At 40.6% G+C, this 288358-nt stretch overlaps 3 protein-coding genes and 1 pseudogene across 4 annotated transcripts; 2 read left to right on the top strand and 2 right to left on the bottom strand.

The window, feature by feature from the left end:
* Positions 1-43764: 43764 nt before the first annotated feature.
* LOC109697357 (small ribosomal subunit protein eS4-like) lies at positions 43765-70351 on the bottom strand (annotated as a pseudogene).
* A 4445-nt stretch (positions 70352-74796) lies between these two features.
* Trpc7 (transient receptor potential cation channel subfamily C member 7) lies at positions 74797-204765 on the top strand. The gene is made up of 12 exons (XM_020180911.2): positions 74797-75194; positions 82341-83118; positions 117738-117920; positions 147886-148050; positions 156803-157019; positions 172823-173056; positions 176318-176582; positions 190062-190257; positions 194164-194385; positions 194994-195074; positions 201606-201681; positions 203922-204765. Coding segments are annotated over exons 1-12 (2589 nt in total). The 5' UTR covers positions 74797-75192; the 3' UTR covers positions 204092-204765.
* Positions 204766-227142: 22377 nt separating this feature from the next.
* Smim32 (small integral membrane protein 32) lies at positions 227143-228978 on the top strand. The gene has a single exon (XM_074058851.1). The coding sequence runs from the start codon at positions 227993-227995 to the stop codon at positions 228302-228304; it is 312 nt and encodes a 103-aa protein (XP_073914952.1). The 5' UTR covers positions 227143-227992; the 3' UTR covers positions 228305-228978.
* Positions 228979-238664: 9686 nt separating this feature from the next.
* Smad5 (SMAD family member 5) lies at positions 238665-285755 on the bottom strand. 2 transcript variants are annotated; one of them, XM_020180909.2, is made up of 7 exons: positions 285643-285755; positions 261090-261661; positions 254581-254832; positions 253533-253652; positions 247557-247778; positions 245098-245354; positions 238665-243684 (listed from the first exon to the last, which is right to left on the bottom strand). In XM_020180909.2, the coding sequence occupies exons 2-7, from the start codon at positions 261490-261492 to the stop codon at positions 243541-243543; spliced, it is 1398 nt and encodes a 465-aa protein (XP_020036498.2). In that variant the 5' UTR covers positions 261493-261661; positions 285643-285755; the 3' UTR covers positions 238665-243540. The 2 variants fall into 2 exon arrangements, with proteins under 2 accessions (XP_020036498.2, XP_020036499.2); XM_020180910.2 differs by lacking the exon at positions 254581-254832.
* Between the last annotated feature and the right edge of the window lie 2603 nt (positions 285756-288358).

The following is a 288358-nucleotide window of genomic DNA, read 5'->3' as shown; positions in this document are numbered from 1 at the left end:
AAAGTTTATAGCCATGAGTGCATATATTAAAAAGACTGAAAGATCCCAAATCAATGACCTAATGATACATCTCAAACTCCTAGAAAAACAAGAACAAGCAAATCCCAAAACAAATAGAAGGAGAGAAATAATAAAAATAAGAGCAAATATCAACGAAATAGAAACCAAAAAAACCATACAAAGAATTAATGAAACAAAAAGTTGGTTCTTTGAAAAAATAAACAAGATCGATAGACCCCTGGAAAACCTGACTAAATGAGGACAGAAAAAACCCAAATTAGTAGAATCAGGAATGCAAAAAGGGAGATAACAACAAACACCATGGAAGTCCAGGAAATCATCAGAGACTACTTTGAGAACCTATATTCAAATAAATTTGAAAATCTTAAAGAAATGGACAGATTTCTAGATACATATGACCATCCAAAACTGAACCAAGAGGAAATTAATCACCTGAATAGATCTATAACACAAAGTGAAATTGAAGCATCAAGAGTCTCCCCTAAAAGAAAAGTCCAGGACCTGATGGATTCTCTGCTGAATTCTATCAGACCTTTAAAGAAGAACTGACACCAACCCTCCTTAAACTGTTCCATGAAATAGAAAGGGAAGGAAAACTGCCAAACACATTTTATGAAGCCAGTATTACACTTATCCCAAAACCAGGCAAAGACACCTCCAAAAAGGAGAACTATAGGCCAATCTCCTTAATGAACATTGACCCAAAAATCCTCAACAAAATAATGGCAAACCGAATTCAACAACACATCAAAAAGATTATTCACCACGACCAAGTAGGCTTCATCCCAGGGATGCAGGGGTGGTTCAACATACGAAAATCAATAAACGTAATAAACCACATTAACAGAAGCAAACACAAAAACCACTTGATCATCTCAATAGATGCAGAAAAAGCCTTCGATAAGATCCAACACTATTTCATGATAAAAGCTCTAAGAAAACTAGGAATAGAAGGAAAGTACCTCAACATTATAAAGGCTGTATATGACAAACCTACAGCCAGCATTATACTTAATGGAGAAAAACTGAAACCATTCCCTCTAAAATCAGGAACCAGACAAGGATGCCCACTATCTCCACTCCTATTCAACATAGTACTGGAATTCCTAGCCAGAGCAATTAGGCAAGAAGAAGGAATAAAAGGAATACAAATAGGTAAAGAAACTGTCAAAATATCCCTATTTGAAGATGTCATGATCCTATACCTTAAAGACCCAAAAACTCTACTCAGAAGCTTCTAGACATCATCAATAGCTATAGCAAGGTAGCAGGATATAAAATCAACATAGAAAAATCATTAGCATTTCTATACACTAACAATGAGCAAACTGAAAAAGAATGTATGAAAACAATTCCATTTACAATAGCCTCAAAAAAAATCAAATACCTAGGTGTAAACCTAACAAAAGATGTGAGAGACCTCTACAAGGAAAACTATACACTCCTGAAGAAAGAGATTGAGGAAGACTATAGAAAGTGGAGAGATCTCCCATGCTCATGGATTGGTAGAGTCAACATAGTAAAAATCTCTATACTCCCAAAAGTAATCTACATGTTTAATGCAATTCCCATCAAAATTCCAATGACATTCATTAAAGAGATCGAAAAATCTACCGTGAAATTTATATGGAAACACAAGAAGCCACGAATAGCCAAGGCAATACTCAGTCAAAAGAACAATGCAGGAGGTATCACAATACCTGACTTCAAACTATATTACAAAGCAGTAGCAATAAAAACAGCATGGTACTGGTACAAAAACAGACATGAAGACCAGTGGAACAGAATAGAGGACCCAGATATGAAGCCACACAACTATAACCAACTTGTCTTTGACAAAGGAACTAAAAATATACGATGGAGAAATAGCAGCCTCTTCAACAAAAACTGCTGGGAAAACTGGCTGGCAGTCTGCAAAAAACTGAAACTAGATTCATGTATATCACCCTATACCAAGATTAACTCAAAATGGATCAAGGATCTTAATATCAGACCACAAACTCTAAAGTTGATATAGGAAAGAGTAGGAAATACTCTGGAATTAGTAGATATAGGTAAGAACTTTCTCAACGAAACTCCAGCAGCACAGCAACTAAGAGATAGCATAGATAAATGGGACCTCATAAAGCTAAAAAGCTTCTGTTCATCAAAAGAAATGGTCTCTAAACTAAAGAGAACACCCACAGAGTGGGAGAAAATATTTGCCAACTATACATCAGACAAAGGACTGATAACCAGAATATATAGGGAGCTTAAAAAACTAAATTCTCCCCAAACTAATGAACCAATAAAGAAATGGGCAAGTGAACTAAACAGAACTTTCTCAAAAGAAAAAATTCAAATGGCCAAAAAACACATGAAAAAATGCTCACCATCCCTAGCAATAAAGGAAATGCAAATTAAAACCACACTAAGATTCCACCTCACCCCTGTTAGAATAGCCATCATCAGCAACACCACCAACAACAGGTGTTGGCGAGGATCCCGGGAAAAAGAAACCCTCTTACACTGTTGGTGGGAATGCAAACTAGTACAACCACTCTGGAAAAAAATTTGGAGGCTACTTAAAAAGCTAGACATTGATCTACCATTTGATCCAGCAATACCACTCTTGGGATATACCCAAAAGACTGTGACACAGGTTACTCCAGAGGCACCTGCACACCCATGTTTATTGCGGCACTATTCACAATAGCCAAGTTATGGAAACAGCCAAGATGCCCCACCACTGACGAGTGGATTAAGAAAATGTGGTATCTATACACAATGGAATTTTATGCAGCCATGAAGAAGAACAAAATGTTATCATTTGCTGGTAAATGGATGGAATTGGAGAACATCATTCTGAGTGAGGTTAGCCTGGCCCAAAAGACCAAAAATCGTATGTTCTCCCTCATATGTGGACATTAGATCAAGGGCAAACACAACAATGGGATTGGACTTTGAGCACATGATAAAAGCTTTAGCACACAAGGGAGGGTGAGGATAGGTAAGACACCTAAATAATTAGCTAGCATTTTTTGCCCTTAACGCAGTGAAACTAAAGCAGATACCTTAAAGCAACTGAGGCCAATAGGAAAAGGGGATCAGGTACTAGAGAAAAGGTTAGATCAAAAAGAATTAACCTAGAAGGCAACACCCACGCACAGGAAATTAATGTGAGTCAACTCCCTGTATAGCTATCCTTATCTCAACCAGCAAAAACCCTTGTTCCTTCCTATTATGGCTTATAATCCCTCTACAACAAAATTAGAAATAAGGGCAAAATAGTTTCTGCTGGGGAGACATGAAATTGGATACAAAAAAGATAAAACACCAGTCTTGTGAAAAACATCAAAAATATTTCAGAATATTTACAAAAGTACACTCAAATTTCCAATAGTCTTTCTGGGGTGATGCTAATGTCAATTCACATTTGGACAGATCCTTTCTTTATGGTTGACCACAGGATCATTCTTACAAACATTATTAAAGAAAACCATATGTACAAATAGGTAATCATAAGAAAAGATGGCAGTGGATCAGTAATTTATCCTTTACTCCAGGACAGCTTTCAAATGGAGCAAATATTTAAATGGAACTGGAGCATAAATTGCTAGAAAAATATGCTGTTACTTCTATTGAAACCTTATGTGGGATAAATTAAAACACAAAATCCACAAATAAGGATATGTGGATATAGATTTAGAAATGAATATAGATGTATTATGCATGAATGTTTTGGAATACATGATATATTTCTTAGCTCTGTCCACTGAGAGTTCCTACCAAGGTAGATATAAGTACACATAATTCCCAGATCCTGGTTTCTAAATACCATTTTCCAATAAAAGAAGGTAGTGTTCCCTGGAGAAGTGGTTACTTTTAAGGACTAGGGCAGGATATATACAAGATGAAGTTGAAACTTCTTGTGGTGCCATAAAATCAAGAAATGGTTTGAAAAGAATGTGACTAAATGTTGACTAAATACAGAACCAATATGCTGCAATCAAAATCATAGCAGAATATTTTTAAAATAGAAATTGTCTAACTTAATTTGTCTAAAATTTATATGCAAATTTAAAGAACTCAGGATTCCAGGACTATTTTGAAATGGTAGGACAAAGTTAGAGGACTTTTACTATCATATTTCAATCCTTATTATAAATCCACAATAATCACGAGAATACAGTATTGATGTATACCAAGCTCAGGGGAGCTGAATAGATATACCAGAAATAGACCTACAGACATATGATAAATTGCTTTTTTAATACAAGTGCCAAGGTAATTCAATAGGAAAGGATAGCCTGTTGCAAAATGGTGCTAGAAGCATTCTAATGGAAAAAAAAATGAACTTCATTCCTTACCTTATGCTATACAGAAAAACTAGTTCAAATGAGTCATATAACCAAACTTAAAAGCTAAAACTATAAAACTTCTGAAAAAAAGAACAAAATACTTATGACCTTGAAGTAGTCAAAAATATTTTATACATGACAAAAAAATTAATAAGACGAAAATCCAGTAAAATATAGGTAACTGATTTGAAAAAGACACATAAAAAAGATGATATGCAAATGGATGATAGGGTCATGAAAAGATTTCAACAACACGAGGGGAAGCAAACTATAATCACAATGAGATACCACTACACACCAACTTAAATACCTGCAACTAAGAAGACTGATAATACAAAGTGTCAGCAAAGCTCTCAAGCAATTGGAACTCTCATACATTGCAGATCAACATATAAAATGAAACGATCGTTTAGAAAACAATCTGACTGCTTCTTAGAAAGTTCAACATACACTTATTCTATGACCCACCAATTCTCCCAGGTATTTCATCTATGAAATACAAAAATGTATGTTCACAAAAAAGACTTGGACAACAATATTCATAGCATCTTTATTCATTATATTCCCAAAGAAACAACTCAAATGTCCATCAAATGAATAGAATGCAGTATATTTATGCAATGGAATATTATTCAGCAAAAGCAGAAAAAAAGAACAAGCTATTCATGCACACAGCATAGATGACCTCACAAACATACCGAGTATAAGATGACAGACTCAAAACAGTACATGCGGTATGATTTCATTTGTACAGAGTTCTAGAAATGGAAAAGCTAGCCCTTTGTGCTACATAATATATCAGTGTTTATCTGATATAGAGAACAGCCAGGTGATTGCAAAAGGACCTGAGAAAATTTTTAGGAAGGACTCAAATGCTCTATACCATAAGTGAGGTAGTGGCTACACAGGTCTATATATATATATACATATATATATACACATATATATAATACTTGAAATATTAATAGCTAAATGTTTAAAAGATTCATATGGTATCAGGAAGGAAATAGTAGCAGTTCACTATTAGGGAAGGAATGCCTGGAGACAGAAGGCCTTTATTTCCTATGTCCTGGGGACTCTGCTAATGTCTGAGAATCCTGTGACAGGAAATCAAATGCTGATCCTGCTCTCACTGACACCACTGGATAGTGAAGTGAGCAAATAATTAAATGCAATCAGAAGAATTTCCAATAGGATTTGTCTAAGTGTAGTAGGAACATAGAATGGGGTGAATAAATCTACCAACAGATATGAATAATAAAAGAAAAAAAAATCTACCAACAGGAGGGCTTCAGAGGGGAGGGGACAAACAGACTTTTGAAGGAAAAAGAAAAATAGTAAGAAAGAAAAATATAGGCAGAGACAAATGAGCAGGAAATGCCATAGCTTGCTTGGGAAACAGAATGAATGAATGAAGGATTAGGGAGTGGAAATAGAAAAGGAAAAGTGAGGCCAGGACCCATATATGCAGGAATTCAGATTTACTCCTACAAGTGACTAAGAGGCATTAGCTTAAGAAGCATGCCATCAGGTTTGATCTCAGAAAGCTCAGTTGTAGGTACTGTAGCAGATAGGTACGTGTATTACAAGGGGAGCAAGAAAAGAAACTGGAGACCATAGGTGACTAAGACAGCAACCAAGACAAGTGACAACCTGTAGCAGTGGGTCAGCAATGAGGTAGTATCTGAGGAAGGGGTGGAGCTACCCTATGCAAATCCCTAAAGCAGGTCACATGTTCAAGTTCATTATCTCTCTCAAAATGAAACTGGTCTTAATATTTCTACCTCTTTCAGCAATTACAAAATAATTTAGCATATCCATTTATATAGTTATTAAGTAGTACAACAGTCTGTGACTAGAAAGAATATGCATCTAAGCATCAGCTCATTCAAATTTCGCTTTATGACCGTGTTGGTCAGCTTTTTCCATTATTGTGACAAACTACCTGAGAAAAACTAACTTAAACAGGGAAGGTTTATTTTGGCTCTCAGTTTCAGAGGTTTCACTCCATGGTCACTTGGCCTCATTATTGTGAGGCAGAACACCGTGGCAGGGTGCACATGGCAGAGCAAAGTTGCTCACTCCACGGTGTCAGAGAAGCTAAGAGACAGTCAGGAAAGGGCCAGAAACAACATATACACTTCAGAGGCACGTCCCCAGTGACCCACTTCCTCTAACCAGATCCTACCTCCTAATACTCCATTCAGCCATGAATTCGTCAGTGGAAATCGGTTGGCAAGATTAGCATCATAATCCAATCCCATCTCAAGGGCACCACCAGTTGGGGACCAAGTCTTCAAAATGTGAGACTTTGGGGGGGACACTTCAAGTACAAACCAGAACTATGACCTAGGAACCTAGCAGGAATTTCAAAATAGTGATCACCCCCATATTCTCACACACCCATTGCCTTTCCACACCATGCTGAATGTGAAACTTGTTTTTGACTGTGCCCCTTACCCTTTCTTCACAGTTGATTAAAATTCCTGTAGTGTTTCATGAATCTGAAGTTTACACATAATCTTGCCATTTGTTTTACTCCTGAATCTCTAAGAACAGGCTAATTCCCTTTATCCTAATGAGATCTGGATTGCAGAACCACACCACTCTATTTAGTGTCTGGTGGCAGCTTGGACAAGAGGCTATCCCTTCATGTCACAACATGTTTAAGTACTCAAATAAAAACAGGAACAATGGAGAAGGCAATCACTCTCTGAATATTTGGTAGGGATGGAAATGACCCAAATCATCCCTCCACTAGGAGTTCTGAGAATGGAGAAACAATCCAGGGTTATTTTAGTTTCAAGTATTCATCCATCCAAGAAATAATTATTGAGCCCTGCAGTGTGTTGGGCTCTGTATTGTCTGCTGGGGACCATAAGAGGAGAGGCCCAAGGGGGGTAACGAGGGGACAATACAAGGCAGACCACATGGCTCCATCAGAGCTCTCTGAAGACACCAGCTGCTGCCCTGCTCTTGTGGAATACAGGTCTGGCTGCAACCTGTGGGCAGACTAAGCAGAGCCTGGTGGATGCTCCTGGCACTCAGTACAGGGGGACTCTGAGACTGATGCATTGGTATGTTGGTAGGTAGGAGCAAAAGCCCTATTGCTCTCAGAGTTAGGTAGAGGAAATCAATCATTGCTTCCTGGACTCCAGTAGGTTCAGTAGGAGGCCAATAAGAGTGTGGACCCGCCTTTCCTCTCATCTGTGTCCCCTTAGCTGTAGGAATAGCCCTACTTCCTCCCAGAAAGCTTTCTCTCTCTCTCAATCTCTCCCCAGCCTCCCTCCCTCTCTCTCTCTCTCTCTCTCTCTCTCTCTCTCTCTCTCTCTCTCAATCCTCCCACCCCCTTGGCAGCATCAGATACTCCATCCTCAGTGCTCTCATAATTATTAAATGTCACAGAGGAACACAACTATAACCAACTTGTCTTTGACAAAGGAACTAAAAATATACGATGGAGAAATAGCAGCCTCTTCAACAAAAACTGCTGGGAAAACTGGTTAGCAGTCTGCAAAAAACTGAAACTAGATCCATGTATATCACCCTATACCAAGATTAACTCAAAATGGATCAAGGATCTTAATATCAGACCACAAACTCTTAAGTTGATACAGGAAAGAGTAGGAAATACTCTGGAGTTAGTAGGTATAGGTAAGAACTTTCTCAACAAAACCCCAGCAGCACAGCAACTAAGAGATAGCATAGATAAATGGGACCTCATAAAACTAAAAAGCTTCTGTTCATCAAAAGAAATGGTCTCTAAACTGAAGAGAACACCCACAGAGTGGGAGAAAATATTTGCCAATTATACATCAGACAAAGGACTGATAACCAGAATATACAGGGAACTTAAAAAACTAAATTCTCCCAAAACTAATGAACCAATAAAGAAATGGGCATGTGAACTAAACAGAACTTTCTCAAAAGAAGAAATTCAAATGGCCAGAAAACACATGAAAAAATGCTCACCATCTCTAGCAATAAAGGAAATGCAAATTAAAACCACACTAAGATTCCACCTGACCCCTGTTAGAATAGCCATCATCAGCAACACCACCACCAACAGGTGTTGGCGAGGATGCGGGGAAAAAGGAACCCTCTTACACTGTTGGTGGGAATGTAGACTGGTACAACCACTCTGGAAAAAAATTTGGAGGCTACTTAAAAAGCTGGACATCGATCTACCATTTGATCCAGCAATACCACTCTTGGGGATATACCCAAAAGACTGTTACTCCAGAGGCACCTGCACATCCATGTTTATTGCGGCACTATTCACAATAGCCAAGTTATGGAAACAGCCAAGATGCCCCACCACTGACGAGTGGATTAAGAAAATGTGGTATCTATACACAATGGAATTTTATGCAGCCATGAAGAAGAACGAAATGTTATCATTCGCTGGTAAATGGATGGAATTGGAGAACATCATTCTGAGTGAGGTTAGCCTGGCCCAAAAGACCAAAAAATCGTATGTTCTCCCTCATATGTGGACATTAGATCAAGGGCAAACACAACAAGGGGATTGGACTATGAGCACATGATAAAAGCGAGAGCACACAAGGGAGGGGTGAGGATAGGTAAGACACCTAAAAAACTAGCTAGCATTTGTTGCCCTTAATGCAGAGAAACTAAAGCAGATACCTTAAAGCAACTGAGGCCAATAGGAAAAGGGGACCAGGAACTAGAGAAAAGGTTAGATCAAAAAGAATTAACCTAGAAGGTAACACCCACGCACAGGAAATCAAAGTGAGTCAATGCCCTGTATAGCTATCCTTATCTCAACCAGCAAAACCCTTGTTCCTTCCTATTATTGCTTATACTCTCTCTACAACAAAATTAGAGATAAGGGCAAAATAGTTTCTGCTGGGTATTGAGGGGGGGGGAGCAGGAGGGGGTGGAGTGGGTGGTAAGGGAAGGGGTGGGGGCAGGGGGGAGAAATGAACCAAGCCTTGTATGCACATATGAATAATAAAAGAAAAATGAAAAAAAAATTATTAAATGTCACAGAGGAAACAGCACTATAGCTGGGATGAAAGAATGGGTGGTCTTCTGGAAACACTGTATATATACTTGCTCACAGTGTGCCACCTTAGAGAAGTGAGTGCAGTCAGTCACTTATTCACTCATTCATTCAGTACTCATTATTAAGCTCTAACTAGGTGCCGGCTGGCTTGCAGTTGTAAGAATTCGGTTGGGATCCCACTGGAAGTGATCCTGGCCTATGCAGAGAGGCAGGCTAGTAACAAGTGCTGGTCTCTCTCACATAAACATGCTTGGGTTCAGAAAACAGTGACACAATGCTTGCATCTGTGTCATCCTGACTGCTGGTTCAGTCTTAGGAAAAGACTGGGGATTTTATAGCAGATTAATAGCAAAACCTTAGGGATTTGCATATAGAAAAGAGAGCCCCCAGTCCCACTTTTATATATAAATAAGATTTTTTTTCTTTTCTTGCTATAGGCCAGATAACAATCATCTTGGAAATTTTATATTTCTTCAGCTAACAGCAAGATGTACTTTTCTGAATTTTTTTCCACTTACTTCCCCAGAGAAAGAAATATTTGTTTCTAAAGGAAGGGGAATCTACTGATCAGCTATATATCCTAAGGAGATACAGATGAGCTGGATTATTCTGACCAAGTTGAATACCATAGTATTTATCACAGTGAGAGGAAAAAAGATTGTTAAGATATCATTCCTCTTTGAGAACTCATCAGAAAATTTAAGGACTTTCCATAGAGTATTCATATCAATTCCTAGGACTGTGATCCCCAAATTTGGGTGACATTGACCAAAGCCTGATTGTGTTATGGCTGTTGACAGCCTCTTGGTTCAATGAGTTCTATGGCTTATTAATTTCAAGTAAGTGAGCTAAACATAGTTTTCTTCAAGAGGTGCTATGATTGGGTTACAGTTTGTCTCCCAGGGGTTCACATGTTGGAAGGTTGGTTCCCAGTGTTGTAGTATTATAAGGTAGGGCTTATAGCAAGATAATTAGGTCATTGGAGGTGCTCTTTGGAAGGAATTAATGCAGTTCTCTTAAGACCCTCATTAGCTCTTGTGAGAAGGTTGTTACAAATGAGCAACACTGGCTCCTCCCTGCTCTCCACTCCCCTGGCTTGCCATGTGAACTCTCTCACACGTTCTCCCACCATTGTGATGCCCTGACACCATGTGGTTACTCATCAGAGCCTAGTTAATGCAGCACCATGCCCTTGAACCTCCAAAACAGTGAGCTAAATAAACCTCTCTTCTTTAAACAGGACCCAGCCTCAGCATTTTGTAATGGCAATGAAAAATAAAATAATACAGAAAGAATTTGTGATGCTTTTTGAAATAATGTGTGGGTCCCTAGAGCATCAGAGAATGACAGATAGGCAAAAACTATGGATATATGATCCCAAAGTCCAAACATGTCAATGGAGTTAAAAAGTGGTGCTTAGCAGCCACTGCCAGTACCTAGGCTAGCCTCAGTTAGAAGAGGAGCTAACAGGAAACTCTGAGCCTTTACTCATGCATCAAATCCATTCTGAGAAATGTGGGACCCTCTGGCTCCAACAGGGAACAAACAAGTGCCCATGTGATGCAGGAGATGAACAGGGTCCTGAAGGACCTCTAATGTGCTGAGGGCCAAGACAGAAATAGCACAGAGTAATGGGGAGGAAGAGCACTCCCTTATCCCTAGGGAGGAGAGAGGACAGTAAAAGGAAGATGCAAAAAGGGCAAGAGGAAGTAAGTCAGATAAGCAAGGCTCAGGACATTTCAGAGAGGCAGCAGCATATGCAGAAACACGGTATGTGAGAGCTGTGCGTGGTGGCACTTGCCACCAGCTACTCAGGAGGCAGAGAAAGAAGGATCACAGTTCAAAGTCAGCCCAGGAAAAACTTCACAAGACCTTATGTCTAAAACAAGCCAGATATGGTTGTACATGCTGTGGTCCCAGCTACTGAGCCTAGGCAAAATTAGCTCAAGACCCTATTTATAAAATAAGCAAAAACAAAAGGAGGGTTGGGGGGGCTGCTCAAGTAGTAGCACACTTGCCTAGCAAGGTTGAGGCCCTCAGTTCAATCCCCAGTATAAGGGTGGAGGGTGGGGAGGAGAAGAAAAAGGTCAGGCACAATGGCTTATATCTGTATTCCCAGTTACTCAGGAGATAGAGACTGGGAGGATTGTGTTTCAAGGCCAGACTAGGCAAAAAGTTGGCCAAAAAATCCCATCTTCAGTCAACAAACGAGGTGAGCAGGAAACCATATCTGAAGGCAACAGAAGGGCTGAGGGTGTGGCTAAAGTAGTAGAGATCCTGCTTAGCAAGCTTAAGGCCCTGAGTTCAAACCCCATTCCTGAGGAAGGAAAGAAGGAAGGAAAGGAAGGAGGGAGGGAGAGAGAGAGAGAGGAAGAGAGGGAGGAAAAAAAAGGAAGGCTCATTTTGTAAACTGCAGGTCACTCTGCTTGGGGTGTAAGGAATTCCCAGGGGAAAGGTACTAACCATATTTTAAGTTCAACTCTACGTTTAATCTTTACTAGAACTCAACCAACAATCAACCCCGGAGTCTTTCTACGTGATCCTGAGCAAGTTAATGTACCTTCCTGAGCCTTAATTTTCTCATCTGTACAATGGAGATAGTGGCAATGCCTACCTCACACACTCGTGAGTACAACAGCAATCTACACAATGCACCCAGGCCTGCCCTCACAGACTGCATTCTCATAAAAGGCACATGTAATATGCTTGGTCCAGTGACTAGTGGTGTGCAGATCCTTCAAGTAAATCCTTCAAACAGTGTAACTGCTCTTCATTGTTTTTTTATGTTATTATCATCATGTTGGCTTCTCTCAAAAGAGAAAGCTTTTTTTTTCTTTACCAATCTGCATTTTATGGAGATTCAAAAAATAACCTCAAGTTTAAGCCAGTCAGATTATACTAGCTTTCCAAATTCAAGCCTAAGAACCAGGGTATTGCCTGATGTAGATAATTAGAAAGTGCATTTGTTCCCCCTTTTAACTGGTAGATTAAAGACATCCCCTGGGGAGATACATGAATGACATAGAGAGTAAAATTATTTGTGTAAGGAAACTGATCCTGATAAATTAAGAAGAAAATTAAATGGACTAGAAAGAACTTCCTGTGTTCTCCTGAGTTTTAAGGAAACAATCCAACTATCTGATACTAACCAAAGTCATAAATAAAATATTAGCAAATGAATGAGAACCGAGGTCAGTGTCAGAAGGGTTCCATATTAGGAGATGTATTAATACAATTAAGCACATCAATATATGGGGAGATAAAAGGAAGAGGCTGTCTTGCTGATGCTGGAGCAGCTTCTTTCCACTCAATGGTCAAGACAGAAACTCTGGCTGCCATGGGCCCAAGAGTGAATTTGAGGAGGTGGAGACACCACTGCAGGAATCTTTCAAGACTTGTGTAAATAAATGGGAAAGAGAGGAAGTGGGGTGGGGGCTTGAGACAAGGACACGGGGACAAAGGGTGGTGTGAAGGTGTTCGAAAGTGTCAAATCAGACACAGTTGTAGCTTGCAGGATAGGAGCCAATGTAAGGGAAATATGTAAATGTTAGGAAAGGAAGTAAGCTGGCCGATGATCAGTGAGTCACATAAGTGGCTATGGTCTCAGATTGAACCAAACCCATAGGTTTTTTACCTGACTCTATCATTTATTAGCTGGGTGACCTTGGGCAAATTACTTAACGTCTCTGCACCTTATAGGTTCACCTGGAAAATGAAAGTAGTAATAGTATTTTCCTCATATAGTTGCTATAAAGATTAAATGAACTAATACTTATAAAGTGATCCGAACAGTGCCTGGCAGTGTATGTTAAATAAAATCAGTATATTCTACAAGGAAGGACTTGGTACCACTAACACTTAATACTGAAAAAATATAGAAAACATTAAATTAGTAGACTAGATATTAATTTTTGACTGGGTATACAGAGGATTGACACAGTAACTTTGATGATGCCAGAAAATAAGACGAAGACTTAACCAAGAGTCATTGATGCCCCCTACCACCATCACCAAACAGGTGCCCTAGAGGGTCAGACAGAAATCTCAAAGTTCCATTTCACCCCAGGGTAATGTAGGCCATTATAACAAGAGGAGGAAGAAGCAGCAGAGAAGGAGGAGGCAGAGCTGCCTACAATGGGACCCAGGACTGTGAAGAGAAAGCACAGGATAAGAGCTAGGAGGTGACAGATGAAGCCTCATGTTTCCTTCTATGTACTTCAGGATTATTTGATCTGACAATAATGAAAATGTATTAACACAGTATTTAGTAAATTGCAAGATGTTGTCACTGGGAGAAACTGAGTAAAGAGGATATGGAATTCTCTTTATTATTTCTTACCACATGTAAATAAATTTGTAAGTACTTCAACAGAAATATCAATATAGGAAAGCATAATAGGGAGAGCTGATAGGGGTGATCTAACCAATGTACAATATAAGCCTATTTGGGATTGTCACAATGAATTCCCCCTGTACAATGAATATACCCTAACAAAAAATAAAAATAAAGAGTAATAAAGAAGCATGTGCTTGAAAGAAAACTATAGCCAGGCATGATGGTGTGGTGACACCTATAATCCCAGCACTCAGCAGGCTGAGGCAGGAGGATCACAAGTTCAAGGAACAGGAGGAAGAGGAGGAGAAGAAAGAAAAAGAGAAAAGGAAATAAAACTCCATGTCGTCAGCCACCACAGTGAGAGGCAGAGGAGCATAAATTTCATATGTAGAAACTGAAATTACTGGAAGTCCCACAGCTCATGGTAATGCACAGAGGAAAGGCACACAGCCCTCCAGATCCCATCACAGCATCCTTTCCTTTGGTCTCTTTACCATAGACCACAACTCTTTCACAGTGTGAAATCCTAATATTGTCTGTGTGCCAAGAACTGTCCTGGCTCACAGGTGGACACACATGAGCCAAGTTCATAACATGGACAAATGAGCCCAGGATGTCAGCACAGCTGGTAGCTAAGAACTTTGTCAAAAGACAGCTTTGGGTTCAGATTCCTCACTTACTAGCTGTGTCACTTTGGGCAATTTTCTTAATCTCTCTGGGCCTATTTCCCTATCTGTAATAATTATATTATAACAGTACCACCTTATTTAGAATATGGACTATCAAGAGACTTCAAAATAAGTATGGTGAACTTAAAAAGTCTACCTCATTCCAAAACTTTGTTAAAATTATAGTTAAAAAATAAAAAGAAGCTGGGTTCAGTGGTTCACATCTGTAATCCCAGTTACTCAGGAGGCAGAGATCCAGAGGAATATGGTTTGAAACCACCCCAGGGAAAAAGTACTCAAGACATCTCAACCAATAAAAAGTTGGGCATGGTGGCATGGGGCTGTCATCCCAACTATGCAGAAAGCATTAATAGGAGGATCACAGTCCGGGCCAGCCCTGGGCATACAGTGAGACCCTAGCCCCAAAAGTAACCAAAGCCAAAAGGGCTGGGTACATGGCTCAAGTGGTAGAGCACCTGCCTAACAAGAGCAAGGCCTTGAGTTCAAACCCAATACTGCAAAAATAAATAGAAATATTATATTCAAGGACAAAGAAGACAAGAGAGTAGATAAGGAGGGGAACATCAATAATATTTTTAGTATACAGAAAAATTGTTGAGGGAAAATAGCAGACAAACTAGCAAACTGAACAGAGGAAGTCAAAACCTACAAGTATCCATACATCCTTACTTGCAAACCACAAGTATAAAAGAGCCAAAGGGAATTTTAGCAATTCAGGGTTCTCTTTTTAAATGGAGAATCAAGACAGAAGCAACTGGTCCCCATACACATGACAGTGGGTGACAGAGCCTGGTCTAGACCCAACTTCCTCATTCAAATCTCTACTACTTTGCTGTTAGGCATTTCTTCTACCATGACTTGGCATCTTGGTGGGAATTTCCAAAGTGCTGCCCAAAGCCAGGATTTTCTGGGGGTTTTTTTTGAGTCTAAGGAGAAAATGAGAGTTACTGAGATGGGAAAAAGGAAGAGGTACTGGGAAACAGGAGGTTGCACCTGGCATCTTGGCGGCCAAACAGAACCTTGGAAGTCTGCTTGGCTTTTTTCCAGAAAATATCTGCAATGGCAGGGGTATGCTGCAGCAGACAATATGAAGGAAGCTGGTGTTGATGTTTTGAAGCCAGTGCAGGTTTCAGAAAAAAAAAATTGCTGCTTCTCTGGTCCCAGGTGACAGCGCTGCTGGAAGCCTGAATGAAGTTCAGCAAATTAATCTTGCATGTTTTATGGGGCCTGAATGCTGACTACACAGCCTTCCTGATGTTGATTACTGTCTCCGGCAGTGCAGGGGGGAGGCTGTTTGATGGTGATTTCAATTACAGATAACGGTTAAGCCCCAATCACACATGAGCAGCTTATAATCCACAATGTGATACGAGCACAGGTTCTGGCCAAGAGCTGCCCAGAACATGCTTTTAATTTAAAGCTGATCAGCAAATAGCTCCATTTCTAGAGAAGGAAGTTCTGTTCCTTGGGGCTTTTTGTGTTTTTCCCCGCCCTGTTCCTGCTTTGGATTTGGAACTGCACAGAAATGTACTATGATGGCATTGCAGCTTTATGCGCCCTGGTTTTCTCCTGGGAATGGCTGTCATTTTAACATTGTTATTTGGTGTGCAAACTTGAGCAGAAGGAAATGGCCTGGCAATCCAATCCTGACACCTTCAAGATGAATTCCCTGCATTATGTAATCGGTTCCTTGCTTCCTGCTAGTAACCAGGAAGATGTCTGCATATGGTGCCCAGGAACACCAGGGGGATCTTCATGGGCAATGAAGGCACCTGAAAGTCAAGTCTCCTACTGAAGCCAGCAATGTGCACACAGTCAAATGCAGCACTCTGAGCATCTCAATTTGAGACATTATAGAGGCCTAGAGCATCAACCCTGACCTCACATTGTACTGGGGGATACTGAGGTCCAGAACAGGCCAGAGTTCTTCCCAAGGTCACAGGGAATTGGAGTCTTGCTTTGGGCTAATACCAAACCTCAGTGCTTCAATTTCAGTGTTAAGTTTAGAAGCCCATTTTTTTCTTTGTTTTTTTCTTTCTGGTCCTTCATATCAGAGTCTGAAAAGACAAAATGTGTCTGAACTTGTTCCTATCATCGCACTTTCCATCCTTTACATTTTCTACCAAATCCCATCTTGAAGAATGCCACAATGTTGGGTCCTATTTTCAATTTTGAAAACCTAGTGGTCAGTCCTGCAGCAATCCCATCCCACAAGTGAAGGCTTGCAGTAAAGCAGAGTGGCAGTGCCACCTGTCAGACTCCAGAAAGTGTAAGTGACAGACAAATTTGTTTTTCTTCATCTCCACTTACACAGGTTTGATAAAGGCTGTCCTAGCCTTTATCTTCTGGCCTAAAGAGTACCCCACGAAAGCTGGGGGCATTGCTCAAGTGGTAGAGCATCTGCCTAGCAAGCACAAAGCCCTGAATTCAAACTCCAGTACCCAAACCACCAAAAAAAAAGTACCCCCTGCATTTCCTATCCCAAAGCCATGGCATGAATCCCATACACCAATGTAATTACATTTGATTTTTATGAAGATAAACAATATATTGTTGGGATTTGTGAGGACCCCACAGAAACTAGCAGCCCACATCTTTACCCCTTTGTGACAAGAAAACAGTCACCAATTTTTAAATACCCAAATGATTAGAGCATACACTATACTTACAAAAATTCCTCCAACAAATTCCTAGTAATTCACCTAAGCTCTTTTCCTTGGACATTCCTGTATGGCCAGACACAGTCACCCCTTTCCCCTTGTCACTGCTGGTGATGAACACAACATTTAAACCTCAGGAAGGGGGGGGAGGGGAAGCACCTGTCCTCTTGAAAGGTAGCTGCATTTTCCTGGAACTTCCATTCTAAAGGCTCCCAGGCTCTGCCTTGCTCACCATAGACATAGCAGCTGGTCCTTGCACCTCTCCCAGCCTGTATCAGATGGCAGCTCCCAATTCAGCACCTCACCAGGATGCTCCAAGCATCTTCATGCCCATGGCCTCCCTTTACTCTTGTCTCCAGATTAAGGAGAAAGTCCTTCTAGACCCCCATAAAATGCCAGCATCCTTCCTACTCTAGAATCTACTTCTTCCCAGGTACCTTCTACTTCCTCAGTAAGACACTCACATGTGGAAAAGAAAGTCATAACAACCTACAGTAAATTTAGTAACATCTGGCCTTTTGCAATAAATAACAATACAAGAGTCTCCAACAGTCCAATCTGCCCTAACTAAGGTTGGCAAGTTCATAAACTTTCCTCACCACCAAGGGGTGAGTTGAGGTCAGTGGCCCTCCTGCCCTTTTGTGTGACTAAAAGAGCCCCACCACCAAAGAGTTAGTTCTAGAAACTTAGGAGGCTCTACCTCAAATACAAATTACAGTGTTCATTCAAAAATGTCAAAACGGCCTTCAACTCCTCAAATGGCAGAATTTCTAGCTTCTCAAAAAAAAAAATTAGTGTCTGCCAGACTTCCTGCTACATTTGGATGACACTCTCGGTGCTCTTCAAATGGTGCCAACATGATGTGATGTGTCCAAGCTCTTTAATCCACAAGGGGGTTGCTGCAAATGCAGCTATGTTTTTTGAAAAGGCATGAGATGACAGAGACACAGCATGCCCAGGTATTAAAGCACAGTTTTTGGTAAATTGAAGCCTTTAAGGAAAAATGGTATAATAAACATGATGGCCCAATTTAGCACATCAGTTCCTTGAAAAGATTTCAATTTTTTTCCAAATAAAGAAATAGACTTCTGCAGCTAAATGAGAGGAGATATTGTACATTTACGTGGACATCTTTAAGAGGGAATGATCATGATTTAACAATGCTCTGAAAGTTAGGAAGGTGCCTAGTTTAAATACGTAGCAGAGGGGAAGCTCACCACCAAGTCCACACTACCCTGAGAATTGAGCTAAAAACCACACTGTGACCTCCACTTCTACCTCCCCTGGTTGTTGCCACTTCTCCTGGGCAATGCCACACTGCTGGACATACATGTGGCCCCTGAAGCACCCACTGCCTGGTCCATACTTACTGCCATTTCTAAGTGGATGCTCCCCCTGAAAGGTCCTAGGAGGCTACAAATGGCACAAGGGTGATGGAGTGGTAGGAAGGGGTGAGTTCATGTGCTCTCAGAGAGGTCCAAAATAATGCTCCTTGGTCACTTCCTTCAGATCCATCTCCAGCTCACTGCTGGCAAACTAAACTTAGTCATACATCAAACAGCAGCCCAAGACAAATGATTAGCAAAGGAGGTCTTTCTGCTGCATGACAAGCCACACTTCTAGAGTTTGCCCTGACCATTTCCTTCTGTCTTTAAGATGACCTCTCTCCAGGAAGCTGCTCAGCCCTTATGAAGAAATAATTTTGAGAAATTCACCCACCGATCTAACAGACACATTGACATGAGTCTGATGTTCACTGAGCATTAAGCCTCCACACCTCACAGGCACATAAGGATACCTCACATGGACAATGGAGCCCTTTGGTTATCCAAAATGTGCCTATACTCACCATACCATATTCCATTTCAGTACCCAATTCTACCTCAGAATGTAGCATCTGTTGGCTCAATAGACTGCTTTTTAAAAGTAAAGTTCAAGAGTGGACATATAGGACAGAAGCGAAGAGGGATGGCCTGGCTGTTAAGATGTCCCTCTTGCCAGTTGTTGGGACCCTCAAGAGGAGGCTTCCCCTTTTCTTTTGATTCTCCATAGGACACCACTTATACTGGTAGCTGCCTCAGGAAGTTAAATATGACCCTTTATGTAGTGAACTCAGTGCTATGCCTGGCACGTCACAAGCCCTGAGCCAAATATGTCTGCTCATTCAGAGATTGTTTGGCTTTCTTAAGCCCCCACTGGTACCATCTATATGCAGTCCCAGCCTCAAAGATTAGAATATAAGAAACACTACAGACAAAACTTCACGAACACCTATAAAGAAAAATATCAGGAATATCAGTGCAGTCTGGATATTCTCCTCAGCACTAGAAGTAGCTAAGATAATCCAGGGTTTGTGGTTTCAGAGTCAGCGTCACCCACTTTTTGTGTGTGGTAAATTTAATTCTGCCCTTACTTTGACAGCATCTGAGTACCCTTCAGTCCTTGTCTGGGTTGACAAGGAAATGATCTGGGAACGTAATCTTGTAATAAAGAAAGTACATGTGGGGACATATGTTGGTTCTATAAATCCACAATCTCCACTGTGACAATTAAATTATTATTTCTGATATCTCCGCAAGTACTCATGGGGACACTACCAGCAGGCGTGACACAATATGAGGGTGGAAATCAGACCTGAGGCAAAGCAAACACTCTCTCCCTATGCCTCCCTTGCCAATGTTGTTAAATTTATTGATGGCATAATTGGAAATTTTGGCTTTTAGCCAAGTGTTGCCTTCTGAAGAAGGGGCTGGAGATGGAGGAGCTATAAAATGTTAATTGCTCTACTGAGCGCAGGACCACCTGCCCCATGCTCCTATGCCACATCAGTCATCACAGCCTCCATTCCTACCAAGCTCTGAAGCTTCACTGGGACTCCCGGTAAGAGGAATAATAAACGCTGACCTCCAGAGCCTGCAGCTCCTGCCCTTGTGATTACCATTTACAAGATGAGCTTAAGTTATTTCCAAGGCTCTGGAAACTCCACTTCCTCAACTAAGTAACTGAGGGGTCCTTCTGTTTCTGCAAGTACAGAATGAAGCAGTAGTTGGGACAACCAAGCCAATATTTCCACAAGGTCAGAGACCTCTCTCCCCTCACCATCTGTCATTTCAAAATCTGTAGCACAGCACCTCGCCCTGAGCAGAAACACAATACCTATTCATGGTCCCTCCTCTCTGAATATTGCCTTCACTCCTCTACCCTAACACTTGTAGACACAAACACCACGGAAACACAGATACAAACAAAAGCTTAGTGAGATACCCAACAATACAGGTACAGGCACAAACCTATCTACCATCCACATATACTCCACATGCCTATGCACACAGATATCCTTAACTTACTAGCAAGACATAAGGTTAGAATTACCATTATTTTTTTCATTAGTTTGACATTCTGCTTTCCTGGTGAAAATACAGCAGTGTATACCAAAGGGACCTATTTTGTCTCACTTTTTTCCCAATTGTCATAAGAGAAGTACCATTGAGAGTTTTCTAGCCCAATCTCTTCATTTTAAAGGGAGAAAACTGAGGCCCAGATGGAGAGAATTGCTTCAGCAAATTAGGTCTGGTCAAGAATGAATCTGATCTGTTTCCTGAAATAAATGGCCCCAAGTTCCTTTTGGTGATGACTTCTCAGCTATCTTACCCACGTGGCTATACAATCCTTGAGAAAAATAGGGCACTGGCATCAACTGCTATGTCCCCAAAATGCCCCTTTTCCATTCCCAAGGCTCTAAGCAAACAAAAGGGAACAATGGAAGTGGGCCAGGTGGGCCAAGACTGGAATGTCCTGATAAGGTTAGCTTCCCCCAAGTACTCTGGGAACAAAGCAAGCTGGCATTATCTGTAGAGGGAACCTGCCTCCTGCACATATGCTAAATCAGCTATTCCTTGGAATGCTGGTCATACAAGGACAAAGCAAACTAGCAGGATAATGTGCCTAACCTAAAGCCCATGCCACTGCTATTCTCTCCCTCCCTCCCTCCCTCCGTCTCTCCTTCCCTCCCTTTCCACCCTCTCTCCCCTACCTTGCCCAAGGGTGAAGCCCTGTCATATATAACCCTATAGAGAGGCCCCCAAGGTAAGGACGGTTCTTGGTAATAGGCACATGAATGAGCTCAGAATAGGAACGTTCAGCCAACCACACCTCAGAGACTACAATCTTAGCTACCAGAAAGATCCCAAGCCAGAACCATCAGGGATCACCAGAATCCACAAAAACTGCTGACCCACTATAACTGCAAGATAATAAGTATTTGTTATTTTAAGCAGCTGCATTTAGAGTAATTAAATGATTAACACAGGTACATTTGGTCTAAAGGAGCAGAAAGAAGGCACCTACAATCAATGCTCACATATTGCAGATGGGCTTCCTTATCCGTTTTCCCTAATTATTCCCTGCACTCTCTTCCATTGAAAACTGGCACATGCAAGTATCTTTTCCTGTCAGATACCCATTTCTTCCAAGACCTAAGCTAATGGGTATTTTTAGACTAACTTGCTTTTAGTTTCAGTTAGCTAAAAAGCAATCACTAATGAAAAGTGAATCTACAACAACAAAATCTCCAAAGATATGATGTACCTGTCTGATATGAGTATACGCTGCTTCAAAATTACTTACATAGCCATGGCACCACTCATATAAAACATCTCATTTCTTTGTACTTGATCTATGATTTTGAGCTACAAGATGAGAATTTTCCAGTCCACTGAAATTCATGCTGACATTAAAAGCATGGCAGAATACTGACAGAGACAAGGGTCTTGAATATCACAAAATTGAATCCAGTTATCACCTTGTGCTTGTACAATGCACTGTATGGGCAAATTATGGAAGGAAAAAAATCACACACCTATGAACATATGTTAAGTACCTCTGAGTTATTTGGTGGCCATGGAATTCTAGTAAATGGAAACTAAATTAATGCAAGTATATGGTGAAACCCTGTTGGAAATTCAGTAGCACCCCACAGGAGTGCTACTATGCAGACAGTGTGGGCTTACTTTAGGCCACTTAGGCAGATGTGTGCAGTATTTTCTCTCCCATTCCCTTTGTTCCTTTTGTCCAGCCCTGGCTGACACTCCCACATCTGAGTGTTGATCCATTCCAGTCTTTTCAGACAAGTTAGGAATAAATGTCATTACTTATGGCAGGTCTATCATCATGGAACCCAAGGTTCTATCCTTTCTTTGTTTGTGGCTTGCTTTCCAAGCCTTTAAATTGACTGGAACAATGTTGTTTTTAACCTTTGAGAAACAGATAAGAAAATTAAATTGACATCTCTAGCTATTTCACAAGTAACTCATAGCAAAATAGTTTTGGTTGCTTGTAGCATCAATCCTCATTCTTGTTCTGTTTCATCCCCAGCTCTGCCTACCCCATGTGAACAGCTAATAGCTATATGCATCTTCAGGAGTCTTGGACACTGGATGGTAACTGATTTTCCATATCTGCTCATCCTTGGAACCACCAGGCCTAAACCTTTTCTCACAATAGGGGCACAATGAGCCCATTGAACAGTTCCAAAGTGAAGTCTCTCCAGTTTCACAGACCTCAGGCCCATGGTTACCAAGATGGAGGGTTGTTCTACTAAAGAGGTGACACCATCTAAGGTCAGACATAGCCAGAGAAGGTCACATTAAATGGATAAAAACAAACCTTAAGTAGAGATGAAAGTAAACCTGTTGAATTTGCTTTTGGAACCATAGATAAGGGAGTTTCAAAATATAGGCTCTATGCGCTTCCTCCACTTGTCAATTCTACTAACTGAATGGATTTTTGAAGCAGCCAACTGGAAATGTAATCTGTACTTCAAGAAAGAAAAATCAGCTATCATCACTCAAATTTGGTGATGTGGTGTCAGCACACATGCTAAAGATGAAAACGAATAAAACAATTTGAGATCAAAATCTGGAAGCACACAGATGGACAAAAGAAAATGACACTGGGCCCCTAGGGACACTCTTTTTATCCCAACTGTCAAAAAACTCTGGGACTTCAGTTTCATAATCTCTCTGTGCCTCAGTTTCATCACCTATAAAATGGAGATATTAATATAATCTTGCTCTTTAGGGTTATTAAATAAGATCATACATTAGAACAATTCTTGGCATACCGGAAGCTCTCAATAAATATGAGCTATCATTATATTGCTTTTATTACCTCAATCTGTCTCTCTAGGCAGTTCCACATGGGAGAGCCACATTACCACAGTGTTGCTGGGTAAGCATGAGGTCAGCACATTAGAATGTGGCAACAACAGCCACAAAGGCCCTCAGTCAGAAAAGGAAAGTTTTATCAGTGGGGCCAGGATATTCCAAGTTCATTACTGACAACTGCTTCTATTCTGGGCAGATGGGCACTATTTGTGCATCATTTTGCCCCTCTCTTTCTTTCCTTTTTAATAAATCAAAATTTCTTAATAGTCATTCTAAATGAGGAATCAGTATTTCACCTTCAGGTCTCACTCTGTCTCTGCTATAACCAGTTTGTAATAATTATAATATCTTCTTCTCTAAAGGTTCTCTTACATCTAGTTCTCTGTGGGCACAACAGCCCCAAGAATATGTTATCTTTTTTTAATGACAAATATTTTACCCACCAAAAATTTTTGGAAATCTATTGACTTATTCAAAGAATTCAATTTACTCCATAGGTTCTTCATAGTCTAGTAAGATATTTTCTTTTCTGAATGTGATAAAGGTAACCTGCCTTGAGGTTAAGTATTGTTTATGTCTACTTAAAATGGAATGAGGAGGAGATCATCCATGATGCCTTATTTCTGAGGAGACTTGAAAATGTAGTCATTATTATTTGTAACATTGCTAGAGGTTAGACTGGTCATGGGCATGTCACTATCACTGCCCAAGAAACCACATTGGAGATTAGCAAGAGCAAATGAGCAACGCCAGTAACAATAGCTCAATAATTTTTTCTAATGGTGTTTTATATTACTCTTAAGATCTGTCTTTGTAAATAAATAAGTGCTCCTATTTAATTGTGTCCAAGAGATACTTCAAGCCAGATCACACTCCCATATTAATTTAGGACAGCAAATCAACGCTCTTAAAAATGTTATACTAACACAAATGTAATTGATCAGGTCAAAGTTTCCTGTCTATCACTGGAAGAGCTTTTTCCATGTGCCAAATACCTTACATGTGCTCCACCATTAGGCATTCATAACAAGCCTTGAGCTAGTTATTATGAGATAAGACATGACTCCATTCACTTACGTGAGTATCAGACTTAGTAGGAGCTAGAGTTGAGATTTTGAGTTATAATTCAATCTGAAAACAGAAGCTACTCTAGATGCCTCAAGCAAAGAGGGATTTAGTATATAGAATCAAGCTTCAAAATTGTTAAAATTGCCGAAAGGGCAAAAATGACCCAAAGATGGCAACCACAGAGCACCACTGTCCCACCCAGTGCCTGTGCCTTCCAGATTCATGCCTCATTGAACCTGCGCTGCTAGTGGGGCTGCTCTGCTGCTGCAGCCATCTGCTGGTGCCACTGCTGCTAAAGCCAGATGAAGCTCATTTCTCCTGTTTGACCCTGAGTGCCCAAGCATTTTCCCACTGGAAAAACCTAAGTGAAATCCCTGTTTAAAAGAGAAAGGAAAATGTGATTTGCAGATTTTCATACCCTGTGGCACAGAGAACCAAGGAGCCTATGGATGGAATTCAGGGGATTCATGAACTTAGATGAGAAAAAATACCATTATCACCATTTTCACTAAACTCTTGCTGAAAATCAGCAGAAATTTATTTCAATTATAAGTATAGACAATAATCCACAAATAAACGAACAGTACTGTGACATTTTTTTACCAATAGAAAGAAGTCATCAACAAATATTAATCGAGATTCAGATATACCACAAATTTATTATTTTATATATTCCCATAGCCAATATACTTGGCTTCCTGTTAAACCTATGTATTTTATTTTAATTTTATAAAAACATTATTCTAAAAGGAGTCCCTGGTTTCATGAGATGCTGAAAGGTCTGGGTCCAGGAAGGTAATCACCCCTGTTTGAATCTGAGATCCAAACCCTTTAATCATCACTCTACTGGGATTTGCGAGTTAAGAGTAATTCCTTCAGGTTTTCTGTATTGCTTGGCATTAATGCACCTTTGGAAATCCCTATTAGCTCTATAGCAGTAGTTGAAGAAGTAAGTTTTTCTCCTCCAGAAAAATCAACCCTCTTTAGTGTTGATAATTTTGCCTATTTCTCCCATACATGACCTTTTTATTTACAAGGTGCCTGTTGCAGTGACTTCCTTAAGAACTACATAGCTGATGCCTTTTTCATCAGGCAGAATGATGATGGGCTCTGAAATTAAATGTTGGATGTGCTTAGAAGAAATAAAGATATTAATTGGAGACTTGAATATCCAGCTTGAAATGTATGTGTGTAGTATCTTCTTTTCTGACTGGGCTTTCATCTGTGAGTATAGCTAAACTATAGATGAATTGTTTGTTCTCATGCCATCTAAGAATGACAGCACCAGAAGACACCTTATTTAATGGATAAAGAAGCCAAGAGAAATACTATGTAGTAGGTAAGGGTGCAGATGGTCTTGGGTTAAAACCCTTATTTTTTTCAGACTATTTGTGTGACAATCTATTCAAATCCTAATTGGAGTCACTTACCCAACCAATTCACCATTTATGAAGTGGGAAGAATTCACTTGTGAAGATATTTTCTTTTTTTATAATAAATGAGATGAAGCATGCAAAATGATGAGCACATACAACAAATATTACTAGCACAAAGACAAGACAACTTGAGGTAGTAAGAAGGTGCAGAGCTAGGCCAAGACCCAGGGACTCTAGCTCTTTCCGTATGTTCTTTTCTGCACAAAGACCTTCTGTGTGACTACTTTCTTTCCTGTAAGACTTGGCTGGGCAGCTGATGGAACTATTCCTTTTCTAACTTGTGCCAGGAGAAGTAAAGGCATAAGAGCAGCATGTTTATACAATAATCAGAGGCCCCATAAGCAAGACTTGTTTCTTCCAGCACCTAACATGAAAGACTTGTGGAGCAGCCCAAAGACAGACATCCAGGGAGCTTTCTGTCTTGTACCTGCTAATAATCTGATTTTGGGGCTCTAAGCGCCTTCTGAAAAATTGGCTGTTCTCTTTTGACATCTTTGTTACCCATTTGTAGGATATGCTCAGCCATGGCTTTTCTTCAAATCATAATCATTTTTGGCAAACTCATTTCTAGGTGATTCAACAGACTTCTGAGAAATGACATGTTCCTAAGTTGTCCTTTCATTTGCACAGGGCTCCCTATCTCACCATTTGGCTGAACTCACTCAAAGGAAAGCATCTCACACAGCTCATGTCCTCAGGGATCTCTCAGTACAGAGGAGAACTCAGGCAAACAGGTTGTGACAGGATCAACCCCAGGTTCTAGGGGAATATACTGCAGTGGGCTTTTTTTTAATGGAAGACATCAGTCAGGCAAAGTTGCCTGGAGGAAGTCACTTACAGTGAGGAGGAAGCTGATCAGCAGGTGAAGAAAAGGAAAAAGAAACACCAGACAAGAAAACAGCATATTTCAAGGTCCAGAAGTGAGAGAAGGAGAGTGACTCTGAGAAAGCAAAACTTAAAGTTAAAAAAAATGCCAATGATAAGAACATAGAAACATGCTAAACACCTTTACCTGCTTGGCACATGAGACTTTCATCCACTTGGTCTCAATCTCTTTTTGAGCCTCTTTTTAGTTCACAATTACCATGTTCTCACCAAGCTGGTCTCCTTTATCTCTTATCTCCATGGTTTTATTTCTGTACCCCCATGCCTAGAATAAACTCTAATGCTCCAAGCTCTACTTGGCCATTTTTACACATCCTTTGAGACTAGCTCAGTAACTGGATCCCATGAAGGCTTGCATCCATCCTTCTATAAACCTACATAATCATTCATCTGAACAGATCCTGTAGCAATTATCACATCCTATCTTGAATGTATATCTATGTTCTGATTTTCTATCCCCTAGTAAATAGCTAATTCCTTAACACAAGAATCATGTTCTTTGGAGCAAGGCAAGTTATGAATCCTTCCTAAGACCTTGGGCATAGGAGATACTGCACCAAAGTGAAATTTGAATTCTGAGTCTTGTGAACAGTCAGTAAAATCTTGCCTCTTAAACTAAGAAAGTTTCTTTTTCCCTTGACACCTTGATATCAAAAAGAAGTTGATTTATACCACTCTGAGATGTAGCCAGTCTCTTTCATGATGGAACAGCCATCTTTAAGGACGAGCAGCCGGATTTGTGACAAACATAATAAGAGCCTTCAAAGAAATCACTGACCTGGCCCAGAAGCCTCAATGTCCTCAGTATACACTTATCACTCAGTGAGAAAAAGCCATGCAGACAGCAGCCCACTGACAGTACCTTCCATAAACTCCCTGTTGGAGGCTTTGACCAGAAAGGAGATTGGATTTCCACTGAGTCCTTTACTTCATCTCTCTCTCAAGCTTGTGATCATTAAGGGCAAGAGAGTGAATCTGAATTAGAGATTTAGCCTAGGAAGCAACACTCTAATTTGCTGGGACTCACAGCTTCTGGGACTATGACACCTTCAATGCCAAATACAGGACAGTGATGGGTAAACATGTATGAGTTCAGACCAAGTACATCACTTTGTGCTGGTCCTCAGGAACTAAAGATATGGAGATGAGAAAGACAGACTTCCTGTACTCCCAAATTGCCTTATGTAACAGAAAAGATAAACATGTAACCAAAATAAACCCTGGGATCCCAACAGCTCTGTCTGTATTGAGTATAAACTCCAAAGAAATAAGCCCAACTAAAAGCAATTAAAACACAATTCCAATCTCGCTCTCTCTATATATATCTTAACACATATCAAGAGGAATTCAGCTTGTTATCCACATTCTTTTTTTATAGTCCTTTTCTTAAATCTCTATCCCACCTTGTGCCCAAGGTGAGGTCATCCTCACACTCCCTCCCTGAATTGCTCTAGTCACGATGGATCTTCTCCCTTCAGTGCTCCCTGAACTTGCAGCAATAGTTCCATACCCAAAGTGCTGCTGGGCCCAAGCCTCCTCTTAGATTGTTCCAGCAAAGTTTGGGGACCCAGAAACTTCATAGCCCAGTTCTCCCCTTCTGCCCAAAGAGGATTCACTGGGAAGTGTAGTTCTTTTTTCACTGTGACTGTTTTTCCAGCAAGAAATTCTCCATCTCATTTCACTTGCACAAGAAGATCACTTCAAACTGCTCTGCTAAGTGCCATGATGAAGATAATGTGTGCACAGGGAGGTGTGTGGCCACAGAGGTGAGCACTTAGCTCAACAACAAAGCAGATGCTGGCTGCGAGAACCAAAGCAGGCTCTGTCCTATAGACTAGGGCTTCTCACCATTATAGACCCCGAAGAGCTCTAACTGTGGAAGAGGGGACCTGGAGGGCTCCATTCATCCAATCACAAGAAACTGAGATTAAAAATAAAGTGAAGCACAACACAAGCCCGTGGTGCTCTATTTTCTGAGTCACTTAAGAAAAATAGATTCTTAAAGGGAAATCAGGGGTAGAAGTAGCTAGATCTGCAGGGCATCATCTATTTGGTCACTAGAGTACAGCCTAATTCTGTCTCTAAAGGAACAGAAGGCCTTGCAATAGTAAGTACTAGTAATATATTGGGTGGGGGGTGTCTTCTACATTACAGTTCATACATATACCTTCATGGCCCTTTATCATTGTCCTTTGTGGAATGTCATTATGATCATAAGGCTAATATAGAGCCAAACTACCTGTGTTTAAATCCACTGGCTAGCTGTGAGATCCTGAACAAGTTATTTCACCTCTCTGCACCTCAGTTTCTACCTCTACAAGATTAAATGAGGTAGCATGTGTGAATTGCTTAGAATAGTGTGTGGTACACAGCAAGCATCCCACACGTGTTTGTTAAACAATTTTGCCATTTAATTCGCACTTCCTTTGTGCCAATCAGCATTCTCATAAAAGTTCCAAGAGGCAGATGGTTTAAAATAGCTCTGGTTGACAGCCAGAGAAACAGACTCAGAGAGGAAAACTAAATCATTCAGATCACATGGTTAATAGATGGCAAAGCCAGGAGCTAAACCCAGGTCTGTCTGGTATCCAAACCGAAGACCTTGGCTCTTTTGCCATTCTGACCTCCAAACCCAAGTTTGTGAGAACTATCCTTTGGAGGGTTGGTCTAAGACATTCACTTAGCACTTGCCATCTCACTAAGTCCCTCAGAAAAGTGAGACCATTTCCATAAGAGGAGAGAAGTCCAGCCATGGGGCTAATCAGCCTCCACCTGGCTCTTTGTAGGCAGGGTCTCAGGCCAGACTCTGTTGCCTAATGAACAGCATAAGCTCCTAGTGAAGGGTGTATGTGGAAGCCAGCAATATCACTGGTGCTGAGACCATCTGCTTCCTTCCAGCCACCCTGCTAATTATTCATAAGAGTGCCTCCCTGGTGAAGTACTCCCTGTCCTAATTGCCAGGAGACCAAGAGAACCTGAGTTCCCCAGAGCCTATCTCTGTCTGACCAGCCCCCCTACATAGGGGAAGACGCTACCTTTGATCTGAGGGAAGCTGAGAGGAGAGGTTCAGTGTGGAAGAGAACAAGATGATTCCCCAACCTAACATCATAGCTGTGTCTGAGGATCAACATTAAGAATAGTAAATATAATAATAAGTGGAAGAATCACAGAAACTAGCATAAATTTGGGGAGTTACTGAGTATAGGGTGTTACTCTGAGCAACTTACACATCATTTCATACACTCTTCACAACAATCTTTCAACAGTATTTCAAAAATGTGAGACTCAGACCCAGCAAGGAGAAGTCACTTGCCCAGTACCCATACCCAGTGAGTGGCAGATCATGGGGAAAGACACAGGTCTCTTACCCCTGAGTCTGTAAGCCCCTTTCTCCTGTCCCAAGACACCTGGGCTGAGGTAGCCATGAGCCCATTTCTCCCTTAGCCCTTCAGATCAAACTTCTAAGCAACGTGTTTTGTTCTCTTCCCCATCCCATGTCTAACTGGCCTTGTTGAAACTACCCAAGAATTCTTTGGAGCACATCTGACCAAAGTATGGACTGTTTAATGCAAATAGTATTTCAGAAATAATTTACATAAATAAATGAATCTGCTCCAAGGTCAGAGCTCATATTAAAGCTCCTCCTGGGAACATTAGTTTGGCTTTGCTAGCTCAGCAATTGGGTAGAATCCTGCTTCTCTGTCATATCCTGCCTCTCTCCTTAGGTGACTTTCCCTATTTCCCAAACATTCTCATCAGGGCTTCTGTACCTGTGGGAGCTGAGAGGGGTGTCACTGGTTCTGTTTGCACCTTCCACTTTCTCATGCACTATCTTTGTTTCTGCTGTGGACTCCTCTACTTCAAGCAATGATACATTGAGAATTGGCCCAAGGTTTCCCTGGGAAGACTGAGAGAGTATACAGGAGCCTTCATGACAACTGGTCCCCTCTACATGGTATGTTTTGGATTAGATAGTGCAGCACAGTATGATTGTCCATCCCATTGGTAGTGGCCATATGGATCTATCTATGTAATGTAAGATCACGCCTCTGAAATAGGAGTCTATGATTTGATGGGACAGGTGCTTGCAGATAGCCTTTCAGCAGAGAAAACCAGGACTGGTTTGCAGGCTTACCTGCCTCATCTCCCCTAGAGCTGATGGCCCATCTTTTGCTCACTCTCCTTAGATGCCCAGGCTTAAGTGGTTTAGGGTTAGGATAAGGACTTTAAAACTAGATAAAATCAGGCTCTGATTCCCACTAGCCCATGTGCCAGTTTTATAACATCAAACAAATTGCTTAGCCTCTCTAAATCTTGGTTTCTTCATCTGAAAAACATAAAAAATGATAACACCTACTTCACAGAGTTGTCATAATAGCTAAGTGACTTAATTCACACAAAGCAATCAGCATGAGGCTGGAATGGAGTAAGCATTCAGAAACAGCACATGACCATTAAGTGTTGGTTGATAACTGCTGAACATACCAACCTCGTCTTAGAACTGTTAACTTGCAAGCCTATATTTCCCTCACTCACTGCCTCCTGGACCTCCATCTGTGGGATGTACAGATATTAGAGTCTTAAAACATCCTAAATAGAATCTTCCTCTTTTTCCCAAACCATATAAGACCTACACAACCTGGTCCATGCCTGTCCCTGCCATTTGTAGCTTTAACTCTCACACTCTGGGACTAGTAATACTTTCCCTGCTTCTCCCCTAAATGCTATGCTTCACACTTTGCTCCTTTGCATAACCATTTCCTCTGTGTAGAATACCCTTACCCAGCTTCTTGCGCTAATTCAGTCCTCTATGTTTTTTCCATTCAGACAACCTTCCCTGATACCCACTCCCATCCCAACCTGGACCAGTTGACCTCTTATGAGCTTCCATAGCCCCCATGTTTCTCCCACCATGGCCCATATCATACTGGAATGGCTTTTGTAGTAGATGAGCATCTCAATCACAATCCAAATTGTCCACAGAAAAGGGTCTTTCCTTTGTTGCTCAATAATTGAATTTAATTTGCACTTGAGTTCCCAAATCATAATCTGAGTCACTCTAAGTAATATATTAAGAGTTTCTTAGCCAATTCAACTCTACCTTTAATCCCCACAAGTTCTCCAACTTGAGTCAGAGCTCTGAGGAGTGCGTACAATGTTGCGGCATCATTTGGATAGGGAGAGAGATGGATGGGAAGGTCTTCCTCAGTTGTCATAACTAATTCATGCTGGCACGCTGAGATGTAGCCTACACCCATTCATGCCTTATTGTCAGTCTACAGAGGCCTTAGTCAGCCCCATAATCTGCCTCTCCAAGTCCTGTACTATCTTTGTTACTTCCATCTTCTTGGTGCATGGGAACCATCTACCTGTTCTCTATGCAATGTTGAGCTCTAAGATGTTGTCCAAGGCCATCTGTCCTAGACCCTCCACAATAACCATCTCCAGAAAGGAAAGTGCAGATACTTCTCTGCTCCAGGTCATCCCCAAACCTAACTGGATATCCTCTCAGTTGCCTCCACACTCCCCCACGTGCTCATCCCTGAGAGTCATGAGACCCTTTGCTTATTTCTGTTGTTTTCCATTGGCCAAGAAAATATTTACATCTTTGGAGCAGGACAAAACCCAACTTCTGATTAATCTTATATTCTCTAGACCCTGAGTCACTTTAAGGCAATGACTTTTGCAATCCAAATTCCTAACCCCACAAAGTCTTTTCTTTCAAACTATTGTGTGTGCCTTGAGTTTTCAAACATATTTTGAAACCCAAAAGCCAAGGTTTATATCTAGTATCTTTCAGTGTTCTGCCATAATAACTCTTCCCAGAGGCAAAGAATGCCTTAAGGTCTAATTTGAACAGAGAGTATGTCACAGGACAAAAAAATACATGGAAATGGTAACCTACTATCTCTGATAACTTGAAATACTCTGACATTCTAAGCTCCATGAAAGGAATTATTTCACTTATTAATTCTTACTATATGCTCAATGAATATTAGTTGAAAACAACAAATGAAACATGACTGGCTTCTGCTCACAGTATTTGGGATTTCAAGGAATAAACAATACAATTGATTACTAACTGGAGTTTGGATGAATAACACAAAGAGAAAAAAGCTCCCTGGGAAAGTTTTTAGAGTGGTGAAGTCAATAGAACAGCTATTCTCACCTTTTCTACATAACTGTTTTTAAGGTATTTCCCATGAAGCTGACATTGGTCAGATACTGTTAGATGCTTTACATACATAATTTGGTTTGCTTCACATCTTAAGGGAAAAAGGAATTTTCTAGTAACCAGGACTCCTGGTATATGGGGCCAACTCTTTTCTCTAGGAGATGGAAGGGTTCTCTCTCCCCATAGAAAGGCTACCATACTCAAAGGCTCATTAGTTCTGGTAGAGTAAGACAGGGAGAAGGAAGTCACAGAAACTGAGCATCTTTCTTGGCATCTGTGGCACTGACCTCATTAGATCTACAAGCGAAAAACCTGGGAACATATTTATCATTTCATTTCATGTTCTGTATGATCAGCTTTTGCACTGAGATAAATTTGTGGAGGTTAATATGGGGAAACTAGTTATAATTTCAGGAGGGCTCTTGGAAAGCTCATATTGCATTTGCCCTGAGGCTCATAATTTGACTTTGAATCAACACAGCTGAAATACGTGGCATGAAAATTTTATAACAAAAGGAAATTCTGTGTGCTAGAAGGTAATCTCCTTTACCAATTAACTGTTTGCCTTCATGAATTTTTGTTTTTTGTTTTGTTTTGGTGCTGAGACTAAACCCAGGGAGGGCCTAGCCCAGGAGGGCCAAGCACTCCTCTACCACTGAGTTACACCCCCAGCCCCAATTACTTACTTTTAAAGGGAAAACATCATACTGCAATGTAAATCACAAATGTCTTGTTCCTAGATTCTGGATGTAGTGTGGAAATGACTAGGTTTTTGAAAACAAAATGTAGTCATTTACCCAGATACATCTTAAAGTTATTGGGATCCAACTGTCTGCCAAACTGGAAACTAGGGAAGAGGCAATCGGGTGCAGGGAACTGACTGCTAGACTTGGTCAGAAGATTCAAGCTCAGGCCAGGACTCCCTCCCTCCTCACTTGCTAGGTCACTTAGTGACCCTAACCTGTCTTCTCATCTGGAGATAGTAATATTAGCCCTACCTGTAGCACATGGCTTCTGTGAAGACCAAGTCACTTGCTACATGTGAAAGAGTTTTGTGCTCCATGTAATAGTACTGCTCTAAGTAGTTAGCTCATTTATCCTCAAACAACCCCAATGTGGCAGGTAGTTATCATTATGCCCATCTTATACATAAGGAAACTGAATTATAGAAAGGGTAAGAAATTTGCTCAAAATAGTAAACTGTAAGGCTGGGAGTCTTTGATTCAGGCTATCTAACTCCAAAATCTCTGCTCCTAATGTTCACAGTAATGATGTCTTCCAACCTATCTCCCAGCCTCTCTTCGCATATCTTTATCCTTTGATCTACTGTAAAGTCATATTTCTTTGGGCCCTAAAATAACTGAAAGAAGTACATTTCTCTAGAACAGTCTTTCTTGGGATCTTGAGCCACTACCCCACTTAGAACTGTATTTTTATGTCCTATAGATATATAACTTCTGTTTATTGGTCTTCCTTCAGTCCTCTTGGGTCATGAAGAACAAGGTGAGTCTTTCCTCATGGGAGCAACTCAAATGCTGCAGATGATCCTTAAATCCCATGTGATCCTTTTTTCGAGGCTATACCTCCCATATGCTTCAACTTTTTATCCTATGGATGTTCATGGGATTTCTACAGATGCTCCCCACCCACCTCTGTGTTCCTCTGTTTCTGTCCCCAGACTATGATTGGATGAGCATAGACTGTTCAGGACAGAGGCCAGGACCATCATTTCGCCTAGCGGGATTCTGCACCACACTCCACTGGTACAGCTAAAAGTCATGCTCAGTTTTCACTCACCACAGTATCCAACTGAGGTCAACTCCTTTCCAAGATATGGACATTCTTTCTGGTAAAGAACAACCTTTCTAGTGAATTATATGGAGAGTCCACCAAATAACTGGCATTCTAGTAAGTGGGGTCAGAAAATATTAGAACTATTTAGCAGTTCTGAAGACGATGGTGATTCACTATATTTTTTAATGCTTGGAAGAATTTACATGTATCTAATTATCTAGAATGTCTCTACTTACCATAAATATGATTCTGACTGTACTTACAACAGAAGCTAAGTAAGTGCTTGCTAAATTTAAATATAGATGTACATGTGTGTGATATATACATACATGTGGGTTTCTATATGATAATGTTTCCAAACACCTATTAAAAAGAAAGGTAATTGAGAGGTGTAGCCACCTTATTTTGTGGACTTTACATTTATGTATTCATCTTGCAACATGCTCACCACACATCTCTGTGTTCCTCTGAATCAGTTACCCAGACAAAATTAAGAGAGTAAGAAATCACACAATTTTCAAAGAAATGTCTAAATAAAGAATATTATTTGTAGAATTTTCTCAAGGACACCTTATTCTGTCTTAGTAATTGACTTTGACTTTGGGAAGATGTTGGATACCAAGTGGTTTGTTTTAATAATAATTTCCTTAGATGAAGGGTTTTCTTTGAATGCATAACATTTGCCACTTGAATTTGTAAAAACTATTTATCAGTCAAGAACAAAGAGCAGAGTAGTTGTTAAGTAAATTTGTAATATTAACTCTCATTATTAACAATTATAAATCATGTGTTAAACCTGGACTTTTAATAGAGATTTCCTCTCTCTCTTCATATACTGCAGCAGAGGAATGGAAGAACAGCAGCCATGAAGAAACACCACAGGGAGAGGTGAGGAGTGTTGGAGGTGCTGCTGGGGATGCAACTCAGCAAGACAGAGTCACAAAGTGCCAGAAGTTGAGTTTGCCAATGAGGCAAAGCACTTAAAACTCAGTAAATGAAAGAAGGGGGATTCCTTGGAAATGCTCACAATTGCTGCTGAATCCAAAGATCAGCAGGGATTGAGTGCTCAGATAAGAAGGACTCCCCCACCTTTGAGGAACTCACGAGCACAGTGGCCAGAGGTCTTAGGTGGGGGCATCCAAAGAGGCCAGCAACTATGATGATGAGGCAGGAGACTGGAGAGTGAGTTGTCTTCAGATAGAATAAGAAGAAGGACATGAACAAGTTCTGGGGAAAAGTATGGTAAGTGTAGGAGAAGGGAGGCTGTCTTGTGCCGGGCTTGGAAGACTGGAGCAATTGAAAGAGCTTTGCCAGGAATTCATTGATTGATAGTGGTGAGGGGTAGAGCTGAAAGTCTCATAAGTGAAGTCTGTTTTCCATGCCTAGCAGTCAAGGCCCTCCACAATTTAGCAGCAATTGTTTTACCATCATCTCCCCAAAGTTGAAGTGGAAGGAATGGAGGAATGAACAGTGCAGACTGGTCTTGTCTATACAAAGTAAAAGATACAATGTTTCTCTCCTCAGGTGCAGTTGGGCAGTTGTGCATTGCTCATGGTTGCCCAGTTGCTCTAAGCCATTTTCCATTTTTTTCATTCCCCAAAACCACTATAGTGGCTAGCAGAGTCCTGATTACATCATAAGGGTTGGTGAGAATTAATCGAGATGATGATTATCATGTGCCTAGCTCAGTGTTTGACAAGGATTGTATGTTCAACTCACTGCCATTGCTTTATTGTTCCAATTGCTAAAGATGTTTGCTGTTCAACCCCTACCCTGCAAGAAAAAGTTCCTTTCCTGTCAAACCAGCCTGCCCATTGTCTGCTGAACATGGAGTGTGCATCACTGCTGAGTTTTTGCTCCGTCTGTCTAGTATTCTCTCTGGCTTTCTTTCAGGTGGTTTAAAGTCTTTCCTTGCTCCAAGCCCTCCCCTTTTCTTCCCGCATTCTCTGTAAATCCTTCCCTGACAACTCTCGCCTTCCTCTTTTGAACCCCCAGAGCATTGATAGTTGGCATAATTCACTTGACAATTAATCAAGCTATGTCTTGTCACAGCTCCTGTATTGTAGTTAAAACAATTATGCTATTACATCTTTATGCCTTCTTTGCTGAGCCCTCAGCCCCAGCTCTTGGATACTGTTGAGATACTGCAGTATCAACCAAGTATCCAGTACCCAGGTACCTGGCAGAATCACATGAGATGTGGTAATGACTTTAAAGTTAAGAGCAAAGTGCCTTTGGGAAGTTCTGGGATGCTTATGAAGAAACCTGCCAAAAAAGAGAATCAGGCCATTTGTATGAAATTATCCACTCCAAGGTGCCTGTGTAGACAGTTTAAGCAGGTGCCTCATGCCTTTAGGTTGCTCATAGTCCAAGCTGCTCCAAAATTAAAGAAATTATCCTGTTGAGCTTCTGGGAACTTCACAGTGCAGCTCTGAAGAGTTGTTTGTTATCCTAGGGACCATGAAGCAGGACCTGACTTAATGGTCCTTTAGAAACTGTGGAGAGATGAACTCTTGCTCCACACCTTGTTCCCCTCTCTCCGTGAGAACCTACTTATAAAATAAACAAATACTGAATGCTGGTGAAATACAAAAGAGGACAAGGGACCAAGATAAATTACTTATGGACCTTGACCTGAAGAGGCTTAGGGTCTGCAAGGGAGATATTTGCACATGAACAGTAGATTTTTGCTCATCTAAAACAAAGTGCTAGACAGAGAATACCCACATTAGGGTCAAATGTCCACATCAGCACAGAGGCGGCAGATGGTCCAGGCGGATCCCCACCCCCACACCTATTCCTTTCAACAAATATTTCTTCATCTATAAGACTCATTCTAATCCCAACTTCTTCTGAATACTTTTCTGGATTCTCTAGTCACAGGACTCATTCCCCCATTCAGGTTATTCGGCCCATTCTGTCAATTCCATGTCATCCCACAAAGCATTCGGCATGGGACTGCCAAAATCCCACCAAGGTTTGCTTTAATTTCATAAGATGCCACAGTGACCATGTGTGTGAAAGTGTCACTAGCATGCCCAGTTCCAAATATTTATGTTCATCAAAGAAGCCACATTGATCAACCGTATCATCATTGAAGAACGGTATAAATTACAAGCAAGATCAATCTGCTTTTAAAAATAGACAATCTTATTTGAAAATGAGTCCCACAGCCAAAAACAAAACAAAATATAAGTTTGAAAAAATTGCTCCCTGTCACATATCTGGTAATTATCCCTAAGGTCCTGAAGAATTTCTGGCATTGTTTTATACTTTCAATAAATGATGACCAATAGTATGCTACCCAGCTTTCTACCACTGTGACAAATTCCTGAGATAAACAACTTAAAGAGTAAACATTTATTTTAGCTCCTGGTCTCAGAGGTTTCAGTACATGGTTGGCTGGTTCCATGGCTTTTAGGTCTGTGATGAGTGTGTGGTAGAGCAATCCTGCTCACCTCATCACAGCCCATGAGCAAAACAGAAGGGGGCCAGGGTACCATTATCCCATTCAAGGGCATCCCAATGACCTAACTTCCTTCCACTAGGCCCCTCTTCCAAAAGGTTCAACCACTTCCTGGGCTGGTAACCAAGCCTCTAACACATGAGCCTTCAAGCAACACTTCAGATCCAAACTACAGTAAATAGTATTATGAATTGTAGTAGGGTGGGGTTTTTTTAATATTCAGAAAATTGGATTCCATTCCAAAAGCAGCAGGCAACAGAAACTGTGAGTTCTGTCATTCTGAGAGAGAAGAAAGGAGATGGTCTCCTGGATTTTCTCTAATTTCAGGAATTGGACCTGTTCACGACAGAGGATTGTGCACAGAAGGTGAGCAAAGTGCTGACATCATTTTCTAAGCTATAGAAGAGATGATGTCCATCTGCTCTGTTTCCCTAATCCATCCTCACGCTGATAAAATCAGTAATCTCCAAGGGGTCACTGGTATTTCACTTCCCCCTGCCAAGATTGCTCTGCTTAATCAGGCCAGTGTCACACATCTCCTTCTAAGGAGCCTGCAGCATTTTCTCTGGTTCATGGAGTCTCATTAGAGAATTGTTGGGGTTTATGTACCATCAGAATACTATCATAGGCAGAGATCAAGCATCATGGGTTCCCAGCAGCCATTGTCAATATGCTTCCAGTCACTTAACAACAGAAACTGTTTTATCAAGAGTTGAAATACTAGCAACAATTGAGCCTAGAAGAAATCACATTCTCAAATTAGACTAATTTTTATTCCTGGTTTCTCCACTGACTTGTTGCCTGATCTTGGGGAAGTTTCTTGGGGCTTCAGTTTCTTCTTATTTAAAAAAAATGATAATATTAACAATTGCTTCTCAGAAATTTTGAGGCTTAAGCAAGACAATGTATTTAAAATGCTCAGAGAATTTGGCATTCAATAAATGGCAGCTATTATTTTTAATCAGTGAATTTTACAAATTTCTTGGTTTTATAAAGGTAAATCAAGGTTTCAGTCATTGACCCACTTTCTAGAAAGGCTGGAGTTGGAGTTGGAATTGGGGTGGGAATTGCTCACAACCTCAGAAACACCAAATGGAGTGTCACACAAACATAAACATCATTCATCATATGCTGGTGGGTGGAGGATTCAATTCCACAGACATTTCTTTGGAGAAAATTCTCAAGGCTCAGTGGTGACTTTCCTTCCTCCCTTTTTTTCCTTCTTCCTTTCCTCTTTCCCTCCCTTCCTTCCGTCAGAGATCATGGCTAGAGTCCAAAGATGTCAAGATGCTCAACACTAAGAAGAAAGAAGCTCTGTCTTAGAGAAATGTGGGTCATAGCCTAGTTTAACAGCATATTACGTGATCATGGACAAGGTACTTAAACTCTATTAATCTCATTTTTCTCTTCTGTAAAATGAGACAAATAATATATGCCTCTGCAAATTGTTAGTGGAACTAGGTAAAAATATTTAAAGCATATAAATTGGATTATTTTCCCTACGTGGCACTAAGGGAAATAACCTCTGAATGTCAATTTCCTCATGAATATAAGGATTAAAATAATCTGGGATTTTTTATACTTTTATTGATTCATACTTGACTTGTGATGAATTACTTTTATTTATAGTGTACACTTTCCTAAGTTTTGTAATATGGCCACAGTCATGAAAGTATTACCATGTATCTACTACCTCAAAAGTTGCTTCATGCATATTCATAATCCTCTCATGTACCTTCCCACCCAGGAATTCAGGCAAGCACTTAATGGTATCTTCTATAGTCAGTACATTGGATCCCCTAGAATTTTATATAAATGGAATCATATAGTATATATGCTACTTTTGTCTGACATTTTTCATTTAGCATATTTATTTCAAGAATCACCATAATGTGCCTCCATAGTTCATTATTTTAAACATAGTACTCAATTGTATGGATATAGCACAGCAAGTTTATTTTTTGGCCCACTGGTGGATACTGGGTTGCTTCTCAGTTGAGGCTGTTCTAAATAAAGTGCCTTAAGCAGGTGTATGAAAGTCTTTTCATGGAAATATACTTTCATTATGTCATGTAAATCCCACTCCTAATAACAGAATGGCTAGGTCATATGGTATGGTTGAAGTTTAACTCTTGAAGAAACTACCAGATTTTCTGCCAAAGTGGTGGGAGTTTTTATATCCCTACCAGCTGTGTATGAGAGTTCCTGCCCCTCTATATTCTCACCAACATTTTAACATTTGATATGCTCAATTACTTTTTTCATTTTGGCCATTACAATTAGTATGCAATGGTACCTCATATCTTTATGTGCACTTCCCCAATGATTAATCATGGTGATCAGCTTTCATGTACTCGTTTTCTACCCATATATCTTCTTCACTGGGGTTTATCATCAAAACTTTTGCCCATGTTTTTATTGGGTTGTTCCCATATTTATGAGTTTTCAGTGTTCATTATAGATTCTGGATATGAGCTCTTTACTAGATACAGGTTTTGCAAATACATTTGTCCCAGATTCTTGTTTGTCCTTTCATCTTTCATCTTCCTACAGTGTTTTTCAAGGAGCAGAAATTTTGATATTAATAAAGACAATTTTTTTTCTTTCATGAACCATGTCATATCTAAGAAATGTCTGCTTAATCTAAGGTCATCAGTGTTTTCATTTATTTTTTCTCCTTGAAGTTTTATAGATTTAGGTTTAACATAGTGGTCTATGATTGATTTTGAGTTGATTTTTGTATATTGTATGAGACAGGATCAAAGTCCTTTTGTTTTTGTTTTGTTTTCACATATGGATGTCTAATTGTACCATTGTTGAAAAGACTAGTTTCTCCTTTGCATTTTTATCAAAAACCAGTTCTCCACACATATGTCAGTGTATTTCTGAATTTTTCAATTCTGTTCTCTTTTTCTACTTGTCTGTCTTCACACCAATACCACATTGTATTAATTACAGCAGCTTTATAATGTTTTAAAAATCAGAAGTATATTCCACTAAATTTTCTACAAAGACAATAATATTATCTATGAACAAAGATAATTTTGCTTCTTTTTTTCTACTATGGATACCCATTATTTATTTCTCTTACATGTTTGCACTGACTAGACCATCTAGTACAATACTGAAAAGATAGGGTAAAAGCAGATATCCTTGTCGTTTCTGTGACTAAAAAGCTTTCAGTCTTTCATCATTAAGAATTTGATGGTTGATGTTGGGTATTGAGGGGGTGTGGGAGAGGGAGGGGGCGGAGTGGGTGGTAAGGGAGGGGGTGGGGGCAGGGGGGAGAAATAACCCAAGCCTTGTATGCACATATGAATAATAAAACAATAAAAAAAAAGAATTTGATCATTGAATGCTTTGTAGATACCATTTCAGTAGAGGTAGTTCCATTCTATTTCCACTTTGATCAAGTTCTTTTATCAAATGTAGATTTTTATCTTTCAAATGCTTTTTCATAATTATACAATGAGTTGATTATATGTTTTTTCAGTTTCATTTTGTCAATATAATTGATTTAATTGATTTTTGACATTAAACCAACTTTGAATTCCTGGGATGAAGCCAACTTAGTCATGATGTTTTTGCTCTTCTTATAATTTCTGGGTATAATTTGCTAAAATTTTTTTTAAAGTACATGTATATTCATAAGGGATATCAATCTGCAGTCTCCTTTCTTGTAATGATTTCCTCTAGTTTTGCTAAGTTAATGCTGGCTTAGACAACTTGTCATAAAGTATTCCCTCTTCTTCAGTTACCTGAAAGAGTTTGAGTAAAATAGGTATAATTATTTTTCCTTAAATATTTAGTAGAATTCACCAGAAAGTAATTGAGCATGGACTTGCTTATGGGAAAATTTTGAACTAAAAATTAGATGTCTGACTGGATATGGTGGTTCACACCTATAATCCCAGCACCTGAGAGGCTGAGGTTAGAGGGTTGAGAGTTTGAGACCAGCATAGTCTAAATAATGAGATTCTGTAAAAAAAAAAAAAAAAAAAAGCACCCCCCTCAAAAAAATTCTTGGTCAGGGTTATTTAAGCTGCTTTTTCTTGAATGATTGTTGGCTATTTTATTCTTTCAAGGAATTTATCCACTTCATCTTAGTTGTCAGATCTATAGGCATGAAGTTGTTAATAATATTCCTATATCATCCTTTTAATAGATATGGAATCTGTAGTTAGGTCACCTCATTAATTATTAATACTGGTAATCTGTGTCTTATTTTTTATCCCCTCAATCAGTCTGACTGCAGGTTAAATTTTACTAATCTTCTCAAAATGTAAGCTTTTTATTTCATTTTAATTTTTCTCTATTGCTTTGTTTTCAATTTTAGTATTTCTGCTTTGAACTTCATTATTTTCTTTCTTCTCCATCCTTTGATTTACTCTTCTTTTTCTGCTTTTTAAGGTGGTAGATGAGTTCACTGGTTTATGAATTTGTTTTTCTAATACTGGTGTTCATTGCTATAAGTAGGACTAAAGAGACTACTACTTAGCAACATCTTAAAAATTTTAACACATGGTTTTCATTTTAATTCACTTCATAATATTACTTTCTTTTTTGATTTCTTCCTTAATCTATGATTCTTTAGATGTATGCTATTCATTTCCAAATACCTGGGGATTTCCAAGAGATTCTTCTGTTATTAATTTCTAATTTAATTCCACTACGATCAGAGGACATATTGGAATCATTTTTTAGTTTACTAAGTCTTATTTTATGGCCCAGTACACAGTTTGTCTTGGTGAGTAATACTGTGTACATTGAAAAGAATGTGTATTCCATTGATGCTGAGAGGAGAGTTGAATAAATGTCAACCAAGCCAGCTTGGTTGGTAAGTGTTCTAGGCTTCTATATCCTTGATGGCTCTTGCCTATCAATTACTGAATGAGACTATAGTTATACTTTTGTTTATTCCCCCTACAGTTCTATCAGCTTTGCGTCATGTAATTTAAAGCTGTGCTGTTAGGTATATAAACACTTAGGACTATTGTGTCCTTTATTATTATGAAATTATCTTCTTTATTTCTGTTAATATTCTTTAGTCTGAAATATATTTTGTCTGAAACTAATATTGCTGCTCCAATCTCCTTTTGATTAATGTTACCAAGATAAATTTTTTTATTCTTTAACTTTTAACCTGTCTATATAAAGATAAAGATAGGTAAACAGTATATTGTTGAACCTTGTTTTTTTAATCCAATCTCACAATTGCTTTTTAATTGAGGCAGTTACATTCAATGTAATAATTGATACATTGATATATTAGGCTTAAGTTTTTCATCTTAACATCATTTTCCTATCTGCCCCACTCTTTTTCTTATTTTGTGATTTTTCTTGGATTTCATTTTATTTCCTTTATTGGCTTAATAGCTATTTTACCATTGTGCTCTTTCAGTGATTATTTTAGGACTTACAGTGTACATCTTTAACTTATCACAGTTTATCTTCAAATGATATTATAGTACTTCACATAGTACTTAAGAATCTATAATAGCATACTTTCATTTCTCACCTCTTTAGTTTGTATACTTTTGTCATATTTATGCATACATATGATAATGATTTCCCAATATATTAAACTTTCCATTACATTATTTTTGTTAAAGAGTCAATTATGTTTTTAATCATGCCATATTATTTTTAATTAAGTAAAATTCCTTAATTTATACTCTCCAGTATATCACCTTGAGACCATTTAACCCACTGTTCTGTTTAGCCACCAGCCTCTCTCTTCAACAATGGCAAGGTAGATTCCTTTTCTTCAAGGAAGAAAAATCAAAGGTTTGTTGCATTTGCCAATAACAAAAATGTTAGAAAACCAGGTAGAAAAAAATCAGTTATTTTACCAGTCTCCAAGTCAATCTCAGTGATGTAATTCACATTGATGAAGAGATCAGGGTAGTAAAGATGTGAGGATCCTGAGTCACCAAATGAGGGATTCCTTTTGTGTTCCCAAAGATCCTTCTCACTTTGCACAACTTGTATTGGCCACCTTGAGTGTAACACAAAGTGACCCTTGGTGTCACAGAAAAGACAGAAATTCTCTGCAGTCTTGTCAATGCTGATGACTTCCATAAAACCAGTAAGGTAAGTTATATCAGTTCTGACCTTGCCATCAATTTTAGTGAAGCAATGCATGCAAATCTTCTTTACTTCATCTCCTGTCAGGGCATACTTAAGTCTGCTCCTTGGGAACATGATGACAGGCATATGTTCTCTAGATTGTGGGAACAAGTGAATGGACAAGAAGCAAGCACACAAGTCAATTTGTCCAGCATCCAATGCTTTGTTGTTACTATTTACTTCAGACACTTCCTCAGACCATGGACAACAGACCATGGGCTAGGAACAGAAAGCTGTTTTAAAGAGACTTAAACAATAAAAATTCTTCTACATTTACCTATACAGTTGCTATGTGTTGTCTTCCTTCTTCCTGGCTATGGATTCAGATTTCAGGCTGTTATTCTTCTCCTTCTACCTGAAAGGCTTCCTTTTATATTTCTTATAATGTAGGTCAACTGGTGATGGATTCTTTTAGGCTCTCTAGGACTGAAAATATCCTTATTTTGTCTTCATTTTGGAAAAGCAATTTCACCAGGTATAGGATCCTCAGGTGACATCACTTTTCCTTTAGTATGTTGAAGATGCTGCTCCACTCTCGCTTAAACACAGTCATGATGGAGAATGTTCCACCACTCTATCTCTATTTCTCTATAGCAATGTCTCATTTTACTCTGGCTGCCTCTAAGTTTTCCTTTTAATTGCTGGTTTTGAGAGATTTGATTATCATGTGCCTTGCTGTAGTTTTATTTGTATGTCTTGTGCTTGTAGTTAGTTTCTTGGATGTGTGATTACTGTATGAGGAAGACATCATCTGGAGTTTAACATGAAGCGATAGTTTACATAACTCCAAATGTATCAAAAATAATGCAATTTGTGAGTGATTTACCACAGCCAATCTGCAAATTTTCCTTTTAGCTTTCCTTAGCCAAAGACTAGAAGCAGAAGTGGTACCAGGCAAATGGACCTCATGGGCAGTGCCTGGAAACTTTGGTTTAGGTCATTCAAGTATGGATTTCTATTAGTGGGAAATATTTCAGGTAAATTCTTTCTGTGTGTTTCCTGAAGAAGAAAAAAAAAAGACATTAAAGCAAAAGATAAGAGACTGGCATAGGGAAAGAGGGTTCTGGCAATCCATCACACCAAATGGAATTTACCCTAAGATATATCAAAATGCAAACCCAGACTGGCTAAATGATATGGTATAGCCTTTTCTAATAATTTTATAGTGCATTAAAAGAATCTTAAAGCAAAAAGAAGGAGAAAGAAGAGAAAAGGTGGAGTGGGAGAATGAAGCAGAGAAGGGGGAGGGTAAAAAGACAAAGAAAAGCTCAAATGTTCAGGCTTCTAACTGTATTCTAAATTCTTGGCTTTGCACATACAGCTTCAGAATACCTCTACTATTATCATTGTTGCTCTCTTTTTACAAGTCTACACTCAGTCCTTTAAAATAGCTGAAAATGATTCTTCAGATGCTCCAGGGTAGCTGCCCTAAGGAAAGGTTTTTTAAATGTCTTTATCATGGTATGTCATCATACAGATTGACATGGAAATAACAGAGGTAGATAATAAAAGAAAGAAGAAATAATTATGTTTCTAAATTGTGGAATTTTTCTATGTCCTTTCTGAGCAAGAGGAAAGAGTTATAAATAAAGAGAATTCTAAAAAAAATTCATGAAGAACCCATTCCCACCTGCTGACAGAGACAACAGCTAAACTTGGACAAAGCAATATGGTTTTGGCAAAGTACTAATCCTGGAACAGGCAGAATTGATGCAGATGGCAGACAGTGGTTTCTTGTGCCACTGTTAATGCAGATAGGATACTGCTTCCTACTATAAACTCAGCATTGCTTAATAAAACATTCTTTATGATATATAAAATCCAAAGCTAAGTGTGAAAGAAAGAAAGGGAAATCCCTAAGTTCCAGAAACTAACAGACAGAGCAGTACAGGGAAGCTACTGCCATGGTGGGTCAAGGAAGCATGGGACCAGATAAAGTTTCTTCTGGGGGCTAGAAGGTGGGGTTCTTCAATCACACAGGAACCCAGGGTTACAAAGAACATAGCTACAGAGGGATATAGCCATCATAGACACATAGGCTCACGAGACATCTCTGTCACAGGGCTATAGAATCCCTGATGCCTACTATTCCATTTTATAATTATACCAAAATTTATTTATCCATTCTCCAATTGATACTTAATTTTTTATCTTTATTAATACAGGCATTTCTCCTATAAACAGTCTTATGCTAGTATCCTAGTGCACAAATGAGCACTTCTTTAGGCTATATATATATCTAGAAGTGGAATTGGTGAATCATAAGGTACTCTAAATTATTTACAAATGTTTTCATCTTTACTAATGAGTATAACATGATATTTAGTTTCCTTTTTAATTTGCAATCATTTGATTACTAATGAGGTAAATCATTTCATACATTTTTGGGCCATTTGAGGTCCCTCTTCTATGATATACCAGTTTTCCTGTTGTGCATTTTTCCATTAAGATTTTGAGAGGAGTTACTTATATATTCTAGATACTCTTTGTCGAATTCAAGTATTGCAAATATCGTCTCTCATTTTCTTAATGTTTTCATTTTTAGCAGTTTTCTGAGCAAAAATTTCTAATTTTACTATAGTCAAATGTAACAAGTTTTCTTTTGTGATTTGAGACTTTTTATATCATTTTAAGAAATCTTTTCCTACCCTAAGATCATAATATATTTTCCTTTTCCTTTTTTATCTCTTAAAGTTTCATGGTTTGGACATTCACTTAATTTTTGGTTGGACTTTAGGAAGGAATCCAAATATGATTTGCCTTTCACATCCATGGGTCCTTTGTCAATGGATTTAACATTGCAGATCAAAAATATTCTGGAGAAAATTATGGCTGTACCGAACATTTACAGACTTTTTCCTGTCACTAATCCCTAAACAGTACAATGTAACTACTAATACTTACATTGTATTACGGATTAAAAATAATCTAGAGGTGATTCAAAGTATCTGAGAGAATACATGTAGGTTAAATGAAACCACCATTTTGTCTAAGGAACTCGAGCATTCACATATTTTGGTATATTTGGGGGGGGGGGTTCCTGAAACCAATCCCTCCTGTTACCAAGGGATGATAGTATATGTTTTTCATATGCAATGGTCCCAGTACCATCTACTGAAAAACATATAAGCAATTTCAATTTTGTCTGAAATTAAGCTTCATATATATGAAATATATTTCTGTTAAACCACTGATCTATTTTTCTGTCCATATACTAACACCTCACAACTTATTTCTTATAATTTAAAATAAAGCTTAATATCTGCTATACCAATACTTTCCACCATATTTTTTCCTTCAGAAAGTTTTAGCTTTCACTAACACCTTGCTGTTCTGCACACATTTTAGAACTAATTTAATTCCTCAAGCCAAACAAAATACACTCTCCTCCCCCAAACCTTCATACATAATTGCACAAATCATGGGGTGTGATTACTTTTTAAGTTTAGTTTCAAAAAAAGATAAGGAAAGAAAACACTAATGGAAAAGTGATATGATAATTTTAATAACACATTATACTAAAGTAAAATGCATCTTTAAAAATAAAATAGGAATTTTCTTAATACTGAAAGAAAAATTCACCAGAAAGATTTAATAGTCCCAATCCAATATAAATACAACCATGAAAGTCTTAAAATGTATATGAAAAATAAGTGAATTGAGAGGATAAATTGATCAAACAATCACCATGGGATATTTTAACACAACCTCTCTCAGAAACTGATAGATCAAGCAAATTAAAAATGGCAATAAAAAAATTGAAAAACAAAATAAACAGTATCGACCCAGCAGATAAATCTTACAGATAAACACATTCTTTTCAAGCACAAATGGATAATTTGCAAAAACTTACAATGCTTCAACCATGCAATCAATACCTCACACTGAATTCACTTACTATAAAGCAATAAAATTAGAAATCAAAGGTCCATACAAGCAGCTCTCACAGCTTGCTAAGCTCATGAAGAGACCCTGCAGATGACTGCTCCCCTAAGAGTGAAGCAAAAAGAATTAACACTGTAGGTCATTAAATCAAACAGCTCCACTACTCACTGTGTCCAACCTAGGCAAGTACTCAGCCTTTCTGTCACATTTAGAAAGAAACGTGCCTCTCTCCACTTTCCCACAGGGTGTGTGAGGATTAAATGAGATAACACATAGCACTTGGCATAAAGCAAGCCCATGTAGAATTATCTAATATTTGATTTTTTTAGGTTTCATTTTTTATTATGTTATATAATTTTGTTTAGTTATTATCATCATTATTACATTAACATTTGATACACAACCTTGCAAAGTGAATTTCTCTCAGGTATAGTAGCCTGGCACAAGGTATCCTTTTGTAAATATGAATCAGTGATTCAGGTTCAAAGATAGAGTCATGGTAGAAGTGACTAAGCAAACAAATGTCCCTCTCGTTCTCACATTTTGTTTCTCTGGGTGCTCATGGCCCCCAAGGAGACTCCTTTTTCAATTTCCCTGTTTTAAACATCCAAAGACATTGTTAAAAATTGACCACCTCTTACCAAACAGATGGACTAATGTATTTTTTCTCTATTGCCCTTATAATGTTTTCCTTAACATCCCTTGAAGTCTTTTGTGGATGAGTATGGAGTGGTGGGTATCTGGAAATGCTGATGAACTAGTAACTAAGTGGCTTTTGTCAGAAATCTAGCTGTGTTTCATTTAGTCACTTTGTGAACCTCACAAGAAGTCCAACAAGGCAAGTCCCCTTTTGCCAAGGAAATGTTTGGCACTGCTGGAGAGCAAAGGGATGTGAAATGACATTTTCATCACTGGTTGAGGGCTCAAGCTCCTCCTTTCCCTGTGGTTCTTACAGCAATCCCCATGTTCCCTTCACATCATGTCATAAAAATGGAAATGGAGAGAGGAAAAGAAGTGCTTTATGGACCACAGTTCAAGAAGATGTGGGAAGCACTGTATGAAATCAGGTTAGTAGGAGTCATGGAGAGGAGAGAAGGCCTGGGAACATGAAAGTTGGGCACAGATGGTAGAACATTCTGCAGAACTTTTCCAACAGTGCCAACATGACATGGGTGAAACCCCAAAGAAGATGACACATGGGAAAACAGTTAAAACAAAATGTACATATTCATGTAAATAAAGTTTTCCTGGTACAAATCATATGTTCAAGGATTTGGTGATTTGAGGGAAGGCTTATGATAAAATGGCAAATTTTAAAAGTTGTTATAAATGGTCACTGGAGTGTGGTTATTTTCTTTTCCATTACTAATACCATGTGTAACTCCTAGTGTTATAGGCTGAAGTCATACTACGGGAGTCATGAACACCAAAGTTAAACACTGGAATCACCTGTGGTTCAGACTCTCCTCTATGATCATGAACTCACTGGTAAGAGACATTGTGTCTGATTTTTCTTTTTAGCCCAAGAGTCTAGAATGGGTCCTGGAGCTGGCATTGCTCTTTGGAGTTGCTGACAAGGGATCCCGGCCTTTGCACTCCCATGTCCACCAGTCATTGAGTCTGGAAATTTCTAGGGAGTGACTCAGCTATGGTCTCATCAGGCAACAACTCCAGCATCTGTGGAATAAGTACCTGCATCCTGGACAGAGATCTGGTAGGACACCACAACATCCACTTCCAGTGATCAAACAGGGGACTCAATGGTAGATAAGACCTGGCCCCCATCCTCAAGAAGTAGGGAAATCAACAACTTCTCTTCATAAGGGAGAAACCAGCCCAACCAAAACAAAGTTTCTGCTAACGTTGGCCAAGCTCTACACTTTACATTTATTACTTCATTATGACAAACACCTAATTATGCCCCAGTTCAGTAGAAGACTCAATTGAGGCCCCATAGAGGCCAAGTAATCATCTAAGTCATAGCATTAGTGAGCTGAGACCCAATAATCAACACTTCAGGCAGCTGGGTCCCATAGTACACTTCCAACTACTACAATCTGCTATCTCTCTGAGCTTGTATTTCCACTGACATTTTTGTATTATATTTTATATTGCATATGTAATCTTTTAAAAGCTACTATTTTTACATGCTATGTTCAAAATGTGAAAATTGGCAGTGTGGCACACATTGATTCTGTAAATCACTCAATGCCTGTATTAGAAATTACCAAAGTAACATTTGCAAAGTTATGTGATATTCTGTCACCACATTAGGAACGGCTATCATTACAGCTCAAAATCATTGATGGAGTGAAAACACCAACCTATAATTAGTCTGACTCAAAGAAGTTATAAATAAGAAAAATATATATACGCACTCCACACGAAGGAGAACTTGAAGGCCTAGGACTAGAGCCCCATTTCTTCTTCCATAGGAAATGTTTTTTTACTGACTTACCCCAGTAAGAGATGTCAAGCTTGAGTCATGCAGACACTCTGATCCTATTAGGTCTGAAAAGATTCAATAACGGAAGAAAAACCACTAAGGCAGATTAACTATATTAAGAGATAGAGTATAGGCAATAAACTTTAATGATAGCATCCATTGAAACTATTCCACGTTTCTGGTACTGGAGCCTGACTGCTGTCTATGGACAAGCTCATCAGGAAGATAAAATGGGTGTGAAAAGGTGGGAGCAGGGAAAAACCAAAACCTATAAGGATGAACAAAAAGGACCTACTGTCTCTAAGCCTTCAAGGGAAACTGGCATGCTCACCACAGTGCTAACCATCAAGCGAAGTGCATGTCTTGTCCAAGAGTTCAAGAAGGTAAAGACAGAAATGCAGCAGAAGCTGGAGGTGAGAGGACAGATCAACTTCAGCATGGCACTACATGTGGGGGGCTGAAGCACCTCACCAAGCCCTGCCCTGCCCTTCTGGGCATCAAGAATATGGTTGCTGTTTCACTTTCTGCCTCTGTAGCTCCTGAAAAAAATGCCTCTGTGGTCAGACTTAGCATTACGCACAGAAAAGAACCTGCAAAATGTAGTTTAAGGTAAGTTAATACAATTCAAGTCCACCACAGCTATTCTTGAGGGCAGATTTCACACAAAAGGAAAGTGTTCAGATCACCTTAGAGCTGTTCAAAGCAGGCAGTGACTTCAAATAGGCAAAGGACTTACATTCGTGTTCCAAGAAATAATGATTAGCTACTAAAAACCTGACACTGTATTCATTCTGTTACCCTAGTTAACTCTTAAGGTTATTACTATGATTTTAACATTTATTTTGTAGATGTAATAAAGCTTGGAGAAGTTAACTGGCTTGCTCAAAGCCACAGAGGAGGTTGCAAATCTGGGAACTAGGTCTCTCTGATTTCATAACTCCTGTCTGCCACCTATTCACTTGACCTTTAGTGATAAAATGATAAATAAAAATAACAATTATGTGTGCACTGGGGTGCAATCATTATTTTGACCATGAAACCTAAGTGTTCCTGTAACACTGGTTACAGAAAATCCCCTCAATCATCACCTCATATGAAAATTCACTCGTCTTTGTAACATCGGTACAGCCCTATTTTGTCCGAATAGAGCTTCTGAGTAACAGATCCATAAGGGAGTTAGGTCTGGAAGGGAACCAAGAGCTTCTCTGCCCCACAAAAAAAAGAAAGGAATGATAAAGATAGGATAAAAGTCTAGGAAGAAATTGAGAGAAGAGACACACAGGTTTGTGAGATAAATGTTCAACAGCAGAACTAAGGCAGACAATGAAAAGTGTGTGAGCAGAAGGAAGTACATTGTTAAAAGGAAAAGGATAAATTGTTTAGAATCACCAGCAGATCAAGAACATGTAAGGAATCTCAGTGAGGGGCAGGGTGGGTGACACAAGTTCACATCGCTCAGTAGGACCTTTGTCCATCTGCACGGTCACTACCAAGAGGGCCTTAACATCCCCTTCCCTGTCCACCCGCCCCCAGTCCACTCCCCCAAGCCCCACCCCCACACACAAGGTTTAGTTTGACTAAACTTTAGGCTTCTTCTTGATCTATCCAGGTCTCCTTTCCCTCTTCTGACAGCATTTACTTTAGAAAACTTGTAATTATCAACCTTTGTTCCTTTGAGATGTAAATCTTTTTTAAAAGCTTCTTGCCAATTTTACAACCCTACAACTTGTCTTTCTCAAGGGCCATCCCTTTGAAATGTAATATCAAGGGAGATAATTGCATGGAACCTTGTTCATGACTTCGCCTCATGAAGATACAAAAAGTTTACTTTTCCTTTGGGTAAAGCCAATTAGCAAACACAGGAACCTACTAGCCCCTATATCACAGCTCTTAAAAGTTTTCTAGTCCTTTGTTTCAGTAGAGTAGAGGTCAAATTAGTCTCTGAGCTCTCTCTCCCATTGCCCAAGCTTTAAATAAAGTCTTCTTACCTTAACATTTGACTGTCATAAGGCCAACATGGAAGGCGAAGCAGTTTAACTTTGGTCTACTTATGGGGAAAACATTTATTACGCAAACAGAGAAAATAACATCAGCCAGAAAACATTCAATCATTTAGAAGGCCAAACAGAGAGAAAAATAGCAGAGAGATTTTGAGCATAGGCTTTGGGGTTCACCAGGCCCAAATTCGAGCTCTGATCTACCTCTTATTTATATGACCCTAAAAATTATTTAACTGTATTTTTCCCTATGGCATGACAAAATGGTAATGGTAGTAATAGTGCTAATTATGTTAAGAATTTATTAAATGTGCCTGAAACTTACACGAGTAGGGTCTAAGTGGGAATAGAAAATAATTATTGTAATTATTTATGCAGAGGACTTTTTTCTCCTTTTTATTTTAAACTATTTCAAACCTAAAGAAAAGTTGAAGATAGTACAACAAATAACTGTATTGCTTTATGTACCTCCACCACTGTTTATATTTTGCCACCTCTAGTTTAAAAATAACCTGCACACACCATGTCTAAAAACTTCATTCATAACACTTCGGTATCCATCTCTAGTGTTATGTGCCAATTTGAAGTATTGCATACCAGTGTCAAGGGTCCTTGCCTTCATAGACCAGAAAACTGGCTCGTGAGGCAGTGAGTGACTTGTGAGCCAAAACCAGTACATAAAGTAGGATTTATTAGAGAGAAAGGAAAGGCTACAGCTAGAGCAGTGCAGTGGAGCCCAGAAACCAGTAGCTTGCTGCTCAGGTGAAGGTTAGGGCTTTTATGGATGTTTTAACTCTGGGTTAGGTGGGTTGTTTTCATTGGCCATGGACTCATGGGCTTTCTTAGATGAACTGGTTTGTTTGCTCCTTATTGGGGAGGTGTGGGGGAGGAGAAACAGTGTTGAGAACATTTTGCTCATCAGCCCTGTGGCAGATCTATCAGACCCTGTATCTCCTCTTCAGGATGCAGGAATGCAGGTTTACAACTCCTTCTCAGGATGCAGGAATCAAGTTTATAACTCTTTCTCAGGATGCAAGAATGCAGATATATAACTCCTCAGGATACAGGAATCATTGAGCTCTCCATGGGGGGATGGGATACTCACTCATCTGCCCTTTAGTTTTCCAGATCCAACAAGAGAATAAGGACATTCTCTGACATAATTTAAAAGCACTATCACATTTTAAAAAAGAATCAGTTAATATCACCTGTTATGTAGTCTATATTCAAATTTTTTCAACTGTTCCCACAATGCATTATATTACTTTTTCTTTTCTTTATCCAGGATCCATTCAAGGTTTGTCAACTTCTCTTGATTGTTGTTCCTCTTATGTTTCTTTAAATAAAAGCAAATCCGCACACTTTTGTATATCAAGTTTTTTTATGACACTGATTTATGTACAGAATCCAGGCCAGTTATTCTGTAGAATAAATCAGATTCTAGATATACCTGTTACTGTCTTCACTATTAGTTAAGTTTCCCAATAACTTTAGAATAAGGTTTTTTTTTTCAAGTGCACATGGAATATTTGCTAAGTTAGACATGGAACCATAAAGAAACTATCAAAAATGTCAAAGGATTGAAATCTTATAGAGGATGTCCTCTGACCAGATAGGTATTAAATTGGAAATTAATACCAATAAGATATCTAGAAAATCCCCAAATATTTACAAATTAAGTATTAATTTGTAAGTCATAATAATTCATGTCATAGAAGAAATTATAAGAAAAATAGAAAATAAACGTAATGATATTGAAAACACAATTAATCTCAAAATCTGTGGCATGCATCCAACCACTGATTAAAGAGAAATTTATAACTTTATCAACGTTTATAGTAGAAATGAAGAAAAGTCCCACATCAATGTCCTAAGCTACAGGATAAATCCAAAGAAAACAGAAAGAAGGAAATAATAAATATGTGTAGAGATTAGAATGAGTAGAAATTTGTTATAGTGTAGAACATTAGAGCTGTCCATTAGAAAAGGACATTTTTCCCACAACTGAAACCAAACAAAAGTGATAGTCAATAGTCAAAAACTTAGTAAAATTGATAAGCATTCTCTGAGTCTGATCAAGAAGAAATAAAATACAATTACCAATATTGTGGGTAAAAAAACCCCTCTACTTATGTTAAATAGTAAGAGAATATTATAAAGAACATTATAACAATAAATTTGACCACTTAGATGAAACAATTTCTCAAAAACCACAATTTATCCAAACTAACCCAGGATTAAATTTTAAATATTTTAGCAGATATTCTACTTAGGTAAGGTTTTATTACTCATTATGAAAGGTTATATCACTTACATTACTTCAGGAGGCACATAATTAGATTATCTCACTCAAAGATGCCGGGTTTGATTACTTGGTTAAAGTCCACTGTAAAAGTACATTTCTCCTTTATCCCAAACATTCTCTGGGGTGATACTTGAAGATCACATGAATACCCTGTTCCCTAACCATCTTTCACTCAATGGCTTCAGCACTCACTGATCATTTTTGTTTGAATCAATTATTATTATTGCAGCTAGAATGCTAATTTCCTGATCGTTTTATTCTAACTGCATTCTCTCTCTCTCTCTCTCTCTCTCTCCTCTCTCTCTCTCTCTCATATGAACTCATGAATTCAGTTTTTACTCAGTATGTTACAATCAATCTTTTTGATGTGTAACTTGGCCCAAGCCAGCTTTTGTATTTTTCTTTTTAATGAACCCATTAGTCTTTGTGAACTTGCTTTTGAACATCAGATTTTTCAGGCTCTGGGGCTGGCAATAGCCATTTCTCTAAGGAGTTCTTTAGTAGTGACTGGTATTTAGAAATCCAGATCAAGCTGCCAACTGCTCTCAGTGCTGTTGCATTGTTTGCAAGTCAGCAGCCAGAGCTAGGAAGTGTGCATCTGTATCTGAGTCATTCGCCCATTGAACTATCTTATATTTGATGTACCACACTGACAATTATGATACAATCCTATATAGTTTGTACTCATCTAAGAAACTAAAAACCCTGAATCCCCAAAACATCAATATATTCACTTACACATTCATTTTATCCTACTGAACACACAAAATAGTTTCAGAATTATGCTATCGACACTACTACCAAGAACAAATCTGCTAAGAAAATGGTAGATTTGATGTTTTTTTTTCCAGTGCTGAGGGTTCTCAGGACCTTGGAACTGGTAGGCTAGGCAAATGGTTTGCCACTAAGCTACACTCCCAATCCTGCACCCCACAGTCCTTTCTGACTTCATTGTATTCTATTTATGTGCATAAGGCCTTGTGTTCAAAAGTTACTTGATTATTTTTCTCTGTTATTATTTTAAATTTAATATGAAATTGGGCTAATTTTTGTTTTTATTCAAATTTAGTGCCTGCCTTTTCATCTTATTTTGCTTTTTGAACATTTAAAATATTTACATGGTTCAAATTAAAACTATATAAAGACAGTGTACTAAGGTAAGTCTCAGATATATCCTTTTACCCTCTATGCCATCTTTATATACCCTATAAATAAATATTTCCTTTAATTTCTGGTTTATATTTGTTTCATTTTGTAAGAATAAGCAATTTCCTCTTCTTTCTTACATGATAGGTAGCCCATTATATGAAATCCATAAAGATATGATTTACTCCATTCAGCAATATATCCTGGATTCATAAAGAACTTCCTTATTCTTGTTCTTTGGCTATAGTGTACAAAATAGTGGGGAATGTTATATTTAATTCAACCATTCACTTTCAGTGATCATTTAGGTTGACTGCAACATTTTGATGTTACAAACTATTCCTTAATAACTTTGCACACATGCTGTTTCATATATGTGGAGGTGTGTCTTCTGGACAAATTTTTGTAAGTGAAACTTCCAGGTGAAAAAAGTAAATGCATTCACAGCCAGGAGCCAGTGGTTCACACCTGTAATCCTAGCTACTTGAGAGGCTGAGATCAGGAAAATCATGGTTTGAGTCCATCCCAGGGAAAATAGCTCAGGAGACCCCCATCTCCAAAATAATTAGGACAAAATGGACTGGAGGTGTGGTTCAAGCAGTAGAATACCTGCTCTGCAAGTATGAAGCCCTGAGTTCAAATCCAGTCCCACTCAAAAAAATGAACATATAGTTTTGCTAGATATTGTCAAGTTCCCACCACAGGGATCAAACCCTTTTGCATTCCTACCAGAATTGTATAAAAATATTTTACTTTGCACAGCTTCACCAAGTATGCTATCTAGATTTTTATGAACTGTTTATCCATTTCATATCACATTTTGCAGTCTTTTCCTGAATTTGAAGAATTAGTTTTTTGTTGAAGAAATTAGCTCTTTGACATGATATAAAGTCTCCTGGTTTGTCATTTGTCCTTTGATTTTTGTATGAGGTGTTTTGCCATATTAAATATTTTTAATATTTTATGTAATTGATGTTATCACTCTCTTCTTTACAGATTTGAGGTTATAGTTTGAATGTATCCCCATGCCTAAATCAGGAGAAATTACCCAGGTTTCTTTCACTAATAGTGGAAATATGGGCTATTTTTACATTTAGATCTCCAGTCCATGGGGAGTTTGTTCTGCTGACTGATATGAGATGTGAAACTATTATTTTTTCCAAACAAATACCAGTTGTCCCAAATCATTTATCTTTAAAAGTCCTTATTTTCTAAACAGAGGGAATTTGAGGCATGGAGTTACATGAGTGATGGATGAACTACAAAGCCAAGCAGGGATCATTGTGACTGCTCAAAAACTGGCAACCACAGGAAGCCACCATTACTTCTAGGCTAAAGTACCACAGGGAGAAGAAAATGTTCCTAGTGCCCAGGGTTTAGGGTGGCCAACCAAATGCCAAAATTGCAGTGGTCTTCCTAGCTGGGATACGTGGAGAAACCCCTTTGAACACTGACTTTGGAATTAAAAATGAAAGACAGGACTGTAAAATAGGTACAATGTCAGGGGATACCTGTGGGAGGGGAGAGGGTAAATGGAGGAAATGAAGGTAAGGAAATATGGTTAATGGGCTTCATATGCATATATGAAATAAAACAATGGAACCTCTTTCAATTGCTTTAAATGGAACGGGGAGGGAGTTGGGGGGCGATGGTGGGGGCAATCTAACCAATGTACAACATAAGGTTATTGGGAACTCATACAATGAACCCCCCCATATGATGAATATATGCTAATAAAAATGGAAAAAAAAATGTGGTGGTCTCTCTGAAACCAGAGAGGAGCTACAGTTGCACCTCCATGTGGAGAGAGATGCAGAAATGCTTCCTTTTCTCCTGCCCACGGATCATCCACCAGTGAATCTCCTCAGCCAAACCCAGTGGAAACCAACTGATGGGAGAGCCAGGGAAACTCAGCCCTCTTGCAAAATAGAACCAAACTGGGGTGGGGGATGGAAGATGGGGTTTTCTAAGGACAAAGGATCAGTATAGCACTCAACAACAACAACCCAAAAAATGTAGAAAGTATTAACTTTTCATTGCAACATATTCCAGAGCATAGCATGGAACTTTTTAAAAACTCTAGAAACCAAATCCCCATAAGTAAATTTAAATGGTATACATTGGTTTAAAGATAGAGTGTAATACAGTCTTCTTATTAGTTCAAATCATCTGTCCTAGAAATAATTTGAGTCTGTAATATTTGTACTATGTGTGTGTTCAGGGAAAATCAAGAGCGTCAGAATAAAGCTAAGAAGATTTTGTTTTAAATAGAGTTATTCTTGCAGAAACTAGAAGCATCCAGAAAGACTTAAGAGTAAGATCATTCTGAAAACAATTGAATAAAACCATTTAATTTTATTGTAAAAAATAAATAAAATTTAATTTAAAAAAAACAAATAAAAGTAATGCACCATATACAATGAATGCAGGAGTTTAGAATCTTGGAGGAAGCAAAAGTTTCTCTTCTATCCTTTATAAATTCTCTAAGTGCTGTTTTTTAATGTGACATTTTAAGAAAGATGAATTCTTTTTTTTTTTTTTTCATTTTTCTTTTATTATTCATATGTGCATACAAGGCTTGGTTCATTTCTCCCCCCTGCCCCCACCCCCTCCCTTACCACCCACTCCACCCCCTCCCGCTCCCCCCCTCAATACCCAGCAGAAACTATTTTGCCCTTATCTCTAATTTTGTTGTAGAGAGAGTATAAGCAATAATAGGAAGGAACAAGGGGTTTTGCTGGTTGAGATAAGGATAGCTATACAGGGCATTGACTCACATTGATTTCCTGTGCGTGGGTGTTACCTTCTAGGTTAATTCTTTTTAATCTAACCTTTTCTCTAGTTCCTGGTCCCCTTTTCCTATTGGCCTCAGTTGCTTTAAGGTATCTGCTTTAGTTTCTCTGCATTAAGGGCAACAAATGCTAGCTAGTTTTTTAGGTGTCTTACCTATCCTCACCCCTCCCTTGTGTGCTCTAGCTTTTATCATGTGCTCATTGTCCAATCCCCTTGTTGTGTTTGCCCTTGATCTAATGTCCACATATGAGGGAGAACATACGATTTTTGGTCTTTTGAGCCAGGCTAACCTCACTCAGAATGATGTTCTCCAATTCCATCCATTTACCAGCGAATGATAACATTTCGTTCTTCTTCATGGCTGCATAAAATTCCATTGTGTATAGATACCACATTTTAAGAAAGATGAATTCTTAATAAATCTAACATTCTATTCTATGACATAGGAAATCTATCTCATTAATTATTCTTTTAATCTAGCAAAATCCAAAGACAATCCCACTTTTGAAAAAATTTTATTTGATATAAAAGACATAAAACAGTTTGATTTTTTTGAAAGAATGATTTACTCCCATAACTGGTCCAAGGAGACAAGATCACTTCCTTACAAGACAACCAGTATCATATCTGCTCAATGCCCTAGAAACATAGGGCTCCAAATCAAACACCTTGATAATTTGTAATTCAGTTATTCGGGAAAGAATTATCTAGTTGGAGATTCTCGAGCCCCTTCAGTGTTCCACTCATTTGTTCTTTTTCTCTTATTTCATCCCTTCTTTCACTGTCCTCCACTGTACTGGAGAAGGGAAGGAGAGTCAAAAAGGGAAATACATCAGCTCATGCAAAAGCATCCTGGTGCACAGGAGGGTGAAATAAATAACAATCTTCTGGGGGCAGCATTATTCTTCATTGCTCTGCATATACCACTTTTGATAAAATTATTTTAGCCAGCTACCCTTGGATAATTCGTTCAATAACTAACACCTACTGATCCAAAGCCTGAAGAATGTGAGTGACAAACAACAAACCTGCTTAGAATAATGTGACTGATTGTAATTCTATTTGAAGTAAATATAACAAATGGCAATGAGCTACCTAGTTAACCATGCAGACTGATTGTAATTGTTAAGGTTGTTCATTTCATAACACAGTGTCCCTTCTCAGAAAATTTCTGCTGGTCTTAGGATGACAAATTGTTGTCCTTCACCTGGACACATGGCTTCCACATTACTCAGCTTGTTTTTATCTATCTCTGGCTTCTAGAAAACATGGAGCCTATCTACAGCCAGTGGATAGGAATCAGGGAGATACATGGATGTTAGCTAAAACCAAGCAGTACCATGTCCTTATCCTTATTATTGCCCTGCTCTTTTTCACCTATTTCTAATTTGTCTCATATATTCCTGTAAATCATCTGTTGCAGATTAAGTAATCTGGAAACAGATGCAGAGATGGAGTATGAAACACAAGGTATTTATTTGTAATCAACACTGATAAAGAGAAGGAGGAAATGAGACTGGACAGAGGAAGTATGCAAGCCTGATCCAAACTTTTCCAGTTTAGCAGTTCACACTGAAGTACTGTTGCCATTAAGGATGTCCTGTTTCAAGCCAAAATGCCGGGCATACACATTCTTCACTCCATCACCAGACACAAGGATATGACCTCGGGCAAGGTAAGGGCTGAGCAGACTTCAAGGAACCAAAACATAGAGACTAGCTGATGATGATAGTGCCTTCATCTGGGGAGCAGATCCTTCCTGGAAGGAGAAGCTGGGTGTCACATCTCTGGGTCTACCACAGTCCACTGGTCTTGCTTAAATCCAAATATCGATATGGGGTGGAAGACCAGCTCCCCCAAATGTCTGGTATGCTTCTTTTTCTGAAGGGAAACTTAAGAGAAATTTCTGGGATAAACTATAGTGCTTGAAGCCAAAGAGGGCCTCAGAGTTACAACTGATATTCTTTATCTCCTTCCTTCACTATGCATTTTAGATTCCATTAGCCCTCAGCTGACACTTCTGCTGGCCTGGCTATGTACTTATTAGTATGATCCAGACCTTCAACCCTAAGGTTGTGAGCCACTGGTCTCCCTGCTCTTTGGCTAGAGTCACTGTACCAGTCAATCGGAAGTCACAACTGGGAAAGGGAGTAATAAAACAGGCCCAAGTAGATCAGTTCAGTTCCACATATTATTTCTCCTTACCTCTATTATGCAATAGCAGAACCACCTACTCTTAATGATCAGAGTCAATGACCTTGTCAAGATGGTGAGTCCTCTTCTTGTCTTTGGTCACTAGACATAAGGAGATCAACATGCCCAAGCAACAGTGACTCTTGTTGTGACCCCTTGAGAACGTACATTCTCTTTGGAAACAAAAACCTCTAACCCAGAAGAACTAACAATTATGGGAAAAGGAAAGTGTGCCATTGATAGTAATGGTTACATGGATCCACTATTATTTTCACCTCTAGATTCCTTTCTATGTATTCTTCCTACAGGGGACACAGCACCAAATGATTCATCAAATCATTGATTTGATGAATATACTGAATTCTAAAAGATGGCAACAAATCTATGCAGAGTATTTCCCCTTAGCCTCCAATGCTCTATCATCATAGAATTTTCTGAATGGAGCAGTATGAGATATGACCACTGAATCCCATGGTCATAGGCCCACTCATGAATCTCCTTTGTTATAAAGTGGGTTTCTTAGTTTGATGCAATGTTAGGCAGGATTCCATGCTGGTGAGTCAGATACTCTATAAGCTCTTGGACAAGTATTGACTGAGGCCATGTGAATAGGAAAAGCAAACTCATATCAATAATGCATGTCCACTCCTGTTAGACATGCGAGAAGGAACCACTAATCATTCCAGGATGAAATGAACCTGATGTATTCAACCTGCCATCTAGAGGCTGAAGAGTCTTCTTGAGTATGGTGTTATATTAACATTGGTTTCTGTTGCTCGTATACTGAATATTCAGCAGTGGCCATGGCTAGAAAAACTTTGGTATGTGAGAATCCAGGTTGTTGAGGTCATGTATATCCTTCATCATTACTAGCATCATTTATGTATGCATTTTTCTACCAGCACTGAAGTGGCTGATGATAGGCTAGCTGATGTCATCCAATGGTTTAGTATCACTTCCATGGTATGTTATCTGATGGGTGTTAACATGTGAAATGAAGGTCTTCACAATTTGTATACATTCTCATGTGCCTATTCTATGCCTCTACCCCAATTTCTTGTCACAAGTCTTTCTCTCTTTCTCCATCCAGACCCTTTACCAGCTACCTAGGCCATTCATCACTATTAATGAGTTTGTGTATATTTAACCTCAGATTTGTTTATTCTCTTTCACTGTAAAGGAGATAGCCAGGCCCACTGCTGTGCATGTGGAGAATTTCATTTGTCTTTCAAGGTCATCCCTTAAATGAAACTGTAGTGTACCTGCCATCTACTTTTGACTTATATTCATATATAAAGTCAATCTATCTGAACAACAAACTCAGCTTTTTTTTTCCACCTTCTTCACTTGGTGTCTTAAGTTTCTCCATATAGCCACAGGTAAGAACTGAGGGAGGGACACTGAGGTCACAGTGGTAGATCCAACAAATATCAGAGTCACCTGCTCAGGCTCAAGCAGCTAGTTTTACTCTCTGATCCTCCCAGCACTCAGTCCTAGATATACCACTTCCATTTTACTGTGATTGTTCCTGGACCCATCTGACCTTCTAATGTAGTGGATCTGACAGGACATAACTCATAGTGGATAATTCTAGACTTATGGTCACTTAGTTTCTCATGGTCAAGTGATTCATCTCTACTAAAATCCAGTAGCATGCCAGAAGCTGTTTTCCAAAGGTATGTCATTCTCCACTGCAAACAACATGGCCATAACCTTAAAGGTCGATACTTACCATACTGTAATTCCTTCACTAGGACTTGACCCAAACTATGCATGACATCATTGCCTACCACTGATCACTGCTTACTACTCCAATCCTTTTTGGTTTATCAGATTGTGTAATCCAATCTCATAAACCAATCTGAGCAGCCTCATCCTGGTTCTGCTGAAGAGTCTTCCTGTTCTGGGCTTTAGGCAATCCTTCCATGCTTCTAGTCAACTTTCTGTGCTTCCTGGAATATGGCAGGAGAAGAAACCCTAGATACAGGCTGCCTCCAGCACCCAAAGAAGTTTACTTCTTTCTTTGTGTTTCTTTCTTTGGATAGGATATTTCAAGACACAATAATTTGTCTTTCACTTTTGAGGGAATATACTACTATGCTCTAGATTTCTGGACTCCTAAAAATTTTAGATATGGCCAATCCATAAAGCCTCCTCTGCAAAATGTTTTATCCTCAACCTCTGGAGTATATGTGTCTTACCATGACCCATGCTGAGCCACCTCTTGTTCATCTAACCCAATCAATATAATCTCATCAATGTAATATTCTTCAGTGTGGTCAGACAATCCAGATCTCTTTGTACTCTATTATGATAAAAGGGTACAAAAGTTAAGATAAGTCTTAAGGTAAACCATAGGTACATACTGTTGTCTATTTCACATGAATATGAATGGTATTTGATTCTCATATAATTGTGGATATAAAATATATCTTCTAGAATAATGACAACATACCTGAGGCCTATAAATGTACAGCAAGCACAATGACTGATCAGAGCTACTATCTAATTGTATCTTCAATAGTCTACATTTATCATCTTAGGACCACTGGCTTCTTCAAGTGTCAGACTAACCATTTAAATACAGATATCTTGGGGACTGTCTCCTCTGGATCCTTAAAGTTCTTAAACTGTGAATGAATGAATGATGAATGAGTGACTTCACTAATCTCTACTGCTTTCCTTCTCCGGGTGGTTGTGTTGTTTTTTGTTGTTTTCTTTTTCTTAACTTTACTATCTTGGCTGGGAAAATAGGATGTTCAGAGCCTTCCTTTTTTTCTGGCTGAGACAGCTTTTACCCACATTACTAGGACTCAATATGGAGGTTGCACCAAGTGCTAAGAATGCCAAACTCACATATTCTGGGATCAGGGAAAGGACCATTAGGTGAGTGGACCTCCACTGAACCTCCTGTACATTCATTCTTTGCCAGAATTCCATTTATTGCCTGGTTCAATTTGCCACCATTCTAACAATAGAGCTATGATAAGGCATTGACTCCTCAGTATTAATTTCAGTGCCTTTTGATGGGTGAATTAAGTCCGTTAACATTAAGCATTAGTACTGATAAGTATGTGATGATTCCTGTTATTTAGTTGTCTTAGTTGTTTGAAGGTTTGATTGTGTGTACCTAAGTTGAGGTTACTCTCTACTTTCTTGCTTTTTCTTTTCCTGTGGTTTGGTACTGCCTGTCTTTTCATGATTAAGTTGGGTTTCACTTTCTGTGTGCAGGGATTCTGCTATTTCTCACATCCTCCTCAAAATTCCCTGATTTCAAGAGCTCTTAAGGGTAACCCTTTAATGCCAGTATTCCTCAGAACTGCCTCCTTGTTCTAGCTTCCCCACTCTTTACATTGTCTCCAAAGAACCCCTCACATTTTTGTTGGTCTGTTTGTTTCTTGTCACTCCAGTATGTGTGTAGTGGAATTTAATTATTGTTTTCACTTGCATAAATAAAGCCTCCAGCAACAGCAGGCTGACAGCAGTGGGCAGGTGAGCCACAGCCTCAGATAGCCATTCATAGAACTGTCTCCAGACTCTTTTTTTTCTTTCTTCTGTTGAGACAACAACCAAACTACACCTGCATGCTGAAAAACCTACTGACACTGTATTGCATTTGAACTTGGGACACGTTGTGGTGTTTTTTTTGTTTTGTGTTGTTTTGTTTGGTTTGTTTTTTTTCCCTTTTGATGAGACAATGACAGAACTACTGAGACACCATCTCCAGGATGGGAAGCTGAGGGACAAAAACTAAAATTATTAAGACTGAAACTTTATTGTATTTGAACTTGGAGACTTTTTTTAAATTTATTTTTTATTTTTTTATTTTTCAATCCTCTCTCTGTCTCTCTAATGGCTGTTTGGCTTACTGTTGATTAGTATACTATCTCTCCCTGTATATATCTTTGAAACTTTTTTGTTTGTTTCTTTGTTTTGTTTTTTTCTGTTTATTTGTTTTTCCCTTCTTTAACTTCTTTGCTTTCCATCTCCTCTCACCCTTCCATTCTAAATATCACCATTGTTATTATTACAAGCTAGAAAATACTTAATTGCACAAAGTACAGGGACAATAACAACACCAAGGGCAATGACGGGAAGACAGAAAAAACAGGAAAACCAGTATCCCCACAACAAAAAATTAGTACAGGAACCAGAGGGAAATGAAGAAAATACTCAGATCCAGACTCCAACAAATAGAAGGAGAGAAATAATAAAAATAAGAGCTGAAATCAATGAAATAGAAACCAAAAAAACCATACAAAGAATTAATGAAACAAAAAGTTGGTTCTTTGAAAAAATAAACAAGATCAATAGACCCCTAGCAAACCTGACTAAAATGAGGAGAGAAAAAACCCAAATTAGTAGAATCATCAGGAATGCAAAAGGGAAGATAACAACAAACACCATAGAAGTCCAGGAAATCATCAGAGACTACTTTGAGAACTTATATTCAAATAAATTTGAAAATCTTAAAGAAATGGACAGATTTCTAGATACATATAATCATCCAAAACTGAACCAAGAGGATATTTATAAACTGAATAAATAGACAACACAAAATGAAATTGAAGCAGCAATCAAGAGTCTCCCCAAAAAGAAAAGTCCAGGACCTGATGGATTCTCTGCTGAATTCTATCAGACATTTAAAGAACTGACACCAACCCTCCTTAAACTGTTCCACAAAGTAGAAAGGAAAGGAAAACTGCCTAACACATTTTATGAAGGCATATTACAATTATCCCAAAACCAGGCAAAGACACCTCCAAAAAGGAGAACTATAGGCCAATCTCCTTAATGAACATTGATGCAAAAGTGCTCAATAAAATGATGGCAAAGCAAATTCAACAACACATCAAAAAGATCATTCACCACGACCAAGTAGGCTTCATCCCAGGAATGCAGGAGTGGTTCAACATACGAAAATCAATAAACATAATAAACCACCTTAACAGAAGCAAAGACAAAACCCACTTGATCATCTCAATAGATGCAGAAAAAGCCTTTGATAAGATCTAACACCATTTCATGATAAAAGCTCCAAGAAAACTAGGAATAGAAGGAAAGTACCTCAACATTATAAAAGCTATATATGAAAAACCTACAGCCAGCATTATACTTAATGAAGAAAAACTGAAACCATTCCCTCTATAAGCAGGAACTAGACAAGGATGCCCACTATCTCCACTTCTATTCAACATAGTACTGGAATTCCTAGCCAGAGCAATTTGGCAAGAAGAAGGAATAAAAGGAATACAAATAGGTAAAGAAACTGTCAAAATATCCCTATTTGCAGATGATATGATCTTATAACTTAAAGACCCAAAAAACTCTACTCAAAAGCTTCTAGACATCATCAATAGCTATAGCAAGGTAGCAGGATATAAAATCAACATAGAAAAATCATTAGCATTTCTATACACTAATAATGAACAAACTGAGAAAGAATATATGAAACAATTCCATTTACAATAGCCTCAAAAAAAATCAAATACCTAGGTATAAACCTAACAATAGATGTGAATGACCTCTACAAGGAAAACTATAAACTTCTGAAGAAAGAGATTGAGGAAGACTATAGAAAGTGGAGAGATCTCCCATGCTCATGGATTGGTAGAATCACCATAGTAAAAATGTCTATACTCCCAAAAGTAATCTACATGTTTAATGCAATTCTCATCAAAATTCCAGTGACACTCATTAAAGAGACTGAAAAATTTACCATTAAATGTATACGGAAACAAATAGGCTATGAATAGCCAAGGCAATAATTAGTCAAAAGAACAATGCTAGATGTATCACAATACCCGACTTCAAACTATATTACAAAGCAATAACAATAAAAACAGCATGGTACTGGCACAAAAACAGACATGAAGACCAGTGGAACAGAATAGAGGACCCAGATATGAAGCCACATACCTATAACCACTAAAAATATATGATGGAGAAAAGACAGCCTCTTCAACAAAAACTTCTGGGAAAACTGGTTAGCAGTCTGCAAAAAACTGAAACTAGATACATGTATATCACCCTATACCAAGATTAATTCAAAATGGATCAAGGATCTTAATATCAGACCACAAACTCTAAAGTTGATACAGGAAAGAGTAGGAAATACTCTGGAATTAGTAGGTATAGGTAAAAACTTACTCAATGGAACCCCAGCAGCACAGCAACTAAGAGATAGCATAGGTAAATGGGACTTCATAAAACTAAAAAGCTTCTGCTCAACAAAAGAAATGGTCTCTAAACTGAAGAGAACACCCACAGAGTGGGAGAAAATATTTACCAGCTAAACATCAGACAAAGGACTGATAACCAGAATATATAGGGAACTTAAAAAACTAAATTCTCCCAAAATCAATGAACCAATAAAGAAATGGGCAAGTGAACTAAACAGAACTTTCTCAAAAGAAGAAATTCAAATAGCCAAAAAGCACATGAAAAAATGCTAACCATCTCTAGTAATAAAGGAAATGCATTAAAACCACACTAAGATTCCACCTCACCCCTGTTAGAATAGCCATCATTAGCAACACCAACAACAACAGGTGTTGGTGAGGATGCAGGGAAAAAGGAACCCTCTTACACTGTTGGTAGGAATGTAAACTAGTACAACTACTCTGGAAAAAAATTTGGAGGCTACTTAAAAGCCTAAACATTGATCTACCATATGATCCAGCAATACCACTCTTGGGGATATACCCAAAAGACTGTGACACAGGTTACTCCAGAGGCACCTGCACACCCATGTTTATTGCGGCACTATTCACAATAGCCAAGTTATGGGAACAGCCAAGATGCTCCACTACTGTCGAATGGATTAAGAAAATGTGGTATTTATACACAATGGAATTTTATGCAGCCATGAAGAAGAACAAAATGTTATCATTCACAGGTAAATGAATGGAATTGGAGAACATCATTCTGAGTGAGGTTAGCCTGGCCCAAAAGACCAAAAATCATATGTTCTCCCTCATATGAGGATATTAGATCAAGGGCAAACACAACAAGGGGATTGGACTTTGATCACATGATAAAGCGCGAGCACACAAGGGAGGTATGAGGATAGGTAAGACACCTAAAAAACTAGATAGCATTTGTTGACCTCAACACAGAGAAACTAAAGCAGATACTTTAAAGCAACTGAGGCCAATAGGAGAAGGGGACCAGGAACTAGAGAAAACATTAGATCAAGAAGAATTAACCTAGAAGGTAACACATATGCACAGGAAATCAATGCGAGTCAACTCCCTGTATAGCTATCCTTATCTCAACTAGCAAAAACCCTTGGTGCTTCCTATTATTGCTTATACTCTCTCTTCAACACAATTAGAGATAAGGGAAGAATAGTTTCTGTTGGGTAGTGAGGGGGTGGGGGGAGTTGGGGGGGTGGGGGGTAAGGGAGGGGATAGGGGAAGTGGGGAGAAATGACCCAAAGATTGTATGCACATATGAATAAAAAAATTACAAGTATATCAAAAGGACTCGGGAAGAAACTAGAATATAGTAGTTACCACTGGTCAAAATGGACAATTATTTTTTCAAAACAGATACTGTCGATAATGAGTTCACAATGATACCTGAAAATACAAACTTATTGAAAAATGAAAAAAAAATAAAATAAATAAAATTTACTCAACTATATGGCCAGAAGACTCTTTGGAGATGGACTAAGGGAATCATTATCATATTGAGGAACCTAGGATTTTTTTCTCTTGGAATTTGGCCCATCTCTTCAATCAGTTTCAAATCTAAAAACTGAATCAGATCCAGAAAATGGAAAGGAATCACGACTTTTTAAAAATAAACTATATTTTAGAGCAGTTTTGGGTTCCCAGCAAAACAGTGGAAAGTACAGAGAGTTTCCATATATCTGCTGCCTCCACATATGCACAGGCTCTCCCATTATGAATATCACACACCAAAATGGAACATTTATTATAACCAAGTACCCTAGATTGACACATCATCACCACCCAAAGTCCACAGTTTACATGAGACTTATTCTTAGTGTTGTACAGATTATATAGTTTTTTTGACAAATGTATAATGACATGTATTTTCCATTTATTATACAGAATACTTTTGCTGCCCTGAGTCCTCTGTATTCTACCTATTAATTCCTGATTCCTCCTAACCTTACTTGTAACTGATCTTTTTCCTGTCTTCATAATTTTGCCTTTTCAAGAATATCAAAAGTTGGAATTGTACAGAATGTAGCTTTTTCAGACTAGCATCTTTCACTTAGTAAATGTGTATTTATAATCTGTAATCAGGGCTTTTTATTGTAGTAACCATTCTTAACACACTAGTCATTCTTTTTTTGGTGGGAAGGGGGACTTGGGTTTAAACTCAGGGCTTCACCCTTGTAAAGCAGACACTCATAAAGCAGGTGCTGTACCATTTGAGCCACACCTCCAATACATTTTGCTGTGGTTATTTTGGAGATGGGATCACACAAACTATTTGTCCAGGCTGGCCTTGACCCATAATCTTCCCAATCTCAGCCTCCCAAGCAGCTAGGATTACAGAATGAGCCACCAGTGCCAGGCTTTAGTCACCCATTTTTTAAGAAAAATAGTTCATGCATAAATTGAACAGTATCCTAGGTGGCAACCTATCTATTTTGTCCTGGAGAGTGCTATGTTCTATCAACTATTTCCATAACTCTAGGTATTATGCTCCCTTGACTGCCCCTCCAATCTTGCTATTCATTACAGTAACTGCAACAGCCTGATTTGGGATGCTGAAGTACAGTCACCTGGTCTCTATATGGTTTCAAAGTTCTGTCATGCATATTGCTATCAGAGACCTAAGTTCTGTAACAGACTATTCCTACTGCCAGTCCTGGCCTACAGAGAACCATAGCTGAAAGGTTATGCACCCCCGGTGCACCTCTGCGTTTCTGATGCCCTTAATAAAATATATATCCTTTAGGACTCAAAATAGTCACTTCATGGGCCCTCTAGCAAACAAAATATACTGAATCCAGCATCTGCATATCTATAAGCTGTTTATTATCTTCCTCTGCCTTCTACCTTGGAAATTCAGTCATTTCAACTTGGAATAATGTAGGGCTAGGGGTGTAGCTCAAGTGGTAGAACACCTTCCTAGCAAGCACAAGACTCTGAGTTTAACCTCTGGTGCCACCAAAAAAAAAAAAAAACAAGTTTATATTATGTGAGCCATTGCTTTCCTCATGTTTCTAGGGACCATCTTAATAGTAAATTCATATCATCCCCTGGGATTCTTGCCAAGCTGTGAAATACTATAATTCAAACATTTCAAAGTTAGTAAACTCCTTACTATCCAATTTTTATTTTAGGCTCCTTCAATCAAGCATTCTCAGAGTTCAATCCCACCCATACTCACCTTGCTCTTTCCAATACATGTTGGCTAGTTCTTGTGGCTCCTTTGGGGAACTGTCCTTTCCCTGCCTTAGTCAAAGTGAGAATATCCTCTGTTACTGCATGCACCTACAGATACTAAAGTCAACTTAGACTCTGTGTACAACGTAACCTTAATTATAGGCCCTGTAGGTAGGAAGGAAGTGGTATGGGTCTGAGGCAAACACAGGTCACCTCATGTGTATGAGGCTACCTTTTAAAAAGAATGGGTGAGTCTGTCTTCAGTCAAAATCATCAGAAGATCCCTGAAGATATCCTTATCCCATTAGAGTCCTGGATACTATAACAGACCTACCTTGGCTGGGCATTTAGTCGTCTGTGCAATTCAGTCACTCTGAATACAAATTCCAAGGCTTAGACATCAACACTCTCTATCCTTCATTGGAGTCAATAAGAACTTCTTAGTATGCAACCTAGAGGTACTCTGGCTTTTCTATCTGGACTTTGATCACCTATTATGAAACTTTATCATTAACTTAGTATAAGACATCAGTGGCATTTAACAATATTCATCTAATATCATTGTGCTTGCCATTATTTCTCCTGTATATTGCAAACATGTGCTACATCTCACTAATGCATAGTCTTCCACTGGCACAACCTCCCAATTCACCAAAAATAAAAATTTAACAACTGAACTATCCCCTGGTTCCATGAGCCATACATGTTCCATCTATGACTGGTGATGTGGTCCTTATGGACAACCAGATTGTTGACCCAGCTCCAAAACTCTATCACTTACTTTTTCAACTTATTCCTGGTACCAATTAATGCAAGTTGGATTCTCCAGACATAGATGCTGATATGGAATTTTAGATGAAAGATACTTACTAGGGATCAACATTTTTGAAAGGAATGAGGAAGCAGAATTGGGCAGAGGGGGAAATCAAAGTATGATGATTGCTCATAAGAGCGTCCCTAAAATAGCATGGATTCTCCCACCTTGCTAATTTACAATATGTAATCTGCCACAGTGATCTGAGGTGGAGCAGCTTTTTGCAGCTAAACCAAACCCTGAAGAGTATGAAAGTTGGAGGCTATCAGCTGACTGCTATCCCTGCACAAGTCCTTATTGAAGAGGGATCTCCATGTCTACCACAGCATCTCAAAACTCTTTTCAAGGCAGAACATAACAGAAATTAATATCTCACATTAATTTCTGTTTGCTTTACAAAGAAACCTTTAATAGTTAATGATCCAATTATAGCTTATACAAATCATTTGCACAACCTTTGAAATTCACACTGTATAGCCCAAACTGGAAGATCCATAATTTTCATAAAGCATAAATATGAATAGAATTAAATTAACATAATTCTGGTCATCACTTTGAGACATAGTGCTAGTTCCAGTTACCCATTGCTTACTTGTGAATAAAGACACAATTTTTCATGACTTGAGAACAGTCTAGAACATAGGATTTTTTATGCCTGTGCTTACTTTGGAGAAGCTTTGCAGTAATGTGGCCATGAAACAAGATGAGAGAGATCTTCTAGTCTTTCTGGAGATGGATACAACATATTGACTTCTAGCAATTTCAACCAGTTTTTTCTATGAAAACTTATTTGCATCAATTTCTTAAATCAAAAGTCTATATATAAGAGAAATAGCAATGTCTGTCCAGTAACCAAAATAGCAAAGACTATTAAAGAAGGGGAAAAGAGGTGTCCCAATGGATTCATTTATTTGAAAAAGGATTTTCATACTTATGGCTGCAGTTTCTAAAACAACTTATTCTTCCAATAGACAAGAACAGTGTTTCTTCAAAGGGTGATTTGTGAATCACTTGTGAGGTTCATGGGGGAAAAAAAGGCAAATTCTCTGAAAAAGGAGGACCAGGAATTTGTATTTTCATATTTTTAACAGGCTTCTATGTTCTGATGACACCCAGAAAATCTGAGAACCACTGTATGTTCACTGTTCACTCATAGAACAAGTTGTTAAACAATAGTGAAAGGTGACATATGCTGAGCTCTGACTATGTGCCAGGACTACTCTAAGCTCTCTATGTGAGGAATCTTGTTTTAGCCTCAGTATAACTCTAAAAGCAAGGGACAATTGTCACTTTCATTTCACAGGTAATAAAGCAGGGGTGCACTTGGGAAATGGAAGATTTGGAGTTAAAAATGCAAGAAGTTTGACTAGAAGTCTTATGCACTTTTAAACACTAAACTGAATTGTTAGCCTATATTTAGTTGGCACAAAGCAAAGCTTAAGACCTTATGCAGGACCTTAAATATCCTCTAGTCCAAGAGCTCAGTTTACTGAACTTGCACTGTTGATAGTAAAGACCTAATTACCTCAGCGTTTTGCATATTTAAAATGATACTTTGATATGGATGTCACATTTTTCATATTACAATTATTTGCCATTGAACCAAATGTCGGTGTATGATATCTTCTGGTAATAGTAAAACACTCTAATAATGAGGACCCTGAGAATTGAATCCTTCACAAAATGTCATCTTATCCTATCATTTTTGAAGAGCTGTTTGGCCTGATTCTGACCTTTCTTCAATTTATTAATACATATATAAAATAATTGGTTCATTTTCTTTCTCTGTGTCTCCATCTGCTCTCTCTCTCTCTCTCTCTCTCTCTCTGTCTCTCTCTTACTCCTTCACTCTTGCTCTCTCTCTCCCCTCCCTCTCTCCATATGCACATATAGATGTATGTAACCCATATCAGTGGCATATTTTTTTAAATATGGTTTGATTTTTCAATGAGATTATTATGAATAGAAACAAGGACATAGTTCATGTCAGAATTTCATAAAATTTACTATGGCTATTTATTAAAAACAGAATATATCATCTCCATCATTATCAACTAAAAGTCACAAGCCTACATTTTTGAGAAAGTATTTTATAATTAAGAGTATCTTATTCTATACTGATTCACTAATCATAATGATGAAGATTGCAATCAAAAGGATATTATCGGTGCCAGAGCTAAGCTTCAAACTTTGTGATTGTGAAAGATACCATTGGTGACTTCATATACTCTATTTTATTCTACACTTCAGTATAATACTAAAGATTTTTTAATCCATTGGCAGTTTGTGGAAATTAATTAAACCTACTTGTTTATGATTATAATAAAAAATAAATTTCCCTTATCCTTTAAGACTGAAAAACTTTTAAGAAAAACTCTTAAGTAAAAAAATTTCTTTTTAAAGGTACATAAACATCATAATTAAGCCCATTATTTTGTACCATACAAATAAAATAAATAAATAGACTAAAAAGGGTATTTTATCCAACAAAGCATAAACATTAATATTGGAAAGCTTATGTGGAAGCTTATGGAATAAAATATAATTTGTCATCAATCTCTTTAGAGAGTTTAAGTAGAGAGCTATCTTACTTCTCTTGAGCAAAGAAGGGGAAAAACCCACTCAAATGTTACTTTAAATGCCAGCTCTCCTGGATGCTTTGTATATGTTATTTCAATTAACTATCACCATAAAAAATGTTTAAAGAACATTATTATTAACCCTATTATTGCCCACATTTACATATGAAAAGACTGAGATTCAATGAGGTTGACTATTGTGTTCAAGTCACACAGTTAACAAGTAGATCATAATCCAAGGATCCTTTCCCACAAACTACGCTGTCTCCAGAGAGAATGCCAATAGCATATTAATGAATTGATGCTATCTGATATGTATATATTACTAGAATATAGCAATAGTATAGTCTGCAAAATACATTATAAGCCAACTCTTAAGTAGCATTCACAGTCAGTCATTAGAGTGCCAGTTATTATTAATCCATGTGTTGGACTCAAAGAATAAGCACTCTGATTTACTCAGCAAACCAGATAGATCCTAGAAACAGTTTTCCTTATGCAGGTGATATTTCAATTAAGGAACTTTCTTTCCAATGATGTCATCAAAACACCTTAGTATTTAAGAATCATAGCCCATTTGATAACATAGCGATTGGTGAGAGTGAGGACCCTTGAGGAAATGTATTTTAGCATTGCTAATTTTTTTCAAACGATAAAAAGTTACAAATGAAAGCAGATTCTTTTAAAGTCTTTTTACTAACATCAGATTTGATCTATGCCACTAACCTCTTCCTGACCCTAGACAATAGTAAATATCATGAAACAAAAGGGTAAAGTTAGAAGATGCATCACTCTCAGAAGACAAAGTGGGGTGTGGCCTTAAGGTTTATAGGAAACTAATACTGTCGCTCTTCAGGCTCTTCTCAACTCTCTCCCTCTGAAAATACATACGAACCCAACAGGTAGGAAACTAGCTCATTCGCTATTTTTCATTTGTTTAAACTGATGAATATTCTGCCAGAACATGCTGCCTTATATAACTGAGGAGTGTGTGTGTGTGTGGGGTGTGTGTGTGTGTGTGTGTGTGTGTGTGTGTGTGTGTGTGTGATTTACTATTCTGGGATGGAGGGGGGAGGTTGAAATTCTGAGGGGCTTTGGTAGGAAGGCAGAGTTGTTCTCTCCCTTTCAAAGCTGTCTGGAAGAGGGGGTGGGGACTATACCAACCCATCATCACGCTGTATACCAGTCTCACACACGAATGCTTCTCCTTCATCTCTGAGAAATTTCCCCTAGATTAGGAAAAGGACGGCAAGGCGGGTCTGCCACAAAAGGCGAGTTTTTACCATTGCAGCACAAAGAAAAGCAGAGCGCACTTTCACATCACTGCAACTCCACTCTCTTGACCAGCTCTACACTTCAGCACCACGGAGAGCGGCACCTCCTCTGCCACCCATGGGGAGCCAGATTCCCGCGACTCAGCACCGGATTCCGGTCATCTAGAGGAGGGACAAGCCTGCGTATTCTACCCTCAATGTAAGTAGCTATAATGATTCTTGAATACTGATTTCCCAGTAGAGTGTCTTCTCACTGAAATATGGAATTAAACTTTTATTTATTAGCCCTTTCTCTTCAGTGCATTGCTTAGATTTCAGATCTAAGTATGGATATGAAAATTTTATTTGTTGAATGTTTTTCCTTTTATTGAAACTCTAAGTCTACTAAGCCATTTAGAAATAGAAAACTCATCCTGGTAGCCTGGTCATTTTGTGCTGGAGTGGTGTAGTTTTGTTCCTAGAAAAGAGTGTGTGTGTTCTCTCTCCTTTTGCACTGCTGAGAGCTTTCTGATTTGATCTTATTAAATATTGTTTTGAGAGAAAGAAGAGGGGTATATTCTAATGAACAGTCACCTTTAAAGAACTACAGATGGCAAGAAAAAGACTGATAGTTTTCTTGCTGAAAATATGGTGTGAGCTGTAAATCTCTTTAGACATCCATTTCAAAATAACAAATATGCTCTTAATAAAAGAGATGCAATCTGGGCAGGGCTTTGACATGAGCTTTGAAACTCTGAACCACAGTCTTTCACCTTTAAGTTTGAAGTTGTAAATTCACTTACATATGGCTAAGTAGACCCACCAGGATGCTATTGCTATTATTTGTAATTTAAAGGTTTAATGGATTCAGGGTAGATTTGGAAAAGGCAATAATGATTGACCCTATCTGGTGCCACTCAGTGAATTTTTGCCTCAGAATGCCACCTGCTGGTGGGTTCCATTTCTAAAGCACTAGGCACTTATCAGATTTATGAATGAACTCATATAAAATCCAGAATATTCATTACATTATGGATATGATGCAAATCACACTTAAGATCTTTTTTAAAATGACATTGATTCATTTGTGTAACAACTTACTAAGGTTCTATGTTACAATTATATTTTCATAAATATTTATTGCCATAAACACTTGCTTCTAAGCTTAGGGGCATGTATACTAGCTAAGTCCTTTAGGCAGTAATTAACCCAGAAAAAAAGTCAGATCTAAGTGGAGCCTCATTGCGGCTGATTGCAGAACACATGTGGTATCATGGATGACAGCTACCAAGAATTGTTGATTAGGAAAAGCAACCTGCATATCCTCTCAAATAAATATTCAGCATGTTACTTTTTTCAGTACTGTCATTTCATAATTTAAGGGCCTCTCTTTTACCTGGTCAGAGACGTTCATTTCAGACTCTTATCACAGAGATCAGTGAAACCCCCAGAAGATCACACATAGCTGTTTTATTCCAAGACTAATCTTTTTTAAAAATGTAACTATTTGAACTTGCTTTTTTACCTCTATCTGAAGCTGTACACAATGAGATCTAAACACCCAGTTTCATAACTTCCTAGGTCCAAATAGGCAAATAAGGATTTTCAAAGTAAGAAGAAAAAACAGAAGCACACACAAAGCACTAGTTATATTTGGATAGCTAATACATAGGGTAGTTTGAAAATACTTAGAATAACCTCTTTTCTAAATGATGTTATGTTGTGAAAATAAATTACTAATATAATCATTTATTAACATTCAGGAATGCTAAATATTTTTCAATCCAAGATACCATAGGAAAAACCATTCCACCTTTAGCAGAATTGTCTAGACATAATATATTGTAATGAGAAACTTTGTATCCTGTAGGATCTGACTTTTATTGAAAGTCTAAGATGTATGAACTCATGAAAGTAAGCTATATGAACTCATGTGTATAATGGAGTAACTAGGTGCTACCTCTTTTCTTTTATTCAAAACATATGTTGTACAAGCATGCTGTGGTCACTAGCTTAAGGTAGAAACTTAAATGCCTTAGATCTACAATTAATATAATTATAATAAGCTAAAGTTAATAATATTCAATATTCTAGAGCATGTACTTCACTAATTTCTATGCACTATCTCACTTCAACTGCAATACAATAAGGAAGATGACACTTAGAAATAAGTTGAACTCCTTCAGAACTATGCAAACTTTTTCAGGAATATTATGAAGAAGTGGATTTTGGTCCAGGGACTTAATGTACCCTCTGCTATTAGTAGTTTCATACAGCAACTTATGAGCCATCATTTATAGTGGAGCTAATTAGAAATTGATTTTACTTAGGAGCTCATACCTCATTTTAAAAGTTGTCAGTCAGAAATAGGAAATAGTAACTACTTATGGCCCCTATATTTGTTAGAAGGTGAATGCTAGTAAACCCTAATACTTCTATCTTATTGTTCCTCTCAAATGACCAATCCAGGGAAAGTATTTAAGAACTGACTAAGTTATCTGACCATGGAACATGTGCCAAACATGGGGTACTGTGTCATATAAACAAGTACTTCCCTTGCCCTCAAGGATCCTTCACTCTAATGGAAAAATTTACAGACTAAGAAATGTAGAAACATGTAATAAGATGGATGGTAATGATATGCCAGTCAAAAGCACGGGCTTTGAAATCACAAAGACTGGACTCCTAACAGTGGATGCACCACTCACAAGTTCTTTTTCTTAGGAAATGTGGTTAACTTATTCAAGCCTCATTTCATCGTCTGTTAAATGAGAATGACAGTAGCAACTAAAAATGTAGTAATTTGTGAGAACTTAAAATGATAATGCATGTATAGCACTCAGTACAAAAGCTGGCATGTGGTGGTCAATCTGCAATAGATGTTAATCATTATGATTGAATAGTCATTTAGGAAAATAGCTAAGCTTATTATATGATTAATTTATTGAAAACAACAATTCATGTTGTATACTTAAGAGTATGATATGTAAGCTTCTGATGATCATTGTTATGGACATTTCTATGAAGTGATCACAGTACTTGTTTCACATTACTTAATCTTCAGTATGGCTCCGAGGAACATGAGGGGTGTGTACATTGGTTTAGGAGAAGACTACCAACCACCATCAGTGTTGCTCTCTGGACTAAAAGTCACAACACATATACTTAGGAGAAGAGGCACAGAACAGAGCTGGGGTTTCTTGGGTGCCTGATCTGACTCCTGAATTTTGTTTGATTCTGCATTCAGCTGGGGAATGTTACAGACTGAATTGATTTCAGGGTTGGATAATTTCCACAGAGACTTTTGATGCATGTAGCAATTTTGGAAAAAAAGACAAATATTTCTAAAAAGAGACATTTTGAGTGGCCTTTTCTTCATCAGTAATTAACCACAACCCTGTTTGCAAATTCATGCTTGTTTGCAGCTGGAATTAAGGTGCAGGCTTCAAACTTTTTCATGGATTACTCACATCTGGCTTCCTTCAGACTGGTTGATGCATCTGTTAGAGCAGCTTGATAAAAATAGCAATAGATCAAGAGGGAGTTTAATAATCAGTCCTCCTCTTAACTATAGTTTTGTTTCCACTGGAACCCTTCTTTCTCAATGACACCAAATGTCAATGTATGCATTTCTGGAAAATGAAAAACACAGGATCTTAATTGAGGTGTGTGATGAATTTGATCACTCCTTATCTCAATAATATATGCAAATAAAAAAGCATTTGACTTCAAAGCTCATTTTTAAATAAAATATTGAAGTAAGGGCAATCAAATACCTTTGGCATTTTAGGGAGAATCATTTTGCTCATTATTGGCCTAGAACTGGAATAGGGTCTCCAGAGTCCAGCTGCAGCTATATGGATGAGCTTTGATCACCAGCTATTGTGAACCAAATGACTTTATGACCCATCATCTTTTGTAGATTCTTTCCATTCCACGTGATACATACAGCTAAAGCATGAATATCTATAATATTGAGATTAAATGGCAGCTAACAAGATAAAGCATCATTAGAGTGATATGAGGGTAAGAGGGAGTCATAGCTAATAAGAAGCCCACTGTGAGGTTAAAAGGCCTTTATAAATATCTGAATCAACTCATGTGGCTACAGGATCTGTTGTGAAACCCCTTGGGCTAGAAACAAACTCACTGAGTAACAGTCCCATGATATGCTAATGTGTACATGTGACTTGAAGACTCATACAGTTTCATTTTTAATGCCAAATTCCACTAGAAAAGGGGCAGAAACTGGTTGCTTTTGAACATCCAAATGTATCTCAAAGCTGAGGTTTTAAAATCTGTGAGAGAGAGGCTTGCTTATTTCTTGCTACATCTGGGTGTCTGCTTTCAAGGTCATTCAGAAAAACGCATGACAACTAGTGGAGACATATTAATTTCTGACAAGTACTAGCCATACACACATACTGCTTGTAATTAATGTAGAAACATCAAGATTCATATGATACTTTGCCCTTGTGCAGAAATTATTTGCCCTATGATGTAATCTTTTTATTTCTCCTACTTCAGTTTCTTCACCTAAAGATGAGAAAGCTAATATTTGCTTCTTATGTTTTGGGTTTTTTGTTTTGTTTTGTTTCATTAATGCAGGGAATTAACAAATGATGCTTGAACCATCCTTTAAGTTTGTTGACTGTAGTATCTATGATGTTCACATGGACTCTCAATTTAGATTGGGTACTTATGTGCTCCTTATGCAATGTTTCTCTGTTCTGACTTGGTTCAGTAGTTATTATATTTCTTTTGAATTTATCTTCCCAAGGTTTCTTGCTATGTAATAGTCAGGTATCCTTGACCTTGTAGTCTGAACTGTTCTCCCTCTTAGACAGACCTTTAATGGAAACAGGACATGGAATTGAGCTGCAGTGGCTGTTTCTTTGAGGACAGCTGCTTTCTTTAAGAACAGCTGTTTCTTTCAGGATCACTTTGAGAATGCAGCTCACATGCTCTTGAGTGGAAACTGCTTTTTGCTGGGTTGAGTTTGCATGGCTAAGTCCAGAGAGGTGCTCCTGAGAGGGGTAGAAAGGTATCAAAGGACAGGGTAAGTCCATGAAAAGATTATTAGTGTTCTGTGGGCTCACCTTCTACCCATGTCAGTGCCTGGATGATGGACTTAGAAACTAAGTTCATTACATCCCTGGGACACAAATGAGGAGACTGCTTAGCTTGCAACTCAGTCACCCCTCTCCTTCTGAAAAACCTGTAAGAATAAACACCTGCACACTATTTGTGAGTCCCTCTCTTCTGGAAAGATGGCTGTCGGATTCCCATCTAGAGTCTGCCTTTAGCATGAATAAGCAGCTTCCCTCTCTGGAATGATAGCTCTAGTGAATGAAATGGGCTCAGAAAGAGCTCATGAACTTGAATCCTCACCATTTTCCCCCCAGTCTTTCATCAAAGTGCACTTTAGAAGAGTGGATGGCAGTTTAGACTCTCTTCCTAAAGGAGTGCAGAGCTCTCTGTTAGGATTTATCACTCACAGTTGCCTGAGGAGGGAGTTGCCCATAATTCTTTTTTTTGTTTTGGCCCTACCCTGCAGTTCAGCAGCTTTTCCCAAGGGAAGTGTAGCTCAGCCCCAGGCAGAACTAGAGAACCAAACTCCGTCTTTGCTTTGTACCAGGGATTGAGCCCCCAGGGAGCTAAGATTGAAGGGGTTGGAAAAGGTCAAAAGGTAAAATGAGCAGAAAAAAATAACATAGCCCAAAATTCAAAAGTTCACAAGACTGCCACTTGTTTTGGTTGCAAAACACTAAGTTTAATTTATAAGCCTTGCTCTGTGGTTACTTTTGTTTGCTTCATTGTTAAAGTGAATTAAGTGAAATACTGAGTATTCTTTATGCCAGAAACATAATCAATAACAAGAAGACAGTTCTCTGGGACTATGGAAAAGTTAACAACAAATCTCTAAGTACTTACTCTTGCTAAAATTTATGCCATTATGTGAATAACGTGAGGAGTAGACTCAAAAAGGAAAATAGAAAATTCAGGTAGGGCCAACTGGAGAAATACTTGAGAATACTCCAATACTGGAGAATACTCCAACTCCCAAGTTGTTGGAGGCTTAGGAAACATTTGGTCCAGCCCCTCTTTTTTTTAATTCTTATCTGGGACCTAGAAACTGGGTACCTGCTCCAGGTCTTAAGGTGAGGTAGAGATGGAATAGTCTGACCTGAACTCAAATTACATGTTAGTCTTTCTAATGAGCCATTTTAAAACCTTGGTAAACTCTTAGGAGATTTGTACGAAGTCAAAGAATGGCAAACAGCAAAGCCAGCATTTCTACTCTAAACTTTCTGACTTCAAAGACTATCCTTCAACTTTCCTTCCCTCAGCATCTTTATCTGAGATGAAGACAGTGACAGTGCCTTCCTCATAGGTTTGTTATGAAAATTACACAAGTTAATACATGTGAAGCTCTTTGTATAGCACCTAGCACATAATAGGTACTTAATAAATGTTAACAACTATTATTAGTAGTATTGGTATTAACCTCTAGACTATATCACCATGGGAAAGAGAAACAAGTTAGAAGTGAACCCAGCATAGAACTTGACTTATCTCTTCTACTCACAGAACAATCCAGGTTCAATCTTAAAAAGTTAGGTCCAAATGCACTCAGAAGGGCTGATTCCATAGCCATCAGCAAATGGCAATGACTTCCAGTCCTGCTTCCTGCCACATCTTGCCTTTTAGTAGGTGCTCAATTTTCCTGGGAACAAGAGAACCCAGTCTCCATAGAGAAGAGCACAGAATGTAGCACAAACCTGTGTGGCCATGCTCATTAGGAGGCAGGACATCTGAATAAAAGGGAGCAGTAACTGTAGTGGCCAATTCTTTAGCACAGCCCTTGGAGAACTGAGTATAACAAGAGACAGATTAAAGCCACAACTGAGCACTTTCTACATGTAAGCTATTTCATGGACCCTAATGGCCCACAAAAAATTATCCAAGTTGTGTGGGCAAAAAAACAAAAGCACAAAGGGGTTGAGTGACTTACTCAGTTTTATACAAATAGGAATAAACCCACAGCTTTTGCCTGTTTCAGCCATACCCCTACCCCATACCCTCCACCTCAATCTACTTTTCAGCTCTGCCCCTACTCCCCAGACCCCCTAGGGATAGAGAGGCCAGATAACTATTTTTCCGTTTGGAAAAATAGTTCAGACAATCCAATTTGTCTCAATCCTAATGTTTAAGACAATTATGTCTAGTAAGATTTCATAATTTGTCTTAAGATTCCAATCATTATGTTCTTTTTTTATGGTAACAATTTTTGTTTGTTCTGCCTCTGGGGAGTTCGAGAGTCTCTGGGAAAGTAACTGAGCATCTTTCCCTTTTGGTCATACAGGTTGGGGAGCAGCACCTTCAAAAACATGCAGCGCCGGCACACGACCTTGAGGGAGAAGGGCCGCAGACAGGCCATCCGGGGTCCTGCCTACATGTTCAACGAGAAGGGCACCAGCCTAACTCCAGAGGAGGAGCGCTTCCTGGACTCTGCTGAGTATGGCAACATCCCAGTGGTGAGGAAAATGCTGGAGGAGTCCAAGACTCTCAACTTCAATTGTGTGGACTACATGGGGCAGAATGCACTGCAGCTGGCCGTCGGAAATGAGCACCTGGAGGTCACAGAGCTGCTGTTGAAGAAAGAGAACTTGGCGCGGGTGGGGGATGCGCTGCTGCTGGCCATTAGCAAGGGCTATGTGCGCATTGTGGAGGCCATCCTCAACCACCCAGCCTTCGCACAGGGCCAGCGCCTGACGCTCAGCCCACTGGAGCAGGAGCTGCGTGATGATGACTTCTATGCCTATGACGAGGATGGCACACGCTTCTCCCATGACATCACACCCATCATCCTGGCAGCCCACTGCCAGGAGTATGAGATAGTGCACATCCTGCTGCTCAAGGGCGCCCGCATCGAGCGGCCCCATGACTACTTCTGCAAGTGCACTGAGTGCATGGAAAAGCAGAGAAAAGACTCCTTCAGCCACTCGCGCTCCCGCATGAATGCCTACAAAGGACTGGCAAGTGCCGCCTACTTGTCCCTGTCTAGCGAAGATCCTGTCCTCACCGCACTGGAGCTAAGCAATGAGCTAGCCAGACTTGCCAACATTGAGACTGAATTCAAGGTAATTCTCCCACTCACCACCCTGCAGGCACACTGTCCAGCAGGTTCTTCTGTGTGTGTGTCCAGTAGCAAGATAGGTTTTCTAAGGTCTAAGAAAGAGTAAAAGCCTCAGGGTCTTGCCATTCATGGCTCATGGGTAAAGAGTGATGCATCTCACTGTGTCAAATGTAGGCCTGAAGGGAAAGCCCAGTAGGTGCAGTGTTTTAAACTATAAAAATGTGGTAAAGTGGTGACATTTGCACAAATCCATATGGTACAAGACAAGCAATTTACAGATGGGATGATATTGTGACTGAGCTCTGGGACATGGAGCTCAGGAATGCCTTACAAGCTGAGGTTATTTCCTAGTCTGGGGCTTAGACCTCTTGATTGTTTTAGCTGCATAGTTTTGACTTGTCTCATTCACATCTCTATCTCATCCTGGACTGTGCTGATAGATTTAAAAAAATTTTTTATCTATTCATTTATTGGAATCAGGGTCTCACTATGTAGCCCAGGCTGGCCTCGAACTTGAACTCAAGATTCTCCTGCTTCAGCCTCCCAAGTGCTAGGATTACAGGTATGCACCACCACACCCAGCAAGGACAGTCTTTCTTAAACCCAGAAAACTACTGCTATTGTCCTGTCCATAGTCATGGATGAGGCACATGGAAAAGAAAATAAAACAGTTTCTATAGAATTGAGTTGATCACTCCAGTCAATGGGTCCTGAAATCTGGCTACCCCGAAAACACCTCTAACTACCACTACCAAGCCAGCCCACAAAATGAAGACCCATCTCCAAAACCCATTATTTAAGAGTGGTCCTAGGCTTGTACTATTACCTGACACTTCCCAGAAGACTGGGACTTAATATAAGGTATTCTTTGATGCAATATTTAATAATAAGAGCAAACATTTAGTAGGCACTTAATGTTTGTCAAGCAGCTATGTGATCTTATTTAATCCCCTCAACAACCATAAGGTATAGGTACAGTGATTATCCCCATCTTGTATGAGGGCATGGAGCTAGAGACAGCACAGAGTTCATAAATAGGAAAACCATTGTTCTAGTCTAGGCACTCTGACTCCAGAATCCACTCTTCATCAAATGAATGACTGAGACCTTATTCATGGATTGAGCTCAGCTTTATTTGCCTTTCTCTACTGCAGAAGATATGGCTGGAGAACAGGAAATACAACTTGTCTAATTATTCTCAGCCTGTCATGTGATCAGAGACTACTAGGTGCTAAATGCCATAGAACACACAAAGAGGTATCTCACACAGGGCTGGCTTTGAAGCTGAGAAAAGATGTCACCTACAAGTAAAAAGTTCATTATTTAAACAAGATGTCAAGTAAGAGATCTGCCCCAGCACAGGATACAATTGGTTGACCAAGGATAAGTACCACTACACAACAAAGGAGGCCCCCATGGGCCATCTTGTTCAGGGAGGTCTCAAAGGAGGAACTGGAATGGGGTTGAGCCTTATTGAGCATTGGGTTGGACCAGTATACAAAGCAAGGTATTTTCAGGTATTTGGATGAAGCAAGTGAAGATTAAACCCAGAACATCCCAGAGCATGGAGACCAATGAGAAGCTTCACATGACTAGAAACACAGACTTCTTGTAGGGACACACAAAAGAAAGGTGAAGAGATAAGCTGGGGGTAGATTTCAGAGGACCCTGCATGTCAGGCTGAGAACTTTGAGTGTTTGTTATCCTACTGGAAATGGAGACCTACTAAAAGTTTGTGATTAAGGGACTAAAAGTGATGGAAGCTAGAGTTTTGGAAACTTATTTGACTAGTAGGTAAGATGAATTGAAGGTTTGGGCTGGGACTAAAGAGAGGGGCAATTTAGATAAGCATACATGAGACCATGGAAACCTCTCTGTAGGAAGAAGCTTTTCCCACAAACTAAGGATAGCAAGGCTAGGCCAACAGGAGGTTTTGGAGCACCACAGGTTGTGAATAAAGAATCCTGTAAATAAGCTTTATTTTATTCGTGTGTTCCTCCAACTTGGGGCCTGTTCACTGAACTGGAGCCACTTAAGCAAAACCTGTGTGGCCTCATCTAGAAACCTGGTGGATAGAGATACTGAGATTATCCAAAGCAGTTCCCTAAAAATATAGCTATTGCCTCTTCTTTCCTTATTTCTGCACAGTAACCCTAGCCTACTAACATTGAAGACAAGCATGTCCCAAGGAAGATTGGTGGAACATTCTTTGTTCACCACTCTTCAGACAGATACTGCAGTCTATGTGAAAGAAATAGCTAAGCCAATTATCTTGTATTTCTGGCCAAAAAAAAAAAAAAGCAAAAAATGGGTTTTTGGATCAAATTATCTGGACAATTACATAATTCTCTACTTATCTCACATCTGGGAGTATGCCAGCCTAAATAAACTGATGCTAGACTAACATTTGGAAATACATCTGAGCCATTTGTTTTAGTAAAACCTGAAGTATGACATATTTTATTATACATAATATCTAAAACTGGAAGTTGTTTGAAAGCATCTACTATGATATTTTTATTTTAAAAGTAAATTATGAAAATCATAGACAATTAAAAATACTACTAACATGATAACAAATCCTTTCTACAATTCAGTGAATTACTCAGAAAAAAGAGATAGCATAAGTACATTTGCTGGCTATTAACATTCCCCTAGTTACCTTTGTTTGAAATAATGTCTTTCAGATTGTCGACAAATGGTGCATTATAAATTAACGTAACTGTTCTTTTAGAACTTTATTACTTATTCAACTATCTTGCATGTGCATTCCTGACATTATTATAAATCTCAAAGAGCAGCTTAGCAGGAAAGAAGTCAAATTATAATAAAAGAATAAAGAGCAAGTGGATGTGTTCTTCAGTGCACTCTTGATGAATCTGTTCTACTTTCAAGAGACTATATGTTGCTGCTTTTGTAGCCACCTGTTATGGGGATGGCCTGATGTCATCAGTGTCTTATTGAAAATACATCACATGTCATCTTCTACATCCTTTAAAACACTCATTCTAGAGTGGCTTTTCCTGATCAGGCAACATCATTCAGCCTGAATTTGGTTGCCCAAGCTATTGTTTTTGGAGTTATTTTACTACCAGAATAGAATCCAGTCATTAACAAGAAATGCAGTCAAAGTCTCTAATAAATTGTAGCTGCAGTTAGATGCCTACTAACAAGTCATTCTATTTTGGTGGGGAAATTATATAGCTGTTCAAGGATTTTCTTATGTCTCTCTATCTTCTTGGGTCTAGGAAGACATTAAACTTCTATGTGGTCACTGGAGCCTTGCCAGTACCTTGAATAGTACCCAGTAAACTAGTAACCATTCCAGAAATACTTGATAAAGAGAATGAAGGAGCCCGTAAAAGGACAATCATTTCAGCTGATGAAGCAAGTGACTGTTTTTGTCTATGGTTTAAACTTCCTACACATATGTATTTAATAAAGATATCTGATGGACATGGTAAAATATGAATGCTCTAAGGAAGGCTACAAACTGATTGGGGGGATAAAGCCCATACCCTAAATACTAAGGACCAGTTATCTGCTGCACTGTATGGTAGGTGGAAGGCAAAATATGTCTTCTTGGTCTTATCTGAAATGAAGTTTAGGAGCACTGACAGTGTTGACATTTTGTTGGCTGTTTTGCATATTCAGTAGGAAACAGAGACTGGTGTGAGCTAGACTGTTCAGCAGTGCTTCGTCCCGGAGTAGCAAGGAAAAATAACTTGACTATCTCAGTTGGGTTGCAACTTGGTAGTAGATGTCTGCTACCAAGAACATAATGGGCACTCTGCAGCACTGCTGAATTGGTGTGCCTGATTTTCCTCACTAATCATCCTTCTGATAAAATTGTTCATTGTCCCTTGTCTTTTGTTACTATCTTCCTAGTCAAATTCCTAGGCAGTTTGTCTGTTGATGTTTGGAGATGATGTTTCAAAATTATTAGAGGAGTAAATCTCTATTCCTAGAATATGGTAGCAGCAATGCCTGGTGAGGCAGGGTGTGGGTAAGAAAAGGTGACAAGGGAATACTGCAGAGTAAGGTTAAGGCCTCGGAAGGAGAGAAGCAGGATGAGATGCAGGTATCCTTTTGGTCCTTCACATTTTGCTTCAATTTAAAAGTCTCCAATGTCCCGAAGTCAGGAAACCATGGAAGCCCAGCAGATATTATTTTTTAACATTTTGTCATTCTGAAGACTACCAAAGCTGCCACTGAGAAGGCTCTTCCTGTTGACACCACATCAGCATGGAGGTTGTCAATTGTTGAGTCACAGCAATTTATTCTTATAAACCTCAGAGCAGGCAAGTAGGGAGCAAGGAAACTAAAGCTGTAACTTCATCCTGTTTCAAGTTTTAATGACTTTTCTGTTTGTCAATGGATTGTTAACTACATGCATTATGAAAAATAGGTGATGAATTATGTATCGATGTTTAGGCTGTCATTTTCAGATCCATAAAAAATTCTCTGGGCCTAAAATACTGCAAATTAAAATTTCAAATAATGATAAATCAAACCAATTTGCCACCTGCTAGGATTCTAGTGCCATCCTATTGAGGAAGGTAAAAATGTTGAGCTGACAGTCTGTAATCTGCTTGCAAACTTATCAAAATGGAAGAGGGAAGAGGGAAGAGGTGGGAGAGAAGGAGTGACTTTTATTATAGTGCTGAGAGCTCAGAGTCCATTTGAACTGTGGCTGTCTGGAGCCAGGGAGACAGGAAGCTGAATAAAAGCCCAGCCTAGGCAGGAGGCAGCACCAAAGGCTGAATAAGCCCGTTGCCTTGGCCTCCACTGTTTGCATCAATTTCTCACGTGCCTTGAATATTTTTAGGATTTAAAATCTTCATATACAAGTACCCTAGGAAAATACATTTCCTTGAAGTTTGAAAACTTGCTGGTAGTGTAAACAAATGCCTGCTTAACATGCTGGTAATGACTTGAAAATTGTTTTCTTTTCCACTGGGAAAGTATTTTGTAAGCTGTGAAAGCTGCAGGTGCTAAAAGAAAGGGGTGTGTGTGTGTGTGTGTGCGTGTGTGTGTAGTATGGTGTGTAGTATGTGTAGGAAAACCTGGCAGAGAACTCCTCAAAATACTTACTTATATGTCATTCCCAAAGCTCTCAGGGATCTGTGTCACTCTAGCCCTGTGCATGAACATCCGATGATACAAATGTGGGCAGAAGAAAGACCACAGACATCAGGTGATCAGCTCTCACTAAGCATGTGCTGATGGAGTGGTCCAAGCAAGTGTAGGTGAGGTACAGTCAGAGTATGCATGTCTTTTGGGTGGTTCACTCTGGGTTGGTGATCACAGGCCCCTGTATGTGAGGGAAGGATTCAGGGACTGGCTTATCTCAGGAAAAGAGAAAAAGACGACTTGACCAATGTACCTTGGTCTTTCTATTTTACTGCTTAAGTGTCTGGAGGAGCACTTCTGCCAGAGCATTCATTAATGAGTCATCACAGGAAAATTAGCTAATTAATGTGTACTTTAATGACAATTTTTCATTAGATTACAAATAATGCATAAAATTAGATGATGTTGCTCCTTCTAGGTTTGTGCCAAGAACATCAGTCTCTGAAACACAGGGAAACTGTATACTGGGGACAGATTCTTGAGTAAGATAAAGGAAGCTACCTTACAAAAAGGAGACAGGCTCCAGTGAGCACTCAGTTTTGCCATGCTTCATTTCCTAAAGGATAGGGAATGAAGAGCAAAAAGTTTGGCACTGGAATCAGACTGACCTGGGTTGGATCACCTACTAATCATGTAATACTGGGCATCTATAGGAAGTTAATTTTCTTATAGGAAAAAGCATGGTGGGAGGGAGGGACTAGATACTTCAGTTGTATCTAGTCCATTTAACCTTCAAAAAGTCCTGACCTATATTAAGTAAATATCAGCTCAGTAAATAAGTCAGTGAATGATGTTATAAATAATGACCTCTCAGTGCTGCTGAGGATTAAATGAGATCAAGAATATGAAACACTTTGCAGAGAACCTGACATACAATAAGCACTATAGTACAGATTCCTTCTGTTTCCCAATGCCCACTGATCAACACCACTTTTCTTCCTAATAAACACAGCTTAAATGTCAGCACCTCCTCTATTCAGAGGGTCTCGTGGTTTTGCCTAAGCTTCTCACCCCCTCAGCAGATCTTCTCAGCACAAGAAAAAGTCTAGACTTGTACAGGGCTAAAAATAAGTCAGGGAAATATTTTCCAATTGGAAAAATGCAGGCCACTAAAACTGAATAAGCTAAGAGTGCTGCTAAAATATTACTGTGAAAAGAAGCGACGTGGGCTGGAAAGATAGAGAAGCAAAAGAGGAGGGGGAGGAAATGGGCAGGCAGAGCTCCTGCCAAATACAGACAGAGATTATTTTTTGAAAAATATCTCTGTGGAAAAGATTCATCACTACACACAGAAAAAAATGGGAAACATCATTTCCTACACAAATGCAACTATCAGTCTTTGTATCAGAGATACAAAGAAAATAGAGACCATTCTTGAATAAAATTAGCCAGTGAGTAGTAGCACAAATTAAATAAGATGGAAATGCAAGGATTTTTCTCTGAAAAAAGTTACAATGCCATATAAATTAATCATAGTTGGGTATCACACACCATCAGCATGGAGGCATGAATTTTATTAGCAGTAAATCCACACTCAGATTAAATGTGGAAAATACATGTCAGGATGGTAGGAGAGAGAGACAGGGTCTGTAGACTCACAGACTATAAGAACTAGATGAACCCTAGTAGTTAGAGTGCTATGTGAAAATTCAGTATTCATGAAACAAATACTTATTAAGCCTCTAGTCTGAGCCATAGGCTCTGAGTTAGAAGCTAAGATAAAATCATGAACAAGACAAAGTTCCTGCCCTCAAGGAGCTTATTATCTAGTGGAGGAGATGAACATTCTTTACAGGGTCATAAAACATAAGCACATGGGCTGGTGGAGTGGCTCAAGTGGTAGAATGCCTGCCTAGCAAGTATGAGGTCTTGAGTTCAAACCCCAGTGCTGTCCAAAAAAAACAAAGCAAAACATAAGCACAACATTACAAACTATAAAGTGAAGTTTTGGAATACATGACTTAGTGGGGCAGCTGACTCTGTGTGGGAGGGTGCATGTGTCAGCATGCCAAAAGACTTCTCAGAGAAATCTTTAACTGACCCTCACAGGTACAAAAGAAAGCAATGTCAACAAAGAGTGGAAAAGAGGGTTCCAGGCCTAGAAAAGGTACATGAAATAGCTACTACAGAGGGAGAAAGAGGCTCATTCAGACCACTGTGAGCATCTTGGTATGGATCTACTATAAGGAATAAAAGGAAGAGGCTGCAGGTGATAAGGATACTGATGAGAACCTGTCATGGCCTTACCATTGGTGTCCATTTGGACTTCATTGTTAGGTAAGTGGAAGGAAGTTGGAAGCTTTCAGCAGGTGATTGGGTGTCTCATATCTGCAATGTGGAAAGATCCAATCTGCCTTCTATAGAAAATGGATTGGACAGAACAAGAATAGAAGGTGTTGGAAGATTGCTGAAGGTAGATGATATCCTTCCTGGAAGGGGTTGAATGGCACATGAGTGCAGAAGGCCCAGAAATCTCAATGAATCATCACAGATATAGCTGTAGCACAGTCAGAGGACATGAACGCCTACCTACTGGACAGCTTTCTTGTTATGAGCTTCCTTAAGTCCCAGCTTATCCTATCTCTAGGATCTCTCAGTGCTTCATAGCATATGCCAGGCAGTGCAGAAGCACAGGGAAAAGGAGCAGAATAGAGCCAGCCCTTCAATTTCTCCTTCAAGGTAGAAGCCTAGTGAAATCATAAGAGGGAAGGAGACCGGTGTAGATTCCAATTTACCACTATGACCTTTGGAGGTAGAAGAGGTGGTGTTCCACCATTGGCCAAGCTGTTCATTGCAAAGCAGTAGCAGTGTAGTTATTAGAAAGTAAGTTCAGAAGTAATAAAACCCCAAATGGAAAGGAACCCACAGGATTTTAATCTTTCCAATGTATTTTCCAGCCTCTGAGGACAACTTTGTCCCTCTGTTGGCTTCATGGAGCAAGTATATTTTTTGTTAAAGTAGAAAATGGTTGACTCTTATCTCTGATTTGTATCTAACTGGAGTTTATATTACCATAAATAGAGGCATGAAATAGACCTTTCTCTTTCCTTCCTCCTTGGGGCTTTGAATGTTGAGAATGGAAGGCCAGAGAAGACTATGTGCAGGCAAGATCTTTCCAGGCACCCAAATTCCTCCTTGATGGACACTCAGTTGAGTCTGGGTGATGTATTGGTTCCCTGGTGCTGCCGTACCAAAACAACAGAAATTTATTGTATCACAGTACAGATGACTAGAAGTCCAGCATCAAGATGTTATCAGGGCCACACTCTCTCTCCAAAGGCTCTCAGGGAAAATCCTTCCTTGCATCTTCCTAGTTTCTTGTGGTTTCCACCAATTCTTGCCTTCTTGATGCATCACTCCAATCTCTGCCTCTGCCACCATGTGACAATTTCCTTGAGTGTTTCTATATCTCTCCCTGTAAGGATATCAGCCATACTTGATTAACAGGACTTCATCATAACTAATTACATCTGCAACTACCCTAGTACCAAATAAGGTTACATTCTGAAGTTTCAGGAAGGACATGCATTGGAGGGGCAACGGAATTCAACCTCATACACTGGGGGAAGCACCAGGTTGAGATGAACTGGAGAAGGCCGAGACCAAGAATCCAGGAAAAGCCTTGTACTAGGCCAGAGGTTAGTTGCTCTTGGAAGAAAAAGACAAAGGAAGTGGAAAAACATGAGAGTTCTATCAACGTGTACATGTATGTGTATGGGTGGCTTACGCATGGTGTCTGGAGAAGGCAGTGTGGTAAAAGGTAAGACAGACGCTCACCAAAGCAATGGAAGGAAACTTGGAATTGGGGGCGGCATCCCTCTCAGATCTGGAAAAGTCATTTCAAATATTAGGTAATAGAAATAAAACACACTCATCATAGGATTTTTAGAAAATGTAGAAGAGCAGAGGGAACAAAAAATTAGAATTAATTCTACCATCTAAGAACAGTTCATATTTTGGCATTTTTCTGCTTAGAGTTCCCCTAGCCCTAGGTACAAAAGTTAGAATTAATACCATGATTCCATCAATGGAACATTGCCACCATATTTTTGTTCCCTTCATACTTCATCTCCATCCCCACTCTTCCCTCCTCCCAGAAAAGCACGTATTTCAATGCATTTAGATACACAGGTATAAAATATGTATGTACCACTGATGTAAGAAATACATCTTTTGCACCTACTATGTTCTTAAAGTCCTAGAGGTAAGAAATATTTAAAGACCATCAAAATCCTGTCTTTCCTCATGGAGTTTACATTCCAACAGAGACTGTAGAAAAACATATTGTGGGTTTGTATGTATATTTATTTATATAAGGGATTATGGTACAGAATTTCAGTTTTTTTATTCTTTTTCTTGAGTCTTTTCTATGTTCTCTCATGTTGCTATGTATAAACCTAGTTCATTGCTCTGTCCATCGTCTAGCATCCCATTCTCTGCATCTGTTGTCTTTTACTTATTCATTCCCATAGTCAAGGCCACCAGAAATGCCTTTAACTTCTTGCTATCACAAATGAGGCTGCAAAGAACATCCCTGTGCCCTCTTATGATCCTATTTTAGGTGTTCCATACTCAGGAAGGAATGGTCACACTTAACTTCACTCAAAACAGCAGACTGCTGCCTAGAAATCCTGTCCTCATCTATGCTCCCTTGGGGGCTTTGGTTTGCCATATGCTGCCATTGCTAAGTATTACCATGCCTTCTAATGTTTGCCAGTATGCAGAATGTAAAGGCATTTTAACTTGTGTTTATCTAATTGCTAGTAAGACTGAGCACTTGATATACTGCTTAGCTATGTGAGTTTTTCCTTTCTGTGAACTGCCTCTTCTTATCCTTCCTTCCTTTATCCACTTTTTAACAGGACTTCTGTCTTGGGTATTTTTTAATATTTTTGCAAGAGTTCCTTACATATTCGAAATAATCATTCCTTGCCTATTTCAAACACTGCAAATATATTCTCCCAGTCTGTCACTTCTCTGTATAGGGACAAAAAGGATGTAATGTGTTTTCTATCTATCACAAGGGTCAGGGTTGACATTCCTAAACAAAAGATAGGTTAACAAGAGAAAAACATGGATTTTATTTAACAAAGTTTTACATGACACAGGAGCCTTCAGAAATAAAAACCTGAAGATCTAGGGGACACTATCTACTTTTATGTATAGGTACAATGAAGAATGGAAAGTAGGTAGAAATGTGATTTGGAGGAAAGAGTGTGATCTAATGGTGACCAACTGAGGGAGAAATCCAGAAAAGCTTGTCCAGATTCTTTCTGGCCTCTCTGTGTACCATTTCTTCCTCTGAGTATGAGTTAACACCCTCTGGAAGGAGAGCCTCTGAGCCTATTTTCAGGGGAAGTAGGTTCGGAGAATTTCTTTATGGACAGCTCCCACACAGAAAGGTGGGGAAGGTCAGGATGACCTTATTGCTTCTGAGTACTCTGGGGGAGCATCTTCTGAACCCTAACAGCAGTTAAATGTGTCCATTGCACTATTTGTTAAAAATAAACCCTGATTTTTAAAATGGTTTGTAAATTTAGTCTTGCTAAAAATAAAAGGTCCGCACCCAAGAGCATAAAGTTACTCCCCTATCATTTTTTTTCTTTTACAACTTTCCTTACCAGTTATGTTTAAATCATTAGTCCAGTTGGAGTTTGCTTTGCATGTAGAATGAGTTTCTATCAGACTTTGCTTTTCTGTGTATGGTTAGTGTCGCAGCATCACCTATTAAATAATCTACCTTTCCCCACTCATCTGCAGTGCCACCTTCATCATATACCAATTCCCAAATGTACATGTTTCTGTTTCTGGTCTTTTTAGTTCAAAATATTCTGACTGTTAGTCCATGTATTCCTCCACAGTTTTGTTCCTAGGACTTTTTTTTTGACCCATTACCAAATAGGGAGACTCAGTTGTTGCTGTGTTCTATGCACACATTTTTGTTGTACAATTGTGACAAGACTGTATAGACAATTTGCAATCCTGCTTTTCTCACTGAATACTGTAACTTTGACATTTCTGCATGCTATGCCAACACCTGATAAACATCAGTTCCTAGAAAAGTTGAGCATCACCATCAGTTTTAAGTTTCTGACAATCTAGTAACTTTCTACCCTAGTTCGCTTCTGAGGCCTAGAACAGAGTGAGGGCAGGCCCTTAGGACCAATTCAGGGTCAAGACCATAGGGGAAGGGTCTTCTGAGAAAATAACAGTGAAGGAAACTTAATTAAGCAGAATGAAGGAGGGTATCAGTGAAAAATGATCACTCATTTGTTCATCAGATTCCAGTTAGGTATTTTTCATCCATAAATTTTAAACAGGAAATCAAAAGCCATACTCAACTCATTTTTAAAGTTCTTTTTAAAAATTTTTTTCAGTTTTTATTTCATGATTATTTTAGCATTTATTTTTTAGGCTGCATACTGGCAACAAGTCATTGTTCTTGTCTTCTCCCACCAGTCCATGAGTTATAAGAGACTGGCAAAGCCCCTTGCAGCCTCTGGATCCAAGATAGAGACCCATTTAATGCTAATCAAGAAATCTGTACTTGACTGAAAAGCAAAAAAATCTCCATCATTCAAATGTAACAAGCTAGAAATCTCTCTTGACATGATGGACTAAGTGTGTCTTTCCTTTCCATTTATAAAGTACGTGATTAGTACCTACCATAGATGTCACCACTAAGACATAAGTGTAGGAATAAAGAACTCTGAAGTAAAGACTTCAAATATCCTGGCATGGGCTCCTTTCAAAGCATGCACTGCCTGAGCAGTAGACAGCCATGCACTTTTCCATTGCTCCTAAAAAATTGGACCACATACTGTCTTGTGATCACTCTTGTCTTAACCCCTAATGGCCAAGAGGTCTGGAGGGATAGGGATATAAGCTCTGGTCACAGTACAGGCAGTATGATATAAGATCCAGAAAACAAAGAAAATCAAATTGCATACCTATTCCTATAATTACCGTGGTATAAGAATGTATCAGTTCTCAATTAGAAAAGGGTTATCCACATGCCTTCATATTACTGTGATTTCTCCATCTCCCATACTTACAGTGTGAAATTAATAATAATGACCTGTTTTCCTGAGCTCCAGATTACTAATTCTGGTTGACAAATGCTTTGAAAATTCACAAGGGCCACACTGAAATGCCAAACACCTCTACTTCTTCTCTCCCTCTCCTCCTGCCCTCCACCTCTCTCTCATGTAATTGCTACTCTTCTGCATGGTGCAGATTAATGTTTTGCCTATTAAGTGAACAGCTATCCTAAGCTTCTCCTACATATTCTTTGAAAACAGTGGTTTAGGCCTTTTTCCATCACACTTAGGAATGCTGGACCAAGTATCTGTCCAATGATAATTTCTCTTCTTGAGTGATTATTTTGTATTAATTTTATACTCCAAAGAATTCACTCCTCTCCCACAGCACATTAGAAACTTGATGTTTTATGTGCTTAAAACAGATATTTTAACATAAACATGGAAATGAGCTCCAAAAAATGTGCAAGAAGAAAAAAAAAGATTTAAAGTAGACTGAAAAAATCAGGAACCAGAATTTATTCCTCTAAATAGTATCTTTTCTCCAATAACAAATTTAGAAATCAGACTTTAAGCATAGTGTTGGGTCTGTTCTTCACTCAATCTGTCCTTCACCCAAACATTTCACACAAATAGTTGCAGAGTGCTTGCATGGTAGTCAAATTTTGGGAACAAAATAGCTTGATGAGACTTTCCCCAGGACACGGCACATGTCACAAGGGATATGACATCACAGAAGAAGATCCTATGGGATCTAGGATAGGTCCTTGATAGGGGAGATTCCAGAAGCAGAGAGGTTGAAGGAAAAGGCATTGAATCAAGAAGGAACTGCCAGGAGCTGCTGTGGTACCTTGATTGAGTCATTTCATTTTCATCAATCTTAAAGTCAGGTGTTTGAATTAAATAATCCCTTAATAACTCCTTATTTCACTAGTCCTTTCTGGTACTTATTTCTAAGCAGCATATATATTATGTATACAATACTTTTTAAATAGATATATAGATATATTTGCAGTGCTGAGGGTGAATCCAGGGTATTGCACATGCTAAACAACCATAAACATCTAAATTGAGATGTAAGAGATTATTATTCTCATTTTACAGATAAGGAAACAGGCTGAAAGTGATTAAAATATTTATCTGCCAAGGGTTGTCTTCTTTCAGTGTGCCAAATCTGTGCTAGACTCTAGGGATACTATTGGGAATGAGCTTCAGGCCCTGTACTCAAAGCAAAGGGGAAACTGGAGTGTAAGAAGATCACAGTATGGTAGGGTATGAACAAAATGCTAGGAAAACATGAAGAATTCAAGGAACTGCCTGATGATGTGAGAGAAGCCTTCCTAGAGATGATATTTTTGAGGTGGTTCATGAAATGGTAGTAGTTTGACAAATGGGGAAGAGAAAGAGAGAAGAAATGATTATGTGCAGAGACATGAACAGGCTCAGTGTACTTGGGGGACAGGTGTGGCTAGAAGAGAGCTGGATGTGTGGGAAAATGGGTGATACTAATGAGGTATGTTGAGGTATGATAACAAAGATGCTTGAGTTTGCTCTTGTATATTTTTTATCCAAGAGAATGATGGTTTGTCATCTGTGTAGAAGAAGGGATGGTTGTTGGTAAACAGACCAACCAGTAGGCTAGTATGGAAGTCTAGACAATAAATGATGAGGAATTAAATTAAGACTTTGACAATGAATACGGGGTTTAGGGGTCAGAGATAAGAGCTTTTTTGGATCTATATCCATAGATCCTGGTAATTAACTGGCAGAAACAAAGATCAATCCAGAGTGGCTAACTCCAGAGGGTGAGTGGATGGGGACTCTTTCCTGAAACAGGAAGCAGAATATCAGGTTTTGGTGTTAGATGGTAAATTCATGTATTCAGTTTGATGCATGCAGATTTTGAAGTGTCTGCAGGACTTACCAATGTAGATGACTGCAATTGAATAATCAAATCAGCTTCTTAGAATACAGGTTGGGTCTGGAGAGGTAAAAGCCTGGGAATCAGCAAAGATGTGACAGCTAAAGCTGTGGAGATAAAAGAAATCATGTCAAAGCCTTAATCTCTTAGTTTAAAAAACAGATATAACCAGCCATTCCTTAGATAAATCAATTTAAAGCCAAAGAAAACAACCTGGTATCTAATTTTCCTGATTAGATTTAAACTTATTTAAATCACTTGTAATCACTTATTCATATTTTACCTATGTCTTTCAGGACTTTTAGAAAGTTACTGTAGCCATTTATGCCCAAGATAATGGCCTTTTACAGCCATCTTTGGTATCAAGGGCATCACTTTGAGCCAAGTATTTCCCTCACTGCTCCCAGATGATATGGTAGCCACACACCAACACTTATGTGCTCCTCAACTTCCCATAAACAAGATTCTCAAACCAGCATGTATGTATTAAGTCATTTTATGCAACACTTCTTAGGTCCTATAATATATCATGCCCTAGGCTAGAATATATAAAACTAAATGAATTAGATTAGTTAATTATCAAGGTATCAAAATCACAGCACACTTGGGCAGGGCTATTGGACTCTAAGAATAAAAATGCCACAGAAGCCCAAGGCATGAAAACAGTAGATTTCTCCAGGGAGGCAGGAAAGTCGTGCTGGAGTTACCTTCAAGCTGGTTATGAGAAGTAGTGTTCTTAGAGGTGACAAAGAATTGCATCAGTCCATGCTTGCAATGCAATGGACCAAAGGCACTGAAATGGAAGGCATGGTGTGCTCCTGGGGCAAGCACTGATTTGCTTGTGCTCCTCACAAGCACTGATTTGCCTAATTTGATTTTTGTTCTTTGTTTTACCATCAGCAAGGCTCTACATTTTTTAATTGCTACTCTGCCATATAGCTATTAGCCCCTCTTAATCAATAACATTTTCAGCAATCACAAGCAATTTCTTAAAATTTACTTCTATACATATGCTATATTTTAATTACTCTTTGAAGTGAATCACATGTACATTTCTTATTCTGAATCTATAATCAGGTGAATCATGGCATAATCCTCCAGAAGGATATGTTATCTGGTGATGCCAATTCCAAATTAGTGTTTCTCTGAAATGTTTTCAAAATACACGGTTAGTACAAATAAGATGCATAGGCCACATTTGCTCTGAGCCTCTCTTTTTGGATTTTCTTTCAATATTTCTGGGGAAAAAATCAAAGTTGCCAGATACTAAGTATAGAAGGCAGCAACCCTGGCTAAGAAAGCATCAAAGGTGGGTACCCATCTCCAACAGAGATAGTAGGGTTTGGCAAATTTGATACAAAGCAAAATAAGCAGATTTAAACCCTACAACATACCCAAAACTTTTTTGAGTTATATTGGTAATGTGTGATTAATGTAGAAAATGAATTTGTGTAGCAGAAAAATCATCTATAATTACATCAGACCTTAACATGTTCGGGAACTTCCTTCCAATGTTTATGTCCCAAGCAAGCCACATGCTGAGCTCGCTCTCTGTGCCTTAAATCCTGCTGGCATTAGAACTTAAACGTTCCCCTAATCCACTCATCCTTGCATCCTTACCACCACTGCATAGGACCAGGTGATAACAAGAGATCCAAGCTGGTCTTTCTGCCTCCAGCCCACAACCTTCCACAACACTAAGCCAGAAGAATCATGCAAAAGTACAAAATAGGCTATGACACTCTCCCACTTAAAAGGCTTTGGGGGTCTCCCACTGACTATGGGACAAAGTTCAGGTTCCTCATCAGGAAATACAAACCTCTCTGTGATCCAGTTCCTATTTACTTCTCCAAACTCATCTTCTGTCACCCTCTGCCTCTTGCACAGTTCCCTGCATATTCCTGTATTGTGTTTTTATGCCTCTCTGCACTTGTTTACAGCATGTCTTCAGCTTGGCTTCCTCACCTCTTGAACTGGGTAACTGATTTAGGCTTCAAGGCTCAGCAATGACTTGTTTCCTCCTGGGGAACTTCTCTGACTACCCAGATAGGAGTAAGCTCTTGTCTTTGACACTGATGTCCCAAAGCACTGAGGTTGCCTCTGTCCTTTTATCAGTTTTGCCAATATAAAGCTGTATAACAGACCACCTCAAAATTCAATCATCTAGACAATTACCATTCATTTTCACATTCACAATTCTGAGGATCTGTGGAAGAGACTGAGCTATGTACCTCATTCTGGGGTCCATGCTGGGTAGATAGTACATAATGCCTAGGGCACATTCTTCTCTTAGAAGCATTCAGAAGCTCTCAGGGAGCCAACAGAAAATGCATTATGCCTCCTAAGGCCTAGGTTAGAACTCATACACTATCATTTCCACCCACATTTCACTGGTTAAAGCAAGTCCTATGCTCAAATCCAATATCAAAAAGTAAAGAAGTATATTCTTTACTTTACAGAAGGAGAGGAAGTGTTTGCTGAACAATTATCTAGCCTCAGATTCATTCTCTCTCTCTCTCTCTCTCTCTCTCTCTCTCTCTCTCTCTCTCTCTCTCTCTCTCTTACACACACACACACACACACACACACACACTTCATATCCAATCCATCAATAAATCCTCTTGGCTCTGTCTTTCAAAAATATCCAGAATTCCACACTTCACATTTCTCACCTTAACTATATGCTTTTCTGGTCCAAGCCACCTTCACCTCTCCTCTGGGTCATTGCAACAGCCCCCTAATTGCTCCTTCTGCTTCTGCTCTTGCTCCTTCCAATTTATTCCATCCCAAAAGTCAGAGTGATCCTTTTAGAGCATAAATCAGAACGAGTCAGCTCTGCTACCTGAAGCCCTCTAATGACTCCCATCTTGCCAAAGTAAAAAGTAGTATCCTAACAAGTGCCTATTTGGACATTGGCCATCTGCTCCCTGCTGCTCCCCTGGCCTCATCTCTTCCTATATCCCTCTTGCCCACTTGCCCCAGTCACTGGCCTCCTCCCTATTCCTCAGCAGCCCCTGACACCCTCCTTCTTCTGGCTTGCACTATTCTCCCTCTTGCATTGTGAATCTGTTTGGAATATTTCATAAATCTGCATAATTCTCTCCTTCAACTATTATTTAAAATCACCTCCTCAGGGAATTCCTGCTAAAGCCTCCATATAAAATAGCAATCCCTTCTCTGCAATCCCTCTTCCCCCCAGTAAAATATAAATTACACAAGAGTAGGGACTGTCTGTTTTGCTTATGGCTGTACCTCAAAGACTTAGAACAACACCTGGTACACAGTGGGTCCTCAATGATTATTTGCTGGATGAATGATTAGCAATCATCACATAATGTCAAAATGATCCATTCTGTGATGTTGTCTACAGGGACAAGCAATAACCCATCTCACTCCTCCTTTTATCTCCAGTACAATGCACAGTTCAGAAAGCACATGCTGAACTGGGTGGAACATCATTGCAAGGGTGGATTCCTGGAAGTCACTCAAGCCTTTAACAGTTTCATACCCAGTTTCTGCAGCCTGTTTGTTTGGAAGGAAGAATTTTTCCAGGAATTATTGAAAAATGGATATAAAAGAACTCAGGTCTAATTTGCACAAACAGGATAGTGCATTATTCCCCTTCACTGTAGGACTTCCATCATCCACCTTTCCCTCTGGTCTGCAGTCCCATGAAGGTATGACATACCTGCTTACTCTCTATTATACCTCCAGGGTCCCAGCACAGCACTAAGCAAACCATAAATACTCTATTCATTTTTGCTGATTAAATTAATAAATGAATGAATATGAGGTATTCTACAACCCAATCCTTGGGCTGATGTGGATGGATGTGCTTTGTAGATGAAAACTTTGGAAGAATCCAGGAAAAATGAATTTTTAAGTTAGTAACACCGTAAAACTGTATTATAAGCTTTGGCTCCAACCAGGGAAACAGACCCCAAAAATGTGCTTTCCAAAAGCCAGTGCACCATAAACATCAGTCACTGTGCTGCCTCCGTAGGGATTGAGCTGGCATAAACAATGCTGCCTTGTCCCGCCATGCTCTGTTTCTCTGTATGCCTGAAGATTGAGCTGCATGATTCTCCCAACTCACTGCAGGGGGAGCTCTGCAAACCTCTGCTTACCCACCTATTACCATAACTCATACAATAAAGGCAGTGATACTGGATGAGGCTGGGGAACACATTACAGAACAGAAATGACCAAGCACTGGTAGGAGTCAAGAGACCAAAAAGGGGTGGGGGAGTGGACAGACTGGCATTATGATCAGAGACTTAGGGACTTAGAAGCAACAGGAATGGCCATCCCATTAGAGATGACTTCCACCCTGACTTTCTGGTCATCAGTACACCTGCTGATTGCTAATCCGCTGGCATCATCTCTAGGTTCATCCAGTCTCACCTCCCTGGCCTTCTTCTAGGTGTGGAAACATGGGGTATTGCCTTATTTAATCATAGCACCTTTGCCTCTTAACAACAGACCCTTATCTTTCTCTTCTTCACCAGAAAGGATTCTGAACACCTATCCTACACCCTGCCCTTCAAGATCACATTCGAGGTTTTAAAACATATACTAAAGCAATTAATATTTTTATCAAATGAGTATTTACCTTTGTTAGGATCATGGATTTGGAGTCAGTGTGCCGGAGTTCAGATCCTAGCTGCTACTGAAGCCTCTGAGCTTCAGTTTCCCTGTCCACAAAACAGAAATGATGATAATATCTATTTCCTAGTTTTCCATGAGAATTCAATGAGCTAAATATGTAAAGCAGCCCAAGACCAGGCACATAATAGCACTTAATAAATTATAACTGGCAGAGGGAAGGGGGGAGAAATGACCCAAACATTGTATGCATAAATGAATAAAAGAAAAAAATATATAAAAATAAATAAATAAATTATAACTAACAGCAGCAATCATAGCAATAGTTGTATCTTTTAATATTGTATTTTTTTTGGTCTGTTTTATGCTCCTATAATAGAATGCCACAGATTGGGCAAATGATTAAAAAAAAGAAATTTATTTTTCACAGTTCTGGAAGCTGGGAAGTCCAAAGTCAAGGTGTCAGCATCTAGTGAGGGCTACTTTGCTGCATTATCTCATGGTGGAAGGTGAAACAGCAAGAGAATACAAGAGACTAGGAGAATACTGAGCTTAGTTTTTTGGCTCTTGCCATAACTAACCCACTCCCTCAATTATGAGAATCCTGAGGCAGAGCCCTTGTGAGCTAGTCACTTCTTATCAGGCCCTGTTTCCCAACACTGTTGCATTGGTAATTAAGCTCCACGACATGAACTTTGGGGGACACATTCAAACTATGGCAGTCTGTCATTCTAGTGAGTGCAGACACCAATCAATCATGGTTAGGTCAACCCATGTGGAAGCAGGGCAGGGAAGGTGGGGCTGCTTCTGCGTAAGTGAACCACAGGGCTATCTGAGGATCCCTCTTTCTCTTTCAACTCACAATCATGACTGATTTCCTGAGTCACAGCTTGATGAAAATATTCTGCCATAGAGCATATAACTACGCTTGCTAAAGTGTGTGTATGTGTGTGTGTGAGAGAGAGAGAGAGAGAGAGAGAGAGAGAGAGAGAAAGAGAGAGAAGCTCCCAGGAACTTCCCAGGGAGGCCAGGTGGCCATGGTGGAAGGAAGGTACAGGATGGGACAAAGTTCACATAGACAAATCTCAGCCTCCCAGTTTGGTTCACTGTGGTTCTAGCAGGAAGAGCAGAAAACTGAGAAGAAGCTCTCTTGGGGATTCCACAAAGGAAAGTCAAGCAGCATTTTTATACAGAATAATAAGTGTATAGAGAATGTACAAGAATTCCTCTCCAGATACATAAGCACATTCATGTGAAATATTGAATAACGTGCGTACACCATGCACATGACCATGCTTTGGTTAAAGTCAACTAATATCTAGCACAACCCACACATAAATGAACATTCTCTCCCCATGAAACCTTTGCACTTGCAGGTCCTCTTCCTGCAACCTCCATTCCTTGCTACCTCTTCTTGAACCTGCTTCCACCCTGGTAGCATCTACTCATCTGTAGTTCCCAGTTCATATTCTGCCTCCCCTTGGAAGCCCCTTACTATCCCTTAGTTCAGCTGGCCAGCCCCAATCCTTGTCCTAGGCACTTACCCTGTGGTCTTCACCTGGTTACTTGCATCCTATCTAGAAAGACTCTGAGCCCCTCAAGGGCAAGGACTGTGTTTTCTTTAGATTTGAATTCCCAGTGCCTGGCACACAGTGGGTACTCAAATATACTTGCTGAATTTGTGGATATAATACCTGAGTTTCTAATAGAATACCACAGTTGCTTCCTTGAAAGACAACCTCTATCCCTATACAAGCCTCCGAAGCCAACAGAGGGAACTTGTTAAAAAATCAACAAGCAGAGCAATCCATTACTTCTGGGATATCACAAATGTCATCTTGATGTGCTAAGAGCCCCTCACAATGTCAGTAGCTGTCAATTAAGTAAATGAAAAAACAGGTGGAAAACCAGAGTGTTCGTGGAGGCAGTGTCAGTGCTGCTTGGTGGAGGAAGGCAATACACAGGCCCCTACAGATGCAGAGCTCCACATCAGGGGCCTGCACCTCAGTTATGAGTCATCAGAACTCTGCCCTGATCCCCTCACTTCAAGCTTCTGTCCTGATGCTGGTGTCCTCTACCAGAGGACTCACACAAAATAAAGCTGCAGAAGTGAGTCCAAGGAGGCAATCTGTGAGCTTTATTAGAAAAGGCACTTGAAGATCAACACCAAAATAGACAAGTATTCATGTTTATGTTCTCTGCTAACCTGCCAGCCCCAGATCACTATAATATTGGCAAATTCCTGTCATTTACTGTGTTAAGCAACTTATATGGATTATCTTTTTCAATTTGCTCCTTGCAACAAGCCTATAAAGTAGATGGCCTTATCATCCCCATCACACAGACTTAACTAGAGCACACAGAGACATTAAATTGTACTCTCAAAATCATACAGAAAGCATGCAGCTGGAATCTGAACCCAGGCACAACCACCCAGTCATTCATCTCACAAAAAAAAAATTATCAGGCCTATAATTTTAAATCTCTAAAATCAACAGTGACACACCAGGATTTCCCAAATCCCAAAATACTTAGGACACAGGGTACCATTTGGCCTGAATAAATAAAGGCCTCCTGCAGAAAGCACATAAGCTCAGGGAGTTAGTGTCACCAGTGGCAGACTTGGACGGTCAGATCTTTGAGGAAGGTCACTGGGTAAGATGTTCACTCTATCCCACTCCACCCTCAGGGCATCTAAGTCCCCCTGAGAAAGGTGAGGAGATAAATACTGGCTATCTGTCATATACTAAACTTGGAACCCTTTCTTGGATCCATGTTTTTAAATGATGCTTAAACACTGAAGGATATTTGTCTTGATGATCCTTCAGAGCTTGGGCTTAGTGATATGTTGAAGGTTAATGAAACAATTAATTGTAAGCATGAATGTTAAAACATGAAGTGAAGGTTTTCAATTTTCAACTGTAATAATGAGCACCAGGCTCAGGTTCTTACCCATCATTTCATATCCATTAATTATTTCAGTGATTTCAGTTATAATTAATAAGAATTCAGCCATGAGTGTTAAATCTTAACATGCAGAGTTTTCTCATCCATCAACCAAGTAGGGGATGTCCCAAAGGAAAGTATGAAGGAAGATGCAGCTGAAGTCCTGTATTAGCTAAAATGTAATTCCTGTGACCTGTGTGCCCAGCACTGTGCTACATGCTTTACCTGCCTCAGCTCACTGAGTCCTCAAAACACTGTGCAACTAAGCTTATTTATGTCATCACCACAGGAACCTGATAACCCCTTAGAACCTCCACTCCATTCTCCAGAAGGCCCCTCAAGTTCCCCCACTCCATCCTCATACCCCCTTTTTCTTCATTCCCAGATACTCTCCTACTTCATTTGCTAGAAGTCACTATCCCTCCTCAGCAAAGTCCCCATCCCTCCCCCTGTCGTTGACTCCATGACTGAGAGATGTGCTATCTTCTTACTCTTTCTAAAGACCAGCTCCCCCTAAGGGCACAGTTTCCCCTGTAGCTTTCTCAGCTGGGGCTGGTTTTCCTCCCACAGTCTTCATAGCAGTGGTCCTGGAGATGGGGGTGGGTATCCCCCTTTCTGTTTCTTGCCACTTCCAGACCTTTCTTAGTCCCTCCTCCCTAAGAATATCCATGTTTGGATATTTCATCAGACGCTATCACCCCTTATTCCTCACTGTTGATTTACTCACAGTGATTTCCCCATAGTTTCAGTTCCTGCTGTTTCAATTCTTTGCACTTTAACACATACATACATCATCCTACCAACATCCTGACAAAATTCTGTGGACTCATATCCTCCAGTGATCTTATCCTCTACCCTGACTTACCATGAGTGTACCTGAGCCTAAAAGATCAATAAATGCAAACCCTCCATAATCTACAGATTAGCACAATAATCTGACTACCATATGCCTTAACTCCTCAATTCTGTCAATCTTTTGTCTTCCTCCAGGACCCCAAGTCACTGATCCAACCATCTTTTTTACTTTCTTTCTCCTTTACACATTTCTTTTCCCTTCATACCATCTTCAATTCCATGAACTATCATTATGATCACTCCTTCACATACTCATCAACTTCTCGTCCCCTCTTGATTTGTTGTACTCTTTGACAAAACTATATCCCAGATAAAAGCTAAGTCTCTGTCTGCTCCATGATGACACTCAAAAAGGTAAAGGTGGTTAGAAGAAAAATCATCACATTACCAGACCTCATTTTAAATTTATGGACATGAACCTCAGATGGGATCTTACAGTTCTCCAGCCATCATCTCCTGTCTCCCTAATCCATCCATTCTTATATTCTCCTAAAAACTATATCAGACCTGCTCTCTTCAAACCTCCACCAACCTCTGTTATTCTTGCTACCAGCTAAAAAGTTTTATTTGTATTTAAAATTAAGTATGAAAAAAATATCTAGAAATTACTACCATCAGTGGATTCATTTATTAGCTTCATCACCTACAAACTGCCCTTCACTCCTGTTACTACAGATAAACCCTATGTGATCCTGTAGAAATTTATTCTTTCACTTACACACTACACTCATATCTCTCTCATATGGTACTAGACCTACTGGATTGATATAATGAGGTACTGATATCACAGCAATGACCAGCCTAATTATGTACTGGAAAATTCCCACCAACATGCAAAAAGTTATGGTTTCTCCCATCAAGAAGAAAGAGGGAGGGAAGGAGGGAGGGAGGGAGGAAGGGAAGGAAGGAAGGGAGGAAGAGAGGCAGGGAGGAAGTAAGGAAGGAAGTGAGGGAGAGAGGGAGTGAAGGAGGGAGGGACGAAAAAGGAAAAGAAAAGTTTCTCTTGATCCTGCTTCTCAGATCAGCTACTTATCTATTTCTCTGCTGTACTTTACAATAAAACTCAAAAAAGCAGTCTGCACCACTGGCTTCAATAACTCTCATTCTCTTTAATCCTCCCCAGTCATGCCCCCCACTCTCCCAATCAAGGTGGCCAATGACCTCCAATTTGCTAAATTCAATAGCAAACTCTCAAACACTATCAGCTTTATTTCTTAATCTCATTCTAAATGTCAAAAGCAGAAACACCTCCCAGGTTACAGCATGCTTACATCTATTGACTTATCTCAGTTAAAGCTTTTTTGGGGGGTGGAACTAGGATTTGAACTCAGGGCCTCATGCTTGTAAAGCAGGAGCTCTAGTGCTTTAGCCACTCTGCTACCCTCTTTTGTGTTAGTTATTTTTGAGATAGGGTTTCAAGAATTATTTGCCCAGAAGGTATACCACAAGGATAGAGCACTTGCCTAGCATGAGCAAGGCCATGGATTCAATCTCCATCCACCACCACTCAAAAAAAAAAAAAGAATTATTTGCCCAGATTGGCTTCAAACTCTGATCCTCCTGATCACTGCCTCCTGAGTAGGTAGGATTACAGGCTTGAGCCACTGGCACCCAGCTTCAGTTAAAGCTTTTGATAAATATTCCTTCCCCATAACTAGGTCCCTGAAGGGAGGGATGGGGGGTGGATTTGAAGCCCACACTCTTAAAATTTAATTTTTAAGCTCTCCATTGAGGAATGAGTGTTTAATTATCCTGTATTGTGTGGGTGTCTCCACAGCAACAGCCTCAGGAATTCATTTAACTTTTGACCTATCAGGGTCATGAGTTTCTCTGTCTTTTGATTTAAGTTTATCATTAGCTTTGACAAAATTGGAACAGTTGGGGTTCTCCACCAAAATCTAGAAAAAGTAGTAATTTCCTAAAATCACTGCTGTCAGGTCAGTAGCCTCAGCATGCAAAGTTCAGGGTATGAATATATTTTGTTAGATGGCTTCAGTTTGCTCTCTATGTTAGGGACAGAAATTCATCTCAATGATAAATGAGCTTGTGAGATTTATGAATGTGCATGTGTGGGGGGTTGCTGAGAGGCAGGGAGGTAGGGAGAAAGAGGGAGACAAAGAGACAGAGAGAATATCCTGGGCTAGTTGTGAACCAAAGAGTTTAGTTAATATCTGTACTGAGCAGAGAATAATAAATAAATGGTGGATGAATATTCTAAAAATTACTTAATGTATTAACTATATAAAAAGTTTTGAGCTGATCATTTGGGGTTGAAATCCAGTAAAAAAAAATTGCTGCCAACACTTTGTTCCTAAAATTAACGCTGTGTAAGTCTCAAGCAAATGTAAACACATGTTGCAGAGCATTTTGTCAGTCATCTTAATAAATTCAACTAAGCCAGATGTTCATTCAAAGTGAACAATCCATTATTTTCAGACATATTTGTCTGTATGGAAAATCTCAACGAATCTACAAAGCACCAATAAGTGAGGTTAGCAAAATCATGGGGACATAAGGAAAATAAATGAAAATCAATTCTATTTCTATATAAAATAAACAACTGAAAATGAAAAGAATATTTCTGGTAGCTGAAAAAAATGCAATACTTAAATATAAATCTTATAAAACATGCAAAATCTGTATACTGAAAATTATAAAATATCAACAAAAGAAATCAAAGAATGCCGAGATAAATGGAGATAGACAACCAGTTCATGGTTTGTAGAACTCAACAAAGTTAAAAAGTCCATTCTCCACAAATGGACTATTAACATAATTAGCTTTAACATAATTCCAAAAAATTTCCAGTAGAATTTCTTATAAACATAAATAAGTTTACTCTTAAGTTTATGTAAAAGGGGAAGGAATGAGAAAATCCAAAGCAATTTTTAAATGGTAGGGCAAAGTTAGAGGGCTCAAACTACCTAGTTTAGATAATTAATGAAAAGCTACAAAATATAGTGAGTATAAGTAAAAGGAAAAAAATATAGATCAAGGAAAGAGAATACAAAGTACTAAAATACACATACCAATGCAATCAGTAATTTTTGAGTCATACAAAATGACTCAATGGAAAAAGAATAGTATTTTCAAAAATGAAACTAGAACAAATAAGCATCCATGTGCAATAAAACTTATTTCACACCTTATACAAAAATTAATACAAAATGGTCATAGACCTTTTAAATATAATACCTAACCTCTGAAACTTCTAGAGGAAAACATAGAATGCACAATGACCATGTTAAGGAAACGGTTTGGTTTGGTTTGGTTTTTTGAGAAGAGACCACACTATGTAGTCTACAATGGCCTGGAACACCCTATGTAATCTAGGCTGGTCTCAAACCACAATTCTTCTTCCTCAGCCTCCTGAGTGCTAGTGTGTGCCACCATGCCTAGCCTACAATTTCTTAGTTGTACTATCAAAAGCATAACCATTGAAGGATAAACAGAAGTTCACCAAAATTAAAAATGTATGCCCTTTAAAAGTTACAGTTAAGAAGATAAGTCACAGAGAAATATTTACAAGCCCTAAGTTGTGGTTTGGATATGAAGCATCCCCTCAAAAGGCTAATGTGTTGAAGGCTTGGTCCCCAGCTAATAGACACAATTATTGAGAAGTGTTTTGATCATGGTGACTCTAACTTAATCAGCAGATTAGCCCTCCGATGGAATCATAATTTGATGGGGACTTGGGTGGAGGAAGTAGGTCACAGAGTGGGATGGGGCATGTCTTTGGGAGCTATATTTTATCTCAGACCCTTCTCTCTTTTTTCCTCTCTCTGTTTCCTGGCCACCATGAAGTGAGTAGCCTCATCCACCTCCCTCCCACTGTCATAATATTCTGCCTGGCTTCAGGCCCAAAGCAATGGAAACCATGCTCTCAAACCATAAGCCAAAAATAAATCTTTCCTCCTTAAAATTGTTTATCAGGAACTTGTCACAGTGACAAAAGTCTGACTATCTCTGAAACAGGAATTATATCCATAATATATACAGAATTCGCAAAATTCAATAATAAGAAAATAATTCAATTTTTGAATGGAAAAAGGATTTGAAGAAACATTTCATTACTGATACAAAGATGGTAAATAAGCACAGGAAAAGACACTCAACGTCATTAGCCATTAGAAAATTAAAACCAGAACAAGATGCCATGACACAGAAGAGAAATTGGCAATACCAAGTGCTGACAAGACTACAGAGTAACTAGAGCTCTCATAATTTGTTGGTGGTACTGTAAAATGGTATATCTATTCCAGAAATAAATCAACAGTTTCTTAGTTAAGTACACATATACTAACCATGTAATAGGCAATCCCACTTCTAGTTACTCTAATGAAATAAGAATTTAGATTCACACAAAAATCTGTACAGGAATATTTATTCTTTATTCTTAATTGTCAAGAACTGGGGACAACTGCATAACATTCAAGGGGGGAATGAATAAACAATCTGTGGTGCAGTCATATAGTAGATGTAAAATAAAAAATTAACTCATAATGTATGCAACAATATGGATGAATCAAAACTAGATTATGCTGAGGGAAAGAAGACAGTCTCAAAGGGTTATGTATTATACAATTCCATTTCTATGACATTCTGGAAAAGCCAAAACTCGAGGGCCTCTTTCCATGTCCAGCACAGCCACAGTTCATGGTCCAAAGAAGCACTGTAGTATGTAACAGCTCCAAAACATCGAATGATGGACCATTCACCAGCATGGTCATCCATTCACCAGTCCCCACAAGATAAGAATGCCTCCCCCTCATCACTTTTTTAAGGAACAGACTTGAGTGCGCCCTAATAGGAGATGAAGCAAAGACGATCCAGTCCTACCTAGCAGTTCACTAAGACAGAAAGAAGGCAAGGTCCATATTCATAAAATCTATCTGCTGGTTTTATGGATGTCATTGGCTTCGATCAGACTAGAGAGACCGTCATTTGACCTGTAGCATCTAGAGTGGCTTTACTGTTCATCTTATTCCTCCTGAGGAATTTGTGCAAATGAGAAAGATCTTTATAGGCTCTCTCATCTGAAGAGACATGGAGCTCACCCTACCTACTCCTCAGGGGACCTTAGCAAGGTGAACACCATTCTGACTGATCTCAAGACTGGCCAGATTATGGATTTCACAAGTTTAACACCACTCATCTGTTTTCATTTTTGTGACTGAAGGTACTAATCTGAGAAGGACTGGAGTAATCACCAGAGATGAAGAGAAGTACACAGATTTAGGGTATATTTTTAATTTGATCTGTACTGTGAGGAAAAAAAATCAAGAGTTTCTCTGGTATTTTTTGTTCTCCTCCTACCTATGGGCCAGTACTGTTCCCACTCTAGCAATTAAAAATCACAAAGAGCAAAAGGTTTAGTGTTCAAAGTCAATGGTTAAAATGGGGAAAGAACAGTTAAAATTGCCATTTCAAGCTTTATTTTTATTTGAGTTTTTGTTTATTATTTTATCTGTACTAAGCATTTTACATTATTTTGGTATTGAATTCTCCCAATGATGTGTATATTAGTACAGATGGAAAAGTGAGACATGAAACAGTTAAGTGGCTTGCTAGTTTCAGTTTTACTAGCAAATAGTATTTTTAAATTGTGGGTCCTGCTGACTTCAAAACTTATTTTATAGATTCTTCTGGGGGTTGAACTGTCCACATACTCACCCTTTATTTCCCCAAGTTAGTTGAGCATCAGCCCCAGTCAAGATTTGTTTCTGGAGTATGCTAAGCACAAGGAATCATGCTGCTCTTAGAGGCAACAGGAGGAAAGGGAAGAGAACAGGCTTTGGGTCAAACCAAACTATTTTGAATCTTGGCTCTACTCTTGAGTTTTGAATCTTGGCTCTACTCTTTTTTTTTTCATTTTTCTTTTATTATTCATATGTGCATACAAGGATTGGTTCATTTCTCCCCACTGCCCCCACCCCCTCCCTTACCACCCACTCCGCCCCCTCCCTCTCCCCCCCCCCCAATACCCAGCAGGAACTATTTTGCCCTTATTTCTAATCTTGTTGTAGAGAGAGTATAAGCAATAATAGGAAGGAACAAGAGTTTTTGCTGGTTGAGATAAGGATAGCTATACAGGGCATTGACTCACATTGATTTCCTGTGCGTGGGTGTTACCTTCTAGGTTAATTCTTTTTGATCTAACCTTTTCTCTAGTACCTGTTCCCCTTTTCCTATTGGCCTCAGTTGCTTTGAGGTATCTGCTTTAGTTTCTCTGCGTTAAGGGCAACAAATGCTAGCTAGTTTTTTAGGTGTCTTACCTATCCTCATCCCTCCCTTGTGTGCTCTCGCTTTTATCATGTGCTCATAGTCCAATCCCCTTGTTGTGTTTGCCCTTGATCTAATGTCCACATATGAGGGAGAACATATGATTTTTGGTTTTTTGTTGGCTCTACTCTTGAGTAGATAGGTTGTCTTAGAAATTTCACTGCTTCATTCAGCAAATATTTACTGAATGCCTATCATGTTCTAGAAAGTATTCTAGGATTTAGGATACATTTGTGAACAAAATAGAAAAAAAAATCCTGCCCTCAAAAAGCTTATTGCTCATGTCCAGGGTTGACATGAGCAATAAATACAACAAGTTAAAAAAACTATGTAGTTCATCAGGTGGTTCTAAGTAAAGGAAAAAAAGCAGAAAGGGGGAATAGGAAGCAGAGGATATGATGGCCTGACTATGCTTTGGGTGCCCCACACAAGGATTCATGCGTTGGAGAGGCTTAGTTCCCAGGGAGGTGGTAGAAACTTTAAGAGGTGGAACCTAGTAGGATGTCCTTAGATCATTAGGAGGCATACCCATGAAAGGGATTAAGGTAGTTTTTATGTGATTATTGGTAATTCTCACAAGAGTTGCTATAAACAGGAGGGGAAAAAACTTAGTTCTCCTCTTGTCTGTGCTTCTTGGATCAAGATGTGATTGCTTGTTCCCACATGCACTTCCACCATTGCTAATGCCACGAATGTGAGGCAGTCAAGGGGCAGCCCTTTTCAGAGCAAACACTGTGCTGCTTGGACTGTCATCCCTCAAACTATGAGAAAAATATGCCTCTTTACTAATAATCTAGTCTGTGTCAGTATATCATTATGATAATTAAAAGCTAATTCAAGAAGAGTTTTACTTTTTAAAATAGGGAAGAACTCACTTAAGAAAGTGATATTTGAGCAAAGACCTGAGGAGTTGAAGGAGTTGTTCATGTAAATACCTGGGCAAAGAGAGTACCAATGAGGAAATAACCAGTGAAGAAGAGAACCATAGAAAATAACACCAGGGAGGAAGAGAATGTCAGAGACTGTAAGCCATTGTAGGACAGTGCAGTGACTCCACTTTGGATGAAAAGCCACTGGAGGGTTTGAGCATATCACTGCCACAATTTGACTACTTTTTCTAAGTATACCTCTATTTTATACATTGAGAATAGACATGGACAAATAAGAGAGATGAATTAAGAATTTCTTATATTAGTCCATGCAAGAGATGACAATGGTTTAGACCAAGGTAGAAATAGTGGAACTGGTGAAAAGAGGTCAGAGTATGGAGATTTTTGCAGGCAGAGCTGGCAGGATTTGCTGCCAAATTATATGTGGGTTAAGAAAGGAAGACAGGAATCAAGGATAAATCCAAGATTTCTTTGTCTAGAATAACTGAAAGTGTGGGGAAGATAAAAAAGGTGGAGAAGACTAGATACAGAGTTAGTTTTGTTAAATTTGAAGTGTCAGATTCACAGTTAAATAAATAAGTCTTGAATTCAGGGGAGAAGGATGGTTAAAGATAAAAATTTTAGATCCATAGGGGTGGTGTTGAAAGCCCTGACACTAGAAAAGATCACTAAGGCAATGAGTATTAATAGATACAAGGAGACTCCTAAGGACTGGACACATTTTTGGGGCATCTAAAATTAAGACATAAAAGGAGTAAGAATGAATGAACAAAGAAAGCAAAAAGTAGACAATCAGGAAGAAAAACACAAAAGTGTATATTATGCTGGAAGCCATGTGAAGAATGTGTGTCAAGGAAGAGAAGGAAGCAATCAGCTATGTCAAGGCACTTGATAAGTCATGTAAGATGAGGATTAAGAACCAACTTTGAATCCAACAACATGAAAGTAATTTGTGACTTTGACCCAGGACAACCACATGGAGTCAGTGGATGTGAATCAAATGGGACAATAAAATGTGCAGGGCGGGCAATTGGAGACAATGAGTGTAGACAACTCTGTGGAAGAGCTTTGTTACAAAATGGAATGGAAAATTGGAGAACTAATTGGAGCAGAAAGTGGGATCTTTAAGACAAGCATGTTTGTTAAGATAATCCAGTAGGAAAAGGAGAAATTGAAAGTGCAGGAGAGAAAGGAAGATGCAGGAGTCATATCCTTGAGTAGGCAAAAGAGGTTGATGTTCAGTACAAGCGGAGGGGTTGGCCTTAGAAAGGAGCAGAAGCAGTTCATCCAGGGTCAGAAGAAAGAATCTATGTGACCATAGATGCATGTGGGCAGATATATGTGATGGTGTGAGCACATACAGCTTCCCTTTCATAATTTCTGTTTGCTTAATAAGATAGGAAATAAGGTTCTCATCTGAGACTTAGAAAGACGAGGAAGTTTTCAAAGACTGGAGAGAAGACAGGGAAGGGCAAAAGATGAATGTGATTGGGGGCAATTATGATCAAAGTACTTTATATGCATGTAGGAAAATAGAACAATGAAAACCATAAAAATTGTTTAAAAGTGGGGAGGGGAAAAATGAGTAATGGGGGGGATGAATTCAAAGTACATTACATGCATGTATGGAAGTATCACAATGAAAGCCCTTTACACAAAATATGCTAATTTTAAAAAAGAAAGAGAAGGCATAAAATACCGTTTAGGAGAGTGGGAGAGTAAATTGCCCATGGGCACTACTTGAGGTTGCAGACAGAATTAACAGCACAACCTATTGGTGCCATCATGTTCTCGGCCACATTGCCACATTTACTATGCAGATGGAAGACCAGAGGTTAGACTCAACAAAGGTCAGGTTTTTACCTGGTGAGAACAATGAAATAAGAGGAGGGCAGGGAAACTGATGATATGTGCAGGGGTTATCATAATGATTGACCATGAAACATAAGCTCTGCAAGGAGGGAGATAGTGACCTTACAGGGAGGGGTGAAAGCCAATGAAAAGGATGTGGGCCAATGACTTGTAGGTGGAATCAAAAGATTACTAGAATTAGGGCCCCAGAGAGAGTGAGCTGAACACGTAAAAGGTGGCAGTTGGAGGAAGGAAGACTTGAAGTTGCAGTCATGGAACACTTACAGTTACTCGGAATAACCAAAAGACAGAATGAGCTTGGGTTAAGGATGAGGTCATTGGAAAAGGGTCTGTCAAAGAAGTGGGAGGGAAGAATAATGACGAACCCATCTTCCTGCATTTTAAAACTGCCATGAGTAACAATAGCAGTAATGCTGGGACAGTGAGAGTGAGAAAGGAACTAAAATCTCCAGGGAATTTGAAAGAGTGACCCACAAATCAGTGACCAATATAAGGAAGAGAAGTGTGTTCAGTCTGTTTGTCTCTCTAAGGCTGTTTCCTCATCTGTATGATGATAGTCCTTACATCATATGTTTTCATTAGGAATGTAAAATGATGCACCAGTGTCACCCATTGGGACTAGGGGAACTTAGCATCTAGGAACATTAATTTTTAAGGGATACATGTGTCCATTAGCAGGCCTTGAGTCTGACATGTGTCTCATCTACCTACAACTATAGTGAGGAATACATCTTGGAAGGTTCACTGAGCTTGGGTTGAGCCAACTAATCATAATCATAATTCTCCAGAGATATCCACCTACAGCCCTCTCTATCACCATTCATGTAACATGGCATCTCCTTCCCCTTGGCAAGCCTGGGTCCTCCAGCAAACACCAGAAGGCTTATTGCCTCCAAGCCTGTGTGTCTAATGCAAAAGCAAGAAGCAAATTACCTGCTTTGGCTGTTCTGATATCTCCATTTTGATGGAAGGCTGACTCGAACAGTTCACGGAAGTGAGAGTCTCTAATGAAGTAGCATTTTATGTTCCAAACTGTGCTGAACTCAGACGTGTACAGATTCTCAGCAATTCAGCTTGACTTTATCCCAGTGTTGGGGATGTTCGGGCCAAGGGTTAGGTCAAGACCTTTCCACTTCGTCTACCCATCCATGCATTCATCTGGTGGAAGTTTCCATTAAGAGGTGATGTCTGGTCTAGCCAACAGGGTCTGTTTTTATCAAGAACAGACAATAACATTCAAATAGATTCCTTGTTCCCAGGAAAGGGGCAATAAATGGGGGTTGGAGATTCTTTCAGAGGGGCTACCAGAATAGAACGGGTTCATGCAGTGAAATGGTCTATCTTGTCCATTTTGCTGAGTCTATTGTATGCTGAGCCTCCCACCTCTGATTCATCAGGGATCTGCAGAATATTTTAGCTAGAACAAGCTGTTTTACTTGACATTGCTCTTTTGTACCCTGAAGGTGGAGCTCCAGCTTTCTTCACCCCAACACTACTTGGAGACCATATTTGCCTTGCTTACAACTAACTTTTTACTATCCAGTACATAGTAGGTCCTCCATAATGAATGAATGAATGGTGGGTGAGTGAGTGTTAGTAATAGAGAAGCACAGAACACAGCTCTTCATGTACCACTCTGCCCTGTACTAGGTGCCCAAATCTAGAACATTCCAAATACGTTTCCTGGATTTTTCCTCCATGACAATCTGCCTGAGCTGAGAAGTCATTTTTCTACTCAAAATTTCTAAAACTCCCTTCTTCGATCTAAATTATAAATAAAAATGATCAGCCATTCTTGTCTGAAAGTATTTCCTTGATCCTTTTCCTTTTCCCAGCAAACAAGTATTTATTTACCACTTCCTCTAATGCAAAGTGACATTCTGATGCAGCAACCCTGGAAGGAGACAAGAATCATTAACTCAGAAAAATGGACACGTTTTTGCAATTTGCCCAGCTCCCACCTGTTTGCTGAGGAATCCAGGTTGCAGAAAAGCAAACCTGCACTCCTGTTTGCCAACTGCTGTGTATGAGTTTGAGGGTTGTTGACAATGACTAACATTGAAAATGACATTTGGCTCTTACATAGTTTCTAAATAGACTTGTTTCAACTGAGAAAACAATGAGGAGTCCTCTGGGGGAAAATACTTACCGGAAGTGGTGACATGAAACATTCTTTTGTCCAGCATTTTGGATCATCATCTGGATTTAAGCACTCTGTTTAGGGGACAGAGAAGTTGGCCTGTCAGTAGGAAGGGAAGTAGATCTTCTCAAAGATATTCACAAAGATATACCTAGGGAAAGAAACAGAAAAATTCAAAAGAGACTCAGTTTAAAAATGCACAAAAAGGTCAAGACCTAAAAATGTTTATTCACCAGGCAGGTAAGTTAAGGAGCTGTGATTTCCCATACAAATGGATTTATAGAAAGAAAGGAATCCTATTAGATGTAAGTTACATTTGATTTTTAAATTTATAATTTATAAGGCAACTTTCCAGATCATATAAAAGCACACCTGTGTACATTTTTAGTATGTACATTTTTAGCATATCAGCCATATCTTTCTAGTAAATTCCTGCATGACAAAGTCACCTTTATACATTGGGACTATGAGTGAAGTGTTTTCCACCATCTTAAAAGTTCATGCCTTATTACTCCTCCCTCCGACTTACCTCAGAATTGGACATGGAAAACTACTGCTTTGAAAGATTCTGAGGTGAGCTGTGGCAAACATTCAGATCACTTAGGAAGAAAAAAAGACAGGTTCCCAGGTCCTATCCCCAGGAATTCTGACTCAGTGAGAGGAGTGAAGCCTGGGAATCTACAACTTTAGCATACACTCAAGGTGATGCAGGTGGCCTATGGACCACACCTCAATAAATGGTGGCTTAGAGCACATGTCCTCTAGGTTGTGTGTCAAGAGAAATAGCCCTTGCCTTCTGGATCCAGCACATCCCCTTGGTTCCAATGTGCTCTGTAAGCTCACATGTGGTGGACAGGTGCTGATCGACACTGCTGTGCTGGGCAAGCCAATCTGTGGGGCTCAGTGTGACATACCCCTGATTTCTCTTTATTCTGTTAGAACGATTACAGGAAGTTATCTATGCAATGCAAGGATTTTGTGGTGGGCGTGCTGGACCTGTGCCGAGACACAGAAGAGGTGGAAGCGATTTTAAATGGTGATGTGAACTTCCAAGTCTGGTCTGACCACCACCGTCCAAGTCTGAGCCGGATCAAACTCGCCATTAAATATGAAGTCAAGAAGGTAAGCTTCCCTGTTTTTCCTAGCCTTCCTGATTCACCTTGCTAGCCTAGCTTTGTGTTCATGCATATTTCATGTTTGTGCAAGGTGACTGTGATGACACTCAAATTCTCTCTAGACAGGAAACTGTCAGTCTTGCAGGACTGCGCATATCTCACCATTCCTTCCCACCTCAACTCCCAGCCTTCAAGCAGAGATGGGAATCATGAGTCAGTCCATCTATAGCCCTTGAGCCTGGAGAAGAGTAGTTTTCAGCATCCTGGCAGAACAATGTCACAGTGAGGGCTCCCATCAGCTAGCAAGACAATTACAAGTCTTGATGAGAAACTTCTAACTCTTGTCATTCAATACCATTAATTGAGCATTCTCTGTGCACCTGGGAACTAGTTACACAGAAAGTGATTTATTATGAAGGGAGCCATGGACCTCAGAGGTTTAGAGAAAGTTCACTCAAAAGGCATATGAAAACTCTTAATAGGAAGCTCAAGTAGACTTTTCCAAGAGTAAAGTCATCCCACCTCCTCAGTAGACATCAAGGTGTCTTTAATGGCCATTGTCACCCAGTATCCCTCACACCTGCAATAGCTGGTCAGATTAGGGTCCTAAGAAGTAAAAGTCAATCATATTTCTACTTTGGATGTACTCCGGATTCTTTAAAATCTGCTCTTTTAAATGACATCATTCATGCAGATGAAGATTGAAGAGCTCCAAACACTCGTGTTTAAACACCAGTGTGCCTTCCACACAAGCAAGGCAGCTTAGTGGTCTTTGAGGTTATTTTTTTTCCCTGTTACTTCAAATAGTGGAAACTGAATGATATTTTTAATATCCTCAAATTGGCTTCTGGGCATTTCTTTTATTTCCTGATTATCTTAATTTGTGTAGAGTAAAACAGCCTTCAACAAATGACATGTATCTGTGGAATTCATCTGGAGAGAGCTTCCAACTTTGATTAAAATCTTCCTGCCCTTTTACTTCAACAATCATCACAAATCCTAAGAAAAATGGATTTTTTTCCTAAGACTCCAAGTTCCAAAGACAAAACTGATAAACCATGGAAAAGGTGGCCTTGAGGTTCTTTTTGGAAAGCACAGAGTTGTTTGCTGGGGAAAGTCAAGTGGGGAACAGTTTCAAGTTCAACATATTTTCTTAGCCCAGGGAAACTCATTTTTTAGCTCTAATCCCAGAGCTAAGGGTTTTGGTTTTTTTTTTTTTTTTTTTTTTAACCAAAGCACAATAGGACTTCCTGAAACAGCTGAGACATCCATGCCCTTGGGTTCAAATAAGCCTTGCTGTGGAGGCTGTGTGGCATTGGTAAAGAAGAACTTGAGGTTCCAGACTGCAACATCTCCTTCCTTCCTCTAGCCAGAGTATCTTCCTGCCTGTCAGCACAGGGGAGGGTAAAAATGCCTTTGAAAAATCAGAGAACAGGAGACATTTGCTGTTTGCACATTTACACTCACTGTTTGGGCTATTTATAAGCAATTCCAATAGCCTACAACTTGTAGGCCTTGACCATTTACTGAAACATAAATTCAGATCTTCTAGCAAAACTGAATTGAGGGTAGAGTCCAGAAACGTGGCCACTTCTTCATGTCCACATATTACCTCTCATTGTCAATTACCAAGTACAAAATAGCATTGTTAATAAAAAACTGAATCCCTCCATGAACATGACAATTTGGGTCAGAATAAAAAGGTTTGATGAGGGAAATTATGTGCTCTAGTGGTATTTTCCAATTAGGGGAGTCATAAAGGTCTCAGGAAATATCTATTATGAATGGCAAGTGTCTGCTGCTATCCATAGATAGGAAGATGATAAATGACCTGCATAAAATGCCAGCCTTCCAAAGATCTCCAGTGGATAAATTCTCTTAAAGCACATATGCCATCATGTGAAAGCAAACAGATTCATAGCTTCTCTTGACATTTATTCTCTCATGAATTGCCAGTGAAAATATCTAATATTTTAAGGACATATTAATAATATAATGAGCTTCCGTTTTTAATTTACTAACTTTAGCATATTTACAGTGGCACAATCTAACCCTGGGTATTTGAGTTGCAAAATGACTAGCATAAAAGCCTATTTACAAACACATTATCTTTTATACCTGATACACACACACAAACACACACACACACACACACACACACAAAGATATATAGAATATCAGAATCTGAATGAAGTGGGTGCTGCCCTGTGACTGTTACTGAATGGTGCCTGTCATTTGAATGTTTGTCTCTCTTCAGGCTCTACCCTAAAGTCTGGGTCCTCTGACTGGCTCAGCCATAATGTCAGCCTCCATTAGATGAAGACAAGTGTCCACCATGGTGTGAGGAAGCACCTGGTAAAGAGAAATGAGTCCTGAACTGGGGTCAGGAGGCCACATTTTTAGCCTGATTCATATACTAGCCATGTGGTCTTGGGAAAGTCATTAAACCTCTCTGAACCTCACTCTATCTGTGAAATGGGTATATGAACTTTTGTTTCACAGGGTTTTTGCAAACTTTCAAATAGTAAAAGAGGAAATGCTCTGGGAATTATAAAGTCCTCTACAGCTCCAAGGGGCGGTATCATTACTGTTATCTGGTGATGATCCCTTCTTGAGACTACGGGTATTCTATCCCAGATACATTACCTAACATCCCTTGTTATCTCTCCAGAGAATGGTAAAAATGTTCTCCTGGATAAGGACATTATATAGCCTAAAATTCCTCTCCAAAAGAGCAAATGCCTTGTGAGGCTATGGTTGTTCTCTGTGACTTCTGCCTTAAGAGGGTAACACAGCCTCCCCACTAACACAGTTGGACTCATCATCAGAAATGTTAACCATGGTGTTTGCAAGGCACTGTTGGAGATGTGGCAGGGTGCCCTGCCCACTGAGGTCAATTCTGGGTCTAACCATTTATTTGAGCAGGTCACTTAGCCTCTCTGTGTCTCACCTCCTTCATCAGTAAAGGCAGGATAATAATACAGACTTCATAGGGTTGAGATGAGACTCAAATGGGACAAAATATGTGCCTCAAAGAGCCACCGGCCTCACCAGCCTATGGGTATAAATGAGGCAGTATTAACACATACAATACACTGGCTTGCAGGCCAAGATCCTGCTACTTTAGGACATTTTTGTTACCTATCTCAGTCCATCCCAACTCTTATAGGCCACAGTCCCTTTAAGAGTCAAACTCACCTCATGACAAATCAGGGATAAGATCCTCTCCCTCATTCTGAATTCCCACTAAAGCTCAGAAGCAAGTCTAATGTATCCCATAGATACAGAAAAAAAATCTCTCCAGCTTTTAACCCTTCTAAATCTACAGGCCTTGGCCTCCTCCTCCTCCAGGGCCATTCTGGATAACAGATACCTAGCAGTCTTCTCTATCTCTGTCTCTGTCCCAGGGAATCATGCCTAAATATCCTTCTCAAAGGCCCTCTTCTCTCACCACATACTGACTCTAGTCAGCATTACCAGGCCCACCAACTGGGAAGGCCAATAAGTCTTGTCTCAAATTGGGCTCAGCTGGCCCAGTCTTCACCCATAAAGAGAATCCAGGTTAAGGTGTGTGGTCACTGCTCAGTGATTGGTCATAGACCCAAATGCAGCCCTTGGTGGTCTCTTTAACTTATTCACTCCTTCCTTCTTCCCCTCACTCCTTCCTCCCTCTCCTCCTTATGGCATTTTTATTTCTGGACTTAAAAGGATGATGTTTTCCCTTCCTTCCACTGTATCATCTCTTCATCACTCTTTCCTCCAGTCTGCCTTAATGAGGACCAGGTGATATCTCCTAGTCAATGCAAAAAAACTTTGAGGGCATCAGTACTATAGGATCAATTGCCAAAGGACAGTGGACCCAGAATGTCCTATTTTACATAATAGAAGTTTTAACTCTACCTATAAAGGACATGGGGCCTCTTTCAATATAATTAAGCATAGGTTTATTACTGTGAAAACATACACACACACAAAACACACAAATATTTTTTGCAAAATATATTACTTACATAGCAGAAAGCATGTCTGGTATCAGGCAGTATGAAGCTATCACCAAGAAATGTGATTAGTTCCATCTGTCAAGTCATTTTAGCCACCACCTAATGAGTTCTCCAGACACTGAGCTCAGCCTGTCAGAAAGCCAGGAAGAACAAGATACAGCCTTGCCCTCAATGAGCTATCAGTCTAGGAGAAAGATGGGTCAGGTATCCTATAACAGCAGCAAACTCTGCCCAGAGTGGGGAGTCCCTTAAGTACTTTAGTAGCTGAATGAAGTCAAAGTCACAGCTCTAACCTGTTTCAGACTTCCAAGTGGCCCTCAGTTTGAGCATCTTGGGATGCAGTTTGACTTGGGAGACTCTTACCATGGTACCAGCCATCTTTCCTTCCAACTGGAAGACTTCCACTCTCTTTAAGCAGCTCCTCTTCCCCATGCCTTTTACTGGCTCGACCAAACTCCCTGAGTTATGCCTGACTCAGAAAGATAGCATCACATGAAATAAAGACCTGAGAAAGGACCAGAGTGCAGAGCCCTAGGAGGGCCTTCAATATCCCTACTTTAATAACACGGTTTCTTTTTTCCCATAATGGAAATAATATTCCCTTTGATTTCCATCCATTTATTCACTCCTCATTTAAGAAACACCCACTGATGTCTACCACATCACCAGCTCTGTGCTGAGCACTGGCAATACTGAGAAAACCAAGATCCAGGTCTCACCCTTGAGGAATTCATGTAATAATAGAGCAAGCATGTGAACAAAGGGTTATGATCATGTCTGAGAAGGGCACATGAGTGTGAACAACACAGCATGGAAGTCAAAGGAAGCACTAGCCAGTTCTGTCTAGCACCTCAGCAAGTTTTCTTAACACATAACTGGTTGTGGTTGGGTACTTGATGGATATGAGGTGCTAGATAGTATGGCACTTTAGGCAGAGAAAGACGAAAGAGAAAGTCACAGACCCCTGTGGAAAAGAAGTATGTCCAGGGAACATGTTCAAGGGATGACCATTTCCCTGTGGCTGCATCGTTGTGGAGAAAGAAACAGGTTGGAGGGCTAGCAAAAACCAGATCCTTGAAGAATCTTACATGCCGTGCATAGGCACCTGGACTGTATACTGCATGGACTACCCAACCAGACTTTCTGTGATGATAAAAACATTCTATTTCCTACTGTCCAGTAAGGAAGCCATGGAAGATATGTAGCTAATTAGCATTTGAAATGAGGCTAGTGTGATTATAGAACTGAATTATTATATTTTTTTAAAATTAATCAATTTAAATTTCAACATGTGACCAGTGGATACCAAATTGGACAGCATAGCTATGCTTTCCATAATCCATGAATTCACCAAGACTTTATTGAATGACTACAAAATGTGCTTTGCCAATCACAGGGGACATGGTAATGAATGAAAGTGACATCATCTTAGCCATCATGGGAAAGAGAGACATTAATCAGAACATCACACAAATAACTTTTAATACTGCCATTGTAAGTGTTATGAAAGAGATGAATACAAAATTATGAGAGTTCCTAAAACTAAATTATAACCTAAGCAAAGAAGTTAATGAAGGTTCTCTAAGGAACTCATGCTTACTTTAAGAGATAAACAATGAGAAAAGTTAACCAGAGATGGGAAGGGCATTTCTGGCAGAGAGAAAATGTTCAAAGCATGTTCAAAGGCCCTGTAGTGAAAAGAGACATCACATTTAAGAAGAACTAAAAGGAGAATGTGGCCAAGTAAGAGGACATGAGAAGTGGGGTGTGGGATAAGTCTACTAAATACTCAACCAGACCATGCAGAACTTTGTAGACTGTGCTAATGGACTGCATCTTTTTTCAAAAAACAAGCCGTCTGAGGACTTAATCAGGAGTGATTGTAAAGATTATGAGAGATGGGAAGAAAACTTTTCCCCTGAGAAAGGCTAAAAGGCAAAAAAGGGTGGACATGAACATAGCATATTATTGGGCAAAAGGGAGAGGATATTAGTTAAGGTAGGCTAAGTCTAAAATGTTGACAAAACCAAAGTTGTAGTGACTTTTAACAAAAGGTTTGTTTATTACTTGTCCTACTTCCATATTGGATCTGAATTCACTCAGGAACCCTAGCTGATAAAATAGCCACCGTGTCAAATATTTCATGCCACAGGGAAATTCAGATCTGGAGAATCACATGGAAGTGACACTTTATTTCTGCTCAGATCGTGAAGAATTAGTCATGCCTCCACCCACCTCCAGAAGGACCAGGAAGTGTTGCCGTGTGTTTGAAAGGAGAGAAAAACAGAGCTATTTGGAAAATGACACTCATGGTTACATCAGGGGAGAAGTTGAGTGAATTCACATTGATATCTTCCACTTCTCTATTAAAATAGGCAGCCAAATCACCCTGTGAGACAGAAGGCAGCCTGAACAAAGTAAAATAATGTTTGGGGGAATTCTGTGGGAGATGCTGAGCAAGACTAGGAATTGTAAATTCTTTGGCAAAGCCTGTACTCTCTTTTTTTTATAATGGTTTTCATTACAACATTTTTGTACATGTATATAACGTATTTTGGTCATATTCACACACCCCAGTAGCCTACATTCTTAACATAAATGGAAGAGCTCCACAGAGATGGTAATACACCAAGACAGTGTCTTTCACAAACCTCAATTCCATGCTGCCAACTTCATTCCAGATTCTTTTATAGACATGGGCCAGAAGCACACAAAATGTACCCACAGGACAGTGTACCGTGAGAGTTCCCCCTAGGGGAAGAATATGGAGGAGCAAGGAACCATTTCCACCTACATCCACCCTGTCTACATTTGAGCCAAATGAACAGTCATGTCATAAATGGGCCTCTTTTTCCAAGGAAAAAATCCTAGAAGAAAACAGAACTGCTTAGGTAGCTGTCTAGTGTTGTGGGTGGAGCAAGACTGCTCAGTTCTCTCTTAGCAGACATGTAGCATTAGACAAGTTACTTCACCTGCTGGCCTGCAGGGCTTCACAAACATAGTGGGCACTGCTCCAACCATCAAGAGCCTCTGGCCTAAATATGTGCTCAGATAGAGAATGATGCCCAGCAGCAGAGACACAACTAACTGGCATCATCTCCCTTGTGCAGTGACCATGGGTAGGACACTGGAGAGAAGGCAAATGACCTCTATTCCATTTCCTGTGTTTGCACAAAGCTTAGGCAGGGCCAGTGAGCAAAGGGGACCCAGGGACATCAGGCCTTTCTAGAGGACATCTGAGGGGCCAGCCAGACACTCACATGCTCTGAGCAGACATTCTCCCACTGTTTTTTCCTGCTGAGGCATCATTCTAACAGATGCTCAGAGTTAAGAAGATGAGAGCTGTCACAAACAGTCTGGCAGGTCAGGCACTGCCTCAAACCGTGCTGCATGATGCCACTAACTGCCAAAGGCTACGACATCAAAAGCATCAGTCATTGTCCTCTTTGGGGATTCCTCTAAGGACTTCCATGACTCTTACCTGGCCATCTGACACAAAAATGATCATGTCTATTAATCACCTAACTCAGAAGTCGTATCTTTTTCATGAGGAAATTTTGTTTACCTCCAGCAGCAAATCTTAAGAAAAGGAAAAATCAGAGTATGAATGTATGTATGTATGTATGTATGTATGTATGAATGAATGAATCACGATTCCTTTTCTGCCTGGAAAAACTCCAGGGGGAAGAAAAATAGAACCTGCTGGGCAGCAGGATAGTATTGTGGCTAGGAACCTGCCAAAGTTGAAGTCCTAAGTCCTTCACTTACTAGACATGTGACTTTAAACAAGTTATTGAATCTCTTGAGTCTGTTTTCTCATCCATCTAGTGAGAAAAAGTTATAGTACCTAATAAATAATAGCCAATGTTTATTAACACATATAATGTACCTGGAACATGGTAAGTATATAATAACTTAGCTAATGGAAGCTGTTTGCCATATTGGTTTTATAAGTAGAACTATCCTTAAGATTAAATCAGCTTTTCTCAACCTCAGCACCACTAATTTTGGGCCAGATGATTCTTTGCTGTGGGGACTCTTCTGTACATTACAGAATGTAGCAGCACCCCTGGTCTCTACCCAGTTGCTCCCTCCCCTCAACTTGTGTCAACCAAAAATGTACCCAGACTATCTCTAATGTTCTTTGGAGAAGTAAGAGGATAAAATCATCCCATTGAGAACCTCTGACCTAGTTTTCAGAATCTAGGCCACAATCCCTTAACTGTAAACCCCTGAGGGCAGGGATTACGGTTATCCAAGGATGCATTGTATCTCTCTGGACCAGTAATTCCCAAATTTTGCTACATAATGGAACCACTTGGGAGCTTTTTGAAAAACACCACAATCAGAGCCCTATTCACAGAGTTTCTAATCCAGTTCGTCTGGGTGGTATTTTCTGAAGCACTCTACTGAGTTTAAATTTTGTAAAGATGGAGTTCCTGAAAGGTGAGACCTCTCTTCATTCATCTCAGTCTCTGATGGCTGAGGACAGTACACAACCTGTACGTAATATACAGCTTCCTTGTTAAGCAAATGAATAGATGATATGTTCAATGGGAAGCCAGAGGCTTTACCTGTAATTCCCACCTGTGATTTAAAATCCATGTAACAGAATCCAGGTGATGTCTGAAAGTAACTCCAATTATAGGCCCATCATCTCCAGTCCCTGGCTTTTGGGTGCATAACTGGGAGAAAAGATCTTGCTATCTAAGGAAGTCCTAACACTGGTTTTGGCCTGGTAGTCTTAGGAATACAGCAAGAGCTCCCAGGAGCTCCTCACAGTCAGGGAGCAATAGTGGAGGGACTTTGCCTCCCAGAGGAGCTCAAATCACTGAGTGCTTCACTGAAGGTTCACTGAAGGCTTTGCAGCAGGTCCCAGAAGAGCAGAGAGCTTCCTCCTCCACTTCCAACACCCTGCCAAGCTCAGTATAAAGGGGGAGGGGTATAGAGGAGAGACAGTGTCTGATGCCTCTCCTCTGCCCTTCCTCAGGCATCATGTTGTAAATGAGCTGACAAGACTTTCTCTAAGGCACAGATACTACAGCAAATTTGCAAAAGAGATTTCAGAACCTCAAAGTAAGGGGTGTTACAAAATATTTGTGTGCTAATTTCTGAAAGCATTTTCTTCTTTTTGGTTATCATGTTTCCTAATCCATGTAATTTTATCTTTGTAACTATCACTATATTTATCTTGGGCTGCATTTGTTAAGCTAGTCAGAGCCTGATTACTACACAAGAAGAGAAGAATTTAAGGAACACTGAAGGCAAGAACATAAACCACTCAATGTCCTCAAGAAACACATGCAAATCGGATGCATTTACTAGCCCAATATGGATGGAATAAGAGCCATTTTCAAAGTGTTACTTTTCCCAGAATCAAACAGATCTTAGAAATTACATCTTCCCAAAGGACTTGTGACTAACTCCAATAATTAAGCTGCAGACCAACTGCACATTTCTATCACATTATGTCTACTAAATGCTCAGATATAGATCTGGAATTTTAACAAGCATTTGATCTTTCTATATTCCTCCCATTATGCGCCATAATGCATTATTCTTTTTGATATTCACCTGCCTAAAGACACTTGCAAATTTTCTTGATGGAAGGGGAGTTTTGTGAGTATAATTGCAGATGAAAATTTTGCTTAATAAAGATGCTTTAGCATATGTAATCCAAACCACTGTCATATCCTGGGTGACTACAATAGCATCTAGATGGTCTTCCTACTTCTTTCCTCTCCCCTACACACACACACACACACACACACACACACACACACACACACACACAAGCACTAGAGAATGTTTTTCAAGTAATCAGGTCATGTCATGCCCAGCTTAAATTTTCCAGCTAAGAATAAACAAGCTAAAATGGTATACTCCTTGTCCTCAAGGAGCCCACAGCCTAATAGTCATTACTTTTAGAAGTAGATCCCAAAACAAGGGCTGTTGTGCAAGTGATTTATTAAAAGTGTGATCTCAGAAGAAACCTGCATCGATTGGGCAGAAGTATGGTGGTTCCAGAGAAGTCTAACCTCAGCTTGATCTCAGGAAAAGCCATGAAATATGAGCAACATCACAATTTCCCCATATTAAGGCAGGGGGATTGGCCATTTGTTCAATTGTATCAGTCAGTCATTAGTTACAAGCTGCCCCCAAGGTGAAGACATAGCCTCCCAGGCATTTCTGGAAAAAGTGATTCCAATAGGCTATGGGGAATTTCTAGAGAAAAGTGTATCTATCTGACTGACTACTCAGCAGCCAGCCTTCCCAACAGCTGGGGATGGGTGCACCTTCCTGGTAATGGGGATCTTGGAAAAACACCAACAGTAACCATGACCTACAAGCTACTACGTGACCTAGCCCCTGCCTTTCTCTCTAACTCACTTCACACCAAACTTTCTCCGTTGCCTACCTCTCTTTCTTAAACACTTCATACTAGTTCCCACCCCCCACAAAGCTACTGGTTCTTTTCCCTTAAATCTCAGCTGGCTGGATTCTCCTCAGCATTCAAGACTCAGATCAATGGCCTCATTACCCAATCTGAATGCATTCACCATGACCTTCCCTCCCTTATCAGCCATTCTCCATCCCAGTTGCCCTCCTTTGTATATGAGTATCATTTGTTTCTGTTACTTGTTTACCATTTATTTCTCTCAACACAGTAAACTTTGTGGTCAGAGCTCACCACTATATCCCTAAACTAGAGCAGACACAGGGAAGTAGTCTCAAAAATATTTATTGAGTAAATTAATAATGGAAGGAATAAATGAATGTACTACATCTGAGTTTTCTTCCAGCTAAAATCCCATGTTTAATGTGAAATACATTCCTTAAAGCTGTGGAGGAAACCAAAAGGGTTCTCTTGAGGATCTAAAGGAGATAAACAGGAAAGTAGCCCATAATGAATTACGAGATTGAGTATTATTTGTCTCATTCTAAACTCCTGTAACTATTGTCACAAAATCCATGGAAACACAGATTATGATCAATAGCTTTATTTTACTTAAAAGCAACAAAAAATTAATTTAAATGAAAAATACTATTTAATTAATAAAATTAATAATTTGATCTCCAAATTGCATCTGAAGAAATTACAAATTAATTCAACTTTTTACAGTTATTACATAGATATTAACATTTATGATAATATGCCTATGTAATAAGTATATAATTATAGAAATATAAGTTTTAAAAATTAATCAATCTTCTTATACTTATTCCATAATAATCTGATATATCACTATCTGACTGCCTTTCTTGCTCCTATTTGTGTTACCAGGTACAGCAAGACTGTACAATAGCCCTATACTCTCACAACATGTATTATCACTAAGTCTGTGGTCAATATAAAAATAAACAAGGCCAAGCCCCTACTTGTCAGGAATGTCTATGTTAAAAGATTATACAGATCTGTATCTACTCCTTAATAAGAAGAGATTAATTCAGACAAAAATGGTATGGGAAATCTTCACAGAGAAAGAAGTAACTTTTGAGTCAGGTTTTGAAAGGTGGATCAGAACTCAAAAAAGGGGGAAGGGAGCAAAATATAGACATTCCAGACACAGGAAACATGGAAAAGGCACAGGGTATGATTAAAGTGTGGGACTTGCAGACAGTCTGGAGATGGGTATATGGGAGGAGAGGAGTCTGGAGAGGAGGAGGCAATATGAGGTGGGAGAACAAGAGCCTGGAATAAGAGGAAAGATAAGAAGGCTGGGCCCCAGTAGTGAAAGGGACTCGAGGGCAACACCTCTACTCCATAATGGAAAGGGGATGCTCCAGGTGGTCTTTGCAGTTTGTATTTTTCACTTTACTTGTTTTAATTATTATACAAACATTATAAAAATAAGGAAGATCTCATGTCCCACATGTCAATTGTTTCCATTTGTTTACAGTCTTCTAATTCTTTCCCAAATGCAGACATATATTTATATACTTTCAGCTGTAGGGTAAATAATAATTATGATTTTATTCACCTAGCATTAGACTGTAAACACTTTTCTATGTTTCTAAAATTGTTATTTTATGTTAGCAAAAGACTGCATACATCTCTTCTACTAATGAAAACTTGCTTTTAAATATATTAATATTTTACTATTTTTCAATATATAACTTTCTTCCCTTCTACTTTATTATTTCCTTAAATTGAATTCTAACAATGAGTCTACTGGGTTAAAGGACAAAATTTTTGCTATCATTCTTGAAACACATTGTAAAATTATTTTCCCAAGGTGCCAAAGTAGTTTTCAGTGCCAGTACTTTGCAAGCACTAGTCTTATGAAAACCTAATTCAATACATGTAAAATACTCTCCTATACATATTTTAAATTTCATTACTCTAATTACTAGGCAGATAAGGATTTTTCTATGTATATCCTGCCCTATCCCCAGCCATCCACCATACATCACCCATATCTATTAGCATTTCCATACTGGAGCCTTAACATTTTCCATATTGATTTTTGTGACTCTTGTTCAATAATGAGCTTTCTACACATTTGTGGCCAAGTTAGTGATTTGTGATGATTGTAGGTAGCCTCACTTTAATAAGACTGTTCTAGTAGCAAGGTTTGATCATATATCCCAGAAGGGAAACTGGAATCTGCTAGGAAAGGATGAGGGCCTACAGGTAATGCTGTGTTCAGTGAAGGAATCTGCATAATTGTTATTTTGGAGGTAGAAAGCAAGGCTTTTCAGTTCAGGGTACAAAGTTGGCCTAAACAGTTCTATGAGAGTCTATCCTACTAACCACAGGATAAATTGCTCAGATTCCTAAATTACTCTAACAGAGGTATAATTTAGGTCAGAGAGGCCATTTAGGAGCCTGAAGGATCTGGCAATAAAACTGGGCAGCACAAAGCTCTAAAGAGCCCAAAAAAAGGACTAGACCCATCATGAATGGGGAAAGATTGGGGAAGAGGGCAAGGAACACAGAATTGGGACTTGAAAGATATGCTCAGAAAGAAGGAAGGTAAAGTAGTTCTCTGAGCACCAGTAGAGGCTGTCTCCCTTCTTTTCATATATAAGCTGCATCCTCATATCAAACACAGTCATGTTTTTTTGTTTTACTGATGAAAGGACCAAGGCCCAAAGATGGATGACAAGTCACCTAAAGTCACACATCTGGAAAGAAGCCAAATATGGACCTAAACTCACATCTGTTCTTAATCAGCACACTGTGTTGAGGCCAGTGAGTCTAAAAAGAGCTCACCCAGCCTAGCAGGCTGCCAAAGGAATTCCCCCAGTGGAGGGAGAGGGGACATGATAGGTGAAGCCACAGAACAGAGCACTCTTGCTCCAGTCCACAGAGATACTAAACTTCTCACCACATCCCCAACTAGCCTTCTTTATCCAGCATCCCCTGAATATTTCAACTAAAGCAACATAGTACTTCTTTTTCAAACAAGAATCTTCAGTCCATGGGCAAAAAGGAAATGTCAAAGGGTTAGCTAATTTTGAAGTTGCTTTCAGTGAGCATCAGGTTGAAATTTAGTGAAATTAAGATCCATTAGAGAAGGTTTACAAAGACAAATTTCCAACAACTAGATCCATCAACAGATGGATCCTTAGCAGATAATAAACCTCTCCCCAGATAAAACTAACTTGTACTACAGGGGTGGGGGACACACACATACATACAATGTTCTACCATAATTGTAACTTGTATTTATGAACAGTGCACAAATATCCTGAAGGTTCCTTACAGGGTTGCTATGATGTTTCTTCCTAAAATAATCAAATCCCTCCCAATCAAAGAATGTGTGTTTCTGCTAAAAAATAAAACAAAATATATCTTTGAACGTGATGTGGAAAAAAGACTCTATGTGGGGTAATGGGTAGAATCACAAGCTCTGGAGTGAAACAACACTAGGTCACCCTAGGTAACTCATTTAACCTTGCTTCTCTCTCACCTCCGATGTAGGGACAACAATACTTGCCTTAAAAACTTTCAGTTTGCAGTATGTACTGGATAAAAGCAGGCTCCTGGCACACTACAAAAGTTACGTTTTAGGAGCTATGCTGGTTCATACTCAGTATAGTTAAGGGACAAACTGCATATTATCTGGGAGGCAGGCAAGGCACAGCCCATTCCATGTTATGATACTATGTTAATAGAAAAAAATGTCTATTTGTCAGAATTCATTTTATTACTAAAGTTTTATATGTAATCTATACATATATATATAATATTTAATATGTAATGACTGGAGAAACAGCATAATCAGTATGAATGTGCTTCTTAACTTTAAGGGGTAAGAAATCTCACATCTTAGCTGCTATTTGGCATAGGTCCAGCTCTGAAATATGCATGTCTGTATTAACATCCTGGCTCTGTGGCATCAGACAAGAGCCTTTCTGTGCCTCAGTGTCCTCATTTGTTAAAAATAAAGAAGAACAAGAGAAAGAAAAACAGAAGGAAAGAGAGAACGAAGAAGGAAGGAAGGAAGGAAAAAGAAAAGAAAAAGTAAGCTAATAATTGAGTCTATGTCATAGGACAGTTACAGGCATTAAGTTAATCAATATGTGAAAATCATTTAGAACACTGTTTGGTACATTGTTAATACCCAATAAAGTTGGATTTATCATTTTTTACTTTTCCTAAATCATGAGAACTCTGGCTCAGTGTCTGCTTCCCAGCTTCCCAGCTTCCAGCCAATCCTGTCTCAAGTCAGCCTAGGACATCCTCCACTATGTCATACTACAGACCTGAAGAATCACCAGTATACCCACAGGACTCTGGTCTATGCTCTTCTCCACTAACAAGTGCTGATCACCACCATCTGGCTCTATCTGTGGCTCTCTTAACATTCATTTTTTGAGCACTCATTGTGCCCCATACACTATAGTAGGTGCAGAGAATACAATAGAAAAAAAAAGACAAAACAGAAAAGAATCCCTTCCCTCTTGGGGCTTCCAATGAAGAACAATCTCTGGGGCAGACTGGTGCTGAGACCCTCCCTTGAACTTCCACAATGAAACAATTAAGACCATTGGCATTGGTCAATCTCTGCCCCCCCCACCCAAGACCCTGGAAAGATCCCCATTTAAGTGCCCATCTTTCTCAGAGAAGAGCTAAAATGGAACATAATGTTAGCTGCCCAGCTCCCTCTCCCAGTCTCAGGAGGCATCTCTCCAATACAATACTCTCCTCTGACCCCCTTCACTGGGCTTCTGTCTCCTAAAAATCATGCACATGATCTTCAGAACAATCTCTGAACACCTCAGAAACTGTAAACTGCTTCCTGATCTGGGACCACTAGAGCACAGAGCCCTCCTGGCCACCTCCTCAGAAGACAGAAGGCAGAAAGAATGAGTCCCAGGATGAGTCTTCAGAGATAGCACAAGACAGTCTCATCTCCCAAGTGGGTTGTGCAGACACTCAGCCACATATACAGGGTCAAGGAAGGAGAGTGGTAAGCAGAAGCTGACCAAAAGGAAATTAACAGGATTTTAAGAGCAATTTCATCAGAGTGCAGGAGTTGGATTTCAGATGGTTTGGAAGCCACAGGGAAGACCAAGAACACAGGTGATGATTAGAAGGGATGTTTCTTCCTGTGAGAAAGAAGAGGGGTACAGGATAAGCATGAAAGCAGAGAGAAGGTGAGGACCAGGGAAGGGGCTCTTGTCAAAAACCCCATGGAGATGGGGCAAAATGAATTGCTGGGAATGGGCAACTGAAGGGGTGTTCAGTTTATCTTTGTGTGTGTGTGTGTGTGTGTGTGTGTGTGTGTGTGTGTTACTAGGGTTTGAACTCAGAGATCTGTTTGTTAGGCAGGCACATTGCTACCGCAGTCATACCTACAGCCGTTTTTGCTCAGGTTATTTTTTAGATAGGGTGTCGCTTTTTGCCCAGTCCAGCCTAGACCACAGTCCTCCTATTTTAGACTAGGCTTGAAATGGGGTCTCAAGAACTATTTGCCCAGGCTGCCCTTGAATCACCAATCTCCCAATCTCAGCCTCCCACAAAGCTAGGATTACAAGTGTGAGCCACCAGCACCAGCTCAATTTATCTTCTGATGCATAAAATTTAGTGGCTTAGATAAAAATAAATCATTTTGTTTGCTCACAATTTTATAGATCAGGAAATCAGGCAGGGCTCAGCTAGGAAGTTCTTATGCCGAAATCATTTGCTCAGCTGTATTCACTTTGTGGTGAGGCTGTGATGGAAAATGCCAGAATACTACACCCACATGGCTGGCCCCTCTGTGCTCCTTCAAATGCTCTCTCTCCCTCCATGTAGCTATGTTGATCTCCTTACCACATGGTGGTCTTAGGACAGCTGGACTGTTACATGGTAGCTGCATTCTAAGAGGGAGATTCCCCAGGAGTAAAGGTAGGTGCTAACACCCTGTACTGGAGACTTTTGCAGCATCACTTCTGGTGGCTGAGTGCTAACAGACCCCATCTCTCGATGGCAGGTTATCAGGATCACATTTCAGAGCAATTGGGATGGAAGATGTTGTCACCATCTTTGGAAATGCTATATAGCCCAGGAAAAAAGAGTGTTCCTACTTGTGGAATGCAGGAGTGCATTATGGGATCAAGGGAATGAACCAGAAGATTCATTCATGAATCTGTTCATTCAACAAATATTTGTTGAGAGGCTACTATGTACTGGACTCTATGATATGTCTACAGATATAATAAAATAAAAAAAAAGTTCTTGCCCTTTTGGAGTTTACAGGTTCGTATAACAATAGACAATAAATGTATTAAACCTATAACAAACTCTAGTGGTTGCTAAGTGATAAAAGATAAAGGAGATTTAGAGAATAGGAAGGGACTGAGGAAAGACTTCTATTTTGCACAAGGTGGTTAAGGAAGTCCTTGGTATATTTCATGAATAGTGAGGCGACTAGAAGAGCTGGATCGTAGTGAGCAAAATACAAACTTGGCAAGAACCAGATTACCAAAAGTCTTAAAGACAACATGAATTTCTTTTCTAAGCATGGAAAACACCCATGCCTCTAGCCTCTTGTCCAGCTGAATGAGGCTTAGTTCTTAAGAGAAACTTATTTACTAGCCAAATAATGCTCCTTCCCCACCCTTGGAGTGGTTGGAGGAGGGAAGATGACAAAATTAGCTTTGGACCAAATCATCTTTAGGCTTCCCTTCTGGATCTTGGAGCCTGGGAGTAATGTCTTTGCCATAGGCTTGAAATTATAGTGACTAAAAGTCATCCAAATTTGGTCTGGAAAAAAAGGTAAAAACAATTCTGCATAACTCCAGATGGCTTTGTAAATTAAATTAAACCCACCACTGGCCCAGGAACTTTCTCCAGCATAATTACATTATTGATCATTAACATTTAAAGAGGCTACAAACAGAATGTTGGATACTGCAATAAATCACCATTGTCCACTGGGTAAGTTTCATGAATCCATGGAGTCTTCTGAGACAGTCTAATGCTGTCATTTAACTGGCGGATGTTGTTCTGTTGTTTAGTACATGGGGGTACAGTGGAGGCAGGAGTGAGGGCAAGTGTGTGTGCACAAAAGCCTACCCACATTATGGAGATCTGGCCCATATATCTAAAAATAATTATATTACAACTTCTCTTAACTCCTAAGGCATGAGTCATGTTTAGTCTCCATCTTAGTATTACTCGCACATCCCTTTGGGGTCTTCTACCTCCTATCACTCCTCAATGGTTCAACCACCCTTGACAGGATATCTGTACCTTTCTGATATGTCAGGCTCTGAGGCCTCAGTAACAACAACAACAACTTATCAAGTGCTTAAGGGCACAGGCCCTTCACCATGCCAAGGGCTTTGAATATACCCATTCAATGAACCATTATCCCATTTTACAGATGAAAGAGATGAAGCCCAGAGGTGAACTAACTTGCTCAATATCACTCAGCTAGTCAGAAACAGAGGCAAGATTTAAACCAAGATTTGTCTGACTCTAGAGCCCAAATGCTTCACTGCTCCTCTTCAGCATACCATCCCAATCTTCTCAGTGGCCTGTGAATATAGCTTTTGCAGCTCAGCATAAAAATCTCTCCTCCAGCAAGCCTATCCTCGCTGTCCCTGCACATCCCAGCTTGAGCTAGGTGCCTCTTCTTAGCAACTCCATGGCCTCCTTGGCTAACTCCTGTTAAAGCACTAATTGAGCTACACTGCATATGCCTGTTTAGCTGTCTCCCTGGCTAGGGCCACGAGTCAGGATGTTACCTCTAGCTTTGTGTTCCGAGTGTCTGGCTGAGGAGACACTTACTGAAGGAACAAATGCACAGATAGATGGTTAGATAAATTTTACTGAAGGAACAAATGCACAGATAGATGGTTAGATAAATTTTACTGAAGGAACAAATGCACAGATAGATGGTTAGATAAATTTTACTGAAGGAACAAATGCACAGATAGATGGTTAGATAAATTTGAGTGTAGGAAGATGTGATTTTAAATATATCACACCATTTTATGAGATTCATTTTTTTCCTCTTCTGAAGAACATGAATATGCTGAGAGAAAAGGAGGAAGAGAATGATCTTATTTGCCACTGGTTAATAAAAACCAGCATTCAAAGTATGAGTAAAACTGGCCCAACTCCTCAAGGAATGTTCTGTACTATATTATGGCATGGGGTTTGTCCCTGAATGACAAGGGAGACTACTTAATCTTCAAACAGCAAACCCTATTGGGAACCCTTGCATTGGATGTTGAATATTCATGCCCTCATTTGACATCTAAGAACTGGAAGTCAGAGGTCACTTGCATGATCAGAACATACCTTCACCAGAAATAATGTTTCTTTCATCTGGGGGTTCTAATGAATTCCTACATTTCTCAGAGAAGTGAAGAACTGTCCAAACTGGAAGCCTCAGGTAGGACAACAGCAATATATATCACCATGAGAAAAGAAACCAATATTTACCAAGTGTCACACTTAGATATCAGCCAGGTTCTTTGTCTTAGTAACTATGTCCTTTAGAGTATCAGAAAGTAGAAATAGACTGTGTGATATATAGAAATGCTCTGTGAGTTTTACATGGAAAGAATTATAGCAGGTGTTGGAAGAACAGGGATGTTCATTGATAAGTATAACTTTTTGTTTGCATAGGGCCCAGAACCACATGAAAAAGAACTTGAACTCTGTCTATATTTGATCTAACTTTACTGGTCAGGTTGGTAATAGAAGGTAGATGATCAGGAAATATGGTTAATTTTTAAGGAAAATCTAAGAGAAAAATTCCCAGAAGTAACAAATCTGGTCAAAACCTAAAAGAGGTTGAGCAGCAGTCCTGAACTGAGAACCCTCAGGCCCTCCTCAGCCTCTCTCCCCATGAGCCTAGATAAGTTATGTGCAGGAAGCTAAGAATACTGGTTCAAGACTCACATCTCTCTCCATCCAGCCTTAGTGGGAAGCTAATACGTAGTCAGATAAAGGCACAATGAAATATGACAAGCAATCCTCCACTTGGGATCATCAGAAGCGGAATCATATAGACCCAAAGAAACTATGGAACAATGGAAGATATTCCTTCACCCTGGGCATACTCCTAGCAACTCTGTTGGAAGACTGCCCTCTACAAATGCCAGCCATAAGACGAGACAGGCATTTTTGTGGTGAATAGTGAATATGCGAATATAAGAGCAAAGGAAAATAAGTGACTCCCTTTGCAAACAAGGTAGACCCCACACACCAAGGAGTGTCAAAGTCCAGAGGAACACAGCACTCAGCATCCCATAGGGCCCTGTTGGCCCATCAACAGAACTACAGGGGAAAGTTAGCCCCTGATTGCAGGGTGGGGGACTGGCCACACCTGGCATCAGCAAGGACCAGTATAGGAGGCTTCAATGTAAGCAGACGCACAGATCAGAGAGCTCCTGAGGGAGCAGCCAGAGCACAGATGCAGAGATGCCACAGCAGCTGTGCCTGAGTGCCAAGATGGCCTACCTGGGACTCTTTCAGAATGAGGGAGGACCCAAAGTCTTGCACTTGGTACAGATGGGGCAGGTGAAGTAACCTGAGTGTGGTAAATCAAATGGGATGCTGGGTTGTAGCTCAGTAATAAGAGTACTTGCCTTCCATGTGCAAAGCCCTGGGTATGATCTGCAGCACCACAAGAAATAAAATGAGAATACATAGCAGGAGGCTATCATTAAAAAAAACTAATAACCTGTGCCATCCAGTCTGAAAGGACCCGATAGCATCAGGATTGGGAAATTCACAAGATTCTTAAGAGCAGGGTCCTGTTCATCTTGTTCACTGTGTCCTACACACCTACAGGTGTGTGGTACCTAGTATCAATATGGATTTACTACGTGTCTGGTGAATGGATGAATGACTATCTACCAGTGGAACTAAGTTTATACACACCAGCTACTAAGACCTAGGACAGTGGATTATACACGTGTTATTTCTAATTCTTGAACCAATGAATATGCCATTATTTGAGCACTTATGTTTCATAATATCAAAATTCTGGTAAAAGTAACATTTTATAAGTTTGAGAATCAAAAACTAAAATTAAAATAAGTGGCACTAAATATTGAGTATATTTCAAATATAAAACTGTGTATCTAAGAAAAACCATCAAGTAAAAATAATATATGGGCACAAAATGTTACACATACCAGCATGATACTATAAATTCACAGGAGATGAGTTAATTTTAAATTGTTACTTAAAATAACAACATACAAGGGTGGCTCATGCCTGTAATATTAGCTACTCAGGAGGCAGAGATCAGGAGGATTCCAAGTTAAGGCCAGCCCAGGCAAAAAGTTAGCTATCCCCATTTCATCTATAAGGTAAATGTGGGGGCAAATGTTGGTCACTGTAGTTATGAGGAGACCATAGGTAGGAGGATCTCCATCTGAGGCCAGTGCCAGCAGAAGACCCTATTCAAAAAATAAAGCAGAGAGATGGGGGCATGGCTCAAGTGGTAGAATGCCTGCCTAAAAAGTACAAGGCCCTGGGTTCAAAACTCCAGTACCGCCAAACAATAATAATGATGACAAAAATAAAATGAGTTGATTTTTATAAAGTAAAGTGTTGTCAGGCTGGGGTTGTGGATTCAAGTAGAGCACTTGCCTAGCAATTGTGAGGCCCTGGGTTTAATCCTCAGTACTGAAGGAAACTGTATCAAACATCTCACTCCTGAGTTATGCACACTTCTCTGCAAGAGAAATTTGAAAAACCTGGAATCATGAAGACATAAGCAAGCTTCAAATATTTCCCTCTGGGAGGGGGCGGGGGTAAGGGGGGAGAAATGACCCAAACATTGTATGCACATATGAATAAAAGAAAAAAACTTTTTTTTAAAAGATTCAAACCTAAAAAAAAAAATATTTCCCTCTGATTCCCTTCTGCTTGCAGCTGATATTTTCACAGTAAGAAGTCTTTTGGAAAACTGTCTGACCACTCAATTCCATCACAGTTCCATCAGTTACAATTTTTGAATTGGTTGGAAGTTTTGGTTTATGTTTTAAGAAAGCGTTTCCAATCTGTTTCTCTTCTTTCATTTAATTAAATATAGATACAAATTTCCTGTATCAGTATCAGTAACCTTGAGTATATGTTCTCCCCATTGAGAAAGTATTTCTACTAGAATAAGAATTCTTACAAGAAAAACTTTGCTTTATTGATGATCAAGTTTCTTTCTCTACTGAAGAATCACAAAAAGTAAACAAATTCTTGCAAGTGAGCTCATCTTTGGTTGGTTACAATTTTAATACATGATATAAGTGGTTTATACTTATTATACCAACAAAAAAATCACATCCAGTCAAAAACTGGATCTGCATTTTGTAAACTTGAAACCTCCCTCATGAGTTAGTCATAGCTGTGGCCATTTTATAGACAGAGAAAATGAGAAATGAAGCTACTTGGTCATTCGAACTGGTGATGGGCCTAGTACTGGCACTGCAGGAGGCTAATCCCAAAGCCCACACGTGTTCCCAACCCCACGAATCTTTGAATCTGAGGGACAGCACAACCACCAGGAAGGTCTGCTGAGTTCTATAACCAACTCAGGCAATTATCCAGTCAGAACTCAGGCTTGGGAACTGTCTGGAACTGCAGTTTTTCCTAGTAAGATGTCAGTGTCAGCTGGAATTTGGGAAGGGGTGTGAGATCCTAATTAGGTCCTTCAACAAAGCAGTTTTTGAGTGGAGACTGTACTATTCAAGACCATAAATCCTGGCTCAGATAGCCTCCATATTAACCCGGCTCCTGACAAACTGGTGATCAGGCAATTGAGCTATCTCAGAATCAGTTCCTGCTACTCTTGTCTGTATGTGGGAGAGAGAGCCAGGATTTCATCTTTAGCATGATGACTCACTGCTTTTAAGAAGATGGAGTTGTCAAGAAAACTGGCTTTGAGCTCTTTCCCTTATGTATTCCTGATCTCTAGTCACTGGGACTTGGCAGAGCAACAGGCAGAAGAGCAGAGAGACACAGAGTTCTAGCAGCATCTTGAATGGTGAGGCCCCTGCCTTTGCAGGCTTAGAGAAATTGTGAACCCCCCTGTGCTTTGGCTTTTCTGCCTGATTTTTTTGTCTACCTTGTGGAAATACAGGATAATAGTTCAAAATATTATCTTTGTAGACAAATTTGCCTGGATTTAAGTCCAGGCCCTGTTAAAGTGTGTCCCTCCAGACATATGCTGGAAAGCTTGGTCCTGTGTGTGGCAGTGTTGAGAGGTGGAGATGGGACCTAGGACAATTTAATTAGGTCATGGGGGCATCTCTCTCAGAAGGAATGAATGCTAATCTTGTGGAGTGAGTGAGTTCTCACAAGAGCAAGTTATGAAAAAAGAGCAAGACTGACCCCTCCCTGATCTCTGGTTTCAGTTCCTAATCAGCCTTCAGGACCCAACTTCTTACCATGCAATCTCCCCTCTCACACACTCCCACCTCCATGTTGTGAGGTAGCCAGGAACTCCTCACCAGAGGCAGAATAAACAAGGCCACCCAATCTCAGACTTACAATCTCTAAAAGCATGAGCTAAATAAACCTCTCTTCTTTGTAAGTACCCAGCTTTAGGCATTTTGTTGTAGTAACTGAAAACAAACTATTACAGGATTAAACGATGTAATGACTATTAAACACAAGGCCTGACATTGATAGTGCTTAACAAATGCTAGTTATTCCTTATCATTGTTATTATTATTATATAAATATTTAAATTGATGTCAAAATACTGAATTTATGCCAGTTTACAATGGCACATGGCATACAGAGAAATTAATCTTTATCCAATTCAAGAGATAATCTTCAAACTCCATTTTGGACTCACATTTCAATATTTTCCTATACAACAAGACAAGAGCCTGGTTTAGTTTTCATCACTTCTCCCTGTCTGCCTTTTAGTAAAGATGTGAAAATAGTTAAGTGTTCATCAGACCCTGAGTAATAAAGGGTTGTTATCTTTAGAAATTATTCCGGGATGATGAGTCACAGAGAAAATCATGAAGCAAATCTTAGGAAGATTCAGAAGAGTGCTCAGCTTTTTAATCATTCAACAGAGTTTACTGAGCACCTTTTACACATAAAACATAAGGCTACACACTCATGGGGATACACAGGCAGCTGGTTCCTTCAAGGAAAATAAAAAATAGTAGAAAATATCAGATGTAAACACAAGAGTATAGTTATCCACAACCTCAGCTGTGAACTATGATTGCTAGTGAGTAGGCCACAGAACAAGACCCACGGGACTCTAAGACATCTCTGATGGCTGAGGGATTTGGTAGGAGGTGAAGAGGAAGTCAGATCCTGAAGGCTGATTAGGAAGTGAACCAGAGAGAAACAGGGTAGAAATTTTTTAAACATGGACAGGGGGGTGACTACATATGCCGAATTTGGCAAGAGTGGATAGAGAAGCTTTACTAATAAGAAAGGCTTGGGAAGGGAAATAGTTGAAAATAATCCAAGAAGAAAGTTTCAGGTGAGAGTGGGATGCAAAGAACTGCTACCTGGGTGTAAAGAATGGCCTCTTTGTAGTGCAAAAACCAGAAACAGTGATCTGGAGCCTTTGGTAGGAGTCTGGCTGTGATAACACAGCCAGACTAGAGACCAGGTCACCTCATCAGCACCCTCTGGGTTCACTGCTATGGAGAACACCTGGCAAATCACTCCACTCCATCCACATCCAGGAAGGCCAGCCACAACCTCCTGCGTTGGCACCTACACTCAGGAAACGGCTCACCCACAGCTCTGGGAAAAACCCAGTACCATTTGTGTTGGTCCCTACACCCCCAAGACTGAGGCATGGACTGGCTCACAAATGACAATCTTCATGAGAAAATCATTCTTTCTCTAGTAAGAGAGATGCTGCTGAGTCACAAGTACAGTCCCCAAGGCAACTCAACAATTAGTGGCATTTGTGTGATTCCTGTTGACTTAGAAAATGGAAGTGTATTTATGAAGAAGTGGGAGGGGAATTTGCATGTTCTCTGTCTCTAGGAAACAGAAACATAGAGAACAGCAGTTTGTGGAACAAGTTATCAATGTAAGCAAAACAAGATTCTCCAACACGTGGGGCCCACTGCAGTAGGCTGCCCAAATAAAGAGAAAGGATCTATGAGAAATGGCACTTAAGAGCACCCACTAATGATCTGTGCTCCATGTTCCATCATGGAGGCCTGCTCAAGAATTGGTAAGGTGTTACTGCTGTATTTCCGCAGTCATAAAGCTGAGAGCTCCAAGTCAACAAAGACTAGAATTTCTCACTATATCTCCAGGACTGAGCACTGTGCCTAGTGAGGATAAGTTTGCTGAATGAATAAATGAATGAGTGAACAAACAAATGCACAAACCAACAAATAATGTTAGTAGGAGACTGACCTTTCCAACTCTCTCTTTCCCTCCCACTTTGATGACCTGAGAGTACTGCCACAAATTGCTTCCAAAATGTAAATAAAGAACATCATCACCATTACACCCAATCCAATATAGTGCTCTAAACAGAAAATGGCACCAGGGAATTATTCAAATTCAGATCGACTGTCCACAATGTGAACAACCACTTTATGACTGTCTCCACTTGTTGATGCAGACAGCTACAGAAGAAAAGATTTCTATAAGCAAATGATGGTGATGAGAGAAGGGGAAAAAATCTTTTCCACTGTCACATCAAACATTAGTGGGGCCTTTGATGTCGTATCTATATGAAAGTTATTTTCTCCATAAGCATTGAATTTCATGAAATTTTTCTCAAGCTAAGCTTATCAAATCATGCATTGCCACATCTCATTACTGTGTAAATGAGTCCTAGTACCAGACAGAAAAATCTACCCTTAAGGAATATGGAAATCATACAGCCTCAAAGGCAGCCCTCTTTTCCTTCCCCTCAAAAAGAGCAACATGCAGGCCTTAATAGCTTCTAAGGGGTGTGTGGTGGGGGGAGGGCACTAAGGAAGGGAAAAGAGTTTTCTGCAGGGTCAGCAGCCTGCACTGATCCTCACTGACAGAGAGCTCCATAATCAGTAGAGGGGCAAGTGCCAGTGTGTCTGATGAACAGACTTGATGGCAACCCTGACTGCCCTGGCAGAGAATAGTCCATTTCCAGTGAACAGCCTGGATAAACTGAGCTCCACCTTGGTGGAAAGATGAGGCTGGAGGAACCAGATAGAGGACTGACCTCTCCTGCCTGGTTAGGTTTCATGGATCTTTGCACAGACACCTGTACTTCAAGAAAATGTTTGCTGAAACAAAATGAAAGTTAGAAAGGTTGGCTAGGAGTGAAAGGAAAGGACAGAGAAATAAGAAGAGGGGGAGAAAAATAATGGGACCATAAAGGACAGCCTGTGCCTTGTTTTATTTATCCAATACTTAGATAGTGCTATTTGCCAGGTGCAATTCTGAGCACTTTACAAATACTAACTCGCCTAACCTCATTAGTAGCTCCATGTTACAGAAGAGGAAAGCTAAGCAAGGGAAAGAGACAAGATTGACCTAAGAGTATCTGGCCAGCATAAGGTAGGGCCAGGACGTGAGCCCAGGCAGCCTTGCAGCAGTCCATGGGCTTAACTACTCACCATCAGAAAAGTCTTGTATCATGTTGATATAGTGTCCCATAAAACAGCCCTAACAAAACTTAATAGAAGCCGAGTACACTGGCTCATGCCTGTAATCCATCTATTCGGAGGCAGAAATTGGGACTATCATGATCCAAGCCCAGCCCTAGGCAAAAACACAAGCTCCGGTCCAAAACATAACAAAAGCGAAAAAGGGCAAGGATATGGCTCAAGTGGTAGAGGGCCTGCACAAGGCCCTGAGTTCAAGACCCCAGTACAACCAATAAATAAACAAAATACTCAACAGATAGTTAAGGAACTTTTATAGTTCCTCAACAGCTAGTTTTCTAAAACACCACACACTTCCCTGTGAATGAATATAAAACAGAAGAGTGAAAGGGATGTCTTTCCTTAGGATATAAAAGAAAAACAGTAGCCCACAGGCTAATTAAAATTAAAGAGCCAAGGTTTAGCCAATATGTTCAAGAGTCTGCATAAGTTAGCATTATATTCTCAGCATGTCACCAGTAGCTGAAGGGAACAAGGTTAGCTGAGATGTCAGCAGAAACTGGCTTTGGGTACAAATGTTACATAACTATGAAAGCTGGTACAAATGAACCACCAAGATAATTGGCCTGGGATGGATTGAAGAACCAGCAGCCACATTAATTCTGGTCCCCACTGGCCCTGGTCCTGTTTCCCAGACTAGCAAATCCCACAGTCTCCAAACCATTGCAGGGAATTTTGTCTGAGAGCCTTCCTTCCTCTCTTTGCTGTTGAACTTCTCTTAGTTCCCTCCAGCAACCTATTCATTGAACAGTACATCCCAGTTATGGCTATAGCTCAATTTCTCTTCTCTTTAAGGCTACTCAGCCCCATGTAAATTCATCTTAACAGATTCTCTGCTCTAGCTCATAACAAACTCCCTGCCCTACAGAGTGTGAATCTTGTCACTGAGAAAATCAAGGCAGTCGTATCACCTCTTTGCTTTAATAGTTTTCCTAAAAGTATGCCATGCTCTAGGCTAGAATGGCTTGGGACAGGGATGACCTAGGCAAAGCTCTTCATGACATCCATCCTTTGATTGTTCTATCCTTTCATGAGCTAGATGCCAAAGAAAGCAAGCTTAGGACAACAATCTTCTGAGTTCCACTGTATTCTAGCAGTGGGCTTTTCTTCCCTCAGTTCCTCTCTGACCTTGCTTTTGAAAATTCTTCCCCTACCCTGAGTTCTACCTGCCTTTGTTCCCTAGCTGTGTGCCCATTGGGTTAGTTTTCTATGTGTTCCATTGGCGTACTTCATTTGCAGTCTCATCCTCCTTAGATCAGGGGTGAAATTTTTCTGTGCTTTAAAACCATAGGGGGAGAAATGCTTTGATACACATTGAACTATATGTCATGAAATTGTCTTCCAAGGCCTACCACAAGTATAAAAAAGTGCCCATAAAAAGGTAAATATCAACATAACAGTTAGCTGTAAGCCTTCTGGTAGCATTGTATCATAAAGTTAATCTACAAATAAATAGCACATTTGAAGCCAGGTTGCTTTATTATGGAGGAATAAATGTAGCTGTGGAAATTAGCAAAGATCTAATCAAGGGAAAACAGTCACAGGGGAGTTCCCCTCTTTGAGTTGAAACCACTGTTTTATGCTCAGGCAAGCTAAGGAGAGAGGGGATGGTTCATACTGTGTTGTCTCAGAACCTCTGCCCCTTGCCTTCCTTGCTACCCAATCTGTTGGGCAGATCAAGATGAGGGAGACTCCCCTGAGAAACAGACAAAGAAGCTAATGATGGCAACTGAAATGAAAGCCTTGCAGAGAAACTACAACACAGTAAGCTGTAGGGTGAGTGAAGTAGTCTATCTCCTATTATTCCATGGGCACATGTCCCACCTTCTAATCAAGACTGTGAGTCTCCAGAGCAGGGCTATTTCAGTACCCACAGAAGGCTGACTGTTGAGAATGACTGTGCTCCATGCTCACCCACCATTTCACTCTGGAACACTCTTATGACTACACTTCTAGTATTACTGAAACATCTGCATGATTTTCTGTTGCTTGCTTCTCCTTGTTGTGAGGCAGGAAGGGGCCAGGATATCATTGGACCTGCTGGCCTGGGGTTCCTCCCTGGATTGGGGAGAATCCTTTGTACCTATTCTTGGAGGGAAAGATCACAATGGTTGCTATGAATCCAATAACACTATAAGAAAGCCTCCTTTGCATCTAGTATTCAAGAAATAGTACCAAGGGGCTGCAGGGCCAAATAAACCATTGATAACATCCTCACAGATCATTCGCAGCTAAGGTGAGTTCCCAGAAACTGGAAACAAGGACATGTTGCTATCTGCACTGAGAATTTTTAAATAGCTGTCTTTATATTGTTCTTATAATGCAGAAGAAATGCTTCACATTTCCTAGGAATCATTATACATGTCCCCTTAATATCCAATGAAGCAAATGAGATGAAAATGTGCACATTGTGTTCCAGTAACCAGTGGAAAAGCCAGTCCCTTTGAGAAATGTCCAATCTTATGTAGTTCATGGGTCCCAACAATGCCCCTAAGGTTCATAGGTATCCTGAGTAGGGACAAAGGACAAGCCTGCAAAAAAGCAAGTAATACCTTCCTCCCATCACAAGAGAGAAAATAAGCTAATGTGTATTATATTCTCAAATTTAAACTTTATTCCCTTAAATTTTACTTAAGTGTTTCCTATTACCAGTTTCCACAGCTAGGACAGAGTTAACTAAACAAATGATCAATGTAGCAACTTTTTTTTTGGAAAAGACAGGTTCTTGGTTGCAGAAACTCAAGCCAATGTGTTAGGTCAAGCAGAAAAGGGAAGATTTTGTCTATGGTGATAAGGATGTCTCATGGACCCTATAAGCAGAGTGGAGCTGGGCCCCAGAGATGGTCAGACACTATCTTGGCCTCTTTCTCCACAGCATCATTCTCTTTTCTCTCTTTTTAACTGGATTGTTTTACTAAGTAGTCTACACAGTATGCAGATCTCCCCAGGTTACATGCTAACTGCCCATGAGGCAAACTGCCTCTCTCATTATAGTCCCAAGTACTCAGGAGAGAAAACCTGACAGCCCAGTTTAGGTCAAGGCTCAACCACTCATCCAATAAACTATATCCAGAAGAGATGAGCCCACACAACATAAAATGGCCACAAGAGGCCCACCTTGCAATTCAGGGATGAGGACAGGACAGTTCTAAGAGAGGCAGACAGTGGCAAGAGGGGTGCATGATGGCCCAAAAGGAAGAGACCGCATGAGGGGGGATACAAAGTATGGTACTCCAGCATGCCATGAAAACCACCATGGATCCAAGCAGAAAACAACTGAGATCCAGTGAGGAAATACTGAGAAGGAATTTTAACAGTTCTCTAAAGACACTATAAACATCTTTTCCCTAGACTACATAGGAAAATAGAGAGGAACCTTTCTACACTATCTCATTTAGTCCTCCAAGACAATGTGATGAACTCTGTTTTGCAGATGAGAATATTAAGACTTAGGATAAGTAGTTGGATAGAGCAAAATTCAAACTCAAAATCTCACTCCAGTATCCTATTAATGACTCATTCCTCTGTGTATTTTCCAAATGAACTCTGGCCACAGATAAGTCTCCCCGGGTCAGATGACCAGTCTTGGTTGAAGACAAGCATTTACCCAGAAGGTGAAGAAGTCCTAAGACTTCTTCAGGCCCTCAGATTACAAAGCCCTAATTCAGCCAGTCCTGAGAGTGCTCTGGCCAAAGCACAAAGCTCCCCAGCATCCCTGAATCAGAAGTCCCCTCCCATCCCCAATTCCTCCCCTCCCCCACTCCCACAGGTGCCCTGCCCCAGCTACTCTAATTCCAACACTCAGGCCATCCCCAGGTGAAGCAGTTCAGCCCTGAGCTACTCCCAGGTTGTATACTGTTCAAGTGCTATCAATGCCATTTTCCTGTTTGCGTTTTGTTTTCTGTTTTTGTTTTGTTTTTACAGTTCGTTGCTCATCCTAACTGTCAGCAGCAATTGCTTACCATGTGGTATGAAAATCTCTCAGGCTTACGTCAACAGTCTATCGCTGTGAAATTCTTGGCTGTCTTTGGAGTCTCCATAGGCCTCCCTTTTCTCGCCATAGCCTATTGGATTGCTCCGTGCAGCAAGGTACAGACTGCTTAAGGTGCATGTCGTTTTGCAGTTATTTCTTCTCTTTCCTTAGTGTGACCTGAAGTCCATTTTGTTCAAATCAACAGCAGATCTTTTCCTACTTTTTAAGAACAATAGTACTGAGCTGGGGATGTGGGTCAGTGGTAGAGCACTTGCCTAGCATACATAGGTCCTGGGTTCTATCCCAATTACCACAAAAATAAAAAAAGATAATAATGCTGAGGTACCTAGCAAAAGTACAAAACCATAGAAGAGGGAAAATGTTAAGGCTGGTTTTTGCAATCATCATCTTTTAAAACAAATAAAATAAAATGGGAAATTTTAAGCATGTGAGGCATAATTTAAGTGGATCAATAAGAGAACAGAGAAAGAACAAAGGCACTTTTCCTCTTCTAATTATGCAATGTGTTAAGCATGTCCTCCAAACCCATAGTACAATAATTATAGTCATGGTGACAGTAATAGCCAACACTTCCTGAGTACTTTCTTTTTACTAAGTCCTCTTCAGGGAACGGCTCATTTTATTCCCTCAACTGCATTACAACTTACATGCTATGTGAAGTAGGTTAAGAAATGAGAAGAAAACTAGTAGGCTGAAAATCAAGCACAACCCATGCTGGGACACTGCAGACCCATTGCAACATTTTTCCTCATTTTCCTAGCCTCTATGATAAGGTTCTGGTCCACGTGGGCAATTAATTAGGCTATAAGTAAAAAGGCCAAAAAACGTAGTAGCTCAAAAGGGCAGGACTTGGATTTTACCCAAGAGAAAGTGTCAAGTGAGCACTGGTGACAGGAGGTACAGAATCTGCAGGTGCCAAACCGTCCTTCTGCCTACTCCACCATGTCACAGCCCAGCCATTTGGGCCAAAGCTACAGAAAGAACCAGCACTCCAGCTCCAGGCAAGAGTTCATGTCTAGAAAACCAATCTATAAAAAAAATTGAAATATGTTTCATGAGTTTAAGGTTGTCTTTAAAGTTTATAAAGCTGCATTTGTTTAGTCATATATTTTAAAAGGAATTAAGCTTAGGTAATCAATATTTAGTAGTAAAAATACACATACAGGGAGATTAGTTCCACAAGAAATTTGATTAGCTAATGCAGTTAATAAAGGTGTCACCAGTGAGTTGACCCTCCTGTCAAATCCATTTATAGAGAACTCAGGCCAGAATGATGGGCCCAAAACTTCAGGCTGCTGCTAAGGCCACCTAACCAGCAGGCAAAGAACTGACTGCCTCAGAAAAGGTGAGGGGTCCCAGAGAGAGGTAAGGCCTCCAAGTGCTGCTGCACAATAGTGTTAAAAATGAAAGCCCTAATACTAACAGAATACAAGATTCCACCTTATATCCATGGAGTGTTATGTCTACAGCAGTCTCATGGCATGAACTTCTAAATCAAAATTCTCTTGTGTCCTTTATTATTAGCTGAAAAGCTCAGAAAGTAAAAATAATGTAACCAGACTTAGGGCTGAATTTCATCAGGTCATTGTGTTTTGATGCTAGACTCATCTAGTCTATAATGGAAGTTGGATCCTTGTCTTTACCCAGAGACTACATGAACAGGGATACTTGTCTCCACTCTCTCTGAGCCTCAAAACTGTGCTGTTCCATTGTTAAAATAACAGCAACATTGTGGATAAAATGCTGCCAATCCTCACTTTTGCTACAAAGCTACATGCAAAAATTTCTAGGCACCTGGGACTAGCCAACACTAGCAAATTGGTTTGCCTCTGCCTGCCTGTTGGCATAGGGAAAAATTCAGAAAAAGATATGATAGTTGTTGACTGAATTTTTTTAAGTTTTGGTATATTTGAAAAGAATCTTGGCAAATATGCATATATACCCAACTTTAAAAAAAAAAAAAGTATGTGGTTATGGGGAGAGAATTCCAAGATGTCTTGAGCCTAGTAAATCCAGAAAGCTAATACGACCAAAAGACACAAGGGCTAGACCTATAGCAGTCTTCTGGAACATTCTTAAGGAAGTGGTTGTGGGCAAGTATGACCCTTTACTGGGGCTTCCTTTCTTCCATTCAGACACTTGTCTGGTTGACATTTGGTGTTCCCAAAACTTACAGTAACACTAAAACAATAGAGCACTAAAGATAAACATGAGCAGATCATTAAGACACTTGTCACTTCTGTGCACTTTCTAAATTCCAAGTCTGAGCTCAATGCAGTGAGGTGGGAAGGTATCGATAGCTGAGTGACAAACCTTAGTCTGTAACATGAGATGACTCTTGGTGGCACCACTCATTACAAGGAAAGATTCCCTCATTAAAGAGCTTGTCAAACTTGCTTTGAGGCAGCCAAAGGACAGAAAAAACAGCGAAGGTATTTTTAGTCTTTCCTTTCACCACTTAGAAAGAAATCTTTTCAAGTTTGGCAGAGATATTACTGAAAATTACAAAGAGGTCACATCTACCATGTAACAAATCAGCCTTTTCTAAGGGCTCCTGATGTGCAGAATACCATGTCCTCCTAGGAGGAGAGCACAATGGAGAAGTTTGTTAATAGGAAGATACTCCTCCTCCCAATGATGCCATTGTTTTATATCCGTCTATTCCTGTAAGTTCATGAAAAACACAATGTCATTCTAGGGATTCCAGGTTCTAATGACATTATTACACCTCCATCGAAGATATTAGAACTTGATATTCTTATCTAAATATATTCACAGAATGTCACCACCAAATTTCATCAACTGGCTAATATCCATCAGTGTCTAGCAAATGTTGGGATTTCTGTTTTCAACCTAATGGTACGTTTATTTCGTAACAGTTTCTGTCCAAATTTAGGGACTATCAGGAACAACAAAATTACTTTATTAGCCTGTCAAGATGAACCCATTATTAATTTCTTATTGAATTTCCAATGCTGTCAATTCTACTTTTTTTTTAAGTTCCTGGCCATCCCTAAGACAGACAGTTGAGTAAGGAGATTATAAAGCTAAGGGTGTTAATAGGTATTCAGCTAATATGTTGATTAAAGGGGGTAATCAAGTCACAGAGGTATACAAAGATGCATGGAGTGTAGGACAAGTTTGTCAGGGTCAAGAAAAAGCATAGTGATTTTGTTCATCATTTCTCACTGTCAGTACCAACATGGATGAGGTCAGGCAGGCCACTGGGAGATCAGTGAACTCTTACCCACATGGATGCATGCAGTTATTTAGGTCTTTATGCTCTCAGTAAGGGTTCCAATACCAAAGGGCCTTTATGGCTTATTAGGCTCTTTTCCATCCTTTGCTATGCATTCTGATTAATAATTTACACTGCTTGTTAAAATCTCAGAGCTGAAAGGATAGTGGTCATCCTCAAGGATCCAAATACTGTTCCAATAGCAGGTAGACTGGAGTAGAAGTCAACATCATGAAAATGTTGAGGAACTATGCAAGTTCTAACTATAAAAGTGAGAGGAAAAGCTGCTTCCTTAATTACCTGTTAAACTTCACTGTTAGGTTATCTCAAAAATTAGTCCCAGAAATCAGGCAGGTAAGCAACTTTAGAATCTGACCTGATATCTTTGTGTTTTATATGTAATCTACCAGTCCTTACTGCCACATAAATTGCTTGGAAGGACATCAAAGTATTAGTCAGTGACCCTCTCCACTACTCCAAACAGAACATCTACTGAGAAAGGTACAAGGGAATAAACAGCTTGTGGAGATCTCTGCCTTGTCTTGCCAAGGCTTATGGTTTGAAACAGAAATCTTTAATACACATAGTTCAGGAGTCAACCAGGAAAAGACAGTGACTCCAAAGATCTCTGCTTCCCCCACATTTGTCTCTACCAAAGTATTATACTAGATTACACAAAATCATGATGCAATTTTTGAATCACGGTCACGGAGAGAAAACTTGTACCAGGAAATAGAGTATCGATTCACTTATATTACCAATACTTCTGTCCACAAGTCCAAGAGGATAGTCCAACACCTGTCACCCTGCTGGGTAGGACTGAAGCATGTCAGAGGCTGGTCACTCTCATACTGAACCCTGTCTACATGCTGCAACATTAGTCCCATCATTCCATTTAGTTCCAACCACAGTGTTCAGCCTGTATCTCTCCCCACTAGCAAACCAGCAACTTTGAGGCTTTGTAGCTTGTTTTATCTCCATCACCTCTAGTGTCGAACATCACACTGCACATAACTAGTATGCCAAACGCGCATACTACACAGGGATTCTGAGAAGGTCTGCCCTTGCAAACCCTTACATGCATACTTCTCAAGAGTCAGTCAAGTTTCTTCGCTTCCCCTTAGGGGAATTCCCTGAGCCCCTCAATGCCACGTGTTGAGTACTTCCTATGTACCAGGCCCTGTTCTAACTGCAATGTGGATGTTATATAATTCATTATTTACATTGACCCTATGCAGGAGGTAGTATTTTCATCCCAATTTTTAAAAAGAAATTGAGATACTAAAGGATTAACTTGCCAAAAAACACTGTGAAGCTGTGGTTAAAACCTGGGGTCTCTGCTCCAGAGATCTGCCCATAGTCACTACACACTCACACACACACATACACACACACACACATACACATGTGCATGCACACCTCCCTAGTTACACCAGCTGCATTACAACCTTCAATGCCTACTGTACACATAGCTGCTGACTAATTGACCTTGAAATGGACTTGATTCAGATCTTCAGAGCTAGAATGAGTTTTCTAGAATGAGAAATGAAAACTACCATAGAACAAAATCTACCTCTACCTTTTCTTTCATTAGAAACCACCTTGTAAATCGCATTATCTCTCAGCACCTCATTAGCCCACACAACACAGTGCAGTGTCCACTGTAATGTGAGAACACCCTGATTAGAGACACCTAAATGAACAGCCCCCTTCATCAGCAAAGGGCAGATTCCCAAACCCTTGGTTAGATATTTTCAGTAAGAATGTGGAGGGAGCACACTGAGGAATCTGCTGGTAATATAACCAAAACCTCCCTAGCATTTGGAACTACTAAGCCTTAAAAAAAACATGTTTCTTTTTGGAAAGCTTCCAAAGTTCACCTCCACTCAGTTTTCCAACTTATAAACTCAGCCCTTGCTTGAGACCGTCACCTCACAGAAAGTAAGTGTGATATTTGGTGAGGAAGACTGGTGGTACAAGACAAGGAAGAGGTACTAAAAACATTCTCTGTGTGATCTACTGCAAACATGGCCATAAGCCTTTTTATTGAGATGTGGGGACCCACAGGCCACCAGGTCTCTACTAAGTGCTTATGCTTGTGGTTAGGGCTGAGAGCTCTGTGGCATCAAACAATAAAAGCAGGTGCCCACCCTGAGGATCCATGAATGCAAGTTGTTTGGAGCTACTATTCAGGGGCACACTACTCAGTTGATCTCACAATCGTGTACCCAGGAAGTTTGGGGCAAGCCAGAGACTTAAGATTTGACAGATTTGGATCCCCTGCTATGTTCTTAGTTCATAAGGTCGCAGGAATGACGGAGCTGTGTTAACATGTTTTCAGACACACAGGCTCTGCACTGTAGGCAGAGAAGACTATGGCCTACATCTCCCAAACTCCCCGCATCCAACTGACACCTAAAGCTGTTAGCTGACCTAGCTTTAACAATTCCACAGCTAAGAGCTGCTGGCACATATTGGTTGAATTTTGTCATTTCTTTTGGCTTATCTGGTGGCCTTGTTAAAAGAGAAAGTTTCCCCCCAGGGTAATTTACTTCAAAATTGGGAATTTCACAAAAAATAAATGAAAAAGAAAGGCACTGAAATGATTGGATCTCATCTGACCTTTATCTAAGTTTTTCCAGCTAAAAAGATTTCATTCAAGCCCAGAAGAACAGGAAAAGAGTATCAATTCCTCATCTTACTTTTCATCCCTATGACCTATCAAGTGGGAACTGAACCCAGGGTAACCTTCCATATCACCACAGGGAAATATCACAGGTTTTTTATTACATTTTGTAATAAATATAGTCATCTTCTGCAGATAATAAATTGAAAGAGGTAACAAAGAGAACATAAATCTCCTGTAACAAGGCCTTCCAGGGAATCCCAAGGCCAGCTTGGGTTTAGTCACATATATATTCAGGAAACTAGGTGCCTTACCTGGGTGAGCACATGGAGGAATGAACCCCATGTCCTCATCTTAGCGGTCAATGAAAGACACTATATAGAGCCCACAGATAAAGGGTCAGGGAAATTGGCCAAAAATCAGAGTTGTGTCTATCTCAGAGCATCCCATCTTTTTCTGACATTCCTGTAGACCTACTGTGACACACAAGTTCTGTATCCCTTTGCCCTTTCCTCAACCTCCCCTCTCCCCTCTTCCCACTCTCCTTCCTGCAGTCATTATCTTTCCTTCTCTCTCATCAAAAATGATGAAAACTGTCTGGACCCAGTGACAAGAAACAATCTGATGACTATTTAAGGATGTCTCCTGGACAGACCAAAATATCCCAAGCTCCTGTTTGAAAGATGGGGCTCCAATATACCAACACCATTAGCTAATGCTGAAAAGTTCAAACTAGCCACTTGAAATCATAAAAACCAAAATAAGACATGCCTTAATTATTTTTTGCTGAATTTACAGGAGATATTTTATTTGTCCTTACACTTAATCTCCACACTCTGAAATTAGTACATGTGAAACTACCAAAAATATTCTATAGTTAATATATATATAAGTACATGTATAGTTTTATACATTCCAATTATAAATGTTTATATTGTATATAATAAAGTTTAAAGTTACACTAAATAGGAATATTATTTGTAAGATGTTTATGGGTCTATAATTATCAGATAAACATCCCTTCACATTTCTGAAGTTATTTTTAGTGGCATATAACAATATATGTATGAATGCAGATGATATCCAACACAATCACAGATTCCTAAGGTCTAGACCTGAGATGTGGGTTTTAAAAAAAAAGATAACCAGTAACACAGGAGGTGGAATTGCCATGACCACAGTTTGAGGCCAGTCCAGACAAAAAGTTAGTAAGACCCTACCTATCTTAAAAAAACAAGTTGGGCATGGTGGCACATGCTATAATACTAGATATGCAGGGGACAGAGGCAGGAAGAGCATGGTCTCAGGCCAGTCACATGGAAAAGCACAAGACCCTATCTGAAAAGTAAACTCAAGCAAAAAGGTCTGGAGGCATAACTCAAGAGGTAGAGCTTTTGCCTAGCAAAGGCAAAGCCCTGAGTTCAAAACCCCAGTACTGCCAAATAAATAAATAAGATAAAAACTTCTTTAAATTTTTCAATTGATGTATTCTATTGCATCAGAATTATAATAAATCATGTTATACTAACAACTAGGATTAAATTGGATGATTATCATACTGAAGCACATTAAGGGAACATTATCAAGTCATCTGATTTACAAATGTTATGTTGAACATAGTCATAATTAGGGAAATTTTATTTAAAGAAGCTCCTGTAAGTGATCTTCCATTGAACCAATACCTTATCTCCTGGTTGACATTTCACTCTAGGACTCCTGAACAAGGCAGAATGTGAATATTAATAAATCAACCACTGGTTATAATTGAATATTTGCCCCAGAGAAAGAATCAAGCTTCAGGAAAGATTTTCCTCTTCATTCTTGACTCATTAGTATATGTGGGTGAAGGGTAAGGTTTGGTGCTTAGGTGGTGATTATAACAGGGACCTGGAAGAGACCCAAGTGAGTTCATTATAGTCTCAGCAAGGATTCAATGTGCAGCCTATAGTTTAGTACTCAACGATTGAACTGGCCTTTGGGTGGATGCCATGAGATAGAGATGTGACCAAGATGTCTTTCCTAATAAGTCAACTTTTAGACCATTTCAGGCTCATGTGGATCAATTACACAAGTTGACATTAAGCCATAAGGAAAACTTCAATTTATTTTACAAGTCTATGTCCTCTAAACATGCTGCAATAAAGTAGAATTCTCATATTCTTATTCTTTCTCTTCTCTCTCTCTCTCTTTTTCTCTCCCTCTCTCTCCCTCCACCCCCACCTTTCTTCCCTGAGACAGGGTATTGCTATATAGCCCAGGATGGCCTCAAACTCACTATCTATGTAACCCAGGTTGACCTAGGACTCTTGTGATCCCTCCACCTCAGCCTAGAATTTTTTTTTGTTTATTCAGCCTAGAAATTTTTAAATTAGAAAAAAATTCCATCTTTCTGGACAGTAAAGACTCCTTAAGCTGAAAATGAAATCAAAAGAAAAATTATAAAATATGTATAACTGAATATCAAGCTTCATGTCAATTTTTATGGGAATACAACTAAAGTAATACCTAGCAAGAAATGCATAGCTTTAAATAAATTTACCAAGATATAAGAAAGGTTAAAAAGAAATATCTAAGCATAAAGCTCAAGTAAATGGGTAAAACATCAACAAAGCATACTCAAAGTGAACTCTATTCAGACAGATTATCTCCCCCGCTGGACTTAAAGAATATAAACACCTATCCATAAGGGTATCTATACAATCAGATATAACACAGTATGTGTGTGCTCTATTCCTTGCCCTTAGAGCCCATTTATCTAAGACTTCTAAATAGAAAAAACTGAAGTCACTCGAAAAGAGAATTGGTCAATCAGCATCTCACATACGAGTGCAAGAGAAAATGTCTGAGTTAGGTTAGCAGTTTCTATCCAAGATGGAAGATTCTCTGGTCAAACTCCAATTTGATGAAATCAGTGTTTTAAAGAGAGACCTGTATCCATCTAGAGCTGCCAGTTTAACATGTCTTATGCACATTTTGTTTCCAGCTAGGACGAACCCTAAGGAGCCCTTTCATGAAGTTTGTAGCCCATGCAGTTTCTTTTACAATCTTTTTGGGATTGTTAGTTGTGAATGCATCCGACCGATTTGAAGGCGTTAAAACCCTGCCCAATGAAACCTTCACAGACTACCCAAAACAGATCTTCAGAGTGAAAACCACACAGTTCTCCTGGACAGAAATGCTCATCATGAAGTGGGTCTTAGGTAAGCAAGATGCTCTATCTTTTATTCTCTCCTCTCTTAATTATAATAGGACATTATTAAACTCTAACCTCTAAACTCTCCCTCTTCATGTGAGTTCACTCCTGGAAGATAAAATGGTGAGTACATAACCAACAAGAAAGTCAGAGTCAACATCTTTATGAGCTGGTGTATAAGACACACAGATTTGTAACATAAATCCCAATTTTGAAGGAAATGCTTTGGGGAAACAAACTTCTCATTGTACATGTATTGAAAGTGATTGTAAAATGATTTTGCATGGGAAACATATTATTTCAATCACGTAAATACAGCCTCCTATAAGCCTTTGGAAACAAAGTTCTGCTTCAAAAAAAAGGCATAAAATTCCATAACTTAAAAGATATTTTGTTACAGGTATATAATACAATTTTAATAATAAATATAAGTCTAAAATTTAGGAAGTAAAATTTTCTCATTATTTATGTAAATGAACATCATCGTGAAATTCTTCTATGTGAGGCCTCCACCCCCATGGGCCCAAACACATCCCACTAGGCTCTATCTCCCAACACTGGCACATGGGAGACCAAGCCACAACATGAGTTTTAGTGGATTCAAACTATATCCAAACCATAGCAGCTGCCTGCTTTTCAAGGGTGTATGGCTTTATTCTGACAGGCTACAATGAAGCCACCTGCAGATCAGTTTGGTTTCTTTTCAAGCTTCCTTAGAGTAGACCCTGAGAAAATTTACCACAGGGACTGTTTATCTTTGTACTATGGAGACTCACTTCTGAGCTCTTTACTAAATTTCATCCTGTGTAGTCAGCAAAGATTCTCAGTTCTGGATGGTCAGAGCTCAAATATCCCCATTCATCCCCATCCTGAGTGAGCTCTGGGCATTGTTCTGCTTACAACCCTTGGTTCTTGTTTGCAGAATTCTACTCCACGCACTCATTACTTAGAATTCAGCAAACATTCAAATGAACCCTATTTAAATTTCTGTAGTCTTTTGTTTCCTTTTTACTATCTTTGTTGATCTGTTTGTTTGCTTGTGTTCCCTCTGGAGCTCCACTACCTAACATCTACTCACTTCTGCCTTCCTGAACCTCAATTTCTGCCTCTTCAACTAAGTGAGACTGCCTGCTATGCTTCTGAACTTCTCCTCCTGCACAGCAAAGTGGAATATGCTTCCACAAAGAACACCAGTGTTACCATTAACTTACCTCACTCATTTCCTTTTCCTTAAGGATCACATTCCTGTACTCCCTGTTTCCAATGCACATGTCTAAAGTTCAGAGGAGAAACTGGGGATGGACACATAAATTTAAAAACTTCTTTCTTTTTCTTTTCTTCACTTTGGTACTCTTATGGTGGCTGGTAACAGAAATCAGGACACTTTTTTCTAAAACAGTACCAGAAAACCATTACTAAAACTAATAGAAAATAATGATCTCTTAACATCTTCATATTTTCAGCCAGTACCAAATTTCTTTGAGAAAGTTGAATAAACATTTGCATGACTTGCTGCCCCTTTTCCTTCAGGTCATCAGATTTCACCTTACCAGAAAAGGTGAGCAAGTAAAAGCATGTACTCTTATCCCCTACTCTGATAAGATAAAAAAACATTCTAGGCAGAAGGAACAGTATGTGTTAAAGCCTCTTGAAGGCTAGACATTGCTCAAGACTAGCAGCTGGATAAATACAGAGGAAAGAAGGAGAGATGAGGGCAGTTGGGGAAGAGCCTTTGCAGAGTTAAGCACAGAAGGGACACATCACATGTTTTCAGTATTTAAAGGGTAACTGCCTGTAGTGTTAAGAAGGATGACTGTGTGGTAATCACAGAAGCAAAGCGACCAGTGAGGAAACCCCTGTCATAATTCAGACAGTAAATGTTTGGTGTAGGAGGCAACAGATGGTGATTATATTTTGCAGGTAAAATCAATACTACTGGTTTTATGTGGGGCTAGAAACATAAAACACTGATTTATGTCATACCAGTATATTTAAGTTAATTATAGCAGATCACCTTGATGGACAGATGAGGATGAAACCATACAGTACAATGTTTTAAAGTATGGGAAGATAAGAATTATCCAGAAAAAGAGATAAGGTAAAAGGAAAACCACAGGATGGTGGTCTGCGAGCCAAACAAAAGTAACTATGTCAAGAACCAGGAAGTCTGAGATCTGCCCATCAGCTTTGGAAGCAACCTTCTTGAGTGGGTAACAGGAGATGGGATCTAGTGTCTAAGTAGAGAAGGTGGCTTTACCAGAAGCACGGACACTTCATTCTCAGTAACAGTAGGGAGGGTGAAGTTGAGGGCACAGTGCAAATGGTGTGGTTGTTGCAATGATGGGAATATGTAAAAGAAGTTCTTTGCTCATATTTTATCAATTTTATTCTCAATACACATACCAGGCACTGTGCCAGATACTAGGGAAGCAGCCATAAATAAGGCTAGTACTATCCCAAATGCCTTCTGGAGCTCTTTAATTATTAAATAATAATAATAACCTTTGAGAAGATCTGAGCATCGTGTTCATATAGAAGGTTCTTCACACTGGCCCACACTTACACCCAGCATCTAACCCACTCTCTGCTCAAATGTGGAGGAGCATGAAGTAGCATCAGGCCCTTGCTGACTTTTCTCCCATGACACACTGCACTCACAACTGTAGTACTTTGGACAAACTGTTTATAAAAAGACTCAGGCATTACTTCTTCTCTGTCAGAAGCAGCTGCAGATCTGAAGAGAACCCTAGGACTCTAAAGTCCAACCTGCTACTTTCAGGGATGGAGTTTTTGGCCACAGAGAGATGAAGAATAGCTTTATCCAGGTCTCCCTGCTTCTGCCCTTCCCCCTCCCATGCCTCACACTATTCTGAACACAGACATTAAAGTGATCCACTTAAAATGTGATCAAGTCTTGTCACTCTTCACCTCACAACTCTTTAGTAGTTTCCCATCTCCCTCAGAGTGACAGCCAATGCCATTTTGGTGGCCTCTGATGCCCTCATGATTCCACCCCATCTATGATAACTTTCCCACCACTTTCTACCTCACTTGCTCTGTTTCAGCCCCACTGGACTCCTAGCCTCATTCTGCTTTCATCAAAACCTTGCTCAGGGTGTTCCTTCTGCCTGGAGAGTTCTTCCTGTAAGGAGATACATGGCTCACTCCCTTACATCCTCAGGTCTCTGTTCAAGTGTGTGTGTGTGTGTGTGTGTGTGTGTGTGTGTGTGTGTGTGTGTGTGTGTGTGTGTAGTGCTGGGGATCAAACCCAGGGCCTCATGCAGGCAAGTGCTTTACACTGAGATATGCCATTAGCCCCTCAAAAATCTCCTTCTGAAAGTGAAGCTTTTTTTTTTTCATTTTTCTTTTATTATTCATATGTGCATACAAGGATTGGTTCATTTCTCCCCACTGCCCCCACCCCCTCCCTTACCACCCACTCCGCCCCCTCCCTCTCCCCCCCTAATACCCAGCAGAAACTATTTTGCCCTTATCTCTAATTTTGTTGTAGAGAGAGTATAAGCAATAATAGGAAGGAACAAGGGTTTTGCTGGTTGAGATAAGGATAGCTATGCAGGGCATTGACTCACATTGATTTCCTGTGCGTGGGTGTTACCTTCTAGGTTAATTCTTTTTGATCTAACCTTTTCTCTAGTACCTGTTCCCCTTTTCCTATTGGCCTCAGTTGCTTTAAGGTATCTGCTTTAGTTTTTCTGCGTTAAGGGCAACAAATGCTAGCTAGTTTTTTAGGTGTCTTACCTATCCTCACCCCTCCCTTGTGTGCTCTCGCTTTTATCATGTGCTCATAGTCCAATCCCCTTGTTATGTTTGCCCTTGATCTAATGTCCACATATGAGGGAGAACATACGATTTTTTGGTCTTTTGGGCCAGGCTAACCTCACTCAGAATGATGTTCTCCAATTCCATCCATTTACCAGCGAATGATAACATTTCGTTCTTCTTCATGGCTGCATAAAATTCCATTGTGTATAGATACCACATTTTCTTAATCCATTCGTCAGTGCTGGGACATCTTGGCTGTTTCCATAGCTTGGCTATTGTGAATAGTGCCGCAATAAACATGGGTGTGCAGGTGCCTCTGGAGTAACAGTCTTTTGGGTATATCCCCAAGAGTGGTATTGCTGGATCAAATGGTAGATCGATGTCCAGCTTTTCAAGTAGCCTCCAAATTTTTTTCCAGAGTGGCTGTACTAGTCTACATTCCCACCAACAGTGTAAGAGGGTTCCTTTTTCCCTGAATTGTCGCCAACACCTGTTGTTGGTGGTGTTGCTGATGATGGCTATTCTAACAGGGGTGAGGTGGAATCTTAGCGTGGTTTTAATTTGCATTTCCCTTATTGCTAGAGATGGTGAGCATTTCTTCATGTGTTTTCTGGCCATTTGAATTTCTTCTTTTGAGAAAGTTCTGTTTAGTTCACATGCCCATTTCTTTATTGGTTCATTAGTTTTGGGAGAATTTAGTTTTTTAAGTTCCCTGTATATTCTGGTTATCAGTCCTTTGTCTGATGTATAGTTGGCAAATATTTTCTCCCACTCTGTGGGTGTTCTCTTCAGTTTAAAGACCATTTCTTTTGATTAACAGAAGCTTTTTAGTTTTATGAGGTCCCATTTATCTATGCTATCTCTTAGTTGCTGTGCTGCTGGGGTTTCATTGAGAAAGTTCTTACCTATACCTACTAACTCCAGAGTATTTCCTACTCTTTCTTGTATCAACTTAAGAGTTTGTGGTCTGATATTAAGATCCTTGATCCATTTTGAGTTAATCTTGGTATAGGGTGATATACATGGATCTAGTTTCAGTTTTTTGCAGACTGCTAACCAGTTTTCCCAACAGTTTTTGTTGAAGAGGCTGCTATTTCTCCATCGTATATTTTTAGTTCCTTTGTCAAAGATAAGTTGCTTATAGTTGTGTGGCTTCATATCTGGATCTTCTATTCTGTTCCACTGGTCTTCATGTCTGTTTTTGTGCCAGTACCATGCTGTTTTTATTGTTATTGCTTTGTAATATAGTTTGAAGTCAGGTATTGTGATACCTCCTGCATTGTTCTTTTGACTGAGTATTGCCTTGCCTATTCGTGGCCTCTTGTGTTTCCATATAAATTTCACAGTAGATTTTTCAATCTCTTTAATGAATGTCATTGGAATTTTGATGGGAATTGCATTAAACATGTAGATTACTTTGGGGAGTATCGACATTTTTACTATGTTGATTCTACCAATCCATGAGCATGGGAGATCTCTCCACTTTCTATAGTCTTCCTCAATCTCTTTCTTCAGAAGTGTATAGTTTTCCTTGTAGAGGTCTTTCACATCTTTTGTTAGGTTTACACCTAGGTATTTGATTTTGTTTGAGGCTATTGTAAATGGAATTGTTTTCATACATTCTTTTTCAGTTTGTTCATTATTAGTATATAGAAAGGTTAATGATTTTTCTATGTTGATTTTATATCCTGCTACCTTGCTATAGCTATTGATGATGTCTAGAAGCTTCTGAGTAGAGTTTTTTGGGTCTTTAAGGTATAGGATCATGTCGTCTGCAAATAGGGATATTTTGACAGTTTCTTTACCTATTTGTATTCCTTTTATTCCTTCTTCTTGCCTAATTGCTCTGGCTAGGAATTCCAGTACTATGTTGAATAGGAGTGGAGATAGTGGGCATCCTTGTCTGGTTCCTGATTTTAGAGGGAATGGTTTTAATTTTTCTCCGTTAAGTATAATGCTGGCTGTAGGTTTGTCATATATAGCTTTTATAATGTTGAGGAACTTTCCTTCTATTCCTAGTTTTCTTAGAGCTTTTATCATGAAATGATGTTGGATCTTATCAAAGGCTTTTTCTGCATCTATTGAGATGATCAAGTGGTTTTTGTGTTTGCTTCTGTTAATGTGGTTTATTACGTTTATTGATTTGCATATGTTGAACCACCCCTGCATCCCTGGGATGAAGACTACTTGGTCGTGGTGAATAATCTTTTTGATGTGTTGTTGAATTCGGTTTGCCATTATTTTGTTGAGGGTTTTTGCATCAATGTTCATTAAGGAGATTGGCCTATAGTTCTCCTTTTTGGAGGTGTCTGCCTGGTTTGGGGATAAGTGTAATACTGGCTTCATAAAATGTGTTAGGCAGTTTTCCTTCCCTTTCTATTTCGTGGAACAGTTTAAGGAGGGTTGGTGTCAGTTCTTCCTTAAAGGTCTGATAGAATTCAGCAGAGAATCCATCAGGTCCTGGACTTTTCTTTTTGGGGAGAAAAGTTGCTGCTTCAATTTCATTTTGTGTTACAGGTCTATTCAGGTGATTAATTTCCTCTTGGTTCAGTTTTGGATGATCATATGTATCTAGAAATCTGTCCATTTCTTTAAGATTTTCAAATTTATTTGAATATAGGTTCTCAAAGTAGTCTCTGATGATTTCCTGGACTTCCATGGTGTTTGTTGTTATCTCCCCTTTTGCATTCCTAATTCTACTAATTTGGGTTTTTTCTCTCCTCATTTTAGTCAGGTTTGCCAGGGGTCTATCGCTCTTGTTTATTTTTTCAAAGAACCAACTTTTTGTTTCATTAATTCTTTGTATGGTTTTTTTGGTTTCTAATTCGTTGATTTCAGCTCTTATTTTTATTATTTCTCTCCTTCTATTTGTTTTGGGATTTGCTTGTTCTTGTTTTTCTAGGAGTTTGAGATGTATCATTAGGTCATTGATTTGGGATCTTTCAATCTTTTTAATATATGCACTCATGGCTATAAACTTTCCTCTCAAGACTGCCTTAGCTGTGTCCCATAGGTTCCGGTAGGTTGTGTTTTCATTTTCATTGACTTCCAGGAACTTTTTAATTTCCTCTTTTATTGCATCGATGATCCACTCTTCATTAAGTAATGAGTTATTTAGTTTCCAGCTGTTTGCATGTTTTTTGTCTTTACTTTTGTTGTTGAGTTCTACTTTTACTGCATTGTGGTCAGATAGTATGCACGGTATTATTTCTATTTTCTTACATTTGCTGAGGCTTGCTTTGTGCCCTAGGATATGATCTATTTTGGAGAGGGTTCCATGGGCTGCTGAGAAGAATGTATATTGTGTAGAGGTTGGATGAAATGTTCTGTAGACATCTACTAGGTCCACTTGATCTATTGCATATTTTAGATCTTGGATTTCTTTATTGAGTTTTTGTTTGGATGACCTATCTATTGATGATAATGGAGTGTTAAAGTCTCCCACAACCACTGTGTTGGCATTTATATATGCTTTTAGGTCTTTCAGGGTATGTTTGATGAAATTGGGTGCGTTGACATTGGGTGCATACAGATTGATGATTATTATTTCCTTTTGGTCTATTTCCCCTTTTATTAGTATGGAATGTCCTTCTTTATCTCGTTTGATCAATGTAGGTTTGAAGTCTACTTTGTCAGAGATAAGTATTGCTACTCCTGCTTGTCTTCGGGGGCCATTGGCTTGGTAAATCTTCTTCCAGCCTTTCATCCTAAGCACATGCTTATTTCTGTCGGTGAGATGAGTCTCCTGTAAGCAACAAATTGTTGGATCTTCTTTTTTAATCCATTTTGTCAAACGGTGTCTTTTGATGGGTGAATTAAGTCCATTAACATTAAGCGTTAGTACTGATAGGTATGTGGTGATTCCTGCCATTTAGTTGTCTTAGTTATTTGAAGGTTTGATTGTGTGTACCTAACTTGATGTTACTCTCTACTGTCTTGCTTTTTCTTATCCTGTGGTTTGGTGCTGCCTGCCTTTTCATGGTTAAGTTGGGTGTCACTTTCTGTGTGCAGGATCCCTTGCAGAATCTTTTGTAATGATGGCTTTGTGGTCACATATTGTTTTAGTTTCTGCTTATCATGGAAGACTTTTATTGCTCCATCTATTTTGAATGATAGCTTTGCTGGGTAGAGTATCCTGGGGTTGAAGTTATTTTCATTCAGTGCCCGGAAGATCTCACCCCACGCTCTTCTTGCTTTTAATGTTTCTGTTGAGAAGTCTGCTGTGATTTTGATGGGTTTACCTTTGTATGTTACTTGTTTTTTCTCTCTTACAGCCTTCAATATTCTTTCCTTAGTTTCTGAACTTGTTGTTTTAATGATGATATGTCGTGGAGTAGTTCTATTTTGATCTGGTCTGTTTGGTGTCCTGGAGGCCTCTTGCATTTGTATGGAAATATCTTTCTCTAGATTTGGGAAACTTTCCGTTATTATTTTGTTGAATATATTACGCATTCCGTTCGCTTGCACCTCTTCTCCTTCTTTGATGCCCATGATTCTCAAGTTTGGTCTTTTGATGGAGTCAGTGAGTTCTTGCATTTTCTTTTCACAGGTCTTGAGTTGTTTAATTAATAGTTCTTTGGTTTTTCCTTTAATTACCATTTCATCTTCAAGTTCTGAGATTCTGTCTTCTGTTTGTTCTATTCTGCTGGATTGGCCTTCCATTTTGTTTTGCAGTTCTGTTTCATTCTTTTTTCTGAGGTTTTCCATATCCTGGCAGTTTTCTTCTTTATTGTTGTCTATTTTTGTCCTGAGTTCATTTATCCATTTATTCATTGTGTTCTCTCTTTCACTTTGGTGTTCATACAGTGCTTCTATGGTTTCCTTTATTTCTTCTTTTGCTTTTTCAAATTCTCTATTTTTATTGTCTTGGAATTTCTTGAGTGTCTCCTGTACATTTTGGTTGACCCTATCCAGTATCATCTCTATAAAATTCTCATTGAGTACTTGTAGTATGTCTTCTCTTAAATTATTCTTGTGGGCTTCATTGGGTCCTTTGGCATAGTTTATCTTCATTTTGTTGGAGTCTGGATCTGAGTTTCTGTTCTCTTCATTCCCCTCTGGTTCCTGTACTAATTTTTTGCTGTGGGGAAACTGGTTTCCCTGTTTTTTCTGTCTTCCCGTCATTGTCCTTGGTGTTGTTACTGTCCCTGTACTGTGTGTAATTAAGTATTTTCTAGCTTGTAATAATAACAATGGTAATATTGAGAATGGAAGAGTGAGCTGAGATGGAAAGCAAGAAGTTAAAGAAAAGGGGAAAACAAATATACAGACAAGAGGGAGAAAGCAGAACAAGGTATCAGACAAGAGAGTTTCAAAGGTATAAACAGGGAGTGTTAGTGTACTGATCGATATTAAGCTGAACAGACATTAGAGAGACAGAGAGAGGATTGAAAATCAAAGATAAAAAAATAAAAATAAGTAAATGGAAGTAATATCTATATATAAAAATGAATTAAAATAAAATGGAAAATAGAAAATTAAAAAAAAAAAAAAACTTCCAAGTTTATATGCAATGCAGTTTCAGTCTTAATAATTTGGGTGTCCATCTCAATCTCCAGTCCTGGAGTTGGTGCCTCAGATGTTGTTCTGTAGTTGTCTCATCAAAGGGTATGCATAAAGTAGAACAAAACTACACACTCACACACACACACACACACAAAAGCCCCACCAAGTGTCCCCAGTTCAAATGCAATACAGTTTCAGTAAGTTTTTCGGCTTGCAGGTGTAATTCGGTTGTTCTCTCATCAAAGGTAGGAAGAAAAAGAAAAAAAAGCGTCTGGAGATAGTTCTGAGAGTGGTATGTCCAACTGTGGCTTGCCTGCCTGCTGCTCTCAGCCTGTAGCTGGTGGCGTTATTTATGCAGATCTCTGGGGTGAGCTAGCACTCACCTGGTCCCACAGGCTTTGTTTGCTCAGAGTTCTCCTGTGCGGGAGCCTCTGCTACAGGCTTTCCCCTTTCCAAGCACTGGGAAAGGTGACACTGCCCCGCGTTGTCAGGCCTGCGTGTTTATTTACAGTTCACGTGGGAAGTGGGTCTTTCCTCCTCTCACAAGCTTCCCCGCTCCTGGTTGCTGGGCGCGCGCCCCGCTCCCGCCAGAGGCTCTCCAGCCCGCCCAGCTTGTTTATTTACAGTCCCGGGAAGGATTCCCTTCCCCCAATCTTCAGCGCTCAGGGCGCCACACCCTCTTTCCAGCGTGTCTTAACTGTTCTTATTGCTTATTACTCAGTTTCTCTTTTTTTTTTTCCCGGGTGGAGGTCAGTCTGTCCAGGTGGCTATGCTGCTCTGGCCCAGGCTTGTCTGTGGGGCTACCGCGGTACCGCGAAGCTCACCTGGTCCGCGTCTTCCCAAGCCGTATGGGCGCCGGCCACTGGCAGCCCCGGGGGCCCTCCTCTTTTCTCCGTTTAACATGAAGTGGAGATTCTCTGCACCAGCTGGAGATGTGGAGGGGTCAAAGTTATGCCTTTTCTCGGTGATTATGCCTGCAAAGTGTGTCTCCAGCGTCTCTCCAAGATTTCACTATAGGAGGGTCGCTTTGTGCTTCCTACCTCTAGCCGCCATCTTGGAATCTCGTGAAGCATTTTTAAAACAACCTACTTAAAACTGTAAGGACCCCCACAACCTCCACTTCCTCCTATTCATTCTCTTTTGTTCATAAATTAACAACTCTGACCAGACTATATGCTGTACTTTGGTTCCTGCCTGTCTCAATTAACATTAACATTTCTGCAGTCACACAAATTTGTAACTGACTTTTTATCATCTTCTGCTTAACTGTAGCCTTCTCTCCATGTAGCTTCCTAGTTTTCCCCATGACCTCTTTAAGTGGCCACATGGTGTGACAATACCCTAATTTACTTTCTCACCCTCCTATTGGGCATGTAGATTACTTCTTGATACAGTTCTATAGGACTGTTAACTCCAATTATAAATATATTCTTTCTTCATGCCAAATGCTTTACCTGTCTATCAGAAGAATTTTAAGAAAATTCTAGATTGTTAACCCAGGACATTTAAAGCATGAGCATAACTGGTTGAAGCTGTAGGAACTAAGAAAACATAGCCAGAGAGATAGAAGAACATCCAGAAGGACACATCAAGGAAGCCAAGTGAGAAACATGACTGAGAGGGACACATAAATTTGCTGGGAGACATGTGCATTCTGCAGAGCTATCAGATGAGTGGCTTTGGCAAGTACTAAGTGAACCAGAGACCATCACTCCTTCCAGGCTGGAGAATTTCTAACATCAATTGCCTATCTTTGTTGTCTGCATTAAAATAGTGACTCTGGGGTAGCTAAAGAGCTTACAAGCTTTTCCACTGAAGAGTGTGTCTCTAGAGACACTCATCAGGAAACTATATAATAACATCAGTAATTCCCAGAAAGCCATCAGAGGCTTGGAGGTCAGGAAGCCTCTCCTAATACATGTGATTCCCCCATCCAGGAATAGAATCAGTTCATGAAAAACTCTGCCTTACTCTCATAGAAAACCTGGCAGTGTTTTCTTAAACAGATGCAGCAGTATTGGAAACTCAACTGATAGAGTGAGATACATGCCCAATATAGTAGCAAAACACACTTAAATGATGGAAACAGGAACAGCTTGAGACTGAGTGTCAGGAATCCCAGTCCTGACTGTGTCCTTTCCTCTTTGGTGGCCTTGCCTCTCTGGGTTTCAGTTTTCACAACTGAAACATGCAAATTCATCTGCTCCCTCCTCCCAGCTAACTCTGGATTAAGCACTGAGGGCATGCTGAGTCTGAGTTTCAGAATCACATACTTAAGTCTGGCCACAGATAAAATTGTAAAATCATACGGGCTGGGTTTTTACCTAACTCATTCTTTTATTGGTTGTCTTCACTTATTTAGGTAAGATTTCCAAACAGACAACCCTATCAATTTGCCAAAGTTTCCTCCAGCAAGTGAGACCACGTTACTGTCCTGCTTGTTACATTTAGAAGCTACTGAAGTACTCAAGGTGAACCCATCTCCTCAACATGACCTAAAGAAGAGTCTTTCAGGATCTAACAGGCTTTCACTAGCATCACCTGTATCCCATTTTCTGACCCTTGACTCTTACTGAGCACCTTACAGTTCCTGCTCTCCCTCACTTCTGAAACACCTTGCAAGTGCCTTCCCCTTCACCTAGCTAAGTGTTGGTTCCCCAATCCAAGTGTTGCTTCCTGCATGAACTTACCCCTTTGCTCAGTCTACAGATAGATGGTTGCCAGGCGCTCTGCTGGGTCTCACGACTAAATGCTGGCCCTCTTCACCCTGTGTCTCTATAAACAGCCTCCTGGACATCTTTTATTACAACATCTGTCATCCTGTAGCACTGTTATTTGTGGACACATCTGTCTCCAGTACTAGCCTGAGTTTGCTAAGAAAGGGCTGTCATAATCTTGGTTGGTATAGCTCCAGAACTGTGTCTACCACAAAGGCGGTGTCTAGCACTCAACAAAATCCAGTCAGTGGATAAATAAGTTCCTGACCTATGAGAGTAACCTTGTGCCTAGTAGAAGGCATGGTGGAGAAGGTACAGTGAACAGTGAGGAGCCTGGACTGCCTGTGTGACTTTTGACAATGGACTTGCCATTGTCAAAATTCCTATATGAGTTTCTTTAAACTGGCGATAATGATTGTAGCTGTCTATCAGACTAGAATGAAGACTTAGTGCATGTGGGCCTAGCACCTAGAACTACTAGAACTAGAAAAGGAGAAAAAAAAAAGGAGGAAAGGTGGAGCTTTCTTAGGAAATTTTTTAATTACTTTGGTGAGGGTGGTACTGGAGTTTGAACTCAGAGCCTGCACTTGCTAGCTCTACCTCTTGCACCATGACTCAAGCTCTTTTTGCCTTTAGTTATTTTTTGAATAGGGTCTCACATTTTTGCCCATGGCGGCCTGGACTGTGATTCTGCCTCCCGTGTAGCTGGGATGACAGGGTCACATTACCAAGCCTGGTTTTTTTGTTGAGATGGGGGGGTCTCTCCAACTTTTTTTGCTCAGGCTGGCCTTGAACCATGATCCTCCTGATCTCTGCCTTCTAAGTAGGATTATAGGTGTGAGCCACTGAACCTGGATGAATCTATAAATATCCTCTTTCTGTTATTTGTATCTCTTAATATCAACCTGAAAGTGTCTGAGGTCCAGATTTTTGCAAAGGACCTACCACTGAGATAGTGTTTGGATATTAGGGCTGTGGGTAGTTTCTGGGCATATTTTTCCTCCTATGAGCTCACAGAGCAACACTGTGCTGGATCAATGTGAGAAGTTGACTTGAAGAAAGAGAAAAATACAGGACCCTGGGACAGATTAGTCCTGCAGGCTATGACCATTTAAGGAATGTGCATATTTTAGTCTCACTGGACTTTGAAGGGAAAGCCTTTCTCAATGCATGCAGGCCAGGTTGAGAGTGAGTTCCTTCTCAGTTACCAAGGTCCATCGCCAAAGCCTGCAAGCCATTACTCTGAAGTTGCCTGAATCAAGCTACTCATTTCCCTTGAGGTCAGCTGGCATACCTTTCCTGGTCCTTCTGCCAGGCATCCTTCTTAATTAGCCATGACCTTGTTCACTGAGCTCTAGACATCCCTGGGTAATGGGAATTTTGCCTGAAGGAAGCTCAAGTGCCCAGAATCCTTACCTCCTTCAGCCCCTGGGCTCTCAACACTTCTCTGATTGACATACTGGAGGCAAAAGACCTGGGGGCTCAACTCCAGTATAAAATCCTAAACTACCCTTGGCACCTTGGAAACAGGCAGCCTAATTTCACTCACCAAAGTACTTAATTTCACACATCTCTTTTTTCATTAAGCATTCCTGCTGCTCAAACCCTTGGCCCCATGTTACTTTTACTTATGGCCTTATAATAATTTAAATTAGGCTGGGTAAATTAATATTTAAATCTAGGAAGACTGATGCAGACATTTGGCCATGGAGGAAGTGATTTGCAACACCTAATGAGGCACTACTCTCCCCATCAGAAAAGTCACTTTTCTGTAAAAATTTGCATTTCAGATTAATAGAGCTTTTAGTATTTGAAGTTACTCCAAGACCTCAATTCATTCATTTTTCAAATATAATATCCACAGCAAATCAAAGGACTTATCCAAAGTCACACTGCCAGTAAGTGGCCAAGCCAGAACTTGAATCCAGCATTTTCTGAATTAAAGCCAATCACCCTATGTGATAGCCAGAGAACTGCCTAAAGCCCGGCTAAAAGCAATTTCACTAAAATTAAAAAATTTTAATTTAGGGGAAGAGAAAAGCAACAAATGTATTTTTCCAGTCTGTAATGGTTTTGCTAGGCAAGTGCTCTATGGCTTGAGTCATGCCGCCAGGACTTTCCAGTAACACTTTAAAACATCTATTTGAATAGGAATAGATGAAACTATTTCAGTGTTAAGAAAATTAGGAGTTTAGTGAATTATCATACAAATTTTGATAGGGTATGCTTGAGAAAAGGGGGGGGAAGCAGGGGTTGGGGAAGTCTTATAAACAGACCTACAGTGTTCTTGGATGTTTCCTATTGTGGATATTCCAATTTGATCTTCAGCAAACAAAGCCATAACTCTTCTCTAAGCAGCTGCTTTCAAATTGCTTTTTGCCTTGGAAAAACATTTCAATTCCTTTTATTTGATGGGCCATTCCCACCAGAAAAGGAAAAATTCTGATTAAAACAGTCCCTAGGCAGAGTTGCAGAACAGTATAGGCATTCAGCTCTTTACTCTCACGTGCCCAGAGATGGGCCTGTGACCAAGTCAGTCATGCTCTGGCCAAGGCAGAGCCCCCACTCATTGCCTGCTCTCAGCAACATCTCTGACTCCAGGCTTTTTCAGTAGCTGGATCCTCAAAGGCCAATGTTTATAACGTGGGCATCTGTCATGTGCTGGAGTCTGAGGTCTAGGGAAAAGGAAGGAAGGTGCACAAGAAAATGGTTGGGGGTTGGAACTGTTGGGTGGACCTTCTCTGCTGGAGTATAGGACATATGGAAATAGTAAAGTTTGGCAGTTAAGCTTTGGAGTCTGGGCTTTTTTTTGGAGCTTTAAGGAATATACTGCAGGTATCTGAAGATCAAAGTGAATGTGATGTGACCTGTACTTATGAAGTTTAGAGAATAGAGTAGAAAACTGAAAAGACAGGATGAATCTGAGAGTCTACCAGAGGAGGATCTACAGAACTGCAATGGTGATCCCTGGTGAACAGGAGGAGTCCAAGAGAGAGAGTACTGGGAAATGCAGATACACAATGAGGTGGTAAGGGCAGGGAGGCCATCTTGGGTTATGTAGTATTTCTGACACTTGTAGAACATTCACTCACTAGTCTCTCTGCAAATCTGGGAATTCAGCTTTGAAAAAGTAGGAATATATTTACCTGTAAGATGTCTGAAAAATGGATACACACCAAAATATTACCCCAGGCCACCTCACAGTTGCCTTGGAACAGGGGGGTAAGAGAACTAGTAACGTTTTGTTTATATACGTCTACATTGTTTAATATGTAACAATGAGGAAATGTTTTTGAAATTCAATAAATTTTTAAAAATCTAATAATCCCAAACTAAAGCTTCTTGAAACAATAACAGAAATTTAGAGAAAAACATTCTAATCTGCAAGTTAGGAAAACTGGGGTCTAGGTCATATGTGGAACCATCAGAAATTCCTGGACCTCAGTTTCCCTATATTTAATTTACAACTGAATGATTCCTTGAGACCTCTCATTTCTTAAAGTGTGTAAGTGCCAGCTACTGTATTTTCCCGATATTGCCTCCAAGAACCTATCAATGGATGAGCACGCTCCTCCCTTCTGGGTATGTTTAGTGGTAAAGCCAAGGACACATGTGGTGTCTTCTTTCAATTTGAGGATGTCCTAATTCTAAATGTGTCTTTAAAGATAGGTTTCAGTGTGTCTGTCTCAGGCCATCAACCTTCCCAGCTCCAAAGAGCTGACTTTTTCAGTTGTACCCTGGTCCCTTCCGTGTCCTCATGTGGTCACAAATGCCAAGTGGGCCTGGCCTTCCCCCTGTCGCACAGGAATGATCTGGTCAGAATGCAAGGAAATCTGGGAGGAGGGGCCGCGGGAGTACGTGCTGCACCTGTGGAACCTACTGGATTTCGGAATGCTGTCCATCTTCGTGGCCTCCTTCACTGCACGGTTCATGGCTTTCCTGAAGGCCAGCGAGGCCCAGCTGTACGTGGACCAGTACGTGCAGGACGACACGCTGCACAACGTCTCGCTTCCGCCGGAAGTGGCATACTTCACCTACGGTGAGTGGAAGGGGCGACGCGGGCCTTCGGACCCCGGGGGCTTCTGGGACGTGGACCTCCTTAAGCTGGTCTCAGAGCTGGGATTTGAGATGTGGTCGACTTTGGGCATCCTGGCTGCCAGAGAGCCCCAGGAAAAGGCCTCATCCTTGCTGGTTAGAACATGGAATTAATGTGTGACTTAACAAAGGCATCTTTTTGTGTTAGAAAGGATAAGTTTGTTTTGGAAAGGTTCTGGGAGGGGGGGTGCATTTCTGTAGGTTTTTGGTTTTATTTTTTAAAGAAACGTGTTTTTTCTGATGTGAATCCAGTACTAAAGGGAGTGTGTATACCAAAGAATTTTCCTTCCTTACTGGTTCCTCTGTTCTGTACCAAGATTAGTCCCACCTTTCCAGTTCTAAGTCATTTTCTCATGAGGAGCTAGGTTCTTAGGAGATACCTAATTCTTTCAAACCACAAGACCATACAGTTTGAGGTAGTAATATGAGACTAGGAATAATAATAATTACAGCATCCATTTATTGAGTACTTTCTATGTGCCAGGAACTGTGTAGACGTTTTACACACACAAACTCCAGTCCTTTTAATAGTCCTGCAAAATTGCTCTTTTTTGTTCCTATTTTAGAGTTGAAGAAACAAGTTTTCATGACAAGGCTTATAATATTACCAGAAATGCAGGGTTGCTTTATATAGCAGGGAATCCTGGCCTGAGATAAATTGGAAATCATTCTGGGTGGCCTAATGGTTATGCCCCTAGGCTCTGGAATTAGAAAGACCTGGATTCAAATTCTATTTCTGTAGCTTATTAGGACACCTTGTTTACTTAACTTTTGTGAGTCACTGTTTTCTAGTATATAGAACAAGGATAATAATACCTATGTTCAAAGATTTGTTTTGAGAGTTAAATAAAACAGTGCAAATATAGAGTCTTTGCACAGAAAGATAAGGAGAGTTATTTGTTGTTACCAGTTTTTTTTAAATAGCTTAGTAGGCCATTCATTAATGTCAGCTATTACATTTTGAAAGGTTTGAATGTCTCTGTTAAATGAAATGAGATGGGTCTTGTAACCACAGAACCTTTGTAGTTAGATACAGTGATGATCTGTACAGAACTGGCCATGTAATACAAACGTTTAGTCACTGCTTGCTTTCAATGTATATTGTATTCCCTGTAAATATGGTAGAAAAACTTCCTTTGTGAAATGGAAAGTCTTGAGTATTATAAAACATCTACTCCCCATTCCTTCTCCCTTACCATTTGGTGGTTTAGCAAATTCAGACTTTCTTAAAGCAAATTGAGCTTGTCTGTTTTCTCTTCTATGCTATTCAAGTTTCATCAAAGAAAGATGAGTGATACTTTTCTTAATGTAATGATTCAGGCTGCAGTATTGTCCATTTGTGTCTTATATTCCTTTATGAACTGTATTAAGTCTCACCCAGCTCAAAGCATAGCATATTGTCTTTGGTTTTGTGGTTCACCCTTTGCCCTTGGAAATCTTTCAGATCTTTTGTTCACATGTGCTCCAGTTATGGGGGAAGAGAGCCCTCTTGTGGGCAAACAGACAGTGGCTTCTCCCAACCTCTACACTGCCAAATAGGCAGATCCCAATTTGGGGGTTGTGATACAGCTACAAGATGAAATTCACTTGACCCATTTCACCACAGTGCTGTTTGTTTACACTTACACAACTCTTGTGAACCAATCCAAGAAAAATAGTTTTTACTTAAAGTCCTGACCTGGTCACCGGGATCTGACAGCAGCTAAATCTGTCTTAATAGATTATAGAGTAGCTTTTATTATTACAGCTGCTGAGGTTGAAAATGATAAATTATAAGTGGCAGAAAAAAAGAAATTCTTCTTGGTGTCTGTTTAATAGAAGAAGCTACATCTTATTTCATGTTATTCAGATGTGGTATTTATCCAGAGAGGGTGACAGATATATTGGAAAACACACAGTTTGTTCTCATTACTTATCTTTCATGAACTTCTGAGTTATGATCTTGATGAGAATATAGAGTCTATAATATTGTTATGTTTCCAAATGTAATTTAGAATGCACTACGTGAAACTTTGAGACACAGCTTCCCTTACTAAAGGTTTTATACTGCTCTCTATTGTTATAATTATTTAACAAGAGTCCAGCTTTGAAAATAAAGAATAAAATCCTTCCTCTTCCATCTCCCTTGAAGTGCCAAGGATTGCTATGTAATATCCTTGCTATCTGCACTTACTGGGCTCTGAAAAGGACCCCATACCCCAAATCCAATCTTTAAAATGGCAGTAATAATATCTACTCTACAGGGCTTGTTGTGAAAATTACAGCTAATGTAAGTGAAAGGGCTAATTTAGGTTTCTCAATGTTTCTCAATTTAAGTTTCACTTAGCATTTCTCAACAGGGACACTATTGGCTTTTTCAGCAGGAAAATCTTCATTGTGCACGGCTGTTTGGAAGTATTGCAGGACATTAAGTATCCAATTGATTCTAACTACAGACAGCCCCAGACACTTCTCCCAGGGAGAGAGGGAGATGCTACCCTCACTTGAGACTCATTGTATGTCCTGACACATAGTAGGCACCTTATTTGCACCATTAGAGTTGCAATAGGAACACTTTGCAAGTTTGCTCTGCTGGTTACAGGAATGCACATAGGGCAGATCACCCCACAGTGGTCACCAGTAACCAAAAGCCAAGTCTCTCCAGCTCCGGATCAGTCTCAGGACTCTTGCACACCTGGAACAGAGCTGTCATGGCAAACCTGCCTGACTGGTCACCAGTGTGTTTTCTCTGTCAAGATCTTTTGAATTCCTGGTCTCCATGTGAGCTTGTTTGTTCCAACTAGGCTACTCTGAATTTGTAATTAGCAGTTCACTCACTCATTCAACCAGCATTTATCAGTAGCTGCTGTGTTCCAGACCCTGTGCTGAGCACTTTGCATATATGATTTCATTTGTGAGAGTACACAGTAAAACAGGAATCCTGCCCAGTCTCTGGGAGTTACAGAAAGCTTACTGGAAGAGGTGATGCCTGAACAAAGTCTTGAGGATGATTATGAATGAATCAGACCTTGACATAAGGGAAGGATGCTCCAGGCAGGTTGGCAAATACATTCCAAAAGTATGGAACTTCTGCGTATTGGGATGAGTCTAAGGGAAGGGCAGGAATGGCCATTCATGTGGTTGGAGACTGCTAATGGTGCCTAACTGGTTTCTCTTCTGTGGGAGATCCATCCCCCAGTGAGTAACCCAGATTGCTTTCTTTCAGCCAGGGACAAGTGGTGGCCTTCGGACCCTCAGATCATATCAGAAGGGCTATATGCAATAGCAGTCGTATTGAGCTTCTCTCGCATCGCCTACATCTTGCCAGCCAACGAGAGTTTTGGGCCTCTGCAGATCTCCCTGGGGAGAACTGTGAAAGATATCTTCAAGTTCATGGTCATTTTCATCATGGTATTTGTGGCCTTCATGATTGGGATGTTCAATCTGTACTCTTACTACCGAGGTGCAAAGTACAACCCAGCATTTACAACGTGAGTATACAAGAGTTCTCCCCTCAGGGTCTCTCTGGTCTTCCTGTGAATCTTTGGGATGGTCTTGCAGTTAGCTTCTTGCATAAACTCACATTTCTTTGGTATATCTCAAGATTAAAGGCTAACTTTATTCAAGGGCTCTAAATTTGGAAGAACAAAATTAAATTCTCATTTTGCCACTTATACACAGTGTGGTCATGCACCTGTTCTTTAACTCCTCTGAGCTTTCATTTCCTCATCTTTAAAATGGGGGTAGACTATCCCCTCATAGGGATAGTGTAAAGATTTGGTAAAATGGTGTAACTTGCACAGTAAACTCCTAATAAAGGAAAATTGGCATTACTACTACTACTACTATCTTAACCTGTGTTACCTAGAAAATAGATAAACTTGCATGCCAATACTCTGTTTCAGCAAGGGAGTTGTAATCCAAAGGAAGTAAGACTGGAGGGAAAGGAAAAGGAAGCATGGGAGGAGTAAGCAAAGACAGTGTCACCACGTGGGACGTATGTGAAGTGAGGTATGGGGAAAGCAAATACAAACTTTTGTTCTGGCCACTTTCTGCCAGAGCACACAACCTGGGCATGATGGTCCTCTCCAGGGAGACTATGGAAGCCTCACATCTCAGAATAGCCCATCAGGGTGAGACACAGAGAACTTGTCAGTCCAATCTTTCCCATCTGCTGTCTCTCATGAGTCAGATTCATTAACTCACCTACATTCCCCAGCAGCCCTAGGGAAGCCATTTCCACATAGCATGGAAGACAGGTCTGCTCTTGGCACCTGAGTGAGCATACCAGCACATGGACATGGGCACCAAGCAAGTCCTGCAGCATTGTGTGCCACTGCAACCAGAGAGAAGGCCCAGGCAAGGGAGGCAAGAGGCATGTGGCCTGGGTGAGCCAAGGCACTAATCTCACAGTCCAGAAATAGCTGCAGTGGGGGCTCAAGCCAGCCAAGCAGGCAGAGCAACACAGTAACACCTCCTGTAGAGGTGGAAACAGAGCTCACAAAGCCTGTGTCCACAAAGGTCCAAACGCCACCTCTCTGTTCAGAATACCAGGCAATCTCCTGGGGTCCACCAGTAGTACTAAGCAGGATCTAGTGAAAAGGTCTGGAAAGGTCAAATTTATACCCTGATGTAGGGTATAAATAATAACCATTAACTGGCTAATAACCTTAAGCCAAGTTGCTTGACTTATATGAGCCTCTGTCCTCATCTGTAAAATGGAAACAGGACTTCCCACCTTATTCATAAAAACCTTCATGGATAGAAGAGGTCATTTATGTAAAGTGCCTGAGCAGAATGTTTCCAGTCTATGTCCTTCCCCAGATCCATCAGTTCCAGAATGTGTGCTTCATGAAGCTCCCAGAATCTTGAACAGAAAGTCAGGTTTCCAGCCATAAGCATGGCAGCTGGGACAATAGGACCAAGCACCTCCTGACACTTGTCCCCAGGAAGCCATGAGTGGCCTGGCATTGAAGTTTTCCAACCATTAGGAATGGCTCTGAGCCTTAACCATGCAGGCTTCCTGCACAATTTCCACCTTGCAGCAGGGCTTCAGCTTACCCTGCTTCTGAACTAATCACCCTTGATACTTCTGTCAAGAACCAAGTACAATGACTCCTGGGCTGCTTAGCTCAGAACCATGGACCACCCACCTAGCTAGGTGGCTCAAGGCTGCTGAACCACAGAGGCTGTGAGTTCAGTATGACTAGGTTTCAGTATGAGCTCTGCCTCTTGCCGTATGGCTTTTGGCAGGGTCCTAAATCCCCTTGGCCTTGATCTCCCAAATTCTAAAAGCAGAAAATGTATTAAAAGAGGGTCAAGCTGGTGGAGTGGCTCAAGTGATAGAGCACCTACCTAGCAAATGTAAGGCCCTGAGTTTAAACCCCAGTACTGCAAAAAAAAAAAAAATAGAAAAGAGGGTTAAACCTCACAAGACTGTTATTATGATCCAGCTATACGTGCTTGGCTTACAATAAGCCTTCAAAAAGTGGCAGTGATGATGATGGAAATAGGAGAAAGGGGGTGGGAGGATACCTGGGTACTGGTTTGGTACTATAGGACCCTCTCAGGACCGTGGCATAGCTGACAAACTGCCCACCAGCTCAGGTTAATCACATTATTGAGTCAGCTTGAGTACTTCATATCACACCAGTACTCAGCAGTACACTGTTTAAGGGAATGGAATAAACTTCTCACCTGGAAGCACATTTGCTTTGAATGTACTGGAGGAATGCTAAACACATCTACTCAGCATAAACACGTTGTTACTGAACATGGAGCTGTCTGCCAAGGAACAAAGGCTTGCCCCTCCATAGTGAGGGTTAGATGCTTCTGCTTTGCTTCCAATCTAGCATAGTGCTTTGCACAGAGTTATTGCCCACTAAATACTTCATGAGGAAAAAAACAGGACAAACAAAGACAGATAAAGATTCACTTGATTCAAGACAGTGATTCAATCTGCCAGCATGGACTTCTGTCCTATCCCTGCAGTCCTGGTTATTCTGGGAAACCTCTCTGCCCTCCTCTTACAGGGAACATGTATGAATCCACAGAAACATAAAAAAGGCCCTAACTTACAGTAGGGCTGGTATGGCCACAATTCTCAGCTAAATGTAGCACAGCTATCTAGAGTGGGTATGAAGCAGGTAGCCTAGGCTGCAGCCTGTGGGTCAGAAAATCAAGGGGAAAGGTAAGATCAGGTATAAACCACTTGGGTCCCGTGTGCTAAGCACCAAATGAAGACTTTCTAGACATGAAAGACCCAACCAAAGGGAACCCCGGGCCCTCCGGGATGGGGATGGGAAGAAAGGAGGTGCAGTAATTGCAGTGAAGAAAGAGTAAGATATTTTTCACCCTGGCAGTTCCTGAATTGGGATGTGCAGCTGTAAATAAGATTTGATTGAACAGAAAAAGTCAATAGATCCATGAAGTAGAAAGAGGAAAGAATGGATTTTTTGTAAATGTCATCTTTTACCTTTTGACTGCTCTGTGGAGCATGTCACCCCTAAGAGATCTTCTTTGATAATAAAAGTCCATGGGAGGAGAAATGAGACTCCTGCCTTAGGGGACTCTAAGCTGTGCTGAGTGCCATGTGCTGGTGATGAAGTCAAACAACCCCACCCAGGGGGCCAGCCCCAGGTCATCCACCCACCTAGGTTTGAGTTTGTAGAGTAATACAAGGTTTATCTCATCTTTTTCTATAGATTCTGAAGACTCAGTCCTTCAGAAGGGAAATTTGGGTTGAAAGACACTACAGGAATCTCCTCAGCTCTTTTGAAACTACCCCCAACTATATTCCTGTCATGTCCCAAAGGAAATCAGATTCCTAAAGGTTACTCAGGAGCCCACTTTGAAAGGCAGTTGTTAGGAGCCTAGATGGTGCTTTCTCAACAGGGAGGAGGTCCTAGGCCAGTTCACAGAACCCAGTCTTACCTGAGTACTACCAAGTTATAGCTCTGTTCCAAGGGTAAGAGGTGGGGCATACATGGTGAGACAAAAGGAAATCAAAAGAGAATAAATATTTATCTACCAACTGCAGCCTCCAGCCCTCAACCACACCCTGCCCTAACCCCCTAGTGTGTTCCATTTCCAGAATCACACACCTCAGTCCCCACCAGGCATCCCATTTCCTCATTCCAATAGACCCCAGTGAAGGGACTAGAAGCATACACATAGATTGAATTCATCACCCCCAAATATGAATAAACACCCACCCGTATGAACAGCCTTGAGGTCAGAAGTCCTCAAACCACACCAGAATCACCTGGGGAGGTAGCTAAATTTAGTACTTCCCAGACCCTATCTCTTAACTTATAACTTCAGTCGTTCCAGGATAAGGTCAGGAAATCACTAACAAAACCATTGTAGAATTCTGATACAGTAGTGTTGGACCATACAGTAAGAAATGTGGATCTGATCCAACCTCATCACCTCACCGATAAAATGAAAGCTTCTCTCCGCTGTGTGCATTTCAAAAGCAAGGATCTTGTTAACCTAAGAGAATGTCTTATTGAAGGATTTCAGACCTACAGGAGGGTATTTTTGGCACAAGCTGTTGAGTAGGTTGCCAGATGCAGCCAGAGTGAGCCTAGAGTCAAATCCTACATGCAGTTCGTAATTTCTCAGCCTCCTTCCGCTTCAGAACCAAGGATTGTCTCAAAGGTCTGGGTGGCTTTTCACAGTCACTCTGTGGCCTAAAGAGGAGCAGGGGCATGCTTAGGGGCCTGGTTGGTGAGCTGGGGCCTGTCTGGACATGACAGATTGCACACCTGCTGGAAGCTTATTAGCTCCAAGCCACTTCCGTTAAGAACTGCAAATGACCAAAGGCAAGGAAGAGAAGGCTTTCAGACCAGTTTTATTCTCTCAGAGTACAAAATCAAAGTAGTCCAAGACATGGATAAGGAAGGAGAGAGAAAAATCACCTGAGAACACATTTTTAAAGAAAGCATTTAAGAAAAGTTCTCAGTTCAGGTTATTAGGAATTTTGTTCTCATTGGGGATACAGTTTTTATTATATCATGAATGTCAGTAGAGAAATAAAATCTGCTTTTTTGAAGATTTGTTTTGTAGCTAGCTTCACTGAAATGCATATATTCCATAAAGAAAGGACTTTCTGATTTGAGACTGGTGGAAACCTTGGGGTCCCAGCACTCTTATAAAAGTGTTAGACAAAGAGAAACAAAAAAATCTTTGGTTGACAGATGAAATACAGCTGGGGGAGAACGCATAGGACATATGCCTGCCTTATATAGTCATGTGTGGCTTAATGAGGATGCATGGGAACTGCACTTGGTCATTGTGCAAACATTGTAGAGTGTACCTACACAATCCTAGGTGGCATGCCCTCCTATACACATAGGCTGTATATGACCATCACTGCATTTTGGTACACCACTGACAATAATGTCAATATGCAGTGCATAACTAAACATATACAAAGAATAGGAGGGACTGGGGTCAGTGAGGTGACCCAGAGCAGGGAAACGCAGGGCTCTCTCAAGTACACATAATGGACCTCTGGTCTCCCCTGCAGGTGAACTTGGTCTCTTCCACTTAATGCTTATTGGAAATTAAATGTGGGCTCTGTTGCTCAAAAGATGACCCCAGCCAACCTTTTCTATAGGTGTCGTGAAGTCAGCTTCCAGCATAGCTGGGTTGACACTTTTCTAATCAAAAATAATGCCTCTGTTAAAGTCTGTTCTATCTCCCCAGGAATTATTTTAATGAAAATAGCATCAGTAGTGCTAAGCAAAATTAGAAGCTTCTGGTTCCCACAACAGTTAATGGAAATTCTCCACACTCTGTAAGATAGGGATTCACATATCCCCAGGAGCAGGAGTCCCTGATTCAGCTTCACACAGCACTTCCGGGTCACAGAAAAGCCAGCTTCTCCTTTCAGTGATCCTGCAGGGCCACTGATCCTGAAGATTCTGCCACATATACCCACCCTGCCCAGGAATGCTGCAAGGACCCTTCCTGCAATGCTGGACACGCTCTGGCTTTGAGCTGAAGTTGAGGCTTCAGACAGTCCTTTCGGAGGCAGTAAGGGACTGAAATAATAATAAATACCATGAACTTAAAAGCAACCTGTGACAAACACAGATATCTGCCACCCTCTCCTTTAATCCTCACATGGGATGGCACAGATACCACTACAGGAAAGTGGGGCTCTGAGAGGCACAGTACTTTCTCATACTCACAGGAAGTGAATCTGAACCCAGTTCTTCATTACTTCAAACCCATCCTATACCTTCTGACCTGAAAAGCTGGGTCACTTTCTGGGTAATCAAGTCTTTCTTTTTTTTTTTTCCTTTTTCTTTCTTTTTTTGGCAGTACCAAGGCTTGAACTCAGAGCCTCATATTTGCTAGGCAGGCACTCTACTCCTTGAGCCACGTCACCAGCCCTCTGGGATACTAATTCTAAAGAACAGCATAGTAAATCCAGATTTTGATTAGTTATGAGAACCTGATGATTCTGTATATCTCAGCCTTATTTAAATGTGCAGCCTGTGATTCTCCCCTGAGTAACACAGCATCTACTCCAAAGTGAGCTCACTCATCTAACAAATATTTACGGAACAGCTACTCTATGCCAAGTTCTAGGTTGGCCCTGCAGTCATGGAAGTTAATCAGAGATTCATGTGGACCTCAGGGAAATTGTAGATAAGTGGGGGCGGGGGGGTAGGCGTGTAAGCAGCACCTATGACTTTTTGATCATTGTAAAAGGAAGTTTAGGCAACAGTGAGGCGAAGTACTGAATTCTACCTGGCAGGGTCAGCGAAGGCTTCACAGAAGGGGCGGCCCCGTGGAGGGCTTAGAGGAGGATTAGAAGGGCAGTCTAGCCTGCAAGGCATTTTTGAAGAACTACAAATTGGCAAGAGTTTGAGGGAAATAGATTAAATCAGAGTCCAGAAGGAGCCAGATTGTGAAGGGTTTTATAAGTCTTGATAGGGCGTTAAAGCCTCCACTTAGACCTCTTTAAAAGGAGGAAGATGTGCTCAGAGCTGCCTTTAGGAAGGATGCTGTGTCAACTGTGTGAAGGACAGGCCAGAAGGGTAAAGTGGAGGCTCTAACTTGACCTGTGCTTGATGTTAGGGATGAAAAACAACCACAGTCCCTCCTTTTATGGAACTTGCAGACTGGTTAGAAAGACAGGTCATCAAATAATTATAGGAAGAAGGCATGCTTATAAACTTCAAGGAAGGACCATGAAGAAGGCAACTCAGAGGAAAATGAGCTAGATACACTGGAAAGCTCTGGCAGGGAGCCCTGTGAGAAAGAGGATGCACTGCTGTGCAAAGGTGGCAGTGGCGATGCAGAGGCCATGCTGAGGAGGTGGAATACAAGTATCTGGCTACACAGGGGTCCTGTAGGCAACCAAGCTTGGGCTATGTCATAAAAGTCACCAAAAACAATGACCTGTTAAGAGAAACCAGGGAAAGGTCACTCTGTGGTATATAGGACATTGGCCAGCTATCATTTTCTGTATGTAAAGCATGCTGAATGTGTCTGCAGGTGGGGAACATGGAAGGGAATCAACCTACCTCAGCCTCACAGAGGACAGATGTTTCCCAGGATCCTGGTCAGTGCTGAAACATGGGCATCTCTGATACAGAAGCTCTGGGGCTGTGTTGTAGTCATACTTCATGATATTTTGAAAATTAGCAACTCTGCCTTCTATCTTTCCAATTCAAGGCTGGCAGAAGAGTGTTTAGGAACATGAGAGTGCTTATGGAGCCCATTTTATATGGAATACCTAGCATAAAAAATGTTCTAAGACTTAATGAAGGAGGTCACATGGTCAGTGAAGTTCGGTCCCAGAGAGGCTGGGTAACTGAAAATGACCTGAATGTGTCTAAAAACAAAAACAAAACAAACAAAAACCCCATAGTTTTGGATCTAATGTAAGCTCCTATCTTTGCATCACTCTCTAATAAGTGATAAAGTATAGACTTTTTCTGGGCTACTTTAGAAGAATAATTAAGCCTTTTATGGCAGTCATATGGTCATCTATATTCTCTCCTAATGTTTATCCATGACATGAATTTCAAGGCCTAATGCCTTTGAGGCTCTGGAATAGGCTTATAGGCCACAAAGTTTTGAGGAAACAGACTTGATAATATACAGAAAAGTCGCTCCTTTGGATGTTGTCTTCATGGCAAATTTTCAAGTGCTACCCCAAGTCCTCTATCTTTTCATTCTGACTGGAGCCCTCTGACAGGGCTAAAATTCAGTTCTGGGGTGAAAACAAGCTTTAAACTGTCATTCCTTAATGTGACAGCATGACAAGAAACTAGACTGCCCAACAGGCTCCAAGAGGTGGAAGGAGCCAGGTTGCCCATGGACTTGAAGGCCTTGGTGAGGTGATTGGCTTTGACTGGCCATATGGAAAGCCACTAAAAGGGGAGGGATCTGATTTTTAATTGTAAGGGGCTTTTCTGAGAATTAATTGCAAGATTCGAGGCTTTCAGATGCTAGAGATCCTGTTGCTCTAGCACCTAGAGTTAAGGAAAAAGCAAACAAAAACCAGTACTAGTAATAAGATCAGTAACATTTACTGAGAAATTGGTATGTGCCAGACAGCATTTTATGCACCTCACAAGCATCCTATTGATTCATTTAATCCTCATAATGACCTTATGAGGTAAAGATTATTGTTTTCCCAATAAAAAAGAGAGGTGTACAGAGACTGTTATTTGACCAAAAATTTAAGCATCAAATCCAGGTTTGCCTAGCTTCAGAACCTGTTTTAGCCATAAAGCAGGAAACTAGAAGTCAAAATGTGCACCAAAGATTCACTCACTCACTAATGCAACAGACATTGAATTTGTTGAGTGCTTTCTGCTCTGTGTGCAGTCTCAGGAATGAAGAAGGCACAGCTTCTGCCCCCAAATTACTCTCAGACTACTAGGAGCATAGTTTGACCCTCTGTATAAATGCATTCAGGCTACACAGGTTTTAGCCCATCCCATCTTAGACATTGACTCTGTGACTGGAGTCTTCTTCTTCTGGATTGTCTAAGTCAAACTCCTCATTTAGGACTCAAGATAGAATCAAGAGGTGATTCAGAGGAAAAGGCCTTGCCCAGCCATGGCAAGAGGGAGGTTAAGACTTCCTCAGGCATTTGACCTCCCTTGACCTTCCTCAAGTCTGGTCTGACTACTTTTGGTGTCTGGTCTGGGCATTAAAGCAACACAGCTCTCCAACAAGACCCCTCACCATTCTAAGCACCTTCCCCCATCAGCCCCACTGGGGATAGCAGGAGGGTGCTGTCTCCTCCTTGGCAGAATTCTCCCACAGTCCCAGCCATTGTCTTCAGAACTTGAGAAACAGCCTTTCAAGAGCTGATCCTCCTGCTTAATTTTAGCCTGCTATGTGCACATTCGGGTAGGTAACTGAACTGTTGGGTGGGGGGAGGGAGTCATGGCATTCTGAAGAAGCAGCAATTTTCATAACAATCACCCTAAACCCTCTCGCCTTGTTGATCAGTTTGTTCTCTGAGGCCCATACACACTGCCTCTTCAGGCAACCTGTTATTAATCTCGTTATCCAGGCGAGACAGACCTGGTAGAGAACTGATTACCTTGTCCCTGCTTTCTACATGACAGATCAGCCCCAACCTTCCCACACACACACCCCCACCCAGCGAGAGAAGGGTGAATCATGGTCTATTCAGCATCACTCACAGGCACTTTCTTCTCTTACTTCATTAGCAGCACTTCTCATGCTAGGATGGCCTATTGACTAAACTTCGGTCCCTTCCACTGCAAGCCAAAAGCCAAAAATAAAAAGACAGCATGGGCTGGAGAAATCAGAGAATTTGCATGAAATCAAGGGTTTGTGATGATCTTTGCAGATAGGAAGGAAAATGAGGCTTGTTCAGAAAAATCAATATGCAGTCGGATTATCAGCTTCATTCAGCCCCTTGTGGAAGCACCTAAGAGCTGATGGGGCTGTCGTGCTTCTGGGTAAGGCAGAGGCACACAGAGCCCCTTGCTTACAGCTTTACAGCATTCTCTGACCTAATTGGGCTTTCTCTAGACTGGGACCTCCTAAAGAACAGAAACACATTTGTTCTGGACACCACTTAATCCCTACCACCTGGTACAGTACCTGGCACAGAGTAGGAGTTTAGTAAGCATACAAATAAATCAACATAATAGCAACCATTTATTGAGCTGTAACTACATATTTTATATGGGTTGCTCATTTATCTTCAGAGCAACTGAGCAAGAAGGCACTATTGTGTCCATTTTATGGATGAGTAAATTGACACTCTAATCCTCTTTGTATCATGCCCAAACTTGCACAGCCGGTACAGTGTTGCAGAGATTTGAACCCAGGCATACACCGTGGCTCTTCTCCAGCTATCTGTAAAGCCTCCTATGATTGACATGGTTGACACTTTTATGGCCAGGGAGTGTGGAAGGAAGATGAGAAGCCAGTGGCTGCCATCTCTGTCAGTAAAAACCTCAGAATTAGCCTTGAAACCAACTAGTTGACAGTGGGGTTTTTGTAAGACATGTGGTTTCATGCTAAACATCAATTAAACCAATTCCAAGATACTTTCTCCTGAAAGCCAGCCCAGAGCTTCCTAGTGATGGGCCTTCTACCCATGCCCTGGGTTCCATAGGTCCTGCAAATTGTGGACGATAATTAGCTCGTGACTCAGAAAGCATCATGACCTCACAGGACACTACAGCCTGCTTGAGGGCCTGAGCCCCTGGGATTGGTAGTGTACTATTGGCTTGTTTCCAAGATCAGCCTTCTCTCTAAGAATCTATTATTGTAGGCTTCCAAGGTCAAAGTAAGATCAATCTTTTCCCACTCAGGGCAGCAAGGCCAAGTTTTATTTATTTCCTGTCGCATATTAAAGTAGAAGACGATACCAGCATGGCATTTCATGTTAATCGTGGAGCTCCTGTCATAAAAAGCATCAAGTTTTCATTGAAATTTTTCCCCTTCTTTCTTCTAGGATGCCTGTCATTTTCATATTGATTTATAAGAGCTCTTTATGTGAGGAGGGCATCATCCACTGCCTGCCTAATGTTTGCAAATGCAAATTCTTTCCTCACTTGAGTCTTTGGTCTTATATTTTACTTACTGTGTTTTTGATATGTACAAGCAAAGTTTTGTGCAGTCAAATTTCTCAATCTTTGTAGTTTCTAAAACTTGCCCCAGCTCAAAATTTTATAATAAAAACTCAGTAACATTGTATTCTCATTTTTGAACATCTAACTTTTTAAACATTTAACTCTTCAATTCCATTCAAAATTTATCTAGTTATATGGTATACATTATGGATAAAATACTATGTTGCTCAGAGTTTAGCCCAGCTAATTAGGCATAAATCAGCCAATAAAATCTCCTGTACCAAAAAGCAACAACAAAAATTAGCCCATTCAGTTAATACACTGAATGATTATATCAAGAAGGATGTGTACAAATTCAAGACCCAACACCTAAATGGTGAATCTAACCATCCTCTGTGATTCAAGCCAATATACACATCTTTTCTTTAAAGGAAGACTTTGTTACCTAAACTCATTCTGCCTCATAAAAAGTAGAAACAAACACCATAGAAAATTTTCTTTAAGAGCTTGGAAGAGATTGTTAGAAATGCCTAGTTTTGCTGAGATATCTTTCTGGTCAGCCAGGTGCAACTGGCTATTGCTTTGAATGGGGCAGCTTTCACTCTGGCAATCCCAGTGAGTCTGAGCTTCTTGTAATTAGAGTCTCCCAGAGATCATGACCAAGTCCAATCCAGAGGTTAATCCTTAAACTATAGTGTTTGAAATGAAACAGGTGTACAGTAATGAAGATTGTCTAAAAACAGACAATAAATCAAACAGATTATCATTCCAGCCTAGGTTAACTGTCCTCAGCTGGAGAGCCAAGTAGAAGAGAGCCACAGCATAAGTTTAGAGATTTGTAAATATCCTCCAAAACACATGCTGCTTAATGGGCCAGCTCTGCCTCCTTCTGATTACTGATGTATGAGGTCTAAATGAAGAAACCAGGGGTAAATCAGGGCTCAGCAGCAAAGTTCATAGTGAGAAGCGAGTGAGAAAAAAATACACGCTAAATCTAGGTCCATTACCACTAATTGAAATTCAGAATGCTTTCCCTGGATGTGTTCTATAATTACTTGCTTCATTCGTGCCCACCAAAAGTTAATGGAGGTGTTCCAAGGTAAGAAGTGAAAGATAAGTTGGGTAAAACATCTCTCTGTCACATGTATTGTCCACTCCGTAGGTTGTTCATGGCAAGTACATAGTCCTCGGCCACCACCCGCCTGCTCAGCCCTCCCTCAGATGGTGTGTCCTCTGCTTTTCACCTAATCCTGCCAGGAAGGGAGCAACGTCAAGAGAGGTCACATCCTGCCATCCCCGTCTAGTTTAAGATTTTGGCTCATCCAGTGGTTTGGCATTCTCTCTGCTACTGTTCCTTTCCACTCGGGTGAGAACTGTTTTGTAATGGGAGACAACTCTGCAGTGAATCATGCCATACAGTGAATGGCATCTTTTCACACAAAACGGATGCTGCATCTGGCATGAGGAAACCATTTTCCCCTTTGCCGTGCAGTAGCAGGGGCTAGAGATCTGCAATAATGGCCAAATACCAAGTCATTGCTTCCAAATCTGCAGCCAAATTCCTTTTCGATAACATTGAAATTAATTAAATCCTGCAAATTCACAGCTTTAAAAGAAACAAAAAACAAACAATGACAACAAACCCACTTCAAAACATCAGCTATTCAGACTGTGAGATGCATAGCAATGAGCCAAACAGCTGGCTAGACACACAACCCCCTACACATGTCCACCCCACATACTTACACTAGACACACAGACCCACACCCCCCTCACATTCTCACACTCGGGAGAGCTGCAAATTTATGCAAGTCAAGAGTAGATTTTTAGCCCAAGTAAAGAGTACTAGTATTTTTGTACATCTTGTCAAGTAAATATCAATGCTTGAGAGACGCTAATTTTTTCTTGAGATAGAGTTAATCCTGGCCATTTGTGGGTGAGTGTTGAAAATCTGAAATGTTAAAAGAGGGGAAAAACCGTCTTTTCCCATAATGGTACCAAAACTAAAAGAACTGCTCTTAGCTATTCAGATACTACAAGATATAGCTGTATGTTCTTTGCCATCTAACCAAAATCCAGATTTCTGAGTGGATTTTGTCATAAAGCCACCCTAAGATCACAGCCATAAGTAAAGGCTTGAAATGTGCTTGGGCCTTAGTTTTAAAACTACTGTATGTCAGTAACTTCAAAGTCTTAAAAGGGCCAAAGGCCAGTACTCTAAAAGCCAGCTCTTACTGGAACTGCTCCCAAAGCTTGTGCAGGGTCCACATGAATGAACTGCAGTTACCTACTGAGTTGGAACCATGTGGACACACTAAACTCCATACTCTCATTTCTGATCACTCTGCCCCAGTACATGGCTGGCTTCAGATGTGGAAAATGGAGATAAAAATGAGCCCACCGCAGATGTGGTCATGAGACTCACATAAGCTGCCCTGTGGCAGGTGGTCAGCAAGTTCCAAGCATGAAGGATGCCAGCTTAGTCTGTGGACACCAGGTCACTGCCCTGGTTCCCCTTCACATGGGGCTGTGTGGTCTGTGAAGAGACACTTAAGAGTCTACTAAAGGAACAGTGTGCTTTGTGAGGCTAATAATGCTCAAGAACAAACATTTGCCCTGGTGTTTAATTTTAGTTGTTTAATTAATTACAGCAGGATAAAAATGAAATTGGGACTCAGCCAGGAGTCCCAACATATGGATTGAATAAGGAAAGAAGAGAGTGCCATTTATAATACTCATCAGAGTCTTCTTAGAAATCTGAATATCTCATTATTTCCAAACTTAGATCCCCCTCCAGGGAGACCCCTAAATTCGATAATGAAGGGCAGGTTTCATTTCCATCCATACTGCATGAAAGGACTGTCTGCTTCCTTGTAGGGTTGAAGAAAGTTTTAAAACCTTATTTTGGTCCATATTTGGCCTATCTGAAGTGATCTCGGTGGTGCTGAAATATGACCACAAATTCATTGAGAACATCGGCTACGTTCTCTACGGCGTTTATAACGTCACCATGGTGGTAGTGCTGCTCAACATGCTAATAGCCATGATCAACAACTCCTATCAGGAAATCGAGGTAAGGCCAGGTCACCGGAAATCCCTCCTCCCTTGCTTAACTGACATAGCTGTGTTCAGCCATGAAGGTGATGGCGTCAGAAGCCCGTGTGTTATTAAAGGTGAAGCAAGAACACCAAACAACTAACATTCTTCCTGGACCACTTCCAGAAGTTTTTTCAGCCAGCCAGTCTGCCACATGGCCTGGCTGACACTACCCATGCAAAAGGGCCCAATTAGACCAGAAAGAACTAGGGTCATGAATTATATCTCTTCGACATGTGTCCCCTTAGGACACCTTCCCAGTGGCCCATGGAACATCAGAATGACTATCAGCCCACTCCCCTCTGCCTCTCACATGTTATTAAGTACCTTGCATAGGCAAAGCCTGTGCTAGACACTGGCTGTACAAAAATGGCTAATACACTGTCCTTGCTCTCAAGGATCTCAGAGTCCAGTGAGAAAGTGTTTATTTGTGAAGGCTTTCATTTAAAAAATAATAATTCTACAGACTGTGTGGCTTAAATACCATCAGGAATTTATTTCCTCATGGTACTAAAGGCTAGAAGATCAAGGATCGGCAGGGATGGTTTCCTGTGTGGCCTGTCTCCTTGACTTGCAGACAGCTGCCTTTGTGCTGTGTCCTTACATGGCCTTTCTACCAATCCTGTTGGCTAGAGTCCTACCCTATGGCCTCATTTATCCTTACCCATCTCTTTAAAGGCTCTATCTCCAAATACAGTCACATTCTAAGGTACTGAGGGTTACAGCTGCAACATATGAACTTTAAGGTGATACAACTCAGACCATAACACCACACCCCCAAAAACAAGTATCCCAAACTCTAGAAATACGGTGTTTCAGGGTGGGGAGGGGTGAAATAGTGTGGCATGTTCAGTACTACAGGAGCACAGACTGAGCAAGAAAAGGAAACGAGTCAACTCTCATGGTGAGCTAGTCATGAAACCTTAACTGCCTACCCCTTCACCCCCAGGAAAATGCAGCACTGTGTGGATGGACAGCATATATTTTTAAGAAGCGTTTTATATATTTAGTCAATTATTTAGATAATGAGCTATCACTAACTTATCCTCCTGTCCTTCTGGGCCTCAGTTTCCCCACACATAAGAGAAACACAGATGGTACCTGAAAAACCCAGAGAAGTCTGCCATACCCTAACAAGCATGTCCTGCATTGGTCCTCATGACTGTGGCTTGGGAAGTCACATGGTTGGCAGAGAGATGCCCATAAACTTAGTGCAGGACTAGGCAAGCTCCCAGCTAGTGATGTCAAGTTATCCTACCACAGAATGGTACCTGACATGGAGAAAGCACACTGCAGCCACACAGCTGCCCTCTGGGCTTTGAACTTCTCCTTGGTCAGGGGAGAGTGGATGTGCTCACCTGTCTCACAGGAGCATGAGACTACTACTAGGAAAAGCCATGATTCATGACCACATTTAGCCTTGAGGAAGTGAATATTTGTATGTCCTTCCATGAGTACAGGTATTGATTCATCACGAAATCTCAATCCTGCACCTTCTGTCCAGTCCACAAATTCACCTGCCCCTGCTCCAGCTGTCTCCCATCCCCACCTGCCTCCTCCCTCTGAGGCAGTCCTGCCTTATCAGGAGCCACCCTACACATTAACACTACACTGTCTGTGTCTTTGCCCTCTTCCGCTCTACCTAATCCTCCTGTTAGCATTTAAATGAGTCTCTTGACCTATTTTAAAAAAAGAAAAGAAGTATAAAAAATCATCCTTGATCCCACTGTCAGCTCTTGACCACTTTCTCCCCTACTCTTTACTGCCAGCCTTGTCACTGCCTTTCCCACTACTTGACTCCTACTCATCCTCCATCCCACCCCATTCCCTCAGGCTGGCTGAAAACTACTCAGCTGTAACACACCAGCCATGGGGCAGCTTTCTAAGCCCCAGGCTGGGGTCTCCCAGAAGGAGACCCTCCCACAGCTGGCACATCTCTCCATCAAGGTCAAGGCTGGCTTGTGAGCTGTTTACTGACTCATGTCATTGGCCAAATTTATGCCCTGTGGAACACAGAGCATCTTTCTCTCTAACAGAGTAAGTGCTCGATAAGTTTGCTACATGACTAAGGGCTAAAAACTAGGCCTATGCTAGGCTATGGAGATGAAAATAGTATTTTGGGGGGATTTACTCAATGTCTAGTACAATTAAATGCCTTTTATCCAATAATTCCTTCAATTCTCACAACCATTTATGAGGTAGGTATTATCCCCATTGTACAGATGAGATAACTGAGGTCCCAGATGGCTAAGTCATCTGCCATATTTTCACAGATAGTAAGGAACAGAGCTGGGATTTGAACCCCGGCAGGCTTAGAACCCATGTTCTGATCACTAGCCCACCCTTCCTCTCAGTTCTGGTGAGCCTGTTATACCTTTCCTATACAGTGACACCAGGAGTGACCCCTGCCCTCACAAAGCTTCAAAGAGCCATATAGCATGTCCCCAAGTAGACCAGGCCAGGTGTCATTCTTCAACAAAAACAGACAAAGCAGTCAAGTTTGCTGATTGTGACCTTATACCCTTGGGGTACATCCACACAGCCCCACATGGGCTTTACTGGATTCACAGAGCCTTAGCATATAGCCATTGCCCAGGCAAATGAGCACATAGTCCATGCTTACCTCAGGACTATGAAGGAGGCATTGGGACCTGCAGCATCTGAACCAGCAAGTTCAAGACTCACTTATAGTCACATAGCTAATAAGGGGTTTTGAAACCAGATCTGTCTGATTCAAATTCCACCCTCAAATGAGTGAGAACATGCACAATTAAAAATAAAAATTTGAATTAAAAAATAACACCTCAAATTCTATCCTCTTTCCTAACCTCAGACTGCTCTCCTAAGACACAAGTTCATGAAAGTTATCTCCTGGGGCACACTCAGCATTCTGAGAATTGATACCAAGTCAGAAAAAAAGAAAAATCCTCATTTTTAATCTAAACCTGTCACAAGAAGAGAACACAAGTGGGTTACCGCCTACAAACCACAGTCAGGCTTTGTTTCCCTTGAATTACCAGTGCTATATTTCTCAACATCCAGCACTCCAACCAATATGAAATACATTTTTTAATAAACAACTGGGTTGTTCAGAATTGTAGTCTCTAACTAAGTGTCCAAGGAGCACCTGAAATGAGGCTAGTTCAAACCAAGATGTGCTATAAATACAAAAATCATGCCAGATTTCAAAAATTTGGTAGGCAAGGAAAAGGAAAGCGCGCTCATTAATAATTTCTTTTTTGATGGTGCTGGGGATTGAACCCAAGGCCTTGTGCAGGACAGCCATGTTCTTTAGCACGGAGCCCAGCCATAATTTTAGTAATCATGTTGAAGTGACATCATTTTGGATCTCTTAAACTACACTACTGAAATACCTTTCACCTGTTCCCTTATTTAAAAAATTAAACTTACCTAAGAGGCTTACTTTTGTGGCTCGTAATACATTTCTACTGGGTAGCACTTCTTTACTAGATAAATCAACATCTTGATGCTGTGGTGTTTGGTGAATCTGCTAGCAGAGCTGTGAAAGTTAATGGGTAACAAGATAAAATGGCAGTAAGAAAAGTTCTTTGTTAAGCTGTAAATGGAGGAGATTAGTGAAAATTCCCAATGGAGTTTATGGGAGGCTGGCATGCACTGCCTGGGGCTTTTCCACCATGAATCTGTGGTGGAGAGCTTTAACAGTGACACGTGTACCTGGTCTTGGTGACAGCAAGCCCCCATCTTTGTGCCATCTGGAGAGAGGGTGAATATCCCCAAATGCACCAGAAGCCTGTTTAGGTGTCTGCTCTCAGCATCCATAGCTTGCATGTACACTCCCCACACTGTGCTCAGTGTGTTAAGTCATGGCCTTTGATGATTTGTTGATTCCCTTATTCCACAGGAGGATGCAGATGTGGAGTGGAAATTTGCCAGAGCAAAACTCTGGTTGTCTTACTTTGATGAAGGAAGAACTCTACCTGCTCCTTTTAATCTAGTGCCAAGTCCTAAATCATTTTATTATCTCATAATGAGAATCAAGATGTGCCTCATAAAACTCTGCAAATCCAAGGCCAAAAGCTGTGAAAATGACCTTGAGATGGGCATGCTGAATTCCAAATTCAGGGTACGTACCATCTGGCTTATGGGACTAGAAAAGGCAACAGGGCAGTGGGGTTGTGCATGTTTGATTTGGATGGCAGCCCCTGATAAAAGAAAACCCAGGAACTGTGAGGGATCATTGCCTTGCAGAATCTGGTGAGCATATTCACAGAGCCCCATGCAGCAGAGTGTGACACCATAATCCTTTGGAAAGATGCACTGCTGGGGACATAGCCTGTTGTCTGGCTGGGCCATGATCCCGGAGAGGGGACACTCCTTAGTGGACTCAGAAGTAGGATAGCTTTTCCCAGAAAGTATCTGGAGAATGATCTCTGAGAAGATTCCATTCCCACTCTCTCTGTCCTCCAGATCCTCAGTGTTTAATAGTGTAGTAGAAGCTCTGAGAGGTCCTGGACGAAAGACACCCACATAATGTAACTCACTACCTCCAGTACCAGGTGACCCAAACAACATTCTGCAACCCTCGTGAACATCCTACAGAGCTACAGTTCCCAGGAACAATGCTCTAGGAAGCCAAGCAGCAGGGGGGAGATCAGCTTCCAGGAGGTTCCCTATAGAGCCATTGTTCATTCAAATCCTGCCACATGTATATGTATGTATTATTTTTTCCAGAAGACTCGCTACCAGGCTGGCATGAGGAATTCTGAAAACCTGACAGCAAATAACACTTTCAGCAAGCCTACCAGATACCAGGTGATAATCCTTTTTCCCAGCATGAACAGCCACTAAAACATGGATTTAGTAATGTGGCTGTGTCATCTCCCCCACCCACCCATAAGCACAGCTCCCTTCCTTCACTAAACACATGTTTATTGAGTACCTGCTATCTGCCAGCACACTTTGTCACTTACTGCAGAGACAAACATGGTTCCTACCATCTCTGGACTAGTGCAGGGAAGAACAAAGAACAAGTGAATGCAGAGACAAATATATGACATAAATGAACCAAGAAAGGGTCCAAAGGTGGAAAACAAATGTGTTCCCCTGCTTGGGAAGGCATCTTTTCAGAGAGGACAGTTGGCCAAGACCTCCCAGGGAATTAAGGAACAGCCGTGGGGAACTTCTAGGCAGAGGAGGAAGTGTATCACCAAAGGTCCCAAGTAGCTGGAAGACACAGTGGAGGGAGATGAGGTCAGAAGGAAGTTAGAGCCTGACCACTGTCAGGGCAGTGAGTGTACCTAAGTTCTCTAAGGTCAAGGGGTGAGAGGATCACTTTGAAGGAGAGGGGAGATAATAAAATTGTACTTAGGCTTCAATGAGAGGACCCTGGAGAGCAGTCCTTCACAAAGATGGTGGTTTCCACCACTGGGGTTTGAGTAGGGCAGTGGAGAGAAGAGACAAATCCAATATACGTTCTAAACATACAGCCAATGAGACCCAATGCTGGAGTGGGCTTAGGGGAGGGGAAGCCGTACCCAGCATGACTCCCAGGTTATGTGTCTTAAACAATGAGGAGATAGTAGTGTCTTTAGGGAGCACCTGTCCTTAAACTGCCAAGTCTGTTGTTAGAAAAATTAGAAAAAGCCCTCCTACGTTTGCAGTCCTTGCTTGCATCCCTTCTGGAAATGAGCAACAAGGCTCTGTATCAATTTGATCCAGCCCCTGAGCCAGTGATACATGGTAACTATGTCTTATCAATTATAAAAGTACAGGGCACTCTGCCTGCCTTCCATTCTCCCACCCTCAGCACTTTTATCCATGCTGATCATTTCTATCAGATGTAAATTTGAAGCTGTCCTCAGCATCCCTTTAGGTCAAGGTGAGGAGGTGACATGTCCCCAGCACCACCTTCCCATGAGGAGCAATTACAGACTTACATCTTCCAGACACAGGTCTCTAATTGAATCTTCCCATCCATGTTTCAGAAGCCAGCTGTGCAGTGAGGAGGATTTAACTGAACAATTAAGAAATGGCTCAGCCCTCAAAGTACTTACAGTTTTATCAGATGACACAGGCTAAAAATTGGCAATGGACGAATCTTGTATTTAATCGGGCACAAAATTGGAGCTGCCCAGTTTGATCTGCTTTGAGTTATTTTACAGACCAAATCCTTTGGTCAGTGGAGGGATTTTTTTATTTCTCAGATTCTCAGAGAGAAATATAGATTATCTGTGTCACAGAAAAGATAGAAAATCCTAATGGGTTAGGGCAGATCTCTGCTGGTTTTGAGCAGAATTGGCTACTGAGATAAAGGAAGGCTGATTATGTATGAATGCCCTGTACCCAGAATGAATCCTTTCTTTAGGAGCATTTTCAAAATCAGTCTCAGAGCAATCCTGTTTCTATCTTCCATCATCACAGGCTGAGTCCCTCCTGCCTTAAATCTCCCCAAGAACTTCCTGCTGTGATTACAGAGATTGGTTGGTTTGCAGCTTCAGGCTACTGATGACCTTGGAAAGCTTTGCTCACCTTGTATTTTGTGAATCCAGGGAGAAAAGCCCCAGGTTACTTAATCAAATAGTCACAGAAAAGAAGAAAGAAAAACCCAGCCAGCAGGCATCAGAGGAAAGGGGTTGAAGCGACAGCTGTGGAGCTAAGAGCAGCCTGCCTTTGCACATGGACACTTTGCTGGGCCCTGCTAGGCTATGTCTGGACATCTCCCTGAGCCATCCTCCTCTGTTGACCATAGGAGTCAACCTTGAGATAGTCCTAAAGGACAGCTGGGAGCAAGTTAGACACTAGCACAAGTGTGGTCTCACCAATTTCCTGGGAGAGGTGCTATCCTTCACTCCATTTTACAGATGAGAGAACTAAGGCTCCATGGCTGAGGCCACACAGTTGGTTGGGCTACAGTCCATCCTCCACCATGCCATTCTGCCTGTCATCCCTCTTCATGACACTGCACAGAGCTTCCCTAGACCTTCCTGCCTTGCCTGGGCTTGGCAGTCCCTACAGTAAGTGAGATCTCACCAAGGCTCCAAGCATGAGGTGGTAACAAGGAATAAGAGGATGCCTTTGTGCACCTTGGCCGTCACTGACAGCAGCAGGTGAAGCTGGAGAATGGATCTAGGCGGGGACCTGAGGATGGCTCCATGTTCCTTCAGGCCCACTGGGGGCCTCCCAGGTTGCATAGTTCCATCCCAAAGCAGCGTCCAGGTGTGCAGAGAACATGAGGAGTCCAAGCCACCCCTCTTCCTTACTCTCCAGGCCACCCCCAAAACTGCATCTCATTGAGTTCATACCCTGTCAGCCTCACATGCTGTTGTGGTTTTCCCAGAAACCCTGTAGCATTCCCAAGACATCAGAACACCATTCTTCATACACATTGAGTTAGTAAACTTGCTTCCTTTCTGCCCCTTTTGTTTGATCATTGTGATGGTTACTGTTTTCTGTGTTAAGCTTCAATTTTGTGAAGCTCTTTGTCGTAAGGGAAGACAGCCCCTGCAGACTTCAGGGGCTCCCTATGCCTTGCTTTCCTCAGGTTCCCCTAGCTTCTTGCTTTTGCAATGTCATTTACACTCTGGGCTCTGTAGACATGTGATCAAACAATGGAACAAGGCCATGATACTGGGGAGATGGCCAAACTGTGCCTCCTCAAAATCTGCCCTGTGAGATGTTCCCAGATCCAATTCGATTGGTTTTGCAGGGTATGGGAGGAAGACCCCATATAGCCATACCCTGAGAGGTACATTTCTTCATGGAAGCAAACAAGCCACATCCCAAATAAGCTATAGAATCTAGGCAGGATCCATCCATCAAATAAGCCCCAATCTTTATGATGCAGCCTCTTCTCCAAAACCTAGTGGGGAGTCCTCCTTTTAACCTTCTATAGCCTTTGCTACAGAGAGCAAAGCTAATAGTATAGACAACTTTCCAGTGTAGTTTCTTCCATATTCTGATAAGCCTCAGTCTAAGAAATGACTGAGGATCCATTTTATCCACTCCCCTCCAAATGTTCCTCAATTTCTATGTTCCTTGGTGGTACACTGCTTCTACCTGGAGTCCTCTTTGTCAGCCATCTTCAATATACAATCTGTGTTTGATTCCTCATCTTTGTCCTTGGCCATCCTTGTTGCCCAGAGAATCCTGTCTCTCCCATAGAAAGATATAGAATATAATATCTCTACCACCAGCAGCCAGAAGCCACCTGGCCCCTTGGAGTCTGGGCTGGGGAACTGTGTGCAATCATCCCTGTAACAACCATTCTTAAAAAAAACCCATTGGACAACTCATTTGCATCCACTTGAGTCTTCTTTTGCATGAGTAATTTCACTAAATATATTCATTCTCCAGAGCTTGCTAACTGCATGAGAGCAGGGGCAGGAATGTTGCTACCTATAGTGACATAACTTGAGAAAAGCTCATCTTTATGAAGGAAAAGTACCTTCTGGAAGATAGCAAGAAGATATTTCAAGCTCATCACAAAGAGACACACTTTTCTCCCACATAGTGAAGGAAGAAAGGCTTCTGATGTCCATCTTCTCTGAAAATAGCCATCTTCTGCGGCCTCCATGTTCAACAGAACTTCAGGGCATTTTTCCAACCATTTTAGGCTTTCTGACAGTAACAACAGCATCTTGCTCTTGCAGATTCTAAGGTGTGTAATGTGCACATACCAGGATGGAAGCCAGGTCCCCATGAGGACACCAAGTCTCTAAGGACAGTAGGTGATCAGATTGCTCCCCCTAAATGGACCTGTCACCATAGCAATAACTTGGGGGTGAGGATAGTAAGAAAGTCCCTACACATCGTAGTGCTCATCTGGGCTGGTTTGCACATGAAGCCTGTAATATCCTAATGCATGTTGAAGCCTTAAAAGCAAACCTTTGTTTTCTACCCATTGAGTTCCAGGACTGTAGAAACCCCAATTCAGCTCAGGCATGCTAGTGTCCTAAGAGTGAGCCATGACAGTCACACCCATCCCATGCCAGGAACTTTCTTCCAACGGGTAACCACTCGATGAAGTCATCCTTCCTCTGAAACCAAGTGAGGTCTCCTGCTTAAAAAGGCTTGGTATCCAGAAGCAGCCCAAATCCCCTTTGACTAACAGGACCCAGTTAATGAGTCATAAATCTCAGTCCCAAAACCATCTTGCACTTGACCTTTGTATAGGTTCAGACAAAGCCCCAGATCTGGTTTCCATTTTGGATGAATCCTAGATCTGCTACTTCCCATCTGTGTGACCTTGGAGAAGTCACATCACTCACTCTGTGAGCCTCAGTGGCCTCTGTAGTTGGAGACAGCTCTCATCGCTGAGTTCCTGGGAGGACTAAGTGTGATCACTTTTGGGAAAGTGATCTGGTCTACAATATGCTTGTTTCTTTGCTTCTTTTTCATCCTTTTTCCCTTCCTTCTGGAGAACTACAGGTGTATTGAAGGAGGCGTGAGAGCTCAGTCTCATCAGTTCAAAACAAATGGAGCTTAAGGGGCATATTTTGTAATAATAGTAAACATAGCCCAGGGGCTATGTTAAAATAATCAGCTTAATGGTATTGAACTGAATACTGAGCCCACACTGAACAGGAAGGACTGTGACAGCTGCTAATTATTTTCTATTATAAATATTAAGACTCTTATTTGATAGATTCAGAAACAGAGGAGCCCATAATTCTTGAGGTTTGCCTTGAAAAGGAAATAAACTTTATCTAGGTCTCTTTAATTCATGTCAGATCAAAAATGTACTGTGGAAGAATATGTTTGAATTTCTTATTCAGTAAGAATGAAAGATGCTTAGATATCTACAGAGTTTGGGGTTTTGTTTTGTCTTGTTTTTCCTATGAAAACTGATTGAGGATGTTTTTGTTTTGGTTTGCTTTTCCAATTCAAAGTGAAAGCAGCATCACTGAGTCTCACAGAATGGCCCATATTCTTATAAGGTAGAAAAGAGAAATCCATCACTGCAGTTTACTGATAGGCTAAGCCCCAGACTGTCTGAGAAGGAAGAACTGGAAGGAAGTTTGCCAAGAGCTGTTCCCATGCCCTGAACCTCAGAGCTGGGCAGACATGACCCCAAGCACTGAGGAGGGGCACACTAGCCTGAATGAGCTGACCAGGGTCATGGGCAAAAGAGCCTGGACCAGTTTTGGGTGCAGTCTTGGAATCGTGCTATGGAGATGCCTCCTTGGCAAGGTCTTCCCCAGAAAAGGCATGGAGAGAACAATCAGTTGTTAATAAAATCAAGTTGAACCCTTAGCTCTTTGTACCCAGGTCATTCCCTTTCACTTATAGAAAGCTTCTCCAGAGCCTATGTAGTCAAAGTGAACTTAGCAACCTACGTAAGGCCACACAGCGAAGCCAGGGACAGAATTCAGGTCCCTACAGATTTGTTCAATGTAGAAAATTCTTCCTCAGACCCCTTAGTCGTAGGTGTGAGTGGGTGCATGGGCAGCAGGACAGGACCCAGGATCAGGGAAATCTCTTCTCCATGCTGCTCATTTCCAGAGTCAGCAGTCTCAGCTTCCAGAATATTTTTAAATCCTGTGATTTCACAGGAACCCTGAAACAACTAGCTGGCAAAATCCAAAGTTCACCTCCTGCAGTCTTTCTTGCACTTGGCTCTATTCTTGGTATCTCTCAAGTGTTTGTTCATGCCTCATTTGCTTAAAGAATACAGTGTGTGCTACATGCATGCTACTTGGAAGCATGACTGGCAATGCAGAATCAGGCCTTGGGAGTTCCTGGGAAGAGATCTCTCCACAAGACCCCCAGATACCTGTCTATGACTGATGCTCCTTCCAGCAGGAATTTTTTAAGGTGTGGTAAACTTGTGCCCCGAGACTGACCCTAACTTCTGCACCAAGTGAGTCTTCTCTTGTGAATGGCACACTTCTCACTGTCACTTCCGAAGGATTCAGTCCTACCTGGGCTGACCTGGTAGTACTTCCCAATATTCCCTCCCTGAAATAGAACTGAGATTCAGGAAAGAAGACATGACTGACCAAGGTAGAATCAGGCCTTCAACCCTTGCTCAAGTAGTGCTATACATTGAAGAGGATTCTCTCTCTCTCTCTCTCTCTCTCTCTCTCTCTCTCTCTCTGACTCAGACTGCTGTCATTGGGAAGGGTCCTGTTCCTACACCCCAAGATCAGGCAAACACTGAGAGTTGGGGATTTTAAACAGGGAGACTGGTCCATTTCCCCCACTAGGCAGGGCACGCTTCAGTGTGTAAGTAGCCCACGCTGGTTCCTGAGGTGCTGTAAGAGAAAAAGGTCTCATGCTATACCAGTCAGGCTGCTTCTGTGCTAGGCCAGGAGTATCTGAGCCCTTCATTGTCTCCCATTTCAGAAAATCATGAAACGACTTATAAAAAGATATGTCCTGAAGGCCCAGGTGGACAGAGAAAATGATGAAGTCAATGAAGGTAAGTGAGGGCCCTGAAACAATGTTAAGTTCTGCCAGTTAGAAGTCAGGCACAGGTCTCCCATGACTAAAATCGTGGTGTGGTTGGGGTACTGTGTTCCTTTCTGGAGGCTCAGGGAAAATGGATTCCCTGCCTCATTTAGTGTGGATAGAATGCATTTCCATGAGGTGGCAGTACTGAGGTCTCCATTTCCTTGTTGGTACATCTGGGGCCTGGAGGAACCCAAACTCAGAGGTCACCTGCCAGACTCTGCATATGGCCTTGCCTCTCAGAGCTGCAGCTAAGCCTCCAGCCCTTTGCATGGCTACTGCTCCTGCCTGTATCACTCATGCTACCTCTCTGACCCATTTTTCTGCTTTCCTCCTCCATTTTCAAGGTCTCATGTGATTAGATTGACTCCACCTAGATAATTCAGAATAATCTCCTTATTTTAAGACCAGCTGATTAGCAATCTTAATTCCATGTGTGACCTTAGTTCCTTCTTGCAATGTAACAGAACATATTCTTAGGTTAAACACCAGAGATTAGGAACCAGACATTGTGGAGGTGGAAAACATGTCTCTGCCTTCCACAGTGAAGGCTCCCTTTGTCAGTTTCAGATCCCTTAAGTTCATGATGGAGCAGGATCCCAGCACCCATGTCTCGTTCTGTGGGTGCTTATACAGAGGGAACAGGTTGTACTCCATTTTCAGACTCTGCTTTGGGCTCAGCTCCAGCCAGCCCTATCCTGTCTCGGTTTCAGATTCTCAGACTCTGACAACCAGCAGGGTTTCTCTAAGTATCCCCCGCCTCAGTACCAGGTACCAATTGGTAACCCTGTAGATCCCAGACCCCACCCAGACCTAATAATCAACATATCCCTGATGGGACCTGGGGGGGGGTCTACATTTTGAATAATAGCACCAAATGACATTCATGTACACTAAGTTTCCCAAATACATTATTTTCACTGTTTAGGCTGTTTTCCAATCTGTTTTAAGCAATTACTCTTAAGTAAAAGGCAAATGACCTTATACCAGGTCATTAATCTTCATTAGACACCTAGGGTAAATATTTGTTACCTAGAAATAGCTCATTCATGACTTAATCCCTCCCCTTCCCCTTGCCTGGGCTTCAGGGCTACTAAAAGAGCCTGACCATTGAAGGATACTTTGCTTCATCTTGGGGTACCCAGGGTACAGCCTAAAACTTAACAATGACCAGGCTGGCTACTGAGCTATCACTCACTGCCTTGGGGCTGAGCAGCAGCTCACTACCCACACCTATTCATGGGTCTCAAATATAAGACTGCCAGTTATCATGCCAGCCTCAAGCAGCTGTGTCTATGATTGACATGAATGTAAACTGATAGAAAAGGTGGAACTATCCAGGAATCATGCAGCCTAAATGACACCAGAAAACTGGGGCTTGGTCAGGCACCTGATGAAAAGGAAATAGGGGTATATGCATTTGTCAAAATAGATCAAACTGGACTTTTAAGATCTCCAAGTTTTTTATATGTAAAGCATACCTAGGAAGTAAATATGAAATTATAATATATCCACAAGCAGTGAACTCCCACCTGAATCAAGTCCGCTATCTATGGTATCAAGAAAGAACCTTTCAATTCCCCTTTGTGATTAATGATAAGTTACCCATGGTTCAGACCCATTGGGTTTCTAACCACTCAGGCCACTGTGGAACTAAAAAGTGAAGGTCTTCACTTAGTACTTGAGGGGTCTTGTATCAGTGAGGCCATCCTGCTTTCATGGGCTCAGTGGACCTGCTCAGGCAGCCAGCTCACTCTTGGGAGACTGGCCCACTCCATAACTGTATCCACTATGCTGAACCATTCTCTCAAGTGCTTGGAGTTTCTCTTCTCTGCACATATCAACAGATCAAAACAGAGCATCATGAAAATAAGTGTTCCAGTTAATGAGGATGTTGTTCAGTCTTGAAATCTGCTTTTAATGGCTTCAATACTAACATTCTAACCATCATTATGTGAAATAGGCACTAGACACAAATCACAGTCCTGATCTCCACTCCTCCTTCAAATGTTAAGGAAGAGGCTTCCAGGAATAGAAGGAGGGGGTCGTAAACGAATGAGCATGCTCTTTGGTGGTGAGATACTGGGTAGTACGTAGGTCAGAGCTCCCACTGCCTAACCTCCACCCTGAGGTGGGCTGGACCTGCTACAGGTGGGACAAGCCCCTTCTTTCTTCTTGCTCATACTAAGAAAACCTCATCTGTCCTTGCAGGTGAGTTGAAGGAAATCAAGCAAGATATCTCCAGCCTGCGCTATGAGCTCCTCGAAGAGAAGTCCCAAGCTACTGGTGAGCTGGCAGACTTGATCCAACAGCTCAGTGAGAAATTTGGGAAGAACTTAAACAAAGACCACTTGAAGGTGAACAAAGGCAAGGACATTTAGAGGCCTGCTGGGCACCTGTGACTTCTACCAGCATTCCAGGGCCAGGCTGGATGCCCTGGCCCCAGCCCTGTCGGGGAGGGGTCCCGGCCCACTCTTCCAGGACACAAGGGGATCCACTGGCTGGGTCTCGGCCACATCACTGACATCTCCAGCCCAGGGCCTGCCTGGACCCAGAATTGTTGTAAAACTAAGCTGTTGGGTAAGAAAAGCTACCCAGAGGAGAATGTGCCCTTGACACATGTAAGACCTTTGGCCCAGCCTCAGTGAAATACATCCTGTGGCCAGAGCAGGAAAAGGCCATCTTGGATGTACATGCGTGCCCTCCCACTGCACATGGGACCACAGCTCTGGCTGTGTCCTGGGAACCTGGGAAGTCAAAACTCCTCATCCCATGAGCCCCTTCTCACTCCCGCTTCCCCTGCCACACACACACACACACACATCCATCCAGAACCGGGAGGTGACCTGTGATCTATTCTTAAGTGCCAGATGAGAACCCAGATAGCCTAATAGCAAATAGTTATATTTGTTTATAAAAAAAAAGTTTAAAAATCCTAAATCAAAAATTGTACTGTAGGTAGCACTGTTTAGAGAACAACAAAATCCAAATGATGTATTTTTACCTTTATTAAGATTATCTTGTATTTACTATTTTTACCTAAAATGGAAAGAAATAAAATTACCTCATAAGAGCCTGGGGAATCTCTGTGGCTATGCTTCGAGGCTGTCTTGTGCCCTATCTGAAGTTGGCCTTGGGAACCCTCAAACCAGTGATGCCTTGGGAGAAGAAGAAACCAACCCCTAGTAAGTCCCACAGCCAAGACCCCCAAGAAGTTACCGGCACTGGCCTTCACCACCAAGCTCCTCTTCCTATCCCAGGCTGGTGACCCCAGCCTCTCCAAGGTCAGGAAGGAGGCAAAATAAGCAGTGAGAAAAGTGGCAAGTTTCCTCCCAGCCTACCTCTCCAGCTTTCCTGCAGTGAGTAGGAGGGAGGGGAGGATGCCAAGAACCGAGCCCCAGATCTCAGGTCTAAAGGAAGGGCCTACATGTGAGTAAGAATAACAGCCACCAGAGGGCGCCCAGGCTCAAACAATGACCGTTCTGGCGCTAATGCCATTGGATTCCAGAAGAGCCCACTGGCTCTGGTATTGAGCACTTACTGTGTAACAGGCTCTGTACTTCCGTGAATCTTCACAGCGTAATCAGATCAGGAGGGTAGGAGTAACAAATTCAAATACCTTGAAGATGCCCTGGAAGAAGAAGAGGCAAAAAAAAAAAATTACGGATATGTACAAATACCTATATATATGCATGTATGTGTATACATATACTGTACACATGGTCCCCCAACGTATGGTGGTTTGACTTAATTTTTCATCTTTACTACAGTGTGAAAGCAATATGCATTCTGTAGAAACCATGCTTTCAATTTTGAATGTTCCCGGGCTATCAATATGCAGCATGATGTGCTGGAACTGCAGCAGTTTCCAGTTAGTCATATGTTCCCAAGGGTAAGCAGCCAACACCCTACAGTGTACCGTGTTACCAGAATTTTTTGGATACAGGTATTCCATACATTACATGAGCTATTCAATGCTTCGTTATAAATAGGTTTTGTATTAGATGGTTTTTTTTTAACTGACCTAATGTAAGGAAGACTGGGCTATGCTAGGATGCTCAGTAGGAAAGTATATTAAGTGCACATTTGGGTATATTGAGACTCCTTTCCATACATCCAGGAGCATCTGTATGCGTAAATATAGAGAGAAGGCTTGTGTTTCAAGATAGTCAATATATCTTTGGTAGCAAAATGTATTTATGTAACTCTGCTTTAAGAAAACAGCAGATCAGATGAAGTAATAAACAGAAGCAACATTAGTCCCAGCATTGAGGGGGACAGGAATAGGCTATGACAAACTAGAAAGGCATGCCCTCACTAAAGCAGGTTGCAGACACTTGCTGTATTGCTATAAGTGATCCAGGCCATTTTGCCAAATCTGCCCAATTTCTGAGGGGAAATGTGAACATCTGTTGGGTCCCTGGCAGCTGAAATAGGCTCCCAGGGAAGAGGTTGATGAGCTGTGGATCCACACCTGGGCCTTCCCAGCCCCATCTTCACCACCACCTAGTGCTCAAACAAGACAAAAATACAAGTATCCCATGGGTACCCATGGGCACCTGGGGCACACTGCATTTTACAGCTATATATTCTGGTCCAGGAGTTTTTAACCTGGGGCCCATGGGGTGGGGGGAATCATAGATGGATTTCAAAGAATCTACAAGTGTGAAAGTGCCCTTCATGCTGTGTGCTGGTCTTTGTGATGGCACATCTCTAGAGAGAATACCTGCAGCTTTCTTACATACTCAGCCAGGCCCCCATAGGCTGCAGAAGATGAATGGACTCATCCATGAGGCACTTACTCCATCCCTGACCAAGTACCAGGGATGGGCCCCAGGTGTCCAGCAGGGAAGACTCCTTTGCAAGCCTGAACTCTGAATAGAGAGGCTGACATGCTTTTTTGGAAGAGGAATTGATTTGCCCAGGGGATAAATTACCAAGTTCCTGGAAGACTTCCTTTAAGATCTCCAACTATCATCATCAGAATGCTAATAAACACTTCTGGGATGCATTGTTCAATTTCCCTATCTGCCTTCAACCAGAGGCAGTTGACAGCCCCATTTTTAAACCTTGGGCACCCTTCCCCTATCAAACCTGTCTCAAACTTACTCCTTACAGAGATAAAGGAAAACAAGTCTCACTAAGTAATTAAAAACTGGAAGAGTTAGGCTTTTCAAGGTAGGTCTGGGAGGTAAAAGTTCTCTAGGGATGGACTCCTGGTTGCAGATGGACTTGTGTGGGGAACCCTCTTGGTTGGAGTGCTGCTGGAGAGTCCTGGAACTAAGGGCGTGCAGAGCTCATCAGCCTGAAACTAGGGATTTTCCAGGCACTGACAACCTCCCTCACTTGCCCAAACAGGACTGTGAGGAATGGAGCCTGAGAGAGATCAAGGGGAGATGGGGAGGAGAAAGGACCCCAGCCTTCCCTGGAAAAGTTCACAACTTTCTCAAGACGTCACACTTCCCAAAGCACCACCTGTCCCCAGAGGCTCAGCCCACTTGTCATCATTCTGTCCATAATTATAACGTATTCATTCAGTGTTTCTCTCCTGCCCCAGTGGGAAGCTCCATGAGGAGGCCAAGTCTGTTCCCTGCTCAGTGAGTCACTACTGGGCCCTCCTGGGCCCCAGGTTTCTGAAGTCCCCCTAGGTAGCACCATCAGGCCCTGAAAAAATTCCATCAGTTTGTAGGAAACACAAGCCATCCCCTGCTGCACCTCTGCCCAGGGTGGCTCAACCACATGGCCCTATTTCCCTTCTAGTCACAGCCTGGGAGGAGGCCCTGCTGCCTTTCCCAACACAGCACTGTTCATTGCCCAAGGGATTTGGAGTGGAAGTGCCTGGCCAGGCCTCTAGGGTAACCAGATGTTAAACAGCAAGTTCTTCAGTCATTTGTCACCTTCTGATGGCAATTAAGACTCAACAAATTCTAGTGACACTTCCCAGGCAAAAACCCCCAATTAGCCCCTGGAGCTGCTGCTAATGGACATGTGCTCACACACTTGAGAAAGCACAGTAACTCCTCTGCCATGGAAGATTATGTCCTTCCCTCCTTTCCTGCCTCCCAGCAAGGTCCCAACACAAAAAATTGTCCAACACAGCAGGGTAGGGACAATTACCTGATACAGGTCTGGCTCCATGAAAGCTCCTCACAGGATGGCAGGCTGTAATCAGATACCTCCCTGGAGAGGCCAACTGTCTCTCCTCCTTGGGTTTATCAGTGCTTGTGTGAGGGGCAGCATCGAAGGGACAAAGGGCAAGTCAAGGAGGAGCTCTGATCTGCCCATGCAGGCAGGCACGCCTCCACTCTGTGTTTACCCTGCTTTTCCCCTCAGCCCTGGAAGGAGAAAAAAAGTAGGGGGAAGGAACTCAAGGAGTCACACATGGATATAAGTCAACTTACATTGGTCATTCAGGCAGTGAAATGGCTTCTAGCCACTCCTGAGGCTCACCTAACCTCACACTCCTGGGAGAGAAGTCATGTGTAAGCACCTGCCAACCAATTAACGGTCTGATATTTCTTCTCTGCCTCCCCTGGCAAACAGCTAAAATATCCTATCTCCTTTGCTTCAAGGAAGGAATGACACAAGAAGCAGGGAGACATAAAGGGTGGTATACTCTGATTTCCAAAGGCCTGAGTCTTAAGTTTGAGAGAAATGGTGAATAGAGGACAGTGGCCTCTCCTGGACCCAGATATGCTTCCCTCAGCCTGGGGCAGGAAAGAACTAGAAGCCACTCATGAGCATGGAGAGGCCAAGCGTGGCAGGCAGAGAGGGCCACATGGAAGAGGAGTGTTCCAATGGCCTAGAAACAAGGACCCTGGCTGCATCAGCATACCCATGTTGCCCGGTCCTGCTGGAATATACTAGAAACCAGCTTGGCCACCTCCTGTGTGCACCCAGCCCCTGCCATGCACCCAGGAGAAATGTGAAGGAAAGAAGGGTCCTCCCCTGCAATGGCAGTGTCCTCTTATGGTGGCAACTTTGAAAGTGCTGATTTCAGGTCCTCAGAGTGTCTCAGTCAGAAATAACTGGGTCAGACAGAGCCATCTACATGCTATGACGTAGATGCAGGGTCAGCCGCATCGCTATCGAAGAGGCCTGTGTGTCTTAAAAGCAACTGCCATACAGAAGCTGCCTGCTGGGCCACCCAACTCCACACCACCCCAGGCCAATAGTTCACTCCATTGTGATAAGCAGGGAGCACTAGGAAAATACAAGGCAAAAGAAGACAATTTAACAGGACATTCTAGGTGTCTGAGGGCAAGTCCAGACTTGCAGGGTAGACAATACTTCTAACTAATTGTTCCACTTCTATCTAGAGATTAAACAGTCAGGTGGCAGGCAGGCGCAGAGGCCAAGGGCAAAGAGGAGGGGGAAGAATGTCGAGTGTGCCGGCCTCCTGCTGGTTGTGAACTGATCTTATCCACTCCAGAGAGGGACTAGCACCTAACTCCAGTGCAGCCAACCAGAGGCTGGGTTCCACTTATGTGGACCCCAAACCCAAGTAAGGCCAACTGTAGGTTTACCTTGAGTTTTATATATATATATATATATGCCACAGGGCTGCTGAGCAGGACAGTGTCACAGTAGGTACCTCCCCGCCACATGGAGAGGGACTATCCTGCAGATAGAGGATGGTGAAAACTAAGAGGGAGAAGAGGAGATGGAAGGAGGGAGGGAGAAAGAAGGAAAAGGGGTTTAGGGGCTGCTGTATAATGCTGACCCTGAGTCAAGCCAACCCCTGGACCTCTGCTTCCTAAAGCTGGACCTGGTTCCTTGGACCTGGTGACCTGTTCCAGATAACTCCTCAGTTCACCACCAAATAAATCCCCCCACCCTTTTTTTTTTTTTCTTTCAGTACTGGGGTTTGAATTCAGGGCTTCGTGCTCGCCAGGCAGGCACTCTACTGCTTGAGCCATGTCTCCAGCCCTTTTTACTGTAATTATTTTGGAGGTAGGGTCTCACTTTTTGCCTAGGCTGTCCTCTTACTTTATATTTCCCACCATCACTGGGATGACAGGCACGTGCCATCATGCCCAATTTTTTTCCATTGAAATGGGGTATTGAGACGTTTTCGTGCCTGGGCTAGTCTGGAAACTGTGATCCTCTCCGTGATCCTCTCAATCTCAGCTTCCTGCATAACTTGGGATGACAGGCACATACCATTGGGCCCAGCTGTTGGTTGAAATGGAGTCTCGCTAACTTTTTGCTTGGGGTGGCCTCCAACCATGAGTAACTAGGATTATAGGCATGAGCCACCAGTGCCTGACTAAATCTTATTTTTGTTCAAGCTAAATTGCAATGGGTTTCTGCCATTTACCTCCTCAGAGTCCTGAGGTACACAGAAGTGACACTTTTCCTTTTCCCTACCCGTGTCCCATGTCTGTTTTTGAGCTTCTGTGGTTAGAGGAGCCAAGGCCAGAAATGACCAGGACTGTTTTTCCTGAGATCTGGTAAGACTCTGAACAATGTGGGAGGGCCAGATTAAACTGCTCAAAAGAAGATCGACAAGGTTGTGGGGCCTTGCCAGGCTACTATGGGGCCTAGAAGATTCAGACCTTTCAGGACCAGGGAGAAGGATCTCCCTGCTCTACCTAGGCTCCAGCTTTGGAAGGGTCCAGAATTGGCAGTCTGGGGAGGGGGTGGCCCCAGTGAGACATCTCTCAACTGCTAGGGAGGCCAAGGTGGGAGGCAAAGCAGAGAGGTGGAGCAAGGCAGTCTGCATAGTGACCACAGTTATCACCTTTGTTTGTTGGGTCACTCCTCAGAGATGCCAGAAATAACCATTAGACACTTTAAGGATGACCAATTTCTGGCTGGTGAGGTTGCTGCTGTAAATAGAAAAGATATAGCCTTATTTTATAGGTATTGGCTGATGAAGTGGACTATTCAGGTTACATAACTACAACTCAATATTGGATTCTGGGGACTTGTGCTGGTTTCTATGAGCATAGATCATTGGGAACAACAAGAAAACCAGCAATCGTACCACTGACACAGGGTTTTTAAATGCCAGAGGGGAGAGCAGTGACTGCCCCAGACCTGAACACAGGAAGAAGTGGCTTTGCAGATCGTTTCAATGATAGAACAGAACAGAGCCCCAGGGTTTCATGCTAGGCTTAAATCAATCACAGAATGGACACCAGCAAAACAGAGTCCTGGTGCCTCCCAGTCTGCAGAACTAAATTAGATGCCACAGAGCCTGGTGAGCCCTGCTGAACACGGGCATTCTGTCGCAGACAGGCTGGTTTTTCACATAAAGACACCTAGAGCCTTATCACTGTCTGTCACTAGCAATATGAATAGAATGTGTATTCTGTGCTCTGCAAAGGCCACACATTTCATGGCATTTCTCCTTCAGGGATACATAGATAATTTTCTGTGTCCTGGGATTTCTGAGCCACTCTGCCCACAAGCACCAGCTCGGAGGTGAGTGATTTCCATTCTGCTGAGGCTGCAAGGAGAGGCTGGTAATGATCAGTATTCTGGCCACTCTGCATAGATTTTCCACGTTTCTCCCAAAGGGAAGAAATGCCATTTTCCTGGGTCTTAAAGACTTTCCACTTCTGTCCTCCTGCAAATGCATGAGATGAAAGATTGAGTCTGAGGTAAAACATAAGGGATACTTTCTGGAAAAGGGAGCTAGCAGTTGGAGACAAGAACACACACATGTAAAGGAACCAGGGGAAATGTCATTGTGCACCCGGCCCTACATACGGGGTAACAGGCCAAGTCTTATAGAGACTACAAGTGGGCTCCAACCCCATGGTATTTGGCTGATTTCTCTTGGCCCTCAATCACATAGGCAGAGACGAGGAGGGAGATTTGGAGGTGAGAATGGGACTAGGCCGAAGCCCCCAGCACACACGCTCAGGGGAAAAGAAGAAGGGAGGAAGTGGGCCCCATATGTGCTTCCACATATGTCCACCTGGTGGCGGAGGCCTAGAGATACCTAAGGATACGTGGAGGAGACATTAGTGCTTTATCTTCATGATGGGCAGGAACTCTCACAGGCATCATGGGAACTCACACCAGGAACCAATGAGTAAGAGGCAGCATCAAAGGGAAGATTCCTATTACAAAGGGAAGATCACAAAGAAACTGCCAAACAGGCCTGGGCATTCCTTCCTTACAAGCTATGGTCACCCAGGGTCACAAACCATCAATGGTACAAAGCAAAGGAGCCTAGGCCTTTGTAACCTTCCCCAAGTCACACCACAGGACTCTAAGCATAGGAAATGGCAGGGCCAGCAGCACTGGGTCCCAGTAAATAGAGTCACACTGTTCTGGGGCAGATGCCCCCTTCCATACATACAAAGATCTCACATCTCACCCCAGTCTCACATCAAGAAAACAAACAACAAATGCTGGCCAGGATGGGGAGAGGGATCCCTTATACACTGTCAGTGAGAATGTAAATTAGTGCAGACATTATGGAAATCAGTAGGGAGGTCCTCAGAAACCTAGGGATGGGACTACCATATGATCCTTCTATACCACTCTTGAGCATATAGCTGAAGGAATATAAGTCAACATACAATAGAGAGAGCCTGCACAGCCACGTTTATAGCAGCACTATTCACAGTAGCCAAGCTATGGAATCAGCCTAGGTGCCTAACAGCTGTTGAATGGATCAAGAAAATATGGTACATGTATATAATGGAGTATTACACAGACATAAAGGAGAATGAAATTATGTTGTTTGCAGGAAAATAGACGGAACTAGAGATCATCATATTGGTAAGATAAGCCAAGCTCAAAAAGAAAAATACCACCTGTTTTCTCTGATAGACCAAATAATAATAAGAAGAAGACATGATTTAAAAGGGGGAAACAGGCAAAATATCTCTATTTGCAGACGACATGATCCTATACCTTAAAGAACCAAAAAACTCTACTCAGAAGCTTCTAGACATCATCAATAGCTATAGCAAGGTAGCAGGATATAAAATCAACATAGAAAAATTATTAGCATTTCTATACACTAACAATGAGCAAACTGAAAAAGAATGTATGAAAACAATTCCATTTACAATAGCCTCAAACAAAATCAAATACCTAGGTGTAAACCTAACAAAAGATGTGAAAGACCTCTACAAGGAAAACTATACACTTCTGAAGAAAGAGATTGAGGAAGACTATAGAAAGTGGAGAGATCTCCCATGCTCATGGATTGGTAGAATCAACATAGTAAAAATGTCAATACTCCCAAAAGTAATCTACATGTTTAATGCAATTCCCATGAAAATTCCAATGACATTCATTAAAGAGATTGAAAAATCTACTGTTAAATTTATATGGAAACACAAGAGGCCACGAATAGCCAAGGCAATACTCAGTCAAAAGAACAATGCAGGAGGTATCACAATACCTGACTTCAAACTATATTACAAAGCAATAACAATAAAAACGGCATGGTACTGGCACAAAAACAGACATGAAGACCAGTGGAACAGAATAGAGGACCCAGATATGAAGCCACACAACTATAACCAACTTATCTTTGACAAAGGAACTAAAAATATACGATGGAGAAATAGCAGCCTCTTCAACAAAATCTGCTGGGAAAACTGGTTAGCAGTCTGCAAAAACCTGAAACTAGATCCATGTATATCACCCTATACCAAGATTAACTCAGAATGGATCAAGGATCTTAATATTAGACCCCAAACTCTTAAGTTGATACAAGAAAGAGTAGGAAATACTCTGGAGTTAGTAGGTATAGGTAAGAACTTTCTCAATGAAACCCCAGCAGCACAGCAACTAAGAGATAGCATAGATAAATGGGACCTCATAAAACTAAAAAGCTTCTGTTCATCAAAAGAAATGGTCTCTAAACTGAAGAGAACACCCACAGAGTGGGAGAAAATATTTGCCAATTATACATCAGACAAAGGACTGATAACCAGAATATACAGGGAACTTAAAAAACTAAATTCTCCCAAAACTAATGAACCAATAAAGAAATGGGCATGTGAACTAAACAGAACTTTCTCAAAAGAAGAAATTCAAATGGCCAGAAAACACATGAAAAAATGCTCACCATCTCTAGCAATAAAGGAAATGCAAATTAAAACCACACTAAGATTCCACCTCACCCCTGTTAGAATAGCCATCATCAGCAACACCACCAACAACAGGTGTTGGCGAGGATGCGGGGAAAAAAGAACCCTCTTACACTGTTGGTGGGAATGTAGACTAGTACAACCACTCTGAAAAAAAATTTGGAGACTACTTAAAAAGCTGGACATCGAGCTACCATTTGATCAGCAATACCACTCTTGGGGATATACCCAAAAGACTGTTACTCCAGAGGCACCTGCACATCCATGTTTATTGCGGCACTATTCACAATAGCCAAGTTATGGAAACAGCCAAGATGCCCCAGCACTGACGAATGGATTAAGAAAATGTGGTATCTATACACAATGGAATTTTATGCAGCCATGAAGAAGAACGAAATGTTATCATTTGCTGGTAAATGGATGGAATTGGAGAACATCATTCTGAGTGAGGTTAGCCTGGCCCAAAAGACCAAAAATCATATGTTCTCCCTCATATGTGGACATTAGATCAAGGGCAAACACAACAAGGGGATTGGACTATGAGCACATGATAAAAGCGAGAGCACACAAGGGAGGGGTGAGGATAGGTAAGACACCTAAAAAACTAGCTAGCATTTGTTGCCCTTAATGCAGAGAAACTAAAGCAGATACCTTAAAGCAACTAAGGCCAATAGGAAAAGGGGAACAGGTACTAGAGAAAAGGTTAGATCAAAAAGAATTAACCTAGAAGGTAACACCCACGCACAGGAAATCAATGTGAGTCAACTCCCTGTATAGCTACCCTTATCTCAGCCAGCAAAAACCCTTGTTCCTTCCTATTATTGCTTATACTCTCTCTACAACAAAATTAGAAATAAGGGCAAAATAGTTTCTGCTGGGTATTGAGGGGGGGAGAGGGAGGGGCGGAGTGGGTGGTAAGGGAGGGGGTGGGGGCAGGGGGGAGAAATGAACCAAGCCTTGTATGCACATATGAATAATAAAAGAAAAATGAAAAAATAAATAAATAAATTGGAACAAAAAAAAAAGGGGGAACAGGAAAGAAAAGAGTGATGGGAATGAATACGATCTAAGTACTTTATGTATAATGTATGAAAATAGCATAATGAGTCCTCGTAAAAACTTTTTTTAAAGTGGGGAAGGAAAGTAGTTAAAATAGAGTAATAAATGGAGGGAATTTGATCAAGATACATTATGTACATGTATGGAAATATCACGAACCTCCCAATTATACAATTAATTTACCCTAATAAAAAAGAAAATGCCTAGCATGGCTACTGTTCTGTTCTATAAAATGTTTGGATGACCTCACAGGAAAGGAAAATGCAGTTGTGGCAAATTTTTATATCTATGGCCTCAACAATACTTGCCTCCAAGTATTTACATCCTGTCTATTCCCTTCCACATTGACTCTAGGCCTGGTCATGTGACTTACTTGAGCCAATAGGACTTAGCAAGTACAGTATAAGCAGTGGGTTGATAAACTTGAGAGCCGCCATGTTTACTCAGCTAGACTACTGAACATGGAGAAGCCATGTCAAGAAAAACTTCAAAGGATGAGAGACCTCAAACTAACCAATGTAGCCAATCCTCCAGCCAAGAGCAGCCACGTGAATGACTCACCTCTGGGGAACAGAAGAACCACCCCAGTTGAGCTTTGTCACCCATGGGATCATGAGAAATAATAAAGTAAGCTTTGATACGGTATGTTACCCAGTAATAGATAACTAAATCAGAGGAGGGACAGTCCAGGAATTTTTCATGCCATACCCAGCCCATTTTTAGGAGAGTAATTTCACTTATGCATCCCAAAAGAATGAGCTGCTCCTGAATCATAAAGCCTAAAGCCTCAATCGACAGTATCCGGCAAAGGAAAAACAGCAGGTGTTAATGAAATTTCAGTCAAGGTTTCTAACCTATCCTGGTCAGCTGTGCTCCACTTAGAAACCTTGTTTCTAAACACAGAAAGAAACTCCACCCTACTCCTCCAAATAGTTTGGCCCATCTTACTGAAAAATGCATTTTGTTGAGCAAGTTGAATGCAGTCAGTTAACTCAGTCTTCATCTCAGCTCACATATTGCAATGTGTGAAGGACTAGAAGCTCTAAGACCTTGTAGCACCACTGGAGAGAACAATTATGTAGATTTCTGAGATTTTAATAAGAGCAGAGGTCAATACACAGTAAATTGTTGCCTACTGTAGTTCATTCACTGTTCCCCAAATGTCCATGTGCTAAAGGTATGGTCTCCAGGGTGGCACTAGTGGGAGGTAGTCAAATTTTTAGGAGGTACACCCTAATGGGAGGTCCTTAGGTCATTGGGGTGTGCCCTCAAAGGGGATAATGGGACCCCATCCTTGCCTTTTGCTCTTTCTCTTTTGCTCCCTAGCTGGTGATGTGAGCAGTTTATGCTCTGCCACACATTCCCACCATGATATGCTGCCTTGGAACAGGATCCCCAAAACAGATACAACCATTCATAGACTAGAACTTACTTCCAAAACTGTACTGTTGTGAGCCAAAATAAACCTTTTCTTTTATAAGTTAATGATCTCAGGTATTTTGTTATGGTGATGAAAAGCTCACTACCAATGGGCAATGATAAGAGCCTCTTAGAGTTCCAATTTTACAGCTATCTGAGAACTGTCATATCCTTTTCCTTATTTAACTGCCTTGACCATTGAACAACCCAATGAATGGTCAAAGCAGGATTCAGTACACACTTTTCATAGAAAGAGCTTAAGCAGAGCAAGTGTCCCTTTGAGTAGGGACCCCTTATAAAATGAAAGGTTAACTAGCAGGGTGCAGAGGAGGTGCCAGTGAATAGAACCGAATGGGAGGCATGTCCTTAGGCTGGGCAATGAGTGTAGAAACATTGTCCCTGGTAGGAAGCCTCAGGAGGAGGGATGTTCTTTGTGGGGTATTTCTCAATATGATCCTGGGACCTCACCCTACAATCCCCTACAACACGTTGCTCATGTGGATCCATAGACTGAGGATGGGTTTCCATGTTCCAGGGTGACAAGTCGTTAACCATAACCTAACACTATTGCCATAAAGGTTCCCTGTGAATGGCATGTTATCAGGTCACCTGAGTGGTGGGTGGTGGAAATGCCAAATCTGGTCCAATGCTCTAGCTAGCTTGAGGTAAGATTGATCCAGTTTTGGAAGGATATTTAGGATTTAGGCATGGAGAAAAGATAGGAGATGAAGCACTGGGAACAGCAAGAAAAAAAGAAATAATGGTGAATAGCTCAGTCCATCCTCTCCTATACTGTATCTCCATCATCAAACAGCATTGTTATTACATGAAAACTCACAATACATGGGCAATGAATACTAACAAGGGGCCCAGGAGGTCCTACTTAGAAATTTGTCTCCAGTTTCTTGGAGGTGAGGAAATGTCACTCATCTGCTGGGGCCTGGACAGGGTCCACTCCCTGTTCAGTCCTGGGATCTCAGGACTCACCAGGAGAACACAGCCCTGAGGTAGACATCCTGCCAGGGTGGAACCTTCAGGCTTCCAAGTTGTCCTGACATTAGACCACCTGGGAGAGGTGGGGCTCATCTCCATCACACTGCCAGGTTCTGTGCCAAAGACAGCAGGATAAAAAGTACAGCTAGGCTGAGCAAGTGAGGGGTGTATGAGTGTGTGTGTGTGTGTGTGTGTGTGTGTGTGTGAGAGAGAGAGAGAGAGAGAGAGAGAGAGAGAGAGAGAATGAGACAGAAACAGAGAGAGAGAGAGAAAGATCAAAGGAGAGGGAGAAAGAAAGAGAGTGAAGGAGAGGGAGAGAGAAAAGGAAAAGGGGGAAAGGATGAGAAGGGAGGAAAGGAGGAGAGGGGAGGAGAGAGAGAAAAGGAGAGGGAGGAGAGGGTGGGAAGAGGAGAAGAGAGAAGAGAAGAAAGGAGAGGACAGGAGGGAAGGGGAGGGGAGCACAGGGGAGAGGAGGAGAAAGGAGAGTAAGAAAGGGGTAACGCCGGGGCTGTACTCCTCTTCCCATCACAACTAATGAGGAAGAGAAGTAGGGAAGGAAGGGCTAGCTCCTCATCCTGGAGACTTACCTTTGATTTCTCTCACTCTTCCTGACTCTGCAACCAAAACAGAGCACTTCCGATGTGCACCAGGAGGAAATGTGCAGAAAGTGCATTCATAATTACACCTAGGTAATTCGCTCTTTAATAACCAGCCTGTTTCTCCCGCCAGCTCACTCACCCTCCCTCTCCTGCCTCCTTGGTTCTATTTTCATCCTTGTCCCCTCCTAGGTGGAGATTCTTTAAAGGGGCCCTGTGGCCTTGTCATCTTTTGCCTTTCTTTCCAAATTGTCCTAGCAGGGCCTGAGGGTGAGCCTTTTCATCTGCCAGATACAGAATGAGGCTCTGACCAAGGGCTCCACAGGGCCAGAGACTGGGGGCACTATTTCAGAAGCATGGATGTGAAAAATTCCACCCCATGACCCTCTGGCTGGGGAGAGCCTGGCCCACTCACCTCCTGCCTGGCTGGAGCAGAGACTTTCTCCCTACGTCAAAAATGACAGTTTCTCTTCTACTCTGGCACTCAGGGGATGGAATGTTGTCCTGTGATCATGAATTGGGGCACAGGCCTCCAGGACTCCTGACTGACCTCTAGTTTTCCTCCCCTGCAGTCCCCTGCTAGCGCATACCTAGCCTCTGTACAGTGGGAGGGGCTGGATGATATGTCACAGATGAGGCACTTATGGAACAGAGACCCAAGAGAGGAGAGAGAAGTGAAAAAGCAAATTGCTTTTGCTGTTTTATTTTACACTGTTTTCTTAAAATATTCTCATTACAAAAGTAAACCGTGGTCACCGAAGAAATTTCCAAAAACCTCAGCACTCAAAGAAAAAGAAAAGAAAATCACACTTAATCCAGTCACCCAGAGATAATTATTAGGAGGTATTTGCTTGTGGTTGTCTTTGCATATTTATGTAAATTTTAATTCACAAACTCAAGTGGGTAAGAAAGGTAAGATTTGTTTTTTCATTAGCTGACCTCTGTTAGGAGCCCCTCTCCCTGCCCCATCCCTCTGAGGAGATTTGAATCTCAGCCTGCACCTGCTTTCCTGGCACTATATTAATATCAGGTGCTAAGTCAGGTGGCAACCCACCTACAGCCCACCCTGTCTGCACTGGCACCAACCAAGCCCCTGTCATCTCCTCTGCTTTTAACAAGTCATTCCCACAGGTCACTGCTGAGTGGGTCTGCACCCCCCATCTCAGAAGGCCTGTCAGCCTCTTTTCCACCCTTCTCCAGGCACTGACTCCAGGCCCTTGGAACTGAAGCCACTTTGCAGCCCAAGGCAGCTAAGGCCTGTCAGCATTTGCATCCACATTGCAGGTGAGTCTGCAGGAATTATCCCACCATCTCACACTGCATGGGGCTGGGGAACCAGCAACACTCAGAGCTTCTGACTCTTTAGGGCATTTATTATCTCCCTCTACTTCCTGGTTACCCACAATGTGAAAGTTTCTGTTATCCTTCCATAGCCCCCTCTCAGAGGCCCACCAGCATCTAAGGTCTTTTTATCTCTCCCAACAACTTACCCTACTCAGGATCTGAGCGATAGTTTCTAACATCAGGATTGGAAAACTTGGTCTTACTCAAGGCTGCCATGTAAGATTCAGCAATGTGTGCACTGCCGAAAGGTAGGGTGCAACAGGAGGCCAAGAGGAAGGCCACCTTTTATAATTCACCCAAAGAGGCCATATGTGCTAGCCACAGCCCAGTTCTTGCTCATCATGTCCTGTTCCAAACCTCAGCCTAGGCATTTTTTGGTAATACTGGCCTTACACTTGCTTGGCAAGCACTCTACAACTTGAGCCACTCCACCACCCCAGCCTAGGCTTTTGAAATGCATAAACTTGAAATGAAAAAGCCAGTATTTTGCCTTCTTTGTTAGCTGAGCAATGCAAGGTTGTCCTTCCTTGAGGCAATTAATGAACAGTCTGCCTGCCATCCTGCTACAAGGAAGGATCGTGTGTCAGGAAATGTAGGGGACAACCCAGTTAATACTTGATGGCATCATAAGCACCCACACATGCACAGACATTCAGATGTACAGCCCATTTGTAGATGCTGGGTTTGAATCCTATCTGGGGACCAAAACTTGAATTTTAAAACTAGAACAGGGGATTGTGAAGGGGTTGCGGTGGGCGATGTCCAATGAGGAGAAACTGAGACCAGTCCCTGGAGAGTGCCACCCACCCCTAGCCCTGCAGAGCTGCAGGACATTGCTTTTCTTCGCTTGGGTGGGCGAATTCAGGAACTAGAGCCCCAGGCTGGATGGTGGCTTGCCATATCTTGAAATGCCCTTAACACCCCTGAGTGTCTTCTTTGGTTCCACCCACTCTCTGGGGGAGTGATGGTTTAAGACTTTTTCCAAGAAGGGACCAGATGACTGGCGTCAACCAGCCCACTCTTCCCATTCCCCAGACATGAGGCTGCTGGGAGCCTCCTTGGGGCAGGAGAAGCCTCTTCCTCCGCAGAGGTAGGGTGCAGCACACCACAAGTGTGTCCCCAAAGAAGGACTTCCGGGATAAAGATAACAGAATGTCCCAGCTGGGAGGCCCAGGGGAGGAGTGCCAGATCACCTCTGCACAAAATGGCAATGCTAATAGAGTTTCCAATTTGGGCTTTAAAATGCCACTTAAAGGACAGCTCCAGTTCTCTCACTTAAAATTTTTCCAGATTTCTTCACAAGTCAGGCCATGGGCCTGTATGTCCCTCTGCCTCCCTCCCTGTCAAGGGCTAACAGAGGAGCCAGTTTTGATACTTACTGCATGGCTTCTCTGGTCAGGGGGCCTTTCTCCGCCTCTGTCCATATCCACAGTACCTTCTGCCAGGCCCCAGTACAACCCACCAGGACCTGCAACATCCCTTGGTAGAGGACAGTGCTGTGCAGTGGCAGGGGCAAGAAGAAGGAGAAAAGAAGTGAGAGCCACCCCCAGGCCCATGGCCACAGGGAAGGTTTGCAGTAGGGGATGATTGGCTAAAGAAGAAATTTATCCAAACATAAGAGAATTGGGATCTCTTGAACAGTCGTCCCTTATTTGTTATCCTGGTGGACTGGTTCCAGGACCCGTCGGATACCAAAAACCCTTGATGCTCAAGTCCCTAAATGGTGTCATACTTGCATGATCTTATACTAAGTCATCTCTAGATAACTTCTATACCTAATTCAGTGTAAGTGCTATAGGAATAGTGTTATTCTGTATTGTTTGTGGAATAACAAGAAAAGAGTCTGTTCAATACACATTTTTTTGGATGTTTTCCACCCATAACTGGTTGCAGATATAGAGGGTCAACTGTGATTATGGAAGGGAAACCAAGTTGTTGAGTTTTTTAACCTTTGGGAGAAAAAGAAAACACAATTTCTCTTAAGAAATTATGCAAGTTTTGCAAGCTTAGATTTTCTTCCCCTTTCTAGTCAGGGCTAGAAATCCTGTCCTGTGGTTTCAGTATATGGGGGAGGGGGCTGTCACGAAGAGCAGATGCTTCCCTGAGGCCAGCCTCCCATTAACCCAGGAAGTGACCTTGATCTGATGCCTGTGAAGACAGGCTCTGCAGGAGGCCAGGACAGCTACCAGGGGCAGAGCTTCCTCTAGAAGTCAGGTTTGGAGGCTTAACCTGGTTTTCCAGATGGGGTAAGAAGGAGGTGGTACCTGTCTTTGCAGGGCCAGGACTTAGCCCCAGGAGAGGGAAGTCAGGCTTCTCTAACTGCCCACCCAGACTCCCAGCTCAGGAGCACAATCTGCAGCTAAGACCTTCAGCCTGTACTTCCTGTTGCTCCAGCCTGGCCCCAGCGCCCCATGGGCAGGCCCACAGTGCCGCACTAGAAGCAGACAAGAGAAAATGGAGCCCCACCATAGAACTTCCTTCTGATGCTTCCCCAGTCATGGATGGGTTACAAGTCACCTGGGTCATTCATTCCCTGGCCTCCCTAAAGGGCTGAGCCAGAAGCCAATCTTGGTAGTTTGGTATTATTTTGTTTCACATTTTGGGTCTTTGTCAGGTCTTTTTAACATATATTTTGATTTCACTTCTTTCTAAATAAATATTTGTTTTAAAACTTAATCCTGGGGTCTTAGTCTCAGAGCCCTAAGGCCCCTAAGAGATACAAACTCTAGATTCTACCCCTGAAGATGGGCCACAGGAAGAGCAAAGGGAACGAGACTGCTCTGGTCTTGGTGTTCAACGATGGAGATCTGGCCTGGGCAATAACTGTACTGATGAAATACTGATGGCAAGAAGAGAAAGAAGACTCAGCAAGGACACATGTACCACAGAAATGAGGCACTGGCCACAAGGGGGAGCTAGCCAACCTCTTGGACTCTGATCTCAGCCCCAAATCAGAGGTGGAAACCCAAGGACAGGTCATCATCACTCACCCTAGGAAGAGTCAAAATCCAAGGCACACAGTTGGAACCAGCAGGAGACAGCTGGGACTAACCTGGATCTCGACCACCAAAGACAGACCACGGAAGAGAGGCCAGGAAGGAAAGGTTTGCTGGGACAAGTGGCTTCTGAGGAAAGACTTGTTTTGCTGGGACTTCAGCCCCTGGAACTGGCTTCTTCTCTTAGGACTCAACAGCCTTCTGCAAAGGGTCAGCAGTCCCAGCCTCACCAGAGCAAAGAGGAGCCTCTGCTGAACCTTAGCCCAGCACTGCCACCACTTTTACATCCTGCTTGACAGGGGACTTCCTACTGAGTCCTCCCCTCCACTCTCCTCTCCCAGGATCACATCAGCACTGTGATTTCATGTTCTCCCCACTGCCTCTTGTTTTGGCACCTTCCACTCATCACAGGTATCTCCCCCAATGCAGGTCTGCATGTGCTTCCTGGAAGACCTAGGCTGGCATAATGCCAGACTGGAATTTTCTCCTTGCCATAATTAGAAAAACCAAATAGATAAAGGCAAAATCTTTGTCACTATGCCTGTCAATGATGTTTAATACTGTACCCAGATGCCATACCCTAGAATTCATTACCACTTGAGGGCTACATACCAAATTTAAGGAAATATAACCTAGAAAAAATAATGAAAAACTTCCTGAATGAGCTCTTTGGCCATGGTCTTACCACCAAGGCTACCACATTCTAGATCTTCCCCCAAAGTTTTCCATCAGTGCCACAGGGGAGGGCCCTCCTCATTAACTGAACACACCTCCTTCCTGTCTTGCTGCTTGTCTCTGTTTCAGGGTCTCTGGCACTCTTTTTGACTCCCAGTCTCCCACTAGTGGAACCTCACAGGCCAGGTATACACAGACATGCCGGGAAGTCTAAAGGCATTGCCTTAAAGACCCCAGCCCGAAGGCCAGATAACCTTGAGCCTAGCTATTGATCCTAAACCATAGTCTGTTCCAGCCCCCTGCTCCTTTTGTCACGTGCCAGCTCTACTTCAGACTTAGCCTGCTATCCAGTTCTTGACCAGGGTGATGGCCTGTCCCCTTAGCATGCATGACTCCATCACAACACCTCTCTGGTTGAGCCCAAACAGCAGGAGGGCAGTTTTGCCACCATGAAAACCCTGCTATCAGTCCCAGAAGCGTGGAAGCCTTGTGTTGCTGTGTCACTGGCATCACACCACGCAGCCGGTGGCACCCAGAGAGGCAGGCAAGGTCACGTATCATTGGAACCAAAGAGAATGATGTTGAGGCACTAACCAGTGGGTGGTGAGATTTTGTCCAAAAAAAATAGCATCTCCAGAGTAAACCATCCCCAGAGTTATAGCCAACACCCATGCCTGCAGGTCCAGGTTTGCATCCTTTCTTCGCACCCCCAGCCAAAGCCAGTCATCCAAAAACCAACTCTCTTCATCCCACCATCTGATCCAACCAAAGATCTACAGACTGACTGGACAAGAGGACAGAGCTGGAGGCACTGTTTCTGGCATAGAAGACTACATCCTTTGGTGAACAACCCGAACAATCATCTCTCCCTCACACCCCATCACCCTCCTGTTGCCCCACTTCTTAATCCAAACTGTAGTCACTTTGAATATCTGGCGTGAGTACTCTCTAAGCCTCCTATTGTCTACCCTCATTTGGAAAATTGCTTAATTTTGGAGCCTAGACTTGGGCTACTTGCCTTTTAGTGCTTAAAAATGGCCATCCTAAAGTCACCAATCTGTTGCCAAAGTCATCTGTAAAATAAATAAAATTGCCAGGGGTGATGGAAAGACGAGAGAGAGAGAGAGAGAGAGAGAGAGAGAGAGAGAGAGAGAGGAAGGAGGGAGGGAGAGAGAGGGAGGAGTGGGAGAAGGAAGGAAGGGAGGGAGGAAGAAAGAAAGAGAAAAAGAGGGGAAAGGAAGGAAGGGAAGGAAAGAAGGAAGGAAGGAAGAAAGGAAAGAGAGTGAAAAAGAAAGAAAAAGAAAGAAAGAAAAGCAAGCAAGCTAATTCTTCCAGCAAGGGCAGGGTCAGCAGTCATAAGAAGGGGGCATTCCATTCTACAGCAGTCTAAACTCACACCCCACTCCACACACAGGGAAAACCCACTACAGCAGCAACCAGTCCAATTTCAGTAAGCAGCTCTTCACCCTTGACCTTCACCACAGCCTCTGTGGGACACTAATAATTCCCCTAATATGTGGAAGAAACAGAAATGGCTTCCCTGAGTACCACAGGCTGATGTGGCATAGTTTACAAAATCCTGGCTCCAATGCTCCTTGTCTCCCAAGTTTCCACTCAACAAGCTGCTTTGTTATGGCAGAGAAGGCACCGGTGCCTTGCCTCCCTCGGGCTCTTATACAGACAGGCTGGCAGGGATGGCACGTGTGTCACTCAACAACTACGTAATGGGAAAGAGGTCTCTCTGAGGTCCCAGCCCCATGACCTCTGCCTGTCAAAGTGGACCTCTGGGCCCCTTTTATAATCTTTCCAAAGACTTAAATGCATGAGTACACAAAGCTTCCTTAATGGAAGGTCGCTCTGGCTTGTATAAAAAGCTATGTAAACTTCATCTCTGCATTTACTCAGTACCAGCTTTGTTTAATTTCCTGCCTGGGGATGTGCAGGGAACGTGACTGCCCTCTCATCACTCTGAACATCTTTCAGAAAAGAAATTGTACCCTCCTCATTTAGGGACCAAGAGACCCCCCCCAAAAAAGGGCAGTCTACCTCTTCTGACTTTGTCAAAAGGAAAGGCAGCTTGACCATGTTTCTTGTTGAAAAAGACAGGTAAGACTGAGTTGGATAGCACAGGCTGTGCAGTTTACAGCTCCCTTGTACCACATCCATGTGTGACCTTGGCAAATGACATCCCTCTCTGGAGTTCCAGCTTGCTCCTGGGGAAAATGGGGGTAATGGCAGTGTCCTCACAGGTCGCTGAGTGTGTCTGTGTGTGGGGGGGGGGGTGGGTAGCAGGGAGATGAACCCTGAAGCCCATGCTGCATATTCAGCTTAAGGATAGCAGCTACAGAGCTAGTCTGCCATGGGAGGTGGCTCATTGAAGAAGTCAAGTGCATGGGGGCTGGAGCCCATGTTCAGGCCTTAGCCTGAACATGGTGTGAGACCTTGAAGCGTGAGGCAAGAATAAGTGGTGTCACCTACCAAGAGCAATGATTGGAGCTGCAGGAACCCTCTACCACACCACCCTCTGCAGACTCTCCTATTCCACAACTGTTTCCTGGCAGATTACACCTTGTTTCCAAAGCAGGACCAGAAATCACCAAGCATCACCTCTTGTTCTGCAGCCCAGAGGATTGGGACCTGGTCCTGCCACAGATTCACTTAGGCCCTCCCAACTGAGCTGCCCAGGGGGTGTCAGGAAGCCCACTCACCTTGTGTCATGTGTGGAGCTGTGTGAAAGTAGAGGAAGGAAGCCTTGCTATGCCCTACACAGAGTACAGGAGAAAACTCCAGGCCAAACCCCAAACTGAGCCCACTCAAGCCCTGCATTCAAGTCTTCCCAGGACAAAGGAGGTTACTGACAACAGAGGTTTCTCCTGTTTAAAGCCCTCCATCCACCACATGCAGACTCTCACCATGGCCAACAGTGCCAGTGAGGCCTGCTCACAGTTTCTGTCATGTTCATAGGATCCTCTGGCTGAGGAAAACGTCCTGCAAAATAGGTCTTCAGAAAAAGGGACTCATGCCCATTGCCTCTGCTACCACTGTATGTTATGTACATGGTCGCTGTCCTGTGCTGACAAGGTTAAGCCTGCCACCTCTCAGATCCAGCTTTGCCATCTGAAAAGTGAACAGTTGGCCAAGCACGGGAGCCCAGGGTCCTGTGCACTTGAATCACATTGGACAGCTCCCTAGAACCAATGCAAGCTCTGTCTGGGGTGGCCACTGAACAGATGGCAGGGCTGAGTCCTTTGAGTCAGTCCCATCCTGGGGCTCAGTGGAAAACGTTGCAGAGGGCTTCTTGGAGCATGTTTGCTTCTTGTTCACGGTCAAACACATAGAGTCAGGATTTGTGACTGCAGTTTCAAAGTCAGGTAAAGAGCACCCAGGTGTTTCTGCTGTGCTGAGCAGGGAATTGTGGGGATGAGCTTCTGCCTGGCATACCTTGGTTGTTCTTGCTGTGCACGTGGTCAGGAACAAGGTGCAGTGGGGGGAGGGGAATAACTAACACCTCTCTACCAGTTTGTTCACCCCTTTTCCCAAGCTTCTTCATAGGGGGAAAAGGAAGGGGCAGAGAGACACAGATGTAGACTTGGCTAAACTTGGCTGATCTTGTGTGAGGGTCTCCAATAATTGGCAAAGCAACAGAGCTGGGACTAGGGTGAAGAGTGAAGCATCTAGGGTGCAAAGCTGAAGGAGGCACCTGCTTCTGACCCCACCCTTACAGATCCTGAAAGCTAGGGCTTCCTTCAGTCCTGTGTCTTCTCCCCTGCTGCCCCCTGGTGCCTGACCCACTAGGCAATGACTTCAAGGTGTTTGTTGAGGAGAGGCCAAGGTGCTGGAGGTGGAGAGATAATTGGAAGGTTTAGGGAAGGAAGTGAGGAGTTTCCACTCCTAGAAAAGGAGACCCTGCTTCTTAGTCCCACTGACTGCCCACCTCGGCCCTGGCCACCAAGCCTTTTCAGGTCTGCCAAGGGTGAGTGGGTCAAGAGTAGGCCAGGGTTGCTAAGTGAGTGGGCTCCTGGTGGGGGAAGTACGGGCATCCACAAGTCCCACTGTGAACAGTTTTTTCCAGGAGGCCTCTGCCTTTGCCAATGTGTGGGGCCTAAGCTACCCAGCAGCCAGTGGGGCTCCATGCAAACCCAGTTCCGCTTGGAGGGAGGACATCTAGGAAGAGAGGGAAAGCAGGTGCCCAGGCTCTGCTGATCTGGTGAGCCTTGTCTCTAAGTCAATTTACCACCCTCAATGGTCTGCCTGTTTTGCCTGTGGCTCTGTTCCTGTCTGTAACTGCATTTTTGTCCCTCTCTTTTTCTGTGACCCTCCCTGTGAGCTCTGGCGCACTCTCTCCCTCCCCCTCACTCTGCTTCCCTTCCCCCTTCCTGCCCTCCCTCTCTCCCTCTTCTGGATCCTCTGTCCCTCCCAGAGTGATGTGAGGCCGGCCAGGGGCAATCACAGCAGCGTCCTCTCTCACTGTCATTGGTTCGCAGCCTCTCCCGCGGGCAGCCGCCGCCAATCCCGCACCCCCCGCCTCCCGCCCAGTACCGAAGCGCGCTCAGAGCTCAGTCTCCAGCTCAGACCCGGGCGCAGCAGCGGGAGCGAGTGAGGACAGGCTTGCTCCCCACCGGGCGTCCTGACAGGGACCCCAAGCTTCAGGACTGCTCGGTGACACTGCGGTGGCAGTGGCAGGAGAACGCTGACGGCTCTCAAGCTACCCGCCCTCGGTGCCCTCTTCGTCCAGCGCTGAGCTGGGGTCCCGGACTGCAGCTGTACTCAGCAGACCTCTTGCAGCTGCTGCAACCCAGGGGTGCCCCGGAGCCGGAGCTCACTGGAGCTGGAGGGCGGCTGTAAACCGTGAGCCCAGTGAGGGACTCGGGACCTCGCTCCCGGTCACAACGGCGAGTAGCAGGGAGAGTCCGAGGGGTGCAGCTCCGAGGGTTGGGGTCCGCCGCCCCGCGGCGAAGGCAGCTGGGCACCGAGGCGAGTGAGAGGACGGGTCCCGGGATCTCTGCAGCCCCAGCTGGCTGGAAGTCACCGGTTCTCGGTCAGGTGCGCGCTGCGGGGCGGGAGGGGGACGCCATGGAGGCTCAGGGGAGCGCGGAGTGAGGTGGTCCGGCTGGGGTCGGTGGGACCCACGGACCATGTACGGCGACGTGTTCAACGCCACGGGTGTCCCCGAGGCGGCGGGAGGTGGCGCACTGGCCCCGGGAGCCACGGTCAAGGCAGAGGGCGCTTTGCCGCTAGAGCTGGCCACCGCGCGCGGGATGAGGGACAGCACGGCCACCAAGCCCGACCTGCCCACCTACCTGCTGCTCTTTTTCCTGCTGCTGCTCTCCGTGGCACTCGTCGTCCTCTTCATCGGCTGCCAGCTGCGCCACTCGGCCTTCGCCGCGCTGCCCCACGACCGCTCGCTGCGCGACGCCCGCGCTCCCTGGAAGACGCGGCCGGTGTAGCGGTGAACTGAGCCAGGGTTGCGGGGCGCCCTGTGCCGGCCGCACCGACAGCTTCCGCAAGAGCGGGACCCGGCGGGCTTGACGCTGGGGTCGCTGACCCCTGGGAACACTTCGCCCTGACCCAAAGGCCCTTTCCGACCAAGAGCAACCCGAGAGTAAAGGGAGATTGGGGTGGTAGCTGTGTAGGGTCCTAATCCCAGTACCTGGAGGTACTCGCCCGGCCGAGCCTTTCTTGTCCTGGACGGCGGGTTCTGTGGGGAACCATCAGGAGCATCGCCGGCCGCAGGCTGACTTCCTTACTTTGTACACAGAAGAAGCGACCAGTACCACGGGGAGCGCAACTAGCCAAGGGGTGGCTGGACGCCCTGGCCCTGCGGCGCTACTTTCTCTTTTGCTCCTTGGTACTGAGGACCCCATAAGATCCGAGATCCAACTCAGCCGGACTTATAGAATGATGGCCCCGGAGGGCCTCCTCCCTATGGGGAAATGACAGGACAGTGGGTTTCAGTGGGTCGCACATCGGTTCAAATACCCAGTTCCCTTTGAAGGCAGGGGCGGAAAGGGGCCAGAGAAAGGGCACGCGGTGTCACCCTCAGGACGCTGCGGTTGGGCAGCCGCATCTCACATCTCCAGGGACCACATTTCTACAATAAAAACTCACGGAATTAAATCCAGCGCTGAGAACATTCTGGTCATTGGTTGCGCCGCTTTGGAAAAGGTCACAAAGAGGGGTCGATCCCAATCCCGAGCAGGAAGAGACCCAAGCTTGACTTACCTCACCTGCAGCTGTGGCCCAGGTCAGTCTGAGGATACCCTTCCTCTCTAGCTTTCCCCAGCGTCAGTCAGTTATGTGCTCTGGGAAAATTGCTGGCTGACATGCAAAGTGAGTTTAACCGGACTCCACGGAGACCCTTCCCTGAAGGGCAGTTCCCTCCACCCACTCCATCCCTTTGCTCTCAGAGCCTCTCCATGGGCCTGAAATCCCCCCATCCTGAACCAGAACCAAGACCTGGTAAAGGAAGGTCCCGAAGGTGGGTAGTGGGGGCGGTTACTCAGCCCTTCTCCCAAGCAGACAGGAAGAATGGAGAACCCTGCAGGAAAGAAATGGATAAGCCTAGCTAGAGGAAAGAATTTCAAAGAATTTGGGAGAGAATTAAGAAGCTTGTGACAATCTTGACTATTTTCAAAGTTAATCTAACCCTAGGGAATCTTTTTTATGAGAGCTTAAAATACTTGGCTCAATGTGACACTGAATTTAGAGAAGTTTTGACTAAAAAATAACTTAACAGATTACCTGAACTATGTTGGGGGATGCTGGGGCCCTCAGACTGTGAAGCAAGATAAGAACTCTTGCCCCTGGCCAAATGCATACAGCCATGCAATTCTGAAACACTTACAAGGATCGTCAGACACCAAAATGTTCCAGAGGTCAAGCTTGAGGTTGGGGAAGAGACTAGCCAGAGCTCCCATCACCACTTCCCTTCAGCCAGTGCCTAAGATTTCCTTCTGGCCCCATCTCAGGAAGCATGGGAGATGTGCAAAAGAAAACAGGACAACCTCCCTGGGCTTGATTCCCCACACCTTCCAGAAGTAACCCCAGCCAGGCTGTAATGACACCAATTCTATGATCACCTCACAGAGTATTTTTAGCTTCGTCTTTGAAGATGTAGCCAAACTTCTCCAAGCCTCCTGTAAGTGTAATCCAGCTAGACTGCATGTGCCTTGATTACAGAAAATAGATGACAATAAATGTGCAAAATATGAGACCCTGCTGACATACCAAAATAACATGCTGCTGATATGGAGGTCCCTTCATCCTTGATCTGGGGGTTGGGAGAAGCAGAGATTAATGTAGGACCAGGGCATTCCCTTCACCCCATGTCCTGGTGGCCACATTTGAAGACAGTAAGTAGAGTGGTCACAGTACAACCCTGGATTCAATTGTATGGCTTTAAATTCCATCTCCACCTCTCACTAGCTATGTGACCTAGTGAAATCATTCACCCTATGTGATCTTGTATCCTCATCTGTGGAATGGGTATTATATCACTTAGCTCTACAGGGGTGAACACTAAACAGCATACCCAATGTAACATCGTAGCACAATGCTTGCACAGAGTGAGCACCCAAATGTTAGGTATTGTTGGAGTGGACTATAGTAGAGGCAGCTGACAGGATGTAGTCTCAGGAGAGCCCGCTGTCTTCGGTGGCTATAAAGAAAAGCAAGGGAGATCTCTCCACTTTCTGTAGTCTTCCTCAATCTCTTTCTTCAGAAGTTTATAGTTTTTCTTGTAGAGGTCGTTCACATCTTTTGTTAGATTTACACCTAGGTATTTGATTTTTTTTGAGGCTATTGTAAATGGAATTGTTCTCATATATATTCTTTTTCAGTTTGTTCATTATTAGTGTATAGAAATGCTAATGATTTTTCTATGTTGATTTTATATCCTGCTACCTTGCTGTAGCTATTGATGATGTCTAGAAGCTTCTGAGTAGAGTTTTTGGGTCTTTAAGGTATAGGATCATGTCGTCTGCAAATAGGGATATTTTGACAGTTTCTTTACCTATTTGTATTCCTTTTATTCCTTCTTCTTGCCTAATTGCTCTGGCTAGGAATTCCAGTACTATGTTGAATAGGAGTGGAGATAGTGGGCATCCTGTCTAGTTCCTGATTTTAGAGGGAATGGTTTAAGTATAATGCTGGCTGTAGATCAGCAATACCACTCTTGGGGATACACCCAAAAGATTGTGACACAGGTTACTCCAGAGGCACCTGCACACCCATGTTTATCGCAGCACTATTCACAATGGCCAAGTTTTGGAAACAGCCAAGATGCCCCACCACTGACGAATGGATTAAGAAAGTGTGGTATCTATACACAATGGAATTTTATGCAGCCATGAAGAAGAACGAAATGTTATCATTCGCTGGTAAATGGATGGAATTGGAGAACATCATTCTGAGTGAGGTTAGCCTGACCCAAAAGACCAAAAATCGTATGTTCTCCCTCATATGTGGACATTAGATCAAGGGCAAACACAACAAGGGGATTGGACTTTGAGCACAGGATAAAAGCGAGAGCACACAAGGGAGGGGTGAGGATAGGTAAGACACCTAAAAAACTAGCTAGCATTTGTTGCCCTTAACGCAGAGAAACTAAAGCAGATACTTTAAAAGCAACTGAGGCCAATAGGAGAAGGGGACCAGGAACTAGAGAAAAGGTGAGATCAAAAAGAATTAACCTAGAAGGTAACACACACGCACAGGAAATCAATGTGAGTCAATGCCCTGTATAGCTATCCTTATCTCAACTAGCAAAACCCCTTGTTCCTTCCTATTACAGCTTATACTCTCTCTTCAACAAAATTAGAAATAAGGGCAAAATAGTTTCTGCTGGGTATTGAGGGGGTAGGGGGGAGAAGGAAGGGGTGGAGTGGGTGGTAAGGGAGGGGGTGGGGGCAGGGGGGAGAAATGACCAAGCCTTGTATGCACATATGAATAGTAAAACAATAAAAATTAAATAAAAAAAAGAAAAGCAAGGGCTAGTCCCTTTAGGAAAGAACATGAGTGGATGAGTGGCTTAGAAGTCACATGCAGCTTCTGGGCCAATATCAGCTAGAGCCAGTGTTCTGGGAGACTCATGGGATCCCTTAATAAAATATTGATGCAAGGTATCGAGGTGTTAAACAGAAGGTACTAAAATGGACACAATGTGGAAAGCATCTCTCTGATGCTTCTACAGGACTGCAGGTGCCTTGGCCACCTAAGCCAAAGGCTTGGCTGCTCCAAATCAATAGATATTTTAGGAATAAACCCCCAGGGAATTGGACCTGAATAGAGCTGGAATCTAGAAAGCAAAGTTGGGTCAGCAAGAGTACTATTTGCCAACACTGTAACCCTGGAAACTTTATTCCTTTTTCTAGGGTGGGTTCTTTCTCATGTAGGATCCAGCTGCAGATCTGATATGGCCAAGCTCATGTCTGATTTCTGCTAATATGCGGAATGAGTAGACTACAATGTAGTGATTATACACTTAGATGTATGATGGACTGAATGAATGAATATGTATGTTCTCAAAAAAATTCATATGTGAAAGTCCTAACTCCCAGAATGGCTTTATTTTGAGTAAGGAATTAAGGTTACATAAAGCCATAAGGATCATGTCCTGATCCTATAGGGTTATGGGATATTTACGACCCCCGCCTACGCCCCAAAGAGCTAAAAAGTTTCCCTCCCTCTCCTTCACTCTCTTCTTTTCCATAGCCAAGGAAAGGATATGCAAAGACACAGTGAGATGTCAGCCATCTACAGACCAGGAAAATGGCCCTCACTAAAAACTGAATCAGCCAGAACCTTGACCTTGGACTTGTGCTTCCAGAACTGTGAGGAAATAACTTTCTGTTGTTTAATTCACCCAATGTATGGCATTTTTTAAATGGTAGCTCAAGATAAGACAGATGGCTAGCTGAAAAGTACAACTGCATACATACATCCTCCTATCAATCCCAAAATGCCTTGGAAATGTTTAGAAGGCTAAAATTGGCCACCTAAAATTGAAATAGAGACCATATCATGGGTGTTTGGGCTCCTCTGCATCAACCAGTCAGTGGGAACAGGTAAGAGGATTAACAAGAAAACACTTTTGGTCAGGGGTAAGGGAGTGGGAGGGTGGAGATTGGAATGAGAAGTTAGTTGAAGATACCATGAACCACAGTCTGAGTCCTAAGCCAAGTGACCTAAGCTCAGTTATCCACTTTACACACCTTGATCACATTTCTGAATTTCTGATAACCTGCTTCCTCATCTATAAGATGGAGATAATAGTACTTGCCTGTAGGGATTCCAACATTGAGTGAGATTTTATAGATAAAGTGTTTAGCTCATGTTTATTATGTAGGAAGTGCTCTGAGTATAAGCTGCCATCATTAACCAGGGTAACAGCTTCAGAAGTGCTCGCAACAGTACAAACAGCTACCACTTCCTTTTTCTGGTATGGGTTGTCACAAGATAAGAGTGGAGGAGGTTTGCTACTTCCCAGCAGGTATGCCTAGAGGTGGAGGGCTGCCACTCTGAATCTCATCCACTCTCATGGCTTCCACACCATGCTTGAGCCCACTCAATATTTCATTCTCACAGAAAACCTGAAATTCAATAAGCCTGAAACTTAAATCTTTCTAAAAACTAGACACTCGTGCAATACTGGCAAAGTTAAAAAAAAAAAAAAAAAGCATGGTCATCTGTCTTGGCCCCAAATTCTTCATTTTCATAGAGATGATGCAATCTATCATCTCTATAAAATCTCCTCCAGTTCCACAATCACCACTGTGCCTCCCCTTTACCTTTTGCTTACATTCTAGTGGCTTCTCCTTCCTCTCATGATTAAGAAAGAAATCCTAACCTTGCCTAAAAGGCCCAGAATTACCTGGCCTCACAGGCCTTCCATCCTCTGGTACTCTGGGCTCCAGTGAGTGGGCTTTTAATTCCTCTGTCTAAGCTGTTTTCTCTCTCCTTCTTCTAGCTAATGCATTGTTGTCCTTCAGATTGCAAATCTTCCACAAAAGGGGCTGGCCTGAGTCCTCAGATAAGATCAAATATATTCTCTAATACCCCAAATCTCCTTAATCATAGCTATTAAATTACTGCATAATTAGTAGCCTAATGTCTCTTTCCCAGTATGAGATGTGAGACATCTGTCTTGCTCACTGCTTTTTCTCAATGCCTTGCAGAGTTTCAAACACAAGACAGGCACTCATTTTTTGTTAAATAAAATATAGTGACAAAACAAAGCTAGAGGTTAGGGTAAATTTACCTATACATTATTTCAATGTCTCCTTTTGATTTTCCACCTTGAACTGGTATCTGATGAAATAGTAAGTTGAACTCTCCCTTACTGATTGGTCTACCAAGCTGCCAGTGTCCTGTGGGTAGTAATCCATAAAGTTGTTAACAACTAACATTTCCCATCCCCATCTATGTCACACTTCAGTTATTATTGTTATCTCCTGCAGAGACTAAAGAACATGCAATCTAAAAGTTTGTATCTTCGGCTATTTCTGCTGGAAACGCTCCATTTCCTGCAGGAAAACAACAGATCTTAGCAATATCATTTCTATGCCTTCTCAATTGTCTGGAATACATCACATACTGACTTCCTCAGCTTTTCCTGGACTTTAATCAAAGATTAGATTTTCAATGAGATGTTCCCTGGCTACTTCATCTAAATTTGCAATTCCCCTCCTCTTCCCACCCTGATATCTCTCTCCCTTTCCAGCTTTTTCTCCTTTTAACTTACCAGTAAGTACACTGTATTTTATTCACCATGTTTGGCATCTTCATCAACCAGAATGAACATGCATGAGAGCAATGTTTATCCTCAGCATGACATATAATAGCTCTCAAATATTAGCTGAATAAATGAGCAACCTGATACTGCTCAGGGCCAGGAAAAACTAGATATTCAGAAATACAGCAGCCAAGTTCATATTTTAGTCTCCCTCATTCTGTTTCTGCTTTTCTACCCTCCAAAACTGACAGAAAGAACTGTATCTCCAGCTCTACTGCCTACCATAAAGCTTGACTTGTAGTAAGCACTCAATAAAGGTTTGGTGAGAGGGACTGAATAAGCAAGTATTAATTAGGTTCCAATCTAGCTAGCTGCAACAAAGTATCCACCTCCACCCTCCACAGGTTCTTTCTCACCTGATCTCCCAGGGGTGGCACGGGGCTGATACTCTCCTCTATTCTCATCTCTTGGCTTCCATGACCACTTTGAAGTGGTTACTCTATTACTATACCATCTCTGTATTCTAGTCAGTAGGAAGGGGAAAGGAGCAAGGACACTGCTCTTTCAAGCACAATGCCCAGTTGCACATAGCATTTTTGCCTACAACCCACTGATCTGAATTACTCACACTGACCATGCCTAGCTAAAAGAATGGCTGGAAAATGTACCCAACTGAACGTGGGTGTTCTATAATTAGAGGGAGAACAGAGATCTGTAAACTTCTAGCAGTTTATTAAACAGATAATAAAAGGACCTTTTCATAAAAACCTCATCTCTGCAGTCTTAATATTTATGTATGATTAGTCTGTGCTTGCATTTATTATCTTCACATTCACTGACATCACTAACTTGCCCAAACAATTCCAAATTAATGAAAAGCACATTTCACAGAAGTTTATGTAGAGAAAAGGCAATCAATGAATGTTTACCATTAATCATGCTTCTGAACTAACATTGGCAAAACTAGAAACTGGGCAAAACCTGTCAAAGCCCTCCAGATGCCCCCTGCTTTTCTTCAACCTGAGTTTCTTCCCCTACATCACCCACACTCTTAAGCAAAATTAATTTTTTATTCTCAAGTGCAAAATGTGGGTCACGTATTTGTTCTGTCATATGCTGCCTCTCTCTCAAAGGCACTGTCCCTCACATACAGCAATTGGAGATGAGGACATTATGGGGACTAAACCTAGACACTAAAACAAAAGTACAAGGTCCTTCACTCTCACTTCTGTAAACTCTGAAATGTAGAGTACACTGTTTTTGGTATTTTCTGTTGTCTACCCCATCAATGAAACTGTGCCCTTTCTACTTTCTCTGGGAAAATATTAAATGTCAGTGGGTTAAAGCTCCAACTTGACTGTTAATTTTGTAGATTATCTAAGCAACAATCTCAGGGACCTGATTACTTTGGAGCAAAGGCCTAAAAGTTCAAAGGGAAAGAGTATGTTTGAGTGCTCATATTTCTTATCTGAATTTCCCCCGTTTTCCTCTGCTAACATATGGTAACAAGATCTAATAAAATGCTGAGGTAGAATCAACTCAACTATGAACTGTCTTGTAACATTATTTAAAAGGTGAATTCTAGTATTCAAAAAAAAAATCACACCCTGTTTCAGTATTCTCCCTCCTCAATCAAGTTCTGGGGTGCTGAGGTGCAGAGTGTCAGGAACTGATCCAATGAGACAATGGTCTGTCCTCACAGACCGAGGGTCCCACTGTCAACAAACAGGGTAAAGAAATACAGCGTATAGTACATGGGATGGCGAGAAATGCTATGCAGAATGAAAAGCTTTCTTGGATGTACAGAGAATACTCTGGCACCCAACCAATGTCTTTTGAGAATCCATTCCAAAAAAAACGGGAGCTAGAGCTCCACCCGTAATCACTTGCTGTTAGTAAAGGAAAGGACCACAGTAGACTGACTACCGGATCAGGTTAGAAGGGTACTTCCTGAATGTGTCGTAGTTAGCTATTGGTGGGGGGTAGGGGGAGAGGGTTATGCATTTCTACACTGTTAAAACTCTTGGCATTTAGCTAGGTGCCTATGGCTCACAACCATAATCCTAGCTCCTTGTGAGGCCAAGATCTGGAGGATTGCAGTTCCAGACAAGGTGTGTGTGTGGGGAACTTGAGGCCCCCATCTCAATGGAAAAATAGATGTGTGACAGTGTGTGCCTGTCATCATCCCAGCAACTATGGGAAGCGTAAAATTCTAGATAACGTTCCAGGCTGGCCTGGGAAAAAAGCGAGACCACATGAGAGTAAAAAGGGCTGAAGTGTGACTCAAGTGGTACAGCATCTGCCTACCAAGCAAAAATCCCTGAGTTCAAACCCCAGTGCCACCTAAATAAATTAAATAAAGCTCAGCATTTATCGCATTTATCTCATTTAAAAATATTTTAAAAAATTAGATGAGTGAGATTTATTGGATGGGGAAGGGATAATAAGAAATTAAGACAGTATAAGGAGCTTTTCAAAATCCACCTCCAAGTATTAATAACCTGCCTGAGGACATACCTCACTAGGAATTATACACCTCACCTAATGTAATATGGATAATAAAAGCTTGGTTGAGCATGCCACCAAAAGCTCTTTATTGTTTCTTTAGCTCCACTACCCTAACCTTTAAAATACAAAAAAAAATTTAGATTGAAAGGAGACAAGAGGTTTTTAATTTATTAAACACAGAATTATAAATTCAACAAAAATTACAGTAGTACTTAAAATGTTAAGTGGGGATAAGAGACTGCTTCCTTCTTTCAACCATATATACTACACAGAGCTCTATACAAGTACTTTCTGATAAACACTGGCCCAGCCTGACAGCCTTTTTATAAATGTTTATAAATATAAATTGCATTAAAACTGCCATCATAAAGAGTTATATTGAGGGGGTGCACCAACAATGTATACCTATGTAAGTAAATGTAAAAATGAGAAAAGAAAAAAAAACAAATAACATTGAATCTCTCCACCTCATGATCTGAACAGTTTGCACTACAGCAATTTGAAAGCTGATCATCTTAAATCTGAAGGGTGCTCACTGAAAGCTTTTGCCAGGAAACGTGTTTCTTTAAAAAAAAAAAAAAAAAGCCCCTAAAACAGCCAGAGAAGATGCTACAAAATACCTCACCAAATGCCTTTTAAATAAAACACAAGGAAAAGATTTACAGAAACTCATTCTTTTGAGCAAGTCTTTTCTCCAAAGAAAAGAGTAAGAACTTTTATGTTTATTCTTCTAAGTTAGAATATTTGAGTTTTTCTACTTTCTAGCCAGGTTGCATGCCACCCCTTCCTAATTAGCAGGAGTTTGCATCTGTTGCGTATGTAATGCAGAGGGTGCTGAAAGGATACACCACAGTGAGGAGGATAAAGATTGTCTATGACTTAATTTTTCAAAAAAGGAGGGGGGAAAGACAAAATAAAATATAGAAAAGCACAACTAATTCACAAAGTGGATAATTAAAGAGTTGATCTACCAAGGTCAAAACAGTATCAGAAATAATGACTCTGAATCAAAGTAATAACAAATGAGAAAGATAAGGATAATTTTAAAATATGAGTTTTGTCCCAGACACCGTACTTTATTTGTATTGCTTCTTGTAAGTTTCTTTTGACGTAGACTTTTGCTTTAGAGATGAGGAAACTGAGGCACAGAGTGGTTAAGCAACCTCTCTGTGAGCACCATCCTCAAACACAGACAGGCAGACTCTGAAGCCTAGAGCTGGCTCTGCTAAGAGCATCTGCCTGTTCTGCCTCCCAATCACCAAGTGAAGCCCCCTCACTGACAGCGTGATCCAGAGAAGAAAGTCACTGGTTAAACTCAAAATCTCAGTCTATGCCCAAATCCGTTTTCAAAACAAAACACATCAACTCCCTCACAAACATAATGAAAAAAAAAATTTGATTATTCTGAGCAAACCCCATGCTCAAAGGCAGGGTGAGGCATATTCAAATTTTTTATCACTAACGCACAGATATTTCAGCAGATAACATCAACTGAGAATCTCATGCTCTTACAACTCCACTCAATGAAACATAAATCAGAATAAAGTACCAAAAAAAGACACATTAAGCAGATTTTGAGGTTTATTAAAATAAAGTATTAGCAAACAATATGCAAAACAAATTTCTTAAGAGTTATGGCTTTGATAAGCACAAGACGGCAAAACCTAATACATCTTTACAAGTATCAAAAAGATAACAGAATTGAGCATGTTGCTAGAATTTCATTTGCTACAACATAAACAGAAGCAGAATGAGTACAAGCAAGAAGCAGACGTACAGTGCAGCTATTGGTCTGGTCTTTATCATCTGTGATATGAAATATCTTTTCAAGAGAATGTGCCAGGAACTTACAAGCATTTAGTATCCATGATTACAATCCTATCCAAATTAAAAGTAAGTAAATTTCAAACTGCAATTTTAACCAGGCAGGTTAAAAAGTATCATTTGCCTAAACTATTATCCTCAGAGCCCCTACTGCTAAATTACTTCATGAGTAAATCAAAGCAGCATCATTCCCAATGGTTTGTTTATTTATTTATTTGTTTGTTTGTTTGTTTGGTGGTAGTGGGGTTTGAACTCAGGTCCTCATGCTTGCTAGGCAGCTGCTCTACCATTTGAGCCACTTCACCAGCCCTCCAATGGTTTTAGATAGGAAAATATGACTCTAAAATTAAGAACTGAGTTATTTAGACAAGAACTACACAAACCCATTCCTCTTTGCTATGATGATCAAAGAATCCTGCTCTAGAATTGCATCTTTTCAAAAGATAACTTATTTTATAGCAATTGCTACCAATAAACATAGCACGTGTTATTACTTTAAAAAAACAAAATCAATGTATGAAATCCCTTTCACTGGTTTTGGCATACCATTCAATTTTAGAGTGCCACTTCAATTATTATACACATTTGTTTCTTCTTCTTTTTTTTTTTTTGTGGATCTGGGGATTAAATCCAGGGCTTCGAGCATGCTAGGCAAGTACTCTACACTGAGCTACAGAGCCAGCCAGGGAGGGAAGTATCTTTTAAAAGTAATCCAATAAAAACAAAGGCTTGAAAAACACTGTTACCTCCTATAACCAGGATACTCTGCACTGCAGTCCGATGAATTCCAAAGACCTGTCCAAGTTTCTACTCAACAGGTAGAATTCTTAGTTTATGCGGAACAAATGCCTTTAATTTTCACTTTCCATACATGTATCTTTTGTGATAAGGAAAGCTTCCAAGAATCTCACCTTTCTCAGTGAAGAAAATACTGCTGCTCTGGGGGAAACACACATCAAACTAGAGATTACACTCCAAAAAGCTAACTGAGACCATCTATAAACTACCACTTTGGAAAACTCCCTCCCATAAAAGTCACCAAACCTTTCTAAGACTAGCAGGCTATCCACTACCTGCTTACTTATAAGATAAGTAAGATAAGCTACTTACTTATCTAACCGGTAGATACAGTGAGGACACACATTTATGTTCAGACCCCAGAAATCAGAAGAGGATGTAACCAATAATACAAAGACAGGCTCTGAGCTCCTCAAAGTCAATACAACAGGTTCAAAATGCAAGTCATCACAGGAAGTCAAATTCAATAATTATCAAAAGATTCTTCTGCCTTCAGGAAGCAAAAATTATTACAATATTTTAAGTGGGAAAGGTACTATCAAGCAAATGACTAGAAGGAGGATAAAGAAGTGAGTCATATACTAGACACTCTTTATAAGAACAGCACTTTTAGACATGACCAAACTTTTTGTTTTCTCTACTATTAGTAGGATTTCATTTTTTTTATCTTTCTCCTCCAAGAAAACACTATTATAGGGGAAGGAACTGTTGCCCACAGGTAAGGTTTTAATAAGGTGAGCTCTAGTACCTATCTTGACAAGAGACTTCAGATTTGAGTACTTGCCAATCATTTTACATCTCAAAAGGATGTCTTACTCTCAAACACTGTGAAAAGTATAATACAGTACACCTTCTATCGGTAATTATTAGATGTGGCTGCTGAACAATCTGTCTAGTAATCTTATTCTGGGTTTCACCTCAGCAACCCTGTCACTTCTACTATCACAGTTTTCTTACTTAGCAACCACGAAACATTAAAAGAAAAAAAAGATTTCTATTCTGATGTATATATTTTACACTTCTGATTGGTATTTTCCTTAAATATTCTATAAAGGAAAGTGTCAGTAGACCAATAATATGCCTCCTAGTTTATAGTCCATAGTTTTACAACCAGGCAATATCAACCAGACTCTATTATGTAGAGAGGTTAATCAAATGCACTTCTTCTGTCCTTTTTTTTTTTTTTTTTCTAATCAGTGTCTTCTTGTTGCTTTAATTCATTGCTGGGAATTTTTATTTTGCTTTTCACATTGACCAAACTGGCTGCAATCACACTGTCTCAGATTCTCCTTTTAGCTGGCATATACTGATACATTTTACAGCGTGTAAAATGTAGTGGTGGTGTAGAGGGTTCCATAAATCTGACTACAGAGTACTCCACAGATGAAATAAAAATCATGCTCTTATGAAATGGTTATTTTAGAGGCACTTCTTTTTATTGGTCAGAAATTTACTTTTTTTCATTTTAATCTTACTAGCAATTTTTATTTCCTATCCATAGCTAGATGTGAACCCTTAGGGACTCCAAGAGCAGCTGGACTGAATAAAGTTTTCACTTAAAGGCCACAAATGTGAAGCTGACAACTTTTAGGAAAAAAAAAAACAGGCTCATCCTTCTCAGTGAAACTCCTAACAATTAGTAGTTTCAATACTGTCACTCATGAGACAAAACTCCTTAGAGAAAACACAGAAAAGACCAATCACAATCACATAAAATCCTGCTAACTCTAAAGGCTAACAAGATGACTGCAAGTAAAACAGTTTTTAACATACTGTCGAAAGTATCAATGAAACAATACTTGTCACAAGTTTACTAGAGCCCAATAACGTGGATCATATCTGTCATTCAATGTGAGTCATTTTATTTCCTACATATTTGTTCCAAAGATTGTGCCGTAAGCCTGCTAAGTAAAAGAATGATAAAAATACATAGGAAATAATTTTGTCTTGTGTGGCTGGTACAACTCTGGAGGGCTAAGAATACATGCTATGTAATACTGATGCTTAAGGCTCAGGTGTCAAAGTATTCTTTCTACCCAGCAAAGGACTGTGAGCTGAAACACAAATGGCACTTCATGAGGGCACTAAAACCACCCAATGGCTGCACTGTGAAAAAGCAATAAATAATGACACAGAAAACAAAAGGAGACACATAATTCTATCCTTAAAAAATGCTTTTTTTCTTTCCCCTCATAAAAGCCAGAAGGGCAAAATAGAAAGTCAAATCAAAATAATTAACAGAAGAACGACAAGGCTCCATATACTTTCAAAGGCACCAGAAAATGAAGTTTCTCGTTCTGATAGGTAAAATAGGTCATTTTTCTTTTCAAAGTCACTTCTTCATCCTTATGCCATAACTAAGTGTCCATCTGACTGCTCTCCAGAAAAAGTGGTTAAGAGTCCTATACTCAAAGCCAAAGGCACAACTGATAAAATGGATATTTTAGACTTTTCATGTCTTTTCCCCTAAGAAGATAAACACAATCCATATAGATACTAAAAACACAGACAGAGAGCACTGATGACAGTGAGAGAAAAATGTGCACTCTTTGATACATGAATACTTTAAAATCAGCTATCCCAATACCCACTGATGATTTATTTACCATCAGACCGGTAACCTCACCCTTGGGGCCAAACTGAAGAGCCTCCCATGGCTACAGTGCGTAGGTCCTTGCATGAGGAGAGTGATGTAAGTAAGATCAATGGCAATAAGTACCTGATTTTCCAAGTTATACACCCATAAGGCTGTAGGGAATTAAAAAGGCACCTTAGTTGGAGTTATAGAATAATAGTTTTATAACCTATGTTGAAAAATTAAAAACTAGAAAAAGCATAACTTCCTACAACTGTAATCTATAAATTGCAGTGTTTGTTAATACAAAAGGGGTACCAAGGAGATAAGGGTAAGCATCAAAGTAAGTACAAGTCACTTGAGTGTGTTTGACCAAAGTTACACTAAAAACTGTCACCCATAAAAGTGCAAAATAAAAGATTAATGCATGACACAATTAGAGCTCTCGCAACATTGGCCAAACGTAGCAAACAGCTGAAGCAGGCTGCACATGCTCTTTCACTAGCTATGAAGCAGCACTTATGACAGAGTGTGAATAAATGACATATACTAGAGATCAATTACTTGCAGTATTTTTTTTTAAAAAGGAAATGTTTTACAAAAGATATATAGCATGAAATCACATTACACTGACAAACATTTAGCTATATTAAATGTAAATTTTATGATGCCACCTAGAAAACTATCACTTTGTTTTTACTGAACACTACTTGTTAGGGCAGTGCATAGTGTTCCTTCAAATAAAAGACTTTTTATAGTTTCTTTTAAGCCCCCACCATATGCTTCTGCAAAACAATGCACTATGCTTTTTTAAAGTTGGTGGGACAAAGACATCGTTAGAAGCATAGCTTCTGGAGGATCAAGAGGAAGGAAGACTCACTGGTCACTAGATACACTCTCTTACACTATCGTTTTTCATCATCACCTTTAAAAAACTTAACAAATGAAAACATTGTTGGGACAGTAAGTAAAAGCATATTCCAGTTTAAGATCGAGGCCGAACTTCTGAGCAGGGGCACAGTACTCACACCACGTCTTTCACAATACTTTTGAGAGTTAATCACATGCACACGAATACAAACAAATGTAGATTCGCCACAAAGTACAAACGCGTTGGTCACGATTTTGTAGAAAAAAGTAAGCTGTAAGATCTGTTTTTCCATGTCAGCTCACAGTATCTGTACTGGAAGTTTCTCTAAAATTAAAACAAGTTCACTAATAATGTAACTGAGAAGAGTACTTCTGCACTATGAAACAGAAGAGATGGGGTTCAGAGGAGAGCCCATCTGAGTAAGGACTTTATCCAGCCACTGAAGAGGCCCGTGAAGATGGATCTCAATCCAACAAGGAGTACTGGTAACATCCTGCCGGTGATATTCTGCTCCCCAGCCCTATGAAGACAAACAGACACCACACATTGTCAACCAGTCTAAACCAACTTTCACAACGAAAAGAGAGTTTAACAGTGAAAATATGTAGAATGTACATAAGTAGAATAATATCACAATCTTATTCTTAGCATTTACCATGGAATTAAAAGCAAAACAGTATCTGTGTTACTCAAAGACATGAATTTTTTAATAACATATACTTTCCCTAATAGAAACCCATGGATCTAGAGCTGATTTTTTTTAATTTTAAGAAGGACATACAATACAATATTTCACAATTAAAGACATTAGTATTTATTTTATGAGATATAGTCTCACTAGGATAAATAAAACTCACAAATAGCCTCAGGCAACTTCATGTCAGATTTTGTTACTAAACAATTTTTGGTTTTTCAGGTTTTGTTTTTTTAAATTTTTTTTTTACTAACAGATAAGCCACTGTAGACAATGATGAATGAATGCATGTATAATTTAATGTTGTAACCACATAGCCAATATTCTTAAAGGCGGGAGATTAATAAAATGAAATGAGCTAAAACTCCAGATAAAAATTGAAAGAAACTTTTTACTTCCATTTTCCAGGATTTATGAATTTCTCTGCCTTACTGCTTACAGTAGTCCTGGCCCACGAAAACTAGGGGAGCAAAGAAGGGGAAGTAGTGGACAAGATGGTGGAGTAGAGAGTGAAATATGAAAAGTCACATTTCTATAGAGGGAAGGGGAACTACCTTCAGGGCAAATGATAAACAGATACATATTAACAGACCTACTGGAAATTAGCAAGAAAACATTGGATCAGGACAGTGCCATAAAAAAAAACCCATTACAGCATGTGATATTTACTCTTCTTGGGTTAAATGCTTTAGGACCATGTGATCGTAGCACAGGCTGCTTAAATATTTATTACTAAAATTCTTTACAAATTTTACTCATGAACCATAATCTTTGGAATTTTCAATCTAATCAGGCCAGTAGAGTAAATGATAAACTTGACCTTTGAAAATTCTTAACAACAGACCTTAGATACAAGTTTAATAGTTTTAATATTCTAAGTAATTCTGTTGACCCATGCTAATGGAATCTAGTAACAATCAAAACTGTTGAAACTAAGTGACTCACAAAGCAATTTTAATATAAAAAGTGCTGTCCAGTAATTTAGTACTCTAGCTGAAATTTTGTGTAAACTCAACCCCTATTCATACCAAAATCATTATCAATCATACATCTTATAATATCTGGATTACAAACTGAAACAGACCCATCAGATTGTGATTAAAACGGTGACTGTTAGAACTTCACATGAAAATCTATTAAATCGGGTCAAAAGTAATGACCATCTTGCATAGCAATTTTTTATTGTAACCTACAGACACACATATTGACAGTGAGTAAAATTAGACCACAACCACTCACCTTGACAAAACTCATTCGAATGGTGCACATTTTGGTGAGCTCATATACTGCCTCAAACCCATGGTTGACAGACTGAGCCAGAAGCTGAGCAAACTCCTGATTGTTAAAAATTTTCAGGCTGCAGCTGCTAGGAATCTTACAGACGGTGGTGGGATGAAAGCCGTGATGGAAGTTGCAGTTCCTGCTCTGTACAAATATGCTGCTGTCACTGAGACACTCAGCATACACCTCCCCACCAACGTAGTATAGATGAACACCTTGAAAAGACAGGCAGCACAAGAGTCAGCTTACCTAGGCATTACAATAAAGCCAAACAGATAGGTGCAACCAAAATCCCAGGAACCCCTAACTCCAACAGTCTTCAGATGGAAGCCACCACTAGATGGCCTTCTGCAGCTAAATAATCAAGAGGTTAACGTCTGCCTAAATCTAAACCAGTTCTGGAACAACCGAGTCAAGCCTCTAGTCAGCAGCTTACATGGGTTTATCCACTCTTAGGTTTATGTATTTGCTAACAATCGTTTACTATCTCTATGAGACAAAGAAATGCTTGGTCTATCAACTATCATAGTCATTTGGCAGAGTTCTGCAGATGTTTTGCTACAAAGAGAACAGCAGCATTTAAAGACAAAAAGAAAACTGAAAGGTGCATGCAATTTCAGCCACAGAAAGAACTTTTACTTGCCTTTTAAAAAGAGTCTTTATACTTACAATAAAAATAAGCATACATATAGCATAGTGGCTCAAGTCTATAATCCTAGCTACTTGGGAAGTGGAAATAAGGAGGCTTCAGGTTCGAGGGCATTCAGGCAAAAAAAAAGTTCACAGAACTCCATATAGACCAATAAATGCTGTGCATGGTGGCACATGCCTGTCATCCCAGCTACGCAGGAAGCTTAAATAGGAGAATCTCTGTCCAGGCCAGCTGAGGTGTAAACATGACACCCTATTCAAAGATACCTAATCATAATGGTATTTTTCACATATTATTACATGTTTATTTTATTTATTTATTTTGGCAGTACTGGGATTTGAACTCAGGGCCTTGTGTTTGAAAGATGCTGTACGACTTGAGCCAGTCCAGGTATCCCTACCCCCTTTCTTTTTTGCTTTATTATTTTGGACAGGGTTTAGTGTTTTTGCAAGGAGTCAGCCTTGGATGACAACTCTCCCACCTATGCCTGTCAGTACCAAGCCTGGCCTATTGGTTGAGATGGGGGAGTCACTAACTTTTGCTCAGGCTAGCCATGAACAAAGACCCTCCCAATCTTCACCTACTGAGTAGCGGGAATTATAGGCCTGAGTTACCCCACCTGGTCAAACAGTCCTTCTTAGTAGCATCCCTGTACATATGCACCTCTGCATGCAAGTAAGTTAAAGAATTTTATCAGGCTGACATTAAAAACTATTTTGTTTCTGAGTACATAAAAATGACACAGAATCAAAGGATGCTAGACTCTTAGTACTATAAAAAAAGAGAAAACTGATGCTAGAATTTCAAATTTTACCAAATAAAGTCCCCTTATATATATATTATTTTTACTGTTGTGGGGGAAGGGTGGGAAAATCAATGTACAAAAGTGAGGTATTTCACCAGGAAAAAAACATGGTGAATTGGCAAACTGAAGTCAAAAGAGAACAGAAACTTCATTTTCAACTTTTTTGTTTAAGACAGGATCTTGGTATAAAGCCCAGGCTGGCCTTAAATTCACAATCCTCTTGTCTCAACCACTTGTGTGCTGGGATTACAGGTGTATGCCACCACATCCAGCTTCAAATCACTTTTGTCCATACTATTTTTCTGCATCTCTTCTATAAGAAACCCTATCACAATTATATTTATTTGCCTTTGTTCATATTTTGCGTTAAGACTTTGTCAAGTCAAGCAAAAAGCAAGGAGTAAACCCCCAAACTTTTAAAAAAACATATACTACATTCTACCTGAGACAAGTTTCCTTCTGATGCCAAGACTATGGCTTTCACCACAGTATGAAAAGTGCCTTGTTTGTGGACAGCACTAAAACACTTGTCATTCACATTGGACTTTCCACCTTTAACTAGTCATTTCAATTGAGAACACTCTACAAATGCCATAACTATAAAATTCTAATCCTTCACCAGCACTCACATGTTCTATAAATATTTGATGTGTTTTATGAGCTACTGATACTGTTGTGAACAAGGCAAATTAGCATGCAGCTTATACTGCAGTCAGCACAACACTGACAAACAAAGTAACATTTTCAGATTTTTAGTACTAGAAAGAAAAACTAAGCAGGATGAAGATGAAGAGAACAATGTCTGTATCTGAGTAATACATTTTTCAATAACTGCAGCCTAAGGTACAGGCCATGCCTTAAGATTCTTTGTATGTTTCTAGCACCTTCTACAATATGTGGTATATGGCCCATACAACAAATGACTGAATTCAATTGAACACAGAGAAATGACAAGATTACCTTTACCAATGTGCCGCCTAGTGTTTTCAATTGTGGAATTACGATTAACATTTGACAACAATCCCAAGCAGAATCTACTTTTGTTATTTGAAGGGTCTGTGAATCCATCTACTAACACACTAGTAGAAGATGCGTGAAAAGCTTCCCCAACACGGTTATTTAATTCATAGTAGACGATTGAACACCAATGCTTGGGCTCCTCATAGGCAACAGGCTGAACATCTGTGAACAAAACAGAAAAAAGTTTACAAATGATTACCAGAAACTGCAGATTTGTTATGTATTTACCCTGTAGCCCAACCAAAGCACTACATGAAAAAAGAAAATAGATATTTCACTTAAGTCCCTGCCTAGCTTTGCGTCTATGTCCAAAAAACACTAGAAACAGGCTTAAATATGACAATTTAAATAATTATAAAAATATAAGGCAACTATACTAGCCTGCTCAGGCTACTACTGAAAAACACCATAAACTGAGTGGTTTAAATGGTTTAAAAATTATTTCTCATGGTTCTAGAGGCTGAATCTCCAACAAGGTGTCAGCAGTCTAGCAAGGGCTCACTTTCTGGTCTGTAGATAGACAGCTGCTCTCTTACTATGTACTCATTTGCCCTTTCCTCAGTGCATGCCCATTAATACCCAGCTAATTACATCAAGAGGACCCCATTCTCATGAACTTGTCTAACTTGATTACCTCCCATAAAAAGACCCCATCTCCAAATACCATCACTTTGGTGTTTAGGGTTTCAACCCCATTAGGGTTTAGGGGGAGACACAAGTCCTTGAGTATTTCACAGATGGCCTCCCAATATTCATGTCCTTCTCATATGCAAACATACAGATATCCCATCCTCAAAGTCTTCCTGGCAAAAACTGTAAGATGTAAAGTCTAGCCTATCTAAATCAGAAATAGGTGACCTGGAGACAAAACCCCAAGGCAAAATTCCTCTTCAGCTATAACATGTACAACTACCTAAGTTATACATTCTAGGGAGCTGCAACCTCAAGGCCCCAGGCATCCCTACCCCCATGGCTTCATCCAGCTTGCTGAAACTGGGACATTGATCCTAATGATGTATGAATTACCTTCAGGGCCATTCTTCTCTTTTGAGTTTGTAGCCAAATAGCTTAACTGTCCTGTCTCACAGAATCTAAGAAATCTGAGAATCTTAATTCTGACCATCTCTGTCCCCTCAGGTCAAACTAGCTGTGTTCTGCTGGAGTGACTGATCAGGTCCATGGTTCATGCTCATTTTTTGCAATATGGATGAGAATTCTCCAAATCCATAAGTTCTGATTACTTTTTTGATTATTAATTAATTCTTTCTTCAAATCATTTCTCTTATTTTACTAGGTGCAGTCGGGAGGAACCAGGCTACTCCTTCAGCACGTTAAGGATCTGCTCAGTGAAATATCCAATTCCAAAGTCTGAGAGTCCTATTTTCCTTAAAACACTAGATTGTGAACACAACTCAGCCAAGTTCTTTGTCATTGGATAACAAGGATAGCGTTTTGTCTTCCAACAACATGTTCCCAATTTGGGTTTGAAACCTCAACAACAACAAAAAAATCAAACTTAGCATTGATATTTCTGCTAACATTCTACATGTAATTATGTATTCTTTAAGAAAATGGAAGTTTTTTGGTTTTTGTTTTTTTAATGGGAGTGGTGTTTGAACTCAGGGCTTCATCATACTTGTAAAGCAGAAGCTCTACTACTTGGGCTATGCCTCCAGTCCATTTTCCTCTGGTTATTTTGGAGATGGAGTCTCGTGAACTATTTGCCTGGGCTGGCCTCTCCATTTGTCTCTCAAGTAGCTAGGATTACAGAGATGTAAGCAAACAGCAACTGGCAAAAATGGAAGCTTTTTTATAGCTCATTTCTTTTACTTCTGAGCCCTCACCAGGATCACCATTAGTAATTCCATCATAGTAATATTGGCTTTCTCTAGCATATACCTCAAAATTCTTCCAGCCTCTACTCTTTACCTAGTTCCAAAGCCACATCCATACATTTAGGTATTTGTCACAGCAGGACCCCACTTCTAGGTCCCAATTTCTGTCTCAGTTCATTCAGGCTGCCAAACCAAAATACCATAAATGGAGTGGTTTAAGCAAAAGAAATTTATTTCTCACAGTTGTGGAGGCTGGAAAGTCAAGACCAAGGTGTAAGAAGGTTCAGTGTTTGGTGGAGGCCCACTTTCTGGCTCCTGGTTTCCCACTGTGTGTCCCTGTGGCCTTTCCTTGGTTTATGTTCAAGGACAGAGAAAGAGATCTCTTCCTCTTTGAAGAAGGGCATTCATCATTCCAGAAGGACTCTAACCTCATCTAAACCCAATTACCCCTTAAAGACTCCTGTTCCCGAATAGCACTACACTGGGGGTTAGGGTTTCAATATATGAATTTGGCGGAGACACAATTCAGAACACAATAGCAACATCACATTTTAAATTATTTTTCCAGAATCTATTACAGGCTTAAATTCAAGATACAAACTACTTCAGCAACTGAAAAGTATTTAACTATATAGTATCTTATTCTAAACAAAAAGCTGAACTCAGCAATGAAGTGAAACTCTCAGCAGACAAGGAATAGAAGTTTGTGAGTGTAGTTATCCTTGCCCTATTACTGATCTTAGCAGTGAATCTTCCTAGTTTCTCCCATTAAGTATGATGTCAGCTGTGGGATTTCTGTAGCTATTCTTTATTATTACAAACACATACAGACACACTGTTTTAAGAAAAATGTGAAATGGCAATATGTATTTCTAAGCTTGTGACAATGTAAGGAGCTTAAGGTCTCAAAGCAAAGTGCCTTTAAAACCACAATGGCACCATTTTAGAAACACCCACAAGAGCCAGGCACCAGTGGCTCACTCGTGCAATCCTAGCTACTCATGAGGCAGAGATCAAGAGGATCATGATTCAAAGTCAGCCAGGGTAAATAGTTCATGAGACCCTATCTAGGAAAAAACCCTTCACAAAAAAAGACTATGGAGTGGCTCAAAGTGTGGCCCTGAGTTCAAGCCCCAATATTGCCAAAAACAACAAAAAATACCCACAAGGAGATACCATCTCACATCCATTAGGAGGTCCATTATCAAAATAAATAAGAAAACCCCACCACCAACAACAACAAAAACCCAGAAAACAAGTGCTGGCATGGATATGGAAAGATTGGAACCCTTATGCACTTCTGACTGACAGGAATGTAATTGATAAAAAAAATATGCATACCATACAGTGGAATACCATTCAGCCTTTAAATAAAAGGAGTAAAATTCTGATACATGCTCTAACATGGACAAACCTTAAAAATACCATCCTAAGTGAAATAAGCCAGGTTCAAAGGACACACAAGCATTGTATGATTCCACATAATGATACCCAGAATAGGCAAATTCACAGAGACAGAAAGTAGAACAGTGTCAAGAGGGCTAGAGGAGAGGGAAGCGGAGATTTACAATGGGCACAGAGTTCTCTTAGAATGATCAAAAGGTTCTGGAAATGGATAGTGCCAATGGTTGTTACACAATACTGTGGATGTACTTAATGCAACTGAATTGTGTATTTTTAAAGAACAGAGCCCCAAAATATATAAAACAAGAATCAACAGAATTGAAAGAAAAAAAAAAAACAATTAAATGATAACAGTTGTGGACTTCAATCCCCTACTTTCAATAATTGATAGAACAATTAGAAAATAAGTAAGGATACAGAAAATCTGAACAATGCTATCAACCAACTTGACCTAAATGAAATACACAGAACCTAAGATATTCTACAACAGCAGGATTGAAGAGTGGGACCTCAAAGAGATAATCATATACTCATGTTGATAGCATCATTCACACAGCCAAAAAGTAGAACCAACCCAAGTGTTTAGCAATGAATGAATGGTGTACATGTGCAACGGAATATTTAACCCTAAAAAGGAATGAAGTTCTGACATATACAATAACATAGATGAACCTTGAGGACATATAGCTAAGTGAAATAAGCCAGTCATAAAAAGACAAATACTGTATGGTTCTATTCATATGAGGTATTTAAAAGCAATCAAAAGTCACAGAGATGAAAAAACAATGGTGAATGCCAAGATCTGTGGGGAGGAGAGTTCAGGGCATTATTGTTTAATGGATACAGAACTTCAGCTTCACAAGATGAAAAGAGTTATGGAGATAGATAATGGTGACAGTTGTACAATGTTATATAATTAATGCCAATAAATTATACACATTAAAATGATTAAGATGGTAAATTTTATGTTATGTATATTTTATCACAATAGAAAAGTTGGGCAAAGATATTTTAAAACTTTAGTAATCTAAAGACTATGAGGTACAGATATAGAGATCAATGAACAAAATTAAGAATTCCTAAGTAAACTCCTAAATTTATAACAAAATGGTGTCTAATAAAGATGCCAATCCAATGGAGATTAAATGGTACTAGAGCTAACAGGATTTCTTAATGGAAAAAAAATAATACATTTACCATATACCACACATAAAGTTAAAATGAATCACATACTTAAAGCTAAGCTAAAACTATAGAACATCTAGAAGAAAACAGAGTATTTTCATGACCTTGGAACAGACAAAAAAATTGTTAGATGAAATACCAAAAGGATGATTTAGAAAAGAAAAAAATTGATAATATGAACTTCAAAAAAATTTATCATTACTATGCTTCAAAAGATATTACTAAGAAAATGAAAAAGAAATATAGACACCAAGGGAAGATATCTGCAAATCATATATCTAATAAAAAACTCATATAGGGCTGGAGTTGTGGTTCAGATGTAGAGCATTTGCCTAGCATGTGAAAGGCCCTGAGTTTGATCCCCAGCACTGAAGAAAAAAAAGATTCATATCCAGAATATATAAAGAGCTCTTTTTTATTTTGGTGGGTACTGGAGGGTTAAACTGAGGACCTGGCACTTGTTACCACTTGAGCCATGTCCCCAGCCCAATAAAGAACTCTTATAATCCAATAAAATGATAAATAATCTAAAGGGCATTTAAACATTTTTTAAAATGTTGAGGGGGATGAGAGGACAGATGGTGGGGGCAATGTAAGTAATGCACAATATAAGCCTACTCGGAATTATCATTATGAATCCCCTCCTGTATAATGAATAAATTGTAATAAAAATATTTTAATTTTAAAAAGTTTGACATCATATTCATTAGAGATTTACAAATTAAAACCACAATGAGCACTTCATACCCATTAGAATGGCTATGACCAAAAACACAGACAAGTGTTGGGAGGTGACAGAGAAACTGGAGCCCTCAGACGATGCTAGTATAAAATAGTACAGTCACTTCAGAGAACATGGGCAGCTTTTTTCAAATAGTTATTACCATATGACATAGCAATTCTACTCCTAGGTATCTACCTGACATAAAAACAATGTCCACACAAAGACTTGTACGCTCACATTCCCTAAGAACATTATTCATATTAAACAAAAACTAGAAACAATTCAAATGTAGGGTATCTGCAGTTCAGAATAAAATGGAACTACTGATACATGTTACAACCTGGATGAACCTTCACAATACTATGCTAAATGATAAAGAAGGCAGATGTAAAAAACTATGTATGACATGATAAATCTATGCATAGACAAAACAAACTAGAGAACATGTAGAGCTGGGGATGGGTGTGGGAGTCTTTTCAAAGGGCTATGGAAATGTAAAACCATATTGTGGTACAGAACTTTATTCATTTGCCAAAACCAGTGAATCATACACTTAGGTGAAACTTATAACATATGAATTACACTTCATTAAACATCCTTTTTAAGTCACCAAGACGGGGGTGTAGCTTAATGGAAAAGCACTTGCATAGCATGCTGAAGCCCTGGGTTCAATCCCCAACACGCAAAAGGGTAAATAAATAAAAGCAGCCAAGAAGCTAAAAGAGATAAAAATAGCAACAAAACAAATACAGTGAGTGCTTCTCTTACCTCTGCTGGATATACTGGGCATGATCTGAGGAATCATGTTATTGCCTGTATCCATAGGCTGGGAATTATCTTGACCCATCTGCTCATCGGGCGGCATATAGGCAGGAGGAGGCGTATCAGCTAAGAGAAGAAAATGAGACAAATTAAAGTCCCAGGAGAGTAAAGTCTTCATTCTGCTCAAAGTTACTACCTTAAAACCATTTTAAAAATCCAGTATTACCAGAGAGTTCAATACTGAACATTACACACACACAAATGTTGGATACTTTCCTAAGGCAAAAGAAAGGCAGCACACCTAATAGTTCCTAAAGCCTACTATAAGCCCATATCCCTAATATTAAGAACACTAGATCAGCACTAAAATAGAATTCCAGGTGTAAAACACATGCTCACAGAGAAACCTCAGCTACTATAAAACAGTGTGAAAGACATGGATCATCCTAGTTTGAGTGCACCCAGCTATGGAGCCATGTTTAAACTATCAAGACCACTACATGTTGCACAGTTACTGAAAACAACAACAAAACTATGGCCCTTCAAAGTTTGCCATCAATATTAACAGCAATTGTCTGATTCTTTTGCAATGTCCAGAGATGGCTAGGAACTAAATTAGCTTAGGAACTGATTACTAACCTTGAAATCTTGAGTCCAATGCTAATCATTGCATATTTTTGCAAAAACTACATGCAGACTTTTTTTTGTCTTAGTTACTGTAAAACTGACTATAAATTGTCTTTCTACAGGATATATTTTGAGACAGTGCTACAATCAGTACTGAATCTAAGACAGTATAAAAATTTGTGTTTGAGAAAATTTCTTCTACCAATTGAACAGCTGGTATTTAATTCCCTTACTACTTCCAGATTTTAAACATATGTACAATCTGAACTCTCTAGAAATCAAACACTTTTCTAAAAGCTATGCAGTCAGAACTAACTAGCTCTTATTGTATAATGGCTCACCCAGAAGGCCCAGCATTAAGAACAATTGCTGAGTCTCAGGGTTTCGGCATTTTCTTTGTTGTTTCTGTCTATCAGTGAAGTCTTACCTGGGAGTTGAAATGGACTTCCTGGTCCAGAACTTGCTGGGGAGTTGGGATATGTGCTGCTAGCAGGGGAAGGGGGATAGGGGCTGTTTGGAGATAGGGGAAAAGGAGTGTTGTTGGGCTGGTGGAAAGAATCCGGAAATGTGGCGTTTTGTGGCATGTGCGGTTCATTGTGACTCAGGTTCCTAAACTGAACCAGAAGGCTGTGCTGTGGATTGAATTCATTATGACGAGGCACTAATACTGGAGGTAAGACTGAAAGGAAAAAAATCAAAAGTCATCAGTCAGGAATGACTACAGCAAATATCCCACCCACTATTAAGGGGCTGGCAGAAACGATTCATGAAAGACTGTAAACCTATTTCAACAGTTTACTTTTAGGAAGGGCTGCTTTGTAGAAATCTGAATCTATGTTTATACAATAACTAAACCAGAAACTTTATACACATTTAGCCTGTATAAGGAACTCTGCAAGATAGAAAATTCAGGAAAGGTACCACTCCTGTTCTACGCCACTAAGACATATTTAAAACCATAACATAGAGAATTTAGTGCAATGGATGTTCAAGAAGTAAGCATTCCCAGCTAGCAAGGACTCAAACAAAAAACCATGCAAAAGACAATACCTGACTAGACTGTCTTAAAGAAGCAGGAGGACTTGACATGAGAGTGGTAGGGGTGGGGAGAGGGAGAGGATGAAGTGGGGGGGGGTTCTAAGACTTGAGTGGGAATTTGTGGTTATGGATCCCCTTAAATTTTCACATTTCCAATTTTGAATATTTCCCCATTACTTTTAGTTTGTAAGATCCACATTTTATATTCTTCAGTAAGGTTTTTTCCTGCTGATGTATTTCCCAGTTAGAAGTCTTCCATTCAAAGTCACTCTTCTGAATATGACCATAATGAAAATATACACAATAGCATCTAAACAATTGAACAGGTATGTTTTTTAAAAGACAAATTTTAATCTTATTCAAATGTTCACTTTCTCTAAAGGATCCAAGTGATCAATTACATTCAAATACCAGATTACTTTTGTATACAGGAAATTATAACCTTATTCTTCAAACTCCAAATATACCAAAATTCATGTCTTTTACAACTTTCCTGTGTTGGCCAATGTGATTTCATTTCAGAAAAATCTCACTTTAATTCTGATGTCATTCACCACCAACAAAATTAGATTATCTTACAGCTACCTAGGTCATACTTCCCCTGCCTAAAGTAGGAACGAACACAACAAACCAGCAGCTCTTAAGTCAGCACTTCACTGTTTCTTTACATTTTATTGAATTAGGGTTGCAAGTATGTGGTTAACGTTGACTACAATTATTGCTTATCAACAACCATGTTTCCCCTTACTGAACCATGCAATGGCTGCCACTAGACAGCAAGGATTTGTTTAGCTAGCTAGCAATTTGAGAGACTTTGTGAAATAACTAAAGAATTCAGTCTGTTAAAGATTTCCTTACTTTTATTTTTTTTAAAGGCACAGCTAGAGCCACTGGCTTCTCTCTTGTCTTCATGTTATCTGTGCACATGATTTTTAAAAATTATTTTGCTTTCATTCAAAATAATGCAGATAGTTAAAAGACAAGACAGAAAAGAGACAAATTTCTGTAAGTGAATTTAAATACTTAGCCATTTCTTCTAACATTTACTTTGTGCATTGCCAAATATGATTCTTACATTGCTACTACTGGTTTGTCAAGATGTTATTTGTAGCCTTGTTCTTGTGGCAAATAAGGCAGCTTGCTTTCTTATATTACTGTATCTCAGTCCTGTTCCCCCTACCCACAATGAAGTTGCATTAAAAAGCTGTGTTATGATCTGGAGATGTGACTCGAGTGGTAGAGTATTTGCCTAGCAAGTATGGGGCTCTGAGTTCAAACCCCAGTACTAAGGAAAAAAACAAAACAAAACAAAATCAATCAATATCCAGTTTATTATAGATATATTACATATGCATATGTAAGTATATGTATACATATATATAATTCACTGTTGAGCCAACTACACTGTAATATTTTCCTTAAACAGTACTTTTATTAAAATTAACTATTTCCTTGTTCTTTCATTTAAGTACATACCACTAATATTTCCAATATTCCAATAGATGTATCAAATGCTTATTTTCAGATGCCATAAATCACCAAATAATTCATTCATTTTATGTTTTCTCCCTGGATCTTTCATACTTAGTAGCATGACTGCTACTTAGACTCCCATGAGCCTAAAGTCATTGGACTTTTCTTCCCTTCTCTCTGATTAGATCTCATTTCCTTGGCCCCATCTTTCATTAGTTTCCTAAGAAAGGAAGAAGTCTAAGAAAATACCTTATTTTTTTATTGTCTGCAGGCAGAATTCCAGATAATTTCTCCCTGTGAATTTTAAATGTACTGCTTCATTTCTTCGTGAATCCAGAATTACAATGAGAAATCCAAAAGTTCTGATATCCAGTCTTTTATGTGTCCTACATTATCTCTCTGGAAGCTTTCAGAACCATCTTTTTATCTATGATACACTTTCATGTGTGGGTCTTTTTCAATCCCTTATTTTGATTACTTGGTTATTCAGTCCCTTTGATCTTCAATTTGGAATTGTTCTAGCAGTAGTTCTTTGAAAATTTTCTCTCTGTCATTTCCCCATATATATTATTCTACAACAGTGTATTATTAGTAAAACTAGTATTTCCTTTGAAACTGACTCTGGGCCATGTAATGTTTTAACGTAGGCACTTTTTCATGCATTGACTCATCCAATCCTCTTAAGCTCTCTGAGATAGGGAGTACTATTCCCATTTTATGGATGAGGAGACTAAATCACATGTTCAGTAACTTGCTTAATGTAACTACCAGTAACTACATACTGGTAGTGTGTAGTAAAACTAGGATTCAACTCCAGGAAGTCTGGTACCAGAACCCATGGACTTAACCAACAGGCACTACTACATACTAGATTAGACACTGGACTACCTTGGCTGGTCCTCTATTTTTCTTAAGTTCATTATTACCTCCCAACTATCTTCCATCTTTTCTACCTCTCTGCAATACTTTCTGATTTCACTCTATACTAGCTGTGTGTTCTTACGTAAGTAACTTCCCTTTAAGTCTTGATTTCTGTATCCATAAACTTGTCAATACACATTAGGGTTTTAAAATGTTAGTACCCCTTTCTAATACTAAAGGAATAACCTCATAGGGTTAGCAAACTACTCCATAAATGTTCAATAAATGTTTGTTGTTATCACCATTATCACCATCCCACTACGGTTACTTCATTAACACAGTACTATGGTGTGATCCATCCAGTGTCAGCACTGCTAGGTCAAGGGAGAATACAAGTTAATCCAACTGGGTCACGCTGTCCTTTCCCCCAAAGATAGGTAGACACGAGACCAAAAATGAGGTTTTAAAGTCTCTTTCCAGCAGCTGAACTAGCAAGACAGGGGATTTCCATAGTTATTAAGTATCAGAGTTAAGCACCTGTCCTTCCTATAGAACGATTACAGCTGAGAAAAATGGACTCCAAAAACTAACACATTTTTACTGGCTGATCAGTTACAGCCTGGCAATGTGGGGGGAATTTACAAAATTCCTAGACTTATTCCTAGCAAATACCTAGCTTGACAGTTTTTCAGAAAGCATTTTCTATCAAATCCCATTCCTCGTTGTTGATTCCTTCAGGATACAGCTCTCCTTTGACTCAGCAGGAAATTCAGAACCACCTTAGTATCACTGACAGCTGTAAGCTAAGTTGAACTTTCCCTGACAGCACAATCACTACTATTCTTTTGTTAGTCTCCACACTCAATGTTATTTTCTGCCTTTATATCACACTGGACTTACATTATTTCCAGTGTGACAGATTGACTCTAAAGTGGCTGCCATGGTTCCCTCTTCTGGGAATTCATGTCTTTGGATAATCCCCTCCCACTGAGGATGAGTATGGCCTGTGACTTGCAGCTAATCAAGAGAATATGGCAAAGTGATAGGAAGTGATATGATTACACTTCCTAAGAATACAATGCTCTATTGCAAGAACATCCTCTCTTCTTTACTGGCTCTGAAGAAGGTACAGTATCATGATGTGTTTGTATGCTGTCAGAAAGTCTGGTAGAGAGGAAAAATGTAATGCTCAGGGAGAAATGATACTGTAGAAACAAATATTAATGTGAACTACCTAGAAGGAAGACTATATGGTAAGGAACAGAAAGCAGTCTCCAGCTGACAACAAGCAAGAATCCAGTGGACCATAAGGTACTGAATTCCATCAACAATCACAGTGAGCTTGGAAGCAGATCCTTCCACATCTAAATTTCTAGTAGGACCCCTGCCCTCACCAATACTTTGATTAGAGGCTTGCAAAAGACCCAGTTGTGGATGGATGCTTGACCCACAGACACAATGAGGTAATAAATATGTGCTGTGTTTAGGTACTAAGTTTGTGGTCATTTACTGAACAGCAACTGGTAACTAACGAACTCAGCTAATAGCTCAGCTCCTATGGTTTGAATATGTCCCCCAAAGTTCACATGCTGGAAACGCAATCCTCAAGACAACAGTGTTGGGAGGTGGGGCTTTGTAAGAGGTACTGGGTTACTCCTTATTTCAGGAATGGATCTTATTAAGAACAGGTATTTTAAGTTCAGCCTCATTTTGGCTTCCGTCTCACTCATCATACTGCTTGCCATTGTGTCATGTTATGATGCAGGAGAAAGACCCTTGCCAGATATGTTCTCTCCATCTTGAGCTTTCCAGCCTCCAAAACCATGAGTGGAATACATTTCTATTACTCCTAATTGATCTAGTCTGTGGTACCCTGTTACAGCAGGAATAAATGAGCTGAAATATCAGCTCACAAAATTCATTCGCTATAAACAAATATTTACTGAGCACCACCTACTAAGAGGCAGAAAACAATATATTCTAGACACTGGAGATGTAGTAATGACTGAGACCCAGGAAGAGCCTGCTCATAGCCAATGAATAAAATAAATATCTTAGACAGTGTCAAGTAAGAATGCGATATGTAAGCAAGGAATGAATGGAGTGAAAAAGTGTGCCATGGAACAATCCTGGCCAGAAAGCACTTAGAGAAAACAGCAAGACTTAAAACCTGGATGCAGGAGTATGGATGTGGTTAAGTCCAAAGAACAATGCGAGTCTAAGGACAAGTCATGTAGAATCTTCTTGAAACCTGCTGGTATGTGATAGAAAGCCTTTAAAGCACTTTTAGAAGAGACTGGCATGATCTGATACTTGTTATTTTAAAGATCGCTCTGGCTGCTGGGAAGAAAATACAACGGGCTGGAGGGAAAGGATGAAGGCGGACAGATCTATTAAGAGACTACTTATTGTGAGCGATGTCAGAAATGGTAAGAAGTGAAATACGACTGAGACATATTTTAAAGGTATAGCAAGCAGCATTTGCTTACAGTGCAAATACAGATTCAGAATAAAAGATGATCTCTAGGTTTAGGGCAATGAAAAATGGTGCCATATACTTTAGTAAAGTCAAAAAGTTCTGCCATATTCCATCCAACGTTTACCAGACATTCAAGTGGAGATGTTAAGTAGGTAACTAAGTATACAAGCCTAAAACCTGAGAGAAGTTGACTCTGGAGTTCAAAATGTGAAGCAGTTAAAGGGAGCATGAGAGCGCTTAAAAGAAAGAACACAGAGAAAAGGACCAAGGTCAGAGTCCTGTGAAACAGGAGAATGAGGCAATAGAGACTGAGCAAGAACAGCCAGTGAAGAAGGCAAACAAAAGAGTGTGGTGTCTTAAAAAGGCAAGGAAAGAAGCAGCTATGAGTAAGAAGGCAGGAGATCAACTGTATCAAACACTGTTGAGAGGGTAAATAATAAGATGACCAAGATAAGCCCCTGTGATTTGTAAGAAGGCAGTCCCTAAAGATCTGACATGGTAAATGGTGGGGAAGAAATACTAACTGGAAAGACAACAAGAAATAAAGATGTGGAAATAAAAATGGGAAAATCCTACAGAAGGACCAGAAGAAGTGGTGCAAAAGATGAAGGTCAGGGGTGTGTAAATGAGGTCAGGAAAGGAATTCTTTTTTAACTTTTATTTTGGGATAAGCAATATCATGACATGCTCGCATGCTGTCAGAATAGTCTGGTAGAGAGGGAAAATGAAATGATATTGTAGGAACAAAGTTCTTGAACAGACAAAAAGAACTAAGTGGGTCTAGTGCACAAATGGAGCCTAAGCTTTAAATACAATAGACAAGTCATCCACAGGACAACTGTACGAATGGCAGCTTACAGTGAACCATGAATTAGGATAAGCCACTTGCAAGGTCTATCACCTATATGAAAAAACTCAAAATCAAATCTGTTATTCCTTCTAAGATGAAATCTTTTAAAGGGAAACACAAGGCTAATATAAACTTTTAATTAACAAATCTAATTATATGCAAATAGGCAGAGATAGGGGTTTCTGGTTTTGTTTTCCTGGTTGTTTTAGATTTTTCTCAGTAGAACAAAACCTACCTGGACTCTCCACTCTCTTATAGTGGTATGGGTTGATGCAAACTTCTTTTTGCTTAGATCCAAAGGGAAATTCGCAAATATCCAATGGCTTTAACTCATGATGGCTCTGCAAATCAGGCCAGCGCCAAACCCGACAATATATAACGTGGGGTAAGCCTTTTCTGTGAGAAACTTGTAGGCGTCCATCTAAAGACCTAGGAATTGTGACACATTTGCTTGGCTGTCCTGGACTGCTCAAGGCTTTCTCCAGTTCCTCCATGGCACCCTTTTTCTTTTTTAGCTTTTTCACCAAAGCATCGACTGCCTTTTCTGCCCATTTTTCTTCCTCATCACCTTGTTTCCAGCCCAACAATCGTTTCACTGCTGGACTAGTAAAAGAAAACAAGCTGGCCATTGACGTCATTTGATACAAATCTTCAGAGACCTTCCTGTAATCAAAGTCAGTAGTTACTGAAGAAATAGATCACAGGTGAAAAAGTCTTATAGAGGTCCTAAGCGGAAGCTCCAATTAAACAGGGAAGAATGACATTTATCTTCACAAGTGCCATTCGTTTCTTTCATTGATTCAAGTCCTGAAAGAGAAAGGGGGAAAGGATGCTAAATTAAACCAATTCAATTTACATATTTCAACCAATGTAATTAAAAACTATGTTATTTGTAAATAAGACCAGAAAGCATTCCAAAGTAAAACAAAACCCATGAATGTACAAAAATAAATGCTCTCTTCAAGTTTTGTGATCACTCACTTTCTTCTTCATAACACAAACAAATAATTCACTAGCAGTACCAAACGGTAACCAAAAACACAGTGTTCTGACTCTTGGTTCTGAAATACTTTCCTTCACTGAAATCCATGTTACACACTACCTCAATTCTGAATACTACATCCCAACAGGATCAAAGGCCTTAAAAGAAATCTAGGTCTTCTCTAAAGTCATTATTCTTTTAAAAATGTTTCACAGACTTTCAAGCTATTGTATCTGGGCTAAAGTTATAATACAATTCAAGTTGCAATATTATATGCAAATTGTATTAAATAAACCATTAACATGTAACTGCCAGAAAAGTAGCAAATAACTATTTTTAAAACTAAGAATGTGCTGGGCACCACTGGCTCATGCCTGTAATCCTAGCTGCTCAGGAGAATTGCGGTTCAAAGCCAGCCTGGCAAATAGTTCGCAAGACCCTATCTCGAAAGTACCTATCAAAAAAATAAAAGAAAAACAAAGAACTGCTTTAAAGATTTTTAAATAATACATAATTTGATCCAAAAAAGATCAGTTTATATTTTCTAATTTCTGGCTTCTGGATATTTCAAGCTTATGACTACCACTCTGTACCACTAAGATCTTGGCAATGACAAGAGGAAGCAATGTGCCATGGCACTCTGCTGTGGAGAGTGGGTGAAATCCCCTATGGATCACTCTTAGAAAAGGAATGTCAGGATGGGAGTGGCTCACACCTGCAATCCCAGCCACTGTCATGGCAGAGACCAGGAGGATAGCATGTGTTTGGAGGCCAGCTTAGGTGGGGAAGGGGGAGTTAAGGAAACCCCACATCCACCAAAAGCTGGACATGGTGATGTTCCACCAGTGATCCCAGGTACAGGTAGGAGAATGGTGATCTAAGGCCAACCCTGGGTAAAAATATAGACTGTATCTGAAAACTAACTGAAGCAAAAAGAGCTGGGAGTATGGCTCAAAAAGCAGATTGCCTGCCTAGGAAGTGCCAGGGTCTGAGTTCAAACCCTAATACCACCCAAAAAAAAGGGAATATTAGAATATTAGTAACAACAAATACCCCCTTTCTTGTACTATTTTATCAAGCTGATAGTCTCATGACTATTCTGCATTAAAATGCATCATCCCAGAAAATAAGTGTGCTTGGTTAAATCCAGGAAAACATGGAGTCGAGTAAAACTGAGTTAAATTTCAACAAATTATTAGTTGCTTGATATATGCCATGTAGCATGAACAGCCACGATGGGGCTTTAACAACAGGTAAAGCAAGGTTTCTTGTGGAGAGCCAGAAGACTTGTCTGCTCAGCACAGACCACAGACTACTGGAGGCGCTGCTAAGTGCCAAGTGCTGCTCTAGGTGCTGACCAGTCCACTGTGTTGGAACTGTGGAGGAAGGACGCAGGCAAAGTGAAGGTATACTTCTTCCTTATGAATATGTCTGGGGCTTTGTCTTTCCCAACTCCTACATAAAATGATTTCTGCCAAGAAAGTAAAACTAAATATGTTAAACTAGAAATAAAACAAGAGAATGAAAGTATATTTTTCAATAACAGGTCACAGAATATATACATGCTAAAGGAACTGTAAGAAGGGCAGACATCCATTGTAACTACATCAAGGATGGAGAATAAAACCATCTGAGTCAGAATATAAAGGCATGGTTTGATTGTCTCAGATGAAAAGGGAAATTTGAAAGGGAAAGGAACACTAATAAAATATATGCACAGCAAAGGAAACTATTACCAGAGTGAAGAGACAGCCAACATGACAGGATATCAACCATCCAACAGGGGATTAATATCCAGAACATGTAAAGAACTCAAAACATAAAACATCAAAAGAATAATCTGATCAAGAAATGGAATAATGAACTGAATAGATAATTTTCAAATGAAGAAGTACAAATAGTCAATAAATGAACAAAAAACGGTTCACCATCTTTAGCCATTAGGGAATACAAATTGAAACTACACTGAGATTCCATCTCATCCCAGTCAGAATGATAATTATAAAGTAAACAAAAACAACAAATGCTAGTAAGGACGCTATATACTGTTAGTGACAATGTTAATTAGTGCAGTCACTATGGAAATCAGAATGAAAGTTCCTCAAAAAGATAAAAACAGAACTACCATATGATACAGCATACAGTTGGAGGTACTTGAACACCCACGTGTAATAGCCAAGTTATGGAATCGGGTGTCCATCAATGAATAAGTGGATAAAGAAAATGATATATATATATATATTCAATGGAACCATAAAGAAAAATGAAATTATGTCATTTGCAGGAAAATGGATGGAACTGGAGATCATGATAAACAAAATAAGCCAGACTCAGACAAATATCTCATGTTTTCTCTCAGGTGTGGAATCTAGATGTTTCTTAAAAAGGCATGAAAGTAGAAGGAGGACTATTTGAGAAGAAGAAGGGGACTTGCGAGAGGAGGTGGGGGAAGAGAATACAATGGTGGGAATGAATAAAATCAAAGGACATTATATAAACACATGAAACTGTCATAATAAAACCTATTCCTTTGCATAATTAATATATATTAATAAAAAAAATTTTAAGCCAGCACTGTGGCTCATGCCTGCAATCCTGCTACTTGAGAGGCTGAGATTGGGAGGGCAGACCAGGCAGTTTGGGAGACCTCATCTTCAAAATAACCAAAGTAAAATGGACCAGACGTGTGGCTTAAGCAGTAGAGCAAGTGCTTTGCAAGTGAGAAGCCCTAAGTTCAAACCCCAATTCCAGCCAAAAGAAAAAAAAAAAAAAATCCAGGCCAGGTACAGTGGCCTGTAATCCCAGGCAGAAATTGGGAGGACTGTGGTTCAAGGACAGCCAGGCAAAAAGTCAGTGAGAACCCTATTTCAATCAATAAGCTGGATGTGGTGGTACCCACTTGTGATCCCAGCTATGTGGGAGGCCACACACAGAAAGGAAGATTGTAGTGTGAGGCTGGCCTGGGTCAAAATACAAGAACCTACCTAAAAATTAACTAAAGCAAAAAAAAAAAGGGGGCTGGGTGTATGGCTCAAGTGGTAGAGGGCATCTGCCTAGCAAGCATAAGGCCCTGAGTTCAAACCCCAATAGCACGAAAAAATCTAAATGAATTGTAGAGTCCAGTATGGTGATACACTTCTATAATCCCAGCACTCAAGAGGATTTCAGTTTAAGGCCAGCATGGGCTACAGAACAAGACCCTGTACTAAAAAACCAAACAAAAATGTAGGTGGACATGAACAGAGTAGTTCCCGCCACAGAGAGGAGATAAACCTGGCTGATGTGAGATCTCATTTAGGAACACAGAAGAATAACGGGGCAAGTCAGGGCAGAGCATGTGTATGAGAGAGGGTGTAGCGGCTATGGAGAGATCAGCTAAGGAAGGCAAAGGGGAGGAGCCTGAGAGGGAAGTTCAGAAAAACACTCCTAAGTGCAGCAGTAATTATAGAAATGATACAATTAACTAGGATAAAAAGAACTTAACTTTGATACAATCTAAGAATGCTATGTAGCAAAATTAGAATAAGATGGATACTGTAACTTTGGTCAAGGTACTTACCTCTGATCTGTTTCTCCACCTATAAAATGGAAATGTTATTATATATAAATGATTTAGAACTGTTCAAAGTGCATAGAAAGTACTTAACAAATGTTAAATGTTAATCCTTTATGAGCACCATTATAAATATTATAAGTATTACTATTATAGTACATTATTATATACTAAAATGAAGAAAAAGAAAAGTTACTTTGGAATGTAAACTGAGAACATGGATAGAAGGCTACATGGGGGAGGGGCAGAAGAAAGTGGTCCAGCATGATTTGTTCTATATACTTCTGCACTTTTAACAGAAAACCTTTTAAGCATTACTTGCATAATGTGAAAATAAAATAGTAATCTAAAATGATAATGAATAGAATGAAGTTAAGAGTGCTGGTAGAAAAACTAGGCAAAGGTAATGTGCTGTAAGTCAGGATGGTAGATACTGTATGAAGAGGATAGAGGTAGTAATTAACAGGGAACCTGAAGGATTTCTGCTATCTTTGTGATGTTCTGTTTATCATTCTGGGTGTTTACATGGAGAATTCAGTTTAAATATTGGTCTGTTTCCTCCCCCTTCTTCTCTCCATCATCAGTTCCCCTTCTCAAGGTAATCCATTCTGTATGCCTTCAATTTTCCCTTCCAGAGAAATTTTATGCATAAACAAACAAAGTATATATGTTATATCTTTTTTACATAAATAGTTCTATATTGAAAAGAAGTAAAAAAAAGTGTTAACAATGTATCTTCAAGAACTCCCCATATCAATATAGAATAAAGACTTTCCACATTAAGCAAAGTCTATAAGAAGGTCAAATTATGTCATTCCACAGATCAAAAATCACGTGTGACTTCTCAATGCACTCAAAATCCAAACTCCTTCTATTACTTTATAGGACCGACGCGATCCGGCCTTGGCTTTTCCTCCAAACCCATTTCATAGTCATTCTCCCAGCTAACTCAGCACTTAAACTATGCCTGACTTCACTCTACTTCTCAAGCACTCCAATGACTTCTACTTCATGGCCTTTGCATGTGATGTTCCCTCCTCTGGAATTTTCCTTCCCAGATCATAATATGGATTGCTTTCAATTAATTCAGTTGCTAAAATGTCTCTCCCATAAGAGGAATTCCCCAACCACTGCATCTAAAATAGCATACATCCCCATTCCCGTGTTGCGCTTTGTCCCCGACTCAGCTCAGTTTTCTCTCACAGCATTTACCTTAACCTGATATTATAGTATCAACTTTATTTACTATGTCTTTCCCACTGAAATGTTAGTAGGCAGGTTGTCTCATCTTCCCTACTCACCGCCAGATACCTTGTGTCTAGAGTAATACCTATTTATAAAATAAGCAAGTGAAAAGAAGCAACTTGCAAAAATATATGGACACTAAAGTCTGAGAATGCTCAAATCCCTTACTTGAAATAATGTGGTATTTGCATAGCCACCCATATATCCTAAATCAGCTCCAGATTACTTATACCTAATACAAGGTAATTGTTCAGGAATAATAACAAAAAGAAATGTGTACATGGTTAGTACAAACCCAGTTTTTCCAAATACTTTTATTTTTTAGCAGTACCACAGGGCATTGAATGCAGGTCCTCACCCATAAACTAAACTGTGCTCTGCCACTTGAGCCACACCCCCAGTCCTCGAATACTTTTGATCCATGTGTGTCAGGCAGACTTCTCATTGAGAAGTCTTGAGAAAAAAAAAATTAAAAGAAGAAAGATTTACTTGAGGTCCATTTCAGCAGTTTCAGAACACAGTCAGTTGGCTCCCTTGCTTTTTTTAGGCCTGTGCAAGGCAGAAACATCATGGAGGGAAGGAATGGCAAGGAAGTCATCCAGTTCATGCCAATCAGGAAGCAAAGAAAGACACAGAGCAAGAGGCCAGGGATGAGACATACCTTCTAGGGAAGGCCTGAAGGAACTACTTCCTCTTACTAGGCCCCACCTCTACTGCCCACCGCCTCCAGTAATGCCATCGTATTGTGAATCCATGGATTAGATCAGAGCCCTCCAGACCCAAACACTTCTCAATGACTGGACCCTCCAGCTGGGGAACAAGCCTTTAACACCTGAGCCTGTGGAGCATACTTCTTATGTAAACCTTAACACCATAGCTGGCTGAATTCATGGGTACATCTGTGTACACACATGTTATGTTCTCTATATTTAAATATTTCTTAATTAAAAAAATTCACTACTATTAAGTAGTAGCATAACAGTAATAAGTTAAAAACCAAAGATAGATCAGATTGTGTCCTTTACTAAAGTATACATATGACCAGGACTGGGTACCACTTTTTCAAAGCCTATTAATCTTTCTATAAAATAAAGACCATGGTTCCTAAGTCACTGAAACATTAAAGTACTAAGTACTAATGTACATAAGATTCATGCTTTACAAACTGAAGAATGTAAGCCATGCTTCATGAATTATGAATTATGATCATTAGTATTCAGAAGGAAGAAGAACCAAGACTTGAGAGGCTGGCTGGATCTAGTCCCGATCTAACTACGCAGCACTGTACCACTACACAGACACACCTTCTGATCCCATCCAAGTCCTTATAACTCTGCCTGTTTGTGTGTGCACTAAGAGAAATCTTAGTCAATCTTAGTGATAAGCTCAAATCTATCCCTTTTTATGAAGACTTCTTTCACAACCCTACCCCAAAGAAACTATGGTTATTAAGTATCTTTTTCAAAAAAATGAGTTGGTAAGAACATATCTACTTCCCAAATGGAAAACAAAATCCTTCCAAGAGGAAGTTTTCAGCTCCCGGCATCACTCCATGCACCAGACCACATGCTATTGGGATATTTAATGAATGGTCATTGATTTTTCTATCAATTGCTACCATGGCTTAAATATGGCTTGAGTTTGTCACCCCAGGGTTATGTATTAGAAGCTTAGTCCTTACTATGGCAATATGGAAAATGGAAACTATAAGAGGTGGGCCCTAATGAAAAGTAATAGGGTCATTAAGGGTACAGCTCTTGGAAGGGATTGAGATAGTTCTATGGGACCTTGAATTAGTTCTAAGAATGGTTGTTCAAAGACAGCAAGACTGGTCCTTCTCCACACTCTGGCTTCCTGTCATGCCATGTAAGCATATGCTCTCACAAATGTTTCTACCATGATGTGGACCAGCTGGGGGAAAGGGAGGCTTGCCAAAGCCAGCACCATGCAGTTGGGACTTTCAGCCTCCACTATGAGTTAAATAAATCTTTTTTTTATAAGCTACCCACCCTCAGGTACTTTGTTATAATAACTGAAAAAGCACTGCTGTGGTTTGGATATTGGCCATTCCCCAAAGGCCCATGTGTTAAAGGTTTGGTTCCTACCATTATGCTACTGGGAGGGTGGAACACTGGGATATGGAGCCTCTGGGGAAGTCCTTAGGTCATTGGGAGTGCACCCCCAAACAGGTCTGTAGGATCCCACCGCATTCTATCTCTCCTCTGCTTCCTGGCTCATGAGGTGAGCAATGTGCTCCACCATACACTTCATGATGGGCCACCCTCACCAGAGGCCCAAAACAATAGCCCTGATAGATCTTGGGATTGGAACTTAGAGAACTGTGAGACAAAATAAAACACTTTCTCTTTACGGGTTAATTTACTCGGGCGTTTTGTTGTAGTAGCAGGAAGCTGACTAATAAAAGGATTACTACAACTATACCTTAGAGATAGCTTCAAATTTTATATCTAAGTGACTAAGATAATGACAATTCTACTAACAGAATTAAGGGCATTCAGTAGGTACATTTGTCAGCAGAGATGAGAGTTAACTCCATTGGGAAAAGGCCATGACTGGAGACACAGGTTTAGTGAAGTAAAGATGAGAAAGAGACTTAAGATTTTGTACAAAGAGCTGAAACAATTAAAAAAAAAAATAGGTTTCAACAGAGTGGGAAGAATAAGACCTGACTACTAGGAAACCTTCACTGCTGGGAAAGAGTATTTAAAAGGTAGGCTTATAAGAAGATACAAGGACACTGCAGGAGAGAAAACACACAGGAGAGTTTAAAGAGAATCTAAACAAAGTAAAGGACAGTGCCCTTGGTGAATGGGGTGTCTCAAGAAACTGGCTTCTTGGGGTCAGATTTTAAAACCTAATATTCAAAACTAGTATGTTCCTAAAACTAGCATTGGAATGGGGCCAAATCCAATGGATATGGGATAACTAAAAACTTCAGGTATGTTTGATGGGTTTTTTTTTCAAAAAATGTTTTCTATACTTTACAGACCATGTAAATGGTATGTGTAAGTACTCATTTATGAAAGCTTCAACTTATAAAGTCACACCATGAAGAAGAATTCACTGTAAAAACTATTATAGAAAGTCAAACCTGGCAGTACACGTCTGTACTCCCAGTATTAAGGAGGATGAGGCAGAAGTTCACAAGTTCCAGCTCAGACTGGGCTACGTGGGGCATGTGAGGCCATGCTGGGCTGCATAGTGAGACCCTGCCTCAAAAAAACAAACAAAACAAAGCAGAACAAAACAAACTTACTTGCAAATAGGAAAATATCTAAACATCATTAGTTATCAGGCAAATACAAGAAGAAGAAAAAAAAAAAAAACAGAAACACCACAATGAACTCTGTCTCCATAGCTACCACAATGGAAGGGAGAGAGGGAAGGGAGGGAAAAAAAAGAAAGATCATGATAACAGAACAACTATACTGCTAGTAGGAATACAAATTAGCTTAGCTACTTTGGAAAACTGTTTGACAATAACCACTAAATGCTAAACATAGCTCCCTATGATCCAACAGTTCCATTCCTAGGTTTACATTCAACATAAATTGAATGCTAATCCCCAAAAGACAAGTGTATGTCCATAGCAACTTTATTTGTAATAGTCCAAAATTGGAACCTCAATATCCATTAACAGTAGAGTGGGTAAATAAACCATGGTAACAAATTCATTCAATGCAATATTCACTGCAAAGAAAAATAATAAACTACCAGACATAAAATATGGATAAATTTCATAGGTATAATAATGAAGGAATGAAAAGTTACACATTTTATCATTCCATCTACACAACATTCAGAAATAGGCAAAATTAACCTATGGCATTACAGCCTAGATGTACTAAGAGGAGTCCTGAGCTAGAAATTTTCTGCATCTTAATCTGGGTGGTGATGACATGTGTACAAATGTAAAAGTTCATTGAGCTAAGTACACTTAAGATTCATGCACTTTATTATACAACTCCAATTTTCAAAACAATCTTTTAAAACTTATCAATGACTAACCACTTAAAATTAGGTTCCATTCACTACCATTCCTCACCAAACCATGAGACTGTAAGTTTTGCCAAAACTGCAAGACTTCAACAAAATTTACTGAAAGGATGGCAAACAATGCTGACTCTAGGATTTGATTTTACACTACTTACAATTAATTGAGCCAATGTTAGTCCTTTGGAGCTGACAGAGGACATGAGTCTCCTGGGTCAGAAGCAAAGGACTTTATTACTGCCAGCACAGCAAGAAGCACAAACATCAGCATTACCTGAAGTTCTCTTTGCTCCCAAGACACGAGAGTGATGCAACATGGCCCTGATGGATGGTACTTCTGCAGTGGGTTTGCATCTGTGGATACTAAGTTTCCTGAATCCACCACTTTCTTAGTAATCAGGAATCAAGCTATTCTTTGTGGGGCTTGAAAAGAATTTGACTATCAAAGGATTAACAGAAATCCTTGGAAAAAAATCCATATGTATTTCATCAATATTTTAAAAAAAGCTGTAATGCTAATGCTGCAAATATCAAACTAAAGGATGTCATGCTGCCAAAATATTTTGTAAGCAAAATTAAGTCTATCCAGTCACACTGGATTCATTCATTCTTTGTTCAGTATAACAACTACTACACATTTACAGTTATAACCTAATGTTTTCCTGAAAATTTAGATTTTTTTCAAGATAAAGTTCCAAAACTGGTTTTACTGTAAATGAGCATCGTCTTGAATCAATTATCATTAGTTCCCAAACACCGAAACATAGCAGAGCTTTTTGGGATGACTGGAACTCCCCTGCAGGAAACACAGGACATGGGCTGCACTGCTCTAAGGTTATTTATGGAGGTGGATTTGTGGACTTTTGGCCTTTATACAAGAATACAGCCATGTCGCCAGGTGCCGGTGACTTATACCTGTAAATTCTAGCTACCCAGAAGGCAGAGATCAGGAGGATCCTGGTTTGAAGTCAGCCCAAGGCAAATAGTTTGAGAGCCTATCTCAAAAACCCAGTACATTATGAGGCTGGCAGGTGGCTCAAGTTGTAGAGCACCTGCCTAGCAAGCCTAGCAAGTATGAGGTCCTAAGTTCAAACCCCAGTACCATACCCTCAAAGAAACAAAAAAAAATACAGCCATTTCAAGGATTTCAACAGCTTCCTTTCTAAAAACTTGACAAAGGAGTCAAAATATTCATTTGATAATTTTCAGAGTAATTATAAAACCACTAACACTTATTGAGTACTTGGTATACCAAACACCATAAGGACCTTACATTTAGAAACTAAGCCATTAAACTTAAAACAGCTATATGGTAAATTCTAGAATTCTGATTTTACAAATGAGAAAACAGGCAAAGAGAGATTAAGTGTAACTTTCATGCTTATTGAGGTAGGAGGAAATAGACCTAGGAATTGAGCCTGAGCAATCCAGCTCCAAACCCACACTCCTACCCACAGTATACTCTGTCCAACTTAAAGAAAGAAAAAAAGGAATTTTCCTCACTTAAAGAGGCTGTTAAAATATTCAGCCTCCATACTCTAGAGTATTATTAACAATAAAGAAGAATCAATTATTAATACATTCTATACCATAGGTAAAGCAGACTAGTGGTTGCCAGGGTCTAGGGGAAGGGAAAAATGGGGAGTGACTACTAATGGGTACAGGTTTTCTTTATGTGGAGATTAAAATGTTCTAAAATCCATTATGGTGACTACTAAACAACATAAAACTTTTAATTGTAAAGAGAATGATGGAAGGAGTGAATTCAACTATGATATAAGAACTTTTATAAATTGTCACAATGTACCCCCAGTACAACAATTTAAAGAAGTTTTTAATTGTACACTGTATATGGGTGAAACGTATGGCATATGAATCATATCTCAATAAAGTTAATTGTTCACACTTTTTAAATTGTTCATATTACTACAGGGCTCAAATGCCTAACTGTTGTTTCAGTGATTTTTTTAAATAAGTCTTTATTCTTTAAAAAATAGACTCTATTATTTGCTATATACCTTTTAACTTCTCCAAGACATCCAAATCTTGTATATTACCATAAAATAAGATTATATAGTTTAAGAGACCAAGAATGATACAGTTCAATATGCTTCTTTTCAAACTGATTTTTTTTTTTTGTGGTACTGAGTTTTGAACTCAGGCCTTGTACTTGCTACACAGCTGTTCTATCACTTAAGCCACACTCCCAATCTTCGAATTGAGTTTTATACCATTTAATAATGTATTTCATTAGTCTATTAACTTTAACCCAATCTTTTCTCATTTGGGCTAAGTCGGTCAGGAGAAATGAAAAGTTTGCCTATATTTGAGTAGAAAAAACAATTTCTCTTACTATACTGTCACCCACAGAATGCTTCAGTGACCAAATGTGGGGAAGGGTTTTCCTCATACTCCAAGCAACCAATGCTACTATGGACACCACCCGATTGTGTTCTAACTCAATTCTGGAACAATTTACCTGGAAATAGTGCCAAATCCCACAGGTTGAGTGCTCAGACCAGACCACAACACTCCCCCCACCTTCCCTCCTTTTGATGTCAACAACTCAGGAGTTTTTTTTACTGTGCTTCTAAGGTTCGACTAATTTGCTAGAGTGACTCACAGAACTCAGAGAAATACTTACATAGCTGTTCATTATAAAGAATATTTTAAAGGCTATAAATGAACAGACATAGGACAAGGTCTTCAAGGGTTCTGAAAGCAGGCACTTCCTCAACCCCATGAGTTGGGCATGCTACCATTCCAGCACACAGATGTATCCTTGTCTACTTTCCTGGAAGCCCCCATGCCTTTGGTTATCAACAAGCTGGCAGAACCATTACATAGGCATAACTAATTATATCACTGGCCACTGGGATCAACTTAATCTTCAACCTCCTCTCCTCTCCCAGGAGTTTGGGAGGTGGGACTAAAAGTTCCAACTCTCTGAGCACACAGTTGGCTCCCCTGTCAATGAACACTGCCCTTGTACCCCCATCCAGTGATTTACCTAATCTCAGGTATGTTTGAAAGGAGTTGTTATAAATAATGAAAGATTATCTTTTACCTTTATCTCCCTGAGGTTGTCATAAGAACTCAGGGCAAAAAGCCCATTTTTTTTTTTAATTACCCATTATTGTAGCCTTACTCTAAAACTGTCAGTGTCTAAAGAGGCACAAATACACACAACCAGTGCTACATGTTAATCTCCAACTTACAGCCTTATTTACACAATGCCCATTTACTGAGTGCCTGCAAAGGGAAAGACCTTAAGCTGTATACTAAAGGGATGAAATACATAAATCAAACCCAGACCTTTACTCCAGAGTTACAAATAATAGAACTAAAACGTGTTCACACCTATCTATAATACATGGTGGAAAATGGAAATGCTCTAAGCATATGAAGGGTTTGGTTTGCTGGAACAAGAAAATTGGTTAAATACATACAATAGGCAAATCTACACAGAAATTCTCACATATATAGTGCAACACATAAGAACACTACATTTGAAGTCTAATAACTTGGGCTCAAATATGAATCTAACACTTAGATAATCTAAAATGTCCACTTTCCCTATTTTGTATAATGAATACCAAACCCTGAAATCTGAGAATTAAATGAGATAAACACTGAGGTCAGTTATAGTGCATATTCAGTAAAGGAAAACTATAAATCATGAAAATTTTAGTGCCAGACTAAGGATTTTAAATACATAGTTGGGATAATTCAACAAATCTACAAAGACAGCTCTTTAAGAGACATTTTCATGAACCTTGAAAGAAGACTAAGCTGCAAATTAAACCATCATATAATGCTTTCTTTTCACTTAAAATTTTTCTCTTCATAATATGACCTTCTGCCATTAAGGCTGTAGGTTGCAAGAGTGTCCCAACATAACTTCAGGACACCTGAACGGCAAGTTTTGATATTCATGTTTTCTTGATATTCTCAAAGGGTATAAATGATGAGCTACAAATGATAATAAGCAAAGATTTTAAATGGCAATCACTTAGTGTGAGTAGTTGTATGAAGTGACCCTGAGGCTCAATGGCAGCAATAAAAACAGCAGTTTTGCATGTACAATGACAACTATATCAAAACTACCACCTGTCCTAAACCACCACTCAAATGTTACTGATTGCAAGACCTCAATTGTAGAGATGTTATGAGGTGAAAAAACAAAAGTCTTATAAGAAATACAGCAGACTTTTCTTTGCTTTTCCCCCAAATCCTTTCTCATGTTCCCCATCACTTGCCACTAGTACCTGTTATCCTTCTCTTTTGTTCTTCCTTTGACTGTACTTTTTTGATTCCTCATAGTTTCTCCCATATTCCTCGATGTTGGTTTTAGAGAAACTTGGCTACTACCTAATAAGACTACCTAATGAAACTTCTGTCTCAAAAAGAACCAATTCACATAGAGGTGTAACTTGGTACATTCAGATGCTGCCGGGGTTGCTAACCTTTGAGTTCTCTACTAAGGCAGAGGGAAGATGCACTGACAGCCACATATGTAAGACAATGCCTTAGACAAAAAAAAAAAAAAAAGCTGGCTTCAACCGATCCCACCTACACCTCTGCCAGCCTTATCCTGGGCCACCTAGCAATCTCCTAAAGTACACCGTTGGGAAGAATACCTACTGTATTGTTAGTTTTAAGAGGTGATATATTTAATTCTTAAGAAAACCTGGAAAATCAATAAGCCTCAAAAAACTTAAATCCTCAAATTATTTTCTTTTATGATAAATCTCCTTAAAAAGCTACTTAAAAAGTCATTTGTAAATGTTTAAATTTCATTTTAATAACCATTTAATAATTAAATGGTTTAATAATCTTAAGGATGTAAGATTAATTCTGCTTTTTCTTTTTTGCTCTGAGGCCATGTTAATAAAGCATCCTCCAAGAACAATGTCAAACTGAACCTTTTCTATAAAAGTCAAATCTTGGCTGAGCACAGTGGCTCATGCCTGCAATTCTAGCTAGTAGAGAGGCAAAAATAGGGAGGATCAAGGTTTAAGGCCAGCCCAGGCAAAAAGTTAGCAAAATCCCATCTCAGCCAACTAAGCATGGTGGCGTGTGCACCTACAATCCCAACTACACTAGAAGCCTTAGGTATGAGGATCACAGTCTGAGAATGTAAAAACATGAGGCTCTAACCTGAAAAATAACTAAAGCAAAAAAAGCTAGAGATGGGACTCAAGTGGTAGAGTAGCAAGGTCCTGAGTTCAAACCTCAGTACCACCCTCCCCGCGAAAAAAGCCAAGTCTATCACATTAATTCATATTGGACCAACCAAGAACTTAACAGAACAAAAAAATGCAAACTAAACTGAACAGTGTCCAAGATACCTTTTAGGGAATTTCTACTTTTAGCATAAAAACCACGAATCCCCCAAAATCTGAAGTCTCATTAGAAAAAGTACAGGATGTTAGATAAGTCACTCAATTCTCATGAATACTGCAACATGAATAAAATTAAATTTGAGTGATTAAAACTGACAAACTCAGATCTACTTAGGGAACCATATATGGAACAGAAAGAAGAGCAATTTATACCAATATAACTGTAAAGTGTGTGTGTGTGAATATTATGTACTTGTGAACAGGATTGCTTAAGAAGGAATAACTGTGCTGCAAGTGGCCAGAACAGGCAAAAAGTGGATGGCTTAGCAAATACTGAAAATATATAGCTCAGATAAACTATAATGTTCTCTCACCAACACAAAACATATGACATGAAACTGAATGAAAGCCTTAAGAATGAGCCATGGGTGTCTGCTGATCATACCAGCACAAATTGAGTGACTACCAAATACTGAATACCAAATAAGAATATGACCATCTATTAGACCACAATCCACTTGGTAAGAAAGGACAAGAACAAGGAAAAACCAAGAATGACTAAGTCAAATGGAGGCAGAATGGAGACAATTAGCCAGCTTAACAGTGAGGCCAGTGAGAAAATCTCCAGCACAGAATAAGGCCAATTAGTAAGACTTAAGACAAGGCTAAGAAATGTGACCAGCAGAAGTTAACGCATGTGAGGTATAGAGTTCAAGACGCATTTCAAGAGGACAAAAATGGCAACAAAAAACAGGAGCAGGTAAGGGACTAACTAGGCAGGCAAAGAGAATAGACGGAAAATATGGTAAGTAAACCAGAAGAATATACACACCTGGTACACAGAGCAGCAGAGTCGAAAAGAGGTGGGAGGGACATTACAAACAAACAAGAACTTGGTGACTAACTCTTATTGAATAGAAATGGGGCAAACTAGAAAGGAAAAGGTTTAAAGCTGAAAGAATGAAGACATCACTTAGCAACAAAGGGAAATTCTAGTTGTGGCCAAAATGGGGCAAGAAGATGGCAGCAGAAGTTGAAAGTAAGTAAGTACTAACACGCATCCATGAAGATGTGAAACTGAGGCTCAACAGAGAAGGACTAAACAGGAAGGACTTGGAGAATTACATGAACACAAGACAGAGTTGAATCTGTGACAGTATATATTTGATTTTTAAAAAATTTATTGGGTGCCTACTATATGCTTGGAATACTCCATGCTAAGAACTCAGACTTCAAAGACATCACCCATAATCTCAAAGATCTTGGAGTAACCGGGGAGGGGGAAGGTGCTATGAAAAGTCTCACATGCCATTCAACATATCATCTAATTTCATCCTAAATTTATTTCCATATGGTAGCCAGCAGAGGTAAGGCATTGAGAGAAAGAGAAAAAAAAAAAAAAAAAAACAGCAAGCACAGAGGGCTAGTAATTGAGCAGACAGGAACATGTGTTCCTTCTTACAAGAGAAGATGGAAGAACTTAGCAGCTATGGATCCTTTATCTTCTATTACCTTGGTGTTTTATATCCTGGCAGTTTATAGCTTGACTCTGTTTTATTAAGACCTGGCTTGATAACACTCTTTAAGAAAACCATCATAGTAAGATTTAGAAATTCCTGCGTGTTAGGTCCCCTAAAATTCTTCTGAGAACTTTAGTAACTACTGAGTGAACAGTAACTCAGAACATCACTAAGAAATCCAAACTAATGCAGTGGTACCTCAATGATAAATGAAAAGCTGGAAAAACTGAGAAACTTCAAGGCCCTATGGCCATAGCTCAGTGGCAGAGCGCTTGCCTAGCATGCATGAGGCCCTGGGTTTGATCTCCAGCATGGGGAAACAAAACTTTTAAAAGAGAGACACATCAAAAGAGTCTATCACATTACAAAAAAAAACCTCTCTCACCTTCTCTCCCCCCCACCCTTTCTGTGTGTGTGAGACTTCTCATTCAGTACCAGCATGTCTTCTTCAGGAAATCTCCAGACAATCCTGTCTAGGAAAAATCCTATTACACACTTATTGTACCCCACATCTCTGCCTTGGAGCTCTCCCATACCTTCATTTTTACATTTATTCCACAGGCCCCAAAAGAATGTAAATTACAAACGAAGAGCCATTATTTTCTTTCACTCACCACTATACACCCAGTGATACATACCCTCAATAAGTATTTGTTTAACGACTGAAAAGAATGTACACAACGAGCTTGTGGAAGGCGTTATGGGAGTGGAGTTAGAAATACTCTTCACTTTCTGCTTCACATAATTCTGCACTTTTTAAATGAACATATATTTCTGGGCTGGGATGTAGTTCAGTAATTGTATTGCACTTACCTAGCATGTGCAAAACCCTGGATTTGATCCTGAACACAGCAAAAAATAGAATAAATAAAATACACATAAACTTCTTATGCAGTTTTCCATAACTATGGTTACTTCCATAACTATAGCACTCTACATAAGTCAATAATAAAACAGAAATGATTATCATACAGTGGACTACTTGTGAAAGTACAAGTACATTACTGAAATAGCTGTCGGAAACAGCCATGGATCATTTTAAGCATTTCTTGAGCACCTAGTATCTACCAAACACTGTGGTACACTTATATGGGTATGTATCCGGACTATGATATTAGGTTATGCAGTTGGTTCACTGTGCAATGATGAGTTGCTCAGCATAGGGGGGCACAGAGAGGGACAGAGAAGAACATCTATATCCAGGCACACAGCACTTTCCACAGTGTGTCCTCTTTATTACCAATGAGACATTGCTCCTCAAAACAATGAAATAAACTCCGATGAACAATGGTAAGAATTCATGCTTTGAAGGCATCTCTCTCCAGCTGCCTTCTGTTGATCATATTTACCAATGCCATTTTCTCCCTGTAACACTTTTCTCAAGCACCATCTACTAATTTCTGGCTCTTTCATCCTCAGGTTTCAGCTTTAGATATCAACACAAGGCCTTTCTTGATCACCCCCCAACCCTATATAAAGTGGGTTTTCCTCAATCTTCAACTCAATTCTATATTCATTTCTTTCACTGTAGTAATCAATTTGTAACAATTTCTTCATTTATTTGACTTGTGTCTCCCACAAGAATGTAATCTTTAAGAAATAGCAGCATAAGCCAGCACCAGTAGCTCATGCCTGTAATCCTAGCTACTTGGGAGGCTGAGATCAGGAGGACTGCAGCTGGAGGCCAGCCCAGGCAAATATTTCATGAGGCCCCAATCTCCAAAATAACCAGAACAAGATGCACTGGAGGTGTGGCTCAAAGTGATGGAGCACCTGCTTTGCAAGTACGAAGCCCAGAATTTGAACCCTAGTCCCACCAAAAAAATAAAGAAAAAGTAGCACATACATTGAAGTAACTTGCTAAATTTATTAAATAATTCATTCAATATTCAATATTTATTGGCTAGTTCATTAAAATTTATAATTATTAGTAATAAATTCATTATTTATTAAGGTAGCATTCTAGGAACTGAGAATATAAAAGTGAAAAAAAGGGATCAAAACCCTTGTACTGATGAGGTTCATATTCCAGCAAAAGGAAGCAAACAAAATATAGGAAGTGAAATTGTTTGTTAGGATAAAGCAGGGAAAGGTGACCAGAGAGTGCTGGGGGAGAGCTGTTTCAAGTAAGATGGCTTGGCTGGGCCTGAGAAGGTGCCAAATGAATCAAAATTTTAAGGAAATAAAGAGTGAATCAGACAGATATTTGGGGGAAAATCATTACAGGCAAAGGCAACAGGCTATGCAAAGATTCCACAGTGTGACATGTCTGGTACCTTCAAGGAATTTAAAGACTAGTCAGTATAGGCTGACAATAAAGTGAAAAAGAGAAGATAAGGAATGGGGTCAGAGGTGAAAGTTAGATTGATCATGCTGGCTATGATGAGGGCTTTAGCTTTTGCTTTAAGTAAAATGTGGACTCACTGGGGAGCTCCAAGTAGAGATACAACTTCACTGATTAATACTATTAAAGAATTACCCTGGCTAGTATCCTGAGAATAAATGGGAGGAGTGGAAAGCAAGGGTAAAGCAAGGACTAGTTCAGAGCTGAAAGAATCTAGGTAACAGAAGATGGGTAATAGTACTACAGTGTTGAGAAGCAGTAGTTTGAGAGACAATAGGTTTCTTAATGAAAGAGACATGGTGTGTGAGAACAGGGATCAACAATGATTCTAAGGTGTCAGCCTTAGCAGCAGGAAGAATGGGGCTTGTCATCAACTGACTTAGGAAAGGCCAGAAAGGAGGTTAAAGGAAAATCGGGAGTTAAATTTTTAAATGTATGGATAAAATGTTGCCATGCTTTGTACAGCTACCATTTCAAATGAAGTCATATGACTATCACCAAAGGTCCCTCAAACTACTGAAGTAGGACATCCTGACCAAGTCCCATAAACACACACACACACACACACACACACACACACACACACACACACAGGCTGAAGGCACAGTTTATGTAGCAGTTTAGCAAGGGCAAAGCCCTGAGTTCAAACCCCAGTACTGCCAAAAGGAAGAAAGAAAAAGAACACACACACTAATACCTTAACCCAGACAGACATACACAACTCATACCCAGACTTCTAAAGTAAATTCCCAGAAACAGCTCCTTCACTTTCTATTCCACCATCTCTAATTGCTTCAATCCAAAATATAGGAAAGTAAACCAAGTCCCCAAACTTCCCCCAAAGCTATTGACCACAACATCTCCTGAGCATATCAACCCATGCAAATGAATGCCCATATGGGTCACAACCCACCATACAGCCAAACCTACACAGGTGGGTGCTTTAAAGAAACAAATTCCTAAGACCCATCCCTAAAAATTCAGATTCATTAGGATTGGAAGTCAGCCAACCTCCCATATCTCCAACATGAGTCCCAGTTTAGGCAGCAGGATCACCTGCATACTTACAGCCAAGGGTAACTTTCTGGGAGGTAAAGCTTTACAAGTCTCTCACCCTTGTGGTTCTAATATCCAGAGTAGTTACCGAGCATCAGCACAACTGCCACGCATCAACACTCAATCCAGGTATACAATTACTTTAAACTTTCATAAGCCACATCCATGATTGTAGGCACGGAAGAGAAACCGAAAGCAAGTTTGCTCACAGCTCTTCTGGATTCAGAAACCTGAGTCTTTATGGGAACATCTATAAGGAAGAGAGGACGCACTCACATGAGCACTCCAATTAATACCCTAAAGAAACACTTAAATCACCATTTTTCCCATTTGTGACTGTAAATTTCCAAAGACATCAAAAGTTCTCATAGTGGATTTCAAAGTCCTTCAGGAGCTGAACAGAGGATCCCTCACACTTCTCCCAGGATCATCTTCTTGCCTATCTTCTCTTTGTGCCCACACAAGTCTCTACTTTTTATCTCCCACATCAGACTTGTTTCTCAGTTTTTACTCACTCTTTAAGCTTCACCCGCTTCTCTAAGTCCTCTAATTAAGCAGTGCCTGGTCTAGGTGTATCACTCACCCCCACATGGCCTGCGAGACTCCCTACACTGCTACCAGAAATACCTGAGTACGCTTGCACAGGCTTGTAGGCACAGAACCAGACACAGCTGGTCAGTCTTCATAGTGCTTTCCTTTAAAATATAAAATCATCAAGTGCAGATCCTAAATCATTATTGCAAAGTGCATTTCTGGAACATGAAAAGCTAACTTGCGTTCCCAATATATATTTCACCAGTACACTGTGACAATGTTCTCTTGATACTTCATGTGCACCCCAGAGTTCAAGTTCTCCACTAAGAAAAAAAGAGTAAATACAGATCTACTCCTCAGTACATTTTCAGCTCTACTCCTTATCCATTTAATTTACACTCAACTCCAAAAAGTGGGAAATAGTCACTGAGTTAACTAGACACTCACCTAAGTGGGCAGGAAGAGGTGAGTAAGGGGGAAACCAGAAGTCTGGCTTTGAAATATCTCTGTAGTACTCCCTCATCCTGGGAGCATGCAAACCAGAATAACTAGATCTCAAGCTATACAGCCTACCAGGTAGGATGCAAAGCAAATCCCAACATTAGGAAAACAAAATTGAACAAAATGAAACTTGCCTTGAAAGCACTAGCCATACTGAGATCACAGTTAAGTTTAAAGAGTATAAGCCTCCTCCCAAAACACCAGTTGCTATGCTTAAATAAAGGTGGGAAGAGGACCCTAGGGGTTTTTTCTGATTTTGTTTTTGTCCATTACTTTCAGTATAACAAAACAACATATATAGAAACCAAAAGAAAAAAATCAGTTAAAATCTCATCACAGCAGATGAAATAACTTTCACATTTCTATAGGGAACCAATGTACACATTATAGATACATTGTAGGCAAAGACCACAGTCCCAAAGGATTCAAGGGTAAAACCTGTTTACATTAAGAACTTGCTTCCAAAAATGAGTTGCAATTATATAACACACAGAGAACGGTCTTTTTTTTAATGGTTTTTATATTTATTCATATGTGTATACATTGTTTGGGCCACCTCTCCCCATCCCCCCCCCCAAATGAGTGGAGGTAAGAATCATTCCTCAAGCTACTAGTGTCCTTTACAAAATGGAATCTTCTCTAATGTCTGACCTCATGAATAGCTTAACTGGCAAACCATAGGATACAGGGTGCCTGTAACATCTGAAGAAATACAATGTGCTTAATACAAAGCACAAAGAAGAGACAAGAATCCTAGCACCCCCCCCCCACCCCCACCCCCAGCAGTAAGAAGATATGGGAGACTGACAAACCAGGGGAATAAAGGCACTTATATAGCCACTCTGAAATTCACCCAGATGTGGGGCTCACTGCCTAAACTTGATATACATCTGGTAATAATAAACACTGATAAGTCACAAACAAAAAGGGCTTTCAAGCTACTGGTAATATTAAAATCTACATAACACAATCAGAATATACATGAAATATTTTTATATGGTATTTTAATATAAGGTACTAAGAAATTTAAAACTGTTCAGTATTTTACTGCCTAGTCTTCAAAACACTAAAATTTCTGATTCAACCAAGTTACAAATCTGTTTTCAGTGGAGAGGGAAAACACATCACCTCTGTTAAATGCAAAGGACAAAAAAGATCATCACTGCAAATCATAATGTTTGGGTTCATGATGAAAACAGGAAACAGGCTGCTCAGGTATAATTATGGTTGTAGTCTAATGTGCCTTCAGGTTCAGTCAAGAATTAAAACCCAGTGAAGAGGGTAAGCAGAATTTACTTGCCTCTCTACCTTGCTACAGAATGCAACTTTTAATAATACTCTCAGCAACATGTTACATAACCAACAGTAAACAACAATCTGATTCAAACCTCATTAGCAACAACATTCTGCCACTGTCTCCCACTGAAATTAATAGCTGACTTTGCCAGAGGGTAAAGTAACCCAACACATATCAATCTACCATTTCTGTGGCGCCTACCACAGTGAACCAGACAGCAGATAATTCTATGAGATCTGTACAAAACCTCCAAAAATATTTTACCTTTTTTTCCAGTTCCCTGCTCTCTTTCTTCTATTAAGTAGATCATATTATATGGATGCATTAAAAACTTAATAGGAGAGTTGGAGGGTGGCTCAAGTTGTACAGCACTTGCCTAGCAAACATGAGGTCCTAGCATCCACAGGGCAGGGAGCTATGTATAATTCCCAACACTGTAAAAAAAAAAAAAACCTCAAGAGGCAAGTCAATTGAGATGGTTCATCTAACTTTACTGCCTATTTCAGCTATGATCTGAAAGGCATGGAAGGACCAAATGACGAATGGGTATTTGTAACAAAGACATGTAGGAGCTACATGATAACCAGTGGTTATGTAAAAGGACTGAATGACCAAGAAGCAACCACGGGGAGACGGCAGGTGTAAGGATGACCATGCAGATAATCACACACAAAAATTAAATTTAAAAAATCTAAACACAAGATGGACAATCTTTATGAAGGGTAGATCTTGCTAAATAGCCATTTTTGAGTTGTTTTGTATTTTTATAATTTCACGGTTCATGAAGAGGGGGAAAAAGTTACCAAAGGTATAAAAGGAAGAATATAATTTGTTACAGGATCTTACTTATAGGAGCTTAATAATATTCACATCGGTGTGAACTGACACACTGAGTTGTAGGTACTGTTCCACATGACACCACCGCACTGGCATCTAGCCAAAATATTAAAGTATTTGGACTGTTACCAAATTTACTGAGACTAAAGTTTTCAATCTTTCAAGTTAATTAAAACTTTATTCACTTAGTAGTAATTCAGATACTCTAAGAAAATTCAAGTACTATAGTTAAAAAAAAAAACAAAAAACTGTACCCTTTTCTCTTAACTTCTGAGGCCAAGCAACAACCTCCACCTACCCAGTCTTTGTTGCTAGATAAGGACACTTTGGGTAGTGCTAGGCAACAGGCACGATGTGACAAACCGAACCAGACTTCAAAACTTATTCCACAAAAAGATAAGGTAAACAAGATATACTTTGCACCACACCCATTTAAATGCAAAAGCAGCCGGGAACGCTCTCCCCTCCCCCGCATCCAGGCCTCCAGCTGGTCAGGAAACATTGTCTTTACAATTCAGATAAAGATCTGGCCTAGGGTGTTCAGCCATTCCTCACTTCCAAGTTGGCCTAGACTCTATTCTCCAAAGGCATCAAAACCAGAATCGCGGAACATTTGGTTAGGAAGTAGGCAAACCTCAAACACCCGGACTATTCTGGCCCCAGCTCTTTTTTGCAACCAAAATGTTTTGGCTACTGAGCATGCTCCGACTTAAGACAGGCGCCACATGGGACTTTTGAAAGCTTAGGCTCCAAACTCCACGAACTAACAGCAGCTGAAAAAGGAAGCGAAGAAAAGGGGGAGGAGGGGGGGGAGAGCCCGGAATATGAATTTGACTACTAATATTGAAGTGAAGGCAAAGAGACACTGCTTGAGTATTCTCCTTTGCAGCGTACGCCAAGTTTACAAATAAAAGAAATCTTTGCAATGCTCAAACACTGATTAGGCAAGTGGTGGAAACCAGATCTAAGTTAGCAGCTGAGTGCAGGAACAGGTCACCACTACTCAGAGTGTAATTCCCACCGATAAGCGTGGATCCTTATCTTGGAAACACAAAGCGACGGCGGCACGGATTCGTCAGGCAATTGGACAGCTTCGCGGTGCAGCAGACCAAGCTGTTCGGCCGAGCCCCACAATCCTACCAGGGGTGTGCATCGAGGGTGGTGCTTAGAGGCAACAGGGGTAGCAATCTGCTCCTCAGGACAGAAGCCGCACGGAGGGAGCACCTCTAGGTCGTGCCCAGTGCCTGCCTCCACCGTTCGGGCGGGACTGGTGGGACTGGGACGAAGGCCAACACCGGCCCTGCCTCTGGACGCCTGGGCCGCAAACGTGGCCTGGACAGCCGGGTCGGGCCACTCCATCCCGGTCGCCTGGACCGGGCAGGCCAGGGCCTGGCCTACCTCCCGCCCGCAGCCCCCGACTGCTTCCGCCCCGCCCGCAACCCAACGCCCCCGCCACGGCCCGAGTCCCGCGCTAGGACCCGAAGACTAGCCGCGTCCGGGCCGAGCTGCAGCCTCCCGGCCCTGCTAACTTACTCGCCCCTGAGTCCCTCACTCACTCACCCGCCGGCTGGGAGCGCTCTCCCCGCGCCGCCGCTGCGCTTCCCCGCGCTGCAACTTTATTAGCAGCTCGGCCGCGGGACACGCGCACGGCGCCCGCTCGCCAGGACCCGGATGACGGAGGGAGGGAGGGAGGAGGGAGGGAGCCTGGAAAGACGCCCCGATGGCGGGGGGGGTGGGGGGGAAAGGGGGTCTGCGCATGCGCACTAGGCCCGAGTGTCAGCCCTGGTGAATCCAGTGTTGCCTGGCCGCGGCGGCCGGAGGAAGCCTCCGCGTTTGGCTCTGCGCCCGCAAACCCGACTTCCGATCCTCCCGAGGCTTCTTGCCCCTGTGAGCAGGCCTGCGCGTGGGAGTGAGCTACAGGCACTGAGCAAAGGAACCCAGATAGTATTAGAGCAATTGTCCTTGACACGAACCATTGCAGGTTCCATGTCATAAAGTGTACCCGAAGACCTCTTGGATACCAGTTTGCTACTTTATTTGTCATTTGAATCCGAATGATTTGAAACACAAAGAGAGGCTTATTTTTGTGCAAAAATAGCTCCAAATCTACTTTCTGGACTTCTTACAGCTTCCTAACCAGATGCATCCATGAAATCCCCTCCGGGAGGAAAATCTTAGAGCCCTTGCAGATCTGTGCAAATGGAGGGAGTGCCCGACTCTGGAGGTCCGCGAGAGGACCGTGCAACCTCTAGGGCACACACCCAGTGGTTCAGCTGCACACCCTCTGCACCTCCTGGGAAGAGGGAGATCCGTGGGTCCTCAGGCTTGGACAGATGGGGCCACTGAGCCACGGAGAGGCCATCCACAAGCTATAGCCTTCACTCTTCTCTTAGTAACTGAGGCTTTTCTCCTCCAAATTCCCAAAAGTGTCGGCATTTCCCCAAATCTGACACTGTTACTACCTGGGGCACCTGGTTTGGACAACACTAGCTAAGAAAAGCTTTTAAATATTTGTGTTTTTATCTTAATCAATTCTGATTTTCCACTGTTCCACTCTAGGTTTTTTTTCTTTAATAAGTAAAAATCAGAATTGGGATTTTTTTTTTTTTTTTTTTTTTTTGCCGGTAGTGGAGTTTGAACCTAGAATCTCGAGCTTGCTAGACAAGCGCTCTACCACTTGGGCCATAGCCCCAGGCTTTATTTGCCTTGTCGCTTGCGTTTTTTGCATTTTTGCCTAGATGGCCTCTGAGCTATTCTCCTATCTACAACCTCCTGAGTAACTGCAATGACAAGCTCATATCACCAAGACTGGCTTATTGAGATGGGCTCTCACTGATTTTTTGCTCAGGCTGGCCTCAACTGCTATCCACCTCCAGAGAGGCTGAGATTATAGGCCTGAGCCAGCCAGCTGGGCCTGGAATCATTTTTTGATCGTTTCTTATCCCATGTATCAACCATATTAAATCTACCTTCTAAATACTGTATATCCTAAATCTTACAATTTCTCATCACCTTTATTTCCACCTCCATTGCCAGGGTCATCTCACTGACATGCAAATAGAGTAACTGCCTTTTTCTTTTTTTTCTTTTTGGCTCCAGCTCTAGCAGCTTTTTTCCATAGGCAAGAAGCTGAAGAAATGCTACAGAAGGCACAGCATTGAAATGGCCATCTCGAATGGTGACAGAGGACTGGTGAGGGAGTGAAGGGGGCCAGAGTGGGGAACCAGAGCATGCCTACCAAAGGCAGCAACTGCTGTTCCACTCTGGCCAACTGTTAGCAGGGAGAAATGTGGGAAGAAGGGTCCAGTGTTGGCAGATCTGATTTTTCAAAGGAAACTGGAAATTTGTATTTTTATGTGAAAAAAAAAATCTCACTTTTATCTGTTTAGCAACCTCTTTCTTCTCTCTTCCACTCCCTGGACCTCCCCTCCGCCTTTCTCTCCCCCTTTCAGACATTCAGGAGGCCAACCCTGTACAAGCCAAACAAAACAAATCCATGGTCCCAATTTAGCCTGCCAGCCATCAGTTTGCAATCTCAGGTCTACATCTTAAACTTCTTTACTACATCATAAACCTTGTGAAAGTAAAGTCTGTGTACTTTAACTCTTTGTTACACTTTCTGATTATTTGTTGTTAATTCAGAAGTTTCCAACCCTGGAAAAGTACATATTTCTGGAGCCTGCATGACTTTACAGCTCCCAGAAGTGCTTATAATCCTACCTTGGAGAATACCTCTTTTTTTTTTTTCTTCAGAATTGATGTTTGCAGAGTGCTTTGTTGAATATTTCAGAACATAATATTCAACTACATATTAAGCCATAATGTTTGGTTTAAACATTCTATACACTGGAGCCACTCCTCACTTCAAACAACCAATAAATTCCTTCCCCAAACACATTGTTTGCATATATGTAAGAACAATTTGAGATTACAAGAATCCTTTCCATAATGACATTTATAATCCTAAAGCCAACAGTTTTACTTCCTGAACTATGTGCCTACACACTGATCACATCAACCAGAGACTCCAGTCTTTCTGAGTTGCTTTGTGGACTCAGCTTAGGTCTTTAGTTGGAAGAGGACTGGAGACTTTAGCAGCCTTCCAGGAGACTGAGAAATTATCCAGGCCACGAAGGCATAGAAATCAGGGTGCTCCCTAACTATCTTTTGGTGGTACTGGGGGTAGTACTCTGGGCTTCATACTTGCTAGGCAGGTGCTCTACCTCTTGAGCCACTCTGCCAGCCGAGGTATTTTCTCTTTGCCCAGACTGTCTTT

The sequence above is a fragment of the Castor canadensis genome, chromosome 16, assembly GCF_047511655.1.
Source record: "Castor canadensis chromosome 16, mCasCan1.hap1v2, whole genome shotgun sequence".
NCBI classification, from domain to species: domain Eukaryota; kingdom Metazoa; phylum Chordata; class Mammalia; order Rodentia; family Castoridae; genus Castor; species Castor canadensis.
Note: the sequence above shows the minus strand (reverse complement) of the source record. Positions and strands in the feature narration are given on the sequence as shown.

What these genes read in the sequence shown, in the direction of transcription:
- Trpc7 (XM_020180911.2), top strand. An exon ending in ACATTGAGACTGAATTCAAG is followed by an intron (nt 83,119 to 117,737) that starts GTAATTCTCCCA and finishes TTATTCTGTTAG; the next exon opens with AACGATTACAGGAAGTTATC. An exon ending in GCAAGCCTACCAGATACCAG is followed by an intron (nt 195,075 to 201,605) that starts GTGATAATCCTT and finishes CTCCCATTTCAG; the next exon opens with AAAATCATGAAACGACTTAT.
- Smim32 (XM_074058851.1), top strand. Translation starts at nt 227,993, where the DNA reads ATGTACGGCGACGTGTTCAACGCCACGGGTGTCCCCGAGGCGGCGGGA.
- Smad5 (XM_020180909.2), bottom strand. Translation starts at nt 261,492, where the DNA reads ATGACGTCAATGGCCAGCTTGTTTTCTTTTACTAGTCCAGCAGTGAAA. An exon ending in AAGTCCATTTCAACTCCCAG is followed by an intron (nt 253,653 to 254,580) that starts GTAAGACTTCAC and finishes TTCTTCTCTTAG; the next exon opens with CTGATACGCCTCCTCCTGCC. An exon ending in TTCGAATGAGTTTTGTCAAG is followed by an intron (nt 243,685 to 245,097) that starts GTGAGTGGTTGT and finishes TTGTCTTCATAG; the next exon opens with GGCTGGGGAGCAGAATATCA.